The 221,739-nt window shown below is 45.6% G+C and overlaps 1 protein-coding gene across 1 annotated transcript; it reads right to left on the bottom strand.

The window, feature by feature from the left end:
* Positions 1 to 19,984: 19,984 nt before the first annotated feature.
* On the bottom strand, positions 19,985 to 197,884 carry EXT1 (exostosin glycosyltransferase 1). The gene is made up of 11 exons (XM_061373433.1): positions 196,663 to 197,884; positions 45,218 to 45,311; positions 42,433 to 42,540; positions 38,646 to 38,765; positions 33,988 to 34,120; positions 32,522 to 32,640; positions 31,721 to 31,816; positions 28,877 to 28,966; positions 25,008 to 25,168; positions 23,684 to 23,855; positions 19,985 to 20,496 (listed from the first exon to the last, which is right to left on the bottom strand). The coding sequence occupies exons 1-11, from the start codon at positions 197,607 to 197,609 to the stop codon at positions 20,311 to 20,313; spliced, it is 2,226 nt and encodes a 741-aa protein (XP_061229417.1). The 5' UTR covers positions 197,610 to 197,884; the 3' UTR covers positions 19,985 to 20,310.
* Positions 197,885 to 221,739: the final 23,855 nt, after the last annotated feature.

The raw sequence follows: 221,739 nt of genomic DNA on the forward strand, positions 1-221,739 counted from the left end.
GAGAAGGCAGAAAATGGCAGTTCAAACTACATCTGCTGCCCTGACAGCCTTCCCATCAACCTGGGCACACCTTTGTGCTTAGGGCAGGGGGTGGTGTGGACCTGGGCATCTCACTCCATGCACTTGTGAACAAACAGCTGATCCAGACACAGCCTGCATGAAAGCAGAACAGAAAGGAGAAGCAAGATGTTTTCTGGCCTCTGCACTAGGTTTTGCTCAGACTCATCTCTAAAGACTTCACAGGCAGTAACTGGTAGGACTTCTACGATCCACCCAGCCACAAGGAGAGTGCCTCAGAACAGACAGAGCAGGGCTTAGTCCCTCTGCCAGTGCAGCCTTTTCCTTGGAGGACTTTTCTCCAGCCGTGGGAAAGGTACTGAATAGTTCTGATTCTCCCTCCTCTTGTCCATGCTTTTCTCTTTCTTCCTTGCCCTTACATTACACCAGTTCCTCAGGGTGTATCTAACATCTCCCTACCCCTTCAAACCCCCACAGTCCTACCAATAGGACAAACACTCCTTGGATCCTTTCAGAATACTGACAATTAGTTCAGGACACCTCGCATATGCTAAAGCACCTCTAACCTATGAGCAAAGGTTTCTCTGAAATGGTGGAAGAACTCAATGCATCTGAAAGTTGCACCTTCAAAGCAACATTCTGGCTCATGGTTTGTCATATGCACCGTGATTGTTTATTCTCAGTGTAATATCAAGCCAGCATGAGTATTTCCACTTACTTACAGATCGGTATTGCAGAGCATGAATTGTGGTTGCTATTTCTGTGTCTCCTTTTAACACATACAACTATTTAGTGAGCTATTCACACTACATGATCTTAATCTAGTTCAGTCGTAATAAACATCGTCCTGTGTTTGTAGGACTCCTTTGTCCCATAGGATCTGAAAGTACTTAGCAGAATTGTACTGTTTTCCTGGATAGACTCATTTTTATTCAATAAGATCATAATGTGCCTTGTACCAGCAGAGATTTTTTAAGTGAATCTTAAGATGTGTCAGCCCTTGCCCAAGAGGATTTCAGTAAATATGCTTAGATCATTGATTCATGCAATTCTGGACCTCTTCCACTTTATTCTGAAAAGTCAATATTTTTGAAGGATTCAGTATAGAAATGTTAGCACAGTACATTGGTAAAGACAGCTCCTCTTCTGAGGGGATATGAATGCTAGCACCAGAAAAACACTGTAAATATTAAGAGAATATTGCTCATGACAGAGTAGTAGATGAAGTAAAATGAGGCCCTAACTAAGTACATCTGTTGTTTATTGGCAGGCACTTCCAACAGTGAGGAAGACTTTTATGCTACATGGCATGACACAGAAGGTGTCAACAAACACAGTGTGGTTTACAAACCATACTTGACTTGCTGCCTGAAGGCATATTCCACCACCTTCTCCAAATCCTGAGCACCACAGGGGAAAGGGTTGGATGGCATTTCAGAGCAGACATCGCAATGGAGTCCCACCTCCGTCCATGGCACATAGCACTATGGATGTCGCAGACACCAACTGGACCACTTGGACTCGATGGTGCTTTTGTCTTCCTGGAAGCTCAGAAAAGAGCCATGTTCAGCTATCTGGCCCCACCACTGCCCCGGGCTGTCCCTGTCATCCCTGTTCTTCTCATCTGCACAGTGGAGGAAAAAAACCTGCCTGCTGCAGTGACATGAAGGGCCTTGAGACGATGCAGTGTAAGCACTGGGTAAATGTATATGACAACTGGGTCAACAAGAGTAAAGAGCATTTGACTTTCCTCTGTTGACACAAAAGATGGAAGAGGAGGGAGTGGCTTCGAAGTAGACATTAGCTACTTCTGTTGATATTATTGGTGCTGAAGATTCCTTCACATGAGCTGAGAACAAGGGACTCAAACATACACATCTGCTTACAATATAGTAATCGGCCACTTTGCAATGTCTTTGTAGCCACAGGACAATAGCCAAATGACACCCTGCCTCCTGACACCCTGCTCATTGATATTGGCAGAGTAGGCAGATGACTGACACTCTGCCTTTGACCCGTATTGGCAGTATAGACAGGCTGACAACACCCTGACCCTGCTTGACATCAGTAGTGTAGGCAGGATACTCATGTTATTCATGTAAGGTATCTTCTCTCAAGTCTTGCTAGCATTGGTGAAGACAGGGGATGGCACAGCTTTTACCACATTCAGAATGCATTTCCATCATTGCCTGTTGCTGTCAGGTGACAGGACACCAAGTGTCTCTGGCAGTGCACAGGAACCATAGCATCACTTACGAGCCTGTGTTTGTGCTATTGGTTGAGTGGCTGTATGGACACGTTGTTGCTCATCTTTCCTACTGCCTCAGTACAGTTCTGTTTTACAAAATGTTGTTAGACTCCATTACTGTTTGGACCACACCAAGTCAGGTGGAAACAGTTGACAATCTTAGGGTGAGAAGGGCAGGAACATTTATGTGCATCAGGAGGGGATTAGAACTTTCAAGCACCCAATCAGTATTGCAAAATTATCTCAGCAACAGTGTTCATCTTCACCATAGTATAACATAGGTTGTTGCTTCTGTTTAATACCAGACAGAGGGTTCAAATGCCTGAGAACCTGTCTACTTTCTTCTGGATGTATTAATTGGTCTGATATAAAACCCCTCTCCCTATGACCTTCATCTCATGCAGAACGTAAACCACCCTTAACATAAACAACAAACTCCAACTACACGATGATTATGTAGTATTAAGTGAAAATGGAATATGCTGCTTTATATTAGCTGCACAGGAAGGCAATGACAGGTCTATTAATGGTGTACATGATCTCAGTACAGGAAGATACTGGCAGACCCAAAAAATACGATGGAGCCAGTCTTATGGACATGTGGCTTCAGTTCCCAGCCCATGCATAGGCAAATTCCTCACTCCTGGGTGTAAAACAGGGGCACTATTGGTTCTCACATCCCAGGAGCTTCCTGGGGACTAAGGGGCTGGTTCTTGCAGAGTCTTTAGCAGGCACAGGCACAGGCACAGAACCTGTTTTGCTGCCATTGGGCTGTTTTTGCAACCAGTGAACCCAGGGTAACTCAGAGAGCCTGTAAGAGCTGGTGCCCACAGGGTGCTTCTCTGTTCAGTCTGTGAAGAGTGGGGCTTACGATGGTCCATCTCACAGGAGTGAGCACCAGAGTGAGCAGGAGTGTCCGTTACACCCACCAGTGGGGAAAGCTGCAGAAGTAATGGGACAAGGCAGCAGCTTCTGCCATCCCTAGCACTGGGGCTGAGGCAGCCTGACTGCTTGTGCCCCATGCAATAGCAACCTGGCATTGCTGTCAGCACAAGCTGAACCCAGCTTCGGAGAAATCTGTTTACCTCAGTCCTTACACTGTCTTTCTCACCGTCTCGAGGTAAAGAAACATTCCACCTGAGGTAAGGAGGGTATCCATTCCTGGGAGCCAGGAGGTCAGAGATTTGCTGTGGTAGGTGCCAACCAGGCATTCCACTGACATGAGGGATTTACAGACAGGGCAGCACCGAAGGAGAGTAGCTGCCTGCTGATGTCATGGAGAACATAAAACAAGTGTTCCTGACCATAAATAATAACTTTATTCTTGTTCTTTGCAGAATATTAATAAAACAGTATAAACCTACTCTTTGCACGGGTCAATAATTGATCAATAATGAAGTCCCAACTTATCACAAGCAGGGACTTTTATGGTCCCAGTTAAAGTGCAAAATGAACTAAAAGGGGACACCTCTCTTAATAATTTCAGTATGCTTCCATGTTTAAAAGATGAGTGGTACTGTTCATTTCTAGGCTTGATTTTCAGAGCCACACCACAAGCAACGGCGTCTAAGAAGTCTGCTGACATCCTGCATGCAGCACCAGGCTGCATGGAAACATCCTGGTGCTAGTGCTGCCTTCCTGAGCATGCTCCCCATCCAACAAGCAAATGGGAGGTGATCCCATGTGGTCAGAGCTGCTGCTGGGATAAACAAGTCCCATGAAGAACAGGGCAAAGGACCTCGGGAAAATATATCAAAGCAGACACTTCATGGAGTAAGTGGTAAGGCATCATCAGCAGCTGCATTTGGGAGAAGAGCAAGGGCTTTGGCTCAGCACTCCCTTTCCTTCTTGGCTGGAGAGAGCCCTTTTCCATTGACTGTCAGTATCCAGGCAGTCTTTACTCAAGTTTCTACAGACAGCAACAAGTCAAGGGGCCCGGGCAGGGGAAGTAATTAAGTTTTTCATGGGAGCTGGATCTACCATTTCTGGAGCAGACTGATGTGCTCAATGTGCATCACAGGCCTGGCTTTGGGACAGATTTCAGGAAGGCAGAGGGACACGTTTTATCCATCAGTCTTCTCATTTCTGCATTGGCATAACCAGAGCTGCAGCAGTAGATCTGCAGGCTTAAGGCCAGTGGGATTGTGATGGTCATCTCATCTGCTCGCCTGCGTATGGGAACCCATCAGTTTTCCCTGGCAATGCCCCCATCCAGCCCAACACCATGCAGTTCAGCGACAGCACGCTCCTTGGGAAGACAGCCAAGCCTGATTTACAGCTCCAAGTGATGGAGATTCCCTCCCATCCCCAGATAACCTGTTCCCATAATGAATTATGAGGAGGAAGGGAGCTGTTTAGTCAATGGTATTTGTGTAGGATGATTTTACACATTGCAACCGTGCCCACTGCAGTAAGTAAATTGCCCCCTGGCTTTCATAAACATCATCTGTACACAAACATTATCCGGAGCAACTGTATGGCAGAGAAATTCTCCAGTGTAAGATAATGTCATCTCCACAGCAATAAGAAAGGTAAAACAGTACTTACCAGCTGGGAAAGAGGGAGAGGTGACAAACAGCAGCCAGCTGTAAAATGACCCTGTCAGGGCTACAGCTGCTAGGGTCTGCCTGATTTAAAGCATCAGCCCCACAAAGTCATGCTGAGGAAACTAATTCTGTAAGAGAGTCACTTCATAGGCAGGAAAATTATAAGGCACCTAAAGGTCAAGCTGCTTCTGTGGGTTGGCCTTGTAATATGGCCATCAGCAGAAAAAATGTTGGAAATTAAGTTCCATCTGATCAGATGGAATTGGCAATAAAGCTGGACTGCTCCATTTATTTATTTGTTACATTAGGTCCAAGGGAACAAGAGCCCTTTTTCTTTCTAAATTTGGATGCAATGATAGCCAGCTCTTCATTAGTGTTTTCTAACCTCCATCTTGGAGCACTTTGCAGAGGAAATGATGGCATCATTCCTGCTTTACTGGTGGAGAAACCGATGCCCAGAAACTGAGAAGTGATTTGGCCAAATTCTTGCAACATCCCAGTAACAGAGCAAAGAAAGGAACCTGATCTGCTGCACTGTATCCCTTCCCTTGTCCTCTCAAGGTGTGTGCAGCAGGAGAAAAGCCCTGACAGTCCAGTGTAAATCTACCACTACAAACTAGGTACATTTGGCCTGAATGGTCCATTTTGACCATTGCCAACTCACTGCCTCCATCTCTGAAGGCTGCAACAACCTTCTCCACCGTGTGATCAAGGGGGCCAATATATTTGCTCATATAGTGTAGACTTATTTAATAATGCTGTAGCAATGATAGCAGCTAAGGTGTCTCTGTATTAGGCTATGTGATCTCTCACTTGAAAGATGGGACACAACTGCTTTAGGCCTTTTAGTCATTGCTTTGGTCACTGAATGTCACTTTCCTGGACAGAAAGCCTTGCTTTATGGCTGAGAGCCAGGCACCATTGCTGACAGCTTCCACACTCAGCCTCCTCCCCAACACCCTGCTCTGACCGAGGGAATGCTGCTCCCAGCAGCCACACTTCACCGAAAAGCAAAAGAAGGAAAGAAAGAAGCCCTCGGTCTGCAAGCCAGGCGGTAGAACTGGTGCTGTAACCATTAGTAGGAAGGGGTTGTAAAGCAGTGCAGTCCTCAGGAGCGATGGGCCCTTTCCTGCAGGTGCCCAGAGTACACAGCAAGGATGCAAAGAGGCTGCCCTTCACTTCCAGAGGTTTTCCTGTCTGGCCATCAGCCAGCTGAACCAGAGCATCTGTTTTCAGCAGCCCAGCCCTTAGAACTGCAGCTTCTCTCACCCTGTTAGCAACCTGCCCAGCAGAAAATTCTAACCTGGTTTTATAACAGAAACAGGTCTGTCCCAGGTGCACTCTGACTTCTTCCGATGTGTTTAAAAATTAACCCTTCTTCCTCCAGCATCCCTATGCTAACACAGAGCAAACCAGGAATTTCGTTTCTACCCAGTGGCATCAATGAGCAAACAGCCTCTTTATCCACCAGGACACAGCAGGAATCTGAAGCCTTCATCTTCCATCAGCATTTTCAGCTTCCATAGAGGACACAAAGCAAATTGCTATGAATTCCTCCAAAGTAGGGACTGAGGAGTTAATTTCATACACATCATCAGGACACTGGCCCAACACTGAGTCCCACGGTACCAGCAAAGCCATAAACCAAACAGCAGTTATTGCTCCAAGGGCTTACCAATGAACAGTTCTGCATGGCTTTTTCATTTTCTTCTGCCTGAGAACTCTCTGATGAAGCATCCCAGGGGAGGCAGCTGCCTGATGAGCACTTCAGGAAATTTGGCCCTTATCTGCAGGTGCTTAAATGGGAGCTGAGCCCTGGGGAAAAATCATGCCTCTGAATAGCCTGGTAAGTGGCAGTGAGGATGGCAGGGAGCTATTCCCTTGTCAGGAGAGCATGGATGTGATCCAGTCTGGACCAAGGCAGGAGCAGTGAGAGCAGCATAACCTTGTGGAGCACTCCTCAGCCCAAGCATTGAGATGATACAGGCAGCTGAAGGGAAGCAGGAACAAAAGAATAGGCAGGGACCCAGGGACCCATCAGCCACAGTACCAGAGGCAGCACCTTTTCTCCTGTGGGCATGGAGACACTTCTTGACCTTGGCCAACACCAACACACACACAAAGCAAAAGAAGGCTCTAGCAAATCAAAACCTGCACTAAACTGCCTGTACAACAGGTACTTTGCTCTGGTGGTTCTGGCTATTCAAGCACCCCAGGCATCACCAAGCATTGGCTTTGTATTGTAGACCCCCTTCTCAGTCCATTAACAGCTTGGCAATATTCCTGCCAGTAAATAAAGCAGGACCAGAGTACCCAGCTGCCTGCACTGTTCCCCATCAATGTGCTTCCTGGTGGAGTTCTGGCCTGTGCCAGCTCCCCCCAACACCATCCTGGGGATGGCACAGGCTGGAGACTGTTCCTGCCAGCATCTGCCCATATTCATTTTGGATTGAGGGTGGAAAGAGAGGGAAGGATGTGAGAGCATGCAAGGCCATGGGACTTGGTCTCAGGGCTGGAGAACAGACCCTGCACTGTTTCAGCCTTATATTTGGAGACATTTCCCAGCCTTTCCCCATTTCCAGCCCATGGGTGTCTCAGCAAGGTCTCCTCTGCTCTCCTCTGTATCCTCGGTTCCCTTTCTTCACACCAAGCACCAAAGTCACAGGGCTGTGTCTAGCATGCTTTACTCCAGCAGTGGGACTTGATGCCTTCATCAACACATTATAGAATATTGATTTGGAAACCATGATCCAGTCAAATTTCTACGCCTCAGAGACAGCTCTCAAGTTATATTTCTGCTGTCTTTGCTAAACAACCAGTTTCTGATACAACCGAGTGCAGGCGTTTTTCTCCCACCCTTCAAATCCTGAGCTTATCCCATCTAATTTTTATCTCCAGGGTTTTCTTACAAAAGAAACCAGGCAAATTACATGTGATCTCCTCCCTGTGCTCACTTCAGTCTCACCTCCCTCTCCCCACCACCAACAGGTCAGGGGTTTGTTTCCCTCTAGTCCCTGAAGTCCCCAAGGAAAGAACATCCACACAAGTAGAATTTCGATGCTTTTCTTCTTACAGAAAATCTGGCCCAGTTTGTTTTCCCTTTCCTTTTCACTCTGGAAACCTTTGCCATTTCCCCTGGTTGCTCTCATATCTTTTTAATGACTCCTCAGGGCCTTTCTTCACCTTCTTTACAACTTTCAGGGAGAAATGACGTGGATCTCTTCTCCCAGTTCTCTTTGCTTCCTCTTCCAAAGCTTATTCACAGCCTACTCTGCTCATAAACTGATAGTTCCCAGACCTTACTTCTCAGTTCAGATCTGCAGGGACTCAGTTCAGTATGTTCCTCCATACGTTCTACCACATCTTTCTGCTCACTTGCTCTCTAGGCAAATTAATTGCCAATTAATCATTAAAAGTGAACCTCTCTAAAAGAAACAAGGAAAAATCAAAAACAAAAAAAGAGAAGAGGAAGGAGCAGACAAAGAAACAGGCTCTGCAGCAGAGCAGGGAGGGTGGCTGTGGGAAGCCAAAGCTTGGCAGCTTCCTTTCCCTTTGCTCTCACCTTCTGAAGCATCCGACCTACTGGCAGCTTTCCTGGAAGGGAAAGAGCCTTTGTTGCTCCCCTTTCCTCCTCCTCCTCTATAGAAATGGAAGCAGAGAGAGCCCCTCTGAAGTCTTTGGGAAGCAGATCTGGCTTCTCAAAATGCACAACACCCCTGTGAGCGTGCCACCGCCTCGTCATACTCCAGTGCCAAGGGAATGGTCCAGATCAGGCTCTTCTCACATCCCAGACTCCCTCCCCAGCCAGCTCTGGGGTGTTCCTCACTCTTCAGTTGGTCCAAAGGCGGGTTTATGCTTTCATTTGTACCTTCAGAATAATCAGGTTGTCCCTTTCTTTCACTTTAGTGTTTTTAGGTACAATAGACACCTACTGAGGAGCAGGCAAATCCCATCCCTGCACTCCCATCAACAGAAAGCAGCAGCATACTGCTGCCCCTAACGGGATGTTTCCATCTGCCTTCACTGAATATATGATCACACCTACAGATGAACGACTTGTGCTATCCATCTCCTTGCAAGGGCAAGATCTGTACCCCGGATAGAGGACATACATATATTAAACACTGAGGATACCAATTTCTGCTCTGTTCCAGCTGCTGAGGGCCACTCTGATGCAGCAGAGTAAATGTAAATCCAGTTAAACTTGGTTTACAGCTGCTTTGTGTTAGTAAACTGGCACAAAGCAGCTGGAGTTTACCAGTAGAACTGGCACTTGCAATATTCCTGGGTCCACATCAGACCTTATTTTATCAGCACACTTCAGATGGCAAAGGTGGGAACTGTACATCTTGAGCAGAAATGCAATTAAGTCTGTTACAGACAGTGATGCACTCTCTGTGCTAAATTACACTATAGCAGGTATTTTATGGGAAACCCTTCAAATCAGCTGCTTTTTAGCACAGAGCAGAGAATTGAGTTTCCCAGGAGCAGCAGTGCTGCAGTGATCTTATCCCACAATGTCTTCCTCACTCCCCAGCCCATGTTTGAGCATTGTAATTAATTATGCTGTGGGGTGTAAAAAAGCTGATGTGTTGCCTCCTTCTACGTATTTATATACTGACTTTCTACCAGAGTCAAAGGGGCTCTTTTAGCCTGGAGTTACATGTGGAAAGTTCATTGTTCACACAAGGCTTGCAAAACCCACTAACACGATGTGATTTAAATTCAAAGTGGTATAAATTTGTAACCAGATAAAAAGGGGTAATCACAGGAGAGTGCAAGACGGAGTACGCTTAAACCAGTGGCTTGGAAATGTGAAGTAAGTAAAAGAAAGACTCAGCACTCTTTAGTAAAGGAGGAGGTTGTGTAAGCACTTGAGAGGGGAAGAAAAGGAAGAAAGAAAAAGCTTTTCTTACATGGAGAATTAATCTGCACATTGACCTTCAACCTGCTCTGGCACTTACACAGTGGTGCAAGGGGAAACGTGGACATAGGGCAGTTGACATAAACAAATTCCTGTGGAGGAAACGCTTCTGATGGAGACATCCATCCTCCGGACTCCAACCCGGTGTGCTGACGCACCGCACACAACTCCTGCTCTGCTCATGGAAAACTTCCCTCACAAAGTGTAGCTTACAAGAAAAAAATACATACCAAAAACACCCATGTGGGCAGGTTTGGCTTTCTCCAGCACCAGAGATGCCATGCTGTGGCAGTGAGAAAAGCCTTTGGCTTTGCAAGCTCTCCTAACGCACACTGAGCCTGTGCAGGTTGCCTGCCTGGAGTATCTACAACTTTCTGATCTACTGCATTGCTCAAGGCAGGACTGATGGCAGTAGGCTTGGTTTGTCAGCTAGAGTGAGTTACTCTGTCCGGTAAGAAGATGGATGCTATTGACCATTCAGCAATAAAAGGAAAAGGGAAGCAGAAAGAAGGGATAGAGACACTTATAAGTCTGATTAGGGACAGAATTAAGCCAATACTGTAAAGGGCACTTGATGCGCTTTAGTGACCTAATGCATTTACTTCATCACCCTGTGCTGTGTGGCATAAAAGCACAAGAGGCCATTGCTGGAAAGTCCCAGGAAACAAAGCAAACTGTCTGGGCACCTCAGGTTTTCAGTGTTTCTGTCCTGCACAGCACACTGCATTTGGTAGCATCTCTCAGAGGTCGCCTGGGCACCGACTTCATGCTCCCGCTGATTTTGCCTTGTTAGGATCAGCAGTCAGGGCTCCAGCCCTGCATAAATCCCGACAGTTTACTTGCTTTGGTTTGATTGAAACAGCACAGCTGCTTTCTTTTTCAGACCAAAACCCCAAGAAAACTTGGTGCAACCTTGGAAAACTAAATAAGCTGGTTGAGTTCGCCAGCTGCAGAGTACAGTGGAGCTTCACTCGTTCGCATGGCATCAGTCCATGCACACAGATCAGGCAGGCTGTCTTCAGAAAGTTCAACTCTGAGGGCTCAGTGGAGGCTCAGATTTCTTCCTTTACATGACTCCTTGGGGAATATCCAGTGCCAGAGCAGTGGAGATGTGAGAAAGGCACCACAGTCTTAGAAAGATGTGAGTTGTTGGGAACGCTGAGTTCTTCTCCTCATCCTGGAATTGATTTGCCATTTTTCTTTTGATCCTTGCCACCATATTCAGGGAAGGTACTGAAGACCCAGACGTCCCCTCAATAGATGCTGAGTATACATCTATCATACCCCAGAACAGCTAGGGCTACAGACACTGTATATCCATAGCTGTAATGAAGCGGGACTCAACAGGCTGGGGTGGCCATGCCTCACAAGCCTGGATCCAGTCCCAAGGTGACCTCAAGCCACGCTCGCTGCAGTGCTCCGCAGCTAAGGAAGCTCACGGGTCTCCTGTGGGGCTCAGGGGAAGCATGAGGAAGGCTGCAATAACTTCGTATTTACTGCAGTTGCTGTTGAGAGCAGAGCTTGGCCCTGCTCTAAGAGAGGGAGAGAAAAATATACACTGGATTTATTTGCCTTTGGAGTGAACTAGACAGATTTCAATACTTAAGGGGATTGCATTTAAATCATCTGTGGATTTTGAAAACAACATTACTGCTTGGTATCACAAGCTATTCCCAGTTTTTAGATCCTCCTGAGCTAGACTCGGTTTTAGTCCTAATAGCACCAATTCTATTACTGCTGCAAGGGAAATGGAATTGCAATGAACTGATATACATTTTCCTTAACAATTATCAAGTGACAAATGTTTTATTTCAGCTTCTCTTGAGGATTTGCTGGATATTAAAAATAATCTTAATGTAGTCACTGGTTGGCATTAACACAGTGCTCTAGCTGCCTGTTTCAGGGAACGCAGAGAACCGTGTTTTCTACCAGCCTCTTACAAGGTGCTGCTCACATTGTAAATGTACTTTGCTACCTGGCAGGATCAAGGTGTCACTGAATGAAAAGATGTTTTAACCTCATGCTTTGAAATCTAATTCCACCCTTTTTCAGCTCAAACCAATGCATTGTCTTCCACACAAACAAGAGGGATTTACACCAGTTGAAGCCATTTCCTCTTGCTGTATTGCCCTTCATTAGTGTTTTTTTAAATTCTTGGATTTTGGACCCAATTTCAGACACTTTTAAATTGCCCATTTTCACATTGTCTTTCCAGGTCCCTGATGCTCCATCAGGGATAGCAATAGTGTGTATATGGCAATACAGACCATCATTATCTACTGCATCATGAAGCTCCACAGCAGGTTGAGGTGATGACACAGTAAAATGGGGCAGATTTTCATAAGAAGCCTCGTACCCACATAGCAAATCATGGGAGAGCTAAAATCCTATAATGCCTGAACATCTGACTTGCCCATTTCAAACTTGTACTTTGAAAGAGAACTGCTATAGAAACCTCCTTTTCTCCATCTCCATGTCAAGGTGCCATAAAAGGTCCTGAACTCTTTCTAAAGCTTTAGGACCTTTTCAGTCTTCTAGAGTGCTATCAAACGAAAGCCCCATTGGAGCTGCTACAGACCTCAGGATACTTAATACAAGCAGGAAGTGAATATGGGTCCCTTTCAGAAACAAAACCCAAAATATACCCCTCAGTTGCCAGCAACTGGTCTGCCTTGTAGTGTTTTGTGATGGTGAATGGGAGCTGCTTCTTCATAGAGGGGAAGGGAGAAATTTGAGGGAAAATATCTTACAGACCCAACATTCTCATTTCTGCTGCAGCTCCGATGGAGCGTTGTGTCAGCTTTTTGCAGTCACTGCCTCAGCAGTTGTTACCATCACATTCTTCTTCCTATGAAATGGCAAGAGCGGCTTTATCTGGAGTTTTGTGGAAAGAATAGCTGTTCCTTAATTCACTTCACCAGCAAAACAATAGTTAATTGCAGGAAGAAAATGGGGAGGAGCCCAAGCTGTACAGAGCAGCCACTGCAGCATGGAGCACCCCTCCATCCTTAATGTGCAATACAGGTAATATGCAGAACGAGCTACCCAGCACTAGCAGAACCTGGGGCAGGCAGCTCATAAAATCCACGTACAGCCCTGAGTGCCATGCAGAGAAACCTAAGTGTGGAATAAAGCACATTATGCAGCTACTGGAATGTCACCGTCACCCTCCTCAAAATCTTGAGCAAAATCTGTTTCTGTGTGATAACATTGTGAGCACCATTAGCTAATGGCTTTAGAAAGGGAAAGCAGAGACTTGTTCCTTTTCTCTCTAATATTAAAAAAGAAACTAAAATAAGGCGATCAGTGCCAGCTCTCTTATCTATCTCCATTCAAGTGATAACACAATGAGTTTCAGTGAGATCAGTGAAAAAAAGCCCTGGAAAGTGTATTTAAAGTTGAGCTGATTATGCATTAAATATTTCGGGCCAGGTCGTCTGTTCATGTAGGCAATAAAGCAAGGTCCCAGGGACTTCACAGACCTGGCATTGGTTTATTCCAGCTGAGAATCAGTTTCTGTTCCCGGTGTGGCAGGTTAGCAACCAAAACTGACACATCAGTGTGGGGCTCTCACCACCTAACAAGTACAAGGCAGAGAAGCTGCGGCTGTTCCACCCTTGGCAGTGCCCAAGGCCAGGCTGGATGGGGCTTGGAGCAACCTGGTCTAGTGGAAGGTGTCCCATGATCTTTAGGGTCTCCTCCAACCCAAACTGTTCTATGATTCTGATTCTATTCTATGATCTCCAGTGGAGCTTGTTCTTTCCTTATAGACCGCTTTTCTCTGCAACAGAGATGAAGCAGGCCCAAGTCTCTGAGGACCCCATTCATCTGATTTAGTGTGGATTTGATCTTTGCTGCTGTACAGGCTAGAGGAGTGCACAGCCATAGCAGTGGTTGGGTTCAGCTCAGCAGTGCACTTCTGAGGTAACTATCCCAATTTCCCCCACTTACCTCATTTGGTTCACATCAGTGTCCAGGGGCAGTGTGGAGCACACAAACTGGATCCTTTTCAAATGAAACTATGCTGGAAGGTGCAGAGGCAGATTCGATGCACTCAACCTCGACATCTGAATCCCCCCTCCAAGATGTCCATAGCATGAAAGACAGGTTTCACACTCCAGCCCTACACCACGTAGCCTGTGCTAATTGCTAATGTAGATGGCAGCCTTCTGGTAGGTCCTGCAGATGTAACTATCTGCATTTAATCAAAGGAATTACACATTGTTTTGTATAAGTAACACGGTGGCAAACCAAGAATTCAAGTGTAGAAGGACTAGGAACACTGTTCTCAGCTTGTTTTCTGGCAGGGAGAAGCCCATAGCCAGTATCAAACACTGATGGCTGTTGGGATGCTCTGCTTTGGAGGAAGCCCTGGTGACTCCAAGAACCAGGAACAGAGAAGACTCACCTACAGCTTTCAGTCTCTTCCCAAGATAAATCAGTCTTCTGTGACTGGCAGATCAGATGGGATGACAGCATAAGGACCTCTCCATGCTCTGGCAGTCTGAACCCCAGAAGGGATGAGGCCAGCCTGGACACCTCTGATGGGAGCAAACAGGTGACTAACCCTTCAGATTTACAGGCCATTATCCTGATCCCATTGGTGCTACCAGGAACTTTCCCAGCATGGGATTCCTCTGACTAGATGTTGCTGCTGGACCTGCAATCAGTGTGCTTGCATTGCCAGCAGACAGAAACCAGCCCACGTGAGGTGTGCTTATCTCAGCTAAAGCCAGCATCTGAAACAGGTGAGGAGGATAATCCTAAGCAATACTTTCTTCTGCCTGCCCATTGACTGCACAGAGAGGTGTAGGTGGAATTAGGTGGGATGAACGCAATCACCCTGACTGTGACAAGATTCCAATAACCCCCTAACAGTAAGTACAGGTCAACAGATGAGTATGTTCTTTGCCTGCAGGTATCAGCTTTCAAAGACCCCCGGGCTGGTGGAGCAATCATTTCTGCATGTACACATTTACAGTGACTGCTCCTAAAATTCACTGCTATCTATCAATGACTGTGTCACAAGGCAGGATGCTGGCCTGCCACACACAGGTGACCTAGACTGAATGTTCTGGCCTTACGTAAGATCATAAATGCCTGTCAATGTTGCTGGACTAGTTACCACTCTGTACAGACACTATACCATGTATATTACTCCTGTAACAGGGACACAGGGTATACATACAGCCATTGCTCGGTTCAAGCTGAGGAGAAAGCAGCTACAGAGCCATTCATTAACTGCCCTGAACTTGAGACACTTGGCAATCACTTGGCAATTTGCATTCTCAAGAGCACAAGGAAGACTCGTTATTCTACCTTAAAAACCAAACCACACCGCGACAGAAATGTACGTCCTTTATTAACAACTTTGCAAAATAAATCTGGAGAAAAAAAGTCTTTGGTGACACTATCTATAAAAACAACCTATCTTAAGATGGCAAACCTATGATGTTATACAGGTTAATGAAGTAAACCAAAGTATATGGCTTCTTAATTTCTCATTCTCTCTTTTTCTCTCACTCACACACTTGCCTTAGGTTTAATTGCACCATGTTGTCAACAGTCAAACAAGGAGGGAGAAACACTTTAAAAAAGGTGTGGCGGCACTATGAAAACATTGGTAATGCATTAGAAAATTCTTCTCAAAAATGTACATTTTATACAAAATAAGATTGTATTTTTGTTTGCCTCTTTTTTTTTTTGCTTTACATTTGCCCATCTAAGAACTCCCATTCCAGCTTTCTGTTCTCATCATCCAAACACTATACAGATTTTCTCTCAAAATAAATATACAGAATTATGTACAAGGTCACAAGGCCCACTGGATCATCACTAATCCACTGTGGAACAGCCATTAAAAACATCATGAAAAAGTGGGAGGGAGCATCCCAAAGCATCTGATGAGTCCCATACCTTCCCTCCCTCCAATTTAACCCCTGCTAATTTAACTTCAACTTAAAAACCATGTATGAAGATGGTTAAAATAGTGGTATGAAGGCCAGCTCGACTTAGCTTTAAACAAGGGTGAGATGTACAGCATTTTGGAAGATGTGTTTTATTTCCAGCAGACACCAGATAAGACCGTGCATGGGACAGGTCCCTTCTTGGAAGAGTACAGGCTTGTCCCATGAAATCCCACTAAAGCCCAGGGGAATGGCTCCGTCAGGCTGTGGGTTCTGCAGTAGGCAACAGAGCCAGCCTGGAAAAGCCTTGTGGTATGAGGATAACTGGAGGAATTGATCAAATTGTTGTCAATCAATACAGGTGTTACGTCAAACATTGAGCAGTCCTTTGGTTCCAATATGGGGGGAGTGAGGAAGAGGAGGACACAGCATTTTACATTGGGAATGGGAAGATTAAATAAAATCCTGGTCTCCTAGCTGTTTCTTTCATTGCTTCAGTGTCAGATGATGACTTCCATTCTCCAAACGACATCTTTTGGTAAATGAGCTATTTTAAAAGGCGCTCATTGGTGAAAGATTAATTCCTTTGTCAAAGTTAGCTCTAAAAGAGAAATGGGAATCTGAAGTTGATCAAATCCATGATGTTTTCCGATGGAAAAGATCAAAGCGCTCGATACGCATGTATCAGCACACCAGTGTGTTCACTAGGAAATCGTTACAAAGCTTAAACATTCACATCTAGAAAAAGCAATGGTAACAATTAGAGTTCTTCACAAAACAGAAAGAGGGCAAATAAAATCTTGTACAGGCCCAAGGGACCGCGAGGAGAGCCAGGCACTATGTTGGAAGTTTGCCCCTGTTTTTGTGCTACGTTTTTCTCATGAAACCCTCCTCCTGCAATAGTTTTCACTCAGATTATAACTGGGAAGGACTTTTGTGTCTCTTTTTCTTATTTCTTTTCTCTTTAATAAATTCAATTAAAAATTCATCAGTTCTCCCAAACTCTAATCCCTGCTTTTATTCTGTTATAATGGCATGGATCTATTCATATTCATCCATCCATCTCACCCCTGATTAAATTAAGGTCAGTAACCTTTATGAAAGGCCACATGCGTAACACTCAGTCAAGTCAACAGGCATTCAAGTACCTGTAAAGTAAAGGCTAACATAGCCTGCTGTTAATGAAAAATAATAATAATTAAAAAGAACTACAAAAGGAGCAACAAGGAGTGAACCTTGTCTCAGCACCATCTGAATTAAGGGGGGGAGAAGAAAAAAGAATGAAGAACCATTAACTTGCACACAGGACATGACAAAAGGGTGATTTCGTTCACTAAGGGAACACCATAGCTCTATCCAACATGGATACAGAAGGGAGGTGTGGAAGCACGCCTACTGTCCTTCGCAGTGCTGGCTGATAACGTCTGCATTGAGTATTACACAGCAAGTCCCTAAGCCGGATCTGTGCCCAGCTCTTCCCTGGATCCCTGTGCCATGGACACAGAGACCAACGGCCGTTCTCGAGACTGGCCGTGAGGCACATTCTTCCCTAGGGAGACGGCCCTGCCTGGGTAACGTGCTGCAAAGAGAAATGCTCCTACCTATCCACATCCCTTCTGGAGCTAAGCCTGTTATTGTTGCTTGTTTAATTACAGATCTGTAAACAGAAAGGGCCTTGAGCCACATTGAGAGCAAGCTTTAGCAGTCTCCTTCAGCCACCCTAAAAACCAACAGTAACAGAATGTCAAACAGCTGAAAGCCTTGGCCTGACTCCCTGCACTCCAAAAATGGTCACCTACTTTACTGAAAACCCAACCCATGTGCACCAATATGGCATTATCTAAAACCCAGACAGAATCCTTGCTTTTGTAGGGTCCCGTCTGTGCCACTGCCTCTCCCTGGCCCTCTTGCTGGCTAGTGAGCGTTAACTGCTTCCAACAGGCGCAGATGCTACCGCAAATGGGGACACAAGCAAAGCGTGAGCCCTGATGAACTCCCCCAATGCTTGACACATTCTCCAAACCCAGTATCGACTGCAGTCCCTTAAAGAGCTGCTTGATCTTCAAGAGGAAAAAATGTTCTGAGCCATTCATTCTGGAAAACCAAACCACTCAATTTCACCTTCCCTGCAGCTCAACAAGCACAGACCTGACAGCATAGGAAAGTGAGGTTCAGGTTTTTATGGGATGTGGGGAGCTGAATTAGCAGCTTACAAACAGCAGCATATCCTGCTCCCCTGCCTCCATACTCCTTACACATCTCTCCATACGCTGATTTAACTCTCTAAAATGGCATTAAAAAAATCCAGCAAGTCACCGGACAGTTTTCCATTATTTCAGGGTTGATGGGCTCACAGAAGCATCTGGTGAGCATCAGAGTAGCAGAAGGTGTCAAGTGAGACTGCATGGCCAGGGACTGGAAGAACATGGCAACGGGGGGAAAAGCAGCACCTCTTCCTTTCAGCAGCATAAGTCACTAGCTGCAGTGTTTTGGCAGGTTCCTTTAAAGATTTAGTTCAGACTTACAAGGGGATGTATTGATAGGACAAGGGGTAATGGCTTTGAACTGAAAGAGGGTAGATTTAGATTAGAAATTAGGAGCAAATCCTTTACTGTGAGGGTGATGAAACACTGGAACAGGTTGCCCAGAGAACCTGGGAATACCCCATCCCTGGAAGTGTTCACAGCCAGGCTGAGCAACCTGCTCCAGTGGAAAGTGTGCCTGCCTGTGGCAGGGGGTTGGAACTGGATGATCTTGAAGGTCCCTTCCAACCGAAACCATTCTGTGATCCTAACACAAAATGTCAGGAGCCTAATGTTTCTGCCCTAACTCACTGTGCTCTGTTCAAATACCGCAATACGTATGCAAAAGTCATTCTTTATAAGTCTTTACTTGTCAGGTTGCATACACACATTTAGCAATATGTACTTCACACTTTTAAAGCAACTTTCTGTTTAGGGCAAGAGAAATTATTTAGGCTTCACAGTATTCTCTCTACAACCAGTAACTATTACTTTTACAAATGAGGAAACTGAGCCAGGCCTTGGTTATGGGAGTTCCTTAAAGCTGCATAATAAATCCATGCTTAAACCTGAATAAAAATTAATTCTGGTCCACCCTTCCTAGCACTCCAGCTAATCTTCTCCCCTGGTTCCAGAATGCCTGTTTATAAAGGAATGAGGTATAAAAAGGCTTGCTGGTCTTCTGGGCATCAGCACAATATTCTCACTGTGACTTTAACAGAGCTTTTGGGGATGGCAATTGTTACAGAGCGCCCCAAATGCCCCTTATCAAAACACGAGAGTTCAAACTGCTTTTAAAGTGCTTATTTTTTTAGCAAATCAGAATGGCAAATCACTGCTTTTGTTTTCATTCTTCAATGTAAAGGAGCACATAAATAAGCAAAGCACCCAAGAGAAATAAACAACTGGAATATTTCACTTAAAAATACTTCCATTTGAAAAGCTAAACTCACTTTGGTGTGCAAGCAATGCTGAGATTCAGGGCAGGCTTTTTCCCCCAAGTTACCCTACCCCAAGTACACCTGGGAGTACCCACTGCTGCCAGCACCGAGTGTCTGATCATACACTTCACTTCACGTGTCAGACCTCCAGGAGGGAATTTCTCCATTTATTTACACTTCCAACAAAAAAGGAAAAAAAAGAGAAGCGCAGCTTTGATTTCAAATAAACCCGTTTGTTACAGGCCAAACTCCTGCGCTGCAAGCACTAACATGCTTTCCTTCTTTTGCCAACACCCCTGCTGCCCTCAGAACAAAGCAGCTTCTAGAGATTGAGCTGCCCTGCCCAAGCAGCACCCTTGCCCCAGGCAGCAGGGAGTCACGCAGGGGGTGCAGCCACCACACTGGCCCTGCTGACTGCCCCTGACATGGCTGTTTGGGACGGGATGCACCTCGGCTACCAGAATACACAACCTGGCATGACTGAAGCCTCTCTGTGCTCCATGTACCCGCTCGCTCCTCCAGCTTGCTGCTTGGGAGTAGTGTTCTTCCCTCCATACACAGCAAGGCCGACTGCCTTTAAAAACGGGGACCCAAGCCAGAAAGGTCTATGCTCTCGTCTAGCTCCAAAGAATTCTGCCACAGTGGATGCTACTGGCTTGGGGAAAACAGGAAAGGAAATTAAAAAGTCAGAGTAAATGAGAACAAAAATTCTTGGTTCTGTCCTGCTCGTGCTCAGCTTGTGGCTGAACCCGCTGCATTTTCCACCCATGAGATTCAAGTGCTTAACTGTGCAGGGGAAAATGAGTGAAAACTGCACTGACAATCAAATGCACAAGAGAAAGAAACGGCAGCTTTGAAATACTCACACCCAACACGATGTTGATTAAAGAAAGAACTCTGTTTTTAATAGGGTTTTTTTTTTGATCATTAAAAAAGTTTAAACCTGCATAGCAATCATTTCAAAAATAATTATTTAATGTTCCATAATGAAACTGTACACGACCTAGTCTCGAGCGGCAGAAGCCTGCCGGGCGGCTGGGCGCAGTCCGGAGCAGCGCACCCCGGCGTCCCAGCATTCCAGCATCCTGGCATTCCAGCATCCTGGCATGCCACTCACCGGGGCCAGGCGCTCGCTGTCTCTGGCACAGTCTGGCTCCATGCACTGATGACCACGCAGGGCGGCTCGGACCCATCAGCAGCGCTCCTCAGAGTCGTTCAATGTCTCGGTACTTCTTCCTCAGGATGGAGACCTGGTCTTTAAAGAGGACAGGGTCGAGCCTCATCTGCGAGTGGATCAGCGGCATATAGCCAAACCAGCTGGCAAAAGTGTTCATGCAGCTCTGCCGCTGGGCGAAGTGGTCGGGGTCGGCCCAGCGCGAGGCCCGGGATGTCTGTGTGGAGAGAAGAGCAGGAGTCAGACCTCGGCCATGACACAACACAATGGGGAATGCATGGCAGGAAAAGATGGGCATGAGGCTGAGCAGCGCCGCACTGCAGAGCAGCGCCAGGGCTCTGAGGTGGCTGAAATCTGGGGTGCATCGGGAGGAGTGTGGACAGAAGGTGAAGGGAGGTGATCCCGCCCCTCTACTCAACCCTGCCAAGGCAGGTTTGACACACATCTGGAGTGCTGTGTCCAGGTCTTGCCTTCTCCATGCAAGAAAGACAAGGAACTACTGGAGAGGGTCTACTGGAGGGCCACAAACATAATGATTATGGGTCTGAAGCATCTCTCTTATGAGGAGAGATTGCGGAAGATGGGCCTGTTTAGTCTAGAGAAAACTGAGAGGGGATTTCATTAATGCATATATGTAACTCAAAGGTGGGTGCCAGGAAAATTATGCCAGACTCTCTCCAGTGGTGCCCAGTGACAGGACAAGGAGCAATGACTATAAACTAAAGCATGAGAAGTTTCACATCAACATGAACGAGAACTTTCATATGCTGAGGGTGTCAGAGCACTGAACAGGCTGGTCAGGGGGTTGTGGAGTCTCCCTCTCTGAAGGCATTCCAAACCTGCCTGGACACATTGCTGTGTACCCTGCTGTAGGTGGCCCTGTCTTGGCAGGACTGGATGATCTCCAGAGGTCCCTTCCAACCCCAGTGATTCCATAATCTGTGAAACCTGCTCAGTAGCAGGGTTTAAACAAGGCGAAGGACACGCTGCCCGCAGAGCTTGCTGGTGGTGGTGATGAGCTGGCTGACTTCCAAAGCAGCGCTGAGGGCAGCACACCCGAGTTCAGCCATGAGCCAGCCTGACCCAGAGCATGACACCCGCCAGCAGCCCTCCCAAAGCCCTCCTGCACACTACTTCACCCAAAACCCTGCTCTTCTTTTCTCCCAAAACCTCCAGCTATTTCGGAGATAAAACAAGTCCTTAAAAAAGGGAAAGCCAAGAAGTCCACGGCTTCCTACTGGAGTAGCACAGCCAAACGCAGGCCTGCTGCTGCCCACAGCTTTCAGCCATAGGATGAAAACACGTTGCAATGGTTTGCCAGGTTAAAAACACACTTTTGCAGTCCAGATCTGCAGAAATTTATACACAAATAATTTTAACCAACTTATAACTGAGCTCAGTGTAAGTCCTTACGTACATGGCATTACTCATGCGTGTAAATGTCCTGCAGGGACAAGTAGGGTGCTTCCAGGAATCCCACTGGCTGAGGCCAGTGCGTAAGACAGTACTCTCTTGTGGACAGACAGAATTAACTGGAGTTCCCCATTACATCATGTTAAACCCTGACCCAAGGAAAAGACCATGGTCTTTGCATGCATACATGCAAAACATCATGGCCTGATATTCCAAAGCTCAGGGCAGCTGTAATTCCTACGAAAGCCCATCAAAACTCAGCACCTCTGGAAAAAATAAGGCCTTAACAGCTTTGAAGCAGTCACCATTCTTTATCTGTACCTAAACTACATTTATAAACATAATAAAACTATTATTTAAGATAAAGCATGAATGCTGAGAACCTAAGGGGGTTTTGTGCCACTTCCCATGCATTTTTCTTTAGCGCTTACATTTCCACTATACTTTAGAAACAAATACAGATTAATAAACTCGAAGTATGCTAATTGGAACATGAAGAAACTGATAAAGTCAGGGACTTGCCAAATGAAGGCTGTATTAGACTTGATCTTTGTCCAAGGCCTGTCCAGTTTACCTCAAGTGGTAGGTTATAATGTGCATTGATTATAACGTGCATTGACTACAGACTCTTATTATACTGAGCCACTACAGAGCAAGCAAAAGCTTGTTGCTAGAGGATTATAGCAGACATTCTGGCCATTAACAGTGAATTTCCATAGCACCATTAATCTCTGTCACAACACCGAGGTTATGTTAATTTTTTATTTGTCTTTCAAGGAATTATGAACATGGTCCATTACATTTCCCAAAGCTGCAGGAACAACTTGTCTTTAGGACAGAGTTATAGTTCATGGCTGACTCATGTCACCCGCGCTATAAGAAGAAAAATGGATGTTCAGACTTTGCCAAACAACCAGTGCACGGCCCTGTGGAGAGGTGAAGCTCAAACTGGAAGCAATAGGTACTTTCTGAATGGCACCTTCGTGTACACAGAAGGACTCCTGGATACCCAGATGAGTCAGAATTGCTGAATGCTACCTATATCTCATATGAAAGCGCAATGGCATACAGATAGGCAGCCTACAAACTGGCATGGCCACTCCCCAGTCAAAGATCCAAGTAATGGTTAATAGGAGAAAATGTGAGGGGGAAATAGTGGGCCTCTTCTTTCTTTCGAAACCCCCCTAGTAATCATGGCAGTGTTTGTAGTGAGGATCACAAACACCATGACATCACGGATGGTAAGCTGTTTAGGACTTGCAGGTCTTGCAGGACTTGTTATTCCTCTCATCCCTCTCCCACACAGGGCAGGAGGAAAAGTGCCCTCAGGTTACCCTGTATCCCTGTTACTGGAAGGTATATGCATTTCTGCAATGACAGAGTGCTTATCCACTAGCTGGAAGAGGATCTAAATCAAACATTTCATGACTGCTTGTGAGTGATGGCATGACCACAGCACAAAATGTTCCCTGTAGAAAACAACCTTGAATATCACAAATTTCCTCTGTTGTGACAATCTGATGTCAGTGCTTGAATCACACTGTATGCTTTACGATAGCACAGGGACAGCCTAGTACACTGTATTAATTAACAGTAATAAAACCCAGAAAAGTTTTCTAGAATTTACTTCTGCCTCCAGCATTCCATGACTAGGTCTCTGGTCTAGAATATTTAATTCTAGACCTAATTTCATTAGAAACTAGAGTTTAACTGAAATTCAGTCACCACAATTATCAGTTCCATGAGTTTGGGATCGCTGTCAATAACACTGTGAGAAAACTATGAAGACCAGCGGTCATCCATAATAGATGTTTGCCATTTCTCCTTTTCTTTCATTATAATAACCATATCCAAAGTCTATTTACAGTCCTGTTAAACTAAAAATTGCAAGAGAAACGGCAGAATTGCTCTGCTCTGTAAGCCTAACCTAGAAGTCAAGCCATTACATTATCAGTACTTCCCAACTGCTAAAACATGCTGTGGATACATACCTGTCCCATCATGGTCTCCTTATACTGTTTTTTCTGTGTTACTTTGATTGGAGGCAATTTTGTCACAGCTGACACCAAAAAATTCATTAGAATGTCCTCACAATTGGCCAGTTGGTCCACCATATTCTTTAGGCTGGCAGGCAGGTAATGAGTGTACAGGTAGTGATAATATCTGGAAACCAACAGCAGCGTTATTAGTACAAGTCACTGGACTTTCAGGGATTACCAACTCCAGGAAATGTCTATCTCAATTCAGACACAAGTTTTGTACTCAACTCTGGCTATACCACTTCCCTTCAGCCTCAAACAAGAAGGGAGAGCAATTCAGTGTCTCATCACGACATTAAATAGTGCTAACGGAGAAACAAAACATGTGCCTTTTTTTTGTAACTGAAAGAATTAATGCAGACCTAAGTGTCAACATAATGGAGAAGCATGGAAGAGAGCACCATATTGCTATAATGTGATAAACAACATGGATGAATTCACCCTCCACCGCTTCTTTCCAAGTTGATCAGTTGGAAAGAACACTATTACACCGGCCTACTACTGTCCCTACCATCCTTGTGGATTCCCCATTCCTGGAATTGCTCAAGGCCAGGTTGGCTGGGGCTCTGAGAAACCTGGTCTAGAGAAAGGTGTCGCTCCCCAGGGCAGGGGATTGGACCTGGCTGATCTTTAATGTTCCTTCCAATCCAAACCATTCTATGATTCTTACTGTTGAATTTATTCTCCTGTGGGCCTGTATCACCCCCCATGGCTTGTCTTCTCCTTTGCAGGGATGTGGATTAGATACTCCAGAATTTCCTGACTTTTTCCCAACATCTAGAGAGGTCTTTGGTCTGCTGAAGCCCTAACAAGTGGTTTTTTTTCCTACGTGCTGCAGTATGCTGATCTGTGACGTGTCCACTGTACTCCATTTCTAGAGTAGCCAGGAGACTTTGCAGTCTGCATATGTCAGCCAACACATACCCAGAGCTGGTCTGGAAGTAACCTCCTTTCTGCTATGCTACAGGCCATTCAGCAGAGCAGCTTAATGAATTCGGGAACTCTTTGAAGTGTGTAATTCCTGATGTTAAAAAGAGCAGTCCGACTGCTTCAAAATACAAGTGACTTCAAAGAGACCAAACAAGCGCAATAATGATTACCAGATCCCCAGAGCTAAACCAAGAACTTAAATTATTACCCCATAAAAAGTAGACCCATTTATTATCATTTCATTTTTTCCTCCTCCCCGGAAGAATGTTCTTCACCCCCCTCTTCCCACCCCCCTTGCTATTTCATTTCATACAGAAGGAGGACAGCAGATGCTCTGGGTTCTTACTTGTGGTAAATAGCAGCTCCTGTCAATACCATGGAATAGTCATTAGTCCATTTGGAGGTATACCCCCACCTCTCCTTAGTGTTGTCCCAGAAGTGACTGCGAGCAGGGTACCCTACAATCCTCTCTGGAAAACTCTGCCAAACTGTAAAGGCAAAATCCACCTGCAGACAAAGGCACAGGCCAAATGAATACCAAAACTGCTTTAACAAATGTCAACAAAACAAAATATTACCTTGCCACTAATTCGTAATTCAGAATCTTGGAACTGTTGCAAAACGTTAATTCCATGTATTCATCAGTAAATTAAACTGACTGCTTGACATTTTGCCCTGTAATTATGCACATTTTAATGGCTCCTGTTAAAGAGAGTTTAGAGTATTGCAGTATTACATTAACATTTTCAAGCTTGCCCTTTACACATCACACCTTTTCTAGTTACAGAAAGAATGGGTGTAGGTGCATGTATTTATACTTAGATGAAATATAAAGTGGTAATAGCTATGTGGAAAACTGAAACTTTTGCATGTCTTTGTGCATCTCACCAAACATCTCGATCTGTTAGCTTGGAAAACCGGGAGTCAAGCATCTTAAATTGTAAGGGTGGGTCAGCAAGATTAGAACAGGCACTCAATAAGGAGTCCTTTTATATTTTCCATTCATTCTGAGCCTTTAGAGGACTGTGCAGGTTGTACTTTTAAGGCTGTCTATATGACCAAGGTATTTAAACATACACCCTAATAAACAGGAATGCAAGATTCCCATGCAGTTAAATGGCTTTAGAAGCCTATACATAAGAAAAATGCTTGATGCTGTATGAGCCACAAGAAGATGTCAAATGCTGCCAACAGGGATTTTTCTGTTTATTTTATTGTCTTGCTGCAACTATTTTAATAACTCCGATATCTGAGAATTGAAAAGGTGATAGGACATTGCTATCCCAGGATCCCTCCAAACAAATCCTGGCAACACCAGGAAAGGGATGATTTGGGTCATTTGCAGAAGGCCTGTCAGCACTAGATTTGAAAGGAGGTTGGTAAAAATACCCATGGGAAGATTGTGACCACTGTGAAGTTGGATGGTTGAAGTCTCTCCACTTCAACTTAGGTTCTGGAGCTCAAGCTGGCCCAAGATTTTAAAATACAGAGCTATAGACAATTCTAGTTGCCCCAGTCCAACCCAGGAAAATGAGTTTTGTATCTGCACTGCACTCTGATTTCCCTCCAGTACCAGAGGGACCTAAAACTGATCAAAAATGCTCGAAAAACCTTCCAAGAACCCAGCCAAAGTCAAGTGTGTAGAGGTTAGATAAAGAATAGCTGCTCTGAGAACAGTCACATTGTGTGATTACTGCCAGACTTCTCGCATTTACAAGTGTTTTTATGAAACAGAAGAGTCACACATGTACTGGAACACAAAGTTAGGGACTGGTTATTTTCTTTCAAGCTGTTTCAAGGAATCTGAGGCCAACTAGAAAGACAATGTGCACAAACCAGTTACCGTTGTGATAGTTCTGATCTCATCCAAATCAATACCACATGAAAGAGCTAAAGTGGTTGGGTTTCTTTTTTCCCTGTAAAGGCCTTTCCCATAAAATGTGACATCTGTTTTCTTTAGTGAAGTCTGAGAATCTCAAATAAATAATGAATCAGCTGCATTTGGTGCCCTCACTTGTGCTCTCAAGTACTGGTCCAGAGAGATGCACTAAAGCAACCACCGTAGGAGAAATTCCCCTTTAAAAGAAATCCTCAGTCACCATCCTGTATCATTTCCCAGCATTATCACTCAGCTGATCAGCAGGAAAAGCCAACCATGCTGCCAGTCTCTGTACCACTTCTGACCCGTGCTGATTTCTAAATTACTTCCCAGGCAAACATCTCTCTGCTCACATGAAACAGCTTCTCTCATAAAAGCCACTATGTGCCATTCTGTTGTGAATGGAAAACCTCTACTGCACTAGAGCTGGACAGTGTGGAGGATGTGCTTGGCAATGGCTCCTCTCAACAGGAATGTGATTGTGTTTGACCACGTTTCTAAATTGCCTTTTCTGGCTCTGAAATTGCCACAATGACCACCCATGAGCAGCTAATTTCAAGGGAAGCTTTACACCAATGTCAGTGTTTCAATATACTGTTTCTCTGCCTAAGCTGTATGACAAGAGAAGTGAAGCAGTAGAAAGGCCCCAGTTCCTCACAGCCAGCCACCAAAGAGAGCTGCTGTCCCCGCCACCCATGCAGAGGCATGCTGAAGCTGCAAGGCTGATGCTAGAAAAAGCTGCCTCATTAGTTCTCTGCAGCACAGGGGACACTGGGGCTCATAGGGCCAATACCCTCCATGCAAACATGCAATATCAGCTACAAGCTGCTCAGAGGAGGGAGGAAGCCACAAAGAAATGTGTATGTTGTCTCACACAACAACAAATATTTGTGTTTCAGAATGTTTAGGGGAAAGCAGGGCCAAGCCAAATGAGAAACACTATTTACTTCATATGCGTTCCAGAAGCCTGAATGACTCCAAAGTTTGGATGCTGACTAAATACCAGTCAAAACAAAGCAAAGCCCCAAATCCTTATGAAATCCACAGGCTGGATTGCTGTAAATACCACCTCAGTGCAATGAAGTGCATGAGAGATCTTACCATGGCCCCCAGGACAGCTCAGATGGGACCCTTCAGCCTGAGCAAAAACCTACTTGGGAAGCCAGTGCCAGGATAAATGCCTTTTATTGGTTTTGGGGTGTTTTGGCTGTGCAGGGCTTTGCACACAAGTGCTTTGGCAGCACCGTATTGCTCCTCATGTAGCAGAAACTACTAAGGTGTAATCTTGGTATCAAATGGGTTTAATGCCAACTTCTTCCATCTGTGCAGCAAAAGAGGGCTAACCCTGGCTGCTTCTGGAGCAGTCTAATCACAGCACCATAAACCCGTACTAGGGAGAAGAGAGGTTGCTATTTCATCCTTCATTTAAATTCATCATTTTATCCATCATTCATTTAAAATGAATTCAGTGACATCTTATGGCATACAGCAGTGCCTGGTGACCAATGTCAAGCATGTCTTCACTGACACATAAGTAGTGGCAGCATCAGTGAAAGACGCTTACCACTGAAATAAAGCATTTTTATAAAGGTGAAGGGAGAAGGGAATGGCCATGAACATGGGAAAAAAAGGGCAAACCAAGAAAATCAGGTTTTTCAAGCTATTCCCTAGCCATCATTAATAATGTATTTCCCAAATATTGCACTTTATATAAATTGTCATCAGTTTCCCCTGTATTTCTCGGGAAGAGGTTCCAGAAATCAATACTCATCCCAGTTGTAAAAATTGGTTTTCTACAGTATGTTTCTTTTCTTAGCACTCTCTTGCTCTTGGCGCAAACACTCCAACATCTAAACTAGCAAAGCTCTCCAGTTTTATGGGGTGACAATGGTATTCCTCAGTGAAATCCTGCACCAGAGTGGCAACACTCTTTTGGAGTGACAGCATTCCCTTGCTGCTGACACCCCTTCCCTCCCCACCTACACTCTACTGATAACATGGAGGAGCAAAAGCTACCCCAATCAGGAAAGTGAGAACAGAGTATTAAAGCTGACTGCTCTTGGCTGCCTACACCCGCCTGCAGCTATGTTACTAAAATAATAAGGAACGGAAAAGCCATATGCTAATGATGAGCCAATTAACCAGGGCAAAAAGCTCCTCTGATGGCAGGCAGTGGCAGGGTTGCTGAAACAAGTGCAACCTGTTAAATCTGAGGAACGTGGCAGGAAATCTTACAACAGTTGCTCACTGACATAGCCAAGAGAAGAACTTACCTGCTGTGCTCAGGCTGAGCTGAGGAGCCAAGCAGACTCCCCCAGGATGACAGGGACCCTTACCTCAGTGGTTGAAAGCACGGTGTCCTCATCCAGGCTTAGCACTGCATCTGTCACTATGTTGTCGTAGGGTAGGAAGCGACTGCTCATAACCTGTGGGTATCGAAGGCAGGAAGAGGAGTTAAGAAAAAAAACACCTGAAGGACTCATTTCCAAGAGAAATTCTCCATTTTATTCCCCACTCTTACCTCCTCTTGTCTGATGTACCTCACATATCTCTGTTTGACAGAAAGGACCCTTCGGCTCAAGAGTGAAATAATGTCTACTGTCATTTTCATCACTCCATCAGTCAGCCTACACCTTCTACCTGAGGAGTAATTCCTGATCAGACCCCTTCTTTGGAGCAGGCTCCTCTCCTCTTGTGACAAATTGCAGTGGTCTGTACTGAGGATTAGATGTACCTACAGTTTTATTAGGGAGGACATTATCCCTGGTAGCTAGGACTGTCCCTCTGCTATCCTATGGGGTGTGAGCATCAAAGATAATGACTGTTGATAAGGACTTTGCAGCACTCATAAGGTGATGCAGCTGGGAAGCCAAGCAGCCCAGGCTGTGTGTGAAGGACATTATGCTACCAGGATGGTTCCCCTGTAAAGTGGTACAACTCCATCTCTGTGCTGTTGTATCCACAGTGAGCTGCTGCCAAATGGTACAACATCCTCCATCAGAAAAATAAAATATGCTAAAGAACATGTGTATCAACTGAGCTTCACCTGCGTCAAGAATTATATTGGTATTGTAGCATTTTAAGAAATCACATATAAATTCTCTACATATAGCTGTATACATAATTTATAAGCAGAATAAGCTTTCAAAAACTATGTCAGGACACTTCTCGAAGTAGTAGGAAATAGATCGGCAAGTGGGGATCAAAAAGGTAACAACGAGAAATGAGAATCCATATGGTTTCGCTATCAGACTAATTAGCACCTTTTGAGAACTGATGAATAGTAACAAGGACACAACACGATTTGTTTCCCTCATTTGCTGTGAAAAATACCCTGGCTAGTTAATAGACTTCTTTTCCAATTTATTATCCAAGAAAACACTACAAAAATCAGGCCCAGTAAGAGGGAATTACTACATGGAAACAGGGAGATGGAGCAGCTTTACATGTCCCTCATAAAAGGCATGAATGGTTCTGCATCCCCTGCAACCTCTTTGGAAGCAAGTCTTTGGAATCTATGGCTCGATCCAGAAAACTCTCTGCCTCCATAATCAGGATGCTCCTGGTGTGCGTCTGGAGAGTATCCCTGCATCGCTACAGTGGCCTTGGTCCAGGGAGGCAGTGGTTGTGAGGAAGGGGTGATCTAGCTGGGGCTGATGGTTTTGCTTTGCTTACGCTAAGGCAAAGCTGAGGAAGCAGTCAGCAGGAGACCTGGGTTCTCAGACCACCTCCTTTACAGACAGTGTAAAACTGACAAATAGTACAAGAGTTAGGACTACCCATGTATTTGCTTTTGTAGCTAAAGCTCCCTTTTGTAAAATGGGTGTGATAATACACCTTGATTTCATGGGGAAGAGTGAAGGTTAGGTAAAGACAGACCTCTGCGCTCACCTGCACGAAGTAACTGTGCCTGCCAATATGATGCAGTTAAGTCTGAAGATGAAAATCAGTTCCTTTGTGCAACCTTTGAATTGCACTGCTCTGGCTCTGCAAGCTTTGTCCAAACAGCTTTTCCGTGCAAGAAGCCATTTGGCATATGTTGGGATATTAGAGGGAAGAGACTGTCCACTATAAACACACCTTTGTGTACTCAGGAGACTCATTTGTAATCTAAACAGTGCTTGGGGCCAATTTCCACAAACACTGTAGAACTGGTCAGAGATTTTCTCCTCCATCTCACCTCCGCAAGTTTTCCAAAATGAAAGAAAAACCCCTCAGATTTCAAAAGGCTCAGAAATCACTGCAGCCTTTCTTGGCCCTGCAGCAACTCCCCAGATACTCTACATGGCCAGCTAAGGCAGAAGCCATTAGCTGCCAACCTCGCAGGGCTCTTGCTTTCACCTTGTTAAGGTGGCTCGGGGAAAAAAACCAAAGACACGACTATAAATTCAAATTAGGATTACACTGCCAAAGCAACTACAAGCTCCCTTTGTAAATGTAAGAGCCATCTGACAGAGACTGCAGAGGGGACCAGCCAAAATCTATCTCAGCCAGAGTCCAGAAGCAGTAAGTCCTGCTTCTCAGGCCTGCATTTGGAAAAGAATCATCTATTTCAGTGTGGACTTTCAACAACCCCTATTCTCTCATCTAGGTGGTGTCTATTTCAACTTGTGGAAGTAAAAAAAAACAAGTGCTTGGCACAGCAAGAGATGACATGGTGGTTTTGTTCCCACACAAGTGTCCCTTTTTATAGTTGCAGGATCCCATCACTGGCAGCAGTACCCTATGAGGCCATAAGAGAAGGCACTTTTCAAAGGCAATTTAATACCATTCATGCTCATCCCTTCTCTGCTTTTGAATCTACAGCTAACCCCCACACCTAGCATGTGACTGCCCAGACTCAATGAATCCAGCTTCACCACTCCTTTGATGCACCTGCAGAGAGAGAAATCTCCGAAGATGGGGTCAGCACTACCTACTTTTGAGGCCACATTTCAAAACTGTATCTCACCTGTGCATCTCAGATTCATGGCATTAACTGCCATACTGATGATTTATGAGCGCATGGGCCTCATGCATGAAACACGAATCTGTGCCCAACTGGTACAAAAGGCCAAGGAATAGAAAGGAACTGTCACAACTGTGGGAACTACAAAGGTTTCACCAAAGCAGCTGGAAAACTAAATTCTGGTCCCATTGGAGAATAGAGGCAACCTTTTACCATGCTTCTCTCTACCTACCTTGCTCTCTCCTTCAATGACTATGACAGGCACAGAAGTGGCAGGCCAGCGGTGTTTGGCTGGGAGGGGTTTATCACAATTCCATAAAACAATAATCTGAAAGACAATATTGCACCATGATCAGAGACCTTTGTGGCAATGCAGTCCAAACACTAAAGTCTCAGATCTCCAGACAGAAATGTTAAATTCAAGTTAGGAGTTTCAAAATCAACAACAAAGATACAAATCTGTATAAAAATAGCACTTCCTACAGTAATTTCACCCATCCCAGCTATTTACAATATATGTTCTCTCAGGCAAATATGGGCTGGACAGCAGCTCAGGAAGTCTCTATCTCAGCCAGGCCATACGGATATAACTGATTTACTTTGGCTCTCATTAAAGGCTAAACCACTCGTGACACTCCACTGCAAGAGGGTGCTCCCACTGAACTCCCCAGGGTTCCTTCTACAGAAGCCAAAATCCTGGTGCTGCTGAGACTAAGAGCCACAGCGGGAGGAAGGAAGATCACATAGGGGCTCTTGAGGCACAGACATCCTTTTGCAGCTTGCAGCACACACAGTCCTCATCTTTAAAGTGCAGACATTATTTTACCTTCCTCATGAAACAAAGGGGTTTAATGACTGTCTCTATTCCACTCCCGCCATACTCAGACAGACAGCAGGAATATCAGAGAAGAAACATCAAAATTAAAACAAGGGATCAAAACAGGACTGAGAAGATCTGAAATGAGGAGGCTTTTGACTCCTGGGACAACAATTTTGTCTCCAGCGTGACTGACAGTCAAACAGTGCTGCTTACCTGTGCACAGTACTGGGACTTGGCTACAGCAACCAGGAGTTTCAGCACAGGCTGAGACTGGGAAACCAGGGGAGTTACTGCGTGGATAACGGCAGTGAATGTGGAAAGAGGCTTCAGACCTGGAGTGAAGAGATATGGGTTCAGTAAAGACAAAACTGCCCCCATCAGTACAGATTAAAAGACTCTGGAGATGGAAAAATAATCTGCACTTCATGCAAACCTTGCCATGTTTTCTTAGGCCATATCCTTTCGTCTCGGGTACCAAGAACACCAGATGCTTCAGAGAAGATCACACTTCCCTTTAACTCCCACACCCTCTGAAATCCCTGACTCCAACACAATTACTGCCTTTTCTTACTCACTATTTCCACAGATGTCCTGCAATCTCTTTCTTTCATCCGGTTTGTCCCATGGATAATATTGACATCTAGCTTCCTCAACCAAATGTCTTTCCTGACACAGGCTCTGTTTTGCTGCCCATCTCTGGATGCTTGATGTTTTCTACAGATTATCTCCACAACTTCCAGAAGTTTGTTTGGTTTCCCCAGTTCCTTTACAGCCTCTGTCACATTTCTGCTCTTTCTGGGTCGATCCCCATCCACATGCACCTTAAGTTACCTCCTGAGCTGATAATTGTGCTTGCAGCCTTGCCTTCCATTATGATATTTTTGTCTCGCTATGATTTCCTTTTCTGCCTGAAATAACAGATCCTGCTGGCATCTACCCTTCATTACTGCTCTCAGTCTCATCTAAATTCATTTGTGTGGGGTCAAAGTCGTTCTTCATCAAAATTCCCACAGAAACCTTCTTCTCCCTTTTTAACTGTGAATTTTTAGCAGGTGAGCAGTACAGATCCACACAAGTGGGATGGCACAGGCTGAGCCAAAAGCAGCAGCAGTCTGGGAAGCAGGACCACTTCAGCCTGCAGGCACATCCTCCTGCAGAACTCATTGTTTAAGCTCCACTTCAGGAAAAAGCCATAAACCTGAGCTCTATTCATTCCTTCTAGTAGGATCCATATGAAGACACATATATGGAGAATAAATTATATGGAGAATAAATCCATGCCAACTATGCACTCCAATAACAAGTGTCATGGGTAAATTACCACCTTTCCAATTTGCCAAGCACAAATAAACAAAGAAAGCAAAAAGCTATTCCTAGTATGTCCCCTCAGGCCACGAATGGGTCAGCAACTCAGGCATTAATTACTGGCAACTGAAAAGTATGAAGGGACATAGATTTTTTTAAAGCAATCTTTGCAAGCGAGAGGCACATGATGCATGTTGATACATCAGAGACATTCCAGTCTGCAGTGGTCAGGGAAGACTGAGACAGGATAAACACAAAGCATCATTAACTAGAAGTGAATGGTAAATCACTTGCCACATGCTACTCAAAGACCAAATTCCAAATGCCTACTAGAAATTCCTAATATCATTAGATTATAGCAAGGATTCACTCACCGAGATTAGCATAGTAGTAAGGAAAATCTCCCAGATATGAGGAATACTGTGGCAGTACAAATAACCCTCCAGGATGTTTGTTCCATATTAAGCTGTTACGTGATATGTGCTTAAATATTCTGTCCTGAATAATCTGGAAAACAAGAGAGGTAATGATGTTTAAATAGGCTGTAACAGTCACTGGTAGGAGCTTCAGGGACTCCAGCTGACCGGAATCATCACCCATTCTGCAAAAAGCTGAGGCACACAAATTACTAAACATTCCTGCTTAATCTCTCTTAAAACGACACAGAACCTGCACACTTGGACACCACTTCAGCAGCCCAGGCTCTGTGCAATAGGTTTCAGAGCACCTCATTAGTCCCTCTGGAACTGGGGACCTTGCATTTCATTGCATTTTGTATTTTAAGACAAATATTTTGTCTATTAGAGTGTCTTAGCAGTTGTAAGCCTGATTATTTCATTGTCAGTCTTACTATCCAGGACTCACAGAAGATAATTATTTGAGGATGGCATTACAGAGCTAGGTATTATTTTGAGATAATGAGAGCATTCAAAACCACAAAGACTTTCAGCAAATCAGGCTGCACTAATTATTCATTTTTGCTTAATTATAAAGGGATATTAGCATTCAGATACATCAGTGATTCCACATCTCAGTTCTACAACAGTTCCTTGTTGGATGAAACAGAAAAAGGTATTTTGGCAACTATCGTCTGTCTCTGTAGAGGGCCACAGACACAGATTCCTAGATCTTTAAGGTCAGAACAGATTGCTAGGTCATCTACTTTATCACCTAGCCACAAAAGAAAACCCATAAAAATAGAGACTAGGCTTTGCATTTATAAAACTACGGTTACTTCACACCAGATGCCTGTATGCAAGAACCACAGTGGCTCTTACACCAACGGGAGCTTTTTCAAACTTGCTGCAAAGGCGTAACAAGGTTCAGTGGTGGGAAGCTGTAATTGGACAAATTCAACCTCCAAATAAGCTTCAGTTTTCTAAGTGCAATCTGATCTTGGGCCACACGTTCTTGCTTCCCTCAAGAGCGTAAGAGGTTGGCAAGTCAGGAGATGGGACGCTGCAAAGGGCCAGGGGGTGGTGAAGGAAGAATTTTCCCCTAAGTCAGCTAAACAGGACTGCCTTGCCTTCTCCTGCAGCTCATTTGCCATCTCCTAAGGAGATTTCATGGAACTGGCAGTTTATGCACTGCACAGGGCTCAAGTGCCAAGAACATGTTGGTTCTCCTAACTTAATATCTCTAGCCTTAATATATCTGGGTGAAAATCCATGGGTCTGGAGCTGGACTAAATCTGATCCCTCATCATTCATTCTGGCCTTAAAATCTATGAAACTAAAGAAGATGTACACCCACAGCACAGGAAAAATGAAAGCAAGCAAAAAGACCCAACACGGGCTGAACAAAAGCAGCTGCGGGAGATTAAACAAGTGAAAATCTCTGTAAGCAGCTGAGTTCAGGGACGTTTTGGTCATACAGAACCATGAATAAGTGTTAGCACGAGCAGTTGTTTTCCTGGAAGTTTTGATTGCCATGACAAGAACACATTAAAACACCAGTTACATTGTGCTAGACAATTCATTGCTGGTGGCAATATACACACTGCTAAACTGGGGCAAATGCTGGGCATTTGCATGCTTGTCTGAATTCTGCCTACAGCCAATTACCATAGCTAATATGCACTAATTCGCTCACTTGAGTAAGTTAATTTAAGGGTTTTTTTTTGGTCTTTGAATAACAGACTGAGGACTGTGTTTCCTTCACTGACAAGAGCGTATCCGAGTATTTCTGCTTGGAAAATTAGGTGTATCAGTTGTCAGATCTCCTGCGTGGTAGTGAGGAGAGGAGAAAAAAGATAATGCTCTTGTTTCTCCATCTGCCAGTTATGCCACTAAACAAAACCAGAACCTAGAAAGTACATAATGTCGAGTGTTTATCACAAAGTCTAAATATTACAGCTCCCTCCTCCTGCATTCTCAGAACTGGGGCATAGTCAGGTAAGGAGAAGTCTGTGAATTTACGTGGTCAGGCGGTTTTCAGAGACAGTGGAGTTTTCCATTGTGCTGGCTGCAGGGGAAACACATGGCTGGCATTCAACACACCCGGAGGGAGCTCACCTCTAACTGGAGCAGGGCCCCAGTGCCACTCCGCACACCAACCTCACCAGCACCAGGCTGGGGAGCTGCTCGCAGTGATTTATCACAGTTAACAAATGGAGATTAATTTATTACACTCCTGGCCTCCAAAAGGAACCTAGCTGTCTGTCATGACAGAGAGGAGAAAAGACAAGTTGGCAGAACGAGAACAGGAAAGTATAAAAACAGATAATGTGGAGGGCCGATCAATTAAAATGCAGAGTGTACCGCACTGCACATACTGCACAGGCAGACAGCAGTTACACGGCCTCTCTAATGATGAGGCATGACAGGAAGTTTAATAAGAGAAGGAAGGGGTTAGGATCTGGTGAGATCTCCCTTTTCTTTTTGGAATTCATTAACAGTCCAATATTTTTGTCTCCCTCATCCTCACACTTCAAAAAGCTCACATATTGCCTTAATCATTGCTGCTTCTCAACGTGCCCCAGCCAAGCATCAAACATTCCTTGCCTGTACTTTGTGCTGTCTCTCTCCCCTCCTCTTCCCCAGCGGAGGACTGCCCACCACAAAGGGATTTAGGGATGTTTTGGGTTCCTTTCCAGAGAAGACCAAGCTGAAAACGTGCAGGTTTGCTGGAGCACATATCTAGGTAGTGTCTGCAGCAGTTCACTGCTGTGCTGCCAGCACTTCCACCTACTAGCCTGCAGCAGATGTTTCCCAACCCACACCATGTCCATGGCACTGGGCAGCTCCTCTGTGCCTGCAGTATGGGGTTGGTGGCCAAATGATTCAAACCCTTATTCTGGGCTGTGAGCTCTTTGGCTTAGGCCACCAAATGCTGTGAGAAGAACAAGGACCTTTAAACTTTCAGTGGTGTGCAACATAAAGGGCAGAGGAGAGCTGTGATGTCGTTGCAGATACCTGGTGAAGACTTTACTGACATCCTCACACATGGAGACCTACTGGCAGGGAAGTGGTTATTGTGGTGATGTGTAGCATTATCAGAGCACTCTTGATGTAACAGACTTACAACAGAAGATGGGTAACATCCATCAGAAAAAAAATAATCCTGCTAGGAATTTACTTCCAGACATCAGATTTGAAGAAGAGGATATACTACTGCTGGAAGATTTCAGACACACACAAAAAATCACTCTCAACTGCTTTATTCCTTTCCTAAGGAAAAGTTAAGTCCAGCCTTTACTTGTGCTAAAAACACACTGGTGAGCGTTTGAGCTTGATGTGGCAGACACCCAGGCCAAGGGGGCTGCAGGTTATATCCCCTCTACAGCAGCCCCAGCACAGGCAGAAGTACCAATCCCTAACAACAAGAGGGTAAGTGCTGGGAAAGGGCACCCTGTCTGTCCCTCAGAGTGCTTCCATAAGGGTAAAACAGACTCTGAGCAACGGCACATGGTCTTCCAGCTTTGTGAGTCTGATGCTGGCATAGGCTGTGATAATTATCACCACTTCATCAGTGCTTATGGGGAGGCTGAGGATGCAGAGCAGCTCCCAACAGGCAGCACAGATGAAGACATGCTCTTCCGAGGGTGAGGAGAGCATTGCGAGGGTAGCTATGCCAGGGGCTCTGAAAACGTTCCCTGGCTGGTTTTCTTTACTGGCACAGAAAATCCTAAGGGACTGTCTTGCAGCAGCTGGAGGTAGATGAGCCACAGGCAACCTGTACTGCAGGCAGCAGCACTCATTTGCAGCTTTCCAGGGTAAGCAGGCACAGCGGGAAATGTGGAGCTTTACAACTGTGCACAGAGACGGATGCAATTGCAGAAGCATTAGCATAAGACGAATGCATTTGCACCTACAAAGTGAGGCACTTGCAGTGGTAAAAGTGTGTCAAAAATTTATGTGCAAAATTGCACAACAATTAGAAGCTAAACCTGCTTTTGAAATTGTCGCCTGGGCTCTACTTCTAAAGAGCCTTTCATCTCTCCTGCCTCTGAATTCAGAAAGCATTCTCTCCACATCTGAGATCATCTGTCTCTCTGTTTAATAGCAGTCTAATTATGATTATTTATTAATATTTTATACGGATGATCAGGCCTTTCCCTTATGCTGTGTGTGAAGATAAGACACTGATTTACAAACCCTCCCTTCTCCCTGAGCCAGAACAATAGCCCCATCACAAGGCATCAAAATGTTAAGGAATGGTCAAGGAGGAGCTCTACAGTAATATTTTTTCCCAAAATAAACTCCAGAAAGGTTTCTTAAAGAAACACATTCACTACCAATGACGAAGAGAGTGATTCATAAGCCATAAAGCCTTGCAAAGGCAAGATCACACACGACAACTTTTCCATGTGTTGGGTAGCTCCCGTTTTTCACCGTGGCAGTTTTCTAATGTGGATTTAGATAATGAAGAAAGCATTTCCTTAGGGCAGAAAACTGATCAAGATTCCGAGCTTTCTTCCCAGTGACCAACTGCATGCCTTGAAAACCAAGGTCTGATGCCAGCAGAGGACAGGAGCAGCTGGACAGGTAGGGAAACCTCTCTGCCTGGCAAGGTCCCAGGCAATTTTACTCACCTCTAGTGTAGTCAATACAATCTTCTCAACTGAAGAAAAATAAGCCTCCCACAAGAACTGTGTCTGCTGTCTAAGTGCTAGGATTTTATCCTGATGGATAGACCTGATTGTAGAAGGAATCTGTAATACAAGATGCAATATAGTCAGGACCTTCAGAAAACAATGCAATCGCATCAAATTAATATGCTGCTGACAAGCCCTCTCCTTATTTGCAAGCTGCACGGCTTCAGCACTCCTGTCCGACCCAGACGTGTGCTGCAACAGTTAAAGCCTTGATGTAAAATGAATGGGACACAACCCTTTATAGCCTTTGGTATGGAATATACGAGGTTTTTTATCTACCTTCTTTTAGTTTCTGGTTGATTTATGGTAACAAAAGCTCCTTCTCCCCAGTGCTGTGGCATGGCACAGTAAGGAGCTGTTTCATACATCCCTCATGCACAAAGGTTTTCATGGACTAGTATTTTAACAAACGAGTCCTTGCAGGTCTTGAGAGTCCAACAATAATCCCTGCTCTCAGAGTATATTAAAGGGATCTGGAATTGCATTTACCACAGCATGGCAACACTAAGTACCCTAAGAAAAACATAGCAACATCTTAAGTAAGATTCAAATTTTTGGGAGCCTGTGGATCAAATTGCATTTTACTAATTACTGTGGGTGGAAAGAATAACGCCTCCCACAGCACCTGTTACTCACAAGGGAAAACACTGCTTCTTTTTCCCCCTTTCCATTAAATCAACACATTAATTCTGGTATAAGTTGCCTTACAAATAAAACCCCAAAATTGTCCTGCTGCAATGCTTTGTCATGAAAATTGTGACTGCTCAAAAGGGGAGGGCTTCACTTATACATCTTTCCCCATCCCCACATCCCTCTTCCATGCTGGAGGGAAACTAATGTACATATGTGTCCTGTAACTTAGGACACTGACCAAGGCCTCCAGTACACCTCTTTGACAATGCAAACTGACATTAACAAGCAAATTTAACTGGAATTTGCTTCAGTTACAAGGGCTACTCCCAGCACTCGAAAGGCATCTAGAACGCACTGCTGATTTGTGTTCACTTTACTCAGGAATGAAGAGTTGTGCTTTTGCACCCACTTTGTTTTGTGATTTCAAATTAGGTCACCTTGTGCTCAGACACTCATTTCTCATAAATCTTTTACCGAAGTCATTAGTCGTAAAAGCATCTACCTGGGCTGTGTGTTGCTTTTTGCACACCACAGCTTATTCTGGAGTTTTCTTGCATGCCACCACATCCTGTCCTTTCCTGAGCAAACCGCACTTTGCTTATTCCTTAAATATGCTGAGAGGTGGCAGTGGCCATTATTGGCTTTCACATGAAACATTTCCTGAAGAAAATTTGAGATTTTAAGAATTTATATATAACAAATTTCCACAAGAACCAGAAATTCTTTACTCATCGTTTGCACCCTGGACACTGTCCCCTGAAGGACTATGGCTCCACAGGGTGCAGTGTCAGGTGGGGCTATCTACTTTTTCAGCCCTTTGTCTCTTAGACCTTCATCTTAAATACACTGCTAACTAGAATACAGAATTTGAGCTTATGGGAGTTAGCACTACAGCAAGGTGGAACACAAGAAAATGGTGAGAGTGTTGAAGACGGTACTTTACATTCCTTTGCTATAGGCCCTTTAAGTAAAAAAAGGTCTTTAAGTAAAATATTCCCTGCAAAACTACTGTGAAAGACAGAAGCTACATACATGTATTAGAATGTGTTTTTCTAACTGATCATGTCACTACTCAAGACATGATATAAGTAACTGCATCAAATTTCATCTTTTAGGTGAGTGTTCTCTCTTTTCATTATTTAAACAGTAAGTTCCAATAAGCAGAGGGATAATGGACATTACCTGCACTGGCTTGTCCATAGATGTGTATTAATCACACCCGGGATCATTACCAGCAGCAAACACAAGATCAAAGTCACTTCACAGTGCTAATATGGGATTTTCTCTATAAACTTAAACATTTCACTTCATTACGTGCAACCTTGTGTGCGTATGCGTGCGAGCACCAAATAAAATCAATACTCATTCCCAATGATGCCCTTTGAAAGGGAAGGCTGCCCTGACTGTGAAGGTTACTGCAAGTTGTTATGATTTTACAGACCACATCATGCTTGTGAGCGCCTGCCAACACACTGCCAAGGTTAAAAAAAAGCCTCGGTGCCTGCTCTCTTACAACAGCTGGAAAGGAAAATCAGAGCTCCCATTTTGACTGCATTTGCCTATTAGTTATTAATCTACTTGTCAAGCAAGACAGGTGGGGAAAGTGATGTATTAATACTAATCTGGCAGGATTACACTGGAATTATTAGATCCTTAATAAAAGGCCATTCCAGTAATAAGCAGGGGGAAGAGGAAAGCCACCCTGCGCAAATAAACGCAGAGAGGCTGGATTAAGCTCTCCCAGCATCGTGATGAGGGGAATATGCAAATAAAAACATCCGAGCGGCTCTCAAACAGGAAATGAAAAACTGTAACATAACAAAAACATTTCCCAGAGCAGACATTCAGGCCCTCTGCCAGCTCTTTAAAACCACTGTTAATAACGGTGCAGTAGCTGTTCAATATGGCAGCAGCTGTGAAGGGAACGAATGGCATGGCACCGGAAAGCATGAGGATCAGCAAATTATTGTTATTATTTAAAGAGAGAAATAATTCTGCTCAGAAAAGATGTGCTGTCCACAGATGCAAAAATCCAATGGCTCTTTTATACCTGCAGCTTGAATCACATTAAGGAGAATAGGCAGCACTTTGCAGGGCTTGCTAGCGCAGCTCTTCACAAATACTTACTTATTCAGACAAGTAAATAGGCATCGCACCAGACTTTCAAAGGTACTTTGTTTTTGGGGTGCCAGGACCTTTGTAGGCTTCTCTCTGTGGATGACAACAGCTTGCCACCTTGGATATGAGTTGAATTCAATCATAAAAAAGCCCTTCTTAGTGACTACTTAGTGGCTATTCCAGGTATCGTAGATCTCAGCTTCACGCTGGGCAATGGCATTTTATCAAATGCTACTAAACTTTCAAGAATGTCTCCTAATATCAACTTCTCCACATAGTTTATAGAATGTATTTGGAGTAGGAAACCCACTAGGGAAACAGAAAAAAAGAAAGTGAATTTAAAGCCAAAGTAGATGCTGAAGGTAGCAGGGAATCTCTAATGTCTCAGCCTGCTTTTGTTTCATGATCTCAAGGAGAATGACAGTAAGTGACATGAACACTGCTTCAGAAAGCCATGTTAGATGGTCCAGACATCAGAAAAAGGGCTGATTCTGCCTCCTAAAAACCTGGTAGGTGGTAACTCTTGCCTTAGAAAATACCTGCTTTCCCGAGGAGTTCCTTCAGTGCCTGCCAGCCAGACATGCAGCGCTGGTGGGACCCCTGAGGACAAACTACTGAAGGACTAAAGAACCTGCCTTCAAATGTTTTCTCTTTCATCACAGCACCCAGCCCAGGCCAGCTCTGCCTTAAAGAAGCATCCAGGTGCTTCACACCAGAAGAGATTTCATGCTCTTAGGAAAAATAAAAGTCTACTGCATTTAAGAACTTGGCCTGGAATGTGGCTGCAGTGACCTTCAGGTCAAAAAATGAATGATGTCATATTAAATGAGTTCATAGCTGGTGTGACACAGACAATCCTTTCATGATAAAAATTCTTTTACAGTCCTGACCTTTTGGATTCATCTTCCCCGTCCATTTAGATGGCAGCAGCAATAATCAACTGATGTGCTGAAGGCCACGGACTTTCTCTTACCTGTAATAACAATCTCTCATCGCCTATGACGGCAGCTTGGTTCCAATCAATCACTTCCGAGAACGGCAACTCCCATCCGTTGCTGAGCATAACTGGGACGCAGGCAGCCTGCATGCACACAGAGGCATTGCAGTTGTTAGGTGACCAGGGCACGAGGTTTGCACCAACACCATGACCATTGCTTTCTGCACAACCCCAGAAGGAAAGGCACCATGGCAATTAATACCAGAAGCTAGAAGCCACAGGAGGGCAGCCCAGACGTTTATGGGTTTTTGTACTTACTCATATTCACTGAAAGGTGGGATTTGCATGGAGAGTGGAATTTGACATGTGGTGCTTACACTGCCAGATGAGGGCAGAACTGTTATAATAATGCAGATGTAACACTGGGGAAACTCAATACAGCATGATGGCCTCCCTTGCTGCTTTGTGAACCTTTCAGCAGGGAGCTAACTCCCTTATTTTTGTAGTATGCTGCAAGGCAACCCTACAGAAAATATAAATCGTATTTAATTCCAGGACACTTTTCCACAAAGGAGGAGTGAATTCCCTATTCTGTTTGATACCACCTCTCCAAACAGAGGCAGTTGCACAAACACAACTCATCTGCCAACACCTGCCTACAAAAATAGGAATTGCTTTCTGTCCTAAACCAAACAGAACGCATACACATTTAGTATCTATTTCATACCAGTATGATCTGTCTAAATTATTTAATCTTTTCGGAGTTGCACAAGCTCCTCTGCACTGACAGCACATTTGAGACTATTCAGCAAATAAGGCAGTAATTCCATAAACAAATGATCGCCGCCACATTTTGGTCAGCTGGATCTCAATACAAGATCCAAACCACAAGCCTCCTGATGTGATGCAAGAACCTATTATCAGAGGATCTCCATCAAGCCCATGTTCTAGTTCAGTTTCTTTGGGACCAAGTCAAGCTCAAGTGCTCTGAATTAGGTTCGGAGTAGGGTTCAGATCTCGCTATAGCACCCAAAAGATGGTATAAAGGGGAAGTTTTCAGACTGCTGTACCTTCCTTGGTCACGTGTATTTGACACAGGACTTTAGACTGGTCAAGTCTCTGCATTGCAACAATGGGGAGTAAGGAACTGTGATCTGTAAAGGAATGACATTTGTGCATGAAAAAAGCCAACCAGAAAACACTTAGCAGTGTGTTTTCATGTTTAAAACAATCCATTAATGTGGATTATGTCTTTTGTAATTATGTCTTTCATTCCACTTAATGTGGATTATGCCTTGGAGCCAGACAGATATGGGAAGTTCATCATAATCGGTGAATACTGTTGCCAGACTGAGAGGAAAATCCTCAGTGCCTGCATTTTATCATCATCGACCTGAAGCCTCCAAGTTCTGTACTTCTCCTCAGATAATGTATCTAACAGAGGCTGCATGACTCGTGGCCCAGATGAGAGAAGATCTGAGCAGTGTGCTTCTGGAGGATCTGAAGTGACTTGTCATTCCAAATAAGCCAGTCTCAGTTCTTCCTCTGAAAAGGTTGGTGAAGGAACATCACTTTGCAGGCTATTAATCTGAGCAGGAGCAAAGAGGTAAGTGACAGTCCAGAACTTGGATCTCAAACTGACAGTAAGTATAGGGTTCAGTAGTTATCCTAAGTGTTAGGCACATTTGGGATGCTCTAGGATACCCAAGAAAACCATCAAAGGCTGGCAGACTTGACACAGGATCTACTGAGACCTGGAGAAGCACCAAAAAGCCAGAAAGCCATTTGGCTTCTAAAATGACATTATACACCTACACTCAGGTACCTGAATCCTAGTCTGCACTGCAGTAAACATTATTCTTTAGTAGTGGCTGGGACATTTTGTGGTTGATGAAGAAAAATGATGTGATGCTATTCAGTAACAGCTTTACTGCCAGTGCTGGGACACCTCCCAGATTGTAAAAACACACCCAGAGGCAGGACCCTGTAAGGTGTCCTCATTTGCTATCTATCTCACTGACACCAAGAACCCACTCAGCCTTCCCTCCGCTCCAGTCCCCATGGATATCCGTATGCCAGTCCTAGAGGGGAGCTTTAGCATCTCCCAAGATGCTCTGTATGGCTGACTGATGCTTGCTAGTAAAAAAGGGTCAGGCTGGCTGCAGCTGGAGTAGGCCAGCGTTAGGCTCTATCACCTGGTGTCAGGCTGCCACAGTGACTCAGAAGCCCCTTCGCATAGCTCTTTGCTGCTGGCCAACAGCAAAACAGTGAGACCATTAACCAAAATGGGTTTAAAAGGTGAAAGGGATTCAGGTGCTGTCCCAGACACACTGTGAGCTCTGTGAGACCAGCCTATATCCACCTTCATGTGAAGCTTTCCTCTGGGGCTTTACAACTTCCAGGACACCTTCTGCAGGTTCAGCAAGCACCACCTCAAGACAGGCAATGCATAAGCAGGTCTGTCTGGGATAAGTGAAAACAAACCCCTACTTTTACTGCCCTGGGGCTTGTGTAGGCCATTGTCTCCAATGGGAAGTCTCACAGCTTGACACTGTTCTAAACCGGACCAACCTCTCAGCCTCACCACATCCAGGGAGACCCTTTTTCCTGGAGGTAACCCAATTCAACCCTCAGATGAGCTCAGTGCTCGGCCCCTCCTGGGAAGAAGCTGCCAACTGCTTCAGAAGTATGACTAGAGGCTTTTGCAAAGTGGATTATTGTCCACTAGGGAAATGAAACACACTTCCCTGCTCCCCACCTCCTTGCTTTTGCATGCTGAATTGCAGCCAGCGTAGCCAATGCTTTAAACTGCAGCTCTTACCTGCAAGGCTTCCAGGAACCTGAAAGAGCCAAGCCTGCGGCCACGGGGAACCAGACAGAAAGTGGCATTGTGCAGCATTTCACGGTAATCATACCTAACAAGAACAGGGGAGAAAAGAGAAAATTCAATTAGCGTGAGTCCTGGAGTCACTGGGCATGAAAATGCAAACAGCTGTTGAGACCCATCTGGATAACATCATCCCTGACCAAGACTGTTCACCACCAGGTTAACTGCCTCTGTGCATGTGTGTGTCAGCCACCTCCCTGGCTCCTTTTTGTTCACCTTCAGGAGCAACCACCATGGGAGAGAGCTGGGGAGAGTGGTAATGGAACTGAGGATGTACAAAATCCTTTTGCCATTGCAGTAATCAGCCATTTCTATATAAGCACGTGTGCACAAGCTCTTAACAACAAACTTTATCATGTGCAATATGCTGATACCCAAAGCACCGTTTTGGCACTGCAGTGACACTGATTTCTATTCATATTTAGTCAAGACCATGCACAACTGTGCTCATTTCTGCACAAGAGGTTTGTACAAAGCAAAAAAATATGTGAACTATGCCAAAGAAATCTTCCCTTATCAAGCAGGCACTCAAAAACGGACAGGAGGTTACAATGACTCACTTGGTGGTTGTTGTCAAGTGTGCTGAGACGGATAAACTGCCCAATTTTGGCAATTAACCACGTAGCTGCAATGGCCCCTGCTCCTCTGAATTAAAACCCAAGTGCTTATAGACACTCCTGGGTTTTTTCCCATTTCCATCAATCACCTTGAAACCATTCACCAAACCACACATCAAATCCTAACAGTTTCCAGCCTGTTATTAGCTAATTGTACCCATGGAGCTGTGAATGGCACCAGCCTCATCTGAGACAAAAGGATCTGGAGTAAACACCCTCTGTTCTCCAGTGTCCTGGACTCTGCAGGCAGATGTTCTTCTGACAGCAACTTGTGGCACTGAGATTTCTAACACTAATAATCCAATTTAACTGTAGCCTGCAGGCAGAGCACTATTTATTGTATGTGTATATATGTGTATGTATATACATTTGTATATGATTATATTTTATATACAAAAAAAGTCTGGATCTACGTTCCTATTCTCACACAGGCCAGACAGATGGGAGTAAGCCAATTTTCAATTATAAGCTCCAGTCTTTAGGAAGAGACATCTTGCAAAGGCCCATTTGCTTAAACAAGCGTGTGTAGCTAATTTGCACAAGAAAAGGTCACTGTGAATGGATTAAGATTATCTCCACTGAGAGTAAAATAAAAACCCTCGTTGCATTAATTAAAACTACAAAACAGACTTCAAAGGGCTTTTTGGTGTTTTTTACACCGTATCTCAACTCTGGTTAAAATACATATATACATATTTCATCTGAGTGGCAGCAATTTCTTTTCCTCAGTGTGGGATATTGATTGGCAGCCATGTCCCAGCTCCCCAGCCAGCAGTGACACAGCTCACAGGGGAAAATAAGAGGAAATTGGAATACCAAGAAAATAAAGGAAGTTGCCATTTTTAAGCATTCCTTTTTTACATACCGAGAGGTCGGAGGCTCGGCACTTTCACCGTATATTGTACGACAGGAAATGTTAATATATACCAAAATAGAATACCCTGTAGGGCTAGGGTATGCCAGGCAGAAATCCCCCATCATTAACCAGCTATAAATTCCTATTAGTACCCTGGCATGCAACAATATCCACAAAATATCAATGTCAGAACCAGAACACAAAGAAAAGCAGAGGACAAGGCCAATGGAAGTGAGTCCTCCATATGCCAGCAGCACCTTACACTGGGCACCTTTACTTTCCTATCTCATTTACTGATATTAGGATAGATTTACAAAGATGGAAAAAAAGAGAAAAGGATTTTGTTGACCATTTCCCACCTGGAAATCAGTGAGCATCTTGCTCCTGTTTGTGCATTTCAAAGCCTAATGTGTGATTTATTGCTGAGCTCTGGAATAGCACGGTTCATGGTCATCAAGCAATTTATCCGCATCATACCTACACTGAAAGCCTTGCCCTAACTTTGATGTATAGGCACAAATTCCCACTCACTTTAGGGAGAGCCCACAAATAGAGGAGCAGATCCAGAGTACAGCAATATCCATCAAGAGCTGCTGCAGCAAATGAATTGCACAGAGATTCTTCTCATGAACAAATTTCCCTGAAATCTCAACCCAACTGTTTTAAGGTGACCCCACATCACCTCTGACTTCCAGTTTAACCACCCAGTGACCACTCCAGGATCAAGCATCTATGTGAAAGCCCTGGACACAAGGCACTAATGTTACCTCTGCTAGCTCGTGGGTAGCACACAAAACAATGGGGGCACACTGCCTTAGATGAAAGAAGATAGCCCAGTATATTGCAATGGGCGCACCCTGCCTTAGATGAAAGAAGATAGCCCAGTATATTTCAATGTGAATTTGGAAACACCTTTCACACAACATGTTTAGCCAGCCACAAATACATAAACATCCCTGGCAAGCTGCGAGCATGGCTGTGCAATGCGAAGCATCGCTTGTGGAGGAAATCATTTACATGTACCAAATAGAACTTCAGAGTTGAGTCTGCAGCAGAGATCATTCAATGTTTCTCTCAGCCGCCAGGCAGCATTTGGAGGGGAGCTTGACCACAAAAACGTCATCTAGGGAATGAAGCTCCAGCCAACAGGCCATGGGGAAGAGAGAAGGTGTCAGGGCAACCCTCAGTTTCAGACTCCTTCCCATTCAGCCCTATAGGAACCATGCACGCAGCAGGAGGTTTTAGCTTTGCCAGAGTTCTGTTGAGGAGGGAAAACTGCTTATTTACAATTGGTAATTTTTGCCACTCTAGAAACACATCTCACCTGAAACCATCTCTGCACTTCCTTTAACTGACCTGAAATGCTTTCAGTGAAGTCCATGAGATAATCTCTATGATTAAAGACAGGTATCTAAGCTAAATCTTTGCTGGACTTGAAATTCCTTCTTCATTTGCCCAGGAGAGAAATCAGAGCTGGCCCAGACATCCAGGAACACCCTCTCAGTTGGAGCACGACACTTGTACATTGAGTACTCATCTGGCATCTACTGCAAATACCAGTATCACACCAATGATGGGTTTGATCTCCCCACCATCTTCACTGACTAATCTCAACAGGACCTCAGGGAGGCAATGGAGTAGTATAACCCTGCTGGAAACTGACAGCTTCAACTTACAGAGAAAACAGTCAAGTGTTCAGAAGAGGTTCTTCCAGAAACTCCTTCTTCTCCCCTGGCAATAAGGGTTAGATCTGTTTTCAGAACTACTTATTTCCATTAGCCGGTAACATCTGAAGATGGCAAGGAGATTTGTTACGGTCTTCCAGCTTGCACAGCTGTGGCTTCTGCAAACCCGGCGCTGCCAGCTTGTGGGGAGAGCTCTGCATTACCCGCCTATCCAGAGGCTCTGGTTTTACCCAGCCACGGAGGTTTTTCAGGCTCCACTTGCAGCTGAGGAACTGGAGTGCCCAGCGGCACCATGGGGCACCACACAGGCAATCCTTCCTTGCTTGTGCTGCCTTGGTGCACTCCTCCTGGTGCTTTCCTTTCCTTTCCTCTACTGCTGGCGGTTAATTTTCCTGAGCATTTACTATAGGAAAGCTTTGAGAGGAGTACCCTGATTTACTCAAGAGAGTGTTTGTTTCCAGAAGCTCCTGGTTTCCATGTTAGAAGACTGCACATGCTTTTTGCTCGTATTCCTGTGTTCCTTCATTCTGCGTGCTTGCACAGAGGTACTGTTTTACTGCCAATTTTAGGGTCGGCTTGGCCTGGGCCTCAGCTGCATCATTCAAACATGTTAACATCCAAAATGCATATGCCTACAAAATGACAGTTGGGGCTTCAGAACTAAAATAGATACAGATTTAACCCAAAGCTGGCATTCCTCTGCAAGAACCAGCAGTGTGTTTTATTAACTTTCAGGCTTCCTTCCATTATGATTAAATACACCTTGTTTGCAGCTAATACCATTTTAGGCAGCGTAAACAAATAGCTCTATTTGTAATCAATTCTAATTTATTCACACTTTAATTGAAATATCCCCTCCTTGCTACCACCCATAGCTGAGAAAACATGTTCAGCCCCATCTATCACGCACGTGTAAACAGTGCAGTGCTGTGTAGGCAATCATCTGATGGAGAAATGCTGCTAGCCAAATGTTCTTACCCTTTTAATGTCTAGATCCCACCCCCCCCTTTTTCTTTTTCCTCTGATGTACTGACCTTGTCTATCAGCATGTGGATTACAGGGCTGCTTGGGATTCCTGGTTCACCGTTATCCCAAGGAGCCTGGGCAGGCTGCAGATGCTCTGCAGTGGCTAATCAGCCATGCTATACATTCCTTCATACAGCTTAAGCATTTCCCCATGTCACTACACTTAAGAGATTATAAACTGGCCTGGGAAACATTTTCACTATCAATTTTAATATAAACTATTTCCAAAGCCACATGGCCACTGACTGAAGAGACGTCTGAAGAGACATGGGCTATTTAGACCAGCAGACGCATCCAGCTACCTAGATGTAATGATTACCATACTTTATCCATCAGTATGTGACCTGTCACATAGGAATCACAAAGCAGTGTAAGTATCTTTTTATCTAATTCTCTGAACACTGATAAGGGATACCATCACCATTCCCAAACCCGAGATACAGATGACTGGTGGCTTCTCCAGCAGCTAGAGAGACCTTGGCAATGATAAAGATGCCACAGAGTGCTTGCCTGCCTCCCTCCCCTCGTGATACAACACTCATCAAAAACTACCTGTATGCTATGGATACCAAAACCCAGACGGAAATGCAGGAGCAGAACCCAAACCAAATACAATGGGTTTAATGAAGCAGGACGTATTTTAACAGTGCCACACACAATTCATCTTTTGGAAGATGCTGGAACTCATCGTTGGCAGGGAGTATCAGCACATACTGCTGTAGATGTCAGATGGGACTAGAGCTCTTTTTTCCATTCCTGAGCCAAAAATTGTGATGGCACTTAACCAACTCTGTCCAGGGCTCCCTCCTTGAATCTGAAAACCCATGAACACATGCTGCATATTCCAGAAGTCTCTGCATCAGCTCAAGTTCTACAACAAAGACAGATATTAAACACCTACAATGCAAGGCTAAATGGCAGAGTGTTTCGCAATTTTCCATGATATTGTTTCAGCTATTAAGCTATCGGCCAGTTTTCCATGTGCGAATGCTTAATGCAGACGGCCCTGAACTACTGGCTGGAGAAGTGAAAAGAAACCCACTCTGTCACAATAAGCGTCTCATTGCTTGGTTTCCATTAAGGTATGCTGGCTTTTAAATAAACTGTCAAGTAAAACTTGGCACTGAGAGCACCAAAGTGAGTACGTGTCTTTGTAGAAAAGCTGACAGCTCAGCTGTGTGCCGGATAGAAAGCTGCCCAGCACTGAGCTTGAAAGGATAACACATCCTACTTGGAAGGGTGCCGTCGCCATGAACTGCTTGCTTTTGGATTTATGGCTGTGCAACGCTTTTGGGGTGATCTTACTGCTGGTTAACAGGCTACTGGCTGGCAGCTCACCCCCCTCTCTGTGAGCACCGGCTCTGGAATTAGAAAGTTTGGAGGTGCAAAAACATAATTGGAAAACTTTTTTTACCTCTTTTCCCCCTGCTTAAAGGGCTAATTGATTTCACAGGTGTTTAATTATCATTTGCTGTGAGATAATACCTTGTAGTGCCATAAAAAATGGATTTAATTTTCGAGTGCTTGCAAAAACCACCGCCAAAGCCAAGTTATAGGGAAAGCTGGATAATTATTCTATAAATCAAACACACTGCCTCCTTTCTTTGAAATTTTTAATACTTGGCTATAATGATATCTGACGACCTTGAAACTCACATAAAAAGGATTTTCTTGCCAAGTTCTGTAAGGAAGCCATTGGAGTATTTCTTTCAGCCTGGTTCATTACTGCAGCCGCTGAAGCCATGCTGCCCTAACTGCAGGACTCCAAGGGATGCTGTGTGTTAAGTACAGCAGCAGCATGCATGAACAGTGATGGGGGTACACAGTGAAAAGCCGACTATGGGTGTGAGAATGAGCCCAACCTGAAAATGCTGCTAAATTAATGGGAATCCTGCACAGTTCTTCTAGGCCTGACAATGGAAATGAATCTCTGCAGTCATTCAGCAACTAATGTCAAGGTGCAACTGTTTTTCCCTTTCCATGCCAACATAGCCTCTTAGTCCAGAAGTTTGGATTAACAAACAGGGAAGTAGAGCTTTCACTTCAATGTACTGTTAAAACAACTTTGTTATGGCTAAGATGGACAGTAACCATTGAAATTTAAATCAACTTTAAAGTCTTCAGTGATACCATGGTTGGATTCAGTTCACTTTGATATTACTCACAGAAACATCTGGATAGACAAGCCATTGAAGTCAAAGTGTATTCTGACACATAAAAATGCTCTTAACAATTTTTGTCCAGATGTTCACACAGAGCACCCTGTAAATCTAGATGGTGCAGGCAAAACAGGTACAACATTTGGATTGCCAAACATTATCCAACTGGCTCCAGCATGGTGGTTACAGCAGTAGCAAATGTGGTCTTACCAAAATCATCTGATGTTTAAAGATAACAAGGGTGTCAGAGAATGTCTGCATGTCGCGTGTCAGAGGCAAACCCTGCTGAGGTGCCTCTCTAGGCAGTGTTATGCCCCAGTTACCAGCAATGTGCTAACGGCATCATGCAGTGCTGCTTCTAAAACTAAACTCTAGCTCCTAGGCTTTGAAGTCCTGTAAAAGCACCTGTTTCACAGCAGCACTTCGCTGTGCTGGCAGCAAGAGAACTCACAACGCGCCTCAATAAGAAAGGTCCATAAGGAAGCAAAAGCACCACTCGTTTGTATCTTCTGAGAAGGTAAATGCAGCACCACACACTGTGAATTCAGTACCCTTTGGGTCGGTGGGAGAGTGCTGAAGATGCTGATGCTCACAGGCATACATGCACGCACAGGAGCATACATGCACACAGCCACAGGGTCAGACCCACCTTTCCTGCCACCCCCTGTAAAGGAACATAAGCACATACATATCTTCTTTGCCTGAAATGTGCTTGTCTGGCACTTATTGCCCATCAAGCTGCTGAACCCTTACGAGGTAAAGACCAACCTGTAATGATGATCACTGGCTCAGGCAGGCTCTTTCTAAAGGGATCCTTCTAAAAATAAATCACATCAACACTTTGCATCATTATGGCACCTCTACCTTGCCTTTTTCTGGAGATCACAAACTCCCTTTTGAATATTTTAATGCAAAGAACCTTGGCCTGCTGGCAGGAAATAAAGCAGCATCTCCATTTCACTGATGAGGAAACCACCATGCAGCCTGAACTCGGGCTTCATCAGCCTTATTCCCCAGTACTCTGCACAGAAAAATGCAGGAATAAGTTCAAAGAATGAACTCCTGTCAGCATGCTTTGGTATTTCGACAGAGAACTAATATACTGGGCGGCATCAAAAGGAGAGTGGCCAGAAGGCTGAGAGAGGTGATTGTTTCTGCCCCTCTGCTCCACTTTCCTAAGACCCCCTCTGCAGTCCTGTGCCCAGCTCTGGGGCCCCCAACGCTGGAAGGACATGGACCTATTGGAAAGAATCCAGAGGAGGCCACAAAAAACATCAGAGGCTGGAGCATCTCTGCTATGGAGACAGGATGAGAGAGATGGGGCTGTTCAGCCTGGAGAAGAGGAGGCTCTGGGGAGACCTTAGAGCAGCTTCTAGTGCCTAAAGGGGAATGACAAGGAAGCTGGAGAAGGGCTTTTTACAAGTAGCGACAGACAAGGGGGGAATGGCTTTAAACTGAAAGAGAGGATATTTAGACAAGACATTAGGCAGAAGTTCTTCCCTGTGAGGGTGGTGAGGTTCTGGCACAGGTTGCCCAGAGAAGCTGTGGCTGCCCCATCCTTGGCAGTGTTCAAGGCCAGGTTGGACACAGGGGCTTGGAGCACCCTGGTCTCGTGGAAGGTGGGTTGGGACTGGATGGTCTGTGGCAGGGGGTTGGGACTGGATGATCTTGAAGGCCCCTTCCAACCCAAGCCAGTCCTGGATTCTGTAATTCTAATTCTTAAAATTGGGAATATTATAGTCTGTTCTTCACAGAGTGTCTTTGTTCAGACTTTAGACTTCTTCTAGGAGTGAAGCAGTGTCAAACACTTGTCCTCATCAAATAGCCTCATCTGGTCCCATTACCCAACCTCACATGCTGTGGCAGTCCAGCTGCGAACATCTTTGGGGTGTTTTCCCACTGCAAAGGTGGTTTTCTTATTGATTTATTCTCTCACTTAAAAAATATAAATGAAAAAAATAGCGAGGCCAGTAATGGAATTCCAGTTATTGAAGCGTCAGCTCGGATTAAAGATCCAAACAAAGGAAAATCCATACTGCACCTTCTGAACAAATTTCAGCTCATCTGCCATGCACTCTAATTTTGAGATTACAGGACATACCTGAAAGCCTCAGAGTGCAGAGGAAGAAAAGACTTATTGTGAGATCTCTTCCTTGTCAGCACCTGTCAGCTCTGAAGCTGGTGATTCCCTCCTGTCTGTCAAAATAACAGAGAATCCTCCAAATCTTTCTTATTTATTTTTAGATAGCTCTTTATTGAAAACTTGAGGTTAAAACACGCTGAAAAGGATCAGTTCTCTAAAGTCTCATGCTTCAGTATCTGCGGCTACTGAATGTTTTAACTAACTTAGAGAGAGAAATGGTTGATTACAAGCCCTTAATGGTAAAATATGAGTAAAACCAGTGCTCTGCACCTGTTTATGCCACAGTCCAATAACAGGACCCAGCAGAGTCCAACGTCCAAAGAACACTGTCCTCTCCATTAAGCTGCCTGTAGGACCAGGACTTCAGCAGTATAGTACAGACAGTGCAACCCCCTGAAGATGCAATTAGAAGGGGTTATCATTGCTGTTCTTGTTTTGGATGTCTGGCTGAGCTCTTTACTGAACGATTTAGGATGGTCCTTATGAAGCTTATCATTTTCTATTCAGCTCCACAGATTTTCCCACTATGGCTATCGAGCTCCTAAGTGGCTTGTTGGCATCTTTAAAAGTTATAGTCCTCCAGACGCAACATCTAAAAATGGAAAGCCAAGACGATGTGCAATACTGGCTCTAATTATGCAGGAGTTCATTTCTATGAATGACTGGACTTGTTTCCAAAAACACACCACAGAGGGACTTCACAGAGGAAGAGCTGGCAGAGCCGCATGTTGTCTAGGCATGCTGACCCAAAACGTGATCATGCTTGGAGGAAAAAGGAGTTCAGCAAATCCACAGAACAACTTTGACTGAAATAGAGAAGTGATTTATTTTTACTCAGAAGAAGTCAGCTGCAGCTTAGTCCCCAGGACTGGTAACACCACAACGTACCTGGATACTCCAATATTCTGTCTGTTTACCAGTTCTCACATTTGCCCTCATCTCAGGATCTCAGATTGTTTTATATCTCCTTTCCATAAATGAGAACTCCCAGAACAGGAGTAGGACACAACGTAGAGGGCGAGAACCCTAATTCTGTGTAGTGTGCTTTTGCAGGTTGGACTTTAGGGTGACATCCCAGCACTGTTACAGTACAGGGTGGGTTTCCACCGACTGACAGCTGGTGCTGATCTTCGGGACTTAATGAGGACTAACTGCTGCAAAGAAGCAGTGCAGGAGAGGGATCTGTGGAAGGGCAGGAAACTCTGAAAATGTTTTACCTATTGCACTCAACAGTATTAAAGTAATGTTCATTTTCTAAGGGAGAGAAAGGAGGAGACAGCAGGAAGAAACAGGAAAACACACTGATAATTGTATTTCAGTTTTGTTAACACAAAGCTAAAACAGGCCACCCCACGTGCACTTTGAGAAGGAGGACTGCTTGGGAGCAGCCAGGTAGAAGGGGATGTGGCACTCCACAGATCTGCTCCTTCGCTGTGCTCGTACTTGTCCTGACTACAGTAAAATCAGACTTCTCTATTATTAGCTTTTCTCAGCAAAAGAGACAGCTAGAACAAGAGCACAGCTCCTCTGCATCACCAAGCTCCTTTGGAGCAGGACTCTTCTCCTGAACAAGAAGAAAACACAAGCAGCACACCATTAAGTTTAGAACTGCATCTGGCTTCCTTTTAGGTGGGTTTTTTTTCCTTTTGCAGGGTGGTTTAGGCAACTCCACTGGTCTTCAGCTGACCTTACATCAGATGAGGTGTAACAATGTTCCCTTCAATAGGGCTGGGCAGAGTCTTACCCACTTTCAACAGGAGAAGGGGTAATGGTTTCTAACTAAAAGACGGTAGGTTTAGATTGGATATAACAAAGAAGGTCTTTATTGTGAGGGTGCTGAGGCGCTGGCACAGGGTGCCCAGAGAAGCTGTGGCTGCCCCATCTCTGGCAGTGTTCAAGGCCAGGTTGGACACAGGGGCTTGAAGCAGCCTGCTCTAGTGGAAGGTGTCCCTGCCCGTGGCAGCGGTTGGGGCTGGATGAGCTTTAAGGTCCCTTCCAACCCAAACCTTTCTATGGTTCTATGATTGCCCCTGGTGGCACATGGGACCCAGGCCCCAGCCTGATCATGTCAAACTGCAGTATAAAACCCCCACAAGCACGTTTGTACCCATGCATACTTGCATGTGCGCCCACTTCTGTACTACTTACAAAGGACTTCCATCTGAAAACCCCTGGTGCATGTGCATATCCTTCTCCTCCTGCCTGACCCTGCCCTGACACACAAAGAACCTCACATGTGATTTCTGCAGAACTGCTTCCTCAAAACTCAAGACCCATTTTGAGAACAAAGAGGCACAACCAACCAAAGCAAACTGAAAACCTTGGTTTGAAGGGGAACTCAACTCAACCATGCAAAGCGAGCCTTTTGAAAACCAGTTTGCAAACCTAAGTGCCAAACACTATCTAAAGCAGCCCATAGTGCAATTCTGAGCACCACTTTTTATCTTGCTCCTAAGAGTGCCAGGGAAACCACATACCTGCTGATGGTGAATGCCTGACTACTCGCATCTGTAGACCTAATGCATCACTGCAGTGTCAGGCACCAGAGCTGTATCAGGACCAATCCTAACAGATGCAGATGGCGTTTCTCAGCCTATTGATGGCTGCTCCCAGTGCTCAGCACCACGCAGAATCATCTATTTCACTTCTGTAGCATTCTTGCCCCGCTGGGCAGTGTCTGCCTGAACACGCTACGTCTGCATGCAAGCTAATGTATTATTTACACAAACTATTCAGGCATAGCAGCAAGGATATAAAACATTTATCAACAAAGGGACCAGTTTGTCATTTTAAAATAATTATGTTTCTTTAAAGAAACCAACAAATTCAGTTGTCTCAGAATTATTTATTAGGTTATACAGGCTTGAAAGGACTCTCTCTTCTGGAGGGAGGAGTCTCCACTCCACATAATGCTTTAACCATGAGAAATCTTGTACCTCAGCAAGGGAAACTCAAGCTTGCAGGTTTCATAGCCAGAACTCTAATGGGAAGCACAGGTCAGGTTGGATGTGTGCTGGCACCTTCTCCTGTGATCTGCCAGACACCAAAACACCTCAAGTGAACTGTGGGGCTGCAGGGCAAGGAACTCCCCAGTGCATTTGCCTTCTGCTCCACTGTCAGCAGCTGGTGCACGCTTGCACTACACTTACATGTGGGAACAGCTCTACCAGCCCCACCCCTTGGGGAGATACAGCCAGGCATCTCCTGCAGCCCTGTGGGGAAGCCTGGCACAAAACCCCTTTGCTCCCGACTTGCTCCCTGCCCTGCACTGCTTTGTTATGCCTCCTCCAGCAATTCAGGCATAAGGGCAAATGGAAAGGGAAAGGCATCAGCATGCAAGTGCTCAGATCAGAGAGAGACCTGTGGTCTGGCGCTCTGCAGACTGCCAAGGAAAACAGGACTGTCCAGACAAAAGGGTTTATGAGGAGATGCCAGCAGTCATCAGATTAGCCGGAGGAACAATTCTTTTGGCCAACTGCTAACAGCCAGCAGATGGAGGGGAATGATGTTCACTGAGAGAGAGACCATGAATAAGCACGTGTAGCATGCCACTGGGCTTCTTTTCTACACAGGTGTGCTAACTTTGATACTAGTTTTTACATATTTAATATTATTTTGAACTTTAATATTATTTTGAACGGTGATGAGCACAGCACAGGTACAAAGATGTCCATAAAGACGCTTTTGTATCAGGGTAGCTCCAGCTTCCCACCTCTTCCGAACCATAACTGCTGCACCCTGCACTGGCGGGAGAACAGGCTGCACAGCCCCCATCTGAGCCTGGGTTTTGTGTGCCGCATCCCCAATGGGTATAAATGAGACCGTGAGCTCTCCCTGCCAACTTGTGAGCAGCTGCTCTCGCCCAGCTCCCTCTCTCAGTCTGCAGATGGGCTGTGATACAGGCATTTTCCTACAGCAGCAGCACGAATCACGTGCCAGACGTGTCAGCAATTGCTGCCGATGTCGGAGGCTCAAAAGGTGCAGACCTGGAGCAGGTTTTGTGGAGCATCCTCAGGCAGCGCAGACATCCTTTACACACTTTTTAAGACACTATAAAATGCAGTAAACCGAAACCCTCTGTAATGCTTTGGCATTTGAAACAGGACCTTTTACCTTAAAAAGGAGCAATTCCATAAAGAATTTAGAGTGACAAGCAGCTCAAGTCTCTTAGAGAAGAGCAAATGAACTTTTAGACACATCAAGCATTGCTGTACATGCAGAGGAGAAACTGTCCCTGTGTACCTCGAGTCAGTAAGGCAGATACCAGAAAACATGCAGTGCTAATAATTACTCCCACCCTTAAGAATAACTGCATAACTGAAGATGAACAAAAGGGAACAGAAAAGTTACTGAAGGGACTGTAGTAAATACCCTTCTGAGAGAGACTTACAGACCTCAGTTTGTTCAGCTTATCAGAGAGAAGAGGAAGAAGCTGCTTGATCACAGCACATAAGTGGCTCTACAGGGAGGAAAAGAAAAGGAACTGAGAGTTCTTCAACCTGCTGAAAAAGGACACAACAAGCATCAAGAGGGGGAAGTTAGAAGTGAAACAAACATCAATAGGAACCTGTACTAACGCCTCAGCACCAAAGGTATCTTAACCACTTAGAACAGAATCACAGAATCATAGAATAGTTAGGTTTGGAAAGGACCTTAAGATCATTCAGTTCCAACCCCCCTGCCATGGGCAGGGTCACCTCACACTAAACCATGTCACCCAAGGCTCTGTCCAACCTGGCCTTGAACACTGCCAGGGATGAAGCATTCACAGCCTCCCTGGGCAACTCATTCCAGTGCCTCACCACCCTAACAGGAAAGAATTTCCTCCTTATATTCAATCTGAACTTCTCCGGTTTAAGTTTTAACCCTTAATCACTAGAGTCCTTAATGAAGAGTCCATTACCCCTTGTCCTGTTACTACAGTCCCTAATGGAGAGTCCCTCCCCAGAATCCCTATAGGCCCCCTTCAGATACTGGAAGGCTGCTATGAGGTCTCCATGCAGCCTTCTCTTCGCCAGGCTGAACAGCCTCAACTTTCTCAGCCTGTCTCCATACGGGAGGTGCTCCAGTCTCCTGATCATCCTCGTGGCCCTGCTCTGGACTTGTTCCAACAGTTCCATGTCCTTTTTATGTTGAGGACACTTGTAACCAAGCTGCCACAGGAGAAGGTGGCTCCTCCTCCGACATCAGTCGGAATCAAGCGCTTTGCTGGAGGACATGCAGTAACGTGTCCTGGTTTACTGGATGCAGCACAGGAGTAAAGCGGGTGACACAGAGTGGGCTGCAGTGCGCAGATCAGAGACAGTAATCTCCTGTTCCATCTGGCCTTCCATTTTCTGTAAAAGCTACTAGTATCTGGTGCTTTCCGATCATCCCCATCACAAAACCTCACCTCCAATATTCCATCATGCAAACTTCATCCTATTAGATTGCACTGAAATGCAGGGGGACACTAAAAGGGACAGGATCTTCTGATAAGCAACCTAGAGCAAACTACTGAATAAATTCTGTATGACTGAACAGTAGCACACTACTTAATAACAAACAACCTTCAGATCAACATGTTCAACTGATTCACTAATCATTTATCTGATAAACAGGACAGTTTTAAAAGTATCTATTGTCATATAGAGATCATTCTTTTCGTATAGCTCTCAGTTGGTTTAACAGCTATAAAAATCTTTGTTAAGACTTTTCCAGAAGGATGATTATCCCAAAGTACCAAGTGAAAAGGTCCACTCTTTGATTATAAATTTGGTAAATTTAATAGAAGCATCCATAAATTAGTAGGGAAGAGGAAAAAAAGAAAAAAAAAAACCAATCAACAAATCAAGAAATTACTATTCCTATGTGGAAATTTTTAAGGGATTTTTTTTTTAATGGATTACTGAAACCCTCCTGAGTTTATCTGCAGATACTGGAAACATGAGTGGATAACACCAGAAGCCTAGGGATTAGCAAAGTCATTACCACAATCGCATTTTCCTCATGCAGAATATTTTGCCGTCTCTTCCCTCCACCTTTCAGAGGTTTATGATCTCTGTTTGACAATGCAGCCAGTTCTTCCACAAAGCGCAGCAAGTCACAGTATGTTGTCCTCTATAACTTAGTTGGGAACACTGGCGTTTATTATCTTTTGCAGTGAGCAGGATTGTTTAAGACCGGTTTCTTACCACACATTAATATTCTGCTATGGGAGGTTTGAAGAAATGGAGAAAGAGGCAGAAATAAATTTGAAGGCAGCTCCTTGCCTGTTTTGTCATCCCCCAGGTTTGTCTGCATTCAGAAGGGAGGAAGGCCCGAGTGCTGCGGTCACACCTCACAAATACAGTTTGCCTGGTTTATACCTTGCTCTGCTTCAGGTTTTCTTGCTCTGCTGAGTAAATACATCACTGCCAGAACCAAAGTGGGCAAGGGGACATGAGGTTTGTGCCTCGCCCATACCTCAGCACCTCCAGCTGGCTGTGGTTCCCACAGGTGTCGCCCAAGATCTGTTCAGCTGGCACCAAGAGCAACCATGGACCTCACCTCACTAACAGCATCCTTCACCCTCTTCTCCCTTTTGGACTGACAGGCTCTGTGGTGACCTTTCCATGGAGTTCTGAAGGGTAATGTAATTGCTGCCTCAGCAGATCCCCAAGAAATTCATGAGAGAGCTCTCGGCTCCGGTTTTGTGAGGAATTTGGAAAAAATTAAGCCTTTAAAGTGACACATGACCTTACTGTCTGTCCCAGCGCTGCCACAAATGTCAGAAGCCCCAGCAAACACTGCTTGAATCAGAGATTTGATAAAAGCCCCATAGAGAAGCTATGGCAGATGATGTTAACCCGTTACTCTGTGGATTTTATTGTAGCCAGTAATTTTTGGGTCTCTCTTCAACCCCCTGACTCCTGAAAAATGTGCAAATGCATTTTGCCTAAGGACACCAGCACAGTTACTGAATCACTGTGCATTTAAATGAATGCTGCAGGGAAATGTCCATGTACATCCTCTGTGGCTGGCAAACCAGCAGGTTCTTCGCTTCGGGTCTTAATGCGCCTACACTCTTACTCATTTGCAGGAACATAACTAATATACATGAGCCGCATGGGGAGGGAAGGGCAGCTTCAGCTGGACCACAGGATATGCTGCTCCACAGCATCCCTGGTACGGAGGGGCAGTGCTGCTTCCCCAGTAATACAAACCATATCCCACTAAAAGCTGCTACCTGTCTTGTCCAATTTGACTTCCAAGCAGCAGAGAACTCAGTAACCTCTACTGTACAAAGAGAAAAGATGTGCAAAGGTCAGGAGGGAGCAGGCTCAGGAGACAGCCAGATGCTGCGTGGGAACACGAGCTCCCTGCCTGTGAAGGGAGAGCTGGGCTCTGGGGTTAACTGGGATTGAAAGGCCAAACACCCAGCAGAGCCATCCCTATGGGCTGGCCAGGACCTGGCAGTGCTGGGTCCCCAGAGGACAGGACCACAGCCTGCAGGCATGACCCAGCCATGGAGGCTCTTACCCGCACACAGCCGATCCATGCTGCCCTCGGGCCAGCTCAGCTGCTCTCATGAATGGAGGTCACCACACAGCCAGGCTTCTGCATGTCCCAGCCTGCAGCAGCCCCAACAGAAGCTGTGCTCTGTTCCCAAAGGCATGCGGTAGCTGGCAGCAGTCCTGGGCCATGGACACGTGCCTGTGCCCAGGCGGCCACAGGGGCTGCTGCAGTGCCTTCTGCATCCCCTAACCTCAGCCTGGGCTTTACCCTCCAGCTCCGGAGCTGGAAAATCTGGCTGTAGGTTTCACAACTCAACAGCAACAAGGCTCTTAGTTTGCTCTGTCTGCTGCTTAGAAAAACACACCAAGGTCAAGGCAAAAACAGGATCTGAAGGCTCTTCACAGCAGCATCAGGGTCTCGGTGCCTAACAGAGGTTACACCAGCAGGAAGAATGCTTCTGCCTCTGACGTCTGTATTGTGACCCCAAAGAGCCAGTATGGGCTGAGTTCTGTGCTCAGCCTGAGGACTGCTTGTAAAATGATCGGTGACGCACACAAATGTGCTCTTGTTTGTCTTACCCTACATTGCAAATATTGCTTTTAACAATGAGGTTTTTTGCCAAACTGTTTTGAACACACCCAAAATGGGATCCGGGAGCTAAAACTGCAAAAGCAAAGTAATGGGTTCATCGGCTGTCTTCCAAGAGGGATCACTGTCTTCCGATTTGGGCTTAGCCTGCAGGACTGTGTTGGCAGAGGTGAAAAAGAGATGCAAGTAATGTCACCAGCCCACCTCTGTGGCTGTTAGGATCAGACCGGATTGCAGGGAGCTGTTGCACTGCTTTTAAGCTGAAAATCCTTTCCCACTCAGCTTCTGGAGCAACTCTAGTCCTTGAAATTTGAATTCCCTCAACTTCCAAAAAAGACTTAAGCAGGGATTGTTCCTGAAGGGGTTTAAGTTAATAATGAACACACAAGCGCAGGGTTTGGTAGCAGAATCTCTCATTACGTTTACCCATCAGTAAAAGTAAACTGGTGGTTATCACACAACTGTACCCTGCCCCCAAACCCATTAGGTTTACCCATCAGTAAAAGTAAACTGGTGGTTATCACACAATTGTACCCTGTCCCAAACCCAGCAAACCTGAATTCATGCCTCTCTGAAAATGAAGCGTAAAAGGCTTGCAAAAGGAAGGCAAGTGAGCTACTCCCCATCCGAGCCCTCTCCTGAGGTCAGGTAGATGATGTTGGCCAGATTCTGCTCTCAGTTACTCTGGTGTGAATCTCAGTGGAGTTGCTCTGGATTTACACCGATGTAGCTGAGAAAAAAACCTGCCCTGTCAGTCCTCCTTCTTCGGTGACCATTCTTCTAAATCCTGCGCTCCATCTGAGATCTGCTTCTTCTGATGAGTTGCCTGACTTCACCGCGATGCCAGCTGGCACCTCTCTGCTCATACGCCACTGCTTAGGCTCAGAGGATTTCTATGCAGCTTCATGGATGCTTGCTAGCTGTTAACAAAACCAGCAGCTCGAGAGGCACCTCACCTGTTCTAAGTGCAGCCATTTGGCTAACAGGTCCAGAAAGAAATCAGCAGCACCACGGAAATTGGAGTTTAATGTTCTGCATTTAAAGCTGAAGGGTTTTTAATCTCTGGCACCCGTGAAAGGCACACAACTGAGTGATAAAACCGTGTAAGAAACACTCATCCCCAAACTATCTGTGTGGCTTTTGCACACATCTGTTTCTCTGCTGTCCTCAAGAGATGTCTAAAATCTAATTAACCAATTAATTTGCAAATATATTCTAATTTATTCAAGGCAGATTTTCTTAGTGTTAAATTATCTGACAGTGAACCATACGCTGTACACAGGAACAGGACTTCATTAAAATACCAAAGGTTACACAAATGGAATAAAAATTATATTTGTACTACAGTCAGCACATCCTTCTATCCCCTAATGAGAAAATGTGTTTGTATTTCCTTATTTCTAATTTGTTTTTGCATGTTTGGTGTAAACCTGTGGTTAATACATTTGCAACACCACACTACTACACCTAGTGTGGAAACATGAATATCCTGAGAGGTTTCCATGTCCATTTAACTTGAAACAGAATTTAAATACAGAGATAATCCACCATCAGCACTGGTAAAACTCTTCTCTCATCCCAAACGATGCCACAGCTCATTTGTTATTGAGAATTACATCTGTGTGTCAGCAGTCACGGCTCCACTCAATGTTCTTGAAAGCCCAGGAGATCACAGAATCATGCAATAGTTTGTGTTGGAAGGGACCTTCAAAGGTCATCTATTCCAACCCCACCTGCAATACACAGGGGCATCTTGAACTAGATCAGATGTGCTGTTGTACCCAGTAAAAAACACCCACCAACAATAACAAACACAGAAAACCCTTCCCTAGTTACTAACTGTCCAAGTATTTTATTATTCCCTGTTAGCACAAACAAAAATGCTTTGTATACACTGCACACAGAATTACTTCTTGACATTAAAACCAAACAGCTGTTTCCTTCACTTGACAAGCAACTTAGTGTTATAGCTCATTACATTCCAGTTGCACCGCAGCCAGTGACGACCAAGTTACAGTTCTAGGTGTATGCGTGCGTTAAGGGACCGCTCCTGTTCTGAGAGGCACAATGACTGTACCTGTAATGCATTAAGGAATGCCCTCAGCACACACGGGATCAGAGGCTGCACTAGGATGGCAGCCAGGGCTCTCGGTGCTGCAAACCCTGGGTTGTGGAGCTGCACCGAGCCTGTTTCCACACCACAGGGGCTACGTGTTCACAGCAGCTCCATAAATCAAGCACTGGCCACGGGCGCTGCAGCAGCAGGAATCCATCAGCAGCAGCACCGAGTCCCCGGGAAAGGGGATGGAGCCATGGGGGGGCACAGCAGCTCTCTGGGGTTTGACAGCCCCATGGGATGGTCCCAGCGGGGATCCTAGTGCCGGCAGCACTCTTGTTAATGAAGGAGAAGCAGTAGGAGCAGAAGCTGCTCTGGGGCTGGGTGAACTAGGCTTGGAAGACCAGTAAATGGAAGTGAATGAACCCCGACCTCTTGGGGCACACTACTGATTTAAAAATTACACTTTTCACATTTTTCTCCACCGTTTTCAGTAGCAATATTTAAGGCAAGTACGTACGGAGGCAGAAGTGCCCTACCTGCCCAACACCTTATGCTTAAAAGTGTTTACTTTGAGCATGCACTGACCTGGAAGAGCAGATAACCTGCAAAGCAACCAGCTCTGCAGGTGACTAGACGTATAGCCAGATGTATAGCAACTGACAGAAGGGCAAGTATGAAAGCAACAGGATGAAGGTAGAGGAACGGACCATTAGAGCTCAGTGGCAGGATATGAATGGGCAAGCAGTCCCAAATGCTCCCACTAGAGAATGTGGTCTGGGTCCAAATACAGCTAATGAGAGGGAGTAGAAACTGCTTCCCAAAAAGAAAGCAAGTGTTTAAGCTGAGGGACGAGAGCGGGGCCAGTCTGATGGGGAATACAAAACAATGAGCAGCACAAGCAGGGAGAATTGGCACTCCAATTTGTTTTCTGCTGTACAATAAGAACAGCCAATACAAAGAAGATGGATTTAAAGCGCTACGAGAGTTTAATTTTTTTTTTAAGCCACAGTTTGTAATTAAGATGTGGAACTAATTGTCCCTAAATATAATTGAGGCCAGGAACTTCTGGGAGATCAGAGAAAGGACGAGCAATAGATATTGTGACTATCACAGCTATATTGTATTCCACATGAAATGAGTGAGGGATGCTTAAACTCCACATCTGTGGTGTACCCTGGACCAGAGGTGAGGGAAAAACTGAGCCTTGGGGAGTTACTGTATAATCATCCCTTAGGGGCTGTAACATCTTCACACATCAGCACTGACCGCAGCCAGAGGCTGGAGGAGGAGGCCCAAAGATGCCAGGGGGCAAGGAACAGCCCCATTAGGAGTACAGCTTCAGGAGATGCAGAGGGGAACATACAGCAAAGTTGTGGCAGACGGAGGAGCAGAGATTGGGTCTGAAAGCAAACACCCAGGTCCAGGAGCAGGAGCACAAGGAGCAGCTCTGGCAGTCAGGTGAACTGCTTGAGTTTCCTGTCACAGCCCATCACGTCAGGAGGACCTGTCTGTATGGCTCAATGTGACCGATTATTCCTCAAAGAAAGCTTTCAAATTCATTATTTTTGCTCATATCCCAAGCAAAGCATTAAGCAGTGCAGTTATTTATTTACCTGCTGCAGCGGTCACCAACAGAGCTACCTACATCCACTGAGGTCTGAAAATGAAGCTCTTGCAACTTCAGAAATAGACCGCAAAAATCTCCTCATAAATGCTCTCAATTATTTCCAGCCTTTGACTTGAAACCTGCCTGTTCGAACTCGTACTGACTGAACTATAAAATGCAGTCACACACCATCAGCTCGATGGGTGGGAGGAGCGCTGGGGTCATGTTGGTTGTCTTGTGGGTCAATGAGGTTGTGAATATACGTGGGTACAGTCTTGTTCCCCTACAGAAAACTGATCAAATTAATTAAATTCATTAACTGATTTCATTAAATACCTGAGACTCTTTCCTGTTTGTGCTGCACCTGATTCTTCTGTCCTCAGCCTCTGGTTGAAGACCTTTGAATAACAACAGAAGATTGCCTACTCTCCCCAGCTTAGAAGAGAAGCTTTCTTGTCCAATAAGCTGCACATATTGCCATACTCAGCTATAATGTACCACTCCAAACTGTGCAATCAGACAACACTCTCTGGTTTAGTTATTAATAAACTACAGATGCATCCAGCACTGACCAAAAATGCAAAGGTTGTGAAACATGAAAAAGGTTGGTCAAAACCAGCCCCAATTTTAGTGACAGCTTATGCTATTAAAATACACTCAGTATCACCTGCCTTATTGTCAACCACAGTAAATTACTGTCCTGATACAGAGGACTGCAGCAGCAGAGCACAATTTCCTCTCATTTTTCTTCTAAAGCAGATGACACTTTTTACCTCTCTCAAGCAGGGTCTACTACTGACAATACATTTCATATGCACTGAAATGGCAGTGTATGTTCTCAGATCTCCCTGACAAGCTTTAGCTTATTTAAGACTCGCTCAATATTTCCATTTTAGCTGTTGGGAGAGGAAAATAAGGTGAGAAGAAGTCAGAAATTGTCACACCACCAAAGGGCATTGCCTATAATCATGCGGCTGTGATTTAAAGCCAAGTGACAGTCTATAATTGAATTGTCTGGGGCTGCCTATGGTTTATTTGCTGAATTCAGACACACTGGTGGGGAGGGGGGGGTCAAAAGAGTGCAGGTCTTTACTTATTTATGGGACAAGCAGGAGGGGGCCCAGGCACTCCAGGTACCTCTGGTATTGAGGAACCCTACATGTGTCGTGGCTTTCACATCAGCTTCAGCAGAGCAGCAGCAAAATATCACTATGATGAGCAGAGCGGAAGATGCCCCATCAGCATGGGCCTTACCACCTGAGGAGAGGATGCAATTCCTCACCTTGTCTCGAGACAAGGGCTTCACTAGGCTGAGAGGGCAGAGATATTTCCCATTCCCTCCATACCCTCCTCTTCTCCTGGGCCTCTCTCATCCACACAGTACAGTGTCAAGATGGCCTCCTGGAAGCAGATACAGCTTCTTTATCATACTTAGTTATCCCAGATTAAAACCAAATAGCCACAATAAAGCATCCAGCTGAACCCATTCCACTATGCCAGAGCAGGGCTGCACAAGGCTGTGTCATTCGTGCCAGCCCAAGCTCCCAGCAATACACTCCTGTTGGAACAGACTCCAAACCCAAATGAATAAAGGAATGCAAGTGGTGAAAGTGAAGGACTGTGAATGTCTTTGCTACAGGGAGCTGATGCTCCAGCCATGACCCCAGCCTCTCCATCAGGGCCATAAAGAACAATTTGGACATCTGTCCATGGCAAAATAGATAATAGGGCCCAAGGCCACCAATGCGTTTAACACCAAAGAGCTTGCACAGTCTGCTCATCTGCCCCATCATAATGTGTTAATCATCAGCCCCTGCCAGCTGAGGCCTCTGCTTCTCAGGACTCACAGAACAAAGAAACATGGTGGTACCTCACATCACTAGCAAGCATGTAGCCCAGTACTTCAGATATAGCTGCAATACTTACAGGCAAAACTGCAGACATACAGAAATGCTTCTTCAAACCTACTGGAATGGCTTTCACATGCTTTGCCATGTGGGCTTTAGGGACGGACACACCACCATCTGCCCTGTTTGCCCTGCCAATGAGCTAACACCACACAGGTGTTAGGAGTGTTAGGAAGGATGAGATCTCTTGTGCCAACCAGAGTAGTAGGGAGGGAGAATCAACATACATATACACACACCCACAAGCACACCCAGATCCAACCTACTGCCTTCAACTCAATCTGGTTTTGGGTCTGTTTGTGGCCAAGGAGCCAGACTCCCTCCTGGCACAGTGGATGCACTGCATGCTAGGAAAGAAGATGGAAGTGATGGTTCCATCTGGTTTAAACAGAATAGCCTGGATAAGTCCTTGCCACTAAAAACAAGCTTTCAAGAGCCTTTGACAAACTATCTGTATATTTCTGTGTGCTTTAGCCAGCTTCAAAACCATATAATCATAGACTGGACACTCCCCAGTGCTGATGTGAAAAGTGCTTTGAAACACCATGTTTGAACTATAGCATTTTCTTGCCATTTTTTTCAGTTAAGGACACTTTGCCTTTGCCCACTATAGATATTTTGACTCATCGTGCTAACCCGGGGACATCCAGCTGAACCAGCTCATACCTCCTGGTGAAATGAAGGGTGCAGAATTAATGAAGGATCAATTCTGGGACTCTGGGATGGCATTCACTAGTTCAATTCGCTGCTCTCTCAGTAAAGCCCTAAGGAGAGGAAGGAAAACACCAGGTTCTAAGTGAGTGAAGCCTGAGTGTTACGGACTTGCTGTTCAACTGTGGCAAAACTATGGCTGTGAGTGAGAAAAATTAATTAGGTCCCAAATCTGCAGGATTTTGCTCTTCAATGAGGAAACTATTCCTACACAGTCTATTGTTAGGTATTTTTTATTAAAGAGATCTGAAAATATTTTCATGTTTCAATTTGTAGGTGGGAAGCTTTTAAAGGTACTTGGAACTAGGATAATGGTGACAAGAGGGGAATGGGTGAAGACTGCTCTCCCTGGAAATACAAACATATGGTTGGAGCCAGTGCAGGGCCAATGAGGGGCATGCTTGGCTGGATCACTGCAGCAGTCCGGGTGCACCTTCATTAGCCACAGCTCATTTGTGCCTTATGATTACCTGCAGAGTAATTTCACGTACTTTGGGATAATAAACTACCCACAGTACTGCTTATCAGTTTCATTCAAACATAGGAAGTCCAAGCACCAATGCTTTTGACCTGGCTTCAGTGAGACAGGCATTATACTTTCAAGCCAAAACCCAGAGCAAACTTGGGGACATTACTGAACAGGGATGCTCATGTCCCCCCCGCACTGCAAGGAGGGAGAGCAAAAGGTGAGGAGAGAGACAAGGCTGCAGAGAGTGAGGTAGCTTGAGTAGGGAAAGGCATATGGAGGGCTTTTTGTTTGCTTTTGAGATGAAAACCAAGGCACCAGCCTCCCCACTGCTTTGGGAAGCCAGCAGGAGGATTTTCTGCATCAGTCCCCTAGTAGCAGATGCCTGATTTCATTTTTGTTTGGATGGCTTTTGAACAGACGGCAAGGTCACGTTCCAGCAGAGCCTCGGTGCCCTGGATTCAGTTCTCAGGCTGATGCCCAAAACTCTGAGGTTTTCGTTTCTTACAAACATGTTTTGTGCATCCCCCTGAGTCCAGCCTTGCGCAGCCATGGCATGCATCACTGGGAGGAAATTATCTGTCCACACCAGAAGCATCATCTGTTGCATGCTTCCCCTTTCACACAGAGGGAAAATCTCACCCTAATTCCTTCCAACCCACCCAAACCCAAGTCTTTAACCCTTCAGATTCACAATCTGCACATTCCCACATACCAACAGTCAGAAAATCCCTCCCTCGAAGATGTGCTCTTCAGTGCTCGACCAACTGCGCTTTGCGTGTGACTGGATGAGTCTTTGGAGACACACGTGACATTTCATGCTGTCAGAGAGAAAAGAATTGCCCAAAAAAGGCTGCCTGAACAGCAACTTCTTGCCTTTTTGCTCGGCACCAATTAAAAACAGTATCAAGAAGGAAAATTCCAGTGACGGAAATGCTGTCTCGGGCCTCTCCCTTGGCAAGATGCTGAGCAGCAGACAGCGGTGTCGAATCACATGGCACTCCTTTGTCCAGGTTGAGGGGGGATAAGCTCCTGTAACAACTACTGAGATACCACACCTCCCAAATCTAGGCATGAGGGACTTGCTTCCATGCACCTGGCTGCAGGACGCCAGAATATCATCTGATATTCACCTATTTGCTTAACACAATGGGTTTTAAAGGCCTAATCCTGAGGGCCACTTGTAGTACTTACCAAAGCCAGTGCTTCCAATTACATTAAAGATTAGGGAGAGCATCAGTGAGGTCGAAAATTACATGTTTGCTTAATTCCCATTAAAATAAATACGCAGATGGTGCCTATGTGCATAACTGGGCTGGAGTGTTTGCTCAGCTCTGGGACATGGCCACCAAGAGCACTGGAAAGGGGCTGGAGCCCTCTAGATCCTCAGGGAGGATAAAGCCATTGTGAGCATTCACAGCACAGCCCTGGGCCACCTCTCACCTTTGTGCTGTCGCTTGCCTTAGTGCCACATCTGCCTCAACCCCAGATTTCAGGTATTTCACCACAGAAAGAGGTGTGGGAGCGAGGGTGTGAGCAAACACGGTGCTGAGGAATGAACTGAAACAGCGATTTATTTCACGCTGACATAGAGAAACTTTATTTATCTGGACTTCGGGAGGTATGTAATTTGGACACCAAGGGTGCCATGGAAGGTGGATCCATGCATCTCCTGCAGCACTGTGGCCTGGAGCTGTGCTAGAGAAGGACACAGCATTAACCCAGCCAGAGCTTTCACAGTGCCCTCCCTTCTCAGAAAGGAAACACAAAGCCTGAAACCCTCTGAATAATAAGAATTTTAAGTCATCCCCCATAATGAGAGATATAAATAATACATTTCTGGCATCATCCGGTCAGGACATCACATCTTGCCCAATTTCAGACTGAATGCTGATGATTATTTAGGTTCCAGAGCTTCCACATTAACAGAGGAGCATGCAGTCAGCTCGCTCTGTGCACGACCAGTCTCACTGCGATCCCAGGGAGCTGCCTCCCAAGTGCGCAGCCAACTGTCTGGCTCCAGGCTGGAGGCAATAACCAGCAGCAGACACAAGGCATGTCGCTGCATTTGTGCAATGCTGATGGCTGTTCTAGGAGTACGCAAGAGGCTCTGCCGTGTCACCACTCATTTGAAGCGGCTCCCAGTGACTCAAGCAGTCTTCCCTGTAAAGATGAGAACACAGCAACTCCAGACCAGAAGTAACGAATGTCTGATGGACCAGAGCAAATCCCGGCCCAAGGTAGTTTTTAACCCAGCCAGTTTTTGAAAGGTTATTTGCCAGGGTCCGCAGTGTGTTCAGAGACCTGGGCTTTATTCTACCGTGCTGATGAGCTCTGCTTTTGAACTTGCTGTGCTTTAAGCCTTTGCCCATTACCACTCATACTGATGAAGATTTTCAGATGCTGACAGAAAATAAACCTGTATCTCAAGCAGGTTGCTGGAAAACAGAAAGCAAGCAGGAATGAAGGCTGTGTGAATAGAAGCCAAGCTCCTTGGTTAAGCCCTGTTAGGGTCTGGATGAGTATCTACCCGGTCTGGCACCCTGTTAGTCAATGACATGCTACACGGCAATGTCCCTCTGTAAAACAGCTAAACCAGGAGTGCTCATCCTAAGCATTAGGGCAGCAGAGCAGGATACGGCTCCTGCAGTGCAGAGGGTGGAGACCAAACATGAGGGAAGTGCCATGACATGCCCCTTTATCATATCAACTACATCTCGACCAGCGACACATGTCAACCATAGCCACAAGTCAACCAAGAGCTTCTGACCAGCTGTAGGTGATGGGCTGCAGCCCAGAAACATTCCCCAGTTTTCATGTGGGCAAGTTTTGGCTCACTGCCTAAACCACTTCCCTTCCCATCTGCGATGGTGGCACCTGAACCACTCAGCCTGGGAGGGCAAAACCATGCAACGGGGAGCAGAGGCTCAAGGGAGTCATTTTTCTTTCAGAAATACACTTCTCTTGTTTTGTATCAAACTTGAAAACAGCATCTCAGTAGGCTTCTGCTTACTTGAATAGAGGTTAATAAATTACTCTGCTTGAAAAATGTCCATATGTTTCAGACAGTGAGCTTCTGCTCAGAAGTTTCTCTAAAATCTGTTTTCGCACTGACAGAATAAACCCAACTGTTTTTCAACTTCTTTCCCCCCCCCATGGCAACACCTCTCAGACACCAAACAAGCACCAAAACTTAACCGTGGGCACAGATTCACTTTGGGTGAACCCCTCGGGGCAGTGGGCATGCTTCCACCATGGTGCTATGCCTGGCACAAGGACACCAAAGCGCTCTGAGTACCTTGCGCAACCCTGCTGCCTGCTCCTGGCACAGCCACCCACCTTCCACTGCTGTGCTCTGGATGTGGCTACGGAGATGAACATCCCTGATGAGGCTGATGAGAAGGAAATCTGCCTTACATTCACTAAAACCATGCTCCACAGTGGAAAGAAAAAGTGCTTTAAATTGAGGAGAGCATCTTCATTAAACATGATTATGAAAAAAAACCAACTATCCTTTCCTGATTAATTCCCTTCCAGGAGGCACTGCCCACTCACTCAAATCAACAGTTTTAGTGAAAGCTTTTGATTTCCGATTTTTTAATGCAAAATCAAATTGTCATTGTATTTGGTTTTAGTATTTTAAGCAGTGGAAAAAGCCTGGATTTCTGTTTAAAAAGGCTTCTGATTTAAAAACGGATTGAACTTTAAAAGAAAAGCAACAGCTTAAAATCCAAATGGGGCCAATTCTTCTTCTTTCATTTCCTGTTTTCTTCTGTTTGAATTTTATCTCTGCCTCAGACTCTTCCCATATTTTTCATGATTTCATAACCATATTTTCCCATTAAAAATACGGTTCTTGTTACTGGAAGAACATCCTCAAAATCGCAAGAGAGCAGCCTACTGCCAAACACGACTGGAAAAATAATTATCCACGAGGCACTGTCACATGGATTCAAGGTAAACCTCCTTCCCATGAAGAGATTCACCACAAGGTTTAGGGGATTCACTTAATACAATAGAAAAACGTATTTTTGCTATTTTTCCTCCTAATGCTTCAGTTATCCTAGGTGTTGTTTGTACTGCACCTTTGTAAAGCACCGTGAGGCTTCAACTGCATGTCCCTAGATGCTGTCATTTCAGAAACTGAGAAGCCTGAGTCCTTTAAGAGAATTATATCCTGAATACAATGCGCAAAGCCTGTGACTTGTGTGCAAACCATCATGGTGCAAACAGGAGATACTGCCGCTAATAATCAGTAAATAAAGGGAAAGTGGCTTTTTCGATTTCCCAATTAAGCAAGATAATACTTTCATCAATTATATTTTTATGTGACATTTTCCCAATATGGATGTAACAAATGGCATTATGCTTCTTCGTTAACAGCTCAGAGAAAATCCATTTAATTGTCCCTGCCTTTGCAGAAAGTAACACGTGGCATCTGTAAGCCGTTCCCAACTCGTTCGCACGACTGGTGTATTTCTGGAAGCCCAGCTCAGCCTTGCATCCATTACTCACTAATTAGCAGCTTGAAAATCTCAATCTGACACCACTCCTGCACTCTTCCCTCCAAAGCAAAGGCAGGATTGTCCCAGCCCCACAGAAGTCAACAGGGAAAGGAATCCTTGCTGATGAGACTGACGAAAAGGAAACCTGTCTTACAGATCCCTGTGCCGATGGCCTGGGATTGCCCATGTGCATGAGCCTCTCCTGAATCAGAGTGATGGGGTCTTGGCCAGTTTCCCAACGGGAAAGCTCCAGAGCAGGGTGGAGAGGCAGGTGGGAGAGGGCTGGTGAGGTTCACCTTTTGGACACAGCTTAAAACCATCACCCCATATCCTATTACAACAGGCCCCGCTAAAAAGTCTTCCAGTCTTCACTGTTGTCATCTCATCAACTGCAAACCCATGAAACAGGATGAGACAAAACTTTGGTAGTTTCTCCATGCTTTTCCAACAGTGATGCCTCAAGAGCAAATGCAGTGGGAGCTGGGACCATGCTGGACGCTGTGCTGTTTGACTGCAGATACCTCCTCACGAACACCACCACTGCCTGATGCTTAAAGTTTCCCCCGCATGGAATATACTGTGCCAGGCTCATGGAAAATAAGCTGACATGTACCTGCTTCTAGGTTTTAATTTCAATTGGGTGGGTGGTGAGAGAACAGTTCAGAAGCAGAGCCAAGACACAGAAACCAGAAACTTCCATTCCTCAAAGCTTTGTAAAGTGGCAAAAAAAGGAAAACCAAAATGTATTCTTCCCAAGGCAGGTTGCTTCCCCTAATTAGTGAGTCAGCTCTGCTAATACAGATTACAACAGGGCACGAAAGCAGTGCTGAGGATGGGCGTATTTATCCAGGTCAGTGGGGGTTTTCCTAAACATTTTGATTACTTTAAACTGCACTAAAACACACGCAAAAACCCTATCATTAAATTTAAACAGCCTGATGATATGCGGTCCCAGACTATGAGAAGTGCAAATAAATTGCTGTAATCTGCCACACTGTCACTTACTCCTGCTCCAAAGCAGCCATAATTGACTAATAGGATAATAAGGTGGCAGCTACAAAGCTGAAGGCTCAACTCCATTGTTTTAAATGCCCTCGAGGAGAAACTACTCCAAGGCAAGAAGACAAAAGTGGCTTAATCACAATCATCTCCCTTTACTCAACATATTTTAAGAGCTCATCTGGACTCCTCGGTTGCTTGGTGTAAAACGTGATGCCAGCCTGGTCTGTCCTGCAGGGTGACAAATGTCCAAGCAGTGACCTTGTTCCAGAGAGCTCCTGACCTGCACAGCACTGTGCAAGCCCATAAAGCCACTGCAAGAAGCACCCTGTGGGGCTGAAGAGGTCAGTGAGAGACCCCAAGCTTGTGCAGCCCAGGGAAATGTCCCCAAGGGGCCACCTTCACCTGATTTTGGAACCAGAGCATCAGGAGATGTCTTGTCCACACAAGAGGTACCAAGGAGCAACCTCGTATTCATTTCAGCAAGCAGAACACTGCTGTGTGGAAAGGGTCCTGGTGAGCTAGGCCATGGTGTACTGATGACTGGGGCAGATTAGGAGTATCCACTCTTCAATGCTATTTACAGAAGAGTATTTGAGGGCCTAAGAGCAAACAACACATTTTCCAAGCAGAGCAGAGGCCAATCTGGATTAGAGAAATTGCCTTTTTGTTATCACAGCATTCCAACCCATCCCATAGTTGTCCTGTGGCTGGATCAAAACTCACATAGAGACCTCATCCTACGTCTGTGGACACACACAGAGAGCTGGGCCACAGGAAACATCCTCATGTCCTTACAGACAAAATCCTAGGACAAGATAAGCCGATGTGATATGGCCACATGGGTACCAGAGCAACCCTTCACAACAGCAAAGTCCTTCACAGAGCTGAGCCGCACTCTGGTGTAAATGGAAAGCCAGGGATGAAAAATGAGTGAGCAAACTGACCTCCAGGGTCGATTAGCATCTGTATTTCCGCAGTCAAACGTGCTCCTCAAGGCAGCTTGGTGCAGGAGGGAAGGCTGGAATTAGTGCCAGCCCTCCACCTCCCGCAGCTTCCCTCCCTGCTGCTCCAGCCTGCGTCCCAGGCAAGCGCTTTATTGCTTCTTCCCTGCCCTTTGCCTTTCTCAGACATCAACAGCTTGTTCCTCCTTTGCCTTATCAGGAATAAAGAGAAGCAGCAGGGCTGCTGTGCCGTGCTTCCCACAGCAGGGCTCCCGGCCGCCAGCCAGCACCGTGCTGTGGGGTGGCCACTGCTGCAGCTTCATTTCACCCTGAACCCACATCCCTTGCCCTCAGCAGCCACAGGGATGCTGCAACCGAGAGCATCACTTCTCCATGGAGAGCACCTAGCCTGCTCCAGCTCCTTCAGGCAAAGGGAGTCCAGCTGCCAGAGGAGAGGAGAGCCCTGCTCCATCAGGAGCACCAAAGAGAGAAAGAGCTTGCACAGGAATAGACTTTAGGAAAAAGTGATGGCAAGCCTTAAAACAGAAATGCAGGTCCATGATCAACAGGGAGAGAGGCAAACCCAGATGACAGAAAACCCCAGACAGAAACAGGATTCCAGAATCAGAGATGGGATTGCTCTGGAAGCACTCAGTGCCAAAAATTAGGATTAGGAACTACTAAAGGAGCTTTTTTTATTTTTCTTTTAAGGATTTATTTCCCTTGATGTAAGAATAAGGATCACCTCTTAATTTGAGCCCACACCTTTAAACCTACCAAAAGACAGAGCTGGAAATGACTGCTGTTTATCCCTGATTCAGCCTGTTTACAGTAGGGCATGTTAAAGCAATTAAGGGTCCTTAAAGATAAAATACTCCTGACCAGGATGTCATTAGGTCCATTTGGGCATGCAGTGTCAGCAAGCAAAAGAGTATCTTTGACTCAGTGCTCTAAGGAAGTTTGAGCCTGGGCAATAACTTTTCTTTAATAATGCAAATTACAGAAAATAATGAGAACATTTGCATGCTGCCTCGACAAAGAGGGGCATTTCAAAATCTCAGGGAGCAGCACAGGCAATAAGAAATGTTCTTGTTCTCATGTGTCAAACTGCTTTGCTTTTCCTCTTTTCCTGCTGACCGAAGGGTTTCACACTGGAAATGCTAATCACGCTCGCGTCTGCCATAGCTCACCCTCTTGTTCTTACTGTCTATAGAAACCTGCAATTCACCCAAATCACCCTCAACCACGGCATTCACTACAGCGCATCTATATGCCCACACATGCTTTACCCAGGAACTCCTCCACACATCCACATGCATGAATCATCGCAGGATTCAAGGCAAAGGCTGAAACCTCCTAAGTGTTAAGCTAAAGAAGATGAATCCTCTCGTTTTCCTCCCTGCCGCCAAGTTCTTAGCTTTATGCTCCCATCCAGTCATCAGATTAAAACGCTTGGCTTCCAGAAACTTTGAAATCAACCTTATTTGAGAGTCAGAAGATTAGAAGCCAAGGGTGCCTTCTGCTGAGGCACGAGCACTGCCTGGACAAGCTGAACAGTCATTAAGAAAACTTGAAAACAAAAAAGAAGAGTATTTTCCAAGGCCTCGACAGGAATGTAAAACAACTGGAATAATAATATGTAAGTAAAAGGTGCAGGGGCCCTAAACCAGTCCAAGAATATTGCTCCAGGCTAGCACGAGCCATTTGAGAGAAAGCCCTTTTGACCAGCGTATATGGGAAAATCAAGGTGCAAGATGCAAAGCAGCACTATATGATAAAATCTGGCATAAGGCTTCCCAGCAAGATAACCCACACATCACAGAGGTCCAACCCAGAGCACATTCAATGCGCTCAAAAGATCTCTAATAGGCTAACTCTTAGTGGCACAGACCCTGGGAGGGCAGCTGATACACCCAAGTGCAGATGCCTACAGCTTTTTGGGTATTCCAGGGTCTTCTGGCCAGCCTCCAGCAGCTGCTCCAAAAGGGTCCACTGTGTCCCAAACCACATCTGTGTGGGAAGATGCCTTGGATACATTTTGGATGCTTGGGATACCCATATCCCTCTCCAGGTATCCTCACGGTGCTGATGAGGAAGTAAGAGTGTGTGAGAACCTTCAAACCCATCTGGTGCTGTGCTTTGGCTGTCCAGAGGGTAACAGCTCAGCCATGATTGACATATGATACCCTCATTAAAACAGCATGGGGGCTCTGAGAAATCTTCCCTTTCAATTATATTTGTGGAAACCGGAATGATGCTGGAATGCTGAATGCCTGAAGAAAATACAAATATGGGATGATTTTCAAGCCACAACAGCCCACCACTGTCTCAGGATTTACAAGCCAGGTAGTTCCCTCACACATACACCACCTACACACAACAAGATCTCTAAAAATTCGCTGTTTGTTTTTAAACAATCTCTCTGTATTTTTCCCTGTGACTCTTCTGATAAGGTGGGATGTGAAGCTTCTTGAAAATGCTGTTAAAAAACTTAAGATTTCATATATTAACTGAAAAGAAGCAACAATGAGTAAGAAATAAAGACTCCAGTTTTTCCATTTCATCTGTGCTATTTATTTACAATAGAAAGCTCTGAATTACCTGCCAGCTCTGTCTGCTTCGCAGGGCAGAAACGAAAGAATAGCACTTTCTAGACCTAAGATAATGACAATGATCAGCTCAGAAGACAGTGTGGGAAATGACTTTGAGCAAAGTCCTGATTTGCTTTGTTACATGGAACAAAAAACACACCTGAAAACCTAAAACTCTATTACGTTTTCCCTAATCTACACAAAACTTTATGATGGATAATGGGCTCTTCAAAATTATCCTAAACCATCTTTTGAAGGAAAGGTCACTTGCCTGTGTACAGAGCTATCTGAATGCACTTATGCCAATGTAATACACACTCTCCCACTACAGAGGAAAGGTTGCATTCACAGAAAGCACTTATCAAGATTAAATTTACATTTTCTGAGATTGTCAAAAAGTGCTTTTCATGAAGAACAACTGCAGAAGCCGCGCTCGCATTTAGAGCCACTGCAAAAAGCACTTTCCGAAATAGGCTTTACTACTCCTGAACCTGATGGAGCTCGAAAATCCACAAAGGGGCTCATTTACTGTTTGTGAAGAAACATGTTGATGGCTCTGAGATTAAAAACAATAGAGAAATTAATTCAGAACATAACTTCAATGACAGAGTGGTTCATAGACTGAACTGCACGCTTAGTACATCTCGAAGGACCTTTCTATGCACGTATATGTACATCAGCATGCACAAAACACCTTTACTGTATTTACGTAGGTCTCAGCACAGTAAAAATAGATGTCATATATGCGAGCTTGCACTTTTACATCAGAAATGCGTGCATGTTCTACACTGGGGACACACACACAAGAAATTCCTGAGATTGCAGGAAAAAGGGTTCCCAAGTTATACAAACCACAGTTTTAACACAAAACACCCGAAAATAAACCAATTCCAGTAAGGCTCAGCAGCCACCTCTGCTGCTTCAAGAATCTACACTTTGAACTAGAACCAAACTCTGCAAAGCCTGATAAACCAACATCCATAAACAATTTAATGCATTAACAGCTCTGCTCCTCTCTCCTTCAGTGCACACATCTGAGGGTTATATTCTCATTTCGGATAGCAGGGAAATTTATACCTATATCAGCACTTGTCAACAAAAAGATACACTCAAGTTTAGTGCGTGAAGTTGGGTTTTGCAGATGATGTTAGCAAAGTCATTTACCAAATGGGTTGTTGCAACTCAGAATTCCTGACCACATGAAGAGAGTTATTGGGCAAATTAATCCTTCCTGGTCTGTGCTCTGAAATATCAACAATTTGTCTGTGTTACAGTCTGCACTGAACCTTTTCCGGTGTCCTATGAGAAATAAGTCTGGTATGTGTAGTCTGGTTGCCAGAGAGCTAATATTTCTGCACCGCAAAAACTATAACCTCGGTTATTGTTCCCTTTGAGTTCTCAGCAGAGACCTCAAAGACTGAATATGCCTCAAAAAAGAAATGTGTGAACGCTGGAAATGGCCTATTTTCAATTGCAGGGCTCATTGCTGTTGCCATCAATAGACCCATGGTTTTGCTTCATCAACAAGGAGGAACCCAATGCCCAAGTGAAACGAAGGACTGAAGGAGTTTGCTGTATTACTGCTACCAGTTCCGGGACTACATCTGCTTCCTAGAAATGTCAATAATTATCTATTATTGAAAAGTAGCTAAAAGACATAACTTAAAAGCATTCTAATTTTGATTAATTTTTGCCACTTGTAGGCAGTTACTCATTAAACATTTAGGCTTGAAATAGGTGATGTGGGAAAATTACTATCACATTTGCAAAGGTCCAAAGCAAAGCGCTTTGGTGCAAAGCAAAGAGCTGCTGCCTTTTAAATTGCTCCATTTTTTGGCTAGAAATTATTTCAGAAAGCGTAAAAAATCAGTGTCCTCCCTTGCCAGCTTCTTAGTTCACTGGGATGGGTTTATTTTTCCCTCTGATTTCTGAACGCATTGAAGATATTCTCCAGCATTACATTAATAACTACATTACTTTGATGCCAAACCCAACAGTAATAAACCAAAAGGCCAAGCTGGTATATTTGTTTCTATGCACATCCATATATATATATATATATATATTTATCAAGCAAGAATATTGCACAGCATTCTTATCAGATAGATCTCTTTAGATCTAAAAATATTATTCCCCAAACACTTTTTCTTGGCCGAATTTGATTTATCTTGATGAATATTCCATAAAGGTGGATTCCCCTCCCCCCACCACCTTTTTGTCAAGGCAGAAAAGAATCAAAGTGATTAAAGAACACGAATATCCTCCTCCTGACTCACAATAAAGCTGATCATTCCCACAAACTTCCCTACTTGCAAACAGCATGCTGCTCTTTCCAGTCCACATGAAACTCTACCTTCATCTTCAGCAAGGAGCTGACACTGACCTCCAATAATAGTAAATGTAAACACTTGAAAGTAATGGAAAATGAAAGCAGAGCTTTTGAGAATGAAGATGAAACCTACAGTGTCTGAAGATGGTGGCCCAGGGCTGGAAGCACGATGGGCTGGACTACGACTGCTGGGGCTGCTTTTACATCACCAGGATCCTATCACTGCAGCATCACCTTTTAGGTAGGCTGCCCATGAACTTACTATTACGAGCTAACTCAGGAGCTACCTCCTGAACAATTCTACTGCTCAGGCACTGACATGGGTAGAAGGTATTTAAGATCAACCATGTTGCTGTGCTGCTATCAGCTATTTAAGCATCTAGCTGAAATCTGGCAAGGGTATTCTGTGGGAAGGATAACATCTGCTTCTTTCCATGGTGGTCTGACAACTCAAGATGATAAATTTGACCTCCCTTCTCCCCTTCCTTCTCCTTCCTTGAAGAGCCAGCATGCCAGAAATCAAGGCTGACCAGCTCAGGTTTATTCTGCTATTCATCAAACAAAACCTCAGCCCAAATGAAAGGAAATTCAGGAAGGACAGAAGTGATGCATTCACAAAAGTTGCTCATCTGGTGAGCACATATGAAAACAAACGAGTAAAAAAAAAAAAAAGCACTTGTGGGACAGTGCTGTATCCTTCCTCCAAGCTTATGCACCATGGAAGCAATTCAAAATCATACCAAAGATAATGTCTGGTGCCAAACAGTGACTACCACAGACCTACTGTGCACTCCAAAACTGCTTGACACATGACTTGAAGCATAGTCTATCCAGTATTAATATTATCTTGCCTCTGCACAAAAACACAGGATTAAGGTTCCCCGCATCCTGTACGAGCCCTCAAACACAGTGGTTCCAGGAAGAATTATCTCCATTAACATTCATAACTATAAACTGGAGCAATGTAAAGATTGAGCCCAACCAATTTAACTGCTCTACAACCTGCAATGCTGCGTGGAGCTGAGAAGTCAGACCCTAAACCTCTGCCATCAATTTAAAACAGGAATTCCTTGCCTGCTATGGAAATAATAGTTAATTTATAGCTGAGGAAAACAAAGTTGGCAGGTTTAGTAATTCCCTCAAGGTTGTGGAGTCAGCGGCTGGTCAGGAACCGGCTGGTGGAACCTAAACCTCTCCCTGCTCTGTGTCAACAATGGGTTCACCTACTCCAGTGAGCGCACACAGGGCTAGAAAAGCCGTTCTCCCAAAGCCAGCTGATCGTATCGTGTTCCCCCTGAGAAAAACAAAAAATACATATTTCGAGCCCTTTCTGATGAGAAACTCCTCCCTGCAAGCTCACTATGATGACTGCAAAAGAGCAAAAGTAGGGGAGAAAAACCCTCCCCCAAACCAGTATCAAAGATTAGAGTTGATAAACTTAATCCCAGGATGATTTAAAGCTTATACATGTGGACATATGATGCTTTCAAAAAAAACTTTGGAAAACCTCTTGGCAAAGGGTGCTTCCCTTGTCTCTTATGTGTGCCCATCCGAAAGAAGGAGACAGACAGCAATATCTGCCTCTCTGGAGACCAGTGCTGCTGGAAACAGCCAGCGACCAGAGGTTAATTTTTTATTAATTAGAGCACAAAGCATCCAGGCTCATCTCTCATTAGGGCATCTCCAGGCAGTTTGGCTGGGCTAAGCACAGAGCCATGGAAGCAGCAGGCACCCTGCGACAAGGCTGTCAAGGAGGAAGCCAATTGCTCCCGCTCCAGGAAAGCTTCTCCAACCGGGACATGGCAAGTTTGATAAACAGCGGTTTCTCAGGCTGGATAAAGGCGATCCTAGTGCATTGCTGGCTGACAAGGCTCCTGAAATCTGAGCCTGCAGTAACAAACCCCATCCATTTTAGCCAGGCTGTTTCTTTTAAATAGTGAGGGAGGGAGAGAGGGCCAGGGAAGGCAGGCAGGGAAAATCATCAGGAAAGCAAGCAAAGGGAGATGAAAAGAGAGTGAGAGTGGGTATTAGAGATTCATATATTTAAATATAACCCTACTGTATCTGATACACCAGAGCACAGGGTCTCAATATGAAGATTAAAAATAGCTTGGACTATGGAAATGAGCCTTGTGGGCAGGCACATCTTGAAATACATAGCACCAGCAGTGACCAAACTTGATTATTTTCTTTTCCTCATTGCAAAACAGACTCCCAGCATTGAAAACCTAACCCCTCCAGATGATCCCCAAATCCTGGGAAGTCAGCTGCACATCTCCAGACGTGACTGAGAAGACAAAGAACATACAATGCCTGCGAAAACATTGCTGTGTATCCTTTCCCTATGATGCACGCAGATAAGCAAGGCTCCTTCCCCCAAGACAAGCTGTGGGGAGGTGTGTGTCCATCCCCACACTCACGTGCCAGAGTTTTTCCTCTTTTTTCATTTCTCCTTCTCATTTTTCATTGCTTGCTCTCCTGGGAAGACAGCTCAGACAGTGTCTGGCCATACCCAGAGATAAACCTCCCTGTTCTTGTCAAAAGCAGTGCTGGAAGAATGGCAGCGCAGCATTTCAACTCTTCCTCTTAAAAACGGATTAGAGAATGGCAGCACAGCGTTAGCACGGGTTGTGCACAACTCACTGACAATACCCACATCCTTCCAGAGCATCTGGCATTTCATTTAAGTGCCAGCCAAAACATTCTTATTTGCAATTCCTAGCAGGAGAATATCAAACGATACGTGCAATATGGTAACATGCCACACAGAATTAAGGGAAGTTTTGAAATCCAAACCGATCACCAGTTTCGAATTGACTCCTCGGGAAGCTCGGTGTTGCTGCCTATTGCTGCTTCTGCCAGGCACAGGAAGCTTTGTTCCTCAGCCGTCCCTTTCAAACACTGTTTTGGATTCAGCTGCACTGCATCTGCCTCAAGATCAAAACACGCTTTTCAGAAATTACAACCCCCTGAATTAAGTAAATAAATGCATCAGCTGAGGTTGGAAGCATCTAGGAAACACACCCCAGAGTGAAGTGAACAAGCAGCAAAGTCAGAAATAAAGCTGATCTCTAGATTCAGATCTCTTTTAAATTGGAAGCATTTTCAAAGTTGTGAAGAAGCTCAGCCACTGGGGTGCAAAACCAAGTGTCTATTTCTTTAAACGGCTTTAAAAGGTAACTTTAGACATCAGAGCCCAGGACTGTTCAAGTATTTTCATAAAACTTGCTGAAAACTCATCAGTATGCCTTTTATACGCTAGACTGTAGCCCAATACGGAGGCAATAGCCATAGGTACCACATTTGCATTTTTATGCAGACATTTACATGAATAAATGAAGTGTTTTGTATGTCTGGATTCCCATTTAGACACAAATCCCTGTTTCCGAGAGCACATTTTCAGAAGCATGCTGCAAACAGAGCCCTTAAACAGCTCCTTGCTGAAGCAGCCTTTCCCCAGTGAGGCAGTGAGCCTGCAATTTTAAACTCATTTTTCTTCTGTATCTCTGGAGCTGTGCAAGACCCTCTGAGTATTTTAGGGCCCTCTGAGCATGCCTGTTTACCCATGGCAACGCTACAGCTTACAGCAAATCCATTCCCTTGCAAACGATCCTCTTAGCACCATATTTTGGAATTTGCTCTGTCATTTACAGAGAATTGTAACATCAACCAGGTTGGAGAAGACCTTTAAGATCATCACATCCAACCATTAGCCCAGGACTGTCAAGACCACCACTAACCCATGTCACTGAGGGCCTCATCTACATGGGTTCTGAATGCTTCCAGGGACGGTGATTCCAGCACTGCCCTGGGCAGCCTGTTCCAATGCCTGAGCGCCCTCTCGGGTGAAGGAATTGTTCCTAATAGTCAATCTAAACCTCCCCTGGTGCAGCTTGAGGCCATCACCTCTTGTCCTTCCACTTGTTACTTGGGAGAAGAGACCGACCCCCACCTGACTCCATCCTCCTTTCTGGCAGTTGTAGAGTGTTAAGGTTCTCCCTGAGCCTTCTCTTCTCCAGACTAACACCCCCCCCCCCGGTCACTCAGCCGTACCCCATCCCACTTGTGCTCCAGGCCCTTCACCAGCTCCATTGCCCTTCTCTGGCCCTGCTCCAGCACCTCAATGTCTTTCCTATAGTGGGGGGTCCAGAACTGAATGCAGGACTCGAGGTGCAGCCTCACCAGTGCCCAGTACAGGGGGATGATCACTGCCCTGGCCCTGCTGCCACACTACTGCTGATACATCCAGGATGCCGCTGGCCTTCTTGGCTGTCTGGGCACAAGCTGCTCATGTTCAGCTCCCTCAGTCAGCACTCCCAGGTCCTTTTCCACAGAGCAGCTTTCCAGCCGCTACTCCCCAAGCCTGGAGTGTTCCATGGGGTTGTTGGGAATCAAGTGCAGGACATGGCACTTTGCCTTGTTGAACCTCATGCCACTGGCCACAGCCCATCGATCCAGCCTGACCAGATCCCCCCTGCAGAGCCTTCCTATCGCCCTGCAGATCAACACTCCCAGCCAACTTGGTGATGTCCACACCTTTACTGAGGGTGCACTCAATCCCCTCATCCAGATCATCAATGAAGATATTAAAAAACACTGGCCCTAACACCGAGCCCTGAGTGACACCACTGGTGACTGGTTGCCAAGTAGATGTGATGCCATTTACCACCACTCAGCCATCTGCCCAGTTTCCAGCCCAGCAAAAAATCCACCTATCCAGGCCATGAGCAGCCAATTTCTCCAGAACCCTATGGGAGAGAGTGTCAGATGTTTAAGTCTAAATGGACAATGTCCACAACCTTTCCCTCATCAACCAGGCAGGCTGATAGAAAGTACAGCGAGACCTACAGAAGCATCCAGGCACGTGCATCCTGCACCTTTTTAGCTCACTGGAAATCCAAACAATTTAAAGAAACAATGGAAATGGGGAGAAAAAATGGACGATGAGGTGAAAAAAAAAAAGTCATTAAGCAAAAGACTCAGTCTCCCTGCAGGAAGGCTCCTTTAACCACAGCTTCTCTCAGATAGATGGAGATGAGGAATTACCAGGGACTTTCACACCCTAATCAGTCCCTGGGGAAGTGTGCTCCAACAGCAGCAGATGACGGCTGTGGTCCTAGGTCTGCTCTGAATTTCCTGTGGGACTGGGCGAGTTATTTAACACTTGTAGTGCTTCAGCGTTTCATTAATTCATCAGCGGGTCAGGTCACAGTTTAACACCAGTTCCAGCTTCAGGAATGTGCTCGGTTCAGAACTCAGTTGCACACACTCCACTCGCCATGAGACAAAAGGAGAGAGAAATCCTTTATAAACAGAAACAACTATTCAAACTGCCCCCCACTGCAGCACTGCCTTTCCCGAAATCCTATGAAGTGCTATGACAAGCTGTTTGTTTCCATCCCTAAGGAATTCCCCTTAAAAACTCTGCAGCTCACTTGCAATGTCTTTGTTTCCAGCCTTGGGAAAGCCGGGTTTCCTGAAGGACACTGGAACCTCTGCTCCGCCAAGCCCTGCAGTACACCCGCACCCGGGAAATGTGGCTGACGGAGGCACAGGGCTGCAGCCCATGAAAGCCAAGGACAGCCTGGAAAAATACCCCAAACTCCACAATTCCCTTAGGGCACATGTGTTTTTCTCTTCAAGTCGAATCCCCCTGCTTGCTGTCTCTGAGGCTAAAGCTAAAATAAAACCCTATAAAGTGTCTAAGTTATTCCATTATTTTAAAAGGCTCAGGAATTAAACTATTTGGTGAACAACTGTCTTCAGGCATGAAAACAGCAGATGAACCATTATTTCACACAAGGTCTGTATTTAAGGCAAAAATTCCCTAGAGGAAAAGAAGACTGCGGAGAGCCTGCCTTTGCAGATACAGCAGCAGAGGGTAATTCTACTCTGCCATAGAAAGACAACACAAAATACTTAGATGCAGACTCTCAAGTCCTTCTTGTAATAGCTCCTTACCTGAAGACACTGAGGTGTGCTGGACCACTATGAACCTAGGATTGAACGCTGTGCTGCCCAGCTATCAAGTAAAAACCTGCTGGAGCATCTGCCAGCCGCACCAACCCTCCCTCCTCCTTGCAGCCACTAAAAGATCCTGCTCTACCACTGGAGCTTCAAAGCCTGGGCTCCCTCTCACAAAAAAAGCCAAGGGTGAAGCCTCCAAAGTTGTTCAATGTCTAAGGCCTTGGTTTTTCCCCAAGGGACAGGTAAGGTGCTTCACCTCCAGCCTGCCCTAAGCTCATCATTAGCTTTCTCTTTTTATCTCCTCTCGCTGTGCTCTGAGCTGGCTGGAGGCTAATTGAAAAAACAGCCCAAATATTGCTTACATGGTACAACACTAGCATCAGAGCATCACGCCTCTCCTGTCAGGTAGGGCAGAGCACACCCTCAACCTCAGTCTCAGACAAAGGATACACTGCCAACGGCCCCCAGTAGGCTGCAAGGCTATGTTGGAAGCCACAAAAGGGAGCATTTTCAGTCTTGTTAACTCAATCATATTAAGCTTAACAAAATGAAAACCACACCTTTTGTCCATCAAACAAAGGTGCTGGACCAACTGAAGCTGCTGTCTCAGCTCTTTCAGAGTTACTTGTGTTAGTGTGTGTGTACAGTATGCCTGGACTCCTTTCTCTACACTCTCTGTGTCCAAACGTGGTGCCTGAAGCACCTCTCTTTCTCCTGTCTTTAAGATGGGTGAAGGAGCCTGCCTGCACTGTACCAGACCATGATGCAATTCAGCTGCTGTTTGCAACACACAGATTTCTGGAGGAATGCAGCACTTCCACTAACTGCCTGCTAACTGAAAGCCACACGACTCAAAAGCTGTTTTCCTACTTGGCTCTTCGGTAGAGTGAAAATTTCTACAACAAAGGTAAAACCATCAAACACCGGGAGTTACTGCAGCACAGAGACTTGTGCTCTGACTTTTTGAGTCTGTAATTCCAGTGAGCCTTGTGCAGGGTGCTGGGACAAAGCTGGCACGGACGGAGAAACCTAGCAATGCAGAGAGGAGCCTGTGACCCTGCAGTCCCTGCTTTTCAGCCTGGTTCATTCCTGGTCTATCCAAAAAGGCTAAGATTCTTATTTCCCTGCAAAGTATCTGGAAGAAACCCCAGAGATGCAGAGAAACCCTTCTGGGGCACCAGGGATGTGGTCTTCCTGGCCAGAAGAGCCCACATGAGCTGCTCATGCTTTACCCCAAAGACTGGATGGAGTGTTTCATGTGGCTAAAGACTCTGTCTGGTTAAGAGGCTGTGCAGCCCTACATTCCTAGCACAAAAAATACCGATGCTATTCAACATACTAATAGTGTGTTGATGTGCTGGAAAACAGCTCAGGCTGCCAAAATGCTCCTGTGGAGAAGGAAGATGGGGTTTGTAGATCCAGTAATGCAAAGTAATTTTAAGTCCTTACTGAAAAAATGCCTCCTCTTAGCACGAACCAGGAAAGTGCCTTCAGATGTTTGGCATTAGCCACCAGGAGGCAGGCAAATCTAAACAAGTTCACGTAGACACAGAATTAAACCGGACAGCCGTACCGCTCCTCCGCAAGCACACAATATGACCAAAGGGAAACGGCGAAACGCTCCCCCGTCTGTCAGGCCAAGCTTCACTGTGAGCAGAAATACTTCCCAAAGAAAGGTATTGAGAACTGATGGAAACCGATGACATGGTCCATCACCGTGGGGGGCATCGTGTGCTTAGCCTGGTGCTTCTGCTCCTCCACCACTTTGTGGCTGGTGGCCCTTGGATCCCGAGTGAACTTCCCAAGCACAGCCCAAGAGGGGGAAGGCACACCAGCAGTGCTGTCCTATCCCAGTCTAAAAGGCAGAGGAGGAAGGAGCCAACCTGCCCCGCGTCCTCCAGGCCCTCCTGCAGAAGGGGGTTACTGCTAAGGGCTGGCCTGTGAGTGTGAACGTGCAAAAAGTCCTTTAAAATGTCTATGTATAATTAAGAAAAAGCCATGAACTATGGTGTGTAAATCACAGGTCTCTGCACAGACTGTGAGGAGGCATTTCAAGGTAGCTGAGTTATCTTGACACAAAGGAGTTATTTATACATAAATTACAGTAACTTTGCCCATGCTAATGAGGCTGTCATCCCCCCTGTGATTTACCGTGATCTGGTAATGGAAAAGCTTGATTTCCCTGACACTGGAGTGGGGATGGAACTGGTAATTCCCATACCGCAAGCGCTTCCCCCGATGGAGATGGTGCTGAACCCTGGGTGCACTGGCAGGTCAGGGGGTCCCACTGCCTGCCCCCAGCCTGGGGAGGATGCCCCAGACACTGGGGAGTCACAGCCAGAGGTGCTGCCCTTGCCTAGCAACTGCCTCAGAGGAAATCACATCAATACAGCAGTAATTAAAACAGGGGAGAAGGGGTCTGGGGCTGAAAGCTGAGCAGGGAAATTAAAACATGGCTGAAGTGAATTCTTTCATAATAAAGGCATGAAGAGTTAGCCTCGTTAGGCCATCGCCTTTTTATCCACCATCTACATCAGTCTTTCCGGCTTTCTCCCACCAGGCTTGCTCTGGCCACCACCCATAGCAGCAGCCCCCTAAGCTAAGCAAAGGGAGGGACAGTGAGAAGAAGGGGACAGTGAGGAGAAGGGCCCAGCGCAGGGCACGGCTCGGCTGTGATTTGGAGGTGCAACAACAGCTCCAGCCCCAACTCCAACAGGCACCCTTCCTTTCACCCCTGCAAAAAACACTCCAGTTTTCCTTCCCAGACATAGCTCCCACTCAGATACGAATCTGCACCTCGGTCCTTTTACTTTTTTCCCTGTTTATGAGGCAGTACAAAGATATTTATCCCAATTTCAAAGCAGCAGTCATGCTGTGCAAGCCTAAAATTTCCTATGTGGCAATGTGCTGCCCCTGATGAACGTATAAACTCAGCCAAAACTACAAGAGTCAGTGTGAAATCTGCATTTATACTAAGCTGCAACTCACACTTAAGTAAAATACCTGATGGGGAAAGTACTGGGACCAAGTCACAGCAACGAGTTGAAACACTGAGTTTTCTCCAGCTGGATCTTCATACAGAGCAAAACCCTATACGCCCTACCTAGCATAGAGAGACATGGACCAGGAGGAGCCCAGATCCATGCAACAGCACAGGATTGGCTTCGGCAGCAGCAGCCCTTTTGGATGAGGAGGCTGCAGTATACGTGGCCACCATGCTGCTCAGCCAGCCCCCTCCTAGGCAAAGGCCACCCATCCAGCGGGAAAACAAGGCGGATAAAACCAAAAGAGGAATTCTCTCCAATCTGTGGAAATAAAGCCCACAGTGCATCCCTAAAAATCCACATGAACTCTTCGTTTCCAACCTTTCCCCATATTTAATACAAAAAACAGTTTGCTGCTATGTTGGCAATTATAAAGGTCCCTTAAATCCCTGTTAGAAAGGAAAATGCTCCCTCATGCTCAGCGGGGCTATCTTACTGAAGAAGATAATCCCTTTAGGAACGACTGAACTGTTCTTGGAGAGAAAACAGAAATCCCCTTCACAGACTTACACCTCATTCTCAAAACTCCTAAGTTTTGAGAACATAGGCTGCTACCTAGCAGCAGCAAGGCTACTACCCCTTTTCTTTACTGCAGGACCCAGGAGTCTTGCTTGAACATGAAGAAAAAGGAAAGGGAAATGACAAAATGAAAAGAGGCCCTCCTCAGTTCAAAGAGAACTATTTAATTCTGATTTTCTGAGAGTGGACTTAAAAGAAATCAGGCAAATTATTTCACACTTCTTTATTTCTTCAAACTGGGACCAGGCAGTGTAAATGCTAAGGCCAGCTATCAGCAATGGACACGGACAAGAAAACAGAGTAGTTTTCCCCAGGAGAGCTGGCTGCTTTTCTAGTAGTACTTAGGAAGCCACTCTTGACCAGAAGCTCACCAGGGTATTTCTTGGCTGGCAAGGCTGCTGCAAAGTGAACTGGAATAATGCTAAATGAGGGGGAATCCCTTTGGTTGCAGCGCTAAAAGAAGCTAAAAGAAAATTATCTATTTACACCTTCACGCAACAGCCTCTCAGATCAACTGAGCACAAAGGTAATCAGCATTTGCCAGCGATTGCTGTGTTGCACGGCTCATGGCAACCTCACGTTGGCCTCATGGGCTGTATCACACGCTTCAGAGAAAAAATAATTATCACCGCAAGCCTAAACAAGTCGAATAAACAGGAGCTCTGACCTAGCGCTGCCGTGCTGTCCAGCAGGTTCAGGGAAACAGAGTCCTTGTTCCTGCCGTACCTCGGAGGCATAGAAAAGGAGGACAGAATGCACAGGGGTAATTAGATACATGACATTCAGCACACAAAGCAGAGGGACAATGAGCGATTCAAGAAGCAAACACCTCCAGCCAGTAGACTAGCAGCAAACCACACATCTTCCTAGTCTGCTTGTTGCACCACTCATGACCTTATCATGACAGGGACGTCCCGAAAGGGCTGGCTCTCCACAGCCAAAATTTAGTGGGAAGCCCACATGAATATTGGGACTTCACATTTATCTTTCCAATGCACGTATGGCTGCAGAGACAAGAAACCCCATCGACAGCACTGGAGTGCTTGAGAGGCAAGAATTAACAGGGAAATAATGCGAAGAAGTGGGTCAGATAAGAGATAAGCCGAGCACGGCACACATTTCACGTGGGCAGGGTAGGCACAGGAGCTCCAGACCACTTGGCTGTTTCAGCTCTACCCCTCCAGCTCACTTTAGGGTGTGAAGAGCCCATCAGTGTCTCCTCCATGGGCTAACTTCTACATCCACAAAATGGAAAGGGGGGCACCCATCTCATTTGTAAAACTTTGAGATTCGTAACTACAAAGCACCCTGTAAGGTTTTTACTATACCGAGCATAGGTGACACATGCGTAGTTTACAAAGGATTTTCTGAAATGAGCTGTTCCTGTTGTTCTTAATACATTCCATGCAGGGTGGGGAGTGACTAATGAGATTATAGCCTTTCAGAAAAGGGCCTGGTGATTACAGTGAATCATAAATGCAGCACAAGCCAGGATATATCCTCCTGTTGGGAAAAAAAAACCAACAGAAAGAAAAACCCCAAACGCCACCCAGCCTGGAAAGCAGAGACAGGAGCACAGGCTGCAAGAGGCATGAAGTCATCTTTCCACTGCTGTCAACAGCCCACATGGCCCCAGCCAAGGGAGCAGAGGTGACGTGCCTCCACAAGTATGTAGGGCAGTTGAGTTTCTACAGAAAGCCCAAGTGAGGCCACGTTGTGCGCCAGGGGAACAGGGAATGTCCTTGGACCGGAGAGCCCTGCTGTTCCACACTTCCAGGCTGGCTGTGGTTGGAACACTGAGGTGGCCAAGAGGATGAATTTGGGATTAGCCATCCCACTACTCCTACATGACTGATACAGAAGTTATTTGGCTGCCCTGGTGGTGAACAGCCAAGGAAGCACCCAAAGCCCATCAGAGAGCCCCCTGTGCTGTGTGTCAGGGATGGCACGATCCTGCAGGGCACCATAGCAGCTGCCCAAGAAGGAACCCTGAAAGGTCATGAACTCTCTCCTATCCTTCCACGTCTCACACTTGGCCTTAGCATGTATCCCACTTCCAGCACGTTAACAGAGCGGCCTTTCAGGCTCTGCAGGTGAATCACTCCTGGTCAAAACACTTTCCTCCACTTCTAGAAGACCTGCTGTATAAAACAGTGAAGACAAGATGTGGTTCCCTCTTCTCCTCCCTTCTCCAACTGGGTCTGTGCTTTGGTCTCCTCCCTCCTAGCAGCATTTCCTTGGGCTCAGCTGGAAGGGTTGTAAATAGCAGTGGGTCAGGACGTGCAAGCTATTCAATATTTGCACCAAAAGAGGTCAGGTGCCTGGGGAGCCAAAAAGCCCATTTTCCTCCCGGACAGAAGCATTTGCACTTTCTTAACAAGACTGTGCCCAGTTAAATTTAGCAGCTCGGCACACACGTTGCACAAGGTCACACTGGCTTTGCAGAAGCCTCTATCTAGCTTTGCGATCGTCGCACCTCATTTCTTTTCCCTATATTTGCGATAAACCCATTTGTCATTCACGCTTGAACATCTATCCTCTGAGTCATGTCTAGGCACACGGGGTTTTTAAGACTGGCGTCTGGGGCCATGAACAAAAAGGCCATTAATGGCAGTGGAGGCTATGGACAGTCAGAGGTTTAACTCACCCAGTTTATGAAAGTAATTTGTTTTCAGGTTATTGGTGCTGATGGTGGGTATCAGAATCACATTGCAAATATGAGGAAAGAAAAAAATCAGACTCAAGAACCAGCCTAAAGAAAAAAGCTGCAAATGAGTAACTGTGGAAAACATTACTGCAAAATATTATATATCCTCTTTCCTAGAAGGGATAAACCCGTGAAAAAGAGGCCAGGTCTGGAGACTAGTTATCCTACAGTCTCTTTTTCTCATTTACCCATTGTTTCTTAATACTTCATATTCACTGAGTGCAATATTAGATTATGACTTGTGTTTCTCTTATGTGGCTTGCATTAGAGAGGGGCCCAAGCAAGAGCCAGCTGGAAGGAAAATGGGAAAACATTTCCCAAAATTTTTCATTAAAAAAAGTATCTGCTATGAAATCCACATCTGGATTTTGCTGCTGAGACTTCTCTCTATCGCACTTATTTCAACTGCTTTATTATTTTTGCATATCTATTATTGAGTCCTCCTTATGCATATACCATTATGCATACTTGGGCTTCCCAGATAATCTTGCAGCCAGTAAGATCTTTTTCCATCTAAATCAAATTACTGTCCCTAGTCATCACCAGCCCTGCTCTGTGTGTAAGGCCTACCCAGTTTTTGAGTCATTAGTTAAGCTGGATAGTGAATTACACTCTACCTGCGTTTTCAGAGTTGAATGATGCCTTTGTACAAGTGGTTAAGCAGATATCCTGGTTTTTCAGAGACTGTGACCTTCAGCAGTGAGCAAAAAGAAATAAAATGTTTGTGTACAAGTTTAATTTTTTCCCAAATTTTAAGATCTTTGTTAGGTTACATAACCTTTTAGAATGGAAGGTACCACATGAACATTTACTCACACATATGAGAATGATATGTGTACATATACACTTACATATAGATTATTTATGTGGGCATATATATCTCGAATTACATGTCTGAGTTTCAGTACTATCACTTAAACAACGTTACCAGTTATTTGTGGTAATAACCACAAATTCAGTGGGAAAAAATTCATTTTTTTCCCACTGAATTTTCCATGAGACTCACAGTGATTGAAAACAACTGCACTACCAAGGTCTCCTTGTTAATGGATGTGTCAAAATCCCAGAGGTAAAAGAAGTGGCTGCAGCTCCACGTTACACTGCATTTCTCATCCATTTCACAGTACAGAGCTGAAGCTATTTTTTAAGCCATATGGTTTCGTTATACTTGCAACCTACAGCTAACACTAGACTTTTAAGTGCATGAGTAGGCATTTACATACACAGACAGCATACGAAACTCAATCTCCCAGTACTCATTTACATGTGTATCTTTGCACACACATGAGAGATTTATGTATAATGGATGCACTTAAGAAGCCCCTTCTGATCCTCAAGATATTGCCACCTCCAATAATATTCTCCAAGTGGAGGCAAGTATCTCTCTGTTTCCTACTCTTTCTACATACTTTTGGAAGTCATACACTGGTCTATATAAGCATTATGTATTTATAATATATGGCACATTTATAACCCGGGAAGTATTCCCCATGCATCCATTTTGAGCAGCCTGTACACAGATTGCTGCATACATCATTGGTGTGATCTCGTAAATCAGCCACCCCTAAATTGAATCTCCACTGCCACAAGCATATCTTGTATGAAGATGTTATAACTCAGCAACAGCACAATAACCACCTCTCATGACCTACTAAAAATTGCATGGCCCTGTTTGTGACCCTACCGCCTTAGAAGTCAATGGCACATAAAGTTCCTGTGCTCAGTCGTACACTTGTGTTTGAAGATGAGCAACCAAAACCAGCATATGCTCACAGGTACAACCACCACTAGCATGTCCTTGGGGGATCTTCAATTATCTGAGGAACAAAACCCATGGACACCTCCAGCCATCTCAGCCAGAGAGCTGAAGATAAATAAATAACGAGAGCCGGTAAGACACTACCTTTTATTCAGATGGTTCCTTCTTGAGGATAAAGCTTCCCTGCCTCTATGGACAGGCTCAGCTCTCCTGAGTTACAGCAACACAACCAATAAGAATTACGAGGGGACCTTCTCAAGACTAAGTGCTATGCAGACAGCGCACGGACAATGGCTTTGAGTTTGGTTGGGCATTTGTCTTCAACAGGCCAGGGATGTATATATACATCAGTGCACACGCTGCACTGATGTATACCAGAAATATATGCTGGGGAGGAGAATTACAAGGCTGTAAAACACATCATGGGGTCCGGCCGGCATCACATAAACTAGAGAATAGAGCTCTAAGGGTTTGAGATGCTAAAGGAAAGCTGTGAAGTGTTTACCACCGAGTTCAATGTCACTGTCATTTCTCTTTTGTACAGTCCTGTTATTCAGATGCTGCAACATGGACCATTTCTGCATTTCATGGCTTTTGTGAAAGGGTTATTCCTGTTCTGCTGCCTTTTCCCTGAACTACATCAACATGAATTTCAGCATTAATTCCCATCCATTACCTGATCTGCAGATGGTTGTGCACATAAATATTTGTGCGTGCCAATCATGTTGATTCAAGGGAATTATTCAAATATAAAGGTGAGCAGAACAGTAACAGCAACAGGATAACAGCAAATAACTAAAGATGTACCTTGTTCAATATTCTTTAAAAATAAATCCATGTTAAAAGATACAGTGCCAGAAATATTCTTGAATTATTAATGAAATATGATGCTGCATGATGGTTCATTTCTTACGGTTACTTGCCTGACTTAATTAAGGGAATAAATTTATTAAATGAATGAGTGGCACACACACAAAAATCTAAAGAACCCCAAGGTACTGCTGTTCATATTTTGCCTCCAGTGTCATCCACAAAGCTACTGCCTGTGAGTCCTCCTCAAACACCTTGAGACTAATGTGCCTATAAAGCCAAGGAGGCTTATTTTCCCCATGAGAAAGAGTCATTTCATTCTGTAGCAATGTGCTACACAAGCAAACCCAGGACCAGACAATGGAGAGGCTGCATGTGCAGGGTAGGAGCACAGATGCTGCAGAGGAGGAGATGTGGCAGGCACCACTGCTCCCCTCCAAACACCTAATCCCCAGCAAGACCTGCCTGGAGACCTGTGTCAGCAGAGAAGCCTCACTGCTTGACAGGCAGGCCAGCATTTCAGTCACCAGTGCTTAAGAGCCCAGCAACAGAGCCTCGGCCAGAAAACATATTCATTGTGCTTTCAAAAAATGCACGGATGCGAGGAGACACTGCAAAGAGAGATGGGGGAGATGTTTTCCTTCTTGCACCCACCACTCCCAAAATCAAGCAAAGAACTGAAGAACTAAAACTGAGGAGGGAGGATGTGTGTGGTGCAGCCAACAAGCCCAGCTGGCTCAGCACAGGCAGGGTAAGGGCAGTATACAGGCAGCTGCCTGCCTCAGCTGAGCACAGCCCTGTGGGGCAAAAAGCTCTGGAAGCCTGGGATCTACCAGCCTGGGTGATTATATCCTGTTTAGGGAAGCAGCCTTTTCCATGCATAGCATGGGGCTCAGAAATTAGACCCTTTTGTTTTCGGAAAGGAGTAATTCTAGCTGACTCCATGGAGTGATTCCTGTTAGAAATGAAAGGCTGAGGAAGGAGGGGAAAGGCTTAACATGTATATTAAATTTAAATACAGACATTTGACATTTGTAAAAAATTAATCTGCAGTATTTAACCACAGAGCTGTACAAATTGGTGCTTTCTGTTTACATAGAAGGCTTATGTAGTCAATTCTCATAGTTCAGTGGATATTGTATTTTAGCTTTTAACTCTATTAAGCTTATTTTACTGTGACAGAGCGGAGGGGTCCAGGGAGAAGGGTGTAGATTACACTCAGAGCAGATATCCTACGAACACATCTGGAATGGTTTAACGAACGCTTAAACTGACAGCCAGGACGCGATAGCTTTGTGGAGAAAGGGCTGGGAGAAGAAAAAGGGAAAATAAAAAGGTCATTTTAAGACTGTTTTTGCGCTTCCCGGATGGCGAGCTGTTGCAGAGCTGTTGGATAAACCTGGGATGCTTCACAAGTGAAGGACTCCCACTGCCACAGCTGTCTCATCCCACCAGCCTCTTGCTGGTCCCCACACCAGTGCTGCCCTGCACTCAGTTTGGTCAGGGGCTTGATCTTGCCCCTGATGCACTGCCCTGTGCTGGCCCTGCCGCAGGAGCGAGCGGCTTCTATCCACTGCTTCAGATGTAAACAGAATGAAAGTGGTATACCTCAACAAAAGAAAACCCCAATTTTGCCTTCCCCGCTCTGTAACTGAGGGTGGATTATCCATGCGCTGGTGGAAACAGAAAGGCAGCTGCACACCCCACATCTCCTGAACAGCAGCGCCATTTATCGCCCGTCCTGCATGATGATCTATCAAGCCCTGTTTCGGCTGCTCATAAATTTACCTCTGTAGATAACTTAGCATGTAAAGAGAGAGGGAGGGAGGGAAGGAGAGGGAGAGAAAGCATGACAACAACACTGCCACTTATCCCCAAGGCAGTCTTAACAGCTTTTGGCAATCTGATACAAATTGGGTTTTAAAACCTCAACTCGCATCTAACAAAATTTAGGATGGCAACATAGAAGGGAATTAATGTCTTTAAGTAAATAAAAGTTGGGAAGCTAACATCTAAAAACCCCAAGCTTGTCCCGTGAAGCCATGGTTTCAAGGAGGTGCTTTGTAATACCCTGCAAACAACTGGGCCTGCACAGTACTGATGTCAAGTTGTCAGATGCACAGATCTCCACCATCAGTCAGGCTGATTAATATTTGAATAAAGCTCCTATCTCTACGTACACAGGAAAATATGTGCAAATGAGATACAGCAATGTAAGGGAGATTAAGAACCCAGTACAACATGAGATTGAAGATACTGCTTCTGCCTGGGGTCTGAGGTCAACATCACTTGCTCTTCCTGAGAAGCAAAAGCATTTATAGACTGTATCCTAACGATCCTTCGAGGCTTTTTGGTTGACTTCAGCTGGAGGGTAGAAAATAGGTCCCTTAGTCTGATGGTGGAGTGGATTATTTGGAATTTGGATTACTTTATGCTTGGATTCAACACAAGCCAAATAGCAGAGCGAGATGGGATGCTCTAGTGCCCTCCTTCCAGGAAATGCAAGGTCTGGAGAAAGATGCTGAGGAGCCTGGGACAGGGTGGAGCACCCCAGAACCTGGTCAGTGGTGCTGGAGAGATGGCAGGACATGCTCTTCAGACCTGGTGCCTCCATAATGTGGCTTCGTGCTCTCAGTGTAGACAGAGCTCTTGTCTGTAAGAGCATGTGTAGTGCTTGCTCATGGCTGCCTGTGAAGCACTGGGAAGCTGCCAGCACATGTGCCAGCCCTGCTGTAGATGGCAATGGGGTGAGGCACCTCAAAATGGCCTGGAGCCATCCAGTAGCCAACAGCTGGCACCAGCTCTGGGTCACCGGCATGCCCACATCTGCCAGGAAAGTGCTTCTGTTGGTTGACCTTTCTAATCCTGCTTCATCTCATACACACCACAGCGAATTGAGCCAAAGTGCTAAAGTTAGGCTTGGGAGTCCCGTTCCTCAAAAGCCTTATCCTTCTGGCACAGCTCATCATCTAAAACAGAGATTTTCTCAGTCCACTGGATCTGCTCTGAGTGCCTCTCTCTGAAAGAAGGCCAAGAGCAGGGATTCAGGGGAGACAGGCCAAATACCCTGTCCTGCATGCCAAAACCCATCAGCTACTGGTATTAGGTGCTGTTGCCAGCTGTTCACAGGACAAGCACTGAGGCTCATCAGCCCGGATGAGCGGATCTGGACGTGCAGCCGGAACAGTCAGGAGCAGTGTGATGGCACAACACCAGGCGATGGCACACCCCGTGGGGCAGCATGGCTGAAGCCGGGGCACCATAAGCAGGTCCTGCCTGGGGAGGGCAGTGACACACAGCACTGCTGCTCCCCTTCCCCTCCCTGCCTGCTCAGGCAAAGTGCTGGCGTGCCTGTTTTAACAGAAAGGGTCCTAAATCAACAAAATCCCCCAGACACCTCTGCTTTTCTGCCGCTTTGTTAATGACACGCTGGCCTCCCGTCAATACAAAGAGATCCAAAGGAGGATACAAAGGTCACGTTAGGAGAACACAACTCCCCAGACTTCAAAGAGAAATGCAGAAACACTGGCAGATTATGGCTTAAGATTGCCTGTGGGTTTCCTGGTGACACATACCACTCACATCCCTGTGTGGACCTGGCCCCTGCACAAGAGTCAGCATTGCAGGCCCGCTCTGCAGCTCCCTGTGTCACTTCCAACACTCCATGAAGATCTGTTTGCTCCTTCTTAATTTAACTGCTTTCATTTAACAGCATATGCTGGACATCTGACATACAAGAACCTTTCTAGAAGGCATCATCATGCCTGCTTCCTGACATGAACAAGCTCATGGAAGCACTCAAGATCAGGCTAGACAGGGCTCTCAGCAACTTGATCTAGTTGAAGATGCTCACTGCAGGCAGGTTGGAACTAGATGATCTTTGAAGGCCCCTTCCAACCCAAACTGTTCTGTGATTCTGTGATTTCAAACAAAACATGCACTTGAGGGAGGGCATCCTGTGCTGAAAGGCAGAAAGAGGCACAGCAATCACTTCCTCCCTGAAAAAAAGCAGCAAAGATTAAAACCACTCTGACATCGAAGTGTCTGACAAGGACCCTGTTCGTTCCAGCACAGGAGCAATCAGACACACGTGCATTTGTGCCTACCGCAGCTGCAAACTGTGCTACAGCCACACTTGGCGAATAAAGAGCAATCAAAACCAGGTCATTACTGGCATGGATGATGGCCGCACAGTGCTAATCACACAGAGAAAGTCAATTTTCAATTATATTGCAGGCAAATTATTTATTACACTCCCTTCCAGTGCCTTTTCTTCCATGCAACTTGCATGAGTAATGGATATACTGGGAAATTCTGAAAGCACTGAAATGCCTGGCAGGTCACCTCAATCTCACTGACTTACAGTTAAGACCCAAATCAATTCCATCACATCTAAATACACCTAAAATACCTTTTACACAGTCTTAAAACTATATGCAAAATGGAAGCAGAGTCCCACCACCTGAACACAGGCTGTCAGTCCTGAACTGGCCCTGATGGCAGCTCTGCAGAAGGGATTTGGTAATTCACTTCACTTCTCAGCCTGTAATTTTTGCCTGTATGCAGAGGATAATAATAACAGGGTTTTACTGAGTATAAAGGGGTTCTGTTGGGATTAACATTTAAGAAGCACAGTGTGCTCTAAGTGTTACGTTTGATTAGGAGCAAGGCTCAAACCCTGACACAGAGAATATCTACGAAAATGAGGATGTATAAAAATCATCATATGAAAAGCAGCTCTGTTGCAGAGGAGCCGTTCTACCGATCCCTGAAAGCCCATCCCAACTGGAAAGCTTTGAGCTATGATGTGGCATTTCTACACAAGATTTCCTCCTCCTCTGTATCTTGCTACCCCCCCATCACCATGATTAACAGCTTTATTAATTTAACAGCTCCTTGCTTAAGAGGATTCCACCAGCTTACTGGAAGGATCCTGCACAGACAGCACAGACTGTAGTGTCTAGAGGAAGGCAATATAAGCTCATCCCAACCTAACGCCTTCACACAGTACTTTAATAATTAAAGACACACAATAAAAGTATTCTTCCCAAACTAATCAAACCATTAAACCGCCAGCCCCAGCCCAGATGCATGATGTATGGTGTTGAACTGGCGGGGAAGCAATCAGAATGGCATCTCCCTGATTTATGGGCTCTGACTGCTGTGCTTCCCCCTTGTACCCCTCCTCGTTTTGCAGCCCTGTGTGTCCCTGCAGAGCCTGAGTTAGTGGATACCCCCGGCACACCCCAGGCATACAGCACAGAGCAGAGGCTGCTCAAACCCTTCCCCTGCAAGGCTTTCCTGAATGCCAAATGCAAAAGAAAGATTAACAAACACATGCACCTCGGGATGCAACACTGCTTAAGAGTGTTGTTCTGCTCCACACCAACTGCTCAACAGCCAACTCATGAACAGATACAACAGAAAGAGCTAAAGAAACCTCCTGCCTGTAACACGCAGTGAAGAGGGAGTGGGCCAGGGTGCTCTAGCAAAGCAGCACATACCCACAGGTCGGATACAGACTGATTACTCAGCAAGCAGGAAGCCGGTGTCATGATCTGACTCACATTTCTGAAGTCACTGTGTGATGACTACAGTATCCACAGCCAGAGATGGCTCAGATTGCTCCTAAAGAGGTAATGCCAAAACTATGAAGGGTTGGTTTACAAGTTCATGGGAATTGCGTGACTTTTTTTTACTTGAAAAACATCCAATCTAACCCAGACAACAACCTTCCTACCCCCTCTGAAAAATGCTTGTCTCTCCCAGAGCCAGCTCCAACGACACTGAACCCAACCCGACACAGAGGTTAGCAGCCACAGGCCCTGTGAATGCTCTTCTTGGTAACTGTGTTCACACACTACAAAGATTCTGTATTTTCTTCAAAGCAAGGTTTTCACAAAACTTTTACTTTCATTTTTAGGTATCAGTGATATATTTAGTATCTGTTCCTCTTCCCTCTGTTCTGCTGTTTTCTGCAAAGCTATATTAACTTCTACAGCACAAGCAGTAAACCTGGCACAAGACTGACAGCACAGCTCCTGCCTCAGTCCCAGCTCCTCCGTTTCCCCAGCTCCTCCACCCTCCTCAGGCAGGGATGCTCTGACCCACCACCTACAACAGCTCATTTTATTCATCCTCCCCTAATAGGGGACAATTAATACACAGCTCTCCTCTAGTCTGATTTCAACAGTACAGACACAGGGAGTACAATCATTGTGCTTGTAAGAGCCTCCTCCCCGCGTTTAGCAGTAAAGAGGAGCAAACCTCAAGGGCAGGCTTGTCCAGTGACTCGGCTTCCCATCCCTTGTGCTGAAGGACTCAGCTGATGCCTGCTCTGCTCTTCCCTTGGGCCACAGCCCCACATGCAATACTGCATCTGGCTGGGAGCGCAGAGCCACTCACACGGTCCAGGGAGGTCCCTGCTGCACCGCAGAGGATGTCAGCCATCACACCAAGGAGAAAGCTCCCAAACTTCCCATTCCCTGGAGAAGCTGTGGGGAGGAAATGGCATGCGCTTCTTTGACTGTCAAACACAGAGGAAATGGGGCAGAGTAACATCTTCTCAAAACATATCAGAGGGCAGCTCATGCCAGCAGTCTCCCATGGTTTGTTTCAGCCCTTTTTTGGGTCTCATCAGGCATCATCTTTCCCATCAGGTTTTCTCTATACTTTTTAAGTCTGGGTCTCAGCACCACAGCGCTCCCTTCCTTCCAGTGTGTACATTCCCACGCAAACCCCGTTAGCCCTCCGGACACATTAGCTGGTGACATCCTGGACTGCTTCACTGTCCCTCTGCAGAAACTTATTTCCCCATTCCAGAACATTTCCATGACAATAGTCTTGCAACCAGAGCTTCCAGCCTGAGAGCAACATATATTTCTTCTGGTGGCAGTGATCCTTCCCACGCCCACTGGGCCCTAAATGCTCAGCCTTCTGCAGGAAGCCCTGAAACAGGTTCTTGCATACAGCAGTCATGTCTGGTTCTCCTCCAAATGTTACTGCTTCCTTCTTGGGACAGCACTGGCCCTTAATGGTATTTTCTTTGTCCTCCCCACTCTTCCAGCATCACTCACACGTAAGGTGAAGGACACCTACAACCTCGATCACACGAGCATCCTGCAGTCCTTGCAACGGTTTCCTCTTATTGGTTTTAACCACAATGACTTCTCACTCACAAGGAAGTGTGAATTTATACAGAACATACCAGAATGTCTCTCTGGGGCGTAATTTTTGTTTATTAATTAGTTTAGGATTAGAAATAGCACCAATGAGCTTCAAATGAACATCCCTCCCATCCTGTAACAGGAAATCCTCCCCTGGCTGATGGCTGAAGCTATTGCTAAAGTCAGATAAGATGGCATCACTCTCTTCTGCTCCTCTTGGTAAGAACTGACGTAAAGACAGGAGCCAAGGGAGCTTTTTCCCATGTGCAGCAGCACAGAGCACATACTCTGAAGATGCTCAGTGAAGCTGCTTATGGAGTAAACTGTTAATCTACCTGCCAGCACAAATAACTAGGGAGATGTTCCTACTGCACCACATATCTGCAGGAAAAACCTTCCTTTCCCACCTTCTTCCGTACTTAAAAAGATACACAGAGTAGAAGCTGCCAGATGGAAAACACAAGGGAAACACAAGGCATAAAACAGGACAGCCCATGAGACTAACAAACAGGAGAAAGAAAACACTTTTTTCTCATGGTGTGGTGTGATCTTGGACAAATAAGCATAGCAGGATTTGTGCAGGTTCATAACCTGCTTCAATAAACACCAGACTTTGCTCCAGAAGAGAAAATATCCCTAATAATTAACTTTCAAGTTGCTCTGTGGGATTTGCTGATGATCCCTCACTGCCATTTGGCATCTCTGCATGGGACTTTCTGGGCCTGACTCACATCTCATTATGCAGTTTCCTTACGCCACTATCATTTAATCAACCCCAATAAACTTACTCATGATTTACATCCCCCCCAGCAAAAAGAGTCGAGCCCTCCGTCAGTTCCTCATTCTTAAGCAAAGCTCATTTTTTAATTTGGCTAAGCTGTGTTCAGCGCAATTTCTCTGTTAGAAACCCAGACATGAGGAAAGCTAACACAAAGCTACTTTTTATTACAGGGAAAGAAACGGCTTGATTAAAGACATTGATAGGATGCTGTCTGCAATGTGAACACTACCAACACTGCAGAAGAAAGACATGCCCAAGTCCCTGTGAGAAACTACCTATGTACATGCACAAACCCCTGCAGTTTCACACCTACAGAACCAATGCAATTTCAAGCTCTTCTCTGCTTTTTACGCGACCTTAAATATCCCATTCCCCTTTATTTTTAACTCAGGGTTCACATAACTGTGCCTTTCTCCTTCTTGTATTTAATGCTCTTAAAAAAAACCCACTAAAAAGAAGAAAATGGAAAGAGAGCATTGACCTTTCTGCAGCGTAAGGGAGAATAGCGGGAATGCCGCAACAGCATTCTGCCCGCTCCATGACATCTCTGCACTCTCTGGCCAGGCAGGACCCATCCATAGGTGCCATTGCCTTTCCAGATCTCCGTGGGCAGGGGCCAGCCAAGCACATACCCACCAGCAGCAGGCTTTGCAGACCAAGCAGCATGAGCTAGGCCTGAAGCTGGCCCAGCAGGGACTCGGTGCCTCCATCCCTCCGGAGCACAGCTCTCCCTACCCACAGAGGATTAACATACTAAAGATTGCCAAGTGTTCAGGAAAACATTCATTCAGTCCCTGGAAAACCAGGTCCTCATTTCTCCTACTCATTTGACCTGACCTCCTAAAGACAGCTACTGAGTGGTGCTGCCACATGGCGCCAACACTGGCTTCATGCGAGAGGCAGGCACCCTCCATGAATTACATTTAAACTTGCTTGATTTTCCAGCAATCAGACCCAGAGACTGGGAACAAGCTCCCTGATTTCCTTCCTCAGTTGTTTATGCATTTTCTGCCTCGTGTCTCCAGAAAGAGTAACCAACTTCAAATGCATTTTCACAGGCATTCTGAATAGGAATAACGCCTTAAGCAGCTGCTAGTCATTCAGTTCTTCAAGGATTATGAGACTCGCTTCAGTGATCTCTGCTTCCACGTCCCCATATAAACCAGCTGTGCCTTAGCCCTCCCCATTTATGGTCACTGACACTTCTTGGGTAGTGTTTAGATCTAAACCCAGGTTGTATAAACAGCACAAGCCAGGCTGCATTGTGATTTCTTTAATGCACACAAGCCGGCTTCTTTCCTTTCTTTTAATGTAAAAAAAAAGCCCTCCATTATTTGGTCCTTATTTGCTTTTCAAATAAGGAGCTTTAAATGAGGAGATCTGCACTGGGAAAGATTAAGAGGGATCATTTCAAAAGCACAAAGGCCACTTATGCACCCAAGACCCACAGCAGGGGGACAGCAGTGGGGAGAGGAAGAAACCAGGAAAATGCAGGAGCTGAACTTGTGCCTTAGGGCTGCCACTGCTGGTCCTGCCTTCCTCCAGCTTGGCTGCTGTTCCCCTTCATTGCACATCTGCTGAAACAGCACTTGAGAGCTGTCCGATGCACGATGCACGTACTGCAGCCTGCGCTCAAACTGACGGTTAATGCCTACAGTTGCCATTGTCCTCCAGCAGCAGAGCCCGCTCCACTGCTGGGGACCTTCCAGAGACCCCTCTTTGGCTCAAGAAACAGAAACCAGTAGTTTGTAGCTGAAAATACTGGATTCTCTGGATATTTTCGCAATGACATTCCCAACAGTTTAGTCTATTTTGAAACTCGACAATGTCCTTCAGAAGTCTCCATCAAACAAATGTTTAAGGGCATGACACGCTTTCATACTGGGAGGGTGACTATTGCCATTTATTTCTGTGTCATTGGTTTTGGCCTAGGATTCCCTTCTTCTATGCTATTAGTTTATGGTGTTGCAGCCCAGAAGTGCCTGCTTCTCAGAAGACAGATGTGAAGAGCTCCTGAGTCTTATCTGTTCCAGTCTGATATGCAAGCATCAAATGAAGACAAAAAGGTAAAAAACCCCCAAAACAGAACAAAACTCTGGAGCATACAAAAAGCTCTACTGACACCCCCCCCCCACATACACACCCTGAAAAACAGTGTCAGCCGTATGTTTCTGAAAGCCACGTGGGGCTGAAGAGGCATGAAATCACAAGCCTTATAAAGCGACTCCCAGGCTCTCGCAGCTAACTGCAGGAAGGAATTCACATCCTGCTCTGCTTGGACAGAGCGAGCCAGCAATAATTTCACCAAAGAATGCAGCCTCATCTTACACTCCTCAGGAAAAAAAAAACCAAACCCAAAACAAACCAAACCAAAACTGAACATGCCTAAAATGCTTCTGCTCCTGTCTAGACTTAAGCAGCCGAAGGGATTAATCAGCTACTTTTGCCCAAGCTGTGAACCATCCCCGCCAGCCAAGCGATGCTGATGATGGAGGGGGATGCAGAGCCCACAGCTCCATGGTCCCTGTAGGGGAATGTTTGAAAACAGCAAGCGGTGCTGTGCAGCTCCACAACTGCTCTCAGAGGATGCCCAGAGACCTCAACCACCGCTGTTAACTTCTTCCTTGGGATGAAACCATAGCAGTGCTGCTTTGGTATAGACAAAGTCAATCCTGGCGTTAAGAGAAGCGAGCCAGCCATCCCTCCTGGCAGGGTGCAGATCTCACTTGATCAGTGCAGATCCCACTCACTTCCACGTCATCTTCGTGCTGCTGGCTTCCTCTCCAGGCTAACCTACCCACACAGGGACATGCTGGGAGTGGGGTGAGAAGCAGGGATGCGCTGGCCATTTCCACACTGACTCAAGAGGATGCCCACTTAGAGCCCAAAGCACCTGAGTGGTTTAACGCGCTTAACCATGTTATATTGAAACGTGTTTCGTTATAATTGCAAACCAGTCTCAGTAAGATAAAGCTATTGGGATTAGATTACCCAAGTGATCTTATCCATTTAACCAGCTATTAGCAACAGCTCTACTAAACACACGGCCAGAAAGCAGCCAGGCCAGCCCAGGGCAGAGCAGCCCCTTCACCAGACCTCACCACCTACAGCCCCAGCCCCAAAATGTCTGTTTTCCAGGAGATGCTTGTCCCCTTCCAGCATGGCAGACTGAGCAGTGAGAGCTCATCAAGGCAGAAAGAGGAGAAGCATACACGTAAAGAGAAGCTCTCACTGTATAATCTTACTAGTAACTTCTTCAATAGGAATTGAGAGCTCTTCTTGTTCTAAGATCTGGGAAGCAGTGGGTGAGGAGGAGAGCTGGGGAAGCCCAGCAGCACATCACAAAGCGGCTGCATTAAAGCCTCTTGAAGTGGTGGCTGGGGATTTTTCATGATTTTACAAGAATCCCTTGTAAACAGAAAAACTCGGAATGATTCAGAGAGATCTGACTTAGGAAACTGTGTTAGCTTCAGAATGGAAATCCCTGTTCAAGAAAACATCTGTGTTGATTTAGGTATTGGTGAAACTGAATGTGTTCTCTAAGTAGCAGCACTCCAGTCACAAAAACCACAAAAAAGGGCAAAAAAAGCTCGTCACCTCATACCAGATCTGGATCTCAGTTGTGGAGATGCAAAGGTAGAGGAAACACATCTGACTTCAAAGGGAGCACCACTGCAGATTTACACTGGGCTCAGAGATCAGCACCTCCTACCTCCAGCCTGATGTGCAAGGAAGGGCGAAGCTGCAGTCGCAGGGGCAGGGAGCTGTAAGCCAGCGGTGCAGCTGCAGGGCAGGACACTGACCAGCACAGCTAGCACAGAGCCACGCGTGGTCCCACCACCACCTTTCCTCCTGATGCCTGTACAATGCTGCACCTCAATTACCAGCTCCCAGATGTGACAGATTTCAAGCATGGCACACCAAACATTTCAGACCCAGCCCAATCCTCCTCCCAGTCAGTAAATGTCCAACATGAAACTACAGCATTCAATTAATTAAATAACCTGAAGGAAGTTTCTAAGAGACTGTCACGCACACTCAGCCAGAAGAACCTGAAAGGGTAATATTCCTGGTCGCCTGGTGCTCAGACTAACGTTCCCAAACTTTCTGCTCATTAAAAACTGGCTGCTCCCAACAAAAAGAGCTTTCCTACGCAGGTACAATTCAAACACCACAAATGGCAGCCAGGGAAGAGCACATCAGAAAGTTTCAGGAGTGCTGGGTACTGAAGACTCAAAGCTAATTTTTAATATCAAACATATCAAAAGGATAATACCCATTCTTCACGCAGCACGAGTGGGGAGCGAAACAAAGAGGGACCTCCACAGAAGGGATGGGAGTCCCCGCTGGGCACAGCAGAAGCCATCTCCAAGTTCACGTGCTGAGAAGCCTTTATCAGCATGGCTAAAGCTGACTTGAATTTGAAATGACAACACCTGTAATTAAAATGGTCTCTCTCAGCTGCAGACAGCCACCTTCCTGATGTGACAACCTCTGTGACAGTGACAGGCCAGAAACCAAGAGCAAGATGGAGGAGAGCAGCATGTAAAAGTAATAGTAATTATATAATGTTCTCTGTGTAAGGAGGAAAAAGCTTTCTGTGATCAATAATTAATCTGGAAGAGAAGGCAGGGTTGTTACATCCTCGTGTTAAACAAAGGGGTCACACAGAGATCTGACTGTGATCTCAGCAACACTGAGCTAAACCAAGATCACTTCTGGAGATTTCCATCGAGTCAGGCCCAGCTCCCAGAAGAAATGTGACAACACCCCCAGGGGTCTGTGCATGGATGCTCAGGGATCCTAAACCAGGATTTTCTGGCCCCAGTGTTTAGAACATTAGGTCACACCATGCCCCTGCCTCACGGAGCAGCACAGGGCTGTTTTCCACTTCAGGTGGCATGTCCCTGGTTGGGTACCTAGAGGTTAATCAGTGTGGGGATGGAAATACTTCTGAGTGCCCCCCACGAAGGATGTGTCCTCATCAGTGAACCACGGCTGGACTCCAGCTGCACGCAATGCTTCCACAGGCAAGACCAGCAGGGGTTTGGCAAACTGATGCCGACCATGCTGAACAGCAGACTCCCCCAAGGGCCCAGGCAATCAAATACAGAGGACATCTGCTGCATAGTAAGACCTCAGAGTTGTGAACAAGCTCAATCCTTTGCCCTCTTCCCCTTCTCCTCCTCATTTAGCAGTTACCAAGCATTTTCTACATGCTGCTTTCATCACTTCAGCTACTGTAGGGAGTTTTTCCCATGTGTTGCAGTTTGCAACAGCAGCCAAAGTGACTTTGGACTATTTGCATACTAATTTATAATTAAAAACGGAAAAATATTCCCAACAGGGTAATTTTAAACTCCAGCAATCTTTGTTTTCCCCTGTAAATTTAATAGGTAATGCTATAAATCCTCATTTCCTTTTACACTGATAAACAACGACGGAGCCTTGCTCTACAAAACAGGTCTGGAAATCAATTCATTTTCTGTCCACGTCCCCCCCCCCCCCAGGATAAGCACAGGGGCTGGCAATGGGAGCTCAATGCCTCTCATCTTCATCAGCAACCCAGTGAAAAGCTTCCCTGAGCCCGGCAGCCACCGGGACACAACGGAGCGCCCGAGGAGCTATGCATCATGTCTGGCTGGTTGTGGATCTCCAGCCAGGCTGACACTTTTACAGCTAGGTCAGCCCGGGAGGCGAAAGAGCAAGAGGAGAAGGGGGCAGCGTTCAAAGCGAGCCCCCAGTGAGCCTCAAGCTCCTTCCTCCAGATGCAGAGTTGCCTCCGAGATGTAAACAGAAGGGACTGCTATCGTGTCTGGCTTGGCTGGTGATTTAGATGCGTTATTTGACTTCAGAGCATTGCAGCAGCATTGTCTGGCAACAGGTAAATCTTAGCCGCCATGGGAAAGTCTGAACAACTGAAAAGGGGGGAGGCTGATGTCTGCTGGTGCTGCTAACAGCACAAGGGTGCTTTCAAATTCCTGACTTAACTACTCTCTCCTTGTGTTTGCATCAGAACCTCTGCAAAGACAGACACTAATTAGCTTTGACTAATTAATGAAGAAAAAAGCTAATGAGCAGCCGTCCAAACTCTGGATGACCTCTCTTCCCAATGCTTGCTGCTGCAGCCCATGAGCATCCATAAATTCTTTCTTCAGGGCAAAGGGAAAAGACGAAGGATAACAAAAGGGTGACTCGCAATGGCAGCTAAGGGTCAAACCACAATCTTCCTTTGGTAGCCCTCCACCATCAGCATTAGAAGGGGAAAGGCTCGTTGAAGATACAGGAACGAATGGTCCTAGATACCTGTGAGTGGGATCCTGCCCCATCCTCTCCACTTGAGGCCTTACATGCTGTACTTGCAAACCTTTCACACCACAGCCCACCTCCAGCAAAGGCTCTGCCAATTCCATGAAGGATTCCACCGTCTACCAGCAGTTATGTGTCATTCTATCATAGAATCATGGAATGGCTTGGGTTGGAAGAGACCTTAAAGATCATCCACTTCCAACCCCCTGCCACCCCCACACATCTTCCTAATCCCTGGGCTTACCCCTGCCCTTACCCCTACCAAAACTAGATAAGTAAAAGCCCAAACTCAAGATCTTCTGCTCTCCTCCTGCTGGGGCAGAGGCAGACATTAGGTGCCTTATGCTCTGAAAAGCAGGACCCTTTCCGGTGGGACCTCAGAAAGACAAATGCTCCTGAAACACGAGCACTCCACCCCACCTGATGGCATCAAAGGTTTGCATATTGAGAGCAGTGTTCAGTGGTTTGAGAGCAGCACCTACAAGCAGCACAAACGTTCTCGTTGCAAATTTAGGGTAAAAACACAACATTTACTTTGGCACGAAAGTCTGAGCTATTCTTTCCTCAAATTTTCCCAGTACAAGGAATTTATTTGCATTACAGGACGCCTGAAGAGCTTATATTGGCCAATAACACTGACCCTGCGGTATCAGGCTGTGCAAACTGAGGGCTCACCATCCACTTGGTGAATTTCAAAACATTTGGACTGGAATCAGCTCATCCCACCCCAATTTTTCCCTTCCCAACGAAATGGGATTAGCAACCCACTTTAACTCCCCAATTTCCTGGCTGAATGAAAAACCCCAAATTACTGCAGAACATGTCTGTTCAGAAGGCTTCAGCTTCACGATTCCCAGCTAAAATAAATTTGAAGACATGATTAACACTGAATGTATTGATATACCTATTTATCCTGTAAGATATGTTTTAATATACCCAGGACAAACGGTAATTCATGTGCAAACAGATTTGAATTGAAAAATGAAAGTCAACCATGAATTATTCCACTATCCGTCATATTTACAAAAGCTGCTATAGCCATTTCTAGCTGACTAAATCATAACATTGTCCCCAGAAATACTAAGCACTCTATCTAATAGTCCCTTCCCTGTTGTTGTGGCTCATTTTTTACTACCCTTTTTTTTCTTTTTTTAATGTACTCTCTCAATTTACCCTTCATTCCTTTAAAATGATGTGTTTGGTATCTGTTTCCTGCTATTCCTAAGAATACAGTTACAATTACCGCTGCTGGGAAAGAAAAAAAATCATTTTCTGGTTTCTCACCCCGTTTATTTTCTATATTCTGAGCTTCTCCATTTCTTCTGAATATCTGGCAGTTTCTTTGTTTTCTGCGTGTTTTCTTTCACATAGCAACAGAAGAAAGAGCAAGGATAAAGGAGGAAAAAAAACCTTCACACGGGAAAATACGAGCTACTCTCAAATCCAAAGAACTCGGTGCACTCAGAAGAGGTAATTAACAAACTAAGTAATATACTTTGGAAGCAAACACTGACGCACAAATGCAAAACAAGGAATGAGAATCTGAGGGTCAGGGCAAATCACAGCATAAACATGAGTCAACAAAGCAATGCTGCTACAACAAAAACCCCAAATCTTGATTTTTAGGAAGAGTGGCACACATAAGAAATGGGAGATGATTGCTGTGTTTATTCAGCCCTTGTGAGACCTCAGCTGCATTCCTGTGTCCAGGCTCAGACAATACATTTGGAGACAGATACAACAGCAGACAGATTTAAAACAGCCCAGCCCCTGAATGGAGGAACAAAAGTCAGAAGAGATTTAAGAAATTTAATCAGTGACTAAAGGGTAATTCTCTTATATACCAAGTTTAAAATAAAAGAAGATTGTAAAGTAAAAATATAAATAGCAAAACTGAATAAAACTTAGAAAAAATAAAGTTGAAGATGACTGTGTCAAATGGCGGATGGACAGAAAGTCTCCATTTCCAAGAAAATGCATTCTATTTGGATATCCAGTGGAAAAAAAAAAAGTAAACAGTATTAAGGGTAATGAAACACTGGAACAAAGGCATCCTAAACCTGCTGTGATATAAACTTCATGGAAGTTCTCAACAGCAGTTTAGACAAATGAGCTCAGGGCAAGACTTTTTCTTGTCCCAGTGCCAGAAAACATAATTCCTTGCAAATGTGTGTCATTGCTTCAGGATTCTTATGGATCCCTGCTCCACGCCTGAGGCTGAGAATGGAATTGTAATACAGGTAGCAACAACGTGGGACACAGCAAACTAACAAACAGAAGTGAATCACACCCATACAGCGCCTCTTCAGATCACGGGAGATAAGAGTTTGACAAGAGACATTCATTGCATCTGCATTTCACTGACATTATCCCTTGCCAGGATCCTTGATGTTCATCTTCACACTGATGTATTCCTATATTTAGCTAAACATCCAGCCCTGACAAATAAATGTTTCATCAGCCATCCTGATTAGCAAGGATGGCAGAGTACAGATCTCCTCTGCAGTTACGTTTCTGCTCCCAAAAATATTCCCCAACCAGACTGCAGGGAAGCCGTGTGATGGACCAGTGCTTGCTTTATGGACCAGAAGCAATTGCAGAAGTCACAGTTCCACCCCTTGGCTCCACTGCGCTGGCAGCCAGCCGCCCTGTGCCCGCTGCATGGGCTCGGAGCGCAGCTTCCGTGGTGCCCGGTATCACTTTCTTGCCACACCTGATTCCCCCGTGGAGCCCGTATAAAATACCCAATTCATTATGTCCACTCCATTCCCGAAGGTGATTGAAATAAAAAGCTGTTCTGGCAGAAATGCTTAGGAAATGAAACACGAGAGAGATGGGGAAAGAGAGGAAGAAAAATAGAAATCAAGAAAAAAGCACTCAACCAGGTGGATGGAATGAGTCCAGAATTACTTACAGCTCCAGAGCTGAAAGAGAAAGAAGAAAATGAACACCTGGGCATACTGTGAGCTTAAAAGTGTATTTAGTATGTGTGTCCCAAAAAAGGGCAAGTCGTAGATCTGAACCCTGGGCTGAGAAAAGAAACTCTTTCCCACAAAGATGGAATCTCAGCATTTAAGTTCAGGAAAGAAGTATTTACTCATAAAGATATCTTTCCCCTTTCCCTGCCAGAAGTAATGAAGATCACACTCAAACCCCACCACCTGCACATGATTACCAGTTACTTAACCACAACCAAAGTATTTTCAGAAATGCAAATGAAGTACAGTGATGGACAGCAATGCCAGTTCCAGCCCAGGCTCCCTGCGAAATTCCTTCCTAGAGCTTGGATTGCCAGGGGCTATCATTAAAAAAATTGTCCATGTCTGACGTCCCAAGTATTTTCCCACAGCAAATCCATGGAGAGATCCAAGATTTTTATGATCTGTAGCAAGCATTAACACAGGCAGCAGCAGTGAGAAGATGCAACTTGGGAACAGCAAAATGGAGACTGGTTCCCCAGTACTTCTGTAGTGTTTCAGCACCTCTTACTCTATTTCTCCTTTTTCCTCTGTTTTTCATGAAGGAATATTCAGGAGTACTGCTCCTACGTGGTTAACTTGAACAATAAACTACATCTAAACTGAATCTATTACCTTGAATCAAGTCTCTTCCTTTCCCTGTCTACTGGAAGACCTTCTGCTGCAGCTCATGCTGACTTACTGCAACACTCTGCCTGCACAAACTGCCTTCCAGTTTTCAAAGGGGATTAAAAAAAGCACAGACACAAGGCGTTCATTCTGGTGCTCCAGACAGGCAGGCAGGGAAGTCTAGCAATGACAAAGCACAAGGGCATTGCCTCCCAAGATCTCCAACATGAAAGCCTTTTTACATGGCTGAGGTTCAGCTCACCCCACAGGCAGGTCTGCAGGTCCACCCAGACTGCATGCACCAGCTCGTGTGCAACCTGACACGGAGACCACTGAGCCACCCTGGGAGAATGATGGATGCTCTTCTGCACAGCCTTTCACTGGGGAGGAATTCTGTGCCAGCTCTTGGTGGTTATGCTATAAAAGGAGTTGGGAGTGATTTGGATTAGACAGATACGGGTGGTTGCAGAGGTAAATGGGCCACTCCCTCATCTAAGCCAGGAACTTGAAAACACCTCTTAAAAAGAGTATAATCTGTTATTAATAAATCTTCAAAGGCTGCTGACATGCCCAAACACACACAGAAAATGAGGGTTTGCAAATGACACAGCATTCAAGGCCTGCTTACCATCCAGTCAAGAACCACTACGGAGAGCAACAGAGGACAGCTCTTACACTAATACAGACACTGGAAACCTTAAAATCTGAGTAGTGTCCCCAGCCCACTGGCCATCCTGCCTATGTTTTTTCCATTTCAATACCACATTTTCCTATTTTTATGAACCTGCTTCCTGCAGCTATAGGAAAGAGCCATGGAAACAACAAGGGGAAGCTGACGACAAGGGGGAAAGAGCGAAGTTGCATAACAAACGTGAAATACATCATGTGAAAAACAGCGATCTCTTTCCTCTAAACTCATGTAGCTACAACAAATTCCTGTAAAAAGAATGAAGAAAAACAGATCTCAGGCAAAACAACACAATGGATCTTTTTTTCTTGCTGTTGTTATGCTGGCAGTGCTCCTTGCAAAACGTATCCCTTCCTTGATGGGGGCCTTAATCTCAGCCTTCAGAAAGGGCGCTGGCGAAGTTAAAACATGTTTAATCCAAAACCAAACCAAACTTCTCTTTCTGACTTGCAAATATTACATCACTGAGGTAAGGGATTGGCAATATAATTGATCAATGAGGCTCTTTTATCCTGAAAGCTACTTGCATGTAAGCTTGGCAATGGTCCCTAAGTGACAGCTATTCATGATGGCTTATTCCAACCAGATATTCCTTGACATAACCTTTAGGTGGACTGTTATAAAACAAACCTTTAACAGAGTCCAGGACTAGTACCAACCAATGAAGGTCATACTGGGGATAGACAGCTTAGACTGCATGTGCTTTGGTGTTGGGACAGCTCTTTTGGAGAGGCTGGCATCTACCATGACAAGACATAATGGCAGAGTAAAGCAACTAAGAGAGTTACTGTTGGACAGGAGTTGGCCAGGCTGCCAGGCCCATGACTGTAAAGCCTGCTACCATCTTTAGAATGATGAAAAATCAAGTTGGTCCTGTTCATCACAGGTAGTCCAGGACAGGAGCCAGGTTATGGGCAACGGACTCTAAAGAGGTGACTTCATGGCTGCTACGCACCTTTCGGCACAATGATGCTGCTTAACACTCTTCCTTTTTTTCCTCCAGATCTTTCAGCAGGGTTCATGGAAAGATTATTTATAAAGCTCTCTTTGGTGCACTGTGATTTAATCAGATACAGTTTGAATATCCCAAGATGTATTAATTACCATTGATGCACAAGTGCAACTGAAGAAGCAAAATGTTTTTCATTTGCACGGGCTGAGTATTTGTTTAAGACGTTCTTGGTATCATTAGGATCTAATCAAAACAGAGAGCACGATAGTGATGCAGGAAATAATGAAAAAAATTACCTGCTGCTTAAGGATCCAGTTTTCTTGTAGTATTGCAATAAAGTCTTGACAGATAATTGGCTTCCCAGTTATAATGGAATTCTTTATCTAAGTTGGTAAAATTACCTATCAGTATTTTCAAAAGACAAGGGAAGGTTGGGAAGGAAATGCTAATTCTCGCCCGTACGGAGAGATTTAATCAGGTAGATATGTAAAGATATATCACCTGACTTCTGTTGGAAAATAAAACTAAAAGGGATTGAAGTAAGTTTCACAAAGGCTCCAACCCTTTTGGAGAATTATGCAAGTGCAATTGTAAATTAAAATGTAGAATAAATAGATTCCTAACTGCTGGCTTGTTTATAATGACCTGATTGAAGGTCCCTGCAGGTAGAAAACCTGATTTGGGTTTTATGAAGAGAGGTAGGAAAAATACAAAATATTGAAACAGTTTTACTTCAAACTGTTACTAATTGTGACCTCTCCTTTCCTCTCTCTACTGTAAAGAATGGATAAAAGGTGATTTTTCCATATATTTCATGGCTGCCTTTTTTTATTGCTGGTTATCCCAGTCCCAAGAACTATAAAGTGCTTCAGTGTCCCAAATCCTGTGCGTACAACCTTGGAAAAGCAAAATCTTCTAAAACTTCCCAAAGTACTCTTCAAGAATTATAACACTGCTTTTGAATTTAAGCAACAGGATTTTAGGAACTATCAAATTTCTTCACTGTGAACACCACCAAAATCTGGAAGCGTTCATCCATGGAGCCAGTGCTGCTGGGAACATCCTCCCATGCAAACCCATGTTTCCAATCTTTGTGGCTTCAGTTCTGCAGCTGCTTCTGCAGCCTTTGGTTTTGGTTGGTCAGTTCAATGCAGAAATGCATGGTCCAAGTCACAAGCTGGACTTCAAGTCATTTACAAGAAGATCTTAGTCTCCACAGTGTCCTGTGAAGTACAATTGCGTAGGACTAAAAGACGTTGCCCCTGACTAAGAGAAGTGAGCACCCAAGCTAGATTTTGCATTTCCCCAAGCTTTAAAGTTTTTGAAAACCTTTGGGTTTTTAATAAATCAATAAATTGCTTTTCTGGTTTAGGCCAAGCACTTCTTTAAATGACAGCTCCTTTAATACTACTTTAAAACCAATGCTAAGCCATGAATTCAACTCATAAAAGCACATCAAGTTTTGCCCATGCTTTTCCAAAAGTGTTCAAGCTTTCCGCTATAATCTTAACTGCTCGGCATTTTACCTCATCTTGGACAACACGTTTCAGAAGCATGATTATCTCTTGACAAAATGTCTTTCTGAGGAGGTGTCCCTTGGTATGGTCCTACATTTCCTAACAGTTAGCAATGAGCTAGAAAGTGTAACTCAGACACTTTAATGTGACCATATGAGAGGCTGGAGATGTGGGGTGGGAAGCAGAGAAAGCTATGGTGTTATCTCTTCTAAGTAATTGTCTCTGTACTATGAAAACCAGAATAGTCAGCTACAACCACTACCTACTAGCACAGTACAGATGGTATCAACTGAAAGTATATCATTTACTAGTTGTGAGAGTTGTGCCCTTTTGAGGAAACAAAACAGAGACAGACATGCAGAAATGGTAATTTCTAAGTAGTGGAATTTGTTTAATGCTCTTTATCATGCTTTGATAGTTATCATGCTTTGATGGAAACAGGTTCTAGCCACAAAATCTCACGTCCTATCTGGGCTCTGGTGTCGGGCTGCAAAGCGAATTTTTACTCATTGTGCAGCTGAGAGCTACATCCACAATTTCACTTTACGTCTGTATTTGGATGGAGAAACCAGCTGCTCTTTGTCCCTTAAGTATTCAGAGGGTTTGAATCCAAATGTCTTGTTGGTCTATCCTCCTCACAAGGAGGATAAGCCAAATAAGTCTCTATAGAGTACATATGTGCAAGTGGCCTAAATAAACAAAACACCTTAGCTATTGAGTACTGTACAAACTCAGCTATATAACTCAGCATTTGCTCTTCTGGAGGACTTCCTATCTGATGATTTCTGTGTACTTTATTAACACTTGAGCTTCAGAACACGCATAAGCATTATCTTAATTTTACAGATAGGAAACAGAGATATTTATTCAGATAAGGCACAGAAAGGTGAAGTCACTTGCCTGAGGTCACATCAAAGTTTCTGGCAGAGACAGATCTTTCTAAATCTTCTGAACTCTAGGCCTCTGCTTTAAATTACAAGACTTCATCAGGTTTATAGTCTCTCACTCTCCCCTCCTACCAATCGTTTGCAGAGCCGAATTTGCTCCAAGCAAAACAAATTCATTGATGAACTCTATTACTTGCTCCTAAACATTACTTACAGACTGCAACTTCAAATGAAAATCTCTGCACTGCAGTCATATTTTACCTACATGGTTATTCTAATTGAGTATTGAGCAAAGTGGCTAATTAGGAGTCTTCAAGGGACTGTTTGTTTAATTTTGTTTTGGAATGTGTGCTTGCATAAACGCCATACAAGAAAAAGTCTGGAGGCCACAATCATCTGCAATGTAAAAATATTTCGGTTTCTGTGAAGTTTTCCCTCCCCTGAGGGTTCTAATTCATCCTCACTAGTTGATAAATCAAGTCAGAAACACCCTCCCCCCCTTTGCTTTGGTGTCTAGCAGAAATATGACCCTTTTCTTGTCCAGGCATGCAGACAAGTGATGAATCAGACTTTCCCCAAGAAAATGTGCAGCTCTTTTCCTAAGGCACATTGCTGCCTGAATAACTCAGGTTTTCCTACAGTGGGCTTGCTTTAACAGCCTTCATTTACATGAAGAGAACACAAGAGGTATGGTCGGGGTCTGAGCTGGAGAAAGTCATCAAGTGCCATACAGCCAATGCCTACAGAAAACCAAGTGAGCACTGTCCTGACCCTGTCTGACTGCTGAAGACAGTGACAAGGGTTTCAGTTCCTTGCAGCAATCCCAGCCTATTCTCTTCTGTTCACTAAAGGAGCATTTAGGGACCCTGGGCACACTGAAATTAAGTGTGAAGTCTGCCAAACATGACTTACTACTGCCTGCAACACATACCAATATCTCTGCCTCCTGAAAGCGTTAAGTTTTAACATGAAACATTAGTATTATTCATTATGATCTAAATCACAAGTATTTCAAAAGATTTCAGCTCACTAGAGCCCTACAGCAAGTGGATTTCCCCACAAAACTCTTTCTTCCTTTTCAAAGTGGAACAAGGCCAATTTCTTTTCTGCCCTATAGAGAAAAGAACAGAAGAGGTGCAGGCTGTTCAGAAATGCGAAAGTGAGTCTGCTGTACCTTTAAATATGTAACTGCTCCCCTGATTACCCAGGCTTTATGTGCATCCACTGGCTTAGCTCATGCTCTTCCTTAGCACCCCCTTCAACACTGTGGTTACTGAAATTTTTGCTCACAGCTAGGCACCAACATGACTGCACCAAGAAAATACAAGTTTGGTCGATGTTCAGGCAATAACGAATTACTCTGTCCTCACAGCATTCCTGCAACGTTTATGAACGCTCCCATTTTACACAGAACAGACTTCTGTACAAACACAAAGCTTACTGCCTCATTTGCCACAGGTCAACAATAGACCAGGTAAGAAAAGTGGGGTCTGCTCATTTTCTGTTTTTGTACCCTGGAGCATACAACTACTAAGTGCAATGATTTGGGTTTTGCTACCCATGTTCATTCTCTGTGATCCCGACCTCCAGGTACAACCAAGGCTCAACTGAACTCACCAGCAACTTTCACAGTATTATTTAATTATACTGTGATTAAACTGTGATCACTTCCTCTTGATGAGCCACTGGTCACAAGGAAAAAGGAGCACCTGCTCACAACAAACTGAACAGCAAGTGTATGGCATGGCAAGGAACAGATCTAGTGAGGAGGGAGCTGAAACTGAAATGCATCTGAAGCAGTGTATTCCTTCTCACTTGCTCTAAAAGCAGAGGGGAGACTGGTGGTGATCTTTTATCTTCCAATTGCTGTTGCTGTCTGCTTCTTTTTAGTTCTAAATAAACTAAAAATTGGCAAGTGTGCCAACTACGTGGAAGTGGAAGGAGAAAGCAAAGGACAGAGAACCCGCTCCTGTTCTAATACCTTGCAGCCAAGCAGGGTACTCTGAACTCTGCCTTCAGCATACGGTTTGCACAGCATATGCTCCATAGAGTACTAAAAGTGGGAGAACAAGAGGATAAGAGTAAAAAAGTCCTCCTAAGGCATTAAGCTTGTATATGTTTTGACCATCAGGTCAAGGGAGGGATGCTCCCCCTCTACGCTGCTCTCATGAGACCCCACCTGCAGTACTGCATTCAGCTCTGGGATCCTCAGCACAGGAAAGAGATGGACTGGTTGGAGTGAGTCCAGAGGAGGCCATGAAGATGGTCTGAGGGCTGGAGAACCTCCCCTATGAAGACAGGCTGAGAGAGTTGGGCTTGTTCAGCCTGAAGAAGGCCCCAGGGAGACTTTACAGCAGCCTTCCGATACCTAAAGTGGCTACAAGAAATCTGGAGAGAAGCTTTTTACAAGGGCCTTTAGCAATAGGACAAGGAGGAATGGCTTTAAGCTGAAAGAGAGGAGGTATAGACAAGACATTAGGCAGAAGTTCTTCCCTGTGAGGGTGGTGAGTGTTGTGGTTTAAGCCCAGCCGGTAACCCAGACCAACGCAGTCACTTGCTCACTCCCCCCCCTTCTCCCACTCCCGGAGGGATGGGGAGGAGAATCGAAAGAATGTAACTCTCTCAGGGGTTGAGATAAGAACAGTCCAGTAACTAAGGTATAACACACATCACTGCTGCTACCAGCAGTAATAATAATGATAAAGGAAATAACAAGGGAAGAGAATACAACCGCTCCCCACCTGCTGACCGATACCCAACCTGACCAAGCAGTGATCAAGCCCTTCTGTGTAACTGCCCCCAGTTCTAGATCCCAGGCATGATTGTGGTATGGAATGTTCTAGATCCCGGGCATGCTATGGTATGGAATACCTCTTTGGTTAGTTTGGGTCAGGTGTCCTGTTTGTGCTTCCTCACAGCTTCCCCTCCTCCCTGGCAGAGCATGAGACTCAGAAAGTCCTTGGTCAGAGTAAACATTACTGAACAGCAACTGGAAACATCGGTGTTACCAGTGTTGTTCTCAGGCTGAGAGTCAAAACCACAGCACTGCACCAGCTACTAAGAAGGAGAAAAATGCCTGCTACTGGTGAACCCAGGACAGTGAGACACCGGCACAGGCTGCCCAGAGAAGCTGCGGCTGCCCCATCCCTGGCAGTGTTCAAGGCCAGGTTGGATGGGGCTTGGAGCAGCCTGATCTAGTGTGAGGTGTCCCTGCCCATGGCAGGGGGGCTGGAACTGGATGAGTTTTAAGGCCCCTTCTAAGTCAAACCATTCCATGATTCTATGCAGGACCTTCCTATACAGTTATTCCCAAATCTCTGCTTACTTGATCATGTGTATTTGGTTTTGTGTGGGTTTTTTCCAAACTGCTTTAAAATACTGCTCTCTAAGAACAGGATTAAAGAGCAAAAGCTACATGAATTGCAAATGTATGTACAGCACATCCCATGGCTTTGCAGTCATTAACTGCTCATCATTTCTGTAAGGACACCAAAACTTAAAAGAGTTTTTGTACCAAATTTGGCAAGCCACTGTAACATGAAACAGACTCCAAATCCTGAATTTTTTTTCCACAGTCTTGCTCCCATCTCTTCCTTCTGAGTAGACACTAAACAGACTTTTTTCATCTCCCAAGAGCTGTGTAACAGAAACAGAGTGATGCAGGATGTGTGCATCCAAATGATTGCTTATTTGGATCACTATAATCTAGACTGATTTACACAAGAAGGGTCTCTATTTAAGGGAGCTTGCTTCAGTTCATTCCTACTTCACACTTACACCAGGACTCCCAAGCCCTATGAGTTAACACAGACGTTTGAGAGATGGATCGGGAACAGACTTAATACAAAGTTTGCAGACACTGAGCAAAAAGCAGCACAGCTGTAATGCACAGACCCCTGTTGTGCAAATGACTCCAGCTTCCTCTCTAAAATAGCTTGGAGTATTGTATTATTTCAGAGAAGGTCAGACTCAGATACCAGCATCCACTGGCTTCAAGATGGTCTATGCCGCACGTTGTGAGATCTCTGGGTACCTGACTACCCAGGTCAGAGGAATAAATACTCTCCATGGGGTCAAGACCAGAATTCAGTTCCTCAAAAGGTAAAGTGAGCACAGCACACTGAACTGAAAGCTTTTGCTAAAGACACTGAGCTGACATTTAGGATGATAACTGGGAGGGATCAGCTTTAAACCAAGAAGTGTATGTGCGCGCTGTGCTACCTCACCTCACCATGTCTTCTGCTACTCCTGCTCTCAAACTGCTGCTCCATATCCTTGGCAATCACCTACTTCACATACTTCCACGGAGATGACTGAACTGGGGCACTCACTGTGCTGCTCTGAACATGGCACAGGCAGAGTGGCCACAGCTGTACCCCACAGACTCAGCTTTTAAGTGCTGTGCCCCACACATGATGAGAGCACTCCTTGCAGCTCACACCGTACTGTATGGTGCGACTGCAGATGACTGGAAAGACCAAGATCCAAGGTGCTTACTACACTAGTGGAATTAATGAAATAACATTGATTGCACTGAGCTTCACCTTCCCTCTGCTAACTGAACCAGGCTGACAAAGGAGGTCTAAGGGGATCTTAAACTTCCTACCTACTTAATACCAACTAACTTGAAAAATTAATCAAGGAAATTCACATTAATACAACTGACAGGCAAATGTAATTACAGTGTGCATAACATTTAATTCAATATGGTTACTGAGCCTAAAAAGCACATTACTTTCCTTATGAGATTGCTTTGCTATTTATTAGGGAAAAGGTCTTTGTAAAATGACTCTTTATCCAGCTGCTGGGAAGAAAGAGAGATGTGGGAGCTACTCCCATGGCATGGAAATTGCTTTATTCACTTCAGCTAGATTAGCTTTTTAAAAATGAGATGTAAATCAAAGCCAGAACTGCATCACTGCTCTTGCACTTCTATAGAGCAACTTCTGGGTGACCACTGGGAAAACCCAGCCTGAGCTGCAACCCTCCATTCCTCAACCCTTCACATAGCTCCTACACACATTCCAAACTGCTGTTTGTCTTCTTGTTTTAACATTTCTTTTGTGTGTGCCCAATGAACATCTTCTTCAATTCTAGATTTTAAAGCTGTATCAGATGGCAGAGTTTTATCAGTTTAGCTTTCTTGCTTCTTGGGAAAGGAATGAGAGGCAGTGGTGACAGAAGAGTCACCTACACGCAGACCTCGGCAGAACTCAGTAATGCCTTTTAAATTAATTTGAAAGGCTGTCTTGGCTCAGAAAGGCCAGACCTTCCTCTTTTTAATTAAAACTTAAAACGGAAAAAAACCCGGGGTGAATTTATGCCTTAATCTCCCTCTCTGGTCAAACAACGCAGCTTTCCTCACTGCTAGCAAGTGGACTTTTTTCCAAGCCCTGCCCTTCACTCATAAACAAAACCAGCCAGAGCTCTGTCTCATTATAGCCTGCACAGACACATGGTCCTGCTGCGAGGGCAGCCCCATGCAGAGAGGTGCACACAGCAGAAGGAGCAGTTGTCTGCTAGCTTCTTATTATAACAGCGCTGCCATTCATACAGCGCTGGGGCTGCTTAGAAATTCCATTTTTAAGCCCTGTTCCAAGGGTTTGTAAACCTGGATGGGAAAATTCGTTACGGATTGAGTCACCACACACTGAGCCCTGCCTGCGCAGCAATACGTGGTCCCCTGTTGATGGACACTTATGGATTCATGGTGCTGGCTCTTGAGCCCCATCCCCTCCAGCCCCTTGCTCTCACGCAAGCTGACTCGTGGTCACCAGCTGCAACAGCAAACTGTGGTGCTCATTATCTATGTGCTAGGGAAACACAGCAAGAGGGAACAGGGAAGTGTAGATTGTCTCATCTGACTTCAGTTTTGGATTTGGGCAAACCATGACAGATTTGGCAAGCACTGAAAACAGAAACAGATACGCTGGTAAATAAATCTATTCCTCTTGTTAGCCCAAGCAGCGCTAGCCTTGGCTACCCTTTTGCACTTTCTTAATGAAGTTTACAACTCTGTCAATACAATTAGAAGAAGAAGCAGTTCTGAATGACAATTCTGAAGTATTTCAACTATAATAATTCTGAAATAACAATTATAAAATTAATCTAGACCTGACAGATATGCCAAAACATGCACCAGGACAAGCACAATTTCTTGATCTGCAGATCAGATGTTACAGCAGGCCTGTCAGTCAGCCAGTGATGAGTGCAACAGCCCTGAGGTTTGAATGGCAGTGAAGACAAGACTCATAATTGGAATAAAAGCGTGGATTGCTAATTCCTAAAACAAGGGAGGTGCTTGGCATGGCTGCTGTTTTGGCTGATGGCCCCTGTGCTCCTGTGGCTGGGATGTAGGCACGGATGCGGGCAAGGACACGGGCAGACTATCCCTCTGGGTGCTGGTAGCACCCCAGTGCTCTTCAAATGGCAGCACTCAATGCACAGGGCCATCAGCCACAGGTAAGCCCAGTGAGAGCCATGTGTGTTGTAAAAACAATCCTCTGGACTGTCCAGTCTCACCGGGGGGGCGGGACTGCTTTTCCCATCTGATGGCTGGGAGAGAAACACTGCCTTCCCTTCTCTGCCCTGTCTTTAGACACACACACACCATCGCTCTGCGATGCCTGTTCCTTGCTCCCTTTGGGAACAGCCAGGAGAAGGACACTGGAGACACCCCTCACACAGCCCAGGCTGCCTTGCTCCGAGGGATGTTGGGGGCATCGCCTGCTCACTGCTGGGGTCTCTGCACATCCCCTTGCCTGGAGGACAGGGTCCTGCATTCACACCAGACAGCTCCATTGTAGCACCAGGCTTCTCTTTACATTGCCTTTGTCAGACTGAGCGGCCCAGGGAATAATGGAAGCAGGAGGTGGCTGCCAGGCACATGCTGGAAAAGCTTCCCCTGGGCGCTTTGGTGTTTTGGGAGGGAAGGGCGCAGCCAATACAATGCTCATTCTGTTGCTTGGGTGCTTCCTAACTACGGAAGAGCCAAAGGCTGCACTGCCGGCAGGCACGCCTCACAACATGAGACAGATAGAGACATACAGGTATTTGGGACCCTACAAATATAACCAACAAATACGAAGTGACCCAACTTTAAAAAAATATTAACAAATCCATAAAACCCTCCTGTAAGGAGAAGCCTTTCAGCTCCCTGCTCCAGGCCATTTTCCAGCGAGCTGTCACTTTTCACTTCAAAGGTTATTCCTTACAGCAAATGAAATATTTACGTTAGCCAGTACCAGGCATGAGAAATTTCTGTTTTGCCCATTTCTGCACACGGGTTTGAGACCTGCCTGCAATTCCTTTCTGCTGTTTGCGGGTTTAGCTGTGAATATTAAGTGTTCATTACTACTAAAACTGAAAACCCAACAGCCAATCCCAAGGTCAAACCCGGATATTAAGTGCTGGGTCATTTCCTGCATCAGTGACAGATCTTCCCCAAAACGCTCGCTATCACATCAAATCAATTAGAGCTTTTTCTTTCTGCACCAGAGGTTATCAAGAGCTTATTCATCGGTTAGCACAAGATGGACTTGTGCCCGCAGGGAACCCTGCGCAGGTTACAGACTGCAAGACCCCTACTGACATGCATGCAGTAAATGTAAATACCAGGGCTCAACTTCTCAAATACATTTGGATTTATTTATTTATCTCAATATATCAAACATATCCAACTTTATTTTCTTCAACCAATTCAGTTAACAGCTGACTGTATATTCTGTGTAAATAGATCTCATTATATTGTCATTCCGGTTTTGTTTGTTTGTTTAAAACCCCAGCTTTAGAGCCATCAGTTCCAAATCAGAAACGAAAAAACAGGTTTATTCATCCCTAAACAAATTTACCTCCTGTTAAATTCAATGTTATTTTGCTACTAATTTCATTTAGGCTAAGAGAAATTCCAAGGCTTTCTATGTCCCAATCTTTAGCATTAAAACTAGAGTTTTCACCAATTACTGGAAGCAAAAAGCATCATAAAAATGCTACCATTATCCATCTACTCCCTGTGCATTTTCTAGCAAAAACTAACCTTTATAAAGGCCAACTTTTCCTGTAAGTTTTGCATTGTAAATTTAATATTGTTCTACTGACCTCACCCCCATTTTTTTATCATAACTTGGTTTAGGCAGGCTCAAGCCATGTGGACAAGAACAAGGTATCTTCAGAGACACAGGATTTACGTTTTGCAAACAGTGGCCTCATCAGAATAGGTGCTGGAATACATCAAGTAAGAGGCTTGATTAAAGCATTATAAACATAAAAAGATAAAGATTAATAAAGCATTTTAATACCTTCAGTGTAAAGGACCACAACATACCTTCAACCTGTACCAGATGAGACGGAAATCCCTCCCTGTACGTGGGAGTTATCACCCCTGCCAAAGCAAGCATGAAACCAAGAGAAGCTTAATGACCCAGAAGAACCAATCTAAACTACAAAGGAAAATGAAACGTTCATTTTGAGTTAGTATAACCAAGTATATTTCAAATGCAACATCAGGAAGCCAACTTAAGGATGAAGTCTGCATTCACACGTGAGCTATGGCCACAAGGTGCCAACGTGTCTTCTTAGAACCTATGGACACAAACGAGTTTTACTGCAGGCACAGAGATTCATCCAATCACATCTGGAGCATCATCTGAAGCTGGTGCACACCAGGATGTTAAAATATAACCCACTCAGTGTGATAATGCATGTGTGGGGCCACCCTTGCTTAACAGTCACCCAACAGGCAAAAGAACAGCCCAATCTAAAGAAAACTTTGAAACAGAGCCTGTTGTCACAAACCATGAAACGAAGCTGTCCTCACCTTGACAACATAAGAAACATAAATGAAGAATAATCCGGTAAGTAAACTGTTCCCAGATGGGGGATTCAAGTATTAGAAAGAAGCTCCTTAAAGCCAATTGGGAGATCAAATATTAAATAATAATGCATTAGAACTAATAAATTAAAGATGAAACGTGCTTTACAGTTTGAGTCAGAAGTACCACTGGCAACATAACTAAGAACAACTGAAGACGGCATTAATCTCTGAATTCAGTGCTGTGACAGGGAAAAATAAACCGGAAGGCCTTTAATCCCACAAGAGGTTTTACCTTGCACTGGTTTGATCTGGCAAACGTATGTTGAGGTTAGCTTGTTTTCACAACATTTACTAGAGAATGATGACAAGGGGCCAAGGTCCTCTGCTTGGCCAAAGCTTCCCGGCAGCCACCAGCCCTGCTGTCCCTGCTCTGCAGATGAAGCAGCAGTGTCCAACCTCTGCTGGCTGCACCTCCATATTAGAAGATAAGCATGCCTGCAATCTGTTTCACTTCATGCTAATTACAGATAAATCCTGTTTAGTCTACTCATGAAAGTAAATTGATTTGCATGGGATTATTTACAGGGGTAAACGGAATCTAGACTGGCCCTAAGGGTTTGGGGCTTTTGGTGAGATATCGACGAAATCCCCAGCTGGATGAATTTTAAGTGTCTTTTACATTGTGTTAATACAGGTCACCAAATGTGATAGAGAGATATCCTGCCCCCACCTACACAGCATAACTTTCTCAGTAACAGGGTTGCTTTCCTATTGCAAACCTTAAGCTTTGCTTTGAACAGCCAAGGGATCTGGTAAGTGTAGATAACTGTAAATTTGTCTTTTTTAAGGTACTCCCAAAGGGACTACCTTCTTTTAGACCAGTCTGCATTTCTGAAGGAGACAGATAAAGCAAAGCTACGACTTGTCCCAAATCTTCCCTTTGCCCTGTTTACTCCACTCCTCAGGGACCCATGCATCTCTTAACAACACACAGCTTATATGCCTCATACTTTACTAGCACAGTGTTTTCTCTCCAGGCTTCCCAAGCTCTCAGCTCCCTGCAAAGTCGCTATTGACACTTCACATGCACCTATTTCGTAGCCCCTTTGTCTAAGGACAAGATAAGCAGTGCAAGGTAGACAGCTTCCTTTCACATAGTGGCTCAGGTGGCTCTAGCACAGGGTAGTCTACCTTCTACAGCAGTGAGACCGAGGATGACATGAGGAGGGACAGCTGTAACTGCCAGTCTCTGAATTCCAGATCTCTGGAATTGCTATAGTGCATTACAGTGTTGGCAGAGAGGAAAAGGGTGATTCAGCATCTCTCCTGTCATGTTGTGAAGCTCACAACTTTGTACCTAGAGCAACTCCATCTTTCAGCAACTGATGCGTTGGGCAGGGAGGACCACAGTTGGTTGGATCCTTGCTTTTCTTTTACATACATATATATGTGCATTTGCTGTCATAGCAGCAAAATCTTTCATCCGTGGATGGGTCTCCCAGTGTCTGAGATCTCACAGGTCCAGCACAGCTCTAGGGCTCCTCCATCTCAAAAAAGGTATCATAGATTAAATTGTTCCCTCAAAGACCACTGTGTTTCTGCACTGACTGCAGTGGATTTGTGGCTATTAACGTGGATGTTTCTCTCCTGGATATCTAAACTCAAGTGAGATTAGCCAGGTCTGGCTGTGACCCATCCTCTTCCTCATGCCACGCCAGGAGCATGGCATTTTCTGGCCCTACGCATTCTCAGCCCCCACTGATGCTGCTGCATCCAACAGAACGGGTGGGATTTTTTTAAACCATTCCAGGTTGGAACATTTTTAAATGCTGCACCAGCTCAGAAGAAATCCCTCTGCTCCAGCTCTCACAGCTGGGTGGCTCCATGAGGAGGTATTTTCCCCAGAGGCAGATAACCCTGCCCTTTAAAGCTCAGCAGTGTCACTGCTCCTCTCAGGTTTCTAAGGCCTCACTGATAACAGATACTCAACCATATCCAGGGCTTGTACAAGAGAAGCTTTTTTTGTTGGTTGGTTTGCCTGCCCTAACAGCACTTAAAACCTTTTTAAGCAGTAAATTCCAAGTCAGCTGCAGGACAAGAGACAAGAGTTCCCTTAACCCAGCTCATCTGCTGTCCCTGTGATCCTTGCTTACTCTTCCCATCAGTGATCTCACATTAACATGGCAATTTTCCCAGTTTACTTCTCGTATCCACCACAGCCACTCCTCTGATGCTTAAGACAGGCAGCATCTTTTTGGTAATAAACTGCAGGGATGCAGAACGGCAAACCCCAACAACCTGCAAAACCCCAAGTCTGCTAATGCACAAGAGCAGCAAGACAACATCCCGCAGTCCAGATGCACGCATAGTTCCAAGTCCTGGGAATCAGTGAGCACCATGAAGAATTATATTATGACCCTAAAATACAGCTCAGCAAACACCCCAGCCTTCAGCAGCTTAGGGCCAGTCACGGATCTCCTGCCTGCCAGTACCCATGGGCAGTCTATCTGCAAGTCAGCACGCCTTCAGGTGATGAAGCAGACCCTTTGCCCAAGTCACACGATGTGTTCCTTACTACACAGCATCTCAGTTCATAACAGCTCTGGGATTTGGCCAAGGAAACAGGCTTGTTCAGTCATTTCATCCAGCATCCCCCACTTCCAGAGAGGCTTATCTTCCCTGGTTCAGACTGGCTAAGAAATGCTGGAAGGCATTCGGCTTTGCTTAACCGTGGGTGTATCTAGAACCAATATCGCAGACAGCAACGACAATAGAAGCCTGCAGTTCCCAAACTTAACTAATTAGAAGAACAAGAAAAATTCAGGCAGGACTGGGAGATCTCCTCTGCTAATTCAGTTTATTGTCTGTATTGACCGGCACAATCTGGCCAAATCCCCGGTGCAAACAAGCAGTTTTTGCCAACATCGTCACAGAGCCAAAAAGCCTTAATTTGCTACAGGAAATGCTCATTTTACTGTATCTTGTACATCTGGCAACGGCTAAAATGCATCTAACTTAGTCAACAGTCAGATGTGATGAAACACAGCCAGCATTCTTCCACTGGCGTAACGCAGAGCTCAGCAGATGAGCTGAATCCAAAATGCGAACACCACTGAACATCAGATGTTTCTACATTCATTTTCAATTAAATGTTTTTTTTGTGCAGGCTCGGAGAGAAAAAGAAGCTGTCTAGAAATATGCTCCATGACAGAAGTACATACAGGAAAAATAAACAGAAGCACCTACACAAAGAGCAAGCCTGTGCCAGTAGCATGACAAAGAATCATAGATTGGTGTGGGTTGCAAAGGACCTTAAAGATCATCCAGGTCCAATCCCCTCGGACACCTTACACGAGACCAGGCAGCTCCAAGCCCCGTCCAACCTGGCCTTGAACACTGCCAGGAATGGGGCAGCCACAGCTTCTCTGGGCAATCTGTGCCAGTGCCTCAGCACCCTCATAGTAAAGAACTTCTTTCTAATCTCTAAGCTAAATCTCCCCTCTTTCATTTTAAAGACATTCCCCTTGTGAAAAGTCCCTCTTCAAATTCCTTGTAAGCCCCCTTTAGGCGCTGGAGCTGCTCTAAGGTCTCCCCTTAAGGAGCCTTCTCTTCTCCAGGCTGAACAAGCCCAGCTCTCTCAGCCTGGCTCCAGAGCAGAGATGCTCCAGCCCTTCTATTATGCTCGTGGCCTCCCACTCCAACAGGTCCACAACCTTCTTCTCCAGGGGCCCCCGAGCTGAATGCAGTACTGCAGGTGGGGTCTCATGAGAGCAGAGAATCACCTCCTTTGACCACTGGTCAGAGACCAGAAGATCTCTTCTGGCTGGCTGCAAACCAGGTCCACACACCCACCCACCCAAAACACTCAGAAGCAGGTTTAGGTTTTGAAGGTTCAGAAAGGGTTGGGATTGGGGTTTTTTTGACAGTTGCCCAATAGTAACAGTTAAGTTCGACGATTTGCTCCCATCTGAAACATATTTGAGCCTTCTGACCCCCAGTAGATTAAATCTCCAGTATCTGTTCTGCATTTGGATAAAATCCTGTAAACACACCGTTTCCTTCTAGCCCTTTAGTCAGAAGGGAGCATGGTCCTCTCAGGTGCCAATGCACCTCCAAAGGACAGAGCAGCCAATTCCCCTATCTACTCTCCTCCCTCCATACACACACATTCTCCACATTGACTTCAAGCTTTCCAGGATGGAAAACTGCTCCACACAGTCACGGGGAGCAGACTGGGAAAATTTTCCTCTGCTGCTGGAAAACATGAGTAACCAGCATCTGAGATAGCTCCAAAACTGACTTGCTCTCCCTGCAGAACAGAGGTCATCGATTGCTAATGTGGAAAGCCCAAACTCCCAGCAATCATGCCTCATTTCTGACTCACTCCTGTTGACACTATTCGTTCCTCCCTCCCCCCCACCTTTGATTTGATGTCCCCTCCACCCCCAATTACAAAACCTTGGGAACAAGTAGCAGAGTATCGATGACCTCATATTTTACACCTGCTTTGAAGAACTGTCTCTATTTTCCTTGTTGATCAAAGGGTTTCATGATCTCCATGCCTGAAAATAACAGTTTCGGGATAATTCACTGATAACAACCATTTAGAAATACCCTGACCTTGACATCAACTGGCTTGCTGGAGTTGGTTCATATGAAGTAGTACTTCCCGTCTCTTTGACCTGTTTCTCCTACAATAGCAGATACAACAAGAACAGAAAAACATCCCCCACTTAATTTCTCATTATCTGTGTTTTTCTATGGCACTGGGTTTGGTGTTTAATACCAACACTTGATCAATCACACAGACACTGAAGCTCCGAACAGGGGCAAGAAACTGGGTCTCCAGTGAAAGCTGCCATCTACTGCCCTCTAAGCGAGCAGAGCTTCATACAGAAGTTAAGGGTTTTTTTGCTCCCTCTTTCCCTTCTTCGCTCCATCACTTGCATTGGGAGCCTTTATTTTGGTCTGACACTTTTAACAGGGTTGGGATCAGCTCTGAGATTTGCCAGTTCTCCCGTGGGAGGGATCTGTTTGGTTAAGAGAGAGTGGGAGAGGAAGTGTTTGATTTCGCAAACACAACCTGCACACGAAGATATTTTTATTCCCTTGCCTTCCTATCAAAAGGTCTCGGCTCGAAAACACTGAGCAAAAGGTGGATTTAAAATACCAAGATTAAACAGAAGGCTGAAGGTGGGAGGACCTGCAGTTTTCACAAGGGGGTCAATCCTGCTTTGCTACAGCCTGGCGGAGGAGATGGACATGGTGGTTTTTCTCCTGCTACACTGCTGCCAGCATCCTAGGAGCTCGTCCCTCCCGAGGGATGGCAGCTGAACAGGGATCACCATCAGCTGGGACCAAGGAAGCTTTCAGTGGGGCTTGGCCCCAGTACTTGTCTTGCCTTTGTCCAGCAGCACACAGCACAAAATAGACCTTTCCAAACATCATTTTTTCATCCCAAAAGGCACAGCCTTTCTAGTGCTGAAAGCACCCAAACCTCCTCTGCCCATCCCTTGGGGGAAGGAGCCATAAGGCTCTAGCACTTAATGGTCGGAACAGCATGACCCCCTCAGAAACCTCTGGGAAGAGACAAAGCCAGTAAACCAGTGCTACACTTTATCCCAGGGCTAAACAAAAGGAGGCTCCCTGTCAGCCTGCCCTAATGAGATGCATAGCTTGGGCTTTTCACATTGAATCAGAGCAAGTTACTGTGTGTTTCCCAGCCCCTCACCAGCGAAACCCTCTGGCCCAGCACAGCCCACACCTTTCATGGGCTCCCTGGACGGAACCGCACACCCTGTATTGCTTCCATGGCAGGAGCTTCCCAAAGCAGCTGCCGGAATGAGCTTCAGCTCAGCAATGAGCATCCCAACACATGGGGCCGCCTCTCCTCAGCCTCGCAGCAGAACAGGGCCGTTTGCCAAAATCATGCAAATGAGCCAAACACCCTTAAAACCAGTGCTAAAGGTAAGGTAAAACGGGATTAACTGCCAAACCCGCAGAGCACTGGAGTGCTACTGAAGTCAGCAGCAGCACCTAAAGTATTCAGCACATCTGAAGAATCCATCAATAACCTGATGGATTTTTTTCCCTGCGTGGAAATGTTGCTTTAATGTAATTTCCCCAGTGCATTTAAAATGACAGGATGTATATTTTTCTTCTGATCCAAAGTAAAAATGTGGGGTTTTTTTACATCTCAAAGCCAGCTAAAAATATCTATAACCCATGAATGCAAAACACCCAAGGAAACAGAAGGAAAAACTCCTTGTCTGTAAACTCATTTTTTCATGCAACAGATCAGCACTGACAGAGGGCTCTGGAGCTGGAACAGGTCTTTTACTGTGGCAAAAATTGTGACAACTCTTCAGCACATACAGGAGAATCCAAGAAATGAAGCTTTTATCTGGTTCTAGCGTTCCGTGCATGGCACCCTCCCTTCTGAGCAGTCGTGGGATTGAGCTCTGAAGGAGAATCTTTTCCATGGTACAATGAAAGTTTAAGTCATTTAAGTAATTCTCCATTACCAAGAAAAATCAAAGATGGATGGGGGGAATGGATATACCCACATTCGTATCTGGAGGGAAGAAAGCCAAATGCATTCCTTATTAAATTCCAGTCAAATATTCCCTGTATAAAACAGCAATGTGCTGCAAAAAGGCAGCAAGATAAACTTCATTTCTGCGGAAAAGAAATACCTGGTTAAGAAGAAGTAGTTTGTATTAACCTGGTGTAGATAATGTAACATAATCCTCAAAGCTATTTCCAGCTAGGCAACAGTAATGGGAAAAACTCTTCAACTGAAGAAGTGGGTTACTTTAAAGCTTCATTCCTTTCCCTCTGGATTTACTCCCTTCTCCTGTTCCCTAAAATACACTATACTTACAGAGCAAAACTGTAGAAACTGGGGCGTTTTGTTTCATTTTGTGTTTGTTTTTTGTTTCGGAGCAACCATTTCATAACCATAATATTCACAAACACTGCTTTTCAGACAGATGTTGCACTGTAATTCTGTCCAAATGAGTTGGTTTGGGTTTTTTTTTTTTTCTATTTGATTAAGGGAAGAAAGCCAGTTAGGGCAAAACCTCTGGGGCTACACAAAAACTGTAGGAGTTTCAACGAACCGACTTGAGATAGCCTGAAAACAAGGCCACTGACCACTTGCACTTCAACTGCTTTTTACTTCTTCCTCCTCAGTACATTTCTCAAAAGAAGCATCAGGCAAATCTCCTATCTTAATCCATTGGCAGGTTTAGGACTAACAAACTCCTGGGGACAAAGGTGAGAGAAGAGGAGCAGGACCCTGGGGGCAGAAGGGTGCTCGTAAGCCTTGTCTTGCCATGAGCCCACATTCACCCAGATCGTGCAAAACCAGATCAAGGTGGCAGAATGCTGCAAAAGGACCTAAAAGCATGTCCTGAAATGAGGCTTGTTAAAGAGGAGATAGGGGGAAAGCCCAGCAGAATACCAGTGGAAAATGACAGCCCCGAAGGTCAAATGCTGCAGCAAGGAGAAAAACGTTGGCTATTATGCAGTATGATATAAATTAATGGAGGGCAGAGAAGCAGCAGCTGCTCTGCAGATGGCACTTTCCACATCTTGACTGCCAAACCGAACAACTTGGGATTCCTTATTTCTGTTAATCTTCTTGGGCAATGCTGGGCCACAGCAAGTCACATTCGAGCATCCTCGGAGGCAATGGAAAGAGCCTGTGGAGAATGATGGCTCTGGGGTTAACTGAGCCATGATGCTGATGAATAGCAGATGCCGTTTAATTATTGGGGGGGAAGGGTTTCCCCTAATTATAACCCATGGAAATGTATTTTATAGTACACCAAAGTTCAGAATTAACAAGAGCCTGAGGCTACCAGTACACACAGCTCCTCGCATGGCATTGAAACTGGACTAGTGGGAAGAGCAACAAGTCACTCCAATAAAAAGAGCCATCATTTCTGTTGTTACACTAAGTCCTGCATCTTGATAGAGGAGTACAGCCTTAGCTCAGGCTCCTCTTCTACTTGTTTGAGAGACTTCCTTCACAATAAGAACAATAATTCACAAATGAAATCTGCATTAATCCACAAGCTTCTTCCCCAGCCTTCACCCTCATGAAATGAGTGTCTTTCCTGACTCAACTGCAGCACAGTCTTTGGCAGCTGATGATTTTAGTTTTTAAATCCCCTCTGTTTCACATTTTCTGTATGTAGCAGCCCCTGAATTACGTAAAAGAGCTTGGTCAAAACCTAGGAATTTTAAACACTTTTTTCCCCTGCCTGCATGGTGACTGTAAAGGCATCTAAACCACGAGCTCTGTTAAGCTATGAGTTCCCATTCTGCTATGTTTGGAAGAAAATGCTTTCTATGAAGAGTGAGGTAGGAGGCAGTGGCAGATATCCAGACAAATTCCTTGCTTTGGTCCATATGAAATCATTTCTCAGTACAAAGAAATCCTAATGACCTCAATTTTTGTGCCTAAGGTTCACTTTTCACAGTATTTTAAACATACCACCACCCCAAATGCTCTTCAGATCTAATACATGCAACAATCCCAGGAAATTCCTTTTGGTTTACCCTCTACTTACAAAGAAAGCCTCACAGATGAAATTCATTTCTCTTAAATTCTTTACACAATATGCAAGCAGCACGGGCTTCGAACACAGTGCTAATTACAAGTAGCGGGACTTTTCCTAGCTAAATGGTGTGGTTTACAGACTACAAGAATTCCTGGTTTAGTAGGTAATGTTTGTGGCCCTTGCTCGTGAGGATCCTGTCTACAACCGGGGAACGGCTTTAAACTGCCAGAGGGGAGATTTAGATTAGATTAGGAAGAAATTCTTCACTATGAGGGTGCTGAGGCGCTGGCACAGGGTGCCCAGAGAAGCTGTGACTGCTCCATCCCTGGCACTGTTCAAGGCCAGGCTGAATGGGGCTCGGAGCAAACTGCTCTAGTGGAAGGCATCCCTGTCTGTGGCAGGGGGTTGGAACTAAATGATCTTGAAGGTCCCTTCCAACTCAAACCATTCTGTGATTCTATGTATGTAACAGTGTTAAAATGAACATCAAAACATAAAGAGCAAAATTTCAAACCATGTGTAGGAAAGCCTAAGTTAATCTCACCTCTGTTATAAAATGCCACAGGCATAATTCTCCCAGTGTTTTTATTTTCACACGGAGCATTTACCACATGAAAGTTATACACAGGCATCAAGAGAGAGGCAAAACAGAAGTGAGAGTTTGCATAGAAAGGTGACTTGCCATCCTTTGTCAGAAGAAAAGTCAGCCTGACCCTTCAGTATCAACTCATGGCAGAGACTCACAGCTTCCCTGGTTAGCAGCAGTTTACACATCCCTTATGGTACACAACATGTCTTTCAAGTCAGGGAGGAAAGACCAGAGAATGCCTGTGCAAGTGCCTTGCCTCAAAGCCCTCTTCCTCTGGGGTCAGGTGAGGAATGGCACCAGTTTGGATTCACAGATGAAACCACTCCTTTTCCACCTCTCCTTTCACTCAGCCCAAGACGCTCTTTTTCCGCTATTCAAGCATTGCACCTCCTTCCATTTCAGCACTGCTCCTCTGGCAGGTGGGAGATTATTAGTGTATATAAATATATAAAGGGGGAGTGTCACGAGGATGGAGCCAGGCTCTTCTCAGTGGCAAACAATGAAAGGACAAGGGGTAATGGGTACAAATTGGAGCACAAGAGGTTCCACTTAAACCTGAGAAGAAACTTCTTCTCAGTGAGGGTGACGGAACACTGGAACAGGCTGCCCAGGGAGGTTGTGGAATCTCCTTCTTTGGAGACATTCAAAACCCGCCTGGACACGTTCCTGTGCAACCTTATCTAGGTGTTCCTGCTCCGGCAGGGGGATTGGACTAGATGATCTTTTGAGGTCCCTTCCAATCTCTAACCTACTGTGATACTGTGATACTGTGAGATGCCAACAGACTGCAATGGAAAGGCCGGAGGGTTCCCCTTCCCTCAAGAACAGGCAGCACACTGGCTTCCCTGCAAACCTTCACCCCATCAGCAAGTGTCCCATTCATTGTAAATCCCCCGGCAAAGACAAAATCAGATGTGCCAGGTAGCAAAGAAAGCTTTTTTGTGCCACAGCTTCCTCCCTTCCCATGGTTAGGGTTTACTTGAAAGGACTGGAAGGCTGGTTTGAATTCTTACAGGGCTTCTCCCCTTTCCTGAGGAAGCTCTGGTGTTCTGACCAGATGCTGGGAGCAATTCCAGCTCCATCTGTTTGAGAGTTTTGAGTTGTGCAACATAAATTCTACTTTAATGTGTGGTAATAATGACCTCCAAAACCCCATCTTGCCTCGTTCAAATGTGCTAGCTGAAAGACAGTTTTCATATACGTTAACACATTAAGTACTGCAGGGTGCATGTTAATGCTGTTTATGAAGATTAAGCCACACAAATTCCCATTAGCGCTAATGGCGGTTTCATGACCTAACCCCCAAGAAACACAAAAAAACCCGGTATCCTTGAGAAGATCAAATCTCACCCCCGTACTCCCTCCCTGTGCTTGTCTGATCGCTCCCACGTTCAAACATCCCACGTGCATCTATTCTCATTAGGTCTCACCAGCTCGGCAGGTTCAGGATAGGTCAGGCCTTCAGACTGAAAAGGCTTTTACAGAAGTTACAAAGTGCTACAGGAAACAGTACCAGTGCTTCGTTAAAGTGGGTTTTCCCTCTTAGGGTAGTATCAAAATCAGTGCTAGGGACTGTCAGAAAGCTCACACATCTTAAACTTCGCTGGGAGTTAGTCTTTTGGCATTCTTGTGCAGGCATCTGCACGGCCTGTTTTAACAAACCAGAAACAAACGCTGGCTGTGCTCCCTTGCTGTAGTTCTGCTTTTTCACAGCCAACCTATCCCGTTTCACCTACTTTTTTTCAATGGCAAAATGAAGACACAAAAGCTGATGAACCGAATGTTTTCAAATGTAAATCTCAATTCTCCTGTGAAAAGGCAGAAAGTACTGTATTTTCCTCCCACAGGATGCTCCCCCCATCTTTGTTGCTTCGCTTTAATTCACGTCCTAGGAGATACAGAGAAGCACTGAAGTGTTGCTTTCTGGGTGATGTATTATTACCATAATATATGTTATTTGTGTTCACAAGCACATACTTAGAGAGGAAGAAAAAACTATCTGCTCTTTTCCAGGTGGCACATGCTATTCAACACTTCTTCTTATGCAAGCAAGCACACATCCAGCTTTGGCAAGAATCAGCATGATGGTTCTTCCTTTTCATTCTGCAAAGATCTTTGCAGAGGTCAAGGTCACGGAAGAAAGAGCTGTGCAAGCAGCAAGTTTTGTCAGAAACCAAGGAGGGGGCAGAGTCAGGTCGTGAGGAAGGTTCACACTGAAGCAGCCATTTGCACTGAGCTAGGATTCCCAACAGAGCAGGTTTCCTCTTCACACTCTCTGACCTCCTCTATCCCAAGATGGATACTAGAATCAGACAGCTCCTTCCTCTCCCTGCTTCAAGCCCCCTCAATCTCAGAGCATCCCTAAACCTGAAGGCTGGGTCTTCCATGCATTGCATGGGTCTTCATTGCCCTGCACTGCCACACACAAAGCAGCTCAGGATCCATCTCAGTGGACGTGGGACCCTCACCTAGAGACAGAGATGACAACACATTTCATGCCATTCCTCTCACTAGACAAACTTAGGTCAAGGCAGTAAGCTGCACATCGGACAATGAAGTAAAACAATGATAAGCAGCATTTACCAAAATCATTCAGCTATTCAGACTGAAATAGTGTCTGTGTATCCAGTTACCACAGAAAAATGTTGTCCCAGTGCACACAGAATGAAGTCACACATTTGGACTTTGAGGTAAAGGAATCTTTCTCGTGAACTGTCACTGGTAATAGATTAATGACAAAGTGGTCATTTACTCTTTGTTGATACTGCATAACATACTGGGTTATATACACACTGCACTGAAGCTTGCCTTCTAGGTCTAAAAAGCAGTGAAGATGACTAATAGATATATGGACTTCAAATGCATGCTCTCCCTAAAAAGAATCAAAGAAACTGATGTTTATAAAAAGATCATAATTATGTCCAACACAAGTCTATGCATACTGAAACCTAAATGCATTTATCAAGTAACTTGTTTTGCATTCAGCTATCAGGCATAAACCTTTGTCCATGCTGAAGTCACTCATGGCAGTGAGGTGATGGACGCAAAATCTACAGTGGACCCAAAAGACTACCATACCTCTGACTTCAGATTGTCTGTATTTATTGTTCCTAGCACCCTACACTAACTACAAAGGGGGGGCTAACAATAAATGAAAAAAGGAGATTCTTGCCTATGCAAAGTCAGGAGTTTAAGGGGAACTAATCAGCTAAGGAAATTGGATGAAATCTGGATACAGAACAGCTGCTAATACACATTGAAATCAGCCCTAAACCATGTTTGCAAAGCTCCTGTTGGATGCAGTGAACAGTCGGGACAGATATGAATGCCTGCGATGAATAAGGAACAACAGAGATAGGGCCAAAGCATCATGAAATCAGAATTTATTTTGTTAGGGCGGGAAGCCCAGACTTTTCCCACTGGCCCTTTTCTAAAATAAATAGGAAAAACTAACAGTCACAAACTACAGAAAGTTCCACAAGCAAAAGGATTTAGCCATGGGTTCCAGACAACAAATCCTAATAGCTGGCACTGGCATCCTTCATCCTGTTCTGGCCTGCCTTTAACCGATTTTTCAACAGCTCTAAACAGTCAAAGAGAATCACATTTTGGGCTTAAGAGTTCTGGAGCAGGGGAGAATCCAGACCCTCTCTTCCTTCCCACGTAATGTAACAGAAAGGCTTAATCTAGTTTCCCCAGCAGGGCTCACTGCCAAAATATTTAGTCACTTTTAGTCTGTTTGCTTTTGATACAATTATATGTTTCTGGTTTGTCATATCCTTATCTGATTCAGTTTGATATTTGCTCAACTTGAGTGTTTGGGAATGGGGTATGCTGTTTGTGTGCACATTCACCTCTGACATCCTTCTCCAAAACTCACACATGCACACACTCCCCCATGCTCCCACACAGATATGGGCAGATTTAGGTAACTGCCATGCAGGAAACCAAATATGCCCAAGATACCCTGAGAAAGAAGGGTTGTTAAACTCCTGTGAGTACATAAAGACAGGTTTCAAGGTTTTTATTTGAGGAAGAGACCAGGTCGTACTGCGTTCGTTTTGGCAAATTTGTGTCAAATTGACACTCCAATTTCGGCAGCAAACATAAACCCACACAGTTATTTAGCACCGCACAGATTTTACATAACTCTTGAAGTTAGCGACTCGATTCATTTTCCTTCCGACTATAAGACAGATTAATCTGAAATGAATTAAGACAGGCAACCAGAAGTAATGTTACTATAGCTGATAAACATTCTTTAAACTGCTGTATCAGTAAGCTGCTTAAAAGCCTCACTATCATTGTATGCTACATCTGCTCAATAATTACTACCTCTCAAACCAAGGATTATGACTATAACAGCGCACTGCAACAACACAACAGGCAAAGCAGTACAGGTAGCTAGCAATCCCCAAAGCAGAATTTGGTGAATTACTTCATTATTCACACACAAAATGTTAGGCCCCAGAAAATGAGGCAGCGCAGTAACCCCTCCCTTGTACAGGCTGATGCTCCCTGAGCCTTGAAAGCAGAATTTCTACCTCATCCTACAAAAAAATAACAATCAAGACACCACCTGCTGCGTTAAAAGAGGCAGAAATACCTCACAGAAAGAAAAACAGCAGCATTAAGGACAGGAGAGTATGCAGTAATTATAGTTTACTACGGTTAACCAAAACACGGTGCCCAGAGAGGGGTGGAGGAGAAAGGAAAATACTCCTTGCACTAAAAAAAAGGCTTTAAATTTGGAGACTAAGACAAGAAGCACTTTGGGAAAAGATCTGTTAAATCCGATAGGAATGTGGTTCTGTCGTGGTTTAGGACTCTTCACCTAAAGGAAATGCAAGTGTTTAACAACAACTCCACAACTCCAGACAAGTCTGGGATAAAACATAACCTCTGCCCACAAGCACTTTAGTCTAGAAAAGGTTTCCGAGTGCACAGAAAATGTGGCAATTGTGCACTTAAAGAGTTTGGGCTGGTAGAAAGGAAATCATCACCACTGAGTGTGAAGCACTTGTTAAGTGCTAGATTCTATCTGTATGCAGAACTGGTATTGCACAGCTGCAGTAGCTGCACTAACTGCAGAAGTAAAAATACCCCCAAAACAAATATGCTGTTCAAAAGGCAGGCAGAGACCACAGCATGGAATAAGAATAAAGAGAAAATTGTAGAATAAGAATGTTTCAGTTGTAAGTTTAAAATTAATTTCTGTAAACTTGCCAAAGTTTATCTGCAAGATCTTAATTCACTGATGTCTCAGTCTACATGGTGAGAGACAGAAAAGAATCAAAGGCAGAATTAACTGGCAATCCAACAGCTTCCAGTTTTGAATTGGTTTGAATCCTCCAACAGTATCTTGCACATACATGTTCTCATACCTGACATTGGAGGCACCTGAATTTTGCTCTCAATCCCCAAGAAGAATATAAGAACACAAGAAAGTAGCTGTCTTCCACCTGGGCACTTGTTTATACTCTGCTTATCAGATTGTTTCCCTTTAAAAGGAAAAAAATCAGTTCAGTTATTCACACAGCAAGTTTAATTACTGAAGCTAACTCCCTGGCTACTGGGAAGCTCTCAATCTCTTGTCAGAACTGATCAAGAAAAATGCATCCAAATACCCAAAGATACAGAAGTTTAAAGGGAAACAGAGCCATACTATTAACTCTTCTGTTTCAGGATGTTTGGTAGCACATGGCCCCTCTCCTTGCTTAAAGGCTTTTGAACACTAAATTCAGGTAGAACCAGAAATAGGTTTAATTTGTAGTTCTGGAAAAGACTCAAAAGAAACACAGGGAACACAGGCCTACAAGCTGCTTTTTTTTCAAAGCCATCATGTACAATTTAATATCAAGTAAAATTATGGCTGGCTGGCACAGCTTTCCTGAATGGGTGTGCTTCGCAGGACTTCAAATGTGCTATTTAACAAATCAAAAGCAATGGACCATGCAAATGTTCCAACAAAATAGGACCAATGCTTGATATAAAATTACTTAGTGCCTAAAGTAAAAAAAAACCACAGTCTACAATGAGAATATGATAACTCTTGTATGAAACAAGCCCTGTCTTACCCCTGCCCCTTCTTTCACATCAACAATTAAGTTGCGCTAGAGGACAAAACAATGCAAGGACTCCCACGTGGGATACGTTTTGTCATTATTCATTATAAAAGCTATTAAATACAAGCCTGAAAAGAGCCCCAAGCTTTTGATTAAGTCCTCTAGCATATTTATACCCTCACTGCTCTTATATGGCTTAAAAACTTTCAAAAAGGATCAGCAAAGAATGGAAGGGATCAAGTCAAAGGGGAACTAAGGAAATACCCAGTTACCATTTCTAGCCTGTTTTCTGGTTCAGTTACATGCCCCTGCATGAGAAGGAGCCATGTCCAATTCTGCACCATGTACAGCCAGTGCAAGTGGATCAAAAATCACACCGGGGGGGGGGTCACACAACCACCCAACACACAACCACCCATCCCTCGGGACTGGTCCTATGTGTTCCAGACAGCCAGCTGCTGCATCCCCATACTCCCCCTGGGACACAGACAAAGATTTAAGCACCTAAACGTTCAATTACCAAAACCACACAGGGCTCCCACGTGGATGTCTGTGGATGTCACACGCACTGCTACTGCTATGACAGTGATGCTACAACAGAAACACCTGCACCGACCCCTGCTCAGTACTGTACAAAACACACAGGAAACACAGGTGAAAGCTGAGAATGAGCACCCACTGGCAGAGTACCCACCCTCTCCTCCTATACTGATAACCTTACCCTGCCCCATCTGTTTTTAAAAACATAATTACTTGTACATCCAAGAACACTCTGCAGGGCACATCTCCTCCAACCCAGTAACCCATTTTACACATGTAAATCTGGTTTGTGTCGACACTCCTGATGACTTGCTATCTATTGGTCCATCAGTTACATGACCAGTGCTGGTTTCCTATCCCAGAGAGCACTGCCTTGATTGCCCTACTCCATACCAGATCTGGTTTAGGGTGAGATATCTCTGTGTAAAAAAAGGGCTTCAAATGATTGAGGGGGGGCAGGAGAGGAAGGTGGGAAGGCGAGGGGGAAGAGAGAAGCATCTCCTTATCTCTGTTTCATTAGGAAGCATTATGGTTCAAAAATCCAGTATGAACATTTCACTGCAGTATCTGAGCAGACAGAAAATGTGAATCTTTTTTCAAATATACAACTGCAAAGCATTAGACAAAAGACAAGTAACTAATCCTTGTTTAAAATAGTGTGCTTTGTTTAAAATACAACATATGCCCCCCTGGCATTTACTACTTCAGATCTCAGGGGCTTGAGGTTATTTCAGGATTCGGTAACTAATGGAATAATTATATTACATGGAGTTTTAGCAACAATGTCTATATAGTTTAAATATCTTCTTGTAACTGCTTGGTGATAAACTACATTACACATCCTCCAGAAAGCAATATATTGTGAATGTTCAGACAATATTTACGAGTTTGTTTCAAAGGTTTCTGATTTTATTTAGAGTGTTCAAAGTGTGTAGGCATAGTCAAAGCAATACATTTTAAACCCTGCCATAAATCATTCACTGAGAAAAAGCAAACTTTCATTAAAAAGAAAGCCCTTAATTGGTGAGAACTTCCTGAATGTAAGCTGTCACTCTGGATACCACCTCGAGCCTTTCTTGTAGCAGATGGTCATTAACTCGGGGCAGGATGGACACTCTGACTGCCCGAATCATCTGGCTCTGCTGTACCACCTCGGAGATCCTACTGATGGGCCAGAGATCCCCCCAGTCAGCTCAAGCCCCGTGCAACATAGACACTTTAATGCCCCAGGGGACCCAGCCCGTCACTGTACCCCTGTCCCAGCCTGAAATCCAGCATTTCAGCACCTGATGAGGTGGCTCTGACCTGAACCAGTGAATAACCATTAACAGAGAAACCCAAGATCTCTTCTGTCATGATTCATTTTCTGTCTGTAGTGTGTGTTCTTCAGATCATCCATTCAGCCTGGTGATGTAAATAGGTATTTATTAAGCTTATGGATGTTAATGATTGTCTGCTAGGATTTAAGCATACAAAACAAGATCTGAGAGATTTCTAAAAGTCACAAGCTGACAGTGCTACAAAATGTGAGACCCAATTCTCACCACTTCCTTCCCTGCCTGCACTTCTAAAGGCATTTCACACCTAGATGAGGCCATTCACATTTTAATGTACGTGCTTTGACTTCACAGAGGGACTTTGATTTGCCTCCATTTCCCTGCATGCTCCACCTGGAGAAGTCCAAAGGCACATTGACACTGCCCAGCAAGGGACCCAGCAAGGATCCTTTCACATGCAAGGATGCCCAGGCCCAATCCAGGTGACACTATCCGGTTAGCCAGGAGGGATTTGCATGTGAGAGTCAAAAGACAGATGCTGAAAACACATGGAAGGTCAGAATTCAAAACCTCCTCTGAAGATAAGACAGTGTCACCTTAACAGACCTGAACAACATACCCAGGAGAAATGAAAACTTCAGTGGAAAGCAAATCCAAAAGGCTCCTTCACACCAGCTGAGCAATAAACAGGAGAGAAAAACAGTACTTTCTGAACCCAACAGCTGCTCAAGATACAGATGCTGAGCTGTGCGTATCACAGCTTTTACAACTGCCCTCTATACCTGCACACAGGTAAATAACTCGGAGACAACAGGTAAGGGAAGGAGAGGAACTAGAAATATCGATCAACCCCTGATAGTATTTACAGGTATTCTCAGAAGAAAGGCACCTCACCCCTTAAAGCTCAGCTCCCAGCAAAGAATGGGACAATTTCACATAGAAGTGCACAGCAGTGCTCTTATCTTCCTTCACAACCCATCTCCTATCAGGTCCCTTAGCTGGAGACATTGGTGCCATGTCCCAGGTCACAGCTGCTCTAGTAACTGGGAAAACTGAGCAATTCTGCCATACAATGTCTATTAATACCATTTAGGAAGCGGACTTTGTAAGCATTAGAAAAATTAATTAATTTCATCTACATTACAAAAATCTAATTTATTTCTTTCATAAGCACTAGCTGGCTTTGCTTATCCAGATTTTCCAGCAATGAGCCCTGCTCTTAAAAGCTGGTCACTGGCTCATTTGTGATCAACGTTTTTCTTGTACTGACCAGATATTTCACTTAGCTTTAATCTCACTTTGTATCATGTAATTGAGAAAAGAACATTCTGTAACAGCTCTTCACAATGCTATCACCTCCATGAAATGTTACACAATAGCTTTATCAGCCGCTGTGGTGGTGATGATGGCCAAACCACACTCCAGGCCCAATTTCACCATTATGAACATTTAGGGAGATTTCCAACTTCTTGTCTTGTCGCGGACCATGATGCAATGTTTGCCAGCATAAAGCACATATATATATTATAATACACACTGCAACTCATGTAATACAAGATCAAACTCAGCAAGGAATGGAAGGAGAACAGGGACAGCCAAGCAGAGTAACAGCTGTAGATTAAACACATCCACAGTGCTTTGCTGGAGGGAAGACAATAAATAAACGTGGAACTGCTGATCTCAGCTCAGTCCTTGAGGAGCTGTAAGGTCCAGGCCATAGAACAGGTACTGGCGTAAAAATGCAAGAGCCACACCGATAAATTTAGTAGTGTCTGTTCAAGACAGAAGTCTAGGCTTGAGCAGGGAAGGATCACAGATGTGTTGCTGCTAAGGAGGAAAACCCAGTCAGGTAAAAAGATTTAGGTCACCTGCATCGCAGGACAAGGAAAATCCATGCCGGCTGCTTGCCCTGCATGTGATCCGCTGGAGAACAGGCTTGAATTTACTCCCCAGACAGACAGCTCTTTGCAAAGGAAACTGGAGTTTAAGGCTCCACTGGAAATTGCCACTTTGGAGATTAATATGTGCACGCATACACGTGTGTACATGCAAGCACATAAAAAACGCAGTGCTGGGAACAGCTTTGACCCAGTGAAAACACAGCCTAGACAGCAGCATGCAGGCTGCTCCGGGCTGTGGGGTTTAATGCAGCCATAAATATTACCACCAGTCACAGCTATTGCAGCTCGATGCTCGTCAATATCACTGTCAGCTCCACGTTAGCAACAAGACGCATGACAGCCACGGGTCACCCCTTCCCTCCGGCCAGGGGAGACGGGCTGCGGATGGAGCTCAGCATGCCCGCACACACTCACACAGGGGCAGAACAAGGAAACGAAGGGGAAGCTGACACCGGGTGTCATCCAGGAATGCGGCTGATGGCAGCTCCGTGATCGATCGCTCGGGGCGGTGGGCTTTTCAGGAATTACCCAAGAACGAAAGGCAGCCAGAAAGCTCTCTCTGAAGCCTTGCTGCAGAGAGTGACCTGCCTAAAATGCCAAGGTGATGGATGCCTGCGTCAGGCAGCCTGTCCTCCCCTCCTGCCCTTGGGGGTGCTCAGGGGCAGGGTAAAACAGAAAGGCTTTGGTGCAGATATGCATGTCAGAGGGTGTCTACGGAGTGCTACAGAGCTGTCAGACCACTTTGTTAATACAGTCAAGCCTTTAAAACAGAAAAAATGAGAGAAAATCTCCTTAACATTATGATTATTTTTTCTTATTTCAAGTTCTTCTCAAGCCACTTATAATGGTCAACTAGCAGGGAAGGGGTCTTCCTCTTTCCTTTGCTAAAAGGACAGCTTTTTAAACGGCATCTGCAGTAAGGTGCATCAAAAGCAAGGTTCAATTGATAAGGTTTTAGAAAGCTTTTATTTGCTCACTGGTATTTGCCTTGCGTTCCATAAAATACTCCCTATTCCTCTACACTTTCACATGATGTCTCCTATAACGTATCTACAACTGGGTTTGATTTTCAGGAAGAGCCAGCTCTGCCACAAACTCATCCCTTCCTAAAGCAACAGTAAAAATGTCCAAGTCTTTGATCAGCAGCCATCTAGTGACCGTACCGCTGAGGAGCCTCCACGAGGAACGTGCACTTTCAGGTTTCACTCTTGAGTTTTCATTTCCAAACTTTAAACACTTTAGTGCACATTCCCCACAAATCAGGCAACTTCATCACAAGATTCATGGGCTTTGGTGGGTCTCAGTTCAAAGGTGCCAACATGCAGTGTCTTTTGGGGAAGGCTGTGCCGAGAAGCAGGCTAAACTCTGCAGAGAGGGAGAAGGAAAGGAAAGCCCAGTAAAAGAAGTATTTCCTCTCAGTCACAAAAGGTTTTAATAGGTGCTGCCACTGCAACCTTCCTGCAAAAGGACTTGTGTAATTACACACTGGCCTTCACACAGCCCAGGGGGAAAGCCTGGAACACTGCACGGCATCAGATATACTGAGCTGCGATACTTTTGAAGAGACAAGAAAATGAGTTTTCTAGTTATTTATGTAAGCAATTCAGAAAGCACATCCACCCGTTTCTCATCTCAGAGGGGTTTTATTTTTGTGGGGACTTTTCAAGGACAAAAGTTTCAATTCCAAAACTTTACCCAGCAAAAGAAAAAGCAAAACAGATAAAAACCCATAACACTGTTTTAGTGACAAGCAGTGCTGCACCAATTGCTACCATCAGTAACGTTTTGGTGTCCCTCGCACACAGCAGGGCCCAGGTCACACACGTTATGATGACATTTACTGTTTGGTCTCCTTCCACAGTGCTCCTGATGGATGCTGCACTGCCCATGCCACGTGGCATCCTCCCCCAGGCAGTCAGAGGCGCTGCCTCCCGAAGATAAACCGCTCCTGCTGCAATAAGGAGTCAATAATGAGATACAAGAATAGAGGACTCTCATTTCCTCCAGGCAAATTAACGGGAAGATGTGAGTTCACAGGAAGGTTTGCAATGGATGGTAGGTGGGAAAACGTCTGATAAAATACACCCCCAGAGCCTTACACAATGCAGTTTATGTATTCTCCCCTCAAAGGTGAGTTATATATCAAACAGGGATCTCTACATATCTGCCTGTGTGAGCTCTGAGGGACAGCCTGGTTAGCGTGCTTCAGCTGCCAGAGCCAGGCAGAGGAGCTTGATGGCCCTGCTCACCCAGCACCAGGAGGGATGTCTGGGGTACCCAGCAGGTGTGCCTGGCCAGTCCTGGGGACACAGCCAATAAACAGGATCCCGCTGCCTTCTGGGAGTCATCCTGCAGTCTCGGAGGGGACTTAGCCTAAGGCACAGACACAGAAGTTTCCAGACCTCATAGCAGAGGCAGGAGCACCTCTCACATCGCTAGCACGAGCTGGGCTGAGTGAATCAGTCCATGGGTGGCCATCACGCATGGCACGGTCGCCGGCCCCTCAGCCAGCAGTGAAGCCGGCCAGGAGAACCCTCTGTTCCTGCCTGCCTTGCTCCAGAGTGCAGCAGACCTAAAGCAGGGCTGTGAGGCTCCTTTGCATTTTCCTTCCCTTCCCGGTTCCCTGCACTGTAATTATTGCTGCCCACGGCAGACAGATAAGTGACAATGAGAGGGCAAGCAGCGGGGAGGTGCTGGCCTTGCTGCCCGGGTCCTTCCCCGGCACTGCACGCAGGGCAGAGGTTGGTCATTACGGGCCTCATCAGTCACGAAGCCAGAAATTACCGAGTCCCAGATCTGAAGATTTATAAAAGGCACCATAAGCACCTTCATCTCCCTGGTGACAGGAAAGACACAAGCGACAGGTCTCTGGAGCATCTGCACTAACGATGGGGACAGCAAAGCAACGACCCACCATGGAGGCCAAGGGCACCTGAAAAGGTTGTGTGCAGGGGAAAAACACCACTTTTATCAGCACTTCTCTAGAAAAACCAAGTGACAAAACACAGCATGGAAAATAACCACTGTTGCATTCTCAGCAGCACAGCATCTTATTACCAACACTGTCCTGTTACATACAGCTGGAATATTCCTGATTTAAGGTATTACTGCGCCCAAGTCAAGAGTAGCAGAGTTGTTCAATAAACAGACAAAGAAAGCATGAATATGAGAGAGAGTTAACCAAAGCAAATGGAGAGGTTTGCAAAAGGCCACTAGACAGGGTAAATAAAAGAGAACTGAAAAAACTGAGAGGCTGTAACAGAAAAACTTGAAGGCAGAGCTGACTTCCTCCTCAATATTTCTAAGGAATAGCACTGCAAAGTTTTGACAATTATGAAGCACGTTAGCTAATCATGAAAATTCATCAAGTATGTCACAAGTGACAAGGAAAGAGTACTTGACTGCTAAAATTGGATGAGCCACAAAACCTCCTGACAATCACTTACATAAATCACAGGAACATATCCATCATTTGACACAGAAGGTGTTTCCAGAGAGTAATATTTTCATGCCAAGAACAAGAAAGTTTGTATACCTCATTTGGAAACCTACCATATTTTGATCATTACCATATCAAAGCATTTCGGGGGGGGGAAGGGTTATGCTTTTATGGTTTAAAACTGCCATATTTGCAACTGAAGCAGAGGACCCTGGGTCCATACCACGGCAGCATAAGCAAGGCAGAGCCTCATGCCAACATCTGAGGACTGCCACTGGCATGGAAGTAATGAGGAGTGACAGTAAACACACATGTACACTTTGTGCAGTGACACTTCGATCTAGGAACTTGCACCAGATTACAACATTATTGGAACAAAAGTAACAAGGCAGGAGGTTTACTGCATTTTGTTTCAAGGACTGTACATGTGGCATTACATCATATCAGAAATTAAGAGCACTTAAGTGATTTCAATTGTGATTCTTCTGTTTTCAAACTTCAGGTTCTGGTTTTGCCTCTGTAACTAGAAATGTTCTAGTTTATTGTGTTGTTTTTTAACTTGTTTCTTCCCCACCCTCCCATCCTATTTCAAATATGAATTTATGTCATAAATGTGAAATTTCACTTCTTCCTACTACAAATACAAACCCAAGGAAACAACGTGCAACCTACTGGAAAAGAAAGTGTTCTCTGGTTCGATTTTACTGTTTCAAAAGGAAGACCTGCTCAGCTCCTGCATGCTCTCGGGAGCTGATCCCAGTCAGCAGTCATAACTGCTCTGCTCTTTAGACATTTGGCTGCACCTACCCTACATTGGGTACTCTCTGCATGTGTCCAATTAGAGCAACTGAGTACCTTCCTTTTCCATAAATCCCAAGTGTAAGGCAGGAAACAGCATGTGGACTAACATGGATTAGCAGCTTCCCAGCCCCCAGGGCATGGGTTTCCCTTTGGGAAAAGGTAATACACAATATACAGTAGGTAATTCTGCATACAAGGTAGCAGGATGCAAAGAGCAGCAGTAAAATACACATTTATTGACATATTATTCCAAGGAGAAATAACCTGCCTTCCACCGCCTCTGCCCTTCCTTCTGCAATTTTTTTCCTTATTATTCTGTCTTGATAGTAGCTCTAGTAGCTCTCAATATCCCACCATGGAATTTTATATAATATTATGCACTGTCAACATCCTATGGACTTTGAAGATGTCAATGACAGCTTAAAAACCAGCACACTTGTTCTGTTCTCTACCATTCTTGAAATGCTGTCAAGAGATAGATTGGTAATTAAATCTCCATGTACATCAAAAGACATCCCTCAGCCAGGTAAAATGCACAGACTCCAGCAGCACAATTAGTCTGCAATGACATCCTAGATTTTCTAGCTAACAAAGTCAAAAGAGAAAAGATGGGAAATAACACCTATTCAACTGCAATCACTGCTGGCTTACATCTGTGAATATGTTTGCTGTATTTCTTTTTTAAATTTAGAATTTGCTTTGCTAGGAAAAGATTGATTTTATAGCCCATGCACTAAGAAACAGACTATAGAATATCCCACATGTGCCAGCAGGACCAGTATGTGCACAGCAGTTCTCACCACCTTCATGTAAACATTTCTGCACTGTTGCCACTCACTTGATAACACAATGAAAATGATGTCACCCCAATAAAAGTAAGGCATCTCCGTTTAATATCCTGAGCAAGTTACCTTGGCTACCAGAATCACAGGCAGGTGGGTATTTGAAAAACAACTTATCTTCAATTATTTTACAACAGCATTTGCCACCAAATGTGCTCAACTAAATTACTGCCAGTGTACCTGTGCATGAGCATGCAGAAGCATGGTAAGCAGCTATAACTCTCCAACAGCAACACTGGTTCTGGCCACACAAAGGGAACAAAGAAGTCACTGGTATTTATATTTTACTCTGTTTATGTGACGTTATTACACAAAAGTGGATAAATCCAAAATCCCAGTTCTCTGGATGACCTGCAGGGTATGCAATATAACACAGCTCAGTAATTTTGCTCTTTACCTCTCCACAGAAGCAGAATTGTATTTCTCTCCACATGCTGTGATTTATAGCATTCTGTTTTGCTTGTGTTCATAGATTCCTATTAAGACCATTAAATCATATAGCCACTGATGGATCTCAATTAGCACTGGAAATACACAAGAAAAGCTTTATTAAAAATAAAGTTAGCTGACAAAGGCATCTTCAAATCCAAGTTTTCTCATAGAACAAAACAACCTGATGAAACAAAATACAATGGGAAACAAGTTGCAATCTTATCTATGGAGAAACACCCCTTCAGCTCATAATGAGCATGGGACTGTCATTTATCCTGAAGCTCAGAACAAAGCATTGTGCATCCGCTCCACCAGTTCTTTGTTATTAGTTCCATGATTGTTTGCAAGCATATTCAATCCAATTAACAGGTTTCAGGAACAAGTTTCTGGCCTTTGCTAGGAAATGTAAGGAACACTTTGGAGGGAAATCAGAACCTCTCACTGAATTCCCTTCCCCTGCACAAGGAATCCAGGCTCCTTCCCACCCCCAACCCCAGAGGATGGATTTTGTCACGGTCACTTCACTCAAGGCTGAACCCTCAGAAAGCCACAAGAGATTCAAATGAATGGCCTAGAAAAAACTGCGTTCCAGAAATCCATTTGAATCAAGGATACATGGCACAGCTTCAGTGTAAATTCACACTCTTCAAGGACTAAGGGGTTATAACAACTTTGAACTTCCATCAACTTCGGCATTTGCACCACTGTAATTACAAAACCAAATGAGTCACAAAGCCAATCATGATACATTTCTACTTAAAAGCCTATCTTCAATCTGTTGATAATACTACAAAATTTGGTGGGTTTTTGGAGATCTGTTCAATTGGTACATTAAAATCCATCTTACAGGTACCAACAGAAGACAAATAATTAAGGTTATATTAATAACCATGAAAATAAGTTACGAAGCACCAAACAATCCTCACTACTACCTCACTTTCTAGAAGATGCAGAACAAGACAAATTCCTTTCTAGTATCTCCAAACAGACTATCTTATGGGTTATCATCTTTGCTGCACAAACTTCTAGCTAGTAATTATAAATAGAATGATATTTTGCATCAAGACAAAACTAGATTTTTTTCTCAAAAATGCCTTAAAAATCTGTAGTCAGAGTTACAAGAGGGGAAATAAAGCAATAAAAAGACGAGTTCCTTTTTACCCATTTTCTTTCTTGCACACAGCTGGAAATGATTTTTTAAATATTCAATTTAAAAAAGCTTGCATCAGTTGGCTTGGTCAAAACCCATGTAATATGTTGTTAATTAGCATAAGAGTAATCCTTCATGTGTTCTGGATAATAACGGAGGGATCCAAATAGAAAAATATGAAACGCAATAAATGCACAAAAAGAATTTTCAAACCTTTGCATTTGGAGCAAAGTACCAAACCTGTAAAGCCCAACCACTGGGTATGGCACTATCCCTCTGCAGTCCTAGAGCTAACAGCTACTCACTGTTTTAAGCAATGCACCCCAAATTAGACAACACTGGTCCTTAAGAGATGGTGAGAAATTAATAAAGCAGCTAAGCGCCATATAACGTAGACATCTTTAATGGCATGAGCATCCTTACTAGCAGGCTACTTCCTGATCAGCCAGCAGCAGGAAGAAGGAACCTTGTGGAACACCAAGCAATTAAATTTGCCTGTTGGAAAGAAAGCACCAGTTACTGTTCTAGATGCAGGGGTAAAAAAAAGGAGTGAATGTAGCCAGACCATGACCCGTGCTCCTCAGCTTAAAAAGAGACCTAGCAAATTACTGTATGTTTTCTTTTCCCACCTAACCTGATGAAGCCATGGCCAGTTTAGACCTTGGGGGGAAGGAAAAGAAGTTCCAGAATAATGCATGTGGAGTCAGAGTCTGGTGATCCAGGGATTTATAAATCATTGGTGAGGAACTACAAAGAAGGAAAAACTATGGATATAGTTGTGCTGAAGTAGCCGTGGGGAACTTTTAGACAACAGGCTTTGAAATTCCCAATAGAAAAGGAAAAGCAAAACAATAAGCATTTTAATTGGAATCATCTCTTACAAATTAAATATCCAGTCTCTCTCTGACTGAAAGCAACAATCCTCATTCCATTCACAAACAATTGCAAACTTGTGAATGTTTTAATTTCCAGTTTCCTGCACCTGACTTCAGGCATTTAACAAATGGAACACCAGTTTCTACAAAGGGAACCGGCATGCATCACGTTGCCTTGTAAAACTACAACCAGGAATCAGGAAAGAACAATACCTGAGTCAGAACTGCCATCTTGCTGCAAGGAGATGGCCATGCCTTTTTAAGTGTGCACTTTAACAAATGCCTGCATAGCTCAAATAAACCAACTGACCTAATCAGCAGACTACAAACCACAGGACAAACAAGGAGAAGCTTCCTTGGCAACTGTGTACGCCTTTCCATTGGTGTCTAGGGCCATGCTAGGTTTATCACTTTTAAAATATCCTAAATAGTCCCTATTTTGAGTCAGTACCTAGAAATACAACTCTCCCCTTTCCGGGTACTTTAACAACATTTTAGAAGTGGTAAGAGAAACAGTTCTGATGGCAGCTCTTCGAAGAGGAAGGGATCTGGGCGAAACACTGTCATTGGCAGGTAGGCTCTTGCGCCTTCCTCCTACTTCTTTTCACCGATTTAGCACATCCACATTAGCAGATGGAAAGACGACAGGGATTTATTTGCTCATAAACACCTCTCAAGTCAGCAGCAGACAGCTACCCTCCATCTCAGGAAGAACACTATTCTGACAGGCACGCTGAATGCATTTGTCAATATATATTTGGGCATATTGATTCCCACTTCCTCTCATCCCCAAGTGGCACCTCTTCACCACTCCCATGCCATGTGACATGAAATCTGACTTCTCCTTAGGAATAAATGAAGAACATGTACATTCACATACACACACACACATGCCCCTCTGATCCATGTAAGCCTAAATCACAATAACCTCCCCTCCATTATTCTTACCCTGACACCTGACAACTCCAAAAGGGAGTCCAGCCCCTTCAAAGCAAGATGGATTTTGAACAAGTCATTGGAGGAAAAAGAAAGGCGCACTCTCAAATAGGCAAAACACCTTGATCAGACACAAGCCCAGGCTCCTGTGATTTCAGAGGTGCAAGAAACCTGGGTTTGAGTTCTGCCATTTGGAGCTCACTCCAGGCCACCTCCTTCCACCAGCTGTAGCCTTCCATCAAGGCAGGTTGCAGCTAATGAATTCATACAATTTAGCTGATTCAATGAAATCATTCAGATGGGAAGGATCCTTCCTCAAATGTCTGGTTACCTTAATTAGATAACAGAGTTTTAAGAGTTTAACAGAGTTTTGTTTGGGCTGCTAGGAGGCAGACACATACACATGACTCATGGAAATGACTCTGGGCAAAGTTCAGCTACCTCCTTGCACCTGCATCCGAGTAGCATGACTGCCTCTTGCTCCTTTGCTACAGGCCACATCAGCTCCTTGAGATCCTGCAATTTCCCAAAGTGAGGCAAAACTCCGTCTCACATGATCTCTTCACGAAATTGATCTCTGGAAAAGGTCTCTTTTGCCTTCTCTGGAGTAAGCCTTTTCTTTCAGCCCCCACACTATTCAGGCCAAATGGAAGAGGCTACACATACTAACCAAGCCAAGAAAGTAAAAAAGGTCCAGATGGTTTAGTAAGGAGTTCGACATGATTACAGAAAGTTTCCAAAAAACTAATAACTTTCATGGACTAAGCTGTGTCCTACATTAGCAGAATGATTTGTTTTCCATGATCTCCTTTGGTCTTTTGAAACCTCCCAAAAGCTGCACGTTTCACATGGTAATTTGCTTTAGGTTTGTTAATTTTTGCTACATTCTTCACAGAAAACGCTCCTCTTTCCCTTCACAACAGACGCTTCAGAAATCTCCTTCTGTTCATTTTCTGAGAAGCTCCACACGTTCTAGATGTGCTACTCTAAGAAAAGCTCCACTGAATGGGGCAAATGCATGTAGACACAACTAGGTTGGGAAAGAGGAATGGTACTTAAAACTGCCTCAAAATAAAACACAATTACAGCCACAATATCCACAGCTTATATATAAACTGATGAGAGGCGAAGTTGTCAAGTGAAGTTCTAGAGCTTCATTAAGGATCTACTGCTAGAGTGAGACATTTAGGATGAGTCCCCTGACACCTAACTTCAGCCATCTGAAAGCCAAGCACTTCAAGTCAAGAGAAAGGGACATCTTTCCCCAAACCCCAGTTTATTCCATCTGTCCATGCCCACAGCAACATTGGTGTAAACCATGTGGATACCACCTGAGGAGGGCACGACCAACCCCTGGAGCTGCTCCCCCTTCTCACTGCCTAGAACAGGAGCTTGGCTGCCCATCCTAGATGAGGTGTTCATGTTTCAGAAGACTAGCTCCGCACAATACAAGCTCCCCTTTAACAGCAGGTGCTTTATACATCTCAGAGACATTACACACTTCTGCATACAGATCTCAGCACACCTTGTACACAGATACTGATAGAAATTACTGACATAAGTAGCACACACCAGAGAGGACATCCTACTTTTGTGACATGCCAGTGGCACACAACTGCCACTCACTGAGATCTGCTGGACAGATGCAGCATCTTTAACTCTACCTCATATAGAAGAATAGGCATATATGAGCATGCCCTGTAATATTCTGTACAGCTCACCTGTGCCTGATCTGGCATATTTGTAAATGGAGACTATATAAGCAAAACAGGAGCTGATCTAGTGATGGAGGTCTAGCAGCAGGAAGCAGAAATACTGAAAGTGGCTTCTTTATGCACAGAAAGATGACTCCCCAAAGGAAATAACTCGCTTTCTTCTTCACAAAGCAAAAATGATGTGGCAGTCATGAATGAGTAAAAGAGAAAAGAAGTAACACAAAAAAGAACTGAACGCAGCCTAAAGCCCATTGTACAAACTGTAGAATTTCAACCTGAGAGTGCTGTCTTGAAGAACTACTGTCACTGGGCTAAGCTGAAACAACCCGCTGTTTCCAGGCCACAAGGTAACACCTCACAGTAAATGGCTCTAAAGGAAGTTATTATGAAACAAGATTAGCTGCACACACCATGCATGCAAAATTCAACATGCAACATCAGGTCTGCCCTTCCACAAAGGAACAGCAGTGATAGAGAGCCTGAATTTACTCAGAACACGATCACTCATTTTATTTATCAGTCTAGGGTATGCAAATCTTTAAGGCACTATGTGAATAGCCTATAACAATTTATGACCCACAATGATATTTTAATACATGCTTAAAAGCTACATATCCATGTCCTCCCAAGTGGAACTGAAATATATAAGGCCCTTATGCAAATACTGAAGCAGTGTTATTAATCTATAAGTCCCAGCACAACTACTGTAGGCACTCAAAAAGAAACCTAGCCCTGGCATGAAACAGATCAAAACTAAAGCTGCATGAGATAAACAGTATCTGGATATAAACGAAATACAGAAGGATGTGTCAAAGTTAAGGCTGTTTGGATCTACATAACACTGGGTCCATTCTGTGCTCCAAGATACTGCCATTATTACTTCAGTCTTTAAATTTCTTGTAGCTATAAACAAGGGTCAGGCTCAAGCATGCCTTCCATCCAGTGACCTGAACACTTGCTCTCCTCGCTGCCTGCCATACCCCAGCTGCAGATCAGGTTTGCAGCAGTCACATCACTTTGGAAGAGCTCAGTCCATCTGTGCTGCTCCTGAAGGCTTTACTTCTGCCAGATCCCATGAAGACCTACAAGGCAGCTGGACCTCTCTTCTTAGGAGCTTCAAAGCTTCAACTCCACACCTGAGCACACGCACACTCGCAGCAGAAGGGAAGGCGTGCTGTGCCTTAGCCTCTCAATCCTACAGTCTGGATTTGGGGGCAAACCTATTTTTACTAGCAAGTCACATTAATATTTAGGTCAGTAACCCAGAAGCTCAGCTGGCATCCAGGTGTACACAGGGGGTTCACCAGCTCTACTACAAGGCTATCTTCCAGCTGAGCTATAAACAGCTGATAGCAGCAGCATCCTAAAAGGCTGCAGCAAGATGTATCAAGTCTCAGTAGTGCACTCAAAAGCCCAACGAGGGAGGAAATTATAACCGCCAGCATGTCTTCAGCCAAACAGAAACACTGATAACCCAAAACAGAAGCCAGATTTTGCAGACATCAACCTGCCAGATCATGTTAAGGTTTGTTGACACAGGTGCCAACAGCTAGGATCTGAAACGTAGCTCGGCGCCTGGTTTCTGAAGGGCTGTAGACAAGCAGCACAGAACTGCTAGAGCAGCGCGAGGAGCTGGAGGGAAAGGGTCACTGCTGGCCATGGCAGGGGATCACTGCTGCCTATGCAGGGCTCGGTGTTGTCACTGCTGGTCATGGCAGGGGATCACTGCTGCCTATTCAGGGCTCGGTGTTGTTACCAGAATGCTTTCAAATCTCTTCTCAGCTAATGGGAAGGAAGGGAAGACACACAGTGTGCTGGAGAAAGATAAACCAATATAAAGATGCAGATTTTACAATGTGAAGGATGCTATCGTGAGCACCGTCACTATAAGGGGAAGTACTCAAGGGAGAGCTGGAAAAGAAACCTAGGCCAGAGCCTTGCTGAACACCATCCTTACAATGACTGTGGCTGTTCAGAAATGTGTATGAAAATGTAGTTATTGTAAAAGAGAGATCGGGGTGAGAAGGGAAATCTTTCTCACCTACTCCCTGCTAGTTCTGAGATATCTCATATTCAGATTTCCATAGGGTAAAAAACTTCAGATTAAAAGCTTCCCTTCACATGAGGAGAACAAGCTTGTGCTCTCCAACACCAAAGTTAGAACAAAGCATGACCATGCCCTGGGTACCCAGCCAACATCATGTGGCTGCAACTCTTCAAACCAACACCTCCCTGCAGAGCTGTCCCCATCTCAAAGGCACCATGCCCTCCTAGGGGTGACCAGTCTCTCACACCACTCCATGCCTTGTCTTTGCCTCTCTAAATGGTTTCTCATCCACATAACCATGGAGGTGACAGTGCTTTGGGACACTTCCAGGTAAAAATGATGGGTGACGTTATCAGCTGTCTTATCAGAGAGGCTGGTGAGCAGGGAGTAAGCATTACAGGGAACCTAATGAGAAAATAAATACACAGAGACAAAGTTAACTGCACCTGAAATCACTGGGTTTGCCTTTCAGGTGTTAAATGTTAAACCCCCTAATATACTAGAGATATCAAGACAAACAGACACAGAAGAGAATCAGAGGAAACGGTAAAACAATCACATAAACAGAGCAATTTTGGAACGGAATTAGCTCTCATAAACGTTAAGCACGCTAAACTCTAATGTGTTGATTTTCTAATACAAATGTAAATTTTACTTAAAACTTAAGTTTATTTTCTGTGCATTTTTCCAACACACACATTACAAGCAAGTTGCTGCTGGTGGGCTTACTCAGCTATGAACACTACACTGCTGCTATCAGTAAGATCAATCATGCACTAAATTGCTACTGAAAATATACTCTCTCTTCTGGCTTTATTTCTCCACATGGTTGAGCTGCTATTTTCCACTGTACATTTTTTATGTAGGGAGTAACTGCATTTTGAGGTGGCCTCCAACTTAACCATTGGCTTTTGTACAAGGGTCAACAGGAAATACTTTTTTTCCCATACCCTGATGATACCAAAAGCTGTGGCCAATATAAACACACAGGTTGTGGTCCTGTTCTGTTTGGGACTGTGCTGTTTATCTAAGGAGTTAACAGGCTCTTTAAATGGAACTACATCTATTTTCATTGGTTTTCACTGACAGATGAACCCACAATATTTTCCCTCTTCACAACAGGCAGATTTCAACTCCTTCTCTCACTTAGAAACTAATAAAACAATGCTCACACTTTAAAAAAATCTATTAGCAAAAAATACCTACCAACAATTTAGCATCACCATCTGAAAACTGAAGAGAGGCTTAACTAGAAGGCTCACAAAGCCTCTGCTTGGCTGTGATTTACCAAGAGTTAAAGCTCCAGGAGGAACCTGGGCACCCTTTAAAAGTTTCCAGCTTGATAAGCAGATAGGCATGAAGTGAATGTGTGGCTGTAGGGTCAAGGGTAACCCTGAGGCAGGTGTTTCTGATGCTACAAATACCAGTGGACTTAATGACCACCTTAAAGGTATCTGGAAAGGAAGTTTATTTTCCTAGCAATTACTTTTTGTTGTTGGTTCCCCTCCCCAACAGCCTGCCTGTATTCCCTGCTCCTTTAGGGGATTTAAAGTAGGCCTGGAAGGCAGGGGAGCATTGCTGGGTTTCTCAGTTCATTTTTACCTTGGCGCTCTCAGATAGATGAAATCTGGTTTTCCCCAGTGGGATACTGAACAGTGAATCTTAAAGACACCTTTGTTTTAACTGAAGGCTTTGAGGTGCTCCACATCCTTGGGCTAGCTCCTCGTGAAAATTCATTAGATGCTGAATTTAAATCAGCTTTACAAAAGCTGAGACACTCCCATTCAAGTGTTCTTATTCCTCCCACAGTTTACAACTGTGGTAATAAGTCTGGTCCACGAGTGTGTGCGTCTGGCCTGTTTCTAACATGTTTTCCACTGCATCTCCCTGTGTTACTGTGGACTTCAAGAACTTACACACAACACCATCAGCATGGAGATTTGTGCCATCCCTGTGCTGTTCTGTAGCTCGCAGAAAACACTGCATACCAGGGAAAGAGGAAACAAAGACTGCAGCATTGCACTGAAAACTGAAAACCAAAAACCAAGCACTTTGGGTTGGGATCAGCACTGGGTTAGCAAGTCTAGGTATTGTAACACCAAGCACACAGGATTTCACTTTCTGTGGTCTTGAAGATACCTGATTCAGAAAGTAAAGCCTCAGTGTCTCTTCCAGTTCTCCAGCTCTTTGATAACTGTTATTTTAGTGCTCACCCAGTCCTTATAAATTAGGTTTGGTAGCATGAAATACATTAAACCTCACTCTCAGAGTGAGGAACGAACACCAAAGAGACTGGGGTTGGGGTTGTAATTAGCTGTAAACACGGCTGTATAACCCTGAACATGCCAGCCAACCTCCCCATGCTTCATTCACCACCAGAAAAGCTGGAATAATGCTTAGATACTCCAAAAGTCCGCTGTGAGGCTTAATTAGCATCAGGGCCTTAGCTCAGAAGTACTTAAGTAGCCAAAACCGTCACCTGGTTTCTCTGAAGCTGGGGGTGACAAAGGGAGGCATTCTGCAATGTACAGGGTCTCCAGGAGTGCTGCCATTGACTGGTGACAACAGCCTCCTTAAGGAGGGGTGAAAAAGTGGTATCTCAGTCAGGACAACCTGTCAACTGCAACCCTCAACTCCTAAGTACCTGCACAAGTGCTCACCAGCACGGTACCGCACCAGGGGGCCGTACAAGCACCTCTTTGTTCTGAACACTTCTCATCGGACAAGCTGTATCATCTGCTCTCTGCAAAACAAATTACTAGGGCACACAGTGACAGGTCTAAGTTGACAAAAATTCTCCATCAGCTGGGACGTGAACCCACCTCCAGTCCAGGGCCTTATCTATTAGGCAAAGCTGCCCAAAAAGATAAGCTCTGTTTCCACGTCCTTGTTAAGAAAGACTTTCTGTATGGCTCTTTTTTCCACAATGACCTAACTCTTTCTCATTACTGTTTCCCTTGGAAACAAAAATGTATTTTGCAGTTTCCTTTGGATTGCCTTTTTTCCCATTTTTGAGAATAATTGTTCCTAAAATTAGGGATTTTTTGTTGTTTATTCAGGTCTATATGGCACTTCGTGATAAATGCAGAATGAAAGGCAAATCAAGTTTAACAACCATGTTACTGAATAACCTTGATTTATGGATCCCAGCACCACTCTACACAGACCTGATCCAGGAGCCAAGAAATCTGGGCCTTGTGCTTAGGCAAGGTTGGCTGCTGGACTAGCAATGTGTTAGGTGGTTTTCAGGCTTTCCAAGCTGCATTTCCTAAATGTCACAAGCAAAATGGTCAGCATGCTGGACATTAGACTGTAGTCTAATATACAGACACTGTGTCAGTAAAGACCGCATTTCTGCATTTGTCTTAATGTTCTTATTTTGGGGAGGAAATTCTGACATATTCCATCAGAAGAAAGCACTTTTTAAAAAAGGATAATACCTAAAGTAACTGTTCTGTCAGGTGCCCTGAAGTCCCAAAGTCATCTATTTTGGCAATGTAGAAGCCTGGCTGTGTTGCATGAGACACTTTACCCAAATGACAGGACCTGATGAAAAATCTTGGGCAGTTCCCCCAAGGAAAACCTTTTATGAACAATGAACACAGACAAAGTAAAGTATACATTTTGTTTGTCTAAGAACAGCACCAGAGGAACATTTTTGGTGGGACAGGAGCTTCACCTGTTTGAAGGACCCTGTGACCTTATTAGTGCCAGGGCTCTCTGCTACTGCTTCTCTCATCAGAATTGCTGTTGGCCCTTGCTGCATTCCCATTGTATGGTCAAAAGTTATCAGAGATGTACATCAATAAATAAACAAGCTGAAAATATTTTTAAGACCCAAACATTCTACACAAGCACGCTCCCAGTCTTTGATTAATGAATATAGCAAAAGAGGGCAGTGGCAAAACCAACCATCAACTTTGCAAGATCAGCAGGAGTACAAAGAAAACATGGAAACACAGCTGACTGTGAATGTACAGCTCCCGGACTACAGCTTTAGGTTTACAGAACAGGCTGGGTGGCATTCAATCTCCACCAAGCTTACCTGCTAAATCACAGTAGAAAATACTAATACTCTTGACCGTTCCATCTCTTCATAAGCAATTAGAACAAGAACACAGTATGGACACAAGTGGATGAGAAATTGAGGATGGCCTATAACAAAGTTTTGCTCAGACTAGAGCATCTGTGAAAGCACTTCTTGCAGTACTGCTAATCTTCTGCCAAAAGTCACAGAACAGATCCTGTTTCGCCTCGCACAAGTTTATTTCTTTTTGGAACCACTAAAAGTTACAAAGCCATTGATAAAACTCAGTGAGAATTCAATCAATTATCTTCCTTTCTTTCTTAAATACAGAATGCAATAAAAGTCTCATTTCACTGTGTCAAGAGTACTACTCAAAATCAAGTGCTAAATTATTACTCACTTTCAATTCATCACTGCTTTGCAGAATTAACATACACCGAAATCTCAATAAAAACAACTTTGCAAGGGTTGTAGACAAGGAGACAAGCAAGACGTGGACAAGACTGTACAATAAACATGACCACTGAAGCCAAGCTTCTACTTTTTCCAGGCTGCAAACCTGTGTCCTAGCACCTCAACCCCCAAACTGAAAACTGGAGGTGTAACAAATTTCTTCAGCTGCAATAAAATGAAAAAGCAAATGTTTTCCTTTCTGTAAGCCTTACGTTCTTTTGAATTAATATTTACTTATATGTCTCTATATAGCCAGGAAGCCAGAATTTATTTCAGCATATATTTTCCCTTGTCTTCTTGGAGGTGGAAAAAAGAAAGAAGGGATTGGCAAGACACATTTAAACTCCAAAATAATCCTTTCAAATGACACTTTGCCAGGACATTCCCTTCAATGTAACACAAAATAATAAATGCAAATAGACTGTCCTTGTAAAGAGAATTGAAACATTCCCATTTTCTCTCTGGTGCTAAAACCTTCTAGCAGAACCACTGTAAAATAGTTTCATTCAGGAATGTGAGCACAATACACCACACTCTTCCTTTTCTCGTTTCAGAGATACTGATGCCCTTATTGCTTTAATCCTCCAGCAAGCATCACACCACTCAAGGCCCACTCTGTCCTAAACTGGGGCAACACAGCCATGCCTGCCATGCTATCCCTGGCAGAGGCATGCGCATGCAGAGAGCTGCGGGCAGCAAGCCACATTTGCTGAGCAAACCTTGGGTCAATACCTAACTGCTCAAACCCTGCATCTCCGCACTGTCCCACAGCTTCCTGAGACCATCCTGCTCCATGGGGTTCAACTCCCATCATATAGTTACTCCCAGGGAGATTCCAGCTGAACACAAGAGGAAAGTTATCCACACAGAACAATTAGCCAGTGGAAAATCCTCCCTAGGGAAGTGGTGGATTCCCCAACACTGCACAGCTTTAAGATTCAGCTGGACAGGGTGCTGGGACATCTTGTCTCGACTGTGCTTTTGACAGAAAAGGCTGGATGAGATGATCCTTGAGGTCCCCTCCAACTTGGTATGCTCTTCTACAGTGCTATGATTCCTATAGAACTCAGGCTCTGTACGGGGGCAGTATGTGAGACTCCAGCTGAAGATAGGTTTGTTTTTCCCTGATTTAGCATAGAGGTGATTTAGCAAGCGACTGACCATGTGAAACACAGACATTTAACATTTCTGTTCCCTCAGTGATGTTCCCAGGGAGGAAACCCTCCCCAGCACAGGGGGTCATCACAAAGCAAAGATCCTTTGAACCACCTATGAAGTATTTTGGCAGACACATGGGATTTAAGTGACATCTAGATCTCACTCAACAAAGGGGAAATACAGCTTACCACAGATTAAAACCTTTATTGGATGTTTCTCTGCATGGCCTGGAAGCACTGCTCTCCAAAATGAAGACTTGTACCTGTCTGACAGAACTCAGCTATTGAGCAACACACCATGGTTCATCCTTAAGGCTCTCTAATATAAAAAGCATTAAACTGCACTTTTTTCCAAGCAGCCTATGCAGCTACAGTTTTCTCCAGGTCTGCCAGCAAGATGCTTTCTAAAACCTGCAGCCCAATGCAGAAGAGCTGCACTGGGGACCACTACAAGGTTACCATATTCATCCTTTTCATCAGGTTTCACAGTTCAAAGGATCTTTGCAAATGAGAAACTGAGAAAATTCCCATTTCTGCCTCCCCCCATGACCTCTTTAAGATTTCTTTTTATTTTACCTTCCCCTTTCTTTTTCACTGTTTTTATTTCCTGACATATTTAGATGATACAATCCCTGCTTTGCACAGCCTGGAGATGGCTCCGAGGTGGACTACCAGCCATGGCCCAGAGCAAAGTCAATATCCACTACCACCCCAAGAAGAATAAGCCATGCACTACAGAAGCCAACAGTGAAAACTGTGTTGTTACAACAACTCTGTTGTTGTAAAGTCTTCAAAGACAAGAGTTTCACCCAATTTGTCTCCTTTTTCTGTAAAAAATAAACCTTATAGGCCAACCCATCACTGACAAAATTTCCCCCTTATCACAGCTGTTTTATCTATTTGTAATATTTGAAGTACTGGAGGGGTGGAGTAAAAGGGTAATAGATACTCCACTCCTTTACGGGCCAAAGACAGAATTGGACAAATTCTGCTTCCAGAATAAACTGGCATAAGCAGAGTAATATGGAATAAGCTTCACTTTCAAATTTAGTGTTTCTGGTTTTACTGAAAACACTCTTGGTATGTTTACATGGCAGATATGTGCAGTATTTATACTGTGCGTGTGACTCAGAAGTTGGAGGCCAACTGGAGAGATATAAGTAAACAGTGATGGTTTGACTCAGTGACAGCACTGACAGTTCATTTATATTTCAACTTGTTTCCGTCTGAAAGGTGAAGAGGAGGTTTGGGTTTGTATCAGTTTCAGAAAGAAAGGGGGGAGGAAGATGCTTCATTTCCTTCTTCCCACTTGACAGTGCTGGTAGTTTATGGATTGTGAACTCCTCGGGTGAAACACAGCTGAAGTTTCACAGACTAGAACCCTGCACTCAGCTGCAGCAGCCCCTCAACAGCTGGGTCAGCCCCATCACTCCCTCTCCAAACTGCACCTCTGAATGAGGAGTGCATGGTAACCCCTAAAAGACCTGCTTCCAAACTCAACTACGTACATACAATAGCACACACGCACTGCCTTGCATAGATCAGGAGCTTTCGACAAGCACTTCAGTATATCCTAACTAACTCTGGTGCATCCTTTGGTGTTACCTGAACCCAGGTACAACAGTGGAAGATGAAATTCTTTCCTCTTCTTGAGAAAATGGGAAGTGGGACCAAAAGCTCTGCTCAGCAATCTGGATACAAGGGCAAAGGTGATTTAAAAGAAGAACTGGCTTTTGAAAAGATTTCCTATTCATATATCCAATCACTATAGTATAGACCATTCACACACCGTTCAAACCCCACTAAAAAAAGGCAGATTGATTTCATGAGTTGTAGTTTCATGGTGCCTGTATCTGTTCCTCACTGTGGACCGCAAGCATCACTCGTAACAGTAAGCTGTACGCAGCCACGGTGATCAGCAGTTTTTAGACATCAGGTCTGCAAATCAACATGCTCACAGACCTGTCACTTGTATCAGAATGATGTTCCCACTCCCATACCTACAGACCATTTGCCACGAAGACATTTATAAGCAAGGGCAATATGCCAGTTCCAAGGGAGAGGGCAAATGGGGGGTCCTGCATGCCCAGGGGTGTCCTTGCTTGCCTGCGAGGGTACAACTAAGGTAAAAAAACTGGGGGGCATTTCTGGAGCCAAAAGAACACAGAATGGTGCCTCTGAACTTTGCCCCAGTACAACATCCAAAACAAGCACAGGAAAAGCTGTTCATTTTCCAGACAAGCTCAGTACGTAGCTTTTCCACAGGCAGTGGAAATAGAAAGCTGTTCTTCCATGAATGCACCACCTCTGCTTAGACTGGTTTTAAGCCCAAGACCATATTCATCTAATGCAGGTACAAGTCATATCCTCATCCAGTAACTACGTACAACCTGAGCTAGTTATCTCTCTGCAGATGGCATGGTCAAGCTTTAGGGCCTGAGTCATTTCACCTATTTTTTAAGGCCACATCAGGAGTAGAGGAATTGCACTCTGGAGCAGCAACTATCATAAACCCAGACACAAAACACATCTGCATTCCACTGTATGTCCAGCCTACTTAAGTCTGCAGAACTGATACTCAAGGCTGTATTTCCAACCACGCTGAGACTTAACGCTGGTCACAGTAAGTATCTACCTGGGGTGTGAGTGGCAGGAATACAACTGGCATCGCCCCCTCAGACACACCAATCCTTTGGCCCCTCCCAGCAGAGGGCCTGCAAGCAGTGTGAATCCACCTAACTCAGGGCACAGCTGTTCCAAGGATGCCTCAAGGCATGCACATAGGGTGGATGACCAAGAACACTATGCTTCTGAACATTTCCTGTCTGCAGACACCAAAAAGGACTTGGCTGGGGCAGCAGATAAAACCCTTCTCTCTACCTGCGCTTTGCTGGGATTAGACAGATTCACACCTGTTACAGCTCCAGGTTCAAGAGACAGACTTCCTTCTCTTCCTCTTGAGTGTTTCTTGTTAGAAGAGATTGAGAGAACGGGACACCTGGGAATCAGACCTAATGGATTCCAGAATCAGAGTCTCCAAACTAAATCCCACTGTTGCTGAAATGCTGCTAGGTATCCTTGTCATTCTTTCCAGTACCTGTCTTCCTATTTTGGTGCTGTCAGAACCATCATGTTTTCTTAGCATGCAAACATCCTCAGTGCCATTGTTAACCATGCCCCAAGAGCTCGTGTAACATTTCCAGCTCCTAGGAAATAAGAGGGATTACTGCAGCACATACTGCTACCTGGGAACTAGCAGGACATAAGGACTGAACAGCAAAATATTAAAAAGCAACAGGTAAATTGCCACAGCCATTAGATTATACAGTCATCACAACCCTGGAAGTGTTTGCAATTCGTTAGAAGAAGTACAGCCAAACAACTGAGAAAGACTGGGGGCCACATGACACGCACACATGGTTTGCTACTGGCAACAGCACAAAGACTACCGGCGATTGCACCTGAGTCCCAAGGACTTGTTAGCTCCAGGTATCGATCTACAAACTATATATACTTTGCTGGGAGTGTTTGGCCAGCAGTGTCCACACAGACTGAAACTACTGCAGGTTTAACAGGTCACTGGCAGACTGTAACACTGCTGTCCGTGTCCATCAGGTTCATGCCTCCAAACACATTATTACCCACCAGCCTCCCCCACCAAAAGCAAACTGCTGGGATTTGATTCTCTCTTTGTTCGAGGGTACTTATTTGGAGGGGGTGATGGGCTACGAACATCAGGGTTCAACTCAAGTACACAAAAGCCAGGAAATTTACAGCTAGGGCTGAAAATGTGTGCTGACACAGCAGCATTATCTCCTGCCATTAAGCCTTCTCTGGATCTTTTGGCACAACTGCCTGGGTTAAAGCCCGCGTGTCAGCAGAGATTTCTCAGGCGTTGCCATGAATTTCTCTGACCAAGTCAAGCTGCTAGCACCCCTCACATATATCCTTCTAACATTATACAATGCACACCTCATGAAGATGAAGCACACGTGCACACACACCCCCCTTGATACCTTTCCATGTGTGGTTTCACCTTCATTCTTCCCCAGGGCTGTGAACACAGCATGAACCAACTTGCAAAATCCCAGCCATCGTTCCACAGTGGACACAAAGGGGGATTAAGCAGAGTTGAAAAACTCTGACAAACAGACCTGGGTAACCGTAGCAATTGGTATTTCAGAGCAGTGTCACATCCCAAGGATCCGGCTCTGGCTCCCCCCCAAAGCTGGGAAGGTGGATGGGAGGAGGACCCTGGGGATTAGCCATGGCATAGCTCTCTTTAGGCGTACGGATGCCAAAAATGAAGCCAGGGGAACGGAGCCTTGGCTCTTTCAAGCCACCCCCACTGAATTCATTCAGCTGCTCTTTAAATAGGAGGGTGAGGGCAGGAAGGTTTGTGGGAGCTCACTGGGAAGTGACTTCCCAGAAAGGGGAAAATCTCTATTCTGATGGCACCAGTGGGCCTGGGCTGCGTGCAGGTGGGCACAGCCACTGCCCTCGCCTCTCCCCTACTGTCCAAGACCCTCACAAAGGGCTTCCCTAATGGAAAAATATCACAGAACGGGGGAGGAACCCCAGAACATAAGGAGGTGACGCTTTTCCCCATTCCTGCTGTGTGAACTAGCAACTTACATGAGGTGGGGTGGCTTAAATAGGGTTAAATTGTGAAACACCGCAGTGGGTGAGCCCACTGCTGCAGGACAGCTTGTCCTGGGATCTGGCACACACAGAACATCCCATGGACGTGACACCAGCACCACACACATAGAGCTTGGATCACGACATCTGTGGGGCTTACTGCCCACACCCATATTTTCTCCATCCACTTCTAAACCCCAGACCAAGGCTGTTTGCAAGTTTAAGAAATGACTTAAAACAACAGCAAATGCCCCTGACATCCTATCTGATCAGGAACACAACCAGCTAACTTGGCTCTCTGAACAAGCACTTCAGAAATTACAAACTAATCCAGTTAGTGACTTTATCTTGTCAGTTACAAGGCACTCGTTACAGATTTACACGTGAATTAAGAAAAAATGGGAGGTTACGTACACTGGCCCCAAATTTACCAGCTTTAGACAATGGACTTGCCAGAATGACTCAACATCAAATAAAAGGGCAGGGATTTTACAGTTTTAAAGACATGTAGTTAATTTAATCTATAAATAACTGAAACTGTGTTTCTGAGTGAAAGGGCCATTGTTCTTTTTTATCACAGGGATGAAGGGAAGTGCCATAGGGAAGGCAAGGGAGGCTTTCCAGAGGAAAGCTACAGATTTATCTTACAAAAACCACAACCCAACAATACAGAAGGATCCCTTTAGGGAAGCTGCTTCAGGTGCACTTCAGTACAGGAGCAACAGCTTTGACAATACGGATGCCAAAATGATGAGCTAACCAACTTAGACTGGAAAGAGAAAGGAGACACTGGTGACAGATAAATCTGCATTTTATTGGGACTCTAAAATCCTACAGAATTAAAGTCACCATTAATATAGCTGCTTAGGAGGACTTTTCCAGATGAATGTGAGCCATTTTGGACAATGACACTTAAGCAGTTTCACAGTCACTCTAAGCCTAACCTAAACCAGTCCTTAGCTTTAAACCAGATCAGTTCCCAGTTCTGGTTCACTGGGCAACACAGAAGGATTTGCCTTACCACAGGGGAGGCAAAGGCACAGTCAGGGGCAGATGTGCTCCTTTTGATGGCAGTGACATCATTTTGACAGTAAAGCAACAGCAGAAATTTAGCAGGTAATAAATTCCCCTCCGCAAACACAGCTGCAACAGTAATAGCTGTCAGGAGCAGGCCACGTGTTGGGCTAGAGTCTTAACCAAACAGGCCTGCACCTTCGCCCATTAATGCGACTGGAAACCAGTGGGTCCCATCCTGCTTCCCACGGGGTCTGTGCAGAATCCATAGCACTGTCAGTTGTCAGGGAGAGCAGAGCTCCCCAGATTGACAGGACTGGCAGGAGAGCCAATTAGTCTGCCCTGCAAGGCTGCCCAGCTCATGTTAGCCCCGCGGGGAGACCAACCCCTGCTCCAAGCACACAAGGGACTGAAAACCTCGGGTCAAGATCACTAAACCTTCCTTGCAATTAACTGAAATGAAAAGATGAACATCAGAGCCGAGGAGGTTGCTTAAAAGAGGTGGCCTTAAAGCCAGGGAGTAAACAGGAAAACAGGCAAAAAATACAGTCCGAAGCCATTCTATATTACCCTTCTCCCAAACACGTTTTATTCCATCGATGACGGAGGGCTCAGTCAGTCAAGATCTGCAAATTGCTAGGCAGTACATTCTGTGCTGTCTGTCAGTATTACACATCCTAAAGGGCTGAATAAATAATTGAAGAATAAATAATTGTGCCAGGGCTTTGTCTCATGGGCCATTTTTATAGATTGCTGTCTAATGATAGCACCATCTGCGACACTCTGCATTAATATGGGATAAAATTACACAGCGCTTTGTTTGCTCTGACACTGTGATGTTATGATGTCTCTTAATATTATCTTGAATAATAGGCTAGAGCAATGATGGAAGTGTCCCAGTTGCTTGTAAGCTCTCATTTAGGGAAAACCAAGTTTAAGCAATCAGAGATTTTTCTTCTCCCCAGGCACAGGACATGGAAGAACGGGGAAGCCTCACCACTTCCAATGTTTGCCATATCAAGGTAATTAAAAAGAGAGGAGCTCAGTACATTTTTGTTAGGCATGTCCACTTCGGAGGCTGCAAGTTAAATGTCCTGTGCTGGCAGAGGCAGCCCGGTTCACCTCCAGGAAAACCACAGTCCAGCTCCAGTCCCTTCCTCAGAACAGAAAGGGAGGCAAACGCGTGAATCACAGTTTCTCACCCCCTAAAGCCACAGGAAATAAAACAATTAACATCAGTTTAATCTGGCACAGAAAGCATTCCATGGGTGATGGGGGGTACCTGCAAGGAGACAAAGGCTTTTTGCATGGGAAAGAAAGCAAGCTTCAGCTCTACCATATAACCATCACTGGCTTGCTGGAGCTGCTTTACACTTCTTAACAGTTCTCCACCCCAGAAACATTGTCCTCCTTTTTCTTGGAAAGAAAAACCTGAAGCCATGGTTAACTATTCACTGACAATATGGCTTCTGTGTGCTTTTCCATGCCTGCAGGACAACAGCAGCACTCCCCTTCCCTCCTGAAAGGGTCCTGTGGACATGGCCTCTCCCTCTTCCCATCCCCAGCAGAAGGCACCGGCAGGGCCAGTCAGAACAGAACACTAGCAGCCCTGGTCCCTCATCCATGCGCACCTGCAACTGCTGTAGTGAGCAGCTGCTGGCCTGGTAGGTCTGCATGAGCAGGAGCCAATTTGGGTCCCAGGGAGTCAGAACAAATGCATTTGCTGCCTCAAAGCTATTACTCACCTGGGGCACAAATCGTGACATTTTGAGTAGGTTGCATAAAGTCCAGTCTCACCAGCATCACCGAAGGGGGGCTGCAATGAGAGCTTTGGCCTCTCAAGCCTCAGCCCTCCATCCCCAACCACCACTTGGCACCACCTGCATCCAGAACTGAACGTTTCCATTTTCACATCCCAGCAAAGCGGCCCAGGCAAGGTGCTGGGCAGATGCGGCCCCTGCAGTTGTGACACCGGTAATGTCATGACTGTGATCACAGGCTTCTGAAACCAATTTGCAAAGCAGGAGTTTTCAAACTCTCCATGGATCAGGTTGAGCTCAGCTTCGGAAGTACAGGGACCAAAGGAAGAAGGCTTGCAGGAGGCTTTGGAGAACAAAGCATTGTGGTGGCTGCAGTCACAGGGATGACGGTGAAGGAAAAGCCTCTTGCCTCCAAGCCTTCCTTCTACCATCAGACAAAAATTCCTCAATCGCTCAATCCCACCCTAGTAGAAAGAGCTGGCATACAAAACAATCTGGGATGTGTGGTTATAACCTGGCTGACCAGAGGCCAAATGACATCTAGATTAACAATTAGAATGAAACCTACTGATACAATCCCTGGCAGGAAGATGCCTACAACCAGCATAAGTCCTCTCCAAACAGATACATGCAGCATCCTACCCGTGTTCTCACCAGTGTGGACCATGGCTGGGACAACTATGGACCTGCTCATGGATTACAGCATGCAGTTTGGTTTCTCTCAAACCTCAGATACCCAAATGCATGACACAAGCTCCTGAAGCACACCAACATAGCATGACAGTGGTGGGAACCTGCTTCTGCAAAAAGGGCTTGCTGAGGCTTTCAGACAGATTTGGCCACATGTACATTAACCAGCACAGGCACACACAGAAATCAACTAATCAATGACTGCAGTTCATGTAAACCCAAACTTGCATTCGAGATATGCACCAGGACCTAAACCCAGTGGTGGCAGTTTTGCCCTTGGTAGCACTCCATGGCTCTGATGTGTTTCCAGGGCTCTGTTACAGGCTTCTCACACTCCAGCCAGCACAGATGCTGAACAATGAGGTCATCTGATTTATGTAGGGGTGTACCTGACTCTACAAATCACTTAAAACTAGCTCAAAACCAACAAGGTACAACTGAGAGGTGTGTTCACCACAGATAATGTACTGATAAGCTTCCACTTTATCACTTTAAGAGGTTCCACCTAGAAAACCCTCGTAAAACAATTTTAACGCCAGGCACATACTCTTCCTGTTGGCAACTTAAAACAAGGGAAAACTCCATTAGTGGCACTGGGAGCAACTAAAACACTAAAAGTGGATTTGCTTGGGGAAAACTAAAAGGGGAACAGACAGCGATCCCACCACTGCAAAGGGAGCATTCGTAACTTGGGGTGCAAGAGGCACTGACTTTAACTGGGCTTATGTTCTGGTATTGTTTTGTTTCTCATGTTGGAATGCCATCAAAGAAAAACAAGCAGGTCTCCTCCCAGGCGCACAGATTGCTACTGCTCCTCCCTCCAGAGAGAACGCAGCGGTGGCTTTCCGAAGCACTCAGCACAGATGTGTGGGAAACTCCTGAAACCAGTTAAGGACTTTCTGACTCAACTGGGACCACCAGCTGAAATCCCTGGTCCGCAGCTTGTTCTGCTGGTGGCCACAAGGCTTATTCAGAGCACAAGCAATGCCTGGGAAAAGCACCCACATCAGAGGCTGCAGAAGAGCCCAGCACCCTGCCCTTGGCTCTGACACAGAGATGCTGCACAAATTCCATCATCTATCCTGCACCTCCACCTGGCCAGCAGGGAACATAAATCCTTACCATACCACAACAACTGATGTTCTGCAGTAGCGATCAGGAAATGCTCAAACGTACCCAGACCCCACATGCCATGTAGCAAAATTTATCCTAATGCCAAAACACCACCCCTATTGCCTGGTACAGCTGGGTATCACGTGCATGCCTTCCTCTTCCTCCTGGAAGAAGTAAGAACCTTCCTGGAGAGCAAAAGGCGAACGCAGACTGTAGATGTGCACAAGAAGCAGGAGACAGGAGACAACACAGACACTGGAAGATGACAAGGGAAAAAGTATTCATCAAATAAATTATCAATGAAGAGAATTTGGGCTACAAATTGGAAAAAAGTGTTTTTTTCAGCAAAGACATAAAACACTCGGGGATGCCCCATACACGGCGGATCCACACACACCCTCAGAGGTGGCTCTGCCTTGCAGGCATTCCTCCATTTCTGCTGCAGGTAAAGAGGGGCCAGTGACCCATGAAACATGGGGAATTCATCCTGCAGCACCCAGGCATGGCACAGAACAGCCATTGTGCTCCAGTGAAGTTCAACTGCAAATCCTGTTGGTAATGGCATGACTCCCTGAGGGCTGCAGAGAAGGGCCAGGGGAGGGAGGAAGAAGATAAGTTTAGGTCCTTGAAAAACTGCAAATAAAAAGGGGGTATAAAAATATCATATTACAAAAAGAAAACTAAAGGCCACTAAAGCATTAGGGTAAGTTTCTCATGCCTACAGCCAAACAAGGGATGGGGTAAAGAGGAAGTTGCAAGCAGGGTGTGCAGGGCACACCAGCCACTGCCTGGTCAGAGGGTGCATACTCACTTTTGTTGAAGTAGAGAAACCAAAAAAAGAATAATAATTATAAAAAGTACTGCTCCTGACATTAAATATTCATGGCAACAGCTATGGTGCGGCTAATGGAAAGTGTCTGTGAAGCCTTTAAGAAGTTTGTTAATGCACAGAGAGCAGCAAAGGTCACAGCACGCTTGGTGCAAATCAGGAGCAATCGAACAGGAATAGTTTGTCCCTTTTCAAACCAGCACTATAAAGGTGTCCATTTATTGCACCAAAACCACTGAAGGCACCAGGAAGGGTCATAAACACTCATTAACACTCTTCCCGGTACCCAGCCACTCTACTGCATAGCCATTAAAACCTCCCCTTGTGATCCTGACACCAGATTTCAGTTGTCAGCACAAAGGAAGCTTCCCAGACCCAAGGACAGAGCTTCACATTAGTGCCACCTTCCCCTACCCAACGAAAAGGGCCAAAACCCATGTATGCCCGTAACCCTCACCCTGCAGTGGGGCTCAGTCGTAGCTAACGAGCACAACACGTCTACAGGAAGACCATGCACGCCACTTGTCTTCACTATCCCAATTTCCTAACAAAGCCATATACAGACCTCAATAACACTGGGCTTGTAGGTGAGAGAGCAAAACATCTGATGCTCCATGGCCCAATCAGCACAACTGCAATTTGCCAGCATGCCCAGTTCTGTTCCTTGCCCTCTTCCTCAAAATAAATCATATTTGCTCAATATAAATCATACTAGCAAAAAATAAATTTGCTACCCCAAACTGACAGTAGCAAACTCCGATTTTTGTGGTTTCCATCACTCTTTTATGCTGAAGAGCGAACAAGCTCAACTTGCCATCCCACCCCACCCCAGGCCATGCAGAACATCTGGGTTTCCTGGGCAGAGCAGGAGCTGCAGCAGAGCACCATTTAAAACCTCCTCTGGCTATTTTAATGGAGAGGTCCTGCAGAATCACATCAGCCAGAATAAAAAGCACCACTTTTGAACACCTCATGCTGACTCTTGCATCTTTTTCAAGCAGAACTGCAGATGCAGCCAACAACAGCAGCTTTCTGTTGGGAGCCCCATCTTGCACCATCTATGCATCCACAAGCGCCAGCACAACAGCGTTTCAGGTCTGACACCAGTCTTCTAGCATTAATACTATGCAAATAATAAGGATGATAAATCACAGAGCCCTGCCACCTACCCAGACACAAAAGCAATTAAAAACCTGTAACATCTACGTGATGAATACTAACTGCATGGGCACCTTTGAGGGTGCCAAGCGCATGCTGCCTGCAGATCTTCATCAGGCACACAACACTTGCAGCCCAAAAACCACAGGCACAAGCATGCCCAGCTGGTTTAAATGTATATTGGAAGACTTTAAAGTAAAAAAAAATTGCCCAGATCTCCCTTGCTCCCCATTGAACTATAATTTTAATCAAAATGCAGCTCCTAATATATTAGCACTTCACTTCTAATGCTATTTCTACTGGCAAAGATCAAGACACCAGTTGCTTTGCTTTACCCTGGATTTCGGAAAGCATAATGCCCACAAACCTGTTCACAATGCATGAGCAGATCACATTAAGATAGCAACTTATTAGTCATATTAATGAATTTATGGCAAGGATTTGAAGGCACAGGAATCTGTTACTTCCACTGCTTGGTTCAATTACTCTGTACCAGTTTATTCGTCTCCTATGACTTGCTCAGCTTTCCAAGGACCTGTATGAGAAGGTTTCCTCTCCTTCACGCTTTAAGTAAAAACTGAGTGGAAAGAAAAAAAAAAAAAGTGATTCATTCCCAGAAAAATCCATTTGTGATGGAAAAGGAACCACCAACACATGTAAATATTTCCTAGAAAGGAGTACCTGTTTGTGCGTCTTCTTACGCTAATACCCACAGCACTCCCTGGCTTTATTTTACATAGAAAAGGTTGCCATAAATTGCATTTTCCTCCTGAACATGACTAACCTTGCATATTCCACTGGTCTAATCACCAGACTTCCCCTGTGGAAGAGCTTTCCAAGATGTCATGGTCCTTTGTGATCCCTGAACTCTCCTGTGGAGCACGAGCACTGGTTAAACCCTGCCCAGCCAGGAAGGGAAGCAGAGCTGTTGGGTTGGGTTGTACTGCTGTTCTCACTTGCCATGATCTGATGAATGGATTTGTGAAATCCATGTGGTTGTGAATAAAGCCTGCAAAACTCACTGTGTCTCACGTGCTGAGCTGTTTGTGGTGCCTGGGCTCTGTAACACCAACTCTTCCATCTGTGTGGGTTGGTTTGGTTTTCACAGCTAACATGAGGTGCATGTTACCTCAGAGAGTATGCAGCAGCCTAATTGTAAAGATGATTACATGCAAAGAAAGGAGGTTGAGCTGGTAGGATGGCAACCAGAAAAAAAGCCACAGTGTATTCAATTCCATTTAAAACATTGTGTGTGTGCCCGTGTGTGTAAATGAAAGACGTGGTCTATACATCAGTTCTGAACATGCAGAGAAGAACTCAAATCACACACTCATAACATAAAAAATCTGGACACCACAGAGGACACAGCTTTGCAAATTTAACTTTGGTGCAAGAAATTTCAGGTTGGGTGAAAGCTTTTATTTTTAAGAGCATTTACTTTTACAAGAATACATTTGGCTTCCTGAAGTGATGCCCAACCCAAACAGAGCAAGACATACCAGAAGACCATGAAGCTTTATGCTCATGTTACACCAGTCTGTACCCCTCAGCCATTCCATGTGTGCTCACGGTCATCATTTGGCCAATTTCCTACCCAGTTTCTTCATTTTTTAGATTACCAAATCACTAATGTACTTGCACACATTTTCTGTACATGAACAGTGTATAGATACTAAATAGCAGAACCTTTCACATGGTAAGCATTGAGCTTGGTTTTAAATCAGGGATAAAAGGACAGACCGGGTGAACTATTCAAAGCCACAACCACAGCCCAGAAGAATTCATATTTAGGACCTTCCCGGATTCAAATTCAGCATATTAGATCACTCTTTCCCGCAATAGTGTTATTCTTTATCTAGATTTTGCCACAACAACAAATCAAACCCATCCAAGCCAGAAAGCATCAGAAATGCCATTATCCACAATAGACTTACATCAGGATGAACTGACTTGCAGCACCCAGAGGAAAGAGAGCGCTGAAAATAAGATATTAAGAGCCAAATTAATGGGTGACATAAGCAGGTACAAGTACATTGAGTGAAATGGAGTAGCTTATGCCTGCAATGAATATAACAGCAAGCATTTAGTAGGTTCTTCTTCAAGCTTTTGTTTAAACAAATCTGAATTTATTAGTCTGCTGCTGAATAAATATGATAAATTCTTATTGAAATTATCCTCTGGTGAGCAGCAATAAATACCAGGCAATATTATTTCAAGTGATCCATTATCTTAATCTGACTAAGAGCAACTCCAGGTTTTCTGCATGCAGAGACAAAAGTTATCTTCAATACAGTAAGTGAATGTAAAATGTGCTGCAAATTTGGGGAGGAACAAGGAGACATTCCCAAGCTCAGTACCAAATCAAGCAGCTCAGACACTCCGCCTCCATGGAGTTCAAACGGTAACAATACAGAACATTTCCATACATAATTTACAAGCTACTATGAAATGCTAGAGGTCAAAACTTCCAGGGCATAATTTAACAGGGAAAACGTGAACGGAATGTCAGTTCCACCTTTGTGATATTCCTAGAAAAACGTAGAGTAAAAACACAGACAGCATTCGTGATTAGGAGGGGAAAAGTCATGTTTGTCAGACATGGCATCCAAACATGCTTTGGAGTTTATTTCAATAACAAGTACTTGGACACACACAGGCCCCATGACGGAAAGAAGCAGAAGGGGGGAGAAAATAATTTACAAAGCATATTATTTGTGCTTTGTTACCTAAATACATGCTCAGAGTCATCTCAGCACTTCCCAGTGTTCTCCAACTGTGGCATTAACAAACCCTGGTGTTGTGAGACACTTCCAAGAACTTCATTTTAGTGCCATAGAAGATGACATTCTTTGGATGCTTCAGTCTCTGGAAGCTGAAGCTCAGGCTGCTGTCTGACTTGATCCTCTGCACAGGGACCAAAACGAGGCAATGCCTCATCTTTTACACCTTCCCTCCAAGATACCATTAAAGACAAAGCTTCAACCAGTCTTAAGCTCTTGGTACAGCAGCACTGAGCAGCGTACTGAGTACCTGCTCCAGATGGGCTACAGAAGCCCCCAGCAGCTGCCCATCCTGAGCACATCCTCCCTGCCTGCAGCAGCTCTGCTCCACTGCCCTGCCTGCAGCTCCCATCCCATCTAGCAGCAAAGTGTCTCAAACACCACTGCAGCACATGCTCCACGCAGCAACCATGTCTGATCTTTGTACAAAAGAACCCCAAACGTGAAATTCCTAAGCACATAATGAGACCCCAACTGAAGCAGAGTATTAAGTACTGTGTTCAGTCCTGGGGCCCCCAACAGAAGAGGGATGTGGAGCTGCTGGAGCGAGACCAGAAGAGGCCACAAAGATGATCAGAGGGATGGAGCATCTCTGCTATGAAGACAGGCCAAGAGAGTTGAGCTTGTTCAGCTGGAGAAGAGAAGGCTCTGGGGAAACCTTAGAGCAGCTCCCAGTGCTTAAAGGGGGCCAACAAGAAATCTGGAGAGGGGCTTTTTACAAGGGCAGGTAGTGACAGACAAGGGCTAATGGCTTTAAACTGAAAGAGAGTAAACATTAGGAAAAACTCTTCCCTGTGAGGGTGCTGAGGTGCTGGCACAGGGTGCTCAGAGAAGCTGCGGCTGCCCCATCCCTGGCAGTGTTCAAGGCCAGGTTGGACGGGGCTCGGAGCACCCTGGTCTAGTGGAAGGCATCCCTGTCTGTGGCAGGGCATTGGAACTAAATGATCTTTAAGGTCCCTTCCAACCCAAACCTTTCTGTGATATAAAATTTGCATAATGGGAAGGAGACAGAAAATAAGACAGTTAAGACATGAAATCTCTGATGAAGGGAAATGACACAAACATACTCTATGTAAAAACACATCTCATACACCACTTTTACCACATTTAAAAGAAAATCACACTCTAAAACAGAGTAATTTGCTAAAGTTCAGGGCCCGGTCAGCCCTGGGCCTTCTCCAAGGCCTGGTTGCAATGCCCAAGGAGCTTGTGGTGGGAAAATTATCTCTCCACTGACCACATCCTTCCTGCTTCCATCCTGGTTTCACACCAGTTTCAAGTGAGATGACATCTCATTTGAGTTGGGATACGCTGGTGGAGAGCTGGCTCAGCACCAACCCTGCCAGATCTACCTCAAGTCATCCCACTTCAGTGCTTTGTTTTGGTTTCTAGGGAAACCTGAATCAGTGGAGTGAGTTCCCACCAGTTTGTGCTTTGAAATCACATACTTGCGGTGCACCATCCAGCACTGGCAGCTCTCAGATTTGGTCTGGTTTTGAACCAAGGTGCCAGACACAAATGCCCTCACACCAGAAGCCCTCCAGGTCAACATGGATGTGTTTCAAGCCACAGTGAGCATCTCTGCTGCAGGTGTGTTTGTTTCAACTATGTGGTTGCCCACATGGTTTACAGTTTACATCTCACATTATAAATCAAGAGTAAGCTTCTCACCTCCTCACCATCCAAACCAAAGCAGCATAACCCTACCTCTAGCAAATATGGGAAGAAACAGAGCTGAAAGAAAAGAAAAGGCTGCTGCACTGAAAGATGTGCTGCTTTACAAATCCTTAATTCTCCCCCTCCTTCCATCCTTGGGCTTTCACACACAACATTCATCTTCATGATAACTCCTTGAAGCTTGCCCTGCTTCTCTTAATGCCCAGCAACCACCCCACATGCCCAGCCCTGGTGTTGAGCCAACCCAGCAGGGCAAAGGCTATCTCCTGCTACTACCTTCTCACAGCAGATTGCTTTAGGGTCTTCTTTATGGTTTTCCCCTAACTCCAAAAATTACAAGATCCAGCAACAGACTAATTCCTAACAAAGATGCTGATATTCATGAACAGAAATTGGTCAGACAACAGCTTTGTCTATAGCTAAGGAAATATTGCAGTGCCTGCAGCCTCCAGCTTTTCACTTTGGCTTTCTTTCGAAACTCTAAAACTGGCACCTTTGTCTGTGCATTTTTCTATCCCAAACACCCCTGCAGTTTACTGCTATTTGCCTGTGAAAACACCAGTAACTGAGCACATCTTCTGGCAAAGGACAGGCCTTGCCTCAGTTCAGTCCCTTTGCACAGAAGCCTCCACCTGACAGAAGTAACTGTCCTTTCTGCCACTTCTTTCCAACCCCACAACAAGCAGATTCACAAAACCAGCATTTACATGAAGATATTTTGTCAGGAGTACATTGCTCTGACAGGTTTCCATAAAACCTGTCCAGGAAACAGCTGTGTTTCAGATGACTCAAGGAACAATGCCTCAAAGAGTCACTGCATCTGCACTACCTCTTCAGATTCCTTTCCTATTCCCTCTTCCCAATGGTTTTATTTCCCCTGAGTATCTTCACCCAGCAGTTGCAAGGAAAAGCAGATAGAAGAATACACCACTATCATTAATGAATTGCCTCAGTCATGCAGTTAACAGTCCCACTTAATTGTACAGTAGTATTTGCTTGGCAGCTTCTCCCACCATAATGTAATAATAACCCACTGCACTGTCCCAAGTGAACTACCAGGGCTCAGTTTACCATGTCACTTTATTCTCTACACCAACTACCCAGAACACTATCCACTTGACTCCTACTGCCCTGTAATTAAGCATATAGGCAAGACCAGAGCAGTCAATATCCATCTCTGCTTTATGACCAACCAACCCATGGACATGAGGTCAAATAAAGAAGTATCACTGCTCAGGGATACTTACCAGCACCATCCTTATTACAGGCAAATCTGTCATTAATCATGGTCCAAGACAGTGGGCTTTAACTTTCTGTAGTACAGAAATGAAGTCAAGATTATACATACAGCTGGTCTATCAACAACAACCCAAATCAACCTCTGGCTACAAACATGGTTGTCTTGCCTTGTGATGTGAAGCTTTCATTTACTGCCCAAAGCATTCAAACACAGAAATCTGGTTTCTTCCTCCCCACACTTTAAATGTTTATCTAGGCCGTTCCCAACTTTTCCCTTTCAGCATTCCCTAACAAACAGCTACACTCACTGCCCTGCTATTGTCACACACTCAGGCTCAGCTACTGATGAAGACCAGAAACATAACGTGGGGATGGGGAAGGGATCCAGCAGCAGGACTCTGGGAAGCCTGAACCTTGTTTTCTGTTCTGCACCAGCTTCCCAGGCAACCTCAGTGAGCTGACTGGGACCACCACCTCCCTAATCCCAGCACTTGGGGGGTAATGGCGTAAGATGCCTCTCATTCCATCCCAGAGCTCAGCCTCCTGACCTGGGCTATGCCCACAAGATGCTGTCACAGGTATTTGGGCTGACACCATGAACGCAACGAGAGCCTAAGGGAATCACCTCCCAGCAAATGTCACAGACACTCAACAGTTTATCTCACAAACCACAGACCCCGTCTTCTGGCACTGGTACTCTGAATGTCCCATCCTTTCAGGATTGGCTGGAGAACACATCACCATGCCAGGGCAAGGGGGCACATGTAAGGTTTGTGTATGCTGCATGTTGAAGGACTAGCAAAGCTTGCTATTTTGTTGTATTTTCATAAGAAAGCCATGGACTAATTAAAGAAAAGGCAGAGCTTGATGTTCCCAGTTCTGAAGTAATGCCTCTTCTGCTCTACAACTGCCCCAGTGAAGCGTCCCAGCGTGCTTTCTTGCATTGGTTGTTCACCCAGACACACCACCCCATGCCAGGGAGCCAGCTGAGCTCATGGAGCTGGTGAAAGCTCCCAGCAGTGGGATCATAGTGCCAGTGCCAACGCAAGAGGGGCAGTAACCATCTACTCCTCACCATGAGCCAGGGATATGAGGCTGCCCTGTGCCCAAGGGATGCCAAACCACAGCTGAACAAGCAAACCAACATGGCAATGGTGGCTTCCCCTTCAAGTCTTCTGAGCCTCCCATTCAGCTCTTGCTTTCCTGGAAGCACACCTGAACCCAAAATCTTTTTGAACACACATACCTCCCAGGGCTGAAGCTGCAGAAGTTTTGAAGCAATCAACCTCCTGAGCCTGGAGAACCAAGCAAGGAAGTCCACTGCTTGGTGCCAGGTTGTAGAAGCCTGAAATCCTCCTTTCCTGGCAGCTTTACCACCAGCTCCAGCAGAGCCAAGAGATCCCTTACCTGCCCAAGCTCCAAGTTAAAACATGGAATAGCTGGCAGTAGAGGGTTTAAGTGTATGAGAGCAGAGATCTTCACCATGTTGTACTTCCTATAAAGAATCTCACACTGACTCAAGCTGCCCAAAGTGAGCTTAAGCCAGCTCTTTCTTCCCTCCCTTTTTCACCCTACTTCTCTTCACAGGACCACACTCATAATGATGGAAGAGTTTGAGTTAAAAGTGTCATCTAGATAGAGGTTGCCTAGATACTTAGAAGAAGTGCCACAAAAGGCATGCAAGTAATGACATTTTACTTTATGTCACATTTAAAAGAAAACGCATCTGATGCTACCGCTCTGCATACAATGGGAAAGAGAACAAATAATGAGTCCATGTCACACTGATAGCACGACCGAAGCTAATTGGCTGGAGGGGGGGGATGCTGGAAAAACGAAACCTGCTTCTTCTGGAGAACTAAGGAGCCTGAATCAGAATCTACACAGACTTTTAAATACAATCCTGTTGTTGTGAATGCAGAGCAACACAGGTCTCAGAACATTCAGCAAACATTAATTAATTATGGGCCAATAGACTTTCCAGGGAGGTACCTCCCAACTCTACACCAGAGAAGCAACACCCCAGACAGAAAAAATAACACGGAAAAAAGCATTCCAGACCCTTGCATGAAAAACTCAGTGGAACATTATATAGTGTGCAGGGACATCAAACTTCTCAGAGCATTTGATCTGTAGCTGGACTCCGCAGCCCCTGACACACATGGCACATTTTAGCTCACACATGACACGAGGCTCTGCCGCTAAACAACACATTTACACATCAGTCTGCAAGGTGGCACCCATCCTCTGCATCTCTTTGCATAGATCAAAGACTTCTGGCCATGGAAAATAATGTAAGCTTACACAAGGTAGCTGGGTGCCTCCTAACACCTTACCTGCCATTGGCCATCCGCTGGCTGAAGACCCAGAGCAGCCATCACAGTGCTGTTGAACAACTGAAGCAAGCAACATGCAGATTACACCAGTATCCCCAGATAAGATGACAAGAAAAGCTTATTTCACCGAAAATGCATTTTGAGGATATTACTCCAACACGTGGCCATGCCCATGCACTGCTGCTGCCCACAGAGCATCTCCCAGCCCCATCCACGGGTCACTGCGCCCTGGGCTGCATCATCACAGCCTCTTTCCAGAAGGAAAGATGCAGGCAGTGAGGCAGATTTCTCTCTCTGCAAGGGTATCATTTAGCAATTTGTTTCATGCTTCCAACCCCATTGTTTCCAAGACTCCGGGAAGAACAAAAGCAACTGCTAATCAAGATTCAAAATTACAAGGCTTGCCTTGCAGAGAGAAAGCAATACCTAAGTCATACCTGCTTTTGAGAAGGCTACAATTCACATAAAAGCTGAGCGAAGCTGTATTCCACTTTAATTAATTGTGCAAAGTACAGGGTCAAAACAAACCTATTCCAAAGCACGCTGCAGCTGAAGGTGCCTTGCCAGCCCATGGCTTTTACTTTTCATTAAAAAAAAAATGGATTTTTCCTCATGAAAGAAAATAAATAAACAATAGGCTTAGACTGTGAGTTTTCTGAAAGGATTTGGCTTTCACACCTTACCTTTCGAACAGCTGTAAGCGACTCGCACATGTCACTTTAATATCCAGTTGGTTTAAATGATCTAGTTTCACTTCTTCCCAGAAAAAACACCCTCCAGCACGTGGTGGTGGGAAGGGCTTTGCAGTTACAGCAAGCTGAAGAGAAGTAAAATGGCATAGTGCCCTACAAAACACACAGCAAACAGCAAATCCACGGTGAAATTAGTGTAACTAGCTCTTCAAAATTGCTGAATGCTATGCTGGAGTTCTGGCAACTGGACTGAAGGTGGATGAAGCCAGCAATGCTCCAAAGAGATGAAGATACAGCAGTGGTTAAGGTCTGTCAGAAAAGCAACAAGGACCTAACCAGAGTCCTCACACACATCCAAGCGTGAATGTGTATGTAAGTCCCTGTCCTTCACGCTGCCAGGGACAAGGAGCGTGCAGAAAGGGCTCAAACCCAACTTTTAAGGTCCACAGCTCAGAAGTGCTGACCCTGTTTGTGTAGCCCACAGATTTTCCTCCCTCACACTTCAAAGCTTTTAATTAAAACCCATTGTTTGGAAGGGAAAATTTTCCAAAAGGAACAGAAAAAGCCTCTTCCCCACCTCTAGCGATCCACCAGTGCCACCCTGCACATGCACTCACATCACCTCACACCCTTAACACACTGGGGTTTAGCACACTGAAATAACCAATCCCGTACTGATTCGAAGAGGGACTAAAACCATACAAAGGCATCCTTTATCTTGCAAAGAGACCAAACCAAAACGAGCTCATTCCTAGGCTTATAAAACAAGCCTTTAGAGATAATTATGTTTTATTACTCTTTCTTTTATGAGGATTGTGTTATACAAAACAAATACCAGATGCCTATTTGTTGTGTTTGGGGGGGATGGAGGAGAGGGGAAGGAGGAATCTCTGTGAGCACTGCTGTAAGCAGCCCTGCTTTTAATTAAACACAATAAATGCATAAAAATTATTACTGTCTGAAACCAGCAGGTAGGAAGTAAATGCATGAAGTGTAGCTGCTGAAAGACCCTCTCCCCCCCAACCTCCTGCTGCAAGAACAGCCACTCACGAGCCCATTGCTCAGGGCTGGTACTCTCTGAAAACAGCTCCTTACATATGCATTTCCCTGAAAAATTAATACCAAACTTTGCAGATAACCAACAAAAATGGGGGGAGGGGAGGTGAAAGGATTTAATGCTTCTTCTGTTAAAGAGACACACATAGACTCAGCCAGAAAAAAAACATCATAAAGTCAAGAAGCTTGAAGATGGAAGAAGAGGGGAGAGAAGGCAAGGAGATGTAAAGGGTTTTCTAGCAACCTTAAAATAAAGCAACCATCCAGAATAGGCTGGACCCTTCATCTGTTAACTTGCCAGATTCATACAACATGTGTCCAAGCACAGGACACAACCAGAGAGGCACGCAAAGCATGCCCAATACAACAGCAGAAATGGGATGCAGCTCCTTAAGGACAGTTAAACACAGCCAACTTTCCACCAACAGCCAGATGTCACCCCCCTCCCCAGAGGCATCACTAGGAAATCTATTTCCCATTTTCAATGGTGGTTTCCTGTTTGATTTTATTTGCATTAAGATCCAATCACAGGGTGACAATAGACATTTCTTACTCAAGGCCAGTACCAGCCCTACACAGTAAATCCTGTTTTCAACAGCATGCCTGCTAATGCTTTAAAGTTCTGCAAAAGCAACTGAAATTGTTCATGCAGGATCTCATTGCAGTGGGGGACGCTTCTTCTATGGTTTTTCTTTTTAAGACAGACTTTAAAGACGTGGTGCAGCAGTAAATGCAAGGTAAGGAGCAGTGGGATGGTTTCCACATTTTGCTGTTCATTTCCAGGTCTCCATCTGTTGTAATTACTGAGATTGAGGATGGGTCTCTTCTGTTATCCTCCACGAGCGTGTATTCTCAACCTACTTCCTAACGAAGTTTGTTTACAAATATTCATTAGATTCCATGCTTTATTAGCCCAGTCATGGGGCCCTACAAGATGTAATTATAGTAATCAGTACATTGATTATTGTGAAACACAGTTACTCTGAGACTAAAGTTAAAGTAAATAAGAACTACTGCTGTAACCAGCAACCATATCAACAGGGCAACCCAGTATCACGTCAGTATATCTAAATCCTTAGATCTCCACTTTTATACCCAAACACCACAGACAATCTCACTGTTAATTATTTTACTATTACCTGTGTCAGAAAGATTTTTCATTAAAGATGAGAGTAAAAAGAAAGGGCAATTATTACAGACCACTAGAAAAAAACTAACATTTTGGTTATCTGCAGCAAAAGGCACCAGCAAGCTACGGTCAGTGAAGAGACCTGTGAAACATGGCATGTGCAAAGTGAGATGATTTTTTGACACCTTCAGACCAAAGGATGAAGACAAGGATGAGGAATCCCTTGCACAAACACAGAGCAAGAGTCTGTTCAGACCATGGCGTTCTCAAACTCTGAGCTCCACAGCAGGCTTTGGGGAGAGGGCAATGTGGGCAGAGGCAGCAGCTGAGGAAACAGCCAGCCCCATAGTTAGCTCCACATCAAGAGATGTGCACAGGCAGTTCAGAGATGAGAGGGGATTTGGGGCTTCCCCTGAGCTAAAGGCACCCAAAGGCTTCACACTGGACCTGGAGCTCAGGGAGCAGCACCCACATGTGGCCAGGCAATGGCTGCCTGTCCAGGCCGTGGGTGCTCTAGCCAAGACAAAACACACTGTTTCTGCCCATGCAGGGTCGAGTTAGGGCAACCAGGCACTTCTCTGACCATCCAGTTCTCCTCACATCACTTCCAGCAATCCAGAAACAGCATTTACAGCCAGCTAGGACAATAGGGTGCTGGGCTGTTCTTGGCTGAAGGTGAACATTAACCCCCTGGGTACTTACTTCCTAGCACACCACATCTACAGAAGCCACCTTCCAAGGAAGAAAGCTAAGACTTTATTACCTCTGCAATTAAATTTGGGGAAGGCTGTAGAAAAGCAATTACATTTGTGTACGTGTAAGCTCACAAATTAACCCCAGGAACTCTGTTTACAGCAGAGGGGTCATTCACAAGGAGAGGCAAGAGCAGTGAGTGCCTGTACACACCAGCTTTGATGTGTCCCCTACCTGCCTCCTCACAGCTCCAGCCGCTTGCACACTTTGATTACTCGAGCCTTCCCCACCACTGCCGCACTCGGTTGCTTTAATCTTGCCACAAGAGCAGCACCATAAAAAGAAAAGGGGAGCGGAAAGAGGGTGAGAAGGAGAAATAAAGAGAGAGAAAGAGATTTGGTGCTGGAAAAAATCAACCTGATGAGGAATCTAAAAGAACTGATGTGCCACCATCCAGAGATAAAAGTATTAGAAATAAGGGATGTTGCATGTGTTTATTAAAAGGGTGGCACGAGTCTTGCAAGGAAAGCACATCTTTGACATTACTGAAGAGACGGCTGCGTAAAGACCTTCTAGCAGCCTTACAGTATCTGAAGGCAGCCTACGAAGATGCTGGAGAGAGACTCTTCATTAGGGACTGAAGTGATAAGACAAGGGGTAACAGGTTAATACTTAAACAGGGGAAGGTTAGATCAGATATAAGGAAGAAGTTCTTAATGTGAGGGCGGCGAGGCACAGGAATGGGTTGCCAAAGGAAGCTGTGAATGCTCCATCCCTGGCAGTGTTCAAGGCCAGGTTGGATGGAGTCTTGGGTGACTCAGTTTAGTGCAAGGTGTTCCTGCCCATGGCAGGGGGGTTGGAACTGGATGATCTTAAGGTCATTTCCAACCCTAACTATAGCATGGTTCTATGACACCTGCTTGAAATCATTCTCATGGAAGAGCCGCCCAGCAATCAAGGACTGCTAAATTTAGCACTGGTTCTATCTTTCGTCAAATATGCATTAGAGCCCCTTAAGACACGTGTCCAATCCAAAACTAAAACAAAATGCATTTTAAAGTCTTGCTTACACTGATCCACATGCCAGGCCAACCATCGAGCCTGAAATGATGCCAAGCAGTGAATGGAAACCTAACACCAACTTGAATTAAAACTCACAGAGCTGTAGCTAAAGCAACAGGCAGACAAGGGGGGAAGAGCAGTTACAAAAATGCATGATCATCTTAAATATATAACCAAAAAACTTCACCCTGCAATCCCTACCTGCTCCCCTCACCTTGCTGCTATCAGAATCTTTTATTACCCTCACTTTTAAGAATTCCACTCGCACTCAGCATGCAGGAGCAGTGCGGGAGAATAGATCCCACTGCCACAGATAATGTGGTTCTGAGGGAAACCCATCAATTGTTAATGGCCATGCAAATTGTTGAAACTAGAGAGTTATTCACAGTTATCTCGCTGTGATTTGCTAAGTGTCCATGCCTGATGTGATCACTCACTTGATATATTATTCCATTACAATTCAAGTAGTAGCCTTAGCTTTTGGTTTTAGGGAAAAAAAAGAGTGAGACGGAGTGGGAGGGTGAAGGGATGATATTTGTTTTAAATTATTTGAACCAGTCATACACACCTTCTCATGCAAAGGTTTTACAGTACAATAAATCCCTCCCTGAGACTACAGTCGTGCCCTATCGAAACGCTTAAATCCCTCCGATCAGACACTAAAGGAGTTTAGCCTGCAATTTCAGACCCTAATCCAGCAAAGCACTTTTTTACATTTCAACCATACACATGGTTCCCACATCCTTTGTGGGAACTGGTTCTTCCAACTGCAGCTTGTACCACATTATGTTTTCTGATCAGGGTTTTCTACTGCTTATGCTAAAATTTACTGGCACTTAATAAGCTATCGGTGTCTCCTCAAATCCATAATGCATTCACTCTCTTGCAGCACCAACTTACTGATCATTAATTTTCAACTTTACTGTGGCTCCAGCTTATCAGATGCTTTTTTTTTTTTTGCTTCTGGTCTGAGATTTATTACTTTTAGCAAAGTGAACTTTGTGGGTTTATTTTATTTCCTCATTTTTAAACAGCTTTTAAGAGGGAAATGTTACTCCTCCTTACAAAGCGGTTCTGAAATCACAGTATTAAAAAATAAATCCTATAATTATGTTTCCCATTAGGATAAGAGAAATTATATTTAATTGAAAGAAAAATCTGCTAGCACCCAGCAGAATAGGTGGTGAGGAATGGAGGGGATGAAACATTTATGTGTTTATCTTCCTGAAGCAGCTGAGGCTATGAGCAGACACACCCAAACAAGCCTCCAGAGATACAGATTCAGACATTATGAACAAAGATTTGGCCTTCCCTTCAGATAAGGGCTCTGGTTTTCAGAAGCAGCCTCTGATTTCATTCTTGCAGACTACAGCACCTACAATTCTGATGGGCTTTCTGGCAGTTACACACTGAACTACACAACTGTACCAGGAATTCCGGTACTGCAATAAAATGTCTGCAGTTATTCATCGGGCAAACAGTATCAGAAGTCAAGATCCTCTAGGAGAATGCAGAAAATGAGGATTCCAAACCAAACTCTACCATGCTCACCCCTTACCAGCACTGCCACTGGGCAGGCAATGTTCTCCATCAGCCTGATGGCTGCAGGGGTCATAACACATACTGCAGTTGTAACAAATGATTTATACCATGCTCCTTTTTACAGCCTCGGAGAACTAATTATTAACAGGACAGGGTCCCCCATGTGTACTTTGCAAGCTCTACAGTACGTATTTCCCATTTAGGCATCGCTGCCAGCATTGCTGCGCGCAGCCTGTCGGCATCCTGCTCTCAATTTTGTTTAGGAGCTGAAGAATGATTGATTGTATCGATTTGTGTCAACAGTCTGACACGGCTATATCGACCAGCAGTAATTTTGTGGGAGGAGCTGCGAGGGGAACCAGAGAAAGCATTTTCTGTAACACACCATCCTGCCTTAAGAGAAAATGCCGTTAGAGGTGCTGCTGGTACAGCCATCGAAGGGACCACCCTGGGACTCGAACCGACACAAGTGAGCAACGACACATTTCCCACGACCGTGTTTACAGCAAATCCACTGCTAAGCACCCAACTGTATAATTATACTCTATTACAATTATGCAAAGAAGTAACATTTCAGAAAGGCCTTCTCATTTCCCATTCTTAGCATTGAATACTTTTGTTTTGCAGCCAATCAACTAAATTAGCCCCATTTCTGTTTCATTCACAAAGACAAAGAGTATATTAGAAGGAAAAAAGCGAACGAAAGGGAAAAATCACTTAGGAACCCAGGAATTATTTTGTTTTCATGTACTTCTGGACTAGAAACTATCATGGAGAAAAAGTCAACTTAAGGCAGAAGAGCTTTGCTGAATTTGATAACCGCATTGTGAGAGCCCTCGAAGGAGTGATCAGAAACAGCAGTGCTTCAGTGCCTGGGAAAGTGGTGGCTTTTGGTAGCATCTGAGTGAAGCAAGCAGAGTTAAAAGGTTCATACAACAAATGTGACCATATCCTGACCTAGGACAAGTGTCAACCCCCCAGAAAGCTTTTGTGGAGATCCCTCCTCCCCATACACCCATGGAAGAGCTGCTTTATGCTGCTTCTGACGCTATCAGCTTTTAACAGCCACAATTTGGACCTATACTCTCTGATGCTTCCTGAGGAAGGGACACATTTGGCTAACAAATAAAATTCCTGTTTTACACAGCAATTTCTCTAAAACATTATAAAGCACTAAAGGAACCCCCAAAATGCTTAGGGAAATCAATGCATTCTTCCCCATTTGAAACATAACCACAGTGGCCAGTGACAATCCTGGCCATCGGACTGCAGTCCTGAGTCCATGTGTGCTAGAGGCAGCAAAAGACCTGGGACAGCCGTGCCTGTACCACACTTCAACCAGGGGTTGCAGGAGCACACAGAAATGTGTCTTGCTGGAGTATGAAATGGGAGCCTGAATGAAACAAGATAAATACCCCAACTCCACCACCTTTCAGAGAACACCCGCACAGCCCTCTCTCTGCATCCTTGTCAAGCAGACAGCACTACACCACCCGAACAACCCAGGCTAAATCTCAAAAGAGACAAGGTAGGACAGATAAGAGGGTAGAAAGCCCCACACGATACTTAAAGAAAACGACATTTTCTTTCTTATTACTGAGGAGACCTAACCCTCATGACTGGCTTAAAGTTATGGGTTTTCTTCTTCTCTTTGAAGAAATGGTAACATTTTAGGAAGTCAGACTGCATTTGGAAAGCCATCAGCCTGGCAGCACTCACACCAGTTCTTTCATAGCAAAGCAGTTAGGCACAACATTTTGCTGACACATAGCCTTTATTTCTTAAAGCACTACTTCCCCCTTCTTGTGTGAGACCAATCTCCTCTCCTTTGTTCTTACTTGGAATTCATTCCTTGAAGTAGTTTCTCCTGCAGCACCGCAAGATGCCAATGCCCCATCTCTCTGCTTCCAAATCACCTCCCAGGCCCTGTGGCACCCATGCTGCAACACCAGGACAGGGACTGCTCTAACCACGCTCTTCATTTTCTTCTACTGCATGGGTGCCAACTGCTATAGATTATAATTTGCTCCATAAATGGAAGAAACAGTGATTCCCACCATCCTCTGGCCTGGATCTTTAATTGCCCCAGCTCCTTCCCTGCCTGCTATGGAGATGCAGGGATGAGTTATATCAGCATTACATAGCATTGATGTTGCCTCCAGTTCACTAAGGAGACTCCTAAATTAAGAGCAAGACAGTGATGATACGGCCTGTTTTCCCCTGAAATTTGGATTAAAAAGAGGAACACAAAACCTTATGTAAAAGCACAGCACAGCTGGATGAACAAAAGAGAAGGAACAAATCTACTACTCAGTGTAAACCGTAAGACGGTTTTGAAATCTATACATCCCAAAATACTTGGCAATGTGGAGAACTGCAGAACCTTAAATATAACCTGAAGTTACACGCACGCACATTCCTACATGCTGAAATAATCTCTGTAAGACATGGGGCAGGACTATATATCCTGCATCATCATCTATATATTGCCAAGTCCTTGAGATGTCAGGCACCTTTAGCAGCATGGAACACAGCACTTAACTCCCTTCAAGGCCACACAGTTATCTATGTACCCCCTGACTATTTTTCCCTGGTTAGCAAAACATTCTGTTTATCTGAGACCACAAAACTCTGCAGCTTTTCTGAAAGAAGCCCTTCGGAAAGAAAGGGAAAACAATCACAGATAATACTCCAGAAATCATCAGATTAATGCACATTCTCTTGACTCACATCTGTTGAGTAAATAAGTGCTTCGTGCCGACCAGTTTCATTTACCTCCCTCTCCCACAAGCAGCTGCAGTTTACTTTCCAGTGCGCTGTACCAGGGCTGTATGTGGGGCAAAAGGATTATTTCCAGCAGAGTCAAACCAGCAGCAATTTTGCCAGGGTCTGGGGTTTCTCTTGAGCTGAAACAACCGTTCTTCGATCCCATCCACCTGGGGAGATGCACTGCTTCAGAGCTGCAAAGAGGTCCACGGCTGGGTGCATAAGGGAACTGTAAGCAGTAGCACACAGCCCCAGGAGAACCCCAAACTGAGTCATCCCTCTCCCTTAAGAGCAGTTTCAGTGAAGCTCACCTTTGTTGGTACACAAAGTCCTGCACAACTTGGGGTTTGTCTTGTGAATCACCTAGCCAGGGTGGGCGAGAAGATAGGAACACAGTGGGATGCTCTGCAGCACCTTCTTGCCAAGAGCACCTCACTGGGGGCACAGCACGACTGCATCTTGCCCTAACAGGCAGCTGGTAGCATTACTTTTAGCCCAGTTCCAATGTGGGTTCAACAAACCCTTCAAACTACCCATTTCAGGATTAATTCTGCTTAAAATGATAACTTGGATCATTTTGGGGTTTGAGTTCTGTCCTATCACAAAGCAGCCCTTCAGTGATAATTATTTATCAGTAACTTACCCTGGAGCAATTTTCCTAGGCAATAAAAATAAAAGCAAAGCCCCCCTGGCTGTGAAAGAAACGTTCACCTACATTTCTGCATAGAGAAGACACCTGACCTGGACCAGATCAGCCACCTACTGTAGTACTGTCACCACAAAGCCTGCTATAAGATGCTTCACAGAAAGACATAGAAAAGCCTGGGGCAAGCAATTATAGTAACTTGCCCCACAAGAAAACATAATTACTTGAGGTTAGGAGGGCGCCTGGTTTAAGGCCCGAGGGCAGGGTGGGCTCCTCTGCCACTGCCTGACCCTACACACACGGCCACACACACTGCAGCACTCGGCACCAGTGGCAGAGGGAAACACACTCATGTAGATGCAACCAGCCTCTTCCATCCCTTTTCCAAAAAGGAAGAGCATGGTGCTAATAGCCAGGCTGAGGACTGCATCACTGGTGAGCTCAGGGATGCTCCTGTAGACCCTGCTCCCAGCTCCCACCACGGCATCAGTCCTAAGCCTCCCAGGTGGAAGTTCCTACCCCCACCAGGGCACTGCTCACCGCAAATCAGCACCAACAGGTACATAGGTCCACTTCACAATACAGAGCGCAGGAGGTAGAACACAATGGAGCAAACCCCTCTTTCTCAGAGGTACAGTAAAGATTTGTCATTTACCTGCTTACTGCATTTTGAAATAATCTGACTGCTAAAACAGGCAGATTTCCAGTTTCTTTAAAGTTTATATTAAAATAAAAAAGCAGCCTGGTGGGGACAGGTCTCTGCAGGAGCCAAGATACTCTGGGAAAATGCCCAAGCTCTCTCAGTAGTTCTTGAGCTTCATCCAAACTCCCAAAGCAGGCTGGTGATACACAAGATGATGGCTCCCATCTCAGTTCAGATGTCCTGGACAACAGCCACTCTAAACCTGGGTGATTTCTCAGCCCCATCCTAAATAGCTGTAAAGGAGCTGACCTGTAAAGGCTTTTAAATAATCCTGAAGACAATCCAGTCAGTGATTAAGCGTGGCATTTGTATTTTTATTTCAATCCAAAACACTGAAATTCAGCATGCTGAAAATACAAGAATTTCACCTTTGTTCACAACACGCACATACATGCATATGCAGCCTCCAGATTATCATCACATGTTGGACAGGCATGCCTATGGCTTATGCCACATTTTCATGCCAGTCTCGTGAGTGGCAAAGTCATCCCGAGTGTCTGCTCCTACCACTTCTTTTTTTACATGTGTATTTTATGCCTGATGGGAAGGAAGCGAAACTAAAAGTTGCTGCTCTTCCCCCTCCGTGCTTATTGCGCAACGGTAACCTTTGCTCAGGACAGCATTTTCATGGCTAGGAGATTCAGACGTGATTGAGACATGTTACACCAGTATAGGACATGCCAGGTAAACCTACTGGGTACCAGGGATTGATCAGTATGTTCACCTGGATATTTTCACCTGTGAAAGTACATCTACAACCCTGCTCAGTGCTACTGTGTGCCTTGCAGAAATGGCTCCCAGGCATAGACATGTGGTGATGCTGCTTCTGCCTGCACCCAGCAGTGCCAGGTAGCTCTGTGCACACCTCCTTCCGCAGGCTCCTCCTCAACCACGTGCCTCCAACCTCCTCTTGCAGAACTAGTCCCACCTTGTGAGGTCCTGCGTGTTTTCCCTGCCTTTCTCAGCTCAGCCTTGATCACGCAGGCTTTTTGAGCACTGATTAGTCGAACAAAAGTCTATAAAGAACACCCTTGTTACACTAGTTGTCCTCCACCATAAATTCACATTTTTCACAAAATACATTTTTTTGCTCACTTCCACTTCCATCCTATTTTCTTCAACCCTGACCATTATTTGTTTTTTCCCCTTCGTTTCACCAACCATCATTAACTTCAGCTATCCTAAACACGTAGAAGGAAAAAGCCTCCTTGAACAAGCTTTTGGTGAGACCTTATGTTTTTGGATACTATCACTGCTGCTCTCCCCATCTTCCAAGGGCGCAGTTGTTGCAGATCAGGAGATACATCACAGACATTATTTACCTTCCTAGAAAGATCCCCATTTCAGTGCAAATCTCTCTCCTGCATCTGGCTTTACCAGAACACTGCATTCCTCCATTTCTTTCCCTATCCATAGTTGTTTATATTACCTTCCAAAAAGTAATTATTTGGAACCAGTTAAGCCTGTACATGAATTCTGCCTTTGTTTAAAACACATTGTACACATGTATATATTTAGACTGTCATTAAATATTTAAGAGGCTGTCTTCAGACTTCAGCAGCAGCACTGTTCATTCACTTAACCCTTTGTGAAACAGAAAGCCTGATGCTGAAATCCTACCATGGAGTAATTCAGAAAGCCCAGTTTGTAAAGAAAGCAGAGGTTTTCTTTGTTTTCTTTTATATCCTGTTTGCTAGTAGTCTAATCAAAATGCGATTCATTTTAGTCTGTATCAGCTTTATCTGCTGAGATGCATAACTGGGGTGCAAACCAATTAGCTGGAACATATAGATGGATCGTCCAGTATAATTCAGGGAGACACAGTCAAATACGCACACGCTCATGCCTCCTTCCCCCAAAGAAATAAGACACTGCACGCATTTTACCACAGGTCAAGAAGGCACCTCTCTTGCCTTTTTCAATCCCCTAGAGAGGAAACAACACATCCCGCAGACAGGTGGACCTTGCTCGAACCCAACAACGAAGGCTGTGCCTTAGATGAAACCCCACCGCAAGTAACTTGTAACGTGCACTGGCACCAAGTGTAACCCAACTAACACTACACCCTGCTGACAGGAGATTACCATGGTTTAAAATCTGGTGACCTGATTCACCTGGCTTTGCAAGGCCTCTACCTAGAGCTGATCACTCATATTTCACCCTGGCAAGGACCGGTATCAGGGGCCAGCTCTCCACAGTCAAGGCACCAATGCTCCTGTAATCCATGTGAGGTGAAACAGTGCAAGTGTCACAGCAGAGGATGGGGAAAGGGGCACACAAGAGCACAGTACATGACTTTCCCAACTCTATATGGATACGCAAATGTACGTATCCTGGAGAACATGTTTTTCTTCTTTTTGATTAAAACCTTGAGGATGCATTATTAAATCCAAGCCCCAAAAGCCTCAAAGAAAGCAGCTCTGCATGCAGTTTTCAAGGCCTAGCTGTCTTTAGAGACATTCCTCTCCTAAGCACTACAGCCTCATTCACGATCATAAGCTACTTTAGGTGGGGCGAATAACAGAGTCCCTCCTACAGCTTTCACACCTGGTTTACACATTTGCACAGAAGCATTTTACCCAGCTGACTGCTGTGAGGCTACCCTGGGGATGTCACCTCCTGGCTGGGTTTTATGAAGGGAGCGAAGCACCAGGCGTGGTCCCTGTTTGCACGGGAGACACGGAGAACGCCGAGCTGGGAGATCAGCAGATGGCATACTTTGCTGTGAGTCGGCACCAGAGCAGGAGTGCAAAGGAAGCGGCAGCAGCACGCTCTGGCAGGTGCGCTCACTCAGGCAGGATGCCGGGTTAAAGAGCTTCAGCATTTGCAGTTCTTCACCAGAGCACGCCTGTCCCCCTCACTGGCCCACAGGTTCAACCTGCCTCAATTCTTGGAGTAATCTTCTTGTAATCATGTAATCATGTCTTTAACAGCAGCATTGCAACAAATGCTGAAGCTCCTATACACCACCCCAGATACAGCCGCATCACAGCAGGATGTACGGGTTTTGTATGAGTAGCACCGTGTACCAGTTGGGTTCATGCTTCCATATCCCCTGAGGGCTGTTATATACACCCCTCACTGCAAAATAAATGACAAAGACACTTTTGGAGGGGCAGAACTTATGGGGAGATGTCTATCTTTTATTAGACCAAATAGCATAGCTATAAAAAAAATTAATATGGCCCTACTCACATCAACCCACAGGCAGGTATGTTTGCTTTTATGACAACTCAACAGCTGTAGAATGAAGCAAATGACCGGGACTTTTCCTATCTGTAAATTAGTTCCAGTTGCTGAGATTCATGCCAAAAGCCAGCATAGCCTGCAAGGCTGCAATTATCAGGTCTCCTTCTTCCCCCCCCTCAAAAAAATATTTCCTAAAGGAGATCACAAGCCAAAGGGACTCTCAGGTCATACATAACATGAGCTTAGCTTAGTATCTCTAGTAATCGCTCAGCACTGCCACTGTATCTCTTCCACATGTGCATCATTTCATCACTCACCCATCAGTTTTCTGAGACTGAATGGAACTAAAAGCCCACCAGGTATTTGCACTGCTGTTTCCTCCCCCTCTGCAGCAGATTTACACCCTCACTGGTGGGTGAGCAGAGTTCACCCAGACACATGCAGCATTCCCAGGGCTGTGGTGCTGACCTTCCCAGTCCCTCCCACCCCCCCTGTGGACAGTTTCGATGGAGAAACAGGCAGCCAGCTGGAAATTCTGATCAGCATTAATGCCACCATAGTTTCTTCCCGGCTGCTCTCCAGGAGTATTTTTCCACCTACGCTCCTCTGTGCATCGCAAACCCCTCCAGCCGTTGGCAGCTCTTGGTGCAGCTCCAGCGCACACTACTCAGCACCGTACGGCTGGTCTGGTTCGATTCAGTGTCTAATTCCAGCTACACGGAAACATTCTCATGCGAGAAACTTCATCTACAGCCACCTACTCTGCAGCAAATGTAGTGGTGGTCGGCATTTAAATGAACTAATCAGTTGCAAACGGCTTAGTCAGCAGCGCAGTCCTGGAGGTAATTCCCAGGAAGCGATTTTCCCAGCAGCTATATATACAAACCTGAAAAGCAGACTGGAAGACAAGGGCAGCACCACAGCAGCACGAAATTTGGCTACACAGTGCCACTGCCAACAAATGAAAATAAAAATGAGGGAAAGCCTCAATCAAGAAACCAAGCAGCCACAGAAAACACACTGCGCTGCACTGCCAATGTATCCTCTCGCATTTAAGTATCAGAAACTCAGACACAGGATGCGAACAGTCAGCTTTTCTTTTTCCTCCTTTCTTTACTGATGCTGTGCTGGTTTGAAACGAAAGGAAAAAGAGAGCAAGGCAAGTTACTGTGGAGATACAGAGACACCGACCAGACACCAGGCAGTGTGTTTTGGAGAGAGCATCCTAGCAGTCACACTTAACAGCTACGCCACCAGAGAGCCAGGCTCACACACACACCGAAAAGGGATGAGGACTCATACAAACTTTGTCTTGGAGCAGTGAAGGCACAGGGCGCCCACCCCAAGGGGCACTGGGGGTATGAAGGGCAGCGCCAAATGCCAGAGCATCCTCCAGCAACACCTCTGTCACTGGCCAGGGCTGCAGACGCAGGTCATCAGTACCCGGGCAAGCAACGCCAGGGCTGTGGGACGCGGCGCTGCCCTTCAACACCTCCCTGCCACCTCCCCGGCCAAAGCAGCACCGAGCCAGGCACCGATCCACCCAAAGGAGAAACCGAGGCTCTCCTCTGGCCGCTATCAGCGTGCCGGCACACATCTGCTCACATCTGCCCAGCAGCCGGGGCTGCCTGCGGAGCCAGGCACGCTCGCATGGGTAAGGGGCACCGCTCACTTACTTTTCATACTCGGCGTTGTCTCGATCACAGCGCGAATCCTTGTGCTTTTGCCAGTCTTTGCCATGCTTGCAGGTGGTCAAGAGGACAACATCCTCACCGTTATGGACGTGATATAAGGCATTCCTGGTGTCTGACCCTATCCCCGTCAGGTACCTTTTCCCCTTGAATACCAACATGTACTTCCTGAGAGGAGGGATGGTGTTAAACCTCAAAAATCCCTTCTCCCCTCCTGTCCTAGGATGATCCTTAGAAAAGAGCGGGATAGAAACGTCAAAGTTGGGTCTGAAGTTTTCAGTACTGATGCTGGCTTTGGCCAGCATGGCCTGGCCGATGTCAAACCCCACATCCTCGGTGTAGTCGGGCCAGGTGCCGGAATATAAATTAAAAATCAGGTGGTTTCTGCCGTTGTTCCACAGGTGGAGACTCTGCACCTTGGAGCGCAGGTTGTGCACGTACTGGGGGGAAAGCTGGTCCCGGTCCAGCGTGTCCAAGCTGAGGACGAAGAGGCAGGCCTGGCCGGGGTCGGAGGTGTAGAAGCGGGAGCCCTCGATGGCGGCCAGGACGTTCTGGTAGCTCTCGGCGATCTTCTCCCCCTTCTGCTGCGGGTACACGTAGACCTTGAAGCCGTTTTTCCGGCACTGGGCGAAGTCGAAGCAGGACTCCATGCGGCAGCGGCGCCCGCGGTAGAGGCCGGCGCTGGCGTCCCGCCGCTGCCGAGGGGAGACGCGCCCGCCGCCGCCCTCGGGGCCCGTCCGCTCGGCCGGTGCGAAGGGCCGCAGGGCGTCGGGGAAGCGGGGCCAGGGCCGCTCGGCGCCGGGGCGCGGGCCATGCCGGCTACCGGGCGGCGGTCGCCGTGCCGCCTGCAGCCACACGCCTCCCAGGTAGACCAGCAGGACGAGACAGGTGCCGGCGGACAGCAGCGTCAGGTAGCGTTTTTTGGCCTGCATGTGTCCGGCGGGGGTCCGGGGGGCTGCGGAGGAAGGCGGGGGCGCCCCGAGCTCGCCGGGCGCCGCTTTCAGCTCCGCTCCGCCATCTTCCCGCCGGCGAGCGCTTCAAACTCTCTTCGCCCACCTCCGCTCGGCGCCGTTCCCCAAGCCGCCGGCCGGGGCCGCGCATGTGGGCGACCGCCGCAACTTTCTCCCCGCCGGTCTCTCAGGGGCGGCGGGCGGCGGCGGGCCGGCGGCGGCCCGGCGGGGCGCCCCGCATGCACTCAGGGGCCGGCCCCCCGCGCGGGGCGGGCACCGGGGCAGCCCCGCTCCCGCCTTCCCGCCGCTGCCTGCCCTCTCCTTCGCCACGCTCCCGCCCGCCCCTCCCCTCCCCGCGCCGCCAGCCCAGCCCAGCCCAGCCCAGCACGGCCCGGCCCAGCGCGGCCCCGCCGGCTCACAGCCCGCGGCCGCCACGCCGCAGCCTGACGAAGCCCTGCATCGCCCGGCTGCCCCCCCGCCCGGCCCCGGCGCCGCTCGCTCCTCGCCGCGCTCCCGCTGAATGGCCCCCGGGACGAAGCGGCGGCGGCGAGGATCCTCCTCCCTCTCCTCCTCCTCCTTGCCCCTCCTCCCTTCCCCGCCTCCCCCGGGCCTCGGCCGCCGCAGCAGCGCCCCGCCGAGCCCCGCTCTGCCCGCCCGGCCCTGCCCCGCTCTGCCCGCCCGCGGGCCGCGACCCCCGCCTCACCCGGCCCCCCGCGCACCGCCCCCACCCCGGCACCGCCGCGCTGACCTCATCCAGCCACGCAGCCCCGCGCCCCCATTGGCGGGGCGTCACGTCCGGGGGGGCGGGGCTTCCGCTGCACCCATTCATAACGCGGCCGGAGGGGGAGCGCCGCCGGTGCGGTCGCCGTTGCCGGGACGGGAGGGGTTGGTGCTGGTGGGGGGGGTGTCTCCTTTCTGGGGGCAGTGGCACCGCTACGCCACGCACCCCCTGTGCATCAGTACAGCGAGACCGGGCCGGGCCTGGCCTAGCCCGTACGGGCCTTTCTTCGTCTTCCCACCCGGCCTGGTTTCCCCCGCCCCGGTCCGCTGCCACCGCCCCCCACCGGTGCAGCCCGCAGCCCCCCGGCCGGTGTACCCCGCTGTGTGCCGGTGCCGCTGCTGCCCCCTGCCGAGCGCGGCGCCGCGGTGCCGGAGCCGCCCTGGGGAACGGCTGGGCTGGGAGCGTGCCGGGGACACAGACCCGGCTGCCTATCGCGGGGGAGAGACCCAATAACCCAAACACTGCCTGCGAACAAGCGCCCTTCGTGGTGAGGGCAGTGTCTGCCCTCCCGTCTTACAGTGGGGAAGGCGGAGGAGAGAAAAGACGCGGCTCCGCTGCTTGCACTGGAGCTGCCGTCAAGCCCAGCGCTCCCCACCGGCTTCGGCCGGGGTGCGATGTCCCTGGGGAGGAGGCCCTGCGTGCCCCGGAGGTGGATTCTTGGGACTGGCAGACAATGAGAAAACGCTGATCAGCTGAGTAGTGTGCAGGGAGCTGCCTGAGCACCCAGCCACCCCTGCAGCTACGTGTTTGTGCTTCGTGTCATCCCTCCTTGGCGTTCGGTTCAGCCGCCAGCAGCCTGGGTCCATCGGGAGAGCCCTCCTCTCCCGGGCAGGCTGCCCGGTACGCGAGTGCAGGGGTAGCGTGCGCAGCTGGGAGCCCCGGCTTGCTCCGGCACACGCGGCACTGGCAGGGGTGATGGCACCGCACGTACGTGTTCATGTTTCAATCCTGCTAGCTCAGCAAGTAATAACGGGGAAATTGAGTGGGATGGGCTTCAAGCTGGTTGCACCAGACCCTGGATGTCAAGAAACTATCAGGTGCTAAAGCCTGTGCCAGTGTGCTTTCCCTGATGCTCCTTTCCAGTGCTAAAGCTGTAACCTTCCCCCGGCTGCAATCCCACCTCCCGCTCTGCTGCTGCCAGATCCAGAAGTGTCTCACATGATCTGAGTGACAAGAAGCCATGTCTTGGCCAAAAGTATCACCATCCCTGTGTTTTTCCATGCTCATCCCACGAGTGAGCTGTGGTTCCTATTGTGTTCTTTCCTCTTCTTCCTCCACTTCTGCAGAGTTAAGGGGGTGAATTGTGAGGGTAACTTGAGTGACAACAGCGTGCTTCCTCAGTGAAAGAGGTGAGAACCTACCATGGAAGGGCACATTAATGGCAGTAAATAAAGTTTAATCTTGTTGCTGGAGCTAAGACAGTTCCCTTCCAAAATAATCTGATTGTAGGGATGACTGTTGAAGGAAGGAGGCCAGGGCCTGAGGCAGAAGAAAGGAGTTGGGAATATTAATAATACGAAAGAAGTCAAATTCTGAGAAGAAAGTCATATTTGCGGCTGGCATAGCTTTGGGTCCAGGGGGATAGAAATTTTGGCCCATGACCTGCTAGTGGGGAAGCAGGATTAAATATTAATGTGTTAATTAACCCTGTAATCCTTTCCTGAAACATTTGTCACAGCCCACATACAAACCCGGGATGCTGTTCAAGAAAAAAAGAGGTCAGCTTCTTGAAAGGTGAACCAAGGCTGCTTCGCAGAGGCACCTTCTGTCAGGCACAGAAAGGTGGAATCCCATTACTGGCTGCAAATTAAGCCTCTGGGGACCAGTTTCAAACAGAAAAAGAAGCCTGTAAGGTTTGCTGCCTGCACCAAGGACAGTAGCTGTTGCTGTAGGTTTTGAGGATGGGGTGCTGGGGAGCCTGTATCACGAAAGTGCTGCTCACCACAACAGAGAAGTGTAGGAGGGAAGTGAAAGCTGTTGGGTTTCCAGCTGAACTGCCATGTGCTTGCGGCACCCACGCTGCTGCCCGCCACACAGCAGCAGTGAATACTTAAGCTTTGACATATTTGGATCTGGACAAGGGCAGTTAGGGTGTCATTTTAGAGGACAGAGAAATAAACCTCTGCAGATCACTGCTGCTAGGCTTTACCCATAGGATTCCTGAGAAGTGATTCAGAGCAGCCCTGCAGAGAAGGACTTGGGGGTGTTGGTTGATGAGAAACTTAGCATGAGCCGGCTTCAGTGTGCGCTTGCAGCCCAGAAAGCCAACCATATCCTGGGCTGCATCAAAAGGAGCGTGACCAGCAGGCTGAACAAGGTGATCCTGCCCCTTTATTCTGCTCTCGTGAGACCTCACCTGGAGTATTGTGTGCAGTTCTGGTGTCCTCAACATAAAAAGGACATGGAACTGTTGGAACAAGTCCAGAGGAGGGCCATGAGGATGATCAGGGGACTGGAGCACCTCCTGTATGAAGATGGGCTGAGAAAGTTGGGGCTGTTCAACCTGGAAAAGAGAAGGCTGCGTGGAGACCTCATAGCAGCCTTCCAGTGTCTGAAGGCATCTACAAGGATGCTGGAGAGGGACTCTTCATTAAGAACTGTGGTGATAGGACGAGGGGGAATGGGTTCAAACTTAACAGGGGGAGTTCAGGTTAGATATAAGGAAGAAGTTCTTTACTGTAAGGGTGCTGAGGCACTGGAATGGGTTGCCCAAAGAAGTGGCAAATGTTCCATCTCTGTTAGTGTTCAAGGCCAGGTTGGACAGAGCCTTGGGTGACATGATCCAGTGTGAGGCATCCCTGCACATGACAGATGGGTTGGAACTGGATGATCTTGAGGTCCTTTCCAACCCTAACTATTCTATGATGATTCTATGAGTTGTGGAACAATTGCTCCATACAATTCTGGATCCTGTTGTGCTGGGCAAGGCTTGCTTGAGGAGATACGTGCATACTCCTAGCTGCAGAAGGAGAGGGACTGTGATGATCAGTTGCCTTTTTGAAGGCCACCTTTCTAAACCAACTATCACTCACCACTTGTAATATTCCCACATACAGAATGACATGAGCCTGGCTTTATTTTGCTGTTGTTGTTCAGGCCCTGTGGACAGCGTGGCAGCCAACAGGAATCTCACAGCCTGCCTTCAGTCTTCAAGCAGAGTTCTCCACAGTCCTGGCAGGCACTGGTGCAGAGTGCTCCAGAAGTGAAAGCCTACCTCTGTCTGTAATAAATCTGCCTGCATCTGCTACCAGGCAGGAGGATGGTGGAGCACAAACCAGTGTATAATAGAAATCCTGCTTGGGGAAGAGGAAGAATTGGTGGTGAAAGGGTATTTCAGCATATCCACGTGGCAAATACATGAGTTACAGCCCCCAGGTTTGCTCTGGCCACTGGTTCCTGCTAAGGGTCTGCAAGCTTGCAGGTGGCTTTTGACTCTGGTCCATTACCCTTTGCACTCTTCCAAATAATTTATATCTTCATACGGCTGGCAGTTGTCTGGGAATCTGTCCAAGCCCTCAAATGAAAGGCCAGGAGAGGGAATCGGTTTTCTATTTCTGGCTTTGCAACTTAACACCTGCCCAATCTGTGGCAAGTCACTTGGGGCCAGATTCTTAAAGAGGTGGATTAGTGTGGGCTTCTCGTTTTGGGTCTTGCTCTTGGTGTCCAGCTATAGCTTTAGATGTCTCCAGAGTTTAATTCCTAAGAGTCACCCACATGAATCCCATGGTACCTTCCACTTTTTGCATGTGAAAAATATCCTACTGCTTTGCACACTTTGATGCACCTTAGTTTTTATGCTGATTGATGTCCTTGACTAACCCACTGGGCATTAGTTGTTCCTTCATCTACTCTGCCTACAGGGTTAAACTCTGAATCTCAAAACGTGCCTCTCCAGATGTCCCTTCCAACCCTAGGAAGGAAGGAACAATAACAGTTTGGTGATTCTATGATTGAAATCCACACAAAACAGAAGGGAAGAAATGCTGTCACATGCTCACCTGTCCCTAACCCTCTTTTATAAAACCTGGTAACTCTGTGCTTAAAGCGTTTGCCCAAGTAGGAGACCTAGAATTGCCCTTGTGCCTTCCAGGAGAGCATCCTCCCAGAGTGGGTAGAGTGGGACTCACCTCCTGAGACTGGCTTGTTCTACTAACTACCTGGGGCAATCACTCTACTGGCTTACCTGGGGGCCTCAGATTTCCAGCTAAATTGAGTTGATAATGCTTTCCTGGCTAATAGGACAGTGCAAGAGCTGATTTATCACCACTGTCAAGTGTGTCATGATCCTAGGGAGAAAGGCAGCATAAAAAATGCAGTGCATCTGAAATATTTGGAAGGGCTTGGCAGCAGGCACGTGCGCAGTTAAAAAATGTTACCCTGTTGCTTAATTAGCTCAAACCACCATTATAGAATCATACAATGGTTTGGGTTGGAAAGGACCTTAAGGTCATCTGCTTCCAACCTTTCTGCCATGGGCAAGGATGCCTCACACTAGATGATGTCACCCAAGGCTCTGTCCAGCCCAGCCTTGAACACCGGAAGGAATGGAGCATTCACAACTTCCCTGGGCAACCCATTCCAGTGCCTCACCACCCACACAGTAAAGAACTTTATCTATCCTTATATCTAACCTGAACTTCCCCTGTTTAAGTTTGAGCCCATTCCCCCTTGTCCTATCACTACAGTCCCTGATGAACAGTCACCATTCTTGGTGACTTGGATGTGCTTTTCCATGGCAAAGTGCAGCAAGGATTTCCGAAGAATTAAGCAAAACCTTGCAGAGACAGCAGCCTGGAGCTCCAGACTTGGCTCTGTATTTAAAAACCTAAATCATAGAATCATATAATAGTTAGGGTTGGAAAGGACCTTATGTTCATCTAGTTCCAACCCCCCTGCCATGAAGAGGGACAATGACAGCAGCCCTGTTTCCACAGATCCCAAGTACTCCCAGATCCCACTTTGGTTTGGGTAATTATCCACTGATTCAAGAGGAAATCTTTTATCTGAGTCCTTACCTGAAGGCCACAGGAGAGGAACCAACTCCTGTGCAATGTTTGCCCACCTTCTGGGTGGGCTCAGAAGGTCCCTGGGAGGCAAAGTCAGGGCTCACCTTTTATTCCCTAGCCAACAGTGCTGGGTTGAACTTTGAAAAGCATTTTTTGAAGGCCACTCCTCAGTCTGGAAAAAGTTAAGGCTGGCCTACAAACTGTCTTTGCCTTCAGATGGCCCTTGCCCAGGGTTGTGTTGCTTTATCACAAACAAAAGGAGGAAGGGAAAAAAGGAGGTAAAGACAGAACAGGTTTTCAAATGGTTGGTTGTGGAGTGGTAATACAGTTAAAATGATTCCTCAGCTTGAAGCAAATTAAAGTGATCTTTGCTCCACAAATTAATACTAACACTATGGATGTTTATCACATCTTGGTAATATCACATGGGAATAAAAATATCAACTCTTATCCATTCAAAAAGCAGAGATGTAACCGAGCTTCAGCAGTGCAACAGCTGTTTCTCGTGTCCTCAGAAATAATTGGTTGTTACAGAGGCTGCTTAAATGTGAGAAAATCACTGTGGTTTTATAATTAGTTTATTTTTAAGGGAAAACATAACTGCCCTTTGCTAAGAAGGTGAAGGTTTCAGGTGGGATGGAGGGATAGCAGCATAGGCGCCTGATTTACCGTGACATTAAACAGATAGTAAAAACAGAGGCTTTTAAATATTAAGATCTTAATCTCACAGCAGAGCTCTGCTGGGGAAAAGCCAGAGACAAATAAGACTTTGCCTGAAACTTGCTGTAGGGTCAGGGCCCCAGCGTGCTGCGTTACAGAGCAGGGTGACTGTGCCGAGAGGGTACAAATACAAGCAGCTGACTCTGACAGTAGCATTGTATGAGATTCATTAGAGGACTTGGGCGCTTTGCAGCTATTTTTAGTGCATCATTCATAAAAGCCTCCCTTTGGGTGCAGCTGAATTCGGAAGCACCTGGAATCTACAGACACAAAGTGTGGTGGGATTGGGAAAGCTCCCTGGCTGCCTGTGTCTGTGCTCAGATATGCGCTAGGTCCCTGTCGCACACATCCCTGGTCCCCCACATCTTCCCCCCACCTCCGCATTCACTCCAGTTCCCCACTTGAGCTTAACTTTTCCCTCAGTACCCCCCAGGAAGAGACTTGGCCAGTGGCTGCTGTGGGTAAGGGTCGTCCCCCCCCCCATTCACACCAGCCCACTGGGCAGGAGGGTTAGCAAAGAGGGAGCAGGACATGGGATGCTGAGAGATGGGCAGCATCCTGTCAGAGCCCTGCAGAGATGCTGTGCCATGGGTTAAATCTCCACTGCCAGTTTTGGGAAAGAGCTGGCAAGAGCTGCTCACTTCGTGAGTTCATGGCTGGGAATCCCCAAGGAGGGGAACAGGAGGCATTGAATGACTGCACGTGGCACAACCCTATCCGCAGGATTTTATAAGGGCTTTTTAAATTAGGTCTCTGCCTACTGCTTTGCCTTGCATGTCCTTGGATTTTGCTGACCATTCCCTTCTCTTCTATGCCGGATGAAGAGTGCATGGTGGCCTGTGCAGTGTGTTGAGGTGTCTGCATGTATCCAGCTGGGCTTTGGCCCACAGCTTCGCTGGGACAAAGAGTGGGCATGAAGGGCTCTGCAGCATATGCTCTCTCTGTGGGCTGCCCTATGACAAGTGTCTCACAGCAAAGGTAGTCTGGTGGAGGGAGCTGTAGCTCTTAGGTGGGTGCTATCCCAAGGAGCACCAGCAGCCATAGCAGAGCCTGTTTATTGGTGCTTCTTCCTTTGAGGAGTAATAACTTCCAGATTTACTCCCTTTCTAACTGAGCATCTTTCAAAGTGGGTGTAAAGCTATTTAAATAGCTCCTGTGGAGGTGGGATAAGAAATTGCTCTTATTCCATAGTCTGTAATCAACACCAAACAAGCACTTTTCTCCACTGCACACACAAACAGGCAAGTATCTGCTAGCAGCCTCAGCACTTTATTTCTGATTATCTGCTTGCTGGTGTAAGACACGAGGAATTCCACAAACAGAGCGTCGTTTCTGTTTCATTTTATTTTTAATCCAGTTAAATCTCTGTATGTTTTTCTACCCCAGGGACTCCTCAGTGACTGCACTCCAGGAGAAAGCGAACCCCCACTGTGGTGCATGGGCAGTGCAGACCTGCTGCAGCCCTTAGAATCACAGAATCAACCAGGTTGGAAAAGACCTTTAAGATCATGTTCAACATTTACCCCAAAACTGCCAAGACCACCACTAACCCATGTCACTGAGGGTGTCATCTAAAGGGTTTTGAACACTTCCAGAGACAGTGATTCCAGCACTGCCCTGGGCAGCCTGTTCCAATGCCTGAGCACCCTCTCTGTGAATACTTTTCTCCTTATACCCCATTTAAACCTCCCCTAACACAGCTTGAGGCTGTTAGCTCTTGTCCTGTCACTTGTTTCTTGTGAAAAGAGACCAGACACCTCCTCTATCCATCCTCTTTTCAGGCAGTTGTAGAGGTCCTCCCCGAGCCTTCTCTTCTCCAGACTAAACTCCCCCAGGTCCCTCAGCCGTTCCCCATCACACTTGTGCTCCAGACCCTTCACCAGCTTCATTGCCCTTCTCTGCACTTGCTCCAGCAACTCAACTCCTTGCTGCCCAGCATAGCTGAGCCACAGCATGGTCCTGCACAGCCCTTCACATGCAGTTTGGAAGGGTCAGGGAGCTGGTCTGTGATCTGCTTCTGTCCTCCTGCACCAGAAAGGGCTTGCAGCATCCTTAGAGGAGGCAGGGGCTGCAGGTGTCCTGGAGTGCCCTCCTGGGACATCTGATGTTGGGCTCTTTGCTTTGCCAGCTCACCAGTGGGAAGAGCCTCAAGTCTGAGTGCTGATTGCTTCGGCAGAACAGACCCTAGTGAAGGGACATGTGAAGACTGCACAGCCCAAACTCTGCTTGGGTGGAGCAGAAATGTGGTCGGGAGCAAAGAGTATGAAGAAGCCCCAGGCCTTCAGAGGTGGTGGAGTCAGAGGAGAGACAACCCCCCTGGTCTCTTCCGGAGCAAGACCATGTCTGCACCAAATGGAAGTGTAACCACTCAGCCTGGCAAACCCCATCAAAAGTTTGGGTCTGTGCTGAGTCAGTTCTATAGCTGGGGATGTGTGGTGGTTTTGTGCACTGGTTTTTTAACTTTTGGTGCAAACATGGGTGGCAATCTGATTAGCTGATGATTCACGATTTGACTAATGCTCCTACTTCCCCCAGTCTCCACCTGTTCAAATAACTACTACTGTAATGTAGGCTGCTAACTTGAAATAAGTTTTCCAACCCCTTTTGTAAATGAGCTCTGGAAGCTGCCTTAAGTCCTGTCCATGGTCAGAAGTTGTAATAATTTAAGTGCTTTTAAAACAAACTTAACTGATGCAAAACTCTACATGGGCATTTAGGAAGAAACAAGTTCACTTTGAGCTGTTCCTAATCAGCTAACACCATGATCAGACATGCTGTTCTGGTTTCCAGATCCTGCTGCTCAGTGCTACTTCTTGCCAAAGGCTATTCTCTCCCCAGCCCCGCTCTGCAGAAGTACTGCTTCTCACTCCGTCCCCACAGCAGGAGTGAACCTCCCCGTTCAAGGAATGTGGAATTTTGTGATGGATGGGGTGAGAAGAGGCTGCTCCATGCAGTTTGACTGCCAGACCTCAGTGGAGTGGAGGGAAAGGCATGGATTGAGGCTGGTGACTTAAGCCAACGCAGGTACTGTCACATCAGCCAGCCTGACACTGCACTTTTGGTCACTTGGTCCTGTACCCACCACTGGTCATTGCAGTTAAACCAACCCAAGTGAGTTACAGCAGTGGCTGTGTGTATGCCCTTTGCACCAATTTAAACAGATCAATGAGGCTCAGGGCAACTTCCCAGAAGACCTAAATTATGCAAGCGATACAGTGTGAAAAGAAACCAGAAACTGGGGAAATACTGGTACTGAACCCACCAGAGGATTGATTTATTCTATTCCCTCAGTTCCCCAATTGCGTCAGAAAAGTTTGACAGTTTTGAAGAACACATGGGTTTCACCATTGTGAAGACCCTTAGGCAAATCTCGATCTCTCCCAGTCCCCTTCTGACCACGCGTCCCCCTGCGCTCACCTGCCTTATTCCCTGTGCAACCCTCAGCTTCTGGTTTGGTGCAGTGTGATGTGTTTAGCTCCCACATCCTCCATTGAAATAGATGTCTAATCCTTCTCCTATAAAATCCCCCTTCCCCAGTGGCAGGTTGGCAGGTTGGGGTTTGCATGGGCGGGACGCAGAGCCTCTGGACCTCCAGAAATCAGCATAAGGGCAGCAAAGGGTGGTATGACCATGTTGCTGCTGCAGTCAGGATCCAGGGTCTACACCAGGGGAGGGAGATGCTTTGACTGTGGGTAAAAGCAGTAGGTTCACCAAGGAAGTGCCTCTCCATAGATGGGTGTGCTAATTTCACCCCTGGCAAACAGCATTAATATAATACATCAAAGCCGGCTGCATTAATAGCAAACCAAGGGAAAGGATTTGCTATACATGCTAGTTACTTTTCAAATGCAAATATCTGTTTTAAATCAGATTAAGACAGAAGGAAGCCTAGAGAATGCCAATAATTAATACACGATAAAGGAATAAACATCCAGGGCATCAAAAGGTAAAACACAATCACAAAGATGAAAGTAATCCATCTTCTCCACACAGCCTGCTCTGCTGCATGGAGGAGGTGGGTGTGAGTACCCGTTCCCATTTCCATAGGTAGGTGGTGAGTGTAAACCCGAGGCAGCTGCTGAGGAAATGAGAAGAATCCTTAAGCTCAGCCAGGGAAGTGGAGAATCCCTGGCCTGGGATAGGCTTGGCTGTGCTCAGCTAATCTCTGCTCTCCAGACCCCCCCGATTATGTGAGCCATGCTGCTGCGGAGAGGGAGCACCTCTGTTCATCGGCATGACCTCAGTCCCTTCAAAGTATGCCCACCTTGCTTCTGTGGCTTTAAACCAGTGGAAAAGGCAGTGTTTGGGATACCCATGAGCGGATATCCATGAGTGGACCTTGAAAATATTTTGCCCTGTTTTCCCCTGCCTCCTTTTCCACATGTGAAAAGCAGAGCGGCCTCTTCTCCTCTCCCCTTGCTCCCCTAGACCTGCGTCTTGAGGTACAGTTGAGGTTACAGCAGGATGTATCTCATACATCCATACAGAGAAATAGGAAATTGGAGGGGAAATGTTACAGACTCTATCCCCCTTTTATAGTTCTCACAGCAGAGTGCTGTCATCATACCCCTGGTAGTGCCCTTTGGTTTCACTTCCTTCTTCAACTGATACTTATAGCAGCATTTACTCTGGCTTTATTAACCACCAAACTGCAGCAGCCTTGCATATCAATTGCATCAAGAGATAAGCAGGCCTGACTTGCACACAGTCCATGCACGAGGGAAGTGAGCTTCTCTGAAGGCAGATAAACATCACTGTTAATGTTTGAAAGCTGCTGCTCAACCATGAGCTCCCTCAGAAATGCCCTGCAACCGCTGGTTCACTGGTTGGCCTAGGTACCAGTACCTGGATTTGGAGGGTACTTCTAAGCCCTAGATATCAGCAAAGGATCAGGAGTTTCTTCCTAGACCTCTTAGGACTTGTGTTGCTGTTTAAAGGTTTGGAAAGTGCCCCCCGAATCAGAATGTAGGGCTGAAAAGTCAAATCATAGAACCACAGAAAGCATGGGTTGGAGGGGTCCTTCAAAGATCATCCAGTCCAACCCCCTGCCATGGGCAGAGACATCTTGGACTAGATCACATTGCTCAAAAGCTCCAGGCCCCATCCAACCTGGCCTTGAACGCTGCCAGAGATGGGGCAGCCACAGCTTCTCTGGGCACCCTGTGCCAGGGCCTCAGCACCTTCATCATAAAAATATTTCTTCCTTATATCTAATCTAAATTTACCCTCTTTTATTTTAAAACCATTGGCCCTTGTTCCGTCACTACAGACCCTGGTAGAAAGTCTCTCTGTCTTCCATATAAGCCCCCTTGAAGTACTGAAAGGGTGAACAACCTCATCTCTCTCAGCCTCTCTTCACAGCAGAGGTGTTCCAGCCCTCAGAGCATCTTTGTGGCTTCCTCTGGACTCACTCCAGCAGGTCCACATCCTTCTTGTGCTGGGGGCCCCAGAGCTGAACTCAGTACTCACAGGGCCTCCTGAGAGCAAAGGGGGAGCATCACCTCCTGCATCACCTCCTGGCCATGCTTCTAACGCAAACCAGGACATGATTGGCTTTGACGCACTTTGCCTGCTTGTAGTCATTGCAAATTATTACAAATTGAAGAGTGAGTATACTCTGTGCTCCTGTCTCCTGATTTATGATCATCTTCACACAGTCCAAGCCCTCTCAGTGGCCTTTGGAAGCCCATGAGCACACGCTTTCACACTGACAAAATCATGCAGTTCCCACAAGCCTCTTTTACATTTCTCTTTCTTTCTGATCTTCATTCAAACCCCACGTTGGGCTGAAGGGAGCCCCAGGCTCAGCCACGGTGTGGACAGATGGACAGTGTGGGCAGCTGGCCCTTCCCACCTGACACAGCAGGGATGAGGTTACTGCCTCCGTTGCCCGCTGATAAATCTGTGCTTGCTGCCAGCAGAAGTAAAGGCAGCTCCAGTCATTCTGGGAGAGCAGCCCGCTGCAGCCCAGAGCAGCCGTGCCATAAGAGAGCCATAGAATCATTTAGGTTGGAAAAGACCTTTAGGATCATCGAATCCAACTGCAAACCCAGCCCTGCCAAGTTCACCACTAAACCATGTTCCCAAGTGCCCCAGGTCCCTCAGCCATTCCCCATCGCACTTGTGCTCCAGACCCTTCACCAGCTCCACTGCCCTTCTCTGACCCTGCTCCAGCACCTCAATGTCTTTCCTATAGTGGGGGGTCCAGAACTGAACACAGGACTCAAGGTGCAGCCTCACCAGTGCCCAGTACAGGGGGATGATCACTGCCACACTATTGCTGGTACATCCAGGATGCTGTTGGCCTTGGCTGCCTGGGCACAAGCTGCTCATGTTCAGTGGCCACCAGTCAGCACTCTCAGGTCCTTTTCTGCCCACCATCTTTCCAGCCGTTCTTCCCCAAGCCTGGAGCATTGCATGGGGGTGTTGTGACCCAAGGGCATCACCACGCGGCTGCAAGGGCCCAAGCCTTCCTGCACTAGGTGTACATCACCATTACCATCCTCCCTCAGAGCAGCCTCCAGGTCCCTCCTGAGGATGCCCGTGGAATTGCAAAGCTTTACAGCAGGGGTGGGCTTCTCACAGGGGTGGAAGGAGCAGGTTCCTGAAGGTGAGGTCTCTCCAGGCTTTCCATTCAGCTCCACAAATTCAAGAGTCACTGCTGGCATAAAAAACAGCGTATCACAGAATGGTTGAGGTTGCAAGGCAGCTCTGGGGGGCATCTGGTCCAACCCTCCTGCTCAAGCAGGGGCACCTAGAAATGATAAAGTAAGAGTGATGCAGTCAGTGCCTGTGGTGGTTGGGATCTTAACCACTTGTAATGACAAAACCCCAGGCAACCCTCCCTGGCTGATATCTCCCATCCAGTGGTGGGATCAGTCAGAGAGACTGAACAACAGCCAAACAGTCCTTGTCCAGCCCTTCCTCTGACAAATGTGCACATCCAGACATGGTGGTACCATCTGTGGTGTCTGGATTGCATGAAGAGCCGGTGCTGGGCCACCAGCAGCATTGCTGTAACAGCACATCTGTTACTGCTCTCCTGCCAGCACCTATAGGTCTGCAGAGGACATTGCAGCACCTAGCAGTGCCTGCAACCAGCAGTTATGCTTTGCAAGACAAGCTGGGCCAGCAGAGAGGATGGTCCTCTGGATCTTCAGAGTGAGGAGTGTGTATCCCTTCAACCAGTGATTGTTTAGGCTTGACCATAACTCTGCTGGCAATATCAAAGCCTTCGGGCAGATTGCAGGCATCAGCATGGACTCTGATCTTTGGCTGCAGCCCAGGGAAAATGATTAATCAGTCTGACAAGCACTGTCCTAAGCAAGACTAAGCAAGCAGTGCTTTAGTGTTCAGGATTTCAGGTAATATCGAAGTCAGGAATTTCCATCTTGTCCTTGGGACCTCTATGGTTTGGTCCCACTAATGGATATAATCAGTGTGACCAAATAGCATTAAAATGCTTTCCAGCCTTGGTCAAGGGGGTGTCTGAGATGGAAATCACGGAGAGGCAGTGCTGCAGCAAACACTGCATCGAAGACCTCCATATAGTTACTTTATATATGAGCCAGAAGAGAGTTACATCCTCAAAAGATGCAGGTGGTTACCATGTGCTGGACCAACAGGCAAACCTTTACTTGGTTATGTGTGGAAGACAATGCCCTTCTGAGATGTATTGCAATTTTGCCCTTGATTTCAACAGGACTGAAATCCTACTCAGGGAAATCCCACCAAGAGCTGGGCTGTTGTAAGTAGCAGCCAAGCTCACTCCTTACTGCCCTTGCTATTGAAGCCCATTGGGTTTCACAAGACATTCTGCCCTTAAACCCAGGATTCATCATTTTTAATTCTCTTAAGAAAAATGTAGGGCTTTCAGTGGGGAAAGAAAGCAGCAGATTCTGGTGGGTTTGGGATTTCCTTTGCTGTGTTTTCCTGTAATTTTTACAACCAGAGGCAGCAAGCTGAGTTTCACAACATTATAGGTTCTTGTTGAGCTTCCAACCCAGGCAAAGGTGATGTTTGCAGGTTGATGTACAGCCCTTATTTACCTTAGTGGTACATCTCCCAGCAACTTCAACTACAAAAGAGTTTTGTCCGTGGTGTCTTTCACTGGAGGGGGTTTTGTTCCTATGGTCAAGTTGATAACCTTCCCATTCACCTCTGGCATGATGTTGGGCAGCATCCTGCTCTTGTGCAGCCACACCAGCTTTGCTCCCTCTCATAAACAGCCACTTGCTCCAGGTTGGTTTCTGCCCTAAACAACATGTATTCTTACAACTTCATTTTTATTTATTGCCTAAAATTCTAGATTAAATGCCATCTCCTAGCAACTGGTGTATTTTTGTCACTCGTCTGCTAACTTTCAGTGCTTGGGTGTTGCTCTGCATTCATTTTTACGTCTCAGACAGAAAACACTGGTTTCCAGATGCCTAGTGGTATTTACATTTGTTTGTTGTATTTCTGAGCAGTCGAGTCAGTTAAACAGCTAACTTTATATCCACTTGTTTGTTGACCCTGTAGGTGCACTCCAGAGGCAAAAGGTACACAGTCCTGCTTGTTGCATCTTTAGAAGGAAGTGATGCAGGACAGCAGCTGCCTCGGTGGGGACACCCCACCTGAGATGGTTTTGGGATGGGGCTTTTCTTCCCGCTGTGCAAACCCTTGACAGTTCTTGACATGTGAAAGAAGCATCAAGAAATGTGCTTACAACCCCTGCAGACTAAACCACGTGCGTGTTCCCAACAAGCCATGGCAAAAGCACGGGATGAGCCTCAAGAGGAGAATGGGGCTGGTTTATGTCCATAGTGAAACTAACAGGGTAGAGGGTGCCTGTGCTGTGAAGTGGGTGCAGGAAAGACCTCACATTAAAAAGTATCAAGTTCTTTTGGGCTATTCAGCTCAGACTGTGCAACTTGACTTTGTGTGGAGAGATGTTTGCAGCTTTTACCATTGCAGACAGCACTGCAGGAGGTTAGCACTCTGCAAAGCAAGGCTCATGCAGCAAACCAGGTGTCTTATCTGAAATTCTCAAAGCTATTAGGGACTTGTCTATGAATTTGGCTTCCAGGAGCATTAGCAAATAGGGTTTACCCCACCTAACTTTAGTAAACCACAGTCTTTACTTGAGCTTCCTCTGATGGTCATCAGAAGGAAATGGCAGTCTTTAAGGTGTGATTTCTTACTGAGCTGCCTATTTCAGGCTGGGATGGAGAATCCCCAGGTAGAGCCCATAAAGAGATATTGCAGATGTTTGCAGCTGGTCAGGTGGATCCCGCTAAAACAACAGGTCAGAATCCATCCTTAGGCTCACAATTTCTTGCCCTCTAAGCCTTGTCATTTTTCTATCCATGCAAACTTGACTTTAGCTATTTTTTCAGTTTGCAATGGTTATAAATTGAATTTACATGTAATAAAAGATGCTGTCCATGAGCATAAAAGAACAACTGATGATTCATGACTTTTATTTCTGCAACTTCTCACTTGCAGACTATCTATTTGACAAACTGTGAATCATATACATTGGCTTGGATGGATATACTTAGCTCTGATTTGTACAAGTGAGATAGAAGTAAATAATCAGTTAATTAAATGACTTTTTTCCTTGTGAATTGCTGCCTCTCCTCTCTCCCCTTTCCTTCCCTTCCTTCTGATTCACCACTGTTCAAAAGGATGACCTTGTCCCCTGACAGCCTGAAATCATGCCACACACCTATCCCAGAGGCAGCATGTCATTCAGGACGTTGGTGGGTATGAAGATTGAAGCTGTCTATGACTGCCTGCAAAACCAACATGGTACCAGGACTAGTTACAACCAACGGGGCATTTAATTTTATCTCTCTGCTGAAAAAAGCACTTCCCACCCCATGCTTCAACAGCGCTGGCTCAGACAGTAGGATACTCACCACGATCTTTAGTACCAATTTGTTTTGCTGCACAAGCCCCTGCGAGGCACTGGCCAAAACTGTGCTTTGACAGGCGGGCTCGGAAGGGCAGGTTTGCATCCTACTAACTCCAAAATCCATAAAGCACATCAGGAAGGGTGCGTGTGCGTGAGCCCTGGTGGCTGAGAGCAGCCGTAGGTAGCTGTGATCACCCGACGCGAACATGAATTGTGTCTGATCTCGCTGAGCTGGTTGGGTCTTGCCTGCCGCATGCTCTGGTCTCATTAGCACCTACTGACAGATGTTTCCTCTCAGTTTGGCCAGAGGTGCCTGCTTGTCAGTAGGCAGTGCTGAGGGGAGACCGGTGTCAGCTTTTGGCAATTTTATGCAGATTGGCTCCAGCAGGAATGAGCTCTGCTTGTGACACAGAGGACAGTAACTGTGTGAATCCAGATGGGGACCTGTTGTGCAGTTGGGTACAGCAGCGTTAGATTAAAACATTCTGAGAACCAAGCTTTGCAAAAGACGGTATTTGTCATTTTTTATAGAGCAGAAGCCGTAGATTGCATCTGCATCCTCTCTCCTCACTTCCCTGCTTCTCTGCACCCTTTCTCCTCACTTCCCTGCTTCTCTGCATCCTCTCTCCTCACTTCCCTGTTACCCCAGACAGATCACTGCTCACACTCAGAAAGCAAGGAGCTCTTCTAGAAAGTAAAGTCTGGCATGGGCTTTTCCATGGTCTGACTTTTCCTTCTGTGCTGCTCACTCCCCCATTGTGGGACCTCCTGTTCCTTGTCTCAGTTTACCCTAATTTACAGTCTCCTGCACTCAAGCTTATCAAGTTGGGTTCTTTGAGAGAGATGAAGAGTCTTAAAATAGAGGCTTTGTCTAGATGAAAACTGTACCATGCTGTTGTATGTCTTGGAATGATAGGCATTTAATGATTCACAGGGATGATTTCTTTCTCCCTGTGGCAGAATCCACATCTGTCACTATATTGGGTTTGTGTGGCAAGGAGCACAGATTCCCCTGCAGCCCATGGTGCAGACCTCGGTGAGCACGGCTGTGCCCTGCAGCCCATGGAGGTCCGTGGAGAGGAGACACCTGCAGCCCATGGAGGACCCCAGGCAGATGTGCCCAAAGGAGGCTGTGAGATGCGTGTGGCTGAACCTAGCCTGATGGGTGCAGTTGCTCCCGTCTTTTCATTTAGCAGCACAGATGTTTCTTAGGGCCCTCCCCATGGACTGGTGCTTGCAGCACATGGGGTTTGCTCAGAGAAGAAGGGGACTGAAAACACCAAGTGAGCAATGTGAGCCCTGAAAGGCAGGAGTGAGCTGGTACCAAGTGTGATGAAGAGGCAGAGGTAGGGACCAGGCTGTGAGGGGGCAGGAGATGTATTGATGGAAAGGCAGAAGGGAGAGCCAGTGAGGCAGGCAAAGAGACACAGGAATGTCAAATGATCTTTGCAGCAGCAATGTGAATGGACATGTGCCAGGAAAGATTTCATTTGTCAGGGGTGGAAGGAAGGATGTTGCAGTGAGACGTGAGACGATGTGAAGTTTATCCGTGTGGATGGAGGAGAAAGGGTTCTACCCTGGCTATGGTATGAAGGAAGAGGATGGTACAAAGGGCTTCAGAGTAGCCTGGAAGTAATTGAGGGATGCCCTATGGCCTCCTTTATGTGCAAGGTCAGATTAGATAATCACAACGGTCCCTTCTGAGTTTAGCATCTATAAATCTGTGAAACAGGAGCTTTAAACTATGATGAAGGGCTGAGTCCGTGGAGCATCACACTGAAAGCCCAGAGTATCCTGAGGTATGGGTCTTTAATACTGGGATTTTGCGGTATAGAAAATCTATTTCAGGAGATTTTTATTTTTTAAGGTTTATTTCATCTACCTGGTTTTACAGGCAGAGTCTATAAAGTAAACCTCTAATAAAACATTTAAAGCCCTCTAAATATCCCTAAAAGAGTCTTTCCATAACATGTGTTGCATAAACAGGCTGGACGCTGCTGGGATGTGATATGCAGATGTCATTGCTTTGATAGTTTCATAGATTTCACAGCCAGAAGGCACCTCCATGGTGGTTTCCTCTGCCCTCCTGCATAATGCAGACCATGGAGCTTTGCCCAGCAATTCCCACTCAGATACATGGGTTACATTGTAGAGAAAGACATCCACGCTCAATTTAAGTGCCTTTTTGGGTGATGGAAAACCTCCCGTATCCCATGTCAGCTCCTCCAGTGGTTAATTACAAGGCCATTAAGGAGAAAAATGTGCCTCCTTTTCAACTGGATCTTTTTTCCAGCTCCAGTGTTCCTGCTTTGTATGCCTTTGTCTGCTAGATTCAGTAATCCTCTGATACTGCATTCTTCCTGCAGGTACAGATACTACAGACCTTGATCAATTAATCTCTTATATTCCTCTTTGATAATATACCTGGATTGTGCTCCTTTGGGTCATTGCAAGGTATGATTTCAATCAGTCTTATAGCTTTTCTCCCAATCTTTTTCAGTTTTTCAACGCAGTTTTCACGTGTTGATGGCTGAACAGGACTATTTTCATCTCATTAATGTCACGTAGAGAGCGAATATGTTTCCCTTACCACTCAATATTCCCATTTATACATCCTACGGTCATAGCAGCCCCTTTAGCAAGAGCATCACATGGGGACCTCATATTCAATTGTTTATCCATCCTGACCTCTGAAGTAAACAGCCAAGAGCAGCTTCCTAAATATTCCCTCTATAAAAACTCCCATGGGATCACTCTTCCTTTGCAGCTCCTCTTCGGAGACCTGCCATTTATCTGCCTCGTAATCCATTTAAAACGTGCCACATTGATTTTTCACAGTGCTACCACTCAAAACGCAGCGCATGGCAGAACGCAACCCCCAGAACCGCTCAGATGCTTCCCAAGTACCTATTTCCATGGAGATGCATGCCCACATTTTCTGCTTCACTAAGTTGTATCCCAGGCAGCTCCGTGCCTTGCCTGGGAGCAAGTGAACGTGCAGCCACACCAAATCCCATTTCTGCTTCTTCAGGCCTATAATGGGAAACATAGGAGACTGGAGAGGAATTACCAGCTGTGAGCTCCAAAACAACTGGAGAGGATAAGACTGGTTTACAGCTAACACTTTCAGAGATGGCAGAGCTGTTATTCCTGTGCTTGGATACCAGTGCCTTTTGGTGGCTTTCAGGGAATATTTTGAGACAATATCCTGCACTCAGGGGGTCCTAAAGTGGCCTGTGGAGAAGCATCAGTCTGAAAATCCCATATAAACGCCCCGCTGCTAGTGCTCGAAACCACACTGCTTTTGGAGTGGTTTTAATTTAAGTTTAAAGGGGTGTGAGTGGTGACCCAAGAGAAATGCTAAAGGCTGAGGGTGGTCCTTGGTCCAGCGTGTTTGGAGAATATTCCAGACAATCTTGGTTTTCCTGTTGGTTGCCAAGTCCCTCGTAGGATTAGCGGAACAGTGCCCAAAAGAGCTGTATTTTGGGATTACGAGGCAGCCTGTTGTGGGACTAATAACACAGACAAAGAGGGGAAGCATGAAGAAAGCCCAGTATCCTCTACTTAATATTGTACGACCCGAGGAAGTGGAGGGGGGGAAGAAGAGCTACTTCCCTGGGGTAAAACGAGCAACTGTTGTCTCCAGGTGGAATTACGCAGTGGGAAGGCAGGCTCCAGCAATTCCTCAAATTCTGACCAAGAACTGCCAAAGCTAGGCCCAGTGTGGGACATGGGACATGTACAAAACAAGTTATCATAATGGCATCCTTCATGCTCCGAGGTAAAGCTTAAACAAAGGCAGAAATAACCCTTCATTTCCCCAAAGGACTCCAGTTCCTTGCTGTAACAGCAGCAGTTGGGGGATTATCTGCCTTTCCTGCACATGGGAGTGTTTTCGCTCGCAGCTGCACTTCTCATGTGGGGCAACTTGAGCAGCTAAATGGAAACATTAAAATGAGTTAATCAGCTCAGCACAGCCATTCCCAGTATTTCCCATAAAACAATCTGCCTCCCATGTAGTCTGCGTCTCCGTCCCATTTCGCAGCACTAAGCAGAGCCAAAGCACCCCTTGGGCTGAACATTCAGCACTCAGCACCAACCATGCTCTCCCATCTCAATCTGGAAAGTGCCAGCTCGAGCTGAGACTCAAGATGTGCCCTGAAGAGCGTTGTTTCTCTTCAGTACAGCCCCCCCAGGAAAGGAGAAGCACTCTTCCTGATCACCTTACAGCTTCTGGAGGAGGCTGGCAATGACCACCAATGATGCACCCTGTTAGCCTGCCCCTTGCAATGGATGGCTGCAGCTCCCCAGGCTTTGGCCAGCTGTCTATGAAGCGTTGGCTCTCTTCATCTTGTGAGCTCAACATGTTAATTTTTCCTTTCTTTCTTCTAACCAACTCATTCCAAGGCTTTTCTCCACAATCCCTAATACCCTGATGATGCCCGGTAAAGACCCAGTGAAAGCCTGGATGTTGAAGGTGAGGAGGGATCCTCACCCTGACCCTAAAGGGTGCCACCCTTTTGGTGTTCTTGGTCTCACTAATTGCTGCTATTTGTTGCACTATATCTCAGAAATCGGACTCTTGATGAGTGTGGTGATTTGGGGTGAGAAGCTGGATCTGGTCCCTGCTGTCACCCTGGGCTCTGCCACTGCATCTGGCCCAGCCGTGGCGGTGGATGTGTCCCAGTTTCTGAGCTCTGACAACCTGATGCATTGACTTAAATGAGTCTGGAATTACTCATAGCTACATAGTAGTAGGTTCTTACCTCAAAGAGGTAGAAAAAGAAGAGCTAAATTCAGTTCCAGCTGAAATTTAAAGTAATGATAATTAACAGAGTTAACTCTGCTCCCCATTCATCTTACTTGCAGAAAAATTGGCCTAAAGGAGATTTTGGTAGACAGCTCGTTCCATCCTCCTTCCCTGCCAGAGGGTCAGGATTGCTGACGGAAGCTTTTCAAAGCTGCTCTCCATCTCTTTAAGCAGTCACTACTTCAGCAGCATCCCTGTTCCCAGAAAGCACTTCCTAGGGTCCTGTGTGGATCCTTTCTGCCATATGAGCCCCTCACTCCAACACAGACAATAAGAAGAGGTTAAGGCTCATGTTGCCCTAGAACAAACCTGTAACAATTTGTCCTCTGCTCCAGCTCCTCTTAAACCAGTGCCTTGGTGCCATTTAGTTGAAGCAGAACTGTTTCACTTGGAAGTGTGTTTCTCACATGCAGTAATTCAGTGCAGCATCCCATGTGATGCTAACAACAGTAGAAGGCAAGAAATCACATCAGGTGCAGAAAAGCGAGGAGAAGGCAATGACAAGGCAGTGATACGAGTGAGACAAAGGAGTGCAAAGAAGAGGAATAAACCTCAGACAAACCGAGTCTGGGCTGATACACCTCACCTGTGAATGTGTCACCCTGTGCACTGAGACTCTGACTGGGTGCAGTGAGAGCAGAAAGTCAGGTGAGCACAAACTGTGGACAGTGACTTCTTGTCCTCCAAATAAAGTGTTTCTTTTATACCAAGGTTCCTGGTCTGTTCAAATCAATCCCATTTGCACCGTGATCTTCTTAGAAGACTTACAGTTTTGCCATTGAGTTACAAGGTTTAAAGGTGATGTGTAAATGCAGTTCCTCTTTTCCTGTATCCTTCACTGATGAGGTGGGACATCAAGAGACAACATGTTCTGTCGTATACAGCAGGTCAGTCATGGGATTTGGAACATTACATCTGTTTCTAGGGTTGTGCTTCATTTGTTGGACTAAGGACATCTGGTCAGGTGGTGAGGTCTCTCAGTTCAGGAGCCTATGGTATTGGAGCCCAAGGGGCCAAGCTGCCTGATCTGGGTCTGTGACCCCCAGTAGATGCTCAGGGTAAGGTAAGCTCTGATGGATCCACAGGGCGTACATGAATATAATGTAAGATCATGCAAGTTGCATCAAGGACTAATTGCCACTGGGAGGAAAACAACCAAATCCCAGATGGCACAAGTGGTTGCTCCACCAATGACTTCTGAGTAACAAACTGTGAGTGAAGACCAGTCAGTCTCACGTCTGTGCCTGGCAAAACCTTGGAGCAGATTCTCCTGGAAGGCATGCTAAGGCACATGAAAAACAACAAGGTGCTTGGTGACAGCCAGCATGGCTTCACTAAGGGGAAATCCTGCCTGACCAATTTGGTGGCCTTCTATGATGGGGCTACAGAACTGATGGACAGGGGTAGAGCAGTTGATGTCATCTACCTGGACTTGTGCAAAGTGTTTGACACTGTCCCACACAACATCCTTGTCTCTAAATTGGAGAGACATCAATTTGATGGATGGACCACTCGGTGGATAAAGAACTGGCTGGATGGCCACACACAAAGAGTTGTGGTCAATGGCTCAATGTCCGGCTGGAGACCAGTAACGAGTGGTGTCCCTCAGGGATCAGTGTTGGGACCGGTCTTGTTCAACATCTTTGTCACTGACATGGACAGTGGGATTGAGTGCGCCCTCAGCAAGTTTGCCGATGACACCAAGCTGTGTGGTTTGGTTGATACGCTGGAGGGAAGGAATGCCATCCAGAGGGACCTTGACACGCTTGTGAGGTGGGCTGATGCCAACCTCATGAAGTTTAACCATGCCAAGTGCAAGGTCCTACAGCTGGGTCGGAGCAATCCCAGGCACAGCTACAGGCTGGGCAGAGAAGAGATTCAGAGCAGCCCTGCGGAGAAGGACTTGGGGGTGCTGGTCGATGAGAAAATGAACATGAGCCGGCTTCAGTGTGTGCTGGCAGCCCAGAAAGCCAACCGTATCCTGGGCTGCATCAAAAGCAGCGTGACCAGCAGGTTGAAGGAGGTGATCCTGCCCCTTTACTCTGCTCTCGTGAGACCTCACTTGGAGTATTGTGTGCAGTTCTGGTGTCCTCAACATAAAAAGGACATGGAACTGTTGGAACAAGTCCAGAGGAGGGCCACAAGGATGATCAGGGGACTGGAGCACCTCCTTTATGAAGACAGGCTGAGAAAGTTGGGGCTGTTCAGCCTGGAGAAGAGAAGGCTGCATGGAGACCTCATAGCAGCCTTCCAGTATCTGAAGGGGGCCTATAGGGATGCTGGGGAGGGACTCTTCATTAGGGACTGTAGTGACAGGACAAGGGGTAATGGGTTAAAATTTAAACAGGGGAAGTTTAGATTGGATATAAGGAGGAAATTCTTTCCTGTTAGGGTGGTGAGGCACTGGAATGGGTTGCCCAGGGAGGCTGTGAATGCTCCATCCCTGGCAGTGTTCAAGGCCAGGCTGAACAAAGCCGTAGGTGATGCGGTTTAGTGTGAGGTGTCCCTGCCCATGGCAGGGGGGTTGGAACTGGATGATCTTAAGGTTTTTTCCAACCCAAGCCATTCTATGATTCTGTGATTCTATAAGAAACTGCAGGCCCATGGGTGAGATTTGTGACTCAAAACCCATCTGAGCACACAAGGAAACTCCTTGTTCCACAGTATCAGTAGCTAAATTCTATCTCCAGGGAAGAGTATTTCATTATCATGGTAGCTGCAGTTTCATTTATAAAGCAGATCTGATTTAGGTGGTGTATTGTTTATAATGGGAATAATCTTAATGTGCAGCACCCAGAGCAGTAATAATATGTTGCCACTGTATGGAGACCCAACAGTGAATAGGGTATGTGACATAGAAACTATTTCTTTACTTATATGATTGTTCTAATTTCCTT

The sequence above is a fragment of the Neopsephotus bourkii genome, unplaced genomic scaffold (genome assembly GCF_033783945.1).
Source record: "Neopsephotus bourkii isolate Nb327-2 ecotype Australia unplaced genomic scaffold, CSIRO-AGI_Nbou_v1 NB_1630, whole genome shotgun sequence".
Taxonomy (NCBI): Eukaryota; Metazoa; Chordata; class Aves; order Psittaciformes; family Psittacidae; genus Neopsephotus; species Neopsephotus bourkii.

Bases quoted from the DNA above. Each gene is read 5' to 3' on its own strand.
- EXT1 (XM_061373433.1), bottom strand. From the start codon at position 197,609: ATGCAGGCCAAAAAACGCTACCTGACGCTGCTGTCCGCCGGCACCTGT. The intron at 42,541-45,217 runs GTAAGAGCTGCA...GTGTGCATGCAG, and splicing joins GGTTCCTGGAAGCCTTGCAG to GCTGCCTGCGTCCCAGTTAT. The intron at 28,967-31,720 runs GTAGGTAGAGAG...CGATACCCACAG, and splicing joins TCATTGAAGGAGAGAGCAAG to GTTATGAGCAGTCGCTTCCT.